Source organism: Ictidomys tridecemlineatus, chromosome 15, assembly GCF_052094955.1.
Source record: "Ictidomys tridecemlineatus isolate mIctTri1 chromosome 15, mIctTri1.hap1, whole genome shotgun sequence".
NCBI classification, from domain to species: Eukaryota; Metazoa; Chordata; class Mammalia; order Rodentia; family Sciuridae; genus Ictidomys; species Ictidomys tridecemlineatus.
In genome coordinates this window covers 36,457,489-36,743,515 of record NC_135491.1, presented here as the reverse complement: position 1 = coordinate 36,743,515, position 286,027 = coordinate 36,457,489, and the positions used below count along the sequence as shown (strand labels likewise).

The following is a 286,027-nucleotide window of genomic DNA, read 5'->3' as shown; positions in this document are numbered from 1 at the left end:
GGCTCGAACTGTTGCAATTCTCATATTGTCTTTGTCTTTTAAGAATTTAAAAATAAAAATTTAAATTTTAAAAAATAGTTTAAGAATTTTTTTAAAGAATTAAAAAATTAGGGGCTGATGGTATGGCTCAGTGGTAGAATACTTACTCAGCATGTGTGAGGCCCTGAGTTCCACACCCAGCAATGAAAAATCAAAATAGGTGGAGTGAATTGGAGCAAGTTATATTCCATGCTTGTGTAATTATGTGAAAATGAACCATAATAGTGTATAAAACTATACTGAACTGATAAAAAATGCTCATCAGACCTTCAAAAAAAAAATCACTATGTACCTTCATTTACGTTATGTGATGGGGTTTACTTTAACCCACAAAAGCAAAGAGAGCTAGACCTGGGCCTGGAAGTAGAACCAGACCCAATGGCTTTGACTAAGACAGGAGAATAAGTGGATGTGGCAGCACAGGCCTAAATGCCAGTGACTCAGGAGGTGGAGGCAGGAGGATCGATCTCAAGTTCAAGGCCAGCCTCAGCAACTTAGTGAGACCCTGTCTCAAAATAAACAAGTAGCTCTGTGGTACACCGACCCTGGGTTCAATACCTAGTACTGGGAAGAAATGAAAATGATACTAGAATAGCTTCAGTTCTGAGCACCTTTATGGCTCTCAGGTGCTCATCATGATTCAAACAGAACTTACTTGGGGGAACTAAGCATTGAGGACGTGTATATGGTGCTGATTTCTTTATCCAAGTTGTACTTAGGAGGCCTGCGGGGACCTCCGATCCTTTGAACTAGTGAGCACAGAGAATGTCTCCCCAGTAGAACCTCAGGCCACACACTTGCAGGACTAGGAACACCCAAGACCTGAGTTGCATCTCAGGTTGACTCGGACTTTATCCTTCTAGGACCTTGAGCCAGTCATGTGACTTCTTTGTGCCTCAGTTTCCTCTCTGTGAAATGGAGCTGATACCCCACCATGAAAACCTCACCAGGCTGCCTGTCTCTCCCTGCTCTCCGTACTGGACCATCTGGGGGCAACTTGACTTTGTACCTCCTTCTCCAGTGCCTTCCAACTTCGACAAGAGTTGTTCCTTCTCCTGCTGGACTCCCTGCCCCACCCCCCCACCCCCCCACACCACAAATAAACCTTTCCTCCTTCTGCTGCACTCAGCTCAAGTGTTCTTTCCTCCAGGTGGCTTTTCTTGCATCCTAAGATGGGTGTGCCTGTTCTGCACTCCTCTGCCAGTGTCCCTCCCATGTGTTACGGCGCTTAGAAAACCAAAAAATTAGAGTTCTCACCTTCAAGAAGCTCCCAGGCTTGTGGCAGATGCAGCGGGTTCTTTGATAATTGCCCCCTTTTGCAACATCCCCAAGGGTGGCTCCTGAGTTGACTGTTGAGAGTGAAGGCAAATGAGGAACAGGGACACTGAGGCATCTGAGGGACCTCATGGATGTGGGTGGACTACTGACATTATCTTCCAGCCCCTGATTCTCTTGTCAGTGGGCAGACCCCACAAGGCCTCCTCAAGAACTGTGTGGAGGACACTGTACTCTGTGCTGAAGGACTAGGGAGCCTCTGAAGGGTTTCAGCAAGGGAGAGGCATGATGGGCTGTGTGTTTTAGAAGGACCTGGTTGGATGCTCTGTGGGGAATGTCCTAAAGGGACAAGACTGGAGTCACACAGTCCAGTGAGGGGCTTTGGGTACGGCCCCAGAAAACACTGATGGTGGTGGCCATGTGGATGATGACAAGCAGGCAGCTTCCTCTTCCTGGGGTTAGAAGGGGACAGCTGGGGCCAAATCCCTGCTCTGCCCCTCCCTGGCTGTGGCCCTTGGGCACCAACTTCATAGCATCACTGCGAGGAACACACAGTGAATGTCATTACTACTATTATTCCAGACGTGTTCTGGAATTGACTGGGGAGTACGAGAGGTGAGAAAGAGATCAAAAATGACTCAGATTTCTGGTTCAAAGAAATGGGTAAATGCGTCAGCAATGACTCAACTATGAGTGTGTCAGGTCCTGGGAGAAGTAGGAGGACTTATTTGAGATCTGTGGGTGAAATATGTTCAAACCCTCGAATCAATCCTGGCGGCTCTGGGGCCTGATCCTTGCCCCCACAGGCAGGGCAGGGTGGGTCTAGCATAGTCAGTCAGAGAGAGCAGAAATGGTTAGCAAAAGCAGTGGGCCAATAAAAAAAAAATGTGGCCTGTATACACAATGGAATATCACTCAGCAGTAAAAGAGAATAAAATCATGGCATTTCCAGGTAAATGGATGGAGTTAGAGACGATAATGCTAAGTGAAGTTAGTCAATCCCCAAAAAACCAAATGCCGAATGTTTTCTCCCATATAAGGAGGCTGGTTCATAGTGGGGTAGGGAGGGGGAGCATGAGAGGAATAGACGAACTCTAGATAGGGCAGAGGGGTGGGAGGGGAAGGGAGGGCACATGGGGTTAGAAATGATGGTTGAATGTGATGGACATTTTTATCCAAAGTACATGTATGAAGACACGAATTGGTGTGAATATACTTTGTATACAACCAGAGATATGAAAAACTGTGCTCTATATGTATAATATGAATTTTAATGCATTCCACTGTCATATATAAACTTTTAAAAATGTTTTTAAAAAAAGCAATGGGCGACTATCTGAGAGCCTGGCTAACAGATGCTCTGTGTGGCTCTGGGTAAGTCACTTCACCCTCTGGAGCCTACACTGGTAATATGTGGATAGGGGGTGGCAGTGTCCAGCCCTCATTTCCCAGTTGTTACAGATGTGAAGCACAGTCCCGCTTCCTCTAAGTCCCTGCTAATGTGCTGCCCCACTCCATGCCACCTCTCTGGGCTCCCTGGTCAGAAGCAATCTCTCTCCACTGCAGGCTCCCAGAACCTCTGCAATGAGCACTTCAAAGCTGTGTCTGGCCTCTACATGCCCCACAGCCCCTGGCACAGCATGGGGCACGCACAAGGACTCATCAGTCCATTTGCTGCTCTGCTCCCTGTCCCTGCAAGCAGCGGGGCGTGAGCCCAGGGCTAGTTCAGCACCTGCAGCTCCTGTTATCATGACCTCAGCCAACAGGAGCCTGGAGTACTTCTAGTAAAAAGTCTGAGTGTGAGGCAAAACAGAAATCAGGACATACCCAGGAGCTGCACCACAAAGAGCCACAGAAGGACACCATTAGTATTTTTTCAATCATTTATTAAATGAAGTACAATGGCATGCACCTGCTATCCCAGCTATTCAGGAGGCTGAGGCAGGAGTTTTGCCTGAGCCACAAGTTCAGAGCCAGCCTGGGCAACATAGTCAGATTCTGTCTCTTTAAAGAAAATTATTAAACTCCTTATTATCAGGTGGGGTGGGTGGGTGTGTTTATGTTTTTTTCTGAATACCTTCACATATACAGAGAAGTGTTTGAAGATGCTCTGTGGTTTAGTGGGAGAGGTCTCCAGATGGGCCACTGCCACAGACCAGTATGTTCTATGGGGGCTCAGGCGATGCTCTCCCACCCCGAGGAGGGACAGAGTCCCCAGAAACTCCCCCTCCCGCCTCACCCTGGACTGAGACTCCTGCAGTGAGGCCATGGTACCCCCAACACCCTTAGCTCTTCTTGGGAGACTCTGCCTTTGCCCTTGGGCAGGCTGGTGTAGAAGACAAGGGCTGCTGGGTGTCTTAGCATATTCTCTGCTGCTATAACAGGATAACACAGATTGGGTAATTTATAAACCATGAGTTTGTCACAGTTCCTGAGGCTGAGAAGTCCAAGAACATGGTGCCAGCATCTGGTGAGGGCCTTCGTGCTGTGTGGTAACATGGCGGAAAGGCTAGTGAACATGCCTGAACCGGGCAAAGAATCATGCTGAATGCATCCTTTTTAATCAGGAACCTATACCCGCCCCCAACTCATAACTAATCCACTCCCTTGGCATTAATGAATCATGATGGCAGTGTCCCTAGGACCTAATCACGCCTTAAAGGTCCCACCTCTTACAACTGTTTTAATGGCAATTAAATAAAGTTCAATATGAAATCAAACTACGCTGAGGTTTCATCTCACACCAGTTAGAATGGCAACCACAAAGTATACAAATAATAATGCAGGAGAGAATGTGAAGGGAAAGGAATATTTTCACACTGTGGTAGGATATTAAATTCTACAAGCTCTATGCAAATCAGCACAGGAGTTCCTCAAAAGTTTAGGAATAGAACCACCTGTACCGATGGACCCAGCTATACCACTCCTTGGTATTCATCCCAAAGAATTAAAGTCCTCATACTATAGTGATACATGCACACCCAGGTTTATAGCAGCACAATTGACAATAGCCAAACTATGGAACCAGCCTAGGTGCCCATCAACAGACGAACGAATAAAGAAAATGTGGTACATATACACAATGGAGTTTTATTCAACCATAAAGAAAAACGAAATGATGTCATTTGCAGGAAAATGAATTTCTTCAGAGCATTATGTAAAATGAAACAAGCTAAACTCAGAAGGCTAAGGGTCACATATTTTCTCTCACATGTGGAAGCTAGAGAGGAAAAGGAAACAACGTGGGGAGGTCTCATGAAAATAGGAGGAAGATCAGCAGGACAGAGAAGGAGACAAGGAGGAAATGGGAGAGAAGAGAAAGGGGAGGTATTGGGGACAAAACTGACCAAATAATATTATTATTGTGTGTGCATGTGCAAATATATAACAATGAATCCCCCTACTATGTATAATTATAATAATGCACCAATAAATTTTTTTAAATTTTTTTTTTAATTTTTTTTTAAATTTTCAACATGAGTTTTGGGGAAACATTCAAACCATAACATGGGGATACGAAAGGTCCTGGTCCAAATAAAGGCATACTCTAAATTAGAGCATCCTTTCCACTAGCACAAGCCCCTCCCACCCAAAGCCACTGAGGCAACCCAGCAGCACCACCACCACCGTTCCCCTGGTGGCTCAGCACAGCCTCCTCCATCCTCTTCAGGCACAGGAGCACCCAGGGACTCTCTCTTGACAGGTTTAGAAGCTGGCACGCATCCATTCCCACCCCTCTTACATGGAACACATGCGTGCAAACATGCACACATACAGACATCTGCACAGAGACACACACCGCTCACTGACTTGTGTGTGTACACAAACGTGAAAAGGCAAGGTCACATGGAATCACCCAAGTACAGACCCATGACCTCCACAGACTCAAAACACAGCTACTCACACTCACACACAGCTACATGGGCACCTCACACTCACTCTCCTTACACAATTGGCACATTGATATAGTACATGCTGCTCAGATGCCCTGCCACACACACCATCCCCAGCCTCCTTTCCACTGAAGCACTCCCGGGCCCAGTCACTCAGCAAGAGTGGGACGGGGTTGGGGGGAGGGGTGTCACTGCAGAGATTTAAAAGCCAGGCCCCCTTTCCCCAATTCAGGACCACTCTGCAGGGCCATTCCAGCTCTGGAGCCTGTGTCACTAAAGCAAACCAGCTCCCTGCTCCTCCCAATCTGCTTCTTCACTCCCCACACAGGCCATCTCCAGAGCACTCCCCAGCAGTGGGAGTCTGCGCAGAACACGTCCTTTCAGTCTTCTGGCCCTGGGGGAGACTTTGGTCTTCCTGCAAGCGGAGGCTGCATTCTAGAACTGACCCTAGAGCAGGGTCTAGAGCAAAAGCCCCTTGATGACTCCTGGACAGGACACCAAAGCTCACGGCTGGGCACATAGCAGAGGATCTTCACAGATGTCCGTTTTAGTGTTAAAAGTGATAAAAAGGAATCTACCCTTCCCTGTGCTTTTGTTTCTGGTCTCAAACCCCTAGTTTGCTCTGTGACCTCTTCTGTTGGGGTTTTTAGCACCCCCCTCCGTTCCCTCCTGACCTGTGGGAGAGATTGGAGGAGCACACCCCGACCAGGGCAGGCCAAGAAAGGTAAAGGTGGACTGGCCGCCCACACCCAGCCCTCCCTCCCTCCCTCCCTCCCTCTCCCACCCCCAGGATAATCAGGCGGGCCAGGGAGAACTGTCAAAGCAGGATCTCGTTTAATGAGAAAATATACACAGCTAATATAATATACAGGAGCCAATCAGGGTAAAGGTCAGCAGGGTACGGAGAATTTACATCTACACCCATCCTACAGGCAGTAAGGGAGACGTGAGCTGTCCTTGAGGGCAGAAGGGTTCTAAGCCTATCCTAGAGGTGGTCCGATTCTTCGACACAACCCATGGCAATGCCTCTGGCTAATTGCTGGTGCTCTCTTAGCCACTTATGGCCCCAAGACTGGGAAGTTGCATCTTTTCTGATGCAACATGCCCCATGTTACATTATGCCCTACACTCTTCCCTCTTTTTTTTTTTTTTTTTTTTAGTTGTAGTTGGACACAATGCCCATATTTTATTTATTTATTTTTTATGTGGTGCTGAGAATCGAACCCAGGGCCTTGCACATGCTAGGCAAGAGCTCTACCGCTGAGCCACAAAATCCCCAGGGAACAGACTATATCTACGCTACTTAAACTGTGGTCCTACTTAAACTGTGGTCCGTTGGCCAGCAACAATGGCCTTACCAGGGAGCTTGTTAGAAATGCTGAATCGCAGGCATCTGGTCTGCACCAGACCTGCTCAGTCAGAATCTGCATTTTAACAAGATTTCTGAGTGAATCCAAAGCACTTGACAGTGTGAGAAGCCCTGTTCTTAATGAGCTCCAAGAGCCTCCTTGGATTCTAGGGTTTTATACTCTACAGCTTCAACAGGTCTGAGGTAGGAAGGTGTGGCTTTGGGTTGAGAGGAGTTGTGAGAATGGTAAAGGAGGGCTGCTCTATGACTAGGACCCCCTCACTATAGGATACTCTCTACCTCCTCTCTCCCAGGACAGCACATTACACATATATCCACCTAGAGCCCTGGACAGGCCTTTCTGAGCTCATCCTGGAAACGCTTCCTCTAGGCCTGTCTGGGGGCCAGAAGGAAATAAGAGAGGCCTGGATAAGCTCCAGAGTAGGAGAGCACTGTATCTAGTAGGTTCTAAGTGCTGGAACCTGGCGCTACAAATGCCCAAACTCAAGGTCACTCAGAATGCCTAACCCAAAGACTTGCACGTCATTTATTAAAACTGATTAAAAACAACAGCAAAAAAATAAATAAATAAAACTGATAAGAGATGAATGCTTACTCCATGTTGTAAAATGCAGACACATAGATATGTCATGATTTAGTCTGAGGGTTGGAGCAGCTGCCAGAAGCTCCTGAGACTACAGGGGTAGATATGGCTTAAAAGATCTGCAACTGCTAAGTGACAGATCAGGACCAAAACCTGAAATGCAAGATTCAAGAATCCAGTTAGAGGGCTGCATTCCTGCCCTGTCTGGTTCCTTTTTCATACCAATAATTCAAAATACTCTGATGTGTACATATGTGAATGTAATCATATACATATATAAAATATGTGTGTATATATATGCACATCCACATGTATACAGAAAAGTCAGAGTCCAGTATAACAAATACCCATCCCTTAAATGATAACAAATATTAATCTTCTCTGAAATTGCGTGTGTGTCTGTGTGTGTGTGTCTGTGTGTGTTACTGGAGATTTAACCCAGGGGCACTCTACCACTGAGTTGCACCACTCAGTCCTTTTTTATTTTTATTTTAAGATGGGTCTCACTAAGTTGCTGAGATTGGCTTTAAACTTGCAGTCCTCCTCCCTGGGTCACCCATATTGCTAGGATTACAGGCGTGCACCACTGTGCCCGGCAAGTCTGTCCATTTTGATATCTATTGAATTTATTCATGTCAATCACTCTACAATGTTTGATCATGTGACTATAACAGAATATACATTTAGTACCCCACTGATGAGCATCAAGGTTCCTTCTATAAGCAATACTTCACTAACATACTTACAAATGTGTAAGGCATTTAGGGTGTTTAATTGTTGGGTTTGGGGATAATGGTTGTTATAGGTTGAAATGTGTCCCCTAAAAAGATAAATATTCAAGTTCTAACTCAGGATCCCTGCTAATGTGATATATCTGGAAACAGGGTCTTTACAGATGTAATCAAAGGGAGTATAGGTTAAGGTCCTGAGAGAGAGAGAGAGAATGTGAGTTGGAGACAGTATATTATGGTTGGACTGGAAGGACCTGCCATGTGACCCTATGTAGCTATCTGGACTTCATCATACAGACAGAGCCACAAAAAATAAATTAAATTGGCAATGGCACAGTTCTATCTCAGTTTTAGAGGAGAGTGTCAGAAAATGGCACTTTTAATAGTGGACCTGTTTGACTTGCAAACTTTTCTCAAATTAATTCACTCTATCCTTTTAAAATTTTGTGTAGCATTTTAAATAAATTCTTTTTAAAAAGAAAAAAAATTATTTGTTTCCTTTCACACAAAATAAGGATCCAGCATAGACTATTCGTCATTAATTAACCATGAGTTATTTTGTGCTTACTAAATCAGACCCTGTTTTTAGACATAATCTGCTAATCTCGGTTAATCCTCACAACTGCCCCACAAAATACCCCTGCTACCCTCTCCATAACAGGGATAAGGAAGCATTCAGGAAGGTGAGATGACCTGCAGTCGGGCTGATGGTTGAGAAAGTAAGGCCACCTTTAATGACTGTTAGGGACTTGAGAAAATGTTTCACCCGTGTCTGCCTACATTTCTCAGTCTTCAGATTGGTTACTAGCAGCTGCCTCTGGGCACCGGCATAATGAACCAAGTGAAGCCTGGCTAACGAACGGGCGCAGGGAGTACTCAACCAAGATATGCTAAGATAAAAGGGTTATCGGTTTTTTCCCCAGGACCTCTGCGGAAGCCTCGCCGCTCCACTCCCGGCCGCCAGGGGACGCTGTGACGTGCTCAGGCACCGAGCGCGGCCGCTCTAGCCTCACCCAGGGAAGTTGCGGTCCTCACCTTGTTCAGGAGCCCGCGCCTCTGTGCCTGCGGCCACTTGCCCTCCGCTCTGTCTTGCGCTACCTACTGCCCTCTTGCCATCCACCATGGCCCTGCTGCACTCCGGCCGCATCCTGTCCGGGGCCGCTGGCGCCTTCCACCCGGGCCTTGCCGCCGCAGCCTTTGCCAGAGCCAGGTAAGCGAAGGGATACTGAGATGGAGCAGGACAGGCCTGCCCAAAGTCATGGGCGCCGTGGGTCACCTAGCCCTCCCCGCTTCCAAACTCAACACACACACACACACACACACACACACACACACACACACACCACACACACAAATACATCTCCCTTTGTGCAACCTCCATGGTTTCCCTTCGCTAGAGGCTGAGAATTGTGTGTCCACGCCTCACAGTGATCCTCAGAGCCCTAACGTCCCTTCTCTCCCTTGCACCAGGCATCGCAGGAGAGCGAGCCGGCGCAACGTTCTGAGAAAGGAAGTGTGGCCCTCTGCGGCACCCGGACTCTCATTCAAGGGAAAGCGCGGGGGGGGGGGAGCGGTGAGGGGGTCCGAGATACTCTGTCGGCCGGGTGGGGGTGCGGGGCTGGGCGAGCACGCCTGCTGCGGCGCCCGGGCCAGCCCCGCACCGATTGGCTGTGGCGCCGGGGCTGCCTCGCGCCGATTGGCCACGGCCCTGGGGGGCGCGCGTGCCCTTGACCGGCTGCCCTGGGGGGCGGCCGGGCGCACCGGTCTTAGCCTTGCTGGAGCCGGGGCGAGTTGGGCTGGACAGGGCGGCTGCCGCCTGCTGCCTGCGTGCCGGGGGAAGGAAACGCCCTGGAGGAAGGTGCCCAAAGTGCCGGCTCTCGGACCTCGCTCTCCTCACTGCATCCCGTGACCTTGGCGTGCGGCATCCTCCAGTCGGTTTTATCACCTGTGTCCCGGCTGACCCTTTTGGTCTTTGGATGGGAAAGGACTGAAGTGTAGTGCACCTTCCCCCCCCCGCCCCTTTTTTTTTAAACCTTTAGGAGGTCTGGCCGTAGGGAATCCACAGTCTTTCCATCTCTTCCATCTCGCTGTGCTCATTCATTCCGTATTTCGTAACCCCAGTTTCTCCAGGCACTATTCCAGATAGATGCTGGCGATACAGCCGTGGACAAGTTAGAGGGAAAGACATACTTCTCTCCAAAAATGACAAATATGTAGTTTCAAATTGTGATGTGTAGGACAGAAGGAAATTTCAGAGCATAAAATAAAGTAGGAATTTCTTCCTAGTGGAAACCTGATCCAGGCGATTAATTCACACAAGCCGATTTGGGGCTGCCACTTTTAAGTACTACCTAATGAGGAGCCCAATCTTAAAACCACCTCCAAGCAGATATTAGCTACCAGAAGCCTATTATACGTTCTTTGACCTTTCCTTTGAATATATGCACAAGGTCTTTAAGTCAGCAGAACAGCCTGTCCTTTCCAAAGCCCCACACTCTTGGCAGTACAGTTTTGCCCTGGCTTTTCCACTTTCTTCTCTCCCTTATTTGGATCCTTCTTGGCTCGCTGTCAATGTGTGCTCTTTAAGCTTACCTACCTAGTGGGCCATAATTAAGAGTGATTTATGAAGAAAAATTGGAGAACAAAAAGAAATGCTTAAAACTCTAATTAAGAGAAAGTTCATTTCACCATATGGTAATCTTAAAATAACTCTATTTTTATGGGTTTGGCTGGATGACCTGAGCTCTAGAACTAAAGTGCTTGGTGAAGTTCTCTTTTTGGTGTGACCTTTTAGTTATTCTTTCCCTTTTGAGAGCTGGTTTTTTCTCTTCTGCCTTTTCCCCAGTAGAGTGCAAATTACATGAGCCAGGTGAGGCAGGAGGATCACAATTCTAGACCAGGCTGGGCAACTTAGCATGACTCTCAAAAATTTAAAAGGGGAATGGAGGGTATATGAGAGCAGAGACCTTACCAATTGTTCAGTGTGGTATCACAGCACTTATATAATAGTGCCTGGCAGGTCTTTGAAAGTGAATGTCCAAACCCTATTTTTAAAACAAATATGGTATAAGTGTTAAATTTTATATCAAAATCTAAACACATAGGAGGACCATAATGCTTCAAATTATGGAACAAAAAAAAAAGTCTTAAAATATTAGAGTATCTGATGAGGAGGAGCTGCCATTCAGATTTAAACAGTAATCTAGGATTGGGTGATAGATGCTCTGACTGGTGGTTGTAACTATTCAAACAAGGAAGTGAGATCCTTCACTCCCTCCACAGTGGAAGTGATTTTTACTTAAAGCCAAATGCTAGAAGTGGTAAAGATTAAAAATTTCCACTTAAAATTTAAGTGGAAAACCCATTGAAGTTTCTTTTATTTTTAAGATTCTTTTAAAAAAAAACTCATTTTAATACGATAAAACCTAAAACCTTGGCAGTTGATATTCTGAAGAACTCAGGATTTATCCAATGAAATACTTTTCATACTCAGATCATTTATGTGAAATGCTTTCTAAATTTAATATTTCATTTAGCCAAATTATTTAAAGTGAAAACAATGAACATAACTTTTGTGTTGACCTGTGCATAATGACATACTAATATATTTTTATTTATAATGATTTGTATTTATTTGTGGCGCTAGGGATAGAAACCAAAGCCTTATGAATTTTAATTCTTATTATTTAATGTTTTTGTGAAATGACTGAAGGACCCCTTTGAAATTCAGTGTGCAATAGTGGTACAAGAACCAGTAGTTAAAAGATCACAATTGTTGTATGATTTGTGCCCTTTTTAGCTTTGTGATCATGGGCAAGTTAATTAACTTCTCGTTTTAAAATAAGAAGAATGTGAGGAAATGCATTTTTAAAACTACAGCACTGGATAGGCTAATATCTCCAAGAAATGCAAGGCATTTGAACTGGAAATATTTATCTGAATACTTTGTACCTAATGTCTTGGTTGGCTAGTCAGTATTGCTCAAATATTGTTGGACTGGTCAAACATTGTTTGAGGCTTTGTGTTTACGTCCAAAGGGTCTTGATAGAAATCACTTTGTAAGCCATAGGTTATCAGCATCAATTTTATCTCCAGAGCACACTGTTTCATCTAGTGCAATTTCTTAAACATCTGCATAGTCTTTTGCATTTTAAGGAGTGGCATAATGAAGGACATAGAAGACCTGAAAAATGATTACTAAAGAAGAGCTGATCAAATTGAGTTACTGCTGCTCCTATATACAGAGTGCTTAAAATTCAATATTTTGACATTACTTTTAGCACTATTCTTAAGAGACCAGAAGACTGAAGGCAGTAGTTTTTGAGAGAATGGATTTATATGCTGAACATTATAAAGAACTTGACAAATAAGTGCTTTTCACACTATTTAATGAGAATGGCTGGACTGGGGTTGTGGCTTTGTGGTAGGTATATGTCCATCTACAACTAAAAATATAAGAAGAAGAAGAAGGATGCCTTCTATCCTTGTGGCTAGGGGCAGCTCTGTCATCATTGTATAAGAGCCTTGGAGGCAGACCACCATTTTAAAAATGAAAGTTACTGGGCTGGGGATATACCTCATTCCGTAGAGTGCTTGCCTCACATGCACAAGGCCCTGGGTTCAATTTCCACCACAAAAAAAAAAGAAAGAAAAGAAAGTTACTTTCTAGAAGTTGCTCTTTTATAATCTAATATGCCCTTGACATTCAAAGTATTCCTTTCACTCAGCAGTTAATGACAGTGATATAGATAGGCAGATGGCTACATGTTTTTTCAGGATCTGAATTGTGGATAAGAAATAACAAAGTTTTCTTCAGGCCCAATGTAGAAGTTGTTTAAAGGTATCTGTGTTTCTTACTATTGTTTAGGTGCTAGAAATGGCCAAGCAGCCTGAAGCAACAATTAAAAAGAGGGGGAAAGTGGGGATTTTGAATTCTGACACTAGAACTCATGAGGAGGAAGGATGATTATGATGTCTCCTAAGACTATTGGGGGTGGGGGGTAAGTAGAAGTAATTGAAAGGCAGAGAAGACCTGCACTGGATTGTGCAGTCCTATGACCATATGTTTCTTGAATTCTCAGCTGTCCTCATGAAGCTCCAAACTAGTGGTAGGGTAGTTGCAAATGAAAGTGCTGTTGGGATCTAATAACAAGATACTTGCTAACATCAAGCGCTTGTTGTAGGCCAGCCTTTGTTCTGAGCTTTTTCATGCTTATATCCACTCTGCAATATAGGGGCACCATTAGGATCCATTTTATGGATAAGGAAAGATAAGACTTAGAGGAGTCATTTCACTTGCCTTCACTCAGCTGGTGGGTGGCTGAGCTGTTGTTTGAATCCATGCAGTTTTCCCAAGGCAAGCTACTAAAGGATACCATTAAAAGAAGTGAGCATCTGGTGTGGTGGTGCACAGCTATAATCCCTGCTACTGGGGAGGCCAGAGCTAGAGGATTGTAAATTCAAGGCCAGTCTCAGCAAAACTCAAATTTTTTTTAATATTTATTTTTTAGGTGTATTTGGACACAACACAATGCCTTTATTTTTTTTTTTTATGTTGTGCTGAGGATGGAACTCGGGTCCCGCGCATGCTAGGCGAGCGCTGTACCACTGAGCCACAATCCCAGCCCCCTGTCTCAAAATTTTAAAAAATATAAAAAAAAAAAATAGACCTGGAGATGTAACTGAGTGGTAGAGTGCTTGCCTAGCTTGCATGAGGCCCCAGGTTCTGTCCCCATTACTACTGTTAAGTAACAGAATTAATTGTATATACCAGTCACAGCTATTGACTCTGAGGCAATTAAGAGCATGAATACAGCTCTGTACTTCCACACCGTACCTGCCATCCACATGCCTCATGCCATCCACGTGCCATCCGTGTGCTTGGTAGAGATTAGGTGGATGTTTACCAAGAGAACAGGAGCTGTTCAACCTGAGTGATTTGGAGCCTTGCTTCCCGAGCTTTCACTTTCAGTGCAACACTAAGCTCCTTCCCATCCTCAGATGGTATTCTTAAGCCTCTTCCTAGAATGGCCTTTCCCTCTTCTTTATCCTTAGCATTCAGCTCATGGGTCACCTCCTCCTCGAAACCTTCCTAACCCTATACTCTCTTCCCCTTCCTTAAGCTCTTAAATCCTCTCCTCAGGCTCCCATAAACCATATGCAGTGCCCTAGGCCTCTCCTTGTCTCTGTGAATCCTCTTCTCCTCACCCTCCTCCACCACACACATACACTTCCAACCTGCATTGTTTCCAGCTCCCTCAGCTCCCTCCTGGCCATCCCATTGGACTGCCCTGGTGGTAAGGGATGATGATTTTACATTCCCAGCTCTTAGCACATGTTAATGCACACAATTTGTTGTTGTTGTTGTTGTATTGTTTTTTTGCATTTTGGTTTTTTGTTTTAGGTTTTGTACCAGGGATGCTTAATCACTGAGCTACATCCCAACAATTTTCATTTTTTTATTTTAAGACAGGATCTCCTCAGTTGCTTAGGGCCTCGCTGAGTTGCTGAGGCTGGCATCAAACTTGCAATTCTCTTTCCTCAGCCACCTGAGTTGCTGGAATTATAGGTTTGCACCGCCACACACACTCACACACAAGTTAATGATTAATCTAGGAGCTCTGAAAGACTTTGTTTTTGTTTTTTGAGGTACTGATCATTGAACCCAAGGGCGCTTCACTATTGAGCAACCTCCCCAGCCCTCTTTATTTTTTATTTTGTTATAGGGTCTCACTGAATTACTGAGGCTGGCCTCAAGCTTACAGCCTCAGTCTCTGGAGTCATTGGGATTGTGGGTGTGCACTACCACACCTGGCAAGACTTCATTTTATGTAATATGAAACCATGTAAAAAGCTTCTTTCCTATTTCCTCTGAAGAAAAGGAGTAAACTAATCTTTTTCTCTGAGCTTACAGCTAAAGCGCCTCAAGACCTTTTATTTATAATATTAATGTTTGCCATATTACTTTGCTCAATATTTACCATGAGGTAAAAATCTTCATGGTAATAAGTTGATATATTAATGTATCTATTCTGCCAGAAGACTATTTGAAGAAAAGCCAGTACTCTCTAGGAGCCCTCTGGAAAATATCAAAGATAATTTCAATGAAAGTCTGAAAATTTTGTTTGAATTTGATTTTTTAAAAAATTGTTACATGAGGGGCTGGGGTTGTGGCTCAGTAGCAGAGAGCCTGCCTCACACATATGAGGCACTGGGTTCCATCCTCAGCACCACATAAAAATAAATAAACACAATAAAGATATTTTTAAAAAAAATTGTTACATGATATTTGGCCACTTAATTAAGATAGGATTGTGAGTGCCTGAGAAACAGTCAATCAGTGGTTTTCTATTTAACCAAAATGACAATAAATTTTAAAAATTAAACATAAAACTGGGCACCTTTGGAAGCCTGAGAAGGAACATTAGCTCTTTCATGCATGAAGCTCTGGGTTCAAGCCCCAGCACCCACTGCAAAAAAAAAATTATTTATGCTAACATAAATAGCAGATTGCAGTGTTTTCATCATTGCTATTTTCAGGTGACTCAAAGATAAGTATACAACAAAGTTCTTGAGTTTTATTTTCTAGTCTAATAAACATAATTATACCAAACATAAATAAATGCTCTTTGAGGGGCTTCAGCCACAGCTCAATTGGCTTGCCTTTGTCACTCACCCGAGCTCCCACAATGCCAAGGGTTTGGGGCCCTGCCAGCCAAAAGCCCAGGCCAAAACCCAAAAGAAGACTCAGGCTAGGGCTTCAGCTTCAATTCCTTCTCAGGCTTCCAAAGGTGCCCAGGCTCCATGGTTTCGGCCTCTGCCTGCCAACCTGATGGCAGAAAGACTGCTGTAACCCAGCAGCTGCCGTCTGCATGGTGCTGATGCCCTCTTGTGCTGTTTGCACAAATGAACTTAAGGCAGAAAAATAAACAAACAAAAGCTCTTTGGAGTCCTCAATAAGCTTAAAGAGTATAAAGGGATTTAAATTCAAAAAAGTTTGAGAACAACTGCTGCTTTTTTTCCTTGGAAAACAAAACACAGTTGTGTTTCTCTATCACTATTGATCCTAGTACAGTATGTTCTCAACAACATATTGATTATCTTTTAACCAAAATAACTTCTATTTCACAGAGAAAACTAAGTAGGGAGACAATGATGCCAGCCTCCCGCTAGCTTGCATTTTAAGCAGCTCATGAACACACTGAGTACAACTTTCACAGCCACACACATGCCTTCTATACCCTCTGTTGTAACAGAGCATATTCATTATAATGATTCACAGCTACCCTCCCAAGAGCATGTGAAAATAAGCAAAAATATATATAAACTTTAAATTATGCTTAGTACTCAGTGTGCCTGTATCCTATCTTACTTAGAAAGAAATTATCTGGATATCCATTGATTAGTTAAACCATTAATTAACTCATTCTAATATTAGTCTAAGATTTAGTTACCTAAAGAAGCCTCATGTGGCAGCTTACCCTTCTAATCCCAGCAATTTGGGAGGCTAAAGCAGCATTATAAGTTCAAGGCCAGTCTCAGCAATTAAGTAAGACTTGTCTCCAAAAAAAAAAATTTAAAGGGCTGGGGATGATCAGACTTGGTGATGCACACCTGTAATCCCAATGGCTTGGGAGGCTGAGGCTGAGGCAGGAGAATCTCTAGTTCAAAGCCAGTCTCAGCAACTTAGGCACTTAGCAACTCAGCAAGACTCTTTCTCTAATAAAATATATTTAAAAGGGCTAGGGATGTGACTCAGTGGTTAAATACCCCTGGGTTCAATCCCCAATACAAAAAAAAAAAATTACCTAGAAATTATCTTTAAGATGACATTTTATAAAGTATAATTACTATTCTCCAAAAAATCTATAACCCCAGTCTAATCACAAGAAAAACATCAAATACCAATAGAGGAATATCCTGCAACATACAACCTGACCAACATTCTCCAAAACCATTTAAGGGCATCAAAAACAAAGCGAGTCTGAAACTATCACAGCCAAGAGAAACCTAAGGAGACAAGACAACTAAGTGTAGTTTGGTAAACTTGAAGGAACTCTGGAACAGAAATAAGTAAAACCTAAGAAAATCTGAATAATTAGTGGACTTAATAATGTATCTTTATGGGTTTCTTAATTGTAACAAATGCCCTATGCTAATATACAATGTTAACAATGGGGGAAACTAGGAGTGGATGAAAATTATGATTGATTTCCTATAAATATAAACTTGTTCTAACAAATCTATTAATAAGAATAGAAGTAGCTGGGCACGGTGGCACATGCCTGTAATCCCAGCAACTTGGGAGGCTGAGGCAGGAGGATCACAAGTTCAAAGCCAGCCTCAGCAGATTAGCAACTCAGTGAGACTCTGTCTCTAAATAAAATATTTAAAAGCGCTGGAGTTGTGGCTCAGTGGTTAAGCACCCCTGGGTTTGATCCCCAGTACCAAAAAATAAGAGAGAGTAGAAGTATATAATTACTATTGAAATTAGAAGTTTGAGGGATTAATTGGTGTAATGCAAATTTATGTTTTTCATAATTTTACATTTTTTTTTTAAACTGGGACAAACCCAGTAGATCTCTAACTCTGAGCTACACCTTTTTTTTTTGAGACAGAGTCTGACTAATTTACCCAGTCTGGCCTAAAATTTACCTGCCTCAGCTTCCTGAGTAGCTGGGATTACAGGCTTGGGCCACCGAGCCCAGCAACATTGTTTTTCTTAAATGAATTCAGAAACACTTTAGGAATTCAAGTTCACATGAGTAAATCTTTGATAATTTTAATTTAATGAAAACAGCTATGACTTTTCATGTTAAGTACAGTATAGCATGCATTTTATTCTATGTATGTTTGCTTTTCCAAAACATACACTGGTTTATTGATAAAATAAGATGAAAACAAATTTAAGAGTAGTACATTGAAAGTACTAGAAATTTGCTTTCCAATTTCCTGGGAAATTTAGGATTGCTGTATTTATGTATATAACTCAAATCTTTTATTTGAGACATTTATCATCTAATTTATCTGTACTCTCAGAGATAGAAAGCATTTCACAGGCACTCAAAGTTTGTTTGTTTGTTTGTTTTTTAATTAAATTAAAGTTCTGAATAACTTACATATGCCAAGGTTATAGCTCTTCAGATACACTTTTGGTTATAGGACCACAGTAAACAAAACAAAATATTCAGGTCTGAATTTTTTTTTTTTTAAGCCAAAGAATTCCTAGTTGATTTAAGCTCCAAGTTTTAAAAGAAAACTGAAGAAGAAGACCTAACAAAGCAGATCTCTGTCATTCTCGCCCAACAGAGAATCTTTCTCTGCCGTCCTTCTACTGAGATCCTACTCATTGCTACTATAAAACAAGAACTAGCTTGTTGGCCATAACTGAACCAAAAATAAAATCAGAAGAGAGTGGGGAACAAACCAAAAAAAGTCATTTGAAGTTGAATTGTGGGCTGGGTATAACCCAGTGGTAGAGTAGCTGCCTAGCATGTGTAATGCCCTGAGTTTAGTCTGGGGTGGGGGTGTGGGGGGGGATTCTATTGCATCTTGGGCTTCACATTCACTCTGGGAGCCAAGGAAAGGTGAGATCACTTCCCCAGCAGCACAACTCAGCCGGCCCAGTCAGGTGATTCCATTGGCATCCACGGATGGTCTCTAAGACTGTTATAGAATGGTTGTTTTGTTTGGCTTTGCTAAGGTAAAATCATCACATACAAATATAAAATGATGACTATGTCAAACATTTTAACCCTTTAAGTAATAATGGAACCAGTAGGATTTTATAATCATTTCTTCCTGCCAATTTTAAATTCCTAAGCATCTTTCAACTCTCTCCCTCTCTGCCCCTACTGTCATGATCCTGGTTCTTGTCCTCATTTCTTTGTCTTAAGCAACCAGCTTCTTTGTTGATCTTCTGCATCCACCCTTACCACTCAAGATTTAGTGCCCTGCTCCAAGTCCACTCACTTTGTCACTCCCCTCACATAATCACCGTCACCCTCAAAAAAAATTTCATGTTTCTCCAGGTGTTACTACATCTGAGGCAGACCCTAGGGTGTTTAGCAAGCATCCCTAACCATGCTCTAACAGATTTGAGAACAGGATCAAACCCAGGCCCCTCACAGAGGCACATGAGATTCTTGAACACCCCTTGCTTCTCCCATCTTTTACCACTCTCAGCTTCTCACTGCCAGATGACTTGAAGTATTCTTTGGATGAGAATTCAGGTCAGGTTTAGGGTGCTTTAAGAGCTTACACATGTACCCCTTTCTCCCATAGTAATCCGGATGCCCCACCTTCTGCATCTCATAGTATCTGTGTTGAAATTATTGCTCTCTAAGTTTCCACAAAGTGCTCTGAAGTCTTCTGCATTCTTGGATTATCAGTACCTGTTACTGGACCCTGTGCGTAGTATGCAGACATTTGCTGAAGTGGATCTTTGGCAGATCAAGGACGACTCTGCCCGTGGGATCTCACTAAGTGACTGAGACAAGGTATTTCTCATTTCAGCTCTTGGTGGGCCCATGTAGAAATGGGACCCCCAGATCCCATCCTGGGAGTCACTGAAGCCTACAAGAGAGACACCAACAGCAAAAAAATGAACCTGGGAGTTGGTGCCTACCGAGATGATAATGGAAAGCCTTATGTGCTCCCTAGCGTCCGGAAGGTGAGCTTGCCATCTGTCTCAGCTGGTTAAGAAGAATGAACAGAGGGGAGCACCTGACAGCCACGGAAAGAATACAGCCACAGCCCTGGGCTCTAGTTCTGGCATGAACTGTGTGCATTGCTCAGGTTTTCTGGTTTAGTCCTGGCTCTAAAAATGAGAGATACTATAGTGCGTACCCGTAATCCCAGTGACTTGGGAGGCTGAGGCAGAAAGATCGCAAGTTCAAGACCAGCCTAGGCAACTTAGTGACTCAAAATAAAAAAAGGTTGAGAGAAGTAGCTAAGTGAAGAGTCCCCCTGAGTTCAATTTCTATTACTGAAAGAAAAAAAAGGCAGGGGATGGGGGTGCTAGAATCAATACTGTCTTTTCCAAGATTTTAAAACAGTGTCATATTTAAACATGAGGGTACACAAGAAGATCAAAAATTTAAACATTGTCTCTTGGCAAGAGGAAAATAGCCCTCTGTACATGAGAGTTACTATTGTTATTTTCTGTTTCTTCCATTTTGTTTGCCTTAGAAAAACCCTTGTCCACAGATATGCGCTGTCCATCCTTCTTGCTGAACTACAGTTTTTTTTTCATTCATTCTATTAGTGACTTGGTTTCTATTTTAACTTTCATATAATTAACCCACTTAGAACAGGTTTTAAAAATTATTCGTGGCTGAGATTGTAGCTCAGTAGTAGAATGCTTATGGAGCATGCACAAAGCCCTGGGTTTGATCCCCAATACCACCAAAAATAATAATAATTTATTTAATTTACATTCGCTATTGTTACAAACTCCAGCGCCACCAAGCACTGTTGTACATTGCCTTATTAACACCCACTTCAGCCACATGAGACGTTAAAACAGTTGTCCCACTGGGCATGGTGGCACATGCCTGTAATCCCAGTGGCTTGGGGGGATCATGAGTACAAAGCCAGCCTCAGCACCTTAGTGAGAGGCCCTAAGCAACTCAGTGAGACCATTCTCTAAGTAAAATTTTTTTTTTTAAAGTGCTGAGGATGTGGCTCAGTGGTTAAGTGCCTCTGGGCTCAATCCCCCCAGTACAGGAGGAAAAAAAAAAAAACAGTTGTACCTATGTTTAACAAATGAGGAAAATGGGACTCAGGAAGGTTAAATAACTCATATAGTTGATAAGCGACAGCCAGGCCTCTGACTCTAAAGCATGAAAATATGTGGCTATGACTATTAACTCTTGGAAGTTCCTAGACTGGCAGACACCTTGAAATGCTTCCCTTTCATGTATTTAGTTTTGTCACCTTATATCTACTTTAGCTGTTGCACCTAAACTTTGTTTTTGTGCATTCCAAGAATGGCATTTTATGTAAATGATTATCAGGAGAGACTATATACCAACCCACAAAAAATCTAGAACATAGCAAGACTTTTCTCAAAGCAAGATGACTTCCAGAATTTAACTGTAAAATATTAATTAGTAATCTTAGTTTCAGGTAGGGAGAAGAATCTAAACAGATGCATTCTTCTTTTGTCTAGGCAGAGGCCCAGATTGCTGCAAAAAATTTGGACAAGGAATACCTGCCCATTGGTGGACTGGCTGAATTTTGTAAGGCATCCGCAGAACTAGCCCTGGGTGAGAACAGTGAGGTGTTGAAAAGTGGCCGGGTAAGCCAAGCAGACTCTGGCATCATAGAGGGTCTGCTTTTATCTGTAACAAATTTAAAGTAATTTGAACAAATTTATTAACAAATTTTAAGTAATTTAAACATTTTAAACAAATAGGAAAAGATTATAAGTGTGTGGTGATTGAGGTGGCTACACTTGCTAATAAAGTTAAATTGGCAGTATCTAAAAAGATTTCATATAACATCAATTCTAAAAATGTACTAATAATCCTAAAAATGATAGATAGGTTTGGCCCTACTTTTGCTATTAGTGTCCATGTATTATGTTCATCTTACATTAACCGTGCTTTAGAACTGCCTACCTGGGACTAGTTTTAGGCCTATAATTAGTCCCCACACTCGTGTGCTAAGCTTCCAGCTTAGATGAGAGAAGCAGGTAGAAACCACCCACAGGTGGACTGTGGGAGGCAGAACCAATCTGGTTTTGTCAGCATCCCTGTCCCAACCAGTTTGGGCATTGAAAGAAAGAAGACCCATCCCTTGCATATACAAATATGTAACAGATTGGGCACAATAGTGCACACCTGTAATCCTAGTGTCTGGGGAGACTAAAACAGGAGAAACTCTAGTTCAAAGCCAGCCTCAGCAACTTAGTGAGACCCTGTCTCTAAATAAAATGTTAAACAGTCTGGGGACGTGACTCAGTGGTTGAGCATCTCTGGGTTGGATCCCCAGTACCCCCCCCAAAAAAAAAAAAAAAGGTAACAGTGAGTCCTACCATTATTTCTAATTATAATACATTAATTAAAAATACAGGAAAATATTTTAAAAGATTAAAAAATAAACAAGACATGACCAACAAAAAGAGAAGACCATGCTCCCAACATGTGAACTTAAGTGCATTGTGGTTTACTTTCTCTTGAAGAAAAACATGTGCTTTTTAAAGACTATATTTGCGTATTTATTTTTCTGGGTAGGCCTAGAAGGAAGACAACATATATAGGTTGGGAGTGTGGTCCAGTAGTAGAGCACTTACCTGGCATGTGCAAGGCCCTAGGTTTGATTCCCAGCACCACAAAAAAATAAATAAATAAAACATACAAACATCCTAATGTACTTACTGACTTGATTTTCAAAGAACGTGATATTCAGAGTATCAGTTCATTTTATATAATTCTAGAGTAATAACATAATGACTGTTCTTGGTCTCTTATGCTTTTTTGTGTTCTAGAAGTTTTCCATGTAACATGGATAGTACTACCAGGCCATAAGGAATTAACTTCTCAAAAACAAAGGATATTAAGCCAGGTGCTGTGGTGCACACCTGTAATCCCAGCAGCTTGGGAGGCTGAGGCAAGAGGATGGCAAGTTTAAAGCCAGCCTCAGCAAAAGCAAGGTGCCAAGCAACTCAGTGAGATTCTGTCTCTAAATAAAATACAAAATAAGGCTGGAGATGTGCTCAGTGGTCAAGTGCCCATGAGTTCAATCCCCAGTGCCCCCCCAAAAAAAGCACAAAGGGTACTGACTAGACAGAGTAGATCCTCTCTGTGGCTAGCCACATCACTGACCATCAGCGTCTCTCCAACAGTTTGTCACCGTGCAGACCATTTCTGGAACTGGCGCCTTAAGGGTCGGAGCCAATTTTATGGTGAGTCTGGAAACTCCTTTAGAAAAGAACTTTTGAAAGCAGCAGGGCTTCCTGTCATGTGTGTATTTGACTGCTGAGTCAGAAGTAGGTTTCCTCTTTCCACAGAGTTGGCAGATTTCTTTTCTCTGATTTAAAAAAGAAAGTACTTAGCAGGGCACCGAGAGCACTCCTGTAATCCTAGCAGCTCAGGAGGCTGAGGCAGGAGGATCATGAGTTCAAAGCCAGTCTCAGCAACGTAGAGAAACCCTAAGCAACTCAGTGAGACCCTGTCTCTAAATAAAATATTAAAAAGAGGTGGGGATGTGGCTCAGTGGTTAAGTGCCTCTGGGTTGAATCCCTGGTAACAAAAAAAAGGAAAGAAAGTACTTTGGAAAAATTACATGGAAGATATAACAATAATGAGAAATTCAGTTTATTGACCACATACTGTTACTAGGGAGCTTTTGTATTTTAACTCATTTAATCCCTGTAAGGGAAGTTCCGTTAACCTATTTTATAAGTGAAGAAAGTGAGGCCCAGATAGTCCTTGGCCACACAGCAAGGGTAACTGTCAAAGCCTGAGTCACCCACACAGTCTTGCTGCTGAGTCAGTGCATCTCTCCACCATAGAGTTAAGCTGGGTTTCAGCAGAAAAAAAGTGTTCTCTCAAGGAAACATACCAATGTTTTTACCTCTTTTTTTCCTTCATTTTTTCCATTCCCCTTTATCCCATCTCTTAGGAAAGATTTTTTAAGTTCAGCCGAGATGTCTTTCTACCCAAACCGACCTGGGGAAATCATACACCCATTTTCAGGGATGCTGGCATGAAGCTACAGGGTTATCGGTACTATGACCCCAAGACTTGTGGTTTTGACTTCACAGGTGCCATAGAAGACATTTCGGTGAGTGTGGCACTCAGGGTGGGAAGGGTGAAAGAACAAGGCATAAACTTCCTTGTGGACATTTGATGTCTCCCAGCTGGGTCCTAATATTTTAAAATACTGAGAGGGAGCTAATTCCTAGACCTCAGGTTTCCTTTATTACCTCAGGTTTCCTTTATTACTTACAAAGTAGTGACCCGTGGAACCTAAAAAGCTGCAAAACAGAGTCATCTCTTAGTTCCCTTTCTCTTTAGAAAATGCCAGAGCAGAGTGTTCTTCTCCTGCATGCCTGTGCCCACAATCCCACAGGAGTGGACCCTCGTCCTGAGCAGTGGAAGGAAATCGCGTCTGTGGTAAAGGTGAGGAGGATGAACCGATGGTGACAGTTCTGTTTAGTAACTAGCCTTGATTCTTTTCTTGACAAAGTCTTAACAATAAGAATTAATTAACCTTGAGCCTGTACAAACTTTCTACACATGATAAGCTGCCAGGAAGGGTCTCCTCATTTGCATAATTAGTAGTTCTGTAATTGATGATACATGAGCAATTTGAAAATAATTTTTATTTCTCAGCCCAGATGTAGTGAATTCTGATAAAACCTGTCATTGGCCCATTTGCACAACAGACTGCTGGCCCAGGGTGTCTGCTGGGGGTGCCTGTGGCTGCCCTGGGCAGTGATTACTGGCACAGCCCTTATACTTTTTTTTTTTTTTTTCCCTTTTCCACCAATTCTTTCCTTGCCACTTTTCCTTGACTTTGTCATTATCACTCCCAGAGTGTAGCTGGCTATCAGAGAAGGCATCAGAATTCCTACAGAGGAAGGATTATTGTTATTCCTATTATCTTGTGTCCCCATTTTCGCTAACTTTTGTCAAATCTAAGCTGCAGAAGCCTGGCATAGTGGTGTATGCCTGGAATCCCAGTGACTCAGGAGGCTGAGCCAAGAGATCACAAGTTCAAAGCCAGCCTCAGCAATTTAACAAGACCCTATCTCAATATAAAAAAAAAAAAAGTCTTGGGATGTAATTCAGGGATAGAGCAACCCTGGGCTCAATCTAAGTACCACACATACACACAAACCTAAGCTACAAACAGAGTGAGACAAACAGCATGCAAAGCCATTTCAAAATGAGATGGTTCTAATGAGGCTACCCTGTGAGTCTGCCAGAATTAAATTAATCACAGAAAAGTTTGGTCCTGTGCTACAAGACCAAAAATAATTACCCAGACTCCTGTGGGCCTTAGAAGAGTCTTCTGTTTGACTAAGCAGCATTCTGGGTACACTTAAATTAAGATTCTTTTCTTAATGTCTTTTGAAGAATATGCTGATACTTAACTCTGGGAAAATTACGACATCTTCCAAACTGTCATCTGGGGAAAAAATAGGATTGGTTTTATCTGGGTGGAACAGGTGTGGTCCCAGTAAGTACAAGTAACTACATAGTACATCTTTAGATGGCTACCTAAAGCTTTGGTCTTCTCATTCCTTCCCAGAAAAAGAATCTCTTTGCATTCTTTGACATGGCCTACCAAGGCTTTGCCAGTGGTGATGGTAACAAGGATGCCTGGGCTGTGCGCCACTTCATCGAACAGGGCATTAATGTTTGTCTCTGCCAGTCATATGCCAAGAACATGGGCTTATATGGTAAGCTAGAAGACCCAGTGTGCTATATGTTCTGATGAACTTGAATTTGGGTTGCATATGTATATATCCATGTTGCTCCTTACCCAGGGAGGAAAGATTGGTATAGTGGATTTTACAGATTTTTCTTTATCTTCTTCAGTGTCCTTGAATTCCTCCAGCTAAGAAAACTGATTACGGTTTCTCTAAACAAAAAGTAACTAATGCAGGAGCCAAGAAAATAGATAAAATGAAAAGAAATCTTGAATACTCAAACTTTCTGGTCACCTCAATTCACCATTCTGTCTGTTAAAAACTTTAATTATAATAAAAAAATTATTTTCGTGGTCCCTTCTGGTGGAAACAGATAATATTCAACAAATTTAATCATAATTTGCTCTAATATATTAGATGGAAGAACTAGAAGACAAGATCTATTTTGTCTTTTCAGGCGAGCGGGTGGGACAGATAATATTCAACAAATTTAATCATAATTTGCTTTAATATATTAGATGGAAGAACTAGAAGACAAGATCTATTTTGTCTTTTCAGGCGAGCGGGTGGGAGCCTTCACCGTAGTCTGCAAAGACGCTGATGAAGCCAAAAGGGTGGAGTCACAGCTGAAGATTGTGATTCGCCCCTTGTATTCCAACCCTCCTCTCAACGGGGCCCGGATCGCCTCTACCATCCTGACTTCCCCGGATTTGCGAAAGCAGTGGTAAATATTCCTTGCCACTCTCCAGCTACCTAGGTGTTCTGACCACCGCTCCTTCAGAGCTAGTTTAAATTGACCTCCAGTGACCCACAGAACCTTACAGGTTCCACATGTGAAAGGGGATAAGAAGAAAGAGAGAAGTGTGCACTTTGTCCACAGAAATAAGAAATTTCATAATTCAGAAATAGCAGTTCCTCTTACTCTTTCATCTCTATTTAATAAAACCTGCCTTTCCCTAGAATCAAGTTCAAATTGAAGTAGCATATATAGGAAAACTTCCTTCAGAAGATCACATTTTAGTTTTTGTTTTGCAGTGCTGGGGATCAAACCCAGGGCCTCACACATACTAGGCAAGCATTCTACCACTGAGCCATCCCCAGCTCCCACATTTTTGGTTTTGGTTATCTGTCATCTAAGTCTTAGTACCTGTTCTCTAAATTAGTGTTACTTAATCTTTTTGGGGGGGGCACCAGTGATTAAACTCAGGGGCTCAACCACGAGCCCCATCCCAGTCCTATTTTGTATTTTATTCACAGACAGGGTCTCACTAAGTTGCTTTGTGCACCTTGCCATTGCGGAGGCTGGCTTTGAACTAGAGATTCTCCTGCCTCAGCCTCCCGAGCCACTGGGATTACAGGCATGTGCTACTACACCCAGCTTAATCTTTTTTTTTTTTTTTCCTATATTTTTTTAGTTGTTGATGGACCTTTATTTATTTGTACATAGTACAGAGAGTCAAACCCAGTGCATCACACATGCTAGGCAAGTGCTTTACCACTGAATTACATCCTTAGTCCTTTGTATTTTCCTTTTTAAATTTTGAAACGGGGTCTCACTAGGACTGGCCTGGAATTTATGAACCTTCGCCCTCAGCCTTCTGGGTTGCTGGGATTACAGGCATGCACCACTGTGCTAAGCAGATTTTTATCTTAATATGTGCATTTCAGAACACGTTTGAGATCTATAGTGAATAAAGCTGACAGACACTGTGCTAGTAGATAACCAAAACACAGTTTATACCTTCAGGAAGTTTAGAATCCAGTGAAAAAGGTACACATGTAACATTGATAAAAGACAGAATGGAATAAATGCTACCTATAAGAGAGCTGCCGATTCAGGTGGAAATTGAGGGTGTAGTGAGGACTGCTGTGTGAGCTGTGCCTTAAGAATGAGGGTTTTTTTCCCTTAAAAGAAATGAAAGGAAAGGGAAAATGGACAGAGAAGCCTCCCTGAGAAAAGGCACAGACAAGGGACATGCTTTGTACAGAGTGTGCATAGAAAGTTCCATGTGGTTTCTGTGGTGAAAATACTGAGAGGAAGAACATCAAAGCTGAGGGGTAGAGCCAACAAGGAGGCACCTTGTTGATATTGTGAGAAGTGGGCTTCCGCTCAGTGTAGAGAGTTCGCCTAGCATGCATGAGGCCCTGGGCTCTATCTCAGTACCACAAAAAAGTAAGAGAAGACACAGATAATGTTTTTATCCTCTGGACAACAGGGAGGGTGGGGGGGCTTTCTAAGGTAGCGTCCACATGGGTCATACTCTTGATGCCTTTAGGACCTGGGCCTTGGAGTGAATGGAGCTGGATGAATGGAGCAAGAAATGTAAAATCATATGCCAATTGGAAAGAGGCCAGGGGTTCCACAGGCCCAACCAGTAATCACACTACTAGAATTGTGCTGCCAACTTCTTATTTTTTAGGAGAAATTACAAATCTAAAATTATATGTGCCCGTTTTTTCTTTTGTTTTTCCTGGTACTGGAGATTGAATCCAGGGCCACTCAACCACGGAGCCACATCCCCAGCTTGTTTTATTTTTTATTTTGAGGCAGGTTTTTGCTAAGTTAGAGAGGCTGGCCTCAAACCTGTGATCTTCCTGCCTCAGCCTCCTGAATTCCTACGATTACAAGTAGGCGCCACTGCCCAGTGCTAGTACCCAATTTTGAAATGTTCACTGGGTCAGAAAAACATACCTAGGACTCTATATTTAGCCTTTTAATTGACAGTTCGTAAACTCTGTTCTAGCCATTGGGTATTATGGTCATAGACAGATGGTTTAGGAAAGTGAACACATAACACCAGGAAGATAAACTTCATGCTATCTCCATGATCCAGTTAATAACGAGATTTCCCATAACGCCATGGGAATGAAATATAAGGGTAAATTCTGAGAAAGAAGAAGACTGTTCAGAATCAAGTGAGTGGTGCAGGATGCAGTGGTCCTATAATCCCAGGAAGCTGAAGCAGGATGATCACCAAGTTGAGGCCAGTCTAGGCAACTTAGCAAGACCCTGTATCAAAATAAGAAAGGACTAGTGATGTAGCTCAATGATAGAGAATCCCTGAGTTCATTCTCCACTACCACAAAAAAAAAAAAAAATCAAGTGGCATGTGTGCACAGAAGAGTGCATTGTCTACTCCCCGGAACAAATTCACCTTTCTTCTCTTTTAGCACAGCACTCTTACATTAGCATTACGTTATGTGGCCCTGTTCCATAGCTGATTTTTTACGGATTTGGCTCCTGTCACCCTCTGTTAGCTTTTATAAGCAAGGACCATTTCTCAGTCCTCAGCACCTAGTACATGGCTTGGCTTGTTATAGGTTCCCAGTGCATTGTCTTCATTGTGAAGCAGAAATGTTTATTCTACCCGTGTAAAGAATAATGTCATTGGGGGCTGGAGTTGTAGTTCAGTGTAAAGTGCGTTCTTAGCACATATGAGGTACTAGGTTTGATCCTTAGAGTCACATAAAACTAAATAAATACAATGAAGGCATGCAATGCATCTACAACTAAAAAAAAAAAAAAAAAGGAAAACTGGAAACTTCTGGTTAAACAGAAATTTTTAAAAAGCGGGAGAATAATGTCATATTTTGTTTAACCCATAGCTTTTGCCTCCGTCTTCCTAAGTTTTTGAGTGATACCTTTGCTTAATATTCAAGTGTATTAACTTTCAGTTGTGTGATCAAAGAAGTACTATAATTTAAAACAGTGCTATAGCTGGACGTGATGGCACACACCTGTATTCCCAGCTACTCAGGAGCTAAAGCAGGAGGATCGTTAAGTTCAAGACCAGTGAGAGCAATTTAATGAGACCCAGTCTTAAAATAAAATTTCAAAAAGGGAGATGTATGTCAATGACAGAATACTTGCTGAACATATGCAAGACCCTGGGTTCAACTCCCAGTACCAAAAATTAGAAAAAACAGTGCTACAAAATAGTTTACTTCCCTGGCCAATGACAACATGTCTCCATCAAGGACTAAGAATTGAGGCAAACAGGAGAGGAACTCGGGAGGTAAAAACATTGTTGGTATTTGGCAGAATGAGCTACCTCTTGGGGTCTCCTTGCAGGTTGCAAGAAGTGAAAGGCATGGCCGACCGCATCATTAGCATGCGGACCCAGCTGGTCTCTAACCTCAAGAAGGAGGGCTCCTCCCACAACTGGCAGCACATCACCGACCAGATCGGCATGTTTTGTTTCACAGGCCTAAAGCCTGAACAGGTGAGTGGACTCTGATTTCCCCACAGTTGACTAACGGATAGGTCCTTGTAAACCAGAAGAATTCTGTGTAAGTTGCCTGCATGTTCAGGGTAACCCTGAAAATGGCTATTTTGGAGCCCTTTTAGGTGAAGTTAATATATAGCTTTCATGTGTTGTTTTGGGCTTTATTATTTTTTGTTTCAATATTGGTGATTGAACCCAGAGCCTCGCACATGGTATGTAAGCACTCTACCACTGAGCTATAGCCTCAACGGGTTTTGGGGTTTTTTGTTTGTTTGTTTTAATATATATATACTGGGATTTGGATCCAGGGATGCTGGACTACCACTGAGCTATATTCACAGTCCTTTTTAATTTTAATTTTGAGATAGCCTCACAAGGTTGCTATGGCTGCCCTCAAACCTGTGATCCTTCTGCCTTGGCCTCACAAGTCATATAGGCATGCACCACCACACTTGACTTTTTTTTTTTTTTTTTTTTTTTTTGAAACAGGGTCTCACTTAAATTGCCCAGACTGGCCTTGAACTTGGTATCCTGCTTCAGCCCCCTTGGTAGCTGGCTTCACAAGCAAGAGCCAGTGATGTTGATGTTTTGAGATGGAGTCTCTCACTGTGTTGCCCAGGCTGGTCTAGAATTGGGCTCAAGTGATTCTTCCATCTTAGCTTCCTAAGTAACTGGGACTACAGGCATGCACCACATGCCTGGCCTGTTTTATTGCTGTTGATTGCTTACTTATCTGTATCCCCCCATAAGGCTACTTACTTCTGAGGCCCACATAACTCACTAGCTTGAGAGTTTTGAGGTTCTGGTGATGGAGTACAGGGCCTCTGCATGCTAGGAAGCACTCTTTCACTAAGTTGCACCCCTAGCACAGAATGTTTTGATTGCTTGTGGCCACTGCTGGTTCTTCAAGGAAAGGTAGGAGAAATGGCTCTTCTATGGCTGAATTCTGGTTCTGTGGTGTGATTAAGATTTTTTCCCATCTATTCCATCTCAGAATTCATCATATCTTCTCATGATTTTACTCTAATTTGGCTCACTGAATCTGGGAATGGGGCATAAGTGAGTGAGAAAAGAGAGCTGTTATTTTTTCCATTTAACAAGTTGGCTATTGGGATGTGCCAGAGCTGGAAAACTGCCCTGATCGGTATCCAAAATGTTTTCTCTCCACAGGTAGAGCGGCTGACCAAGGAGTTCTCCATCTACATGACAAAGGATGGCCGCATCTCTGTGGCAGGGGTCACCTCCAATAATGTCGCGTATCTTGCACATGCCATCCACCAGGTCACCAAGTAATTTCCTGGTGCGAGAACAGAGACAACCTTTCTGTCGTCAGCCCCTGCCGTTGTGTGATTCACATGCAGGATGAGGGAGGGTGGATGGTGGAGAGGGTCATTTCTTTCAACCACAGTGCATAACACTTAGTGATTGGATGTGTTTCTCAGAAAAGAACATGTAGTGAGATAGGGCAGAGGCATCCATGGCTGGTGTCTGGAACTCTGTGGCTTTAAACCAAACTCCTCCATCATCCTTTTATCTCTGACTTTTTTGAAAGAGTTTACATGTATAAGAAAGTCACAGCACCAAAAACCTGTCGTGATGTTGCAATATTTCAGAAACTTTAATGAAGCACTGTGTGGTGGAAGGGGTTCCTCAGCGGATCCAGCTTGAGACATAGCTCATGCTATAGGCTGAGTTGTGTCATTAACAGTCCACCTCACATTTGTCCCCCCATGGTGGAGCATCCTATCAACAGACCATATTGCACAAATTGTGCTTTACAAAAACCAATGGGTCTGTTGCCACTGCAGCAAGGAAAATAATAGATGCTGTTTCCTGTCTTATTTAAGAAAATAAGGAAAATGTCTGTCTCTCCTTACCATTGCTGTTCTTTTCTTTAACACAAAGACCTATAACTAGCCTAGATTTCCATCCCATTCTATTGCTTGATTAACCGTGAACCCCATCATATCAGGATCTATTTAAGATTGGAGAACATAATTTTCTGCTCATGCCATACCCTCTGTTTCTTGGCAAAGAATAGTCGAGGGTAGGTGACCGCACTTTATGCCAGCATCCTCATCATTGACTGTGTAATTGTCTCCTCCTGGGGTGCTGCCTCTGCCCGCTGGACCTCTACTTTCATTCCTTGTGGTTATGCAGCCACTAACCTCACATCATGAGTCAGGCAACACAGGTTAGGATCAGAAAAGAGATAGTCTGGGGTTTGTGTGCTGCCAGCCAGGCTTAGGCTTCACCCTTGGAACGATAACCACCATCTGCTCTAATCATGTAGACTTACTGCAGCTTGGTTTCTCTGTTACAATAAATTTACTGTAGATCCAACCACTGTCTACCTTTTTCTTTAATGGGAGGAAGGGGTAGATGTCAGTTTGTATTCTAGAAGTTTAGTCACATCCAGCTGAACGGTAAGCCAGAGATGTGTTAGTGGTCCCAAATGATGACTCAGAGTACATCCTTTTCTTCATCATGCCATTGAGGTAAGCCAGCCCAAAGATGTCGAGAATGTGGGTGTAATTCCTTGGACCTTGTAAGACAGGTGGAGACACACAGTGGATCCTATAGAGACAGGCAAGGGATGGAGGGGAGACGGCAGCTTCAGATGTCTTGGGGGCCAAGGAGATTATTATAAATAAAAATCAGAAGCTGGGTGGAAGATGATGGTTGGTAATCAGCCCTCATCCACAGAGGGAGATGACAGCCATGAAAATGAAAGCACTCAGTAGTAGGTCCTAAATTTTAAAGGAAAAAATGGAAAAAGAATTTTTTTTGGAAGGTCTATTGGTGCTTGAAAATTGGCAATGAAAAAAAAAAGCAAATAATTCAGTGTTTTAAAAGTGATTTGTAAGCAAGGTGCAAACAGTAGATTGCCAATCTGCAAGCTCTGGTGTCGGCACCTGCTTGGCATCAGTCCTGCCTATAGCTATTGTGTCCACTTGTGCTTAGTGCCAGAGGCCATTCAGGATGGGTCAGAGAAGCAATGAAGCAGGGTTCAGTCAGGCCCTGCGGCCATCTGTCAAGTTCTGACAGATGGGTAGGGAACGCAGGCTCAGCATGTGTTTTTCCCTTGCTTCACGTTCCTGAGGGACAGTGCAACAGGCAGAGTCACTCCTGGCCCTTTGCTCTTCTAGGTTCCTATTACTGATAAGTGCACTTGATAGGTGCACGGGGTTGTGAAGGCAGAAGCGAACATACTGACTCACTTGATGTCTTTTCAAAAGTATCTTAAAAGAGAAAATTAAATAAATGTATTAGCCACTCTGGAAAAGGAATACCTGCCTAGATTAGGAGAAAGTGCTTTAAATTCTCCCTGTCTGGAGCAAGAATGGCTGAAAGTTGGGTGCCAAGACCTCAACTAACTAGAAAAGAACTTCACAACCCTACCAATCTTGTTTTAAATATAAGGGTCGTCAGCTCACTCTGCACTGAGCCCCATTCCTTATAAGGTGTATGAACTCTGATGATTTTCTCAAAAGTTCAGGCCATTTACCCTACAACCCTTTTCTAGTTTCCTAGTCCAGGTCTAAAGTGTCTAATGTTCTCCAACCTAATGGAGTGGGGTAGTTTGCCTGCTCAGAAAGAATAGCCATGCCTTTTATCATAATTTAAGGTAGATTAGTTCCCAAATTGAGATTGTTCATTAAAAATATTTGTTGAAGCCAGGTGCACACCTAAACTAGCAGCAGCTAGCTGGGGAGACTGGGCAGGAGGATTGCAAGTTCGAGGCCAGCCTCAGCAACTTAGTGAGACCCTGAATCAGAATACAAAGAGGGCTGGGATTGTGGCTCAGTGGTAGAGTGCTCGCCTAGCATATGTGAGGCACTGGGTTCAAACCTCAGTACCACATAAAAATGAAATAAAGATATTATGTCCACCTACAACTAAAAAATAAATATTAAAAAAAAAAAGAATACAAAGAGCTAGGGATTTAGCTCAGTGACAAAGAGCCTCTGGGTTCAATTTTTTTCCCCAGTCTACAAGGTGATAACCAATTTTACTTATAAATTTTGATGCAAACATTCTAAGTAAAATATCAATTCCATGAATATATAAAAAGAGTAACAAAAATAGGTTTATTATATCATCAATATAATTCAATACATTACAAATAGGCACTCCTTTGAAATTGTTCTTTTTCTCCCCTTTTGCATTTCCAGATGGGTTCAGTCATACATACACACACACACACACACACACACACATATATATATACACACACATACATAAAATTTGCAGCAGTGCTGGGGAATAAACCCGGGGCCTTATACATGCTGGCCAAGTACTTAACCACTGAGCTATACCTCCAACCCTTATTTATTTATTTTTTAATCTTTCTAGAACTGGAGATGTAGCTCAGGGGTAGAGTACTTGCCTGGCACACCCTAGACCTTGAACTGGATATCCAGCATTGGAAAAAAAAATTAAAACTTCCCAAGTGATTACATATAGCTGATCAATGGACCAACCATTAAGAACTATTAAACTAAACCGTTACATCTCAATAACCAAGTCAACCCATTCAACCAGCTTGAGAATTTTGTTTTAAAACTTTTCTTCAGGGCTATGGATATTTTTTTTCTATAGAAATTATTGGTTTATCCAGGCGCAGTGGCGCATGCCTATAATTCCAGTGACTTGGGAAGTCGAGGCAGGAGGATCATAGATTCAAGGCCAGCCTCATCAACTTAACAAGGCCCCAAGCAATTTCATGAGACCCTGTTTCAAAAAAGAGCTGAGGATGTAGCTCAGTGGTAAAGCACCCCTGGGTTCAGTCCCTAGTATGAAAAAAATTTGATTTATTTATAGCTAATAGTAACAGAAAGGCCAATATTTCTTGTTCAAAATGATACAAAAATGTTGAGAATACTATTTTTTATTTTTTCTCAATGATTGCAGTATTTTATATTTGTTTTAGAAAGTAAAAAAATTGAGGGCTAGAGATAGAGTTCAGTGGTAGAGTGCTTGTCTAGCATGCATGAGACCCTGTGTTCAATCCCCTGCACTGGTAGCGGGAGGGATGGGGGGACAATTTCTCAGAAAGTGAAAAATTCCCCTGGAGATAACCGTTGGCTATATCAAATGGTCTTCCATTGATTTTCCTATGCAAACTTTTCGTGGTAGAAATGTACTTCTGTATCATGATTTTTTCACTTAGCATATTATATGCCTTTTCCTGGTAAAATAAAAAGAACTCAAGTTTTTTGTTGTTGTTTTTGTTTTGGTTTGGTTTTTTGTTTTTTAGAACTGCTTGGTGCATTGTTTAGCTTTATTGTAATTTATTCAATTTCTTATAACAGTCTTTTTCCAATCTTCAGCATTAGAAGTAATGCTGTAGGGATTGTGGCTCAGTGGTAGAGCACTCGCCTAGCATGTGTGAGATACTGGGTTCGATCCTCAGCACCACATTAAAAATAAAGGTATTATGTCCATCTACAACTAAAACAACAACAACAAAAAGAAATAATGCTGTGGTAAGTGGGCTGCACATGTGTCAGTTGGTGCACAGCAAGTATAGCTGAAGAATTAATTTGTAGTTCTGGAATTGCTGAGGCAATAAGGTAAGTACATTTTAGAGATGTTGCCTCACTCTCCCACCACATATAAGTTGGTTTCCTTCTAATGGCAATACATTATGATTGACTTTTGCTGATCTGATAGGTGAAATTTTACATTTCAATATAGTTTTATATGCATTGCTCTTGGAAAATTAAGCATTTTTCATTCTATCTTTCAATTTTCTGTTGAAATACTGGTTGTCATCAATTTCAGGAGCTCTTAGGGATAAAAGACATTTATGAAAGAATTGTTTTGATTCTTGCTTTATAAAAAACAAATTTTGTGAAGGTGAATGTGGTGGTACATGCCTGTAGCCCACTAGGGAGGCAGAGACCAGAGGATCATTTGAGCCCACAAGGTCAAGGCCAGCCTGGGCAACATAGCTAGACTCCCCCTCAAAAAAATTCTATGAAGCAAATTAGCCAGGCACTATGGTGCACACCTATAATCCCAGTGGCTCAGGAGGCTGAGACAAGAGGATCATGTGTTCAAAGCCAGCATCCGCAACTTAGTGGGGCCCTAAGCAACCTCATTGAGACCCTGTCTTTAAATAAAATTTAAAAAAAAAAATGGACTGAGGATGTGGCTCAGTGGTTAAGCACCCCTGGACTCAGTCCCCAATATTAAAAAAAAAAAATGCACAAAGTAAAACCCCTGCTTAGATACTTGTGCAGTGATGACTAGATATTTACAACAGTACTTTCTCAGACACTACATCCTTCTTCCTCTCAAAATGCACATAGTTCCATTGTTTGCTCTGCATGTAAGAAGATTGTAGATCCTGATACACAATCCAAGACCAATTCACTCATCTGGACAAATAGGTTCCCTCTTATAATTTAAGTCTCCTTGGAAGGTTTAATGCAATGAAATCTTCCTAAACTATTAGGGAGCAAGTATCTTGTGGTGGTAGCAGCACCACCTCTAGAGTCAGATACCAATTATGTAGCCTGGTCTGCAGAGCACCACCACTTATTTTTGCTCCCTGTACACCAACAGTCATTAGATTCCATATTTAAACTTTGTGGTTTCAAGAAATAGTTACTATTTTGCTGCACCATCCCAGGGCCTGGCACGTGCTAGGCAAGCACTCTACACCTCCTACCCACTATTTCCAGTTTTATACAAAAGCAAACCAAGCATTGATTTGCTCATGATCACAGTCTGCACACAAATCTAGGGTCTTATGACACTAAATGTATACTGTGCTTAAAGTCCGTGTTCTGCTTCTATCCCCCCCCCCCCCCCGCAATCAAAGCTTCAACCCTTTGGCCTAATGTCCACAACCACTTGCAAGCTGATTGCTATCTAGTTCCTCTAGGCTCAAGTAGCCTTCCTCCATGTCCTTTTCAAGCCATGAGAAGTAGGGTTTTAAGATCCATTAAAAAACGACATACGAAAGCACAGTCCTGAAGCTGGATCGTAAGATAACATTTGTCTAAAATGGGACTACAGATCAAACAAGCACATAAAACTCACTATATTACATACCTCAATAGAGGGATAAGTTTAACATCCCCAACATCTGGAAGCTGAAACTCCCATTTTTTGTTTGTTTTTGTTTTTTCTTTGTGGTGCTAAAAGCCAACCCCAGGGCCTCATGCACACCACACAAGCACTCTATCACTGAGCTGTACTATCAGCCCCTCCCTGTCTATATTTTTATATAGCTAGATGCACTCTTCAAAATGACCTCTTAGGGCAGAGAAGAGAATTTGACAAACCACGTTCAACTCTTAGTTTATGTCTAGAAATAACACTTGGCAGGCACGTCTACGCAAATTCCATTGCACAGAACAATTGACATGGTCAAGCATGAGGACAATAGGACAGAGAACTACCATCCTCCCTCAGGGAAGTTCATTAAGAATTTTAGAACAATAAGACAGGCCACAACAAGCCACTACACAGGAGGAAGATAGCCCAGATTGGTGCAGACTAGACCAAGGTGAGGGAGGCACTAGAAGGAAACCTCCTGCCAAGGCAGAAGAAGAAATGATGCTGAAGGAGTGCCACCTTTGCCACCGTGTGCAGGATGGAGAATCAGTACTTACACAGCCCCAGCTCCTCCCAGCAATTGCTGACAATGGCACACCATATCAATGCAGATGCACAGGACCTCACTGTGGCACCCAGAGGGGTGCTTCTGCCAGTCCTGAGCTCAGCCCCCAGCCCCTGTCCCACAGTTACTGCTTTCATTCAAAGATAAATACAATCTGAAAAGGAATCAGCACGTACTCATTTGGATGTTAAATAAAAAGAATAGGGCTGGGGATGTGGCTCAAGCGGTAGCGCGCTCGCCTGGCATGTGTTCGGCCCGGGTTCGATCCTCAGCACCACATACCAACAAAGATGTTGTGTCCGCCGAGAACTAAAAAATAAATATTAAAAAAAAATTCTCTCGGGGCTGGGGATGTGGCTCAAGCGGTAGCGCGCTCGCCTGGCATGCGTGCGGCCCGGGTTCGATCCTCAGCACCACATACCAACAAAGATGTTGTGTCCGCCGAGAACTGAAAAATAATATTAAAAAATTCTCTCTCCTCTTTCACTCTCTCTTTAAAAAAAAAAAAATTCTCTCTCTCTCTCTCTCTCCTCTCTCACTCTCTCTTTAAAAAAATAAAAATAAAAAAAAAATAAAACATGCTGGCTTCCTCCTCAACCAAGGTCTACTTTAAAAAAAAAAATCTTTAAAAAAAATAAAATAAAATAAAAAGAATAAATTTGGACACACACACACTTGACAACACATATAACGATGAATTCAAGATGAATTACAGATTAAATGTGGTCAAACAATAAACCTAAGGAGTTGCAGGTAAATGGATGGAGCTAGAGAATATCATGCTACATGAAATAAGCCAATCCCGAAAAATCAAAGGCCAAATGTTTTTTCTAATAAGTGGATCCTGATCCATGGGGGTGGGGGGGTAGGGTAGAATGAAGAAGAATGAAGGAACTTTGGATTATGCAGAGTGGAGTAAGGGGAGGGACGGGGCATTGGGGATGAGAAGGACGGTAAATGAGATGGACCTTATTACTCTATCTGCATATATGATTATATAATTGAATGACTCTGCACCATGTACAGCCAGAGGAATGAGAAGTTATGCTTCATCTGTGTATAACATGTCAAAATGCATTCTACTGTCATGTATACATGTATAATTAGAACAAATCAAAAATATAAGCTTAGGGGGCAAAAGAAGATTTTCAAAACTTGAGGCAAATATTTCTTAAACAGAACATAAAAAGCACTAACTATATTGGACTTCATCAAGATTAAAGATTCTTGTTCAATGGAGGAAACCAAAGAAGTAAAAGGGCAGTTCTGTAATTGAGAAAATACTAATACATGAAACATGCACTAGAATCCAGGTATATAGGGAACTCCCACAATTCAATGAAAATTCAATTTCTAAAATGAACAGACACTTCACAAAAGATAGCCAAAAAGCATATATATATCCGAAGTTTACAGAAAAGGTGTTCAAAATCATTTATCAGGGAAACAAATGAAAACCACTGGGAGATACTACTGTGTATCCACCTGTGCCTGAAATTAAGACTGACAATACCAAGTGTTGGAGAAGATGTTAAATCAGAACTGTCGAATCACCAATGGAAGTAAATAGTAGAAATATTTACTAAAACTTCACACATAATCAAGCAAAGCAGTGCACATTTGTAATTGCAGTTACTTGGGAGTCTGAGGCAGGAGAATCACAAATTCAAAACCAGCCCAAGCAAGGCATGGGGGCACACACCTCTAATCCCAGTGACTTGTCTCGGGAGGCCAAATCAGATGATCTCAAGCTCAAAGCCAGCCTCAGAATTTAGCAAGGCCCTAAGCAACTTAGTGAGACCCTGTCTCCAAATTTAAAATTTTTATGGGTTGGGGCTATATGGATCAAGAGGCAGAGTGTTTGCCAAGCACATGTGAGGCACTGGGTTCAATTCTTAGCACCACGTAAAAATAAACAAATGAAATAAAGCCATTCTGTCCATCTACAACTAAAGAAAAATATTTAAAAAGAAACAAGAGTGAGTAAAACTGAGATGATCTAATAGATCCATGGATTGTGTCAATGTCAATATCCTGGCTGTGAAATTTTGCAAAATATTTCTATTGAGAGAAACTGGGTCAATATACTGGATCACTTTGTACTATTTATTTTTTTGTGGGGGGAATTGGGGATTAAACTCAAGGGCACTTTATCATAGCCCCAGCCCATTTAACTTTTTATTTTAAGACAGGGTCTGGTAAAGTTGCTGGTGCTGGCCTTGAATTTGTTCTCCTTCTGCCTCAGCCTCTACAGTTACTGGGATTACAGGTATAAACCACCATGCCAGGCAATCTTTGTGCTATTTATTACAACTGCATGTAAGTCTACAGTGATCTCAATAGCATTTTCTTTTTGGAGGCCGATGGGGCGAGGTGGGGGCTGTGGCAGATGAGGACAGAGGATTGAACTCAAGGTGCTCAACCACTGAGCCACATCCCAACCCTATTTTGCATTTTATTTACAGACAGAATCTCACAGTTGCTAAGGCTGGCTTTGAACTCACCATCCTCCTGCCTCAGCCTCCCTCCCTTGCGCTGGGATTAGAGACATGTGCCATCCCGCCCCAGCTCGATAGCATTTTCAATTTAAAAACTAAGACTTGGGTGTCTGAGGCATTTCCAGTGTCTCCTCATCACTGAGGATCTCTGATGCCTAGAAAGGGAAGCGTAGTGGACAGCCAGTCCCCGAAGCACAAACGAGGGAATTCTAATGCCAGAGATGCCGGGCCAGGTGGTGCACACCTGTAATCCCAGCGACTCAGAAAGCTGAGGCAGGAGGATTACAAGTTCAAAGCCAGCCTGGGCAATTTAGCGAGGTCCTAAGCAACAGTAATACCCTGTCTCAAAACAGAAAATAAAAAAGGGCTAGGAACTTAGCTCCGTGATAAAACACCACTGGATTCAATCCCAAGGAAGGAAGGAAGGAAGGAAGGGAGGGAGGGAAAGAGAGAGAGAGAGAGAGAGAGAGAGAGAGAGAGAGAGAGAGAGAGAGAGAGAGAGAGGAAGGAAGGAGGTAGGTGGGGGAGAAGAGAGAGAGAGAAAAAAAAAAGAAAAAAGAAAGCAAGCCAGCCAGAGATACTGTGGCACAGTGCCAAGGACAGAAGCCAGGGCTCTGGACACTCATTCCTTCATTCAACAAATATTAATTCAGAGCCTACATTGCCTCAAAAACTAGTCTAGAATCTGGGCTCTGGGGTCATGGTCATGAACACTCAGGCCAGCCCTCTGTTGTAGAGAGGACCACAGCTCACGGAGGTTTAAACTGGCCCCTACACTCCTGGGTAAAAGAGACTCCTGGGTCACTGGCCCGAGGCAGGAACCTAGGGACAGAGACCAGTAAAAATAGTGAGTCAAGCAGTTTTAGCCCGCTGGGACTTTGGACAAAGATGCCAAACCTCCTAATGCTCTTCCTGGGAGGGACAGCGGGGTTCGGCTCGGCCAGGGGCCAAATCTAAAAATAACGCGATAAACACTGGCTGGACTACTGCGGTCAGGTTCAGGGCTCAGGGCTCCGGGGTTGGCCAAGATTGACAGCTGCCAAAGACTACAACTCCCAGGGTGTCCTGCGCCCCGCCCAAGCTGGGCGGTCACGTGACCCGCACTCACGTGGCTGCCCCGCCGGCTCGGGACCCAGCACCGTAGGTAGGTGCTGAGAGGTAGAGGCGGCGGGGGGTGGGGGCGTCAGGTTCCCGGGTGCCCGAGTGTCCCCGCCGCGGCCGAGCTCTGATTTCCTGCAGGGTCGGGAGCCGGTCCTCGCCGCGCCCAGCCTTTTGTTGCGCCACCCCTGCGCGCCTTAGCCCGGCGGGACTCCACCTAGTCCTAGGCCGGGATCGAGTCCCCCGATCGCCTCCCCAGTTACCCCCAAGTGTCCAGCCGGTCTCGCCTCAGGCCTGGGAATCGGCCCCCGCCCCTGACTTACCTCCCAGTGCAGCCCAACCCTCGTATTTCAGGGCTCCAACCCCAGGCTGGACTGAGAACCCACTGGGAATGGGAGCTGAGGGGCCTACTGCATGTAGACTTTAGGCTTCCACCTTGACCCTGTCAGCTACCCACCGTGACCTTAGTTTATTGCTTTCCCTCCCCCCGGCCCTTTTTCCTCTGATCTGGCCCTCTGTTCCATGAGTTAGTGTCAGGGCCTGTTAGTGCCCCCCAACCCCTGCAGCTGAAGCCGACCCAGAAACAGCCCACACTCTTCTCTCTCTTGACTGCAGATTTTGAGTAACATCTTGAGAAAGAACTTGAGACCACAGAGGGAAGTAAAAAGAATCTGATACCAGCCCTTTGGGGAGAAAAAGCATACCCCTTTCACCAGAGTCAAGCAGGTGAGCTGGAACAATGGAACTGAGTAATTGGAGGGAGGGAGGGAGAGATCTTTTGACCAATTCAGAGTCTGCAGAGGGTGGAAACTCTCAGCCTTTGAACTGATCTCCCTGAGGACCTCAGGCTGAGGTCCTGTGGTAGGAGAGGCTGGGCAGATGGTCCAGGGCCGGTGCAGGGGTGCCAAAGGAAAACCTACTGTCTGGAGAGTCCGGAAGCTGCACTGAGCTGTGTGACCTTAGACCAGTCACCCAGTAGAACTCTGATGGTGTGAACAGGGACCAGGAGATGGTCTTGGATCTCCCTGGAACTATGCTGGAAGCCGCCAAGAACCTGCTGTCGCTAGTCACTGCTTTTTTTTTTTTTTGCTGAGTTGGTGGCTGGAGGGCAGGTTGCATAAGAGGAAGAAGTCCAGTGGCATAGACTGATCTTTGTGAATCTGGTGCCAGCAGAGGGATGTTCCCTCTGGGACTGTGTCCTTTGGTTACATTCTTGATGATAGACATCTGAGAGCAGCTGAACTTTCCTTCTCATGAGGGGACTGTACCCAGTCCGTTTGTTCATCATGAGAAAGAGATATTGGGAAGCATTTCAAGGGGCCTTATTAACCATTCTAGACCACCAGTGGACTGATAGTATCAGAAGGGATGGCCCTACAATGGACAGTGTTCAGGTTGTCATTATGAATCTGATCAGTTCACTTCTTTTTTTGGGGGAGGGGAGGTACCAGGGATTGAACTCAGGGGCACTCAACCAATGAGCCACATCCCCAGCCCTATTTTGTATTTTATTTAGAGACAGGGTCTCACTGAGACGCTAAGCGTCTCCCAGTTTCTGAGCCTGGTTTTGCACTAGCGATCCTCCTATCTCAGCCTCCCCAGCTGCTAGGATTATAGGCGTGCACCACCACACCCAACTCAATTAACTTCTTTATGAGTAAGTGGGGTGCAGTGTCACACACCTGTAATCCTAATGATTTGGGAAGATGAGGCAGGAGGATCACAAGTTCAAGGCCAGCCTCAGCAAGTTTGAGGCCAGCCTAGGCAACTTAGTGTGACTCTGTCTCAAAATAAAAAATAAAAAATGGGCTGGGGTTGTGGCTCAGTGGCAGGGCACTTGCCTAGCACGTGCGAGGCCCTGGGTTCAATCCTCAGCACCACATTAAAATAAATAAATAAAGTAAAGGTATTGTGTCCAACTACAACTAAAAAATACATATTTAAAATAAATAAATAAAAAGATCTGGAGATGTAGCTCAATGGTAAAGTGCTCCCAAGTTCATTCCCTAGCACAGGGCCAGGATTGGGTGGTGGGAGGGGATAAAAACAAGATAGTAGAGAATAAAATACAGTTTTGTGTTAATACCCTGGGATCAGGATTCAGCAAGGATAGGAGAAGGAGCTTTTAGCAGATTTTGCAGTCTGGGAGATAATAAGCCAGAAACAGTCTTTGGGACAGAATGCTCCTGACTCCCCACTAAGCACTCAGCCCTACCCTTTCTTGCCTTTTTTTTTTTTTTTTTTTTTTTTTTGGACAGGCCTATTGTTAGGGATTGAACCCAGGGCACCTCATGCATGCTAAGCACACAGTCTCTCACTGAGCTCCATTCCCCAGCCCAGCCTCTGGCCTTGATCTTGCTCTTCCTCCCAGTAGTTGTCCCCGTGCCTATGCACCTCATTGCTACCTGACCAATGGCACCAGGCTAGTGTTTGATGAGTATTCTCTCTGCTTGCTTAGGATTGAGAATCATAGGCATGGTATGGGATGACAAAATGGGAAGGGATATTTCCAAACATAACAGAAGCAATGATTTGAGGGGCAGAGATTATTAATGGAGATTGAACCCCAGAATGCCCTAAACATGCACTCTACCACTGAGATGCACCCTCAGCCTGGTTCATTGAGGACTAAGCCCTTACTATTATTAATAGACTCCATAGATGGAAAGACTCAGAGGTGAGGCAAATGCAAATGGACAGAAGCTCTAGGGCCAAACAGGCCTAGTTTTGAATCCTGGCTCCTCCACTGACTGCTATGTGACCCAGGGTAGAGTGCTTCGTACCTCTGGGATTTGGTTTCCTCTTGGTAAAATAGTGACAGTCGTGTCTAGTCTACTTTTTAGGGCCACATTGACAATTGAATGAGATGATGCATCCCCTAGCCACAGCGGTAATGATCAACAGTGCAAAGAAGACCACACATTGAGCCCGCCAGTTTTGCAGTGTAGCTGAGAAGAGGACCCAGAGCTGTGAAACGCCAGCACAAGAGAATGTCTGAGTGGTGCTGGGCCCTGGGGTGGCTCCAAGGAAGGCTCAGTGAGTTCTGAAGAAAAGGGGAAGACATAAGCCAGGGTGGCTGGCCAAGGGAGACTAGGAGCATTCCAAGCATAGGATTAGTAATTATTTTCCTAGGGACCCAAATGTGACAGATGTGGGGATCTTGTCTTGTGGCAGAAATTGAAAATGGCCTGAATTTTGAAGGGCCTTGAAAGCCACACAGAATTTAGGCTGTGGGCCGCAGCAAGGCTTGCTGGGCTATAGTGCATTGAAACACCCACAGTCCTTGCGGGGAGTACTTCGTTTAAGGACGTTGCAGTCTAGAAATAGGCTGGGAAGACAGACAGGTCTGGATTCAGATCCTGCACCACAGATTCCTAGTATATGATCCTGGGTCAGTGATTTGATCTCTCCAACCTTTTTGACCATGAGGTTGTCACGGGATTGAATGAGATAAGATAACATCCATGACACACCTCCCCCATGGGGGCCCCTCTCCAGTGCTGACATGTTAGTACTCCTGTCTTTTATGTTTAGGTCTTATTTATTCTACTGCTCTGTAAGGCTGAAACAAGCAAGATTTGTACCTGACATTTTTTTCTTTTAATACTAAGGATTTAACCAAAGGATTTATAAAGCACCAAGCTACATCCCCATCCTTTTTTATTTTTATTTTGAGACAAGATCTCCTTGAGTTGCTTAGGGTCTTGCTGCATTGCTGAGGCTGGCCTTGAACTTGCAATTCCCCTGTCTCAGCCTCACAAGTTGCTGGGATTACAAGCATGTGCCTCCACACCTGGCTTGCATCTGACATTTCTGTGTCTGTCATCCCACACTGTGGCACCCATTGTGATGTTCTGAGCGGAAGTGCTCCTCAGTTTGAATCCCTGCCATGTTATTTCACCTCTCAGCCTCCCCATCTCAGGATAACAGCAGTACCTGTCCTCGTCCCATCTAGGTTGACAAGAGTCCTTATAAGTTAACAGCTCTGAACAGACATTCCTTCAGCAACCACAGGATGTGGCTGTGAAGCAGAACTTTCCAGAGCCCTTGCAGGAAGAAAGAAGGCTCTGGGCCATGGCCCAGGTCAGCATCAACAGTGACTACAGCGAGTGGGGCTCAAGCACAGATGCTGGGGAGCGGGCCCGTCTGCTGCAGAGTCCCTGTGTGGACATGGCCCCCAAGAGTGAGAGCGAGGCTTCCCCAGAAGGTCTGGACAGAGGAACCACTTCCACGCTTGGAGCCATCTTCATCGTTGTCAACGCCTGCCTGGGCGCAGGGCTGCTTAACTTCCCGGCTGCCTTCAGCACCGCCGGGGGCGTGGCAGCTGGGGTCACGTTGCAGATGGTGAGTGTGATGCTGGGCAGAGGCGCAGCACAGGTGGGCCCTTTGGATCAAAGACAGCAGGAGACAATCTGCCCTTCTTCCTTCCCTTACACATGAAAGATACTACCCATCTATTCTAGTACTCTTCACCCAGTCCAAATGAAATAGCAGAAACCTTCCTGACAATCAGATTTGGACATCACCACATTTAATTTTTTAGGCATTTCTTTGATTTTCTGGTTATGTTAAAAGAAAGGGGGTGGAGGCTGGGGTCATAGCTTGGTGGTAGAGCATTTGCATAGCATGTGTGAGGCACTGGGTTCAGTCCTCAGCACCACATTAAAAAAATAAATAAAGGTATTGTGTTCATCTACAACTAAAAAATAATAATAAATAAATAAATAATGATGCCATTAGCTGGGCTCAGGAGGTTCGAAACCTTGAGGTCAGCCTGGGCAACTTGGCAAGACCCTGTGAAAAAGAAAATGTGCTAGCTGGGTGTGGTGGTCCATGCCTGTAATCCCAGCAACTCACGAGGCTGAGACAGGAGGAGCACAAATTTGACACCAGCCTCAGCAACTTAATGAGACCTTGTCTCAAAATAAAGAATAAAAAGGGCTGGGGACATGGCTCAGTAGTTAAGCACCACTGGGCTCAATCCCCAGGACCAAAAGAAGAAAAGAAAAAACAAATAACTGGGTTACTTGAGGCTGTAGCTCCATGGTAGGGTGCTTACCTAGCATGCACAGGGCTCTAGCTTCAATCCCAGCACCACAAAAGTAAAATAAAATAGGACTCTTATCTTTCAGTACTACTGAAATAGTTACTGACAAAATGACACATAGCTTGTATTGGCTTCAAAGTAATCCTGAGTAGGAAGGGAAATAAAATGTAACAAGATTGTGAATTGGTTATTTTTGAAGCTAAGTAATGGGCACATAGGGGACTTTACTGTTATTTTATTCTGTCTGGTCTGTCTACTTTTGTATGTTTGAAAGTTGTCACAAAACTTTGTTTAAAAAAAAATCTCCCCTTGGCAACCTCTAGCGATCTATTAAAATTGCCATGCAACCCGAGACCCATTTGCCGAAGCCACTTTGGGCATTGGCTCCTTAAGTGCTCAGGATGCCCTTGGCTGCCAGCTCTTCCCACACCGTCTCGCTCTGCCCCTGCCTTAGGGTATGCTGGTTTTCATCATCAGTGGCCTCGTCATCCTGGCCTACTGCTCCCAGGCCAGCAATGAGAGGACCTACCAGGAGGTGGTGTGGGCGGTGTGCGGCAAGCTGACGGGAGTGCTGTGCGAGGTGGCCATCGCCATCTACACCTTTGGCACCTGCATCGCCTTCCTCATCATCATCGGGGACCAGCAGGACAAGAGTGAGGTTCTCCCTGAAGCAACTACCTTGTCTGTCCCCCTCAATCCTGGGGGTGCTGGGGTGGAGGGAAAGGTGTTGAACATTCATCCTCCTTCCAGGCTGCTGGATTCATCAGAGGGAGGTCCTGGGGCCCAGCAGAACAGGGTGGTGGCCTGGCATGACATTTCCTCTTTCCTCCCTGTGCAGTTATAGCTGTGATGGCAAAGGATCCCGAGGAGGCCAGCGGTGGCCCCTGGTACACAGACCGAAAGTTCACCATCAGCCTCACTGCCTTCCTCTTCATCCTGCCCCTCTCCATTCCCAGGGAGATTGGCTTCCAGAAATATGCCAGGTTTGGAGCCCTGCCCCAGCCTGGGCAGGACAGAAGCTCTGCTCGTGGGCAGTTGGAGACCCTCTGTCTACTGGGCAGCTCCTCCCCTCCATGACAACTCACCTTCTCAGGGAGCAGACGTGGGCCAGGCACAGTAGACCAAGCTTTGCAGGGTTTCAGGCCCAGGACCTTCTTTTTCTGTCACCACCAAAGGAGACAGTGGCCCTTTGCTTGGATGGGAGATGCAGTTCTAAATGTCCTTATTAAAGACTGGTGACAGCCGGGAGTGTGAGGGCAACCTGTGGACCTGGCCTTGGCTCTCTCTTGGGGGGTAGTATTTGAGTCATTCGTGGTCATGGCCTGGCAGCATCTTCCATGTGGCTCAGCGAGAAGGGAGGAGACTGGAGGAGACTGGCTGCCCTGCGCAGTACCTGACAAGCTGTGGGGTCGAGGCCTTTTCCAGGTGTCAACCTTCCAGTAACTGAACTCTCACCCTTTACCTTTGGTATCTCCTAATTCTCAAGGCCAGGCCCAGAGCATGGCCTGCTGGTAGCCCTGGCCAAGTCTGGCCTGCTCAGATTGGAGTTGTAGGAGCACTTGGAGCTCTGTTCTCCACGTGATCTCTGAGCCTTGGGGCCTAATGAGTGCATGTCCCAGTGGCCAGAAATGCTGATCAGGTCACTGTTAGCCATCCAGCTTCCTCCTAGCTGTGGCAGGTCTCCCTGGGACTCATTGCTCAGGCATTTCCTGAGTCTTTGCTTGGCATAGTCCCCCAGTGTTCAGGAGATGCTTGTGGTCCCTAGAGCTGAGGGTGGACCATCCCCAGCCACCCAGGAATGGAATCAGACTAAGGGCAGCTGAGGCTCTGGGGAAGAAGAAATCAATCTCTCCTTCCCGGCAGCTTCCTGAGCGTCGTGGGCACCTGGTACGTCACTGCCATCATTATCATCAAATACATCTGGCCAGATAAAGAGATGACCCCAGGAGACATCCTGACCAGGTGGGTAAGGGCCCCTGGGGAAACACGAGAATAGAAGCTGCTACCTGGGACCCAGGAGATGCTGGGTCAGGCATTCAGAAGCCACACGGGTGCTCCTTAGCTCAGCAGGGGTACTTCATCTGTCACTAGGAAGGAGCGAGCGGACCTGTTCTCTTTTTGCTGGAGGGAAGAAGGAGAGCTAGAGGCAGGAGGAGACTCTGCCATGAACATCCAACAGATGAGCTGGCACTAGACCAGGCCCCAGCTTGTGGAAACTGACAGGTGGAAAGGCACATTTTTCCATCTGTGTTTATCATCTATATGAGGATGAAGCTGGTTTGTCATTTTTTTTCCCCAAATTCCCCCTTTTAAAGGGGGAAAAAATAAATAAATAGAACAAACCAGAAAAACAAAGCCCCAATCCAGAAGCCAGCAATTCTGGCTTTTGGTCCAGGAAGGCCTTTCAGAGCCTCAGTCTGTTGGGCTGGGAAAGGAGATGTCTGTTCTTACGTATGGAGGATGCTGTTGGCCAGAGGGTAGGGTGAGCGAAGGAGGGTTGTGCTTGGGCATAGTCGATGGCTCTGAGAGGTTCACAAGCAGCTGCACGCTGTGTTTGTCCACAGGCCGGCTTCCTGGATGGCCGTGTTCAATGCCATGCCCACCATCTGCTTTGGATTTCAGGTGCCAGCTACAAGGTCCCTACTATCCCCTTAATTCATTCACCACTGGGGCTGTAACCCACGTTACAAACAGAATGGGGGGAATCCTGGGAGGAAGGATAAAGTGGGAGCCCCAGGACTTGTCCTTTGTCCCTGGGGCTTTTTTCCCCAAGGTACATTCCTCTGGAAACTGGGGATGTGGTCATTTCCCCACTGTGACCATGCCCTTCACCCGGACAGTGCCACGTGAGCAGTGTGCCCGTCTTCAACAGCATGCGGCAGCCCGAGGTGAAGACTTGGGGTGGGGTTGTGACAGCCGCCATGGTCATAGCCCTGGCTGTCTACATGGGCACAGGTGAGTGCACCCCTCCAAGGGCCAGGCTTTGAGTGCTCCCACTCCCCCTCGCATCCCCACGTCCTCTGGCCCAGCTTTCCTGAGGACAGCCTGCATTTCCAGCACAGCAAGCCCCCTGTAGACGTTGGCTTGCACTTGGGCTGCCAGGGGGCCACGCACTGCCAAGATGAGAGGGGCAGGTCCATGCATCCATTCATCAGTTCCAAGTCAGAGCCCAATAAGTGCCAGGAACTGTTCTCAGCATGGGGACGCATGGAGAAAGGAAGACCTGGTCCTGCCCCTGCAAGGTGGACAGTGTCATTGGAGAGACAGTTATGAGCAAGTGAATAAGGAATCAGAAGTAGCAAGTGCCATCGTGACAGTGAAACCAAGAAGGAGTGAATGGGACCATGTGGGTGTAGCTTTCACAGAAGGCTCCTCTCTAGGAGGTGGCATTTGGGGAAATCCAAGTGACAAGAAAGTGAGAACATGAAAAGTCAAAGAGGAGCTTCCAGACCGAGGTGCTGCAGAATGCCAGGTCTCTGAGGCAGGGATAGAATGGGGCTGTTTGTAGCTGGGATCCAAGGAGTGGGGCAGGTGGCAGGAAATGGGGAGGGGGCAGGTGCTCTGGGGAGGCAGAGAGGAAGCATTTCATGCGGGGGCTCTGGCTGCTGGGTGGGTGGTTTGTGTGAGGATGAGGACTGAGAGCCCTAGAGGAAGAACCCTGCCACCCTCCCTTGGAGGGGAGGGCACACACAGCTGCTGGGCCAGAACCCTTCCAGCCTCTGAAGTCACAGCCAGGAGCCAACAGGCAAACTGGCCAAGTCCCTTGTTCTCTTGGGACTCATGTTCTGCCTGGGGAGACAGAAAATACACCAATTAAAAAGACAATTCAAAAGGAGCCAGGATAGGGGGCGCATACCTGTAATCCCAGCAACTTGGGAGGCTGAGGCAGGAGGATCACAAGTTTCAGGCCAGCGTGGACAACTTAGTGAGACCCTTTCTCAATAAATAATAAGGGAGCCGGGCACAGTGTCACACACCTGTAATCCCAGTAGCTCGGGAGGCTGAGGCAGGAGGATCATGAGTTCAAAGCCAGCCTCAGTAACAGTGAGACCCTAAGCAATTTAGCGAGCCCCTCCCTGTCTCTAAAAATTTTAAAAAGGGCTGGGGATGTGGCTCAGTGGTAAAGCATGCCTGAGTTTAATCACCCATGCCCCCCCACACACCCCCAAAAAAAGACAATTCAAAGAGTTGCGTGATGTGAAGAAATAGAACTGGGTGACAGCCAAGTGCCTGGGGTGGGTATGATTGTGGGTGTGCAGGGCAGCATTCCTTCAGCAGGGGACATCTGTACTGAGACCTGAGTGATGAGACGGCAGCGTGAAGACCGAACAGTTAGTGCAGAAGTCTGGGACAGGAATGTACTGGGCGAGTTCAGAGAAGGGGCATGTGGGGGGCTGGCGGGCTTCCAGCAGAGGATCTGCGAAGGCAGGAGGAGACCTCTGCTCCCAGCTCAACGCCCCCGGGACCCAGGCTAAGCCTCCAGAGCTGCTCCAGCTACATTTATCAGGAAAGGACAGTCCACCCTGCTACCCTCGCAGGGTGGCCCCAACCTAGCCCCCTGTCCCTGCATTATAGGCATCTGTGGCTTCCTGACCTTTGGAGCTGCTGTGGACCCCGATGTGCTCCTGTCCTACCCCTCCGAGGACATGGCTGTGGCTGTTGCCCGAGCCTTCATCATCCTGAGCGTGCTCACCTCCTACCCCATCCTGCACTTCTGTGGGCGGTGAGCCCCTCCCCATGCCACCCAGACCCCCTGGAAGCCCATGGACTTGTATGGAACCTGTTCTGAGGAAGGAGAAACTGCATCCCCTAAAAAGAATCCATATCTAGGATAGTCCCCATTCCAAGCTGGGGCTCAGGAGTAGGCGTTGTCCCAGGGTCACCAGAACATTCCGAGTCCTCCAGGAACCACTAACCCTCATCTTTCCTGAGCTTTTAATTATTTTTTTAAATTATCTTTTGTAGTTGCAGATGGACAGTGTGCCTTTATTTTATTTATTTTTTTTTATGCAGTACTGAGGATCAGACCCAGGGCCTCACACTTGCTAGGCAGATGCTCTGCCACTGAGCTAGAGCCCCAGTCCCCCGAAGTGTTCCTTTTAAAGAAAATAATAGTGTCAGTCTCCATGTGATGAAACGAAGCACTAAGCCCTTCACAGTCACCCTCTCATCCAGCCCCAGGGTGCCCAGGACAGTGTGGGTAAGCCCATCTTAGGCTCAGGGATTAGGGCCTTACCCACAGTCTTCCCAGTTTATGGTTTGGCTCCTGTGAGCCAGAGGTGGGGGGTTTTGAGCAGGGGTGCCCCTGAACCCCTCTTCCTGTGGACAGGGCAGTGGTCGAGGGCCTGTGGCTGCGCTACCAGGGGATGCCAGTGGAGGAGGACGTGGGGCGGGAGCAGCGGCGGCGAGTGCTGCAGACGCTGGTGTGGTTCCTGCTCACCCTGCTGCTGGCGCTCTTCATCCCTGACATCGGCAAGGTCATCTCGGTCATCGGGGGCCTGGCCGCCTGCTTCATCTTCGTCTTCCCAGGTGCGCACCCCTGGCATCCCTGTCTGATGGCCCTGTAGTACCGACTCTAAGGACCCTCTGGCCTCAGCGCCCCATGGCCTCTAAACCTGCCAGGGAGGGTCACCCCCAGCTCTTGCACTCTCCCTTGTCTTGATGAGAAAATGTGAAGTCCAGAGAGAATACAAACCTTCCCAGAGAGGTTAATGATCTCAACGAATAAGTAACAAGTCTTTTCAAACCCAAGTCAGTGGTGCCAGAGCCTGTACTTCTATGTGTACTTCCCTATTAGAATCTGGCTGGTTCTGCTCAATACAACCCAGAGGTCAAAGGGGCAGGGTGTTGACACCCAGATGTAGAGGTAGACACGGGTCTTTTGCAGATCCCTGGGAAACAGCCCCACCCGTTTCTGTGCAGGCAACCTCCTTGAAAGTCCTTCCCACTGCACACAGAGCAAGGGAGCTGCTGCTCTCTGCTTAGGCATGTGCTTGCTTCTTGGCCTGTCCTTAGAAAGCAGGGGCCAGGCTCCAGCAGCGTGTAAAGTCAGGGGGCAGAGGCAGAATTTCTGGGAGAGTAAACATGACTTTCTCTGCCACCCTTTTGGTAAGAGGGGTCTGGGATGAGGGTAGAGCCTCTGCTTCTTACAACCTCAGAGCCACCTCTTCTCCTCCAGGTCTGTGCCTCATTCAAGCCAAACTCTCTGAGATGGAGGAGGTCAAACCAGCCAGGTAAAGCAGGGCCAGCCTTGGATCCTCTGGGAGGTGGAGTATGGGAGGCAGGGGGTGGGAGTCAGTAGAAGACAATAAGGAGTCTTTTGCATGCTTTTAAAATCATGGGCTTTTAAAGCTAGGCATGGAGGTGCACACCTGTAATCCCAGCTACTCAGGAAGCTGAGTCAAGAGGATTGCAAGTTCAGTGCCAGCCTGGGCAGCTTATCAAGATCCTGTCTCAAAATAATAAAAGTTTTAAAAAGGGCTAGAGAATAACTCAGAGGACTTAGAAGTGGTGCATTTGTCTAGCATGTGTGAAGCCCTGGGTTCAGTCCCCAGCACTACGAAGAAAGAAGGAAGGAAGGTAATTATAGAAAACTTTAAAAATACACACAGGTCTAAAGAAGTAAATGAAAATCACCCTTATTCTCAGGTAACAAGTAATAACCCTATTCTGGTTTTGATACATCTATTTGCAGATGTCTGCATCCCCAGTCCTTTAATTTTTGAGACAGGGTCTCGCTAAGTTGCTTATAGCCCTACTAGGTTGCTGAGGCTGGCTTTGAACTTGCTATTCCCCTGCATTAGCCTCCCAAGTCCCTGAGATTACAGGCATGTGCCATTGCACCCAGCTTGATTCTTTTTTTAAGGAAATGGATCACATCTTATGTAGCTGGCTTTTTTCTGAACATCTTCCCATCAGGAGGCCTGTGCACTAATCCTGGTCCTGCCCTTAGCATCCTGTGACCAGTCAGTTCATCCATTAGGTATTGGTCTCCTTACCTGTGGACTAAAGATAATACACCTGGCTGAACACACATGCCTTTTTATGGAAAAGTCCTTGACAAGTCAAAAGTGGAATAAGTAATAAGGGTACCTAACTTCCATATATATGTAAGTCGGGGGACTCGGGAACAGGATGACTGATCAGATCCTTTTCATCCTCTGTTCTTCAGCTGGTGGGCATTGGTCAGTTATGGAGTCCTCTTGGTCACCCTGGGAGCCTTCATCTTTGGCCAGACCACAGCCAATGCCATCTATGTGGATCTCTTGGCATAACCACTGCCTCCTAGGAAGCACATGGCCTTGACCATTGGACCCAGGAGTTCTCTCTTAGAGCTATGGGGCCACCCAAGTCCAACATCATTCCAGCTGGTGGGATGACACCAGACATCCTTTTCCAGGAATACTTCTGGGGCTAGAATCAGGCCCCACACCTGTGGACAGTTCAAGTTTAGCTCTCTTCCTGCTCCCCAGCCATGGCTACGCTATGGGTGGTGGCAAGTCTATGTCACAAAGGAACTTCTTTCTCCTAACTCTCAACTTCCTGCCTGCAACCTCCACGGGTAGAGGATCAGCAGGTACTAGAAGAACCAGTCTGATTTCCCTCTGGAGAAAGACTACATTGGAAGGGCCAGTGTCCTCCACAGAGCAGCCTTTCCTGAGTGGGGGTTGGGCATATACCCTCAGGCTCAGTGCTTGCTCCAGCCCATCAGCAGCTGTGGCCAGTATTGGCTTCTTCTAGGATCTGGCAATTTCCAAAGGTAGAGCTGGAGTCTTACAAATGGGAAGAAATAGGCAGATGCTGGCCTTGTCCATTCCCTCTTGGACCCCTGGTCAGCCTGATGGCCTCTTTCCCATGGCTAATTGGCATTTCCCAAATCTTTAGGGACTGACTTTCTCCAAACCTGATGGTCCAGGTTGAGCACCCTCTCTTCCTCCATCCCCAGGTCTCACCAACTCTAATGTTTACAAGTGGCGCCAGCCTGGTTCTGAAGCCAGGGGCCGCCCATGCCACGGTGCTGTGAGTACTCCTCCATTAGCTTTCCCCACGGGCAGAGGGTGGGGTCTGCTGCTTCTTTTGGATTTCAGGTGGGCCACTCTTTTCAGAAACTCAAGGTGGGTGAGGGAGAAGGCTGGGAGCCTTTCAGACCCTCCATGCAGGCTGGGCTGGCCAAGATCCAGGTGAACCTCTGACCTCTTTTTCAGGGATTGCTCCTCTCCTTGCCACTGTTCTGCCCCCTCCCCAAGCCAGGCCTAGTCTGATGTCCCAGAGAGGACAGTGGGGTTGACATTGGTAGGCCTGGAAATTTCTATTGCCAGGTGGATCTTGGATCACGTTCCTTTGTGTAGCTCCATCTCTAATTTATGAACGTGTTTTGTTCTGTTGTGGGTCATGAGTGCCAAGCCCTCTCAGCTTCCTCAGCTCCATACATCCTTCATGCTTGCCCTCAGCAGCCTGTCAATCACATCAAGGTCACACCTTCATTGTCGCAACACAATTCTCTCCTTCCATATTCCCATTTTGACCTCCTTGTCCCCTCACCCGCCCTTGTTCACTGTGGCAACTCCCAAGTACAGAATCAGGCTTCCTCCTCCAGGAATCCCCGTATTTCCTTGATCCCTCCTGCCTAAAATCTCTGAACTGGGAGTGAGAGGGGCCCCCACCCAGTAGCTGCCACTCTGGGCAGTCCCACCTAGGCTGCGCAGGCCGGCTGGAGGCTGGCGAGGCTTTGTCCAACCTGAAGACTGAATAAGCTGCCTTTCCATACATCTGCTCTTGAGGCCCATTTCCCTGTCCCCCGGGACCAGCCCCTTCTGCTGCTTGCTCTCGGGCTCCTGCCCAGTGGCAAGCCCCATCAAGGCTAGGAGGCCAGCCTGCTGGCAGGGCTGAGGGGCCTCCCAGTGCTGCATTTTAGGGTTGGGGGAATAATGTGGGGCCGCTGCACAGACATGGGCCAGCCAGGAAGCAGAGCTGGATCTGGCCCCTGGACCTAACCTCAGGAGCCTTCCCTCCCTCCCCGTCAGGGCCTCCCCATGTTTGTTTTGTACTTTGGACACTCTCAAGAGGGAGGATGGTGAATAAAGGGAACTTGTGCTGCTGAGCTGCATCTCCTGTGTCTGGTGCCGGGGCTCAGAGTCTGGGCCATGGTGGGAAGGAGAGGGGGCTGGGGTGAGAGGTGTGGATGGCACTTCTCCATCTGTGACCCCTGTCCCAGGAGTGGCAGCACCTCCGTGCTCTGTCTGCCCAGCTGGAACCTGAGTGACTTTGATGCCTCCCTTTTCTTCCAAGATAACTTAAAGACTTATTTGAAGCTTCACCTGCAGTCACTTGGCCCTGTTGCTTTGGGCCTGTGGTGCCCCCGTACTTGGCAGGAGCACACACCAGAGGAGGCCTGTTCATTTCATGGCAGCTGGAAAACCAGCGGGGACCTGGGTCTCAATATCCCCTTAAAGGGCACACCCACAATTATTCCTCCAGCTAGGCCCCACCTCTTAAAGCATACCACCTTTTTAGATCCATAGGCTGAGGACCAGCACATGGTCCTTTGAAGGACATTCTAGAGCCAAACTAATAGGCTTTACAATTTAGGGGATACAGGAAATCTTCCTGCAGGAGGTAATGTTTGAGTCGGCCCTGAATGATGACTAGCAGTTAACTAAGTGGGGAGACCTCTCCAAGCAGTGGGAACTGCATGTGCAAAGACCCTGAGGTAGGAAGAATATGGCTTGAACTGAGAAGTGGACATTGTAGAGGAGTATTGCCTGGATGTGGGAGCACAGTAGAGATGAAAGTTCTGGGCCTGCCTTCTGTGTCTTCTCCTTTGAGTCAAATCTAGCCATCACCCCCCATCACATTCCCCCTCTCTGTTCCAGTCATATTCAAATGAGGGTGAGGGAAGGGATTTGCCCTTTAAGGGGGAAACACATTGGAGAGATTAAAGGGGGTAGAACAGCTTTGGGCCATATTCACCCTTGACTAGGGGGCCAAGAGCTAGAAGTTGGGTTTCACTCTTTCCTCATGAACAGAGGGAAGGAAAGGTTACATCTACGCCAAGGGCAAACTCCAGTGCCAACAGCCAGATTCATCCATTCATATTTGCACATTGTGCTCAAGACATCCCCACTTTGGTGGGCAAGGTGGTGCACACCTGTAATCCAGTAACTTGGGAGGCTGAGGCAGGAGCATCGTAAGTTTAAGGCCAGCCTCAGCAAGTCAGTAAGAACTTCAGCAACTTAGCAAGACCCTGTCTCAAATTTTTTCTTTTTCTTTTTCTTTTAACCAGGGATTGAACCCAGGGGCCCTTCTACTGAACCACATCCGTAGCCCTTTTCATATTTTATGTGGAGACAGGGTCTTGCTGAGTTGCTTAGAGCCTTACTAAGTTGCTGAGGCTAACTTTGAACTTGCAATCCTCCTGCCTCAGTCTCTCAAGCCACTGGGATTGCAGATGTGCAGCACTGTGCCCAACAAAATGAAGTTTGTTTGTTTTTTAAAAGACTGAGGAGTCAGGTGTGGCGGCACACGCCTGTAATTCCAGCAATTCAGGGCCAGCCTCAGCAACTCAGCTCTCTCAGCCTACTTGCTGATCTCTGAACCGAAAAGGCAAGCCCAGGAACCTACAGACCCCATGCTACAAACCCCACTATCAGATCTCAGAAGCCTTGGATCTTCTCCCATCACTCTCACATGGAGTGCTGGGGTACACTTTACCTCCAGTCCTGTTTCTGTCTAAAATGGGAATGCCTGGTGACCTCATGAGGGAAAAGGGAGCTAGCGTAGAGAAAGTTCTGGAAACAGAATACAAGTGCTTTATAACTGAAGGCCACATTTAAAAGAAATGTGAAAATCCTTTCCAGGAGGACACACGCTGGAGCTTCCCTGACCAGCTGGAGGATCAGGGTGCTTTTCAAACTTTAATGTGCATTCAAGACACAAATTGCCTAGGACCTCCTTAGGCTGCAAATTCTGATTCAGTAGGTCTAGCGCGGAGCCTGGGGCCCCTGTGGCTAACACTCCCAGTGAGGGCAGTGCTGTTGTTCTCAGAAGCCCTCTGAGGAGCAGGGGCCTGATGGACAAAGCCAAGTCCTTGGCCTCACTGAGTGAAATCTCAATGATGCCTCTCACGCTGTGAGAACTCAGGGAGTTAGTTCACCTCTCCGAACACCATTTAAGTCAGCTTTAAGGTGGGAGTGATGGTTTCCACTTTGCAGAGGTAGATATTGCAAATCCAGGGCATAATAATACACGTGGAAAGCCTGGCAGATGGCAGGAACTACGTTGGACATTTCATTCTACTGGAAGTGTGTCAACTGCAGTTTCTTCCTTTGGTCAGTAGAGGTCGCCTTTGCATAATTTCTGCTTACGGAGGAGGGGAACCTGTCGCTGAAAGGAGATTCCAAACAATTGAGTCACTAGGGCTCCTGGTGATTTGGCTGCTGCTTGGTAGATCTGAGCTTTATACTAGGGCAGGGCCACCTCTAAATTATGGCCTCCAGTGTGGTGCAGAACTCATACCAATAAAATAATCAGATACTAATTGTGTAGGTACATGGGTTAGGTAGATACAGATATTACAAACCAAGATTTGGTAATGATTCCTTGATATCATATTCCTATGATATTCAGACTGGGCGCAGTGATGCACACCTGTAATCCCAGCAACTTGGGAGACCAAGTCTGAGGATTGCATGTTCAAGGTTAGCCTCAGCAACATAGTGAGACCCTCAGCCACTCAGCAAGACACTGTCTCAAGTGAAAAATGGTTGGGAATGTAGCTCAGTGGTAAAATGCCCCTGCACTCAATATCCAGCACCTGCCCCCAAAATTGATGCATTAGTTAAAGAGATGTTACTTAAAACAGATAAACCCTAGAATCCCAGGGACTTAACACAATAAACATTTATGTCTGATGCAGGTGATCCTGGTCAGTACATGGACAGCAAGACTGAGGCTTAGGTCTAGCAGGTAGGTGGTTGAAAGTTTTAGATCAGTGGTTGGCCCCTGGAGTGAATAAAGTTGAAGTCCCACCCACACCCTATTTGGGCATATCACTAGACTGATTCACCCAAGTACCCAGTGGCTGTCAGTTTGGCTCAGAGCCCAGCATCACCTTCTTCTCAGTTAACTAGCCTTCTCCTAAAAGAAACCCTTGGAGAGCCAGGCACGGTGGTGCACACCTATAATCCCAGCAGCTTGGGAGGCTGAGGCAGGAGGATTGCAAGTTCAAAGTTAGCCTCAGCAAAAAGCGAGGCACTAAGCAACTGAGACCCTGTCTCTAAACGAAATACAAAATAGCAATGTGGAGGGGCTCAGTGGTCCAGTGCCCCTGAGTTCCATCCCTGGTACAAAAAAAAAAAAAAAAAAAAAAAAAAACCTTGGAGAGAGGTTGCTGCCAGGCCTGTAGTTCCAAGCAGCTCTGGAAGCTGTGGCAGGAGGATCACAAGTTTGAGGCCAGCAACTTAAGAGAGACCCTGTCTCAAAATAAAAAATAAAAAATTTTAAAAGGGTTGAAGTGGTTCAGTGGCTAAGTGCTCCTGGGTTCAATTCCAAAGTGCTCCTTTGGTTCCAGTACCAAAAATAGAAAGAAAAAGAAATACTCTTAAATGAATGATAATCTCTGATCTTATTTACCTCACCGAGGGAAGAGAAACCAATACAAAGAAAGCACTTGAAATGTAACACAAGTGCTTTAAAACCAAAGGCCATGCTTATATAAGAAATGTTAAAACAGTGTCTTCCCAAGAGGACACCAGTCTCAGCTGAGCCCTGGCACCAGCACTGATGACTGAGATGGGCACCCGCTGTCACCCCAGCAATAGCCTCTGAGTGAAACTAAACCATGGTGCCCCAGCGTACTCACCGGATCAGGCTGGAGCCAGTCTCTGTCTTAGGCCACTCACCTGCCCCATCCTGCGTTCCCAACTCCATCAAAAAGTCAAATTTACAAGAATTCCCATCTTATCTCAGGACTTGCTTCTGGGGAGTCCACCCAGTTTCTAAATCCTTCTCCTTCCCCAACTCCAGGCACATTCCAAGGATTGTGTATTCTCTGCAGCAACTGGGCAGGGTAGCTCCTGACTCAGGAACTTGAGGCTCAGTAGAGGTCAGGGGAGAAGTGGGGGGCCCAATACAGGAGAGTGATATGAAATTCTACAGCCGGAACCAATAGGACCTCACCTTTCTCCTCTGCCTGTTCAGAAAGGATGATAACCAGAGTATAGATAGGTGCTTGATCAGGATAAGATCCTCCACCGCTGGAGAAGGTGAATGGCCCCAGAGGAAAAAACCTACAGATACCCCAATGCAAGGGCTGGGTCCTCCCTGACACCCTGTAGGGATGGCTCCAGTTGACAAATGAGCTGCAACAAACCACACAATTTCCAGCCATCAGATTCTTGGCTATGGGTGAACAAACATAGATTTTCAGAGAGCTTTAGGGAACACTTCCAACATGAGACCCAAAGTAGCAATCTGAATGCAAGGCACCTCGGAGGGACAAAGTCCACACAGAAAGAAAAACCTATAGTTAATATTCTCAGAAAAGTAAAGAGGATATTTCAATTATAAAACAAGAAAGAATGCTTTAAGAAAACAACAAATTAAAAGCTAGCAACTGAAAATGAAAAGTATGACAGCCAGCCAGGCACAGTGGCACATATCCAGCAACTTGGGAGGCTGAGACAGGAGGATCACAAGTTTGAGGCCAGCCCAACAACTTAGAGACATTCTGCCTCAAAATGAAAATAAATAAATAAATAAATAAAGAGGGCTGAGAATGTAGTTCAGTGGTAAAGCAACCCTGGGTTCAATGCTCTAAAAAGAAAATCAACAACAACCAAAAAGCCATTACAGAGAAATCTGGGTGTCTGGCATTACTGAGAAATTTGGATATCCAGCAACACTGTCATTCCTTCTTGGAAACCATTACCTACAGTTGGCTGCACTCCCGCTCTCCAGTAAAGTTCCAACCTGGAAGCTTTGTTCATGGATGTGCCCTGCCTGGCTCCTGGGAATAGCTGGGTTTTGGAGACCTGCAATTAACCTTTAACCAAATCAATTCTAGTCTCTATCAGTCCCGTCGATGTCGGCCCCCACCCCACAACCCAGCATTTTCCCTGGGACTCTGAAATGCCAGTCCATGAGCAGATGCCAGTACCAGAACCAGCCAGCTAGCTGTCTCCCCAGCCTCTGCCCAGCAGCTCAGGTCAGGGAAGGAAGGGAACTAGCCAGAAACATGAGCCAGGGTTGGGCGAGGCTGTGACATGGACATTACCTCCCAGCTTCACCATGAACTTTGGCAGTTCATGAATCCCGACCAACATCCTTCCTGCTTGTCTGACAGCTAATGGTTAACAGAGGCCCTGGGAGAAACTGACTTGAGCTTCTCTTGGGCTAGGCCCTGGGGCACCAATATTCATCTAAAATCTGGCTGGGCCTGGTGACTCCTGCCTGTAACGCCAGCAGCTGGGGAGGCTGAGGTAGGAGGATCCTGAGTTTGAAGCCAGCCTCAGCAATTTATTGAGGTACTTAGCAACTCAGTGAGACCCTATCTCTAATTAAAAGACAAACAAGGACTGGGAATGTGGCTCAGTGGCTCAGTGCCCCTGGGTTCAATCCCTGCTACCAAAAAGAGAGAAAGAAAGAGAGAGACAGACACTTCTGGGTGCTATATTTATGTAGCTGGACCTCACTTGCTATAGTGGCCCATGCAAGTAATTTCAGCAACTTGGGAGGCTGAGGCAGGAGGATTGCAATTTTGATGCCAACCTGGGCAATTTAACAAGGCCCTGTGTTACAAGAAATAAGAGGACTGGAGATATATCTCAGAGGTAGTATGCTTACCGAGCCTTGAGTTTGAACCCAACACACACACACACACACACACACACACACACACACACACACAATGTAAAAATAAAAAATAAAAAAGACTGGAGATATAGCTTTGTGGTAGAGTACCCCTGGCCTCAACTCTCAATACCAAAATATTAAAAACTCAAATTAGTAAAAGAAAAAAATATTTTTTTCAGTACTAGGGATTAAACCCAGAAGCACTTTACCACTGAGCTCTATCTCCAGCTTATATATATATATATATATATATATATATATATATATATATATATATATATATATTTTTTTTTTAGCAGAGTCTGGATAAGTTGTTGAGGGCCTCCCTAAATTGCCCAGGCTGGCCTTAAACTTGCCATCCTCCTGGCTCAGCCTCCCAAATCACTGAGATTACAGGTGTGCGCCAATAAACCTGACAGTAAAATAAATAATTCCAAAAGTTGTTAGGAATAATTTCTCCTTGAGGAAAGAACATTTCATGAATGTAACTGAATCTGACTCTTTCTTTGCTGACTTAAGGTCTGGCAAAAATCTTTCTTCTTTCCTTCCTTCTCTCTTTTACCTCCTTTTCTCTCCTCGACTTCTTGCTAGTCTATATGCCTACTCGCTTTAAGACAAGTTGTCTTAAAGCACCTATGATGTGTCACCCTGTGTCCAAGTGTGGGGCAGAGAAAGTATAGGCAGTGGGCTGGAATAGGCACCAAATCATGGAATGTTCCCTGAGACATGGCCTTATAGACTAAGTTCTGAATCCTAGTTTGTTTCCTGAGGATTTGCTTTTCTTCTCCTAAAGGTCAACCTAACTGAGTTCCAGGTACTTTGGTTCAAGTTAATGGAGGTTTAATTGAACAGGGCTCTGACACCAGGACAGTCCTGATAAATCAAATACAGCACAGGTGGGAATTGGCTAGACCTGGATTTGAATCCTGGTTCTTACCATTTCCCGCCAGTGGAATGTTATATAACCAGTCTTTCTGGACCACCTACTATGCACTTGGCACTGTGTTGAATATTTCACATGCATGATCTCAGTTGATCACTGAGCTCTGAAAGCATTTCATGAGAAATCCCAGGAAAAGATCTGGGTGTGGCGGTGCATGCCTGTAATCCCAACAACAGGAGGCTGAGACAGGAGGATGGCAAATTCGAGGTCAGTCTGGGAAATTTAGGGAGAACTTGTCTCAAAATAGAAGATTAAAAAAGGGCTGGGGATGTGGCTTAATGAGAGAGCGCCCCTGGGGTTCAATCCCCAGCATCAGAAAAAAAAAAAATCCCCAGGAAAGTACCTTACCTCCCAAGGTCGAATTTCCACAACTACAAAGGGGAAAAATTAGTATCTGACAGGTTGGTTCAGTGGATGAACTGAGCTCAGCATTAGAGCCCTTGGCACTATCGGGGTGTGTCACAGCAGGCATGGCCGCCACAACACACCAAATGCCACCTGTCAAGGTACTCTGCTGAGTCATCGGGTTGTTCTTTCGTTTTTCCTTTCGATTTTTTGGAAGTGCTGGAGATTAACCCCAGGGCCTCATAAATGCTCTACCACTAAGTTACATGCTACACTCGCAGCATTTCTGTTGTTGTGTTGATTGTTGTTCTTTGTTTATTTTTGTTTTTGTTTTGTTTTTTACTTAAAAAAATGGGAGAAGGTGGGATTTCCTCCTTTTACTTTGTTTATTTTTGTTTGTTTGTTTGTTTTGGTACTGAGTATTGAACCCAGAGATGCTCTACACTGAGCTATAACCTCAGCCCTTTTAATTTTCTTTTATTTTTTAGACAGGCTCGATAAATTACTCAGGTTGGCCTCCTCCCGCCTCAGCATCCTGAGTACCTGGGATCAGTGTCCCACTGCACCTGACATTGAATCCCAAGCAGGGCTGCTCCCAGCCCGTGAGTATTCTGCCTACCAGCAGCTAAACCTATCTTCACACAGTTAAAAGAACAGAAGTCTGGGCTGGGGATGTGGCTCAAGCGGTAGCGTGCTCTTCTGGCATGCGTGCGGCCTGGGTTCGATCCTCAGCACCACATACAAACAAAGATGTTGTGTCCGCCAAATACTAAAAAATAAATATTAAAATTCTCTCTCTCCCTCTCTCTCACTGTCTCTCACTCTCTCTTTAAAAACAAAACAAAACAAAACAAAAAAAAAACAGAATTCCTTGGGGGGGCGGGGCCAGCCCAGGGCTACACGAGCCCTTCTTTTCACTGTTTGTCTGCCCTCAGCAGGATACAGGTGGTAAGGAAAGACTCAGCTTGCTAGTCTCCATGCCTACTTGCTGCTCAAGCTCATACAGTCTCTTTCCCTCTCTGGGCCTTGGGTATCCTTCCTCTCCAGTGGGAGGGTTGCAGCAGAAACTGCTCCATTCGGTGGCTCCATTTGGAGTTCACCACTCAGGATCCTGCAGACACCTCACCCTTCCCCATCACACGGCTGGCAGGGCAGGAACCAGCTGCAAGAACAAGGGCAGTCTGTTCTCAGCGAGGACCCCAGAAAGCAAAGGGAAGACAACCTACCCTTGCCATCACAGGAGAGGCCCACTTCTAAGCAGTGGGCAGTTTCCCAATCACAGCACTGGCAATGGAATTCACTGGATCCTTGTTTATTAAGAATTGCTGGGGGGGCTGGGGATGTGGCTCAAGCGGTAGCGCACTCGCCTGGCATGCACACGGCACTGGATTCAATCCTCAGCACCACATAAAAATAAAGATGTTGTGTCTGCCGAAAACTAAAAAATAAATATTAGAAAAAAAAATTGCTGGGAGCGGTGGCGCACACCTGTAATCCCAGTGGCTGGGGAGGCTGAGGCAGGAGGATGTGGTTCAGTGGTAGAGTGCTTATCTAGCATGTACTAGCACACACACACACAGTATCAAGAGCTTTAAACCAAGAGCAAGGACCTTCTAAACATAGAGCCTGTGTGACTTAACAGGTCACCCACCCTTTAAAATGAGCCAACCTAGTCACCCTGGGCCACAGTGCCAGAGGACCACTTTCTCTTGGACCCCCAGGCCTGTAGGTTCCCAGAGGAATTCCTCATAGGACCCTCTGGTTCTGGCTGAATGACCATCCTGGCGGTAACTCCTGCCTAGAACTCAGTGTTGGTGGGACAGGAGGAATTGACCTGCTGGCCTTTTCCCTTAATAATACAAGCTACAGCTCTGGTGATGGTCCCTGAGAGGCTCAAGTTGATCTACTTCAGGTGGTAAGGGGTGGAGGCAAGGCATACTCAGACCTTCAGAGCCAAGAACTTGAGGATGGCATAAGAAGAGCAAGCAGCTCAGAATGGAGGCAAGAGCTGGCCATGGACTCTGGAGACCTATATCTGTCTTGAGGCCACCCAGGGCCAGTCACTTCCCCACCCTGGGCCCCAGTATTTCAATTGCCTGATGGTTATTTCAGGATGAGGAGAGTACAATCCCATGGAAAGGAAAACATCCTGAGCGTTACTAAAAACAAGTCGGTCCACATACTTGAGTGACACAAAGATTGTGCAAGTCTCATCTCCAACACCTCCCAGCTGTGGTGCCTGAACCAGTCATTCCATCTGTAGCCCTTAGTTTCCTCATTTGTGAAATGCATAACAACAATAGTAGTAGCCAGGGTGCACACCTGTAATCCCAGTGACTCGGGAGGCTGAGGAAGAAGGATCACAAGTTCAAAGCCAGCCTCATCAATTTAGCAAGACCCTAAGCAACTTAGCAAAACCTTGTCTCAAAATAAAACATAAAAAATGGACTGAGAATGTGGCTTAGTGGCCCCTGGTTTCCATTCCCACTACCCCTCCCCTCAAAAAACCCAACAACATCAAAAAAAGGATATTCGTATGGAGAAGTTTCAGTGATGGGAGAAGAAGTTTGGCCTAATGTGTGTCCTGGAAATAGACTGATACGAGTTCAAATCTGAGCTCTGCCATAAAGTGGCCTTAGGCAAATAAACCTTTCTGAGCCTTGGTTTTCTCATCTGAAAAATGGGAATAATAATAATAAAACTTACTTCCAAGGGTGATTTGGAAAGCAGGAGGTAATTCCCACATTGTATTTAGCATAAGACCTGGAAGACAAGTTCTCTCTCCATAGTGCTCCTCTCCAGAGGGCCTAGGAAAGAACTGAGCCAGTAAGGAATAATCAGGGGGAACTGTTCACAAAGAAACCCCTCTCTTTCTCTCTCTCTCTCTCTCTCTCTCTCTCTCTCTCTCTCTCTCTCTCTCTCTCTCTTTTTTTTACTTATTTATCTTAGGGGGGGAGGTAGGGGGTGTGTGGTGCTGGGGATCAAACCAGAGCTAGCAGGCAGGTGCTGTACCTCAGAACTGTATGCTATATTGCCCTGCTCTAAAGAAGTCAATACATAGAAATCACTAGAACATAGAAGGCACTCACTGTTTGCTGTCATCATCTTCATTCCTGAGGCTGTCATGGAAATGAGGCTGTATAGGTGGAGGAGACACTCCATGCAACCTGGAAATCAGTGTTGGCTGGCTCTTCAGTTACTTCTGTGTGACCTTGGGCATGACTTACCCCTGAACCTGAGTTTCTCACTGTGTGAAATTAAAGAGTCAGACAAAATGATCTCTGGAACTTCATCCATCTTCCTTTCTCCCTCCCTCCTTCCCTTCCTTCCTCCCTCCCTCCCTTCCTTCCTTCCTTCCTTCCCCAGGTCCTGTCTGTATTACTCAAGCTGCCAAGCTGGCCTTGAGCTCCTAGGCTGAAGCAATCCTCCTGCTTCACCTCCAGAGTACCTGGGGCGACAGGTGCACACCACCATGCCTAGTCTAGCTTTGCTTTTCTTTTCCTTTCTTCTTCTTTTCCCTTTTCATACCAGGGATTGAACCCAAGGGCACTTAGTTTTTCTTTTCTTTTCTTTTTTTTTTTTTTAAGAGAGAGGAGAGAGGGGGGGGGAGAGAGAGATTTAATATTTATTTTTTTAGTTCTCGGCGGACACAACATCTTTGTTGGTATGTGGTGCTGAGGATTGAACCTGGGCCGCACGCATGCCAGGCGAGCGTGCTACCGCTTGAGCCACATCCCCAGCCCCTAGTTTTTATTTTCTAATCTGAAATTGGATGCATTTTTTGTCTTTTAGTACCTTACGTCTAGGTTATCCTTGGGGGATGTTGGTAAAGGAGGCTGACCTCATGGAACCTACAATCTAGTGTAGAAGCAAACATCGAACGAGTCATTAAAAGTGTAATCAGCTAGGCACAGTGGTGAATGTTTGTAATCCCAGCAGCTTGGGCAGATGAGGTAGGAGGATCATGAGTTCAAAGCCAGCCTCAGCAAATTAGTGAGGCCCTAAGCAACTCAGCGAGACCATCTCTCAAAATAAAATATAATAAAGGGCTGGAGACATGGCTCAGTGGTTAAGCATTCCTGGGATTGATCTACAGTACCCCCCCCCAAGTGTGAACAGTATGATAAAAGAGGAGGTCCAAGGGACCCCAGCAGCAGCAAGCAGGGAGATACATTTCACAGGGCCTCAGGAAAGGAAAGGGCATCCCAGGGCTGGGGATATGGCATGGGGGTAGGGGAGCACCTGCCTAGCATGCATGAGGTCCTGAGTTCAAGTCTTAGTTCAAGAAAAAAAAGAAAGGATATCCAAGGCAGAGGATGAAGAGATCATGAGAATAATGAAAACGGATGCATAAGAGGTGTGTGGGGGGGTCACATTTACAAGGGAGAATGGCAGAAGATGGAGCTGCAAGCTCTGGAGGGTTTTATAACCCCACCAAGGTTAAGGACCATGAATGATACCATGTAAAAAGACCTCCACCTCGCTGCAGAGGAGCAAGAAGGCAGCTGGGGAGTCCAGTACAATACGCAGATGAGGAATGATGCAGGACACTGGGATCTTTTGACCCTCTGACAATGGAAAAATCAAGTCAGGCAAGTGAATAATCTGCGCAGGCTTTTAATAGGGCTTCCATTTAGGAGGGGAGACACAGCTCTAACAAGAACACCTCAGGCTGGCTAGTGAACAAAAGAAGAGAGCTTGTTTTATTGGTTCCTCGAAGGGGTGGGGATGTTAATGGCCTAAGGTGAACTCAGCCCAGGCATTTTGTCCAGTGTTAAAGATAAATTTACTGAGCTATTAAAGAGAACACATACCTAGCCAGGCATGGTGGTGCACGCCTATAAGCCTATAATCCCAGTGGCCTGGGAGGCTGAGGCAGGAGGTTCACAAATTCAAAGCTAATCTTAGAAATTTAGCGAGGCCCTAAGCAACTTATTGAGACCCTTGTCTCATAATAAAAAGTCGGGGGGCGGGGGGGGGGGCTTAGTTGCCCCAGGGTTCAATTCTTGATACCAGAGAGAGAAAGAGAGGGAACACATACAGGCCCTGACCCTGACCTACATCAAGCCTCCTGAGATCTGCTGTCAGGCCATAAACCAAGGCCCAGAAGTGCATTTTCCCTTTGTCCTGAGGGTAGTTCCTGTCTCAAGTACAGATTTCACTCGCCCCTTGCCTGGGGTAGGAGATGCTGTCTGGGATTCCATTTGGTCTCCGTTTGGAAGCTGCTGACCACTACCAAGCACTGCTTCACTCCTTTAAAACATTTCCCACTTTTCCCAAGCAAGCCTTCAGTCTTTGGAGAAAGCTATGGGGGTCTGTATATGCCTCCCTGAGTGAGTGAATTATCAAAAGTCGATTCTCCATCAACTTCAAGGTAAGGCTCAGACCCTGGCTAGCTGAGTGGGAGCCAACACCCTCCAAATCCTTATCCCTTGCTTTGAAGCTTCTACCATTCTACAAACTGTCACTGATCACCCGGTCGAAGTGATCAAGATACATTCTCTGCCTTCTTGGTGGGGGGGCAATAGGCAATAAACATGAGCAGATATATATTTATTTGCAGTGCAGGGGATCAAACCCAGGGCCTTATAAATGCTAGGCAAGTGCGGTACCCCAGAGCTGCACACCCAGCCCGGGCACACATATACAAGTAAGGTTGATGCATGAGATGCTAAGGGCTGTGAAAGGGCCACTTTAGACAGCAGGGTTGGGAAGCCTTGTGAGGAGGAAACGGATGAGCTGATTAGAAGTGGTGCAAAAAAGAGCTGAGTGGTCAAGGCTGAGAGAAAAATAAGTGTAAGCAGAGGCAGAATAACCTGGTGTTGCTGGGGAAGAGAGGCTGCATGGCAGAGTGAGGAAGTACATGGGATGTGGCTGCGTGTGGGTGGATGGGTGGAGAGTGGGAAGGAGGCACATCATGAAGGCTTTTTTTTTTTTTTTTTTTTTTTACAGTACTAGGGATTGAATCCAGGGTGCTCTGTCACAGAGCTTCACTCCCAGCCCTTTTAATTTTTTACTTTGCCACAGAGTCTCCCTAAGTTGCTAAAGCTGGCCTCGAACTTGCAATCTTCCTACCACAGCCTCCTGAGTCGCTACGATGACAGGCAAGGGCCATTGGTTTCAAGGGGGTTTGTAAACCATGACAGAAATTCTACACGAAGCCAATGGGAGAGTCTCAGCAGGATGATAGATTATGGAAGAAGAAGGAATATACTAAAAGGAAGACCAGTTAAGGCTCAGGCAAAGAAAATGAAGACACATGGACTTTGAGCTGGGCGTGGTGGAGCACCTTTAGTCCCAGCTACTCTGGAGGCTGAGGTGGGAGGATCACTTGAACCCAAGCATTCAGGACCCGCCTGAATCCCTGGGCTCCGCTGTCTCAAAAAAAAAAAAAAAAAAAAAAAAAAAGACTAGAATAATGGACTAGAAATAAGAGCTTGGAGCAGAGAAAAAAAAGGATGGAATAATCTGCGTGTGATTCTGTTGCCAAAAGTTCAGTTCTTGTCCCCAATGCCAATCCATTAACAAGAACCCAGTTTTGAGAAAAAGGAAAAGGAAGGTTTATTGCTTTACTAGCAAAGGAGAAACACTGGGGACTCCTGTCCCAAAGGATGTGATTCTGCCCATCGGTAGAAACAGGGGGCTTTTATAGAGGTAATTCAGAAAAAAATGAGATTAGGGAGGAGAGATTAGGAAGGAGAAGGCTAGGAAAAAGAAGATCAGAGAGGAGAAATTTAGGGAAAAGAAGATTGGGAAAAAGAAAAAACATGTAAGTTTCAACACCACAAGGGATATGGTCAAAGCATCAAGTGAACCTCTGTTACAATTCTAGGTACTTGGGAGGATGAGAAGGAGAATCACAAGTTTGAAGTCAGCCTCAGCAATTTAGCAAGATCCTGTCTCAAAATTTAAAAAGGGTTGAGAATGTAGTTCAGTGGTAAAGCATCCCTGGGTAAAATTCCCAGTATCCCTAAATAAACAAACAAACAAACAAATAAATAAATAAATAGTAAAAACAGAAGTTTATCAAAATATACTCTGCTGTCATATATATCTAAAAAGAACAAATAAAAAAATGGAAGGATAGGGCTGAGGATGTGGCTCAAGCCCGGGTTCGGTCCTCAGCACCATATACCAACAAAGATGTTGTGTCCGCCAAGAACAAAAAATAAATATTAAAAATTCTCTCTCTCTATCTCTCTCTCTCCTCTCTCACTCTCTCTTTAAAAAAAAATGGAAGGATAACTAATCTCTTTCTCATCTGTAAATGAAGCTAATCTGAAATTCTAACTGTGGTTTAGTGTTCATTGTGCAAGAGGCAATTCAGTTTAGTTTTTTATGTTTGGTACTGGGAATAGAACCCAGGGGGAGCTTCTACCAAGCCACATCCCCAGCTCTTTTTATATTTTATTTTGAGACAGGGTCTTGCTAAGTTACTTAGGGGTTCACTAAGTTGACCAGGCTAGCCTCGAACCTGTGATTCTCCTGCCTCAGCCTCCAGTGTTGCTGGGACTGCAGCATGTGCCACTGTACCCAGCACACCAAACTGGGTTTGAATCCTAACCCTGTCTCTGACTATATGTCCTTGAACAAGTTCTTTATCTTCTCTGTGCCTCAGTTTCCTCATCTATAAAATGCAGACAGGCATGGTGGTACATGCCTGTAAGCCCAGTAGCTTGGGAGTCGAGGCAGGCGGATTCAGAGTTCAAGACCAGCCTTAGCAACCTATGGAGACCCTATCTCAAAATAAAAAAAAAATGAAAAGGGCTGGGGTGTGACTCAGTGGTTAAACTCCCCTGGACTCAATCTCTAGTATCAATCAATCTATAAATAAATAAATATGCACTCAACAAACCCTGTTTTATGGAATCATGGTAAAAGGACTCAAAGCAGTTTCTGCCACAAAGTGATTACTCCATCAAGGTTTGTCATCATCTTGTCACCGTCAGATAGGGGCTTTTACCTGTCTTTTCAGGTTTTAGAGCTTTGGAGTTGGAAATGAAATGACTCACTACCAGTTGACAGAGACACCGTGATAGAGTTCAGTGACTGCCAAAGCTCTTTGGCCATGATAGCCTGTGTCCTCCTCCTTGTTCTGGGTACCTTGTGGGCCATCTACCTTGGAAGCAGTTGGCTCTCTGTAATCCTTGGGCCAGAGGCAGGTGATGCCACCAGGCAGGGGATTTAGATTGAACATAGTTAAGTTGAGAGGGGCAGGAAGGATTTGGGGGCCCCTGTGGACCATGCAGTGGTCATAGAGGTAGTTGCCACTGCTGTGCTTGGTCAGAGCCTGTGTCTTTCCCCTCAGGGGCCCATATCCCCAGGCTCTGGGCATCCCCCAGCTCATCTTCTCAGGGCTTACAATTCTCCTAGCCCAAACCAAGAGGCAGAAGCACATGGTGCTTTGGCTCTCCCACTCCTAATGGGCATCACCTTTACCAAATTCCCCTTTCAGGACTAGTTCTTTCCCAACTCGGTGAGTTGGGTCTTCAGGTTCATTAGAGCTAGTGAGGTTCCTTATCCAGCCTTGGGCGGAAAAAAAGGGTTAGTTTTGAAAACTAACTGAAATCTGCCACACTTCATTATCAGTTGACTCATCCTCCAAACTGGTAGAGGAACCTTGGTGCCCGAACCATTCAGCACTGAGCTGTGTATGCTGAAGGTCTACAGATGCAAGGATTCCTTGAAAGAAGATCTTCAGGGCTCAGCTCTTATTATTAGTCATGCAGATGCAAAAAGGTGTTTGGAGGCTGTGGAAAAAGGCAAGCTACCTGTGGTCATTTTAAATGAAGAGCCGGCATGGTGGCCCATGCCTGTGATCTCAACAGCTAAGGCAGGAGGATCACAAGTTTAAGGCCAGCCTCAATGACTGAGCAAGGCCCTAAGCAACTTAATGAGATCCTGTCTCAAAATAAAAAAATAAAAAGAGCTGGGGATGTGGCTCAGTGGTTAAGTGCCCCTGGGTTCAATCCCTGGTACCAAACAAAATAAAATAAATGAAGAGTTAGGAAATGCCGCATGGGATGTAGCTCAGTGGTAGAGCACTCATTTAGCATGTGTGAGGTCCTGGGTTCGGTTCCCAGCAACACTGAGCAATCATTTGAAATTGGCCAAACAGCTACACACACACACACACAAAAAGAGGAGCTGCAGGACTCTCTAGGATACCTGCAGTGAGAAGCCACTGGAGCTCTTAAAGCAGAGAAATTACCTTATGGTAAAAAGCACTGTTTTCTACAAGTATATTAGAATTCAACAAGAACTGATCAACACCACAGTAGCCAGATGAAAACTGCTGATTTGTTTTGCTTTTTGCTTTCTGAGTTTTTCCTTGAGACACTAGAAGCTTGCTAAAAGGCCAGTATACGTCCCGGGTTGTCATAGGACACAGACTTATCAACCCTGAAATGTTATCCTCCTCACCAGCTAGAAAGATTTTCTGCATTTTTGGATAAATCATTAGATTAAAAAAAAAATCACTAAGCTCTGAATATTGTAAAAAAAAAAAAAAAGAAGAAGAAAAACAAGCCTGGCGTGCCACCCACCTGTAATCCCAGCTGCTCGGGAGGCTGAGACAGGAGGATTGCAAGTTCAAAGCCAGCCTCAACAACAGCGAGGCTGAGCAACTCAGTGAGACCCTGTCTCTAAATAAAATACAAAATAGGGCTGGGGAAGTGGCTCAGTGGTCCAGTGCCCTGAGTTCAATCCCTAGTACCAAAAGAAAAAAAAAAACAAAACACACACACACACACACACACACAAACCTTCAAATCCAGCCTGTAGAATGTAGTTAAAACAAACAAACAAAAAATATATATATATATACACACACACACACACACACACACAGTAATAGAAATTAAAAATAACCTTCCTACATCTATTTTTAAGAAAAAGAGAAAGAAATACAGAAGGAAATGGGGGGACTCTCATGGGACTGGAGGTGGCCCAGGTGGCCGCTGCTCACCCTGCCTGACTACACTCTGCCCACAGCCATGTGGCAGCCTGCAACCCAAGCCGCTCTGAGGACAACTGCGACCTCTTCAGCAACACAGAGGAAAGGGGCTCCAGTGGTGAGTCACCCTTTCTCCTGGAGTCTCTTCTCAGCTGGCAGGAGGACAAAGGAAAAGGAGAAGCTTAGAACCGGGGCGCTGTCCTTCCATATGTCTGTAAAGTACAGCACGTTCTCTTTGGTGATGTGCAGCAGGAAGATTGGTGGAGTGCACATTAATGCCTCAGGAAAATCTTTATTTCAGGACTCAGTGGTAGAGCTCTTGCCTAGTAGGTGTGAGGCCCTGAGTTCCATCTGCAGCACTGCAAAACAAAAACTTATTTCCTAAGGAAAAAAATACTGGGGCTTGAACCCCAGACGCACTTTACCGCTGAGCTGCTACATCCCATCCATTTTTTTTTTTTTTTTTTTTTTAGGTAGGGTCTAGCTAAATTGCTGAGGCTGGCCTTGTGATCCTCCTGCCTCAGCCTCCCGAGTAAAAGGATTATAGGTATGTGCCACTGCACCTGGAAAAACAAAACAAAAAACTTTTCTGAGGTGGTAGTACATTGTAGGGACTCAGGAGGCTCAGGTAGGAGGATTACAAATTCAAGGCCAGATAGGGCAATTTAGGAGACCCTAAGCAACTTAGTAGGGGGAAAAAAAAATATATATATATATATATTTACAGCAAAATTTTCTAAAAAAAGAAAGAATACATTTTAAATCGTATTTCTTGGGTGGGATAGTATCCAGGGATGGCAAAGCTCAAGGATGTTGAGCAGAATCCTGTGGCTCTCAGGTCTCTAGGAGCTTCCAGGCAGCCCTGGATCATGGTAGAGAGAGTGCTAGAGGCTTATGATTTCATTTGAACCATGTGTGACCCAGAAAAATCACAGTACTTTTCTTTGGTATTAAGTATTTGACCCAGGGATGCTCTACCGCTGAGCCACATCCCCATCCCTTTTTATTTCTTATTTTGAGACAGGGTCTCACTAAGTTGCTAAATTGCTTAGGGCCTCACTAAATTGCTGAGACTCGCCTTGAACTTGTGAGCCTCCTGCCTCAGCCTCCCAAGTCCCTGGGATTACCGGCATGTACCTTCATGCCCAGATAGAAAAGCCCAATACTTTCAAAGAACTGGAAGTGGTAATGGAGAGTTGCCTGGAGGTCCAGGAGACAAATGAAGAAGGCCATCTGGTTATTATCAGGTTCAGGCCAACAGTACCTCTCAGTTCTTTGGAGACTCTTATCCTTGGAATCTACATTGCTGAATAAACTCACAGAAAACATCAACAAGCAGATAAAGACAAAAAGGGAGTGGCAGCTGCAATGGAGAACCTCAATTTACAGGAAATTATGGAACAGTGTGTCCTTGAACCTGACTAATAGCTGTTTGAAAAGACACTGAACTGTAATTGTTTGATATGTTTGTTTAAATTCTTGGTAAAATGTAAAAGACTCATGTTTAATACATAGATGATTTGTACCTCAAAGCATTTTTAAAAGGATTATTTCTGAGCAAGTTTTAATTATATAGTAGGACCTAATTTGTTCAGTGATTAACATTCTCAGGATTTGTAAAACTTAAATGATCAGGCAGAAAAACATTTTCTAGTTACTGTGGAATAAGATGAGTTACTATTTTTCTGGTGCCCATTCTGATACAATTACTTTTCATGTCAAATTTCTACTGTGCCCAAATGTATTTATTTTAAATCATTACTTAGAAAATAAATAAAGTAGATGATTTTTTTTTTTTTTTTTGGTAACTGAGAATTGAACCCAGGGGCACTTAACCACTGAGTCATATCCCTAGCCCTTTTAATTTTTTAATTTTAAGACAGGGTCTTGCTAAGTTGCTTAGGGCCTCACTAAATTTCTGAGGCTTGCTTTATCTTGAGATCCTCCTGCTTCAGCCTACTTACTGAACCACTAGGAGTATAGGTGTGAGCCACTGTGCTCAACCATTCTTTAAAAAAATAAATAAAAATACAAATTTTACTTCTTTTTGTCTTTTAATTTTTTTGGGGGGGGCAGGGCCACTGGGGTTGAACCCATGTATCTCACCACTGAGCTACATCCCCAGTCCTTTTTTATTTTTCATTTTGAGAAAAGGTTTAATGCTGGCCTTGAACTGGCGATCCTCCTGCCTCAGCCTCCCAATTGCTGGGATTACAGGCATGCACCACTGTGCCCAGATGCCTTTTATGTTTGAAATGACATATATATATATATACATATTTTTTTTTAATAACAGTCTCCTGATTCTTTTTTTTTTTTAAGAGACAGTGAGAGAGGAGAGAGAGAGAGAATTATTTATTATTTATTTTTTAGTTCTCGGTGGACACAAACATCTTTGTTGGTATGTGGTGCTGAGGATCGAACCCGGGCCGCACGCATGCCAGGCGAGCGCGATACCGCTTGAGCCACATCCCCAACCCAAATGAAATATATTTTCTTCATTAACAATTCAAGTATCAGATGTGGTGGTGACCACCTGTGGTCCCAGCTGGTCTGGAGGCTGAAGTGGGAGGATCATTTGAGCCACAAAGTTCAAGATCAGCCTGGGCAACATAACAAGACCCATTCCCCCACCCCCCAAAAAAAATTCCCCAAACCAAAAAAACAAGCAATATACAAGTTGGATGTGTACCATACTTACTTTTGTTGTTGTTCAGAATAGGTATTATCATCCCTGTCCTGAAGACTGAGAAACAAACTCCCTTGAAGCCTCCTAGCTAGTAAGAGGCAGAGTGTGGACTACGATGCAGGGCTTTTTGTGTGTGTCCAAGAACTAGTTTGTCCCTGTGGCTGTGCAGCCTCCCAGCAGGCCCTCCCCTCCACCCTAGACAGAGGCCTTGGCAGAACACGGAGCAGACAGGCTCTGATCCACAGCAGAGGTAACATTCACTCTGCTGCAGAAGCTGGGACTCTCCCCAGCTCCTCCAGCAGTGTCCCCCTCACTCCCCACTGCCTCTCCCACCCAGAGGGTGGACAGATCTGAAAGCAAATGACTGAGAACTCACCTGGAGATGACTGATTTCATTCCTGTAAGTGACTTTCGCAAACTTCACCAATTTAGTGAGACCCTGCCTCAAAATAAAGATAATAATATTAATCATGTATAATAACATACTACTCTAATGATAATATTAATTATATTAATATTAATGATAGCGATTGTTATATTAATAATATTCATATATTATAATTCATTATGACATTATTATAGTTATATTAATTATCAGATATTAATATATTAATCTTATTATATTGATTTTGTTATATTAATTATCATCTTAATTATATTAATGTATGACTGCACATATGCTGTGACGCTACATCGTGTACGACCAGATAAATGAAAAGTTGGGGGCTGGGATTGTGGCTCAACAGCAGAGCGCTCCTCTAGCACCTGTGAGGTCCTGGGTTCGATCCTCAGCACCACATAAAAATAAATAAATAAAATAAAGGTATTCTCTTCCAAGGGAGGTCTGGAGGGGTTCCGTCCCCTATCACTGGGTCTGTCTCAGCGAGCTCACCTGGAGCTCCCAGAAGCCGGAAAATGGACCTACTGACCTTTGAGGATGTGGCTATGAACTTCACCCAGGAGGAGTGAGCTTTGCTGGGTCCTTCTCAGAAGAAACTCTACAGAGATGTGATGCAGGAAACCCTCAAGAATTTGGAAAAAATGGGAACATCAGAACATGGAAGATCAGTACAAAAATCCAAAGAGAAATCTAAGAAGTCAAGCGGCAGAGAGACTCCGTGAGCATAAAGAAGGAAAAACCTTCAGCCAGATTCCAGATCATATTGTGGCCAAGAAAACTCCTAGACCCAAACCAAGTGGAAGCCATGTGGCTGGAGGAGTGGCCATTGGTCATTCATCATTGAAGAGGTCCAGACGCAGACCGTTTGAGTATCAGGAATACAGAGACAAACCCTATGAATGCCAAGTGTGTGATAAGGCCTTTAGGCTGCCCAGTTACCTTCGAAAACATGAAAGGATACACACTAGAGAGAAACCCTACCAACATGAGCAGTGTGGGAGAAAGTTCACTCGTCCCCATCAGGCTGAAAGACACACAGGTGGCCAAGGGTCTCCTTATCCCAGTTTCCTTCGAAATCATAAAGCAAGTCACATGAGAGAGGAAATGTATGAACCCAAGCAATGGGGGAAAAACTTACTGAATTCCAGTTCCCTTCAAATGCATGAAAGGATCCACAGTGGAGAGAAGCCCTATAAATGTAAGCTATGTGATAAGACCTTCCGGCATCCCAGTCACCTTCGAGTACATGAACGAACTCACACTGGAGAGAAACCCTATGAGTGTAAGAAGTGTGGCAGAATGTTCACTTATTCCCACTCAGTTCGAAGGCACATGGCAACTCACAGTGGAGAGTGGAATTACAAATGCAAGGTGTGCGATCAAGGTTTTTTTTATCCTAGTTCTCTTCGAATCCATGAACTCACTCACAATGGAGAGCAACCTTAGGAATGTAAAGAGTGTGGTGAAACCTTTAAATACGCTTCTTCCTTTTGAAACCATGAAACCACTCACACCTTATAAATGTGAGCAGTGTGGGAAAGGCTTCAGTTGTCTTACTTACTTTCGAAGTCACATGAGAACCCATGGTGAGCAGAAGAAGCCTTATGACTGTCAGGAATGTGGGAAAACACATGCTCTTACACAGAACAGTGGAGATGGACGGACTTAACAAATGTAAGCAATGCGGGCTAGCCTTCAGGCGTTCCAGCGCCTTGTATAAACATGAAAGGACTCACAGTGGAGAATAGCCTTATGAGTGTGACATGCCTATGTATTCAGTCATTTCGGTTAGAAGTATATGAAAAAAATAAATATGGTACTACCCAAGCATTAAAAAAAAATAATAAAATAAAATAAAGGTATTGTGTCCAGCTACTTCTAAAAAATAAATATTAAAAAAAAGTTGTACTGTAATTATGTACAATGAATCAAAATGCATTCTGCTGTCATATATACCTAATTAAAATAAATAAATTAATAAAAAGATAATACTAATTATATAAAATAATATGTTACTATAATGGTAATATTAATCATATTAACATTAACAATAGTGATAGTTATATTAATATATTATAATTCATTATAATATGTTGTAATAGTTATTATATTAATTATTATATATTATGTAATTATATTAATTATGTTAATTAACACAATATAATTATATCAATAAAGTATAATACCATAGACTGTTGATCATATTAATAATAATATGTTAATATTAACAACAACAATAGATCTGGAGGTATAGCCCAGTGATAAAGCAGCCCTTGGTTCAATCCATAGTACCACAAAAAAAGGGAGGTCTATTAGAGCCAAAAAGTAGAGTCTTCTTATCTCATTCCACTCCTAATAGTATTCCCTCTGTCTCCACTGGGACATGCACAGCAGAAACTTTTCAAGGTTGCATGGCCTGGCAAATTATCAGTAAACAAATACATGGAAATATAAATAGCGTAAAATAAAACCCAAGAAAGTGAAAAGGCAGGCTGTCACAAAGAATGATGACAATTTAGAGGCGATGGCTACCCTAAAGCTGTGACTTGGACTAGGCTTCTTGTAATGGTGCTTGGGTCCAAAAGTTCTGATTAGGCATTGCCAGAATACAAATATTGCACATGCCTCAGACTTCCATTTGACCCTTGACAAAGGGTTATTGTACACAGGGAGTTATTACAGATCATTGAATTTTGGTTTCCAAACAAGAATTAGCACTTCAGAGATGTTTACTGAATACTATTTTTTTTTTTTTTTTTGTACAGGGGATTGAAACCAAAGGCACTTAACCACTGAGCTGCATACCCAGCTCTTTCTGATGTTTTATTTAAAAAAGGGTTTCACCAGCTGGGGTTGTGGCTCAGTGGTAGAGCATTCGCCTACCATGCGTGAGTCACTAGCTTCTATCCTCAGCACCACACAAAAATAAAATAAAGATGTTGTGTCCACCTATAACTAAAAAGTTAATATTTTTTTTTTAACAAAAAGGGTTTTCCACCAGGCTCCATGGCAAATGCCTGTAATCCCTGTGGCTCAGGAGCCTGAGGCAGGAGGATTGCAAGTTCAAAGCCAACCTCAGTAACAGCAAGGAGCTAGCAACTCCGTGAGACCCTGTCTCTAAATAAAATACAAAATAGGGTTGGGGATGTGGCTCAGTGGTTGAGTGCCTCTCAGTTCAATCCCCAGTACCCAGAAAAAAAAAAAAAAGAAAGAAAGAAAGATAAAGGGGCTGGGGATGTGGCTCAAGTGGTAGCGCGCTCGCCTGGCATGCGTGCGGCCCGGGTTTGATCCTCAGCACCACATACAAACTAAGATGTTGTGTCCGCCAAAAACTGAAAAATAAATGTGAAAATTCTCTCTCTCTCTCTCTCTCTCTCTCTCTCTCTCTCTCAAAAAAAAAAAAAAATCCTCAGCCTGTTACTCAAGGTCCCATGACATTCACTATCTGTTACCCTTGAATTATAAAAAAAAAAAAAAAAAGAAAGAAAGATAAAAAGTGTTTCACAGAGTTGCTTAGGGCCTCACTAAGTTTCTGAGGCTAGCTTTGAACTCACAATCAGCCTCCTCTGAGCCACTGGGATTACAGGCATGTACTACCACTCCCAGCATTTACTGAGTACTCTAACATAGATTTCTGCCAAGAAGTTTGGCTGCCATGATGCCACAGTCTGGCTGGGCAAATAACCGGGAGGTGACAAGCAACTTGTGAAGGTTGAAACAGCGGGAGCCGCTTTATTGCAGGACAGCAGAGGTATACATACCTAACTGATTATACACAGCTTGTTTCAATTAACATCATCTAGATACAGCAATCAGCCAATAAGGAATCTCCATCATCTTAATGGCTCAGTGGCGTTAGCTCACAAACCACTCCTCCTGGCAAACTGCCAGGCGCCATCTTGACTTGGTTGTGGCCCTCAACACCATGAAACCTTGCACAGTTTCTGCTGTGCATGCCCAAGTGGACATGGTAGGGATACCTCTAGGAGTAGAATGGGTGACATGGGAGAACCCTAGAGTTTGGGGCCTACCTAGTGGACCTCCCCTTATTTATTTATTTATTTATTTTTAAATTTTTATATGTGTAGTATTGAAGATTGAACCCAGGGACACTTTATACTGAGCTACACCCATGGACCCTTTTCTTTTTAAAATCTTTTTTACTATATTATTATTATTATTATTTTAAATTTTGAGACAGGGTTGGGTTTGTTAAATTGCTGAGACTAGCCTCAAACCTTTGATCCTCCTGCCTCAGCCTTCTGAATAGCTGGGAATACAGGCATAGGTCATCATACATGGCTCAAAAAAAATTTTTTTTTAGGCTGGGCATGGAGGTACACGCCTGTTAGCTTAGGAAGCTGAGGCAGCAGAATCACAGGTTTGAAGCCATACTCAGCAATTTAGTGAGGCTGTAAGCATGTGGACCAGGTTGGCCCCCAGCTTCTACACTCAAGCAATATTCCTGCTTCAGCCTCCTGAGAAGCTTACTTTAGTTGTGTACCACCATCTCCAGCTTAATATTTTTTTTTATCTCCCCTTAATATATTTTTTTCTAGTGCTGGGGATTGAATCCAGGACCTTGAGCATGCTAAGTGGGTGCTCTGCTACTGAGCAACATACCCAGTCCCCCACTTAAATAAACAAAAACAAAAACTATAAACTCTGGCCCATATAACATAGTCAAGCCCCCTCGCTTGATAGAATTGGGAGGATCACTTCAGTCACCGAAATTCAAGACCAACCTGGGCAATATAGTGAAGCCCACATCTCAAAAAAATTCCCCAAAACAAAAAACAAGCAATAATAAAAGTTGGATGTGCACCAGACTTAATTTTGTTGCTTTTCAGAATAGGAGTTATTATCCCCATCCAGGGTTGTCGATTTCCCCACTCCTGCAGTATGACTTGGATATGGCTCCTGGGGCCAGCTCCAAGACTGCCCTCTCCTCCAAAAAGTCAATAGGCACAAATTCAGGTCTCACCTTCTTTGCTGACAGCCCTGTCATTATGGGTATCAAAGTAACGGGGACCTTGTCCAGAAGTATAGCAAATTGTATTTGACCCACAACCCTAAAAAGACCTCAGACTGTGGTCTGACTTGTTTTGGGGGGAGTACCCAGGGGCACTTAGCCACTGAACTACATCCACAGCCCTTTTGATTTTTTGAGACAGGGTCTCCCTAAATGGCTGAAGCTGGCTTTGAACTTGTGATCCTTCTGCCTCAACCTCCTGAGCCGCTGCAAGTACAGGTGTGCACCACCACACCCAGCTGGACTGGTTCTTCTCTGCAGGTCCTGGAAGCTTCTACAAACCTTCTCTGCTTAGCTAACTCTGTAAAGGGGACACATAGCCAGTAGGGACTTTATGCTATCAACATAACAGTCACTTCCAAAGATACAGTGCTGGATGTATGGGCAATTTGGCTGCAACATCCATCACACATTGATTCCAGGGTTGATTTGGCTGATCTGGTTGATTAGGTGGGTGTCCCTTTCCTCCCTCACTTCATGTGTGTCCCTCCCAAAGAGGATGACCTTCCTCAATAGCAGGACAGTTATTCGGTCAATGGTATGCAAGTACCTTCACTCCCCTGCTAGAACCTCCAAACAAGCTTGCAAGATCCAAAGGTATAGAACTATGTCACTACTCCAGAAGTAGTTCGTAATGTAGGATGGTGAGAGCTGGGGCTTGTAGTCTGGAAGTAATTGTTATAGGTAATATGTATTTCTACCTTTGCAACAAGTCTAATCCATGGTAGTTTCTTATCAGGACTACTTCAATTGTTAAAAAAAAAAAATTACAGGCTGGGCATGGTGGTGCACACCAGTAATCTCAGCAACTCAGGAGGCTGAGACAGGAGGATCTCAAGTTCAAGACCAGCCTCAGCAACTTAGTGAGATCCTGTCTCAAAGAAAAAAAAAAAATTAAAGGGCCGAGGATGTAGCTCTGAGGAAGAGCATGTACTCAGTAAGCATGTGTCTAGCTTGTGCAAAGCCCTGGTTCAACTACAGTCTGGGGGTGTGGGGAGGGAAACCAAGGCCAGATTGTTTCATCCTCAGTTTAAAATTCTGTCTGGCTTTTCTTACTAAGTTAAAAGCCAAAGTCCTTGTCATGGATTCCAGGGCCAGCTTGTTCTTCCTCCTCTCTGACCATGTATCTGCCACTTTCCTCCTCTAAGTCATTGCTCTGAGTCAGCCTCACCAAACCTCTGCACTTTCTGGTCTCCTGCCTGAAACTCTCTGTCACCAGATGTCTATATGGCTCCCTTTTTCACTTCATTTAGGTCTTTGCTCAAATCCTCTATCACAGAGTGGGGGCAGGGAGACGGGAGAGGGAGAGGGGAAGATATTGATTCCAAAAACAACAATTATTGCCCACCTCTCTGTCACAACAGTACTTTGTTCTTCTTTATTATTAGTGGTATTATTTATTTATAATTGTTTATACCCTTCCCATTCTGCCTCACATTTAAATGGATGGCTAATGAGTATAGGAACTTTGTTGGCTTTTTTATTTTTATTTTTATTTTATTTTATTTTTTTAAAAAATATTTATTTATTTTTTAGTTCTCGGCGGACTCAACATCTTTGTTGGTATGTGGTGCTGAGGATCGAACCCAGGCCGCACACATGCCAGGTGAGCGCGCTACCGCTTGAGCCACATCCCCAGCCCCTTTTTTTTTTTTTTTTTTTGCTGCTACATGTCCTAAGATCTGACACACAGGAGCCACACAGGAGCCACTGGCACACAGGTCGGCTGAATGAATGACTGAATACCTGATTTCTACTATGCAAAACATTGAGTATTTTACATGTTGATCTCACTTAACCCTCACTAAGATGCTCTGGGATAGCTGGTATCACCAGCTCATTTGCAGGTGAAGGAATTGAAGCTCAGGGAGATGGTATCATTATGGGTGTCAAAGTAACGGGGACCTTAGGTTAGCTAAGGCAGAGCTGGAATATGAACTTCAAAGGTCTGACTCTGGAGCCCAGACTGACAAAGAGTTATGGTCCCGGGAGGGTGGGTATGCTACCAATTATTATTATTATTATTATTATTATTATTATTATTATTTTGCCACAAACCACAAGCTTACTGGGTACATGCTCTTCCTCAGAGCTACATCCTCTTTATTTCCTATCAGAATTATGGAACCAATAACAAGACTCAGCACCAACTGAGCAGGGAAGATCTTTAATCTTGGCCAAGAATAGGAGAAGTGGAAGACAGACTTGCAAATCAACTTTCTGACCCTTGGGAGGTCAGGTGGTTATGAATATAAAGTAAAATAAGCCAGGTGTGGTGGTGCCTGTGATCCCAGCGGCTCCAGAGGCTGAGGCAGGATGATCACAAGTTTAAGTCCAGCTTCAGTAATTTAGCCAATTAGATTCTGTCTCAAAATTAAAAATAAAAAAGTCTGGGGATGTAGCTCAATGGTACTGGGGGGGATAAAGATAGAGGTTAAAAGAAATGAGGGGGAGGGAAGAAAGATACACTAATAAAAGGGGGAATTCATGTATTTTCTGGTAATGGGGGAAGACTTTTCTGAAATTTGAGTGTCACTTCTTTTCATTCCTATTATGTTTCTTTCTAATCATGTCATGGTAATTGTCAACTGTCATGGTGCTGGGAGTGTCATTTAGCATGCACAAGGAATTAGAATGGAGTTAGAGGTTGTCTGGTGATCACTTTGGGAGCCATCTTAGATCCACCTGGTTTCTGGTCTACAAGCATTCTGTCCTCAGTGATAAATAAGATCCGGGCGGGGTAGATATTCAGCCAGGTCACTGAGGCAGTACAAGGTTAGGATGAGGGAACAGGTAAGCCCAAGCAAGGAGCAACTTTTGGCTGGTTGGGAGACTGGGTTGAAAAGGGACCCCAGGAATCTCAGTTCCCAAGTTCTCTGACTCCTAGAGTAGACACTGTCATCCTCGGCTGGATCTCTCGGCAACCCCTGGGTTAGCTCGGGAGGGAGTATATAGACTTGACCCCTTTCTTGCAAGAGCTGCTGTTGGGTGGCCTCTGGGCCCTTGTCTGGAGGAAGACCAGTGTTGCAACTTGGGTTGCAACTTGCTGGAAAGAAGGGAGTGAACAGATCTGTGGAAGCCCTGTTTTCTGATAGAAGAGGAAGCGTGAATTCTGGGGAATCCTTGATGGGGGCTGGAAAACTACAATCCTTTTCACTTCCAGAGGCTAGAAGTAATGCTCCAACAGGGTACTTTCCCTGGAAGCATTCTGCCTCAGGGAAGAAATGTCAAGAGTAGGAGGGCCAGGGAGATGATCAAAGACAAGGTATTTTTTTTTCCTTCCTTCAGTGAACAAAAAAGGAGACTTTGTCCCTTCCACTATCTAAAGTTAAACTCCACCCTGATCAACCTGGCAACTCATGCATGCTAGGCAAGCACTCTACCGCTGAGCTACACTCCCAGACCAGAGATGAATTCTTTCCAAAAGACTGTTTCATTAGCAATGAAACGTGCCAATCTCTATTCCATGGGAGATAAGATTGGCACATATTGGGCAAATGCTCTGCCATTGAGCTATACCACAGCTCCAATCTCTCCATTTTCTTTCCTTCCTTCAGTACTGGGGTTTGAACTTGGGTTCTTCACCAAACAGCTACATTTCTAGTTCTTTTCATTTTTTTATTTTGAGACAGGATCTCACTAAGTAGTTTAGGCTGACCTCAAAATTGCCATCTTCCTGCTTTAGCTTTCCAAGTGGCTGGGACGACAGGTGTATGCCACCACACGTGGCCTCTTCATATTTAAAACAGAGCCTTCCCATCCTCCAGCTTTAGCTCTCCTCCCCTATCCTGGACTCACAGCCCACTTGGATTCAATCATGCCACCGAAATGGCTCTCTCCTCTGGGCTCAGTGGGGCATGCCTATAATTCCAGAGACGTGGGAGGCTGAGGCAGGAGGATCCAAGTTTGAGATTAGCCTCAGCAACTTAGTGAGACCCTGTCTCAAAATAAAAAATAAAAAGAACTAGGGATGTGGCTCAGTGATTAAGTGCCCCTAGCTTCAATCACCAGTAGCATACCACACCCTTCCCCCCACCAAAAAAAAAAAAAAAAAAAAAAAAAAAACAGAAAGAACAATGGCTCTCTGCAGGATCACTATTGGCCCAGTTATCACATAAGCCAAGGACTGGTCAGTCTCTTCCTTGCTTGACTTCCTTAGCCCCTCTTGTGGCCTCTGCTTCCATAGTCCTTGAGCCTCCTGGGCTGGGCAGTTCCTCTTTCCCTTTTTTTTTTTCTTTCTCTGTAGACTCTTCCCTCCTGCAGCCTTGATCCCAGGTACAACTCTGTTCAGGTCTCAGGCTTCTGCTCTCCGTAGGCTCCACCAGGACAGCTGCTCCATCATTCTGTCACTCTGTTGTCCCCAATTCCCAGAGTTTTAAAATCCATGGGGACCTCCAAACACCTCTACCTGGGTGAACCACAGGTGACTTCCATCCCCAAACTGAATTGGAATTCTCTGTCCCCAGACTCCTCCCATCTTTCTGTCTTTTCTGTGGAAAAGCACGAGTGGCCGGCAGCCCTTCGTTCTTCCCTCTCATCTTTCCTTCTGCATCAATTGCTTCTCCATCAATGGAGAAGCAATTGATGCAGAAGGTTTTACCTCCTTCTGATGGTTTTACCTTCCGCGTCTCCTGTGACTCTAGTTCTTTCCATTCCCATGGACCCCCTTCCCCTGAACTCCTTGCAGTGGCTTCCCGGCTAGTCTCCCAGCAGCTTCTCTGAGGGGTGTCAGTCCTTTCTCCACATCAGAGCCAGTGTGGCCTTAAAACAGGCCACTGGGGTAGGCTGTTCAGCCCACATTTGGGGGTATAGGGAGAGGTTATTCTTTTAAGAATTCTGAAGAAAACAAAATTTCTCCTGGCTCTTTTTCTAGCCTTGCAATTTTTTCTTTTATTTTCTTACATTTTTACTTAAATTAATTTTACATATTTTTATTGGTGCATTATAGGTATAAATACTGTTATATATGTGTATATGTACATGATATAACAATATGATACAGCCAATATCCTTCCCCAATATTTCTCCTTTCCCGTCCCTCTTCTGCTAGCCTTGAAATTTTTGACTCATTTATTCCATAGGTAACATAGGGCCTCAAATTACTTGCTAATTACTACTTGTTCTGGGGCTGGGGATGTGGCTCAAGCGGTAGCGCGCTCGCCTGGCATGCGTGCGGCCCGGGTTCGATCCTCGGCACCACATACAAACAAAGATGTTTTGTCCGCTGAAATCTAAAAAATAAGTATTAAAAAAAAATTATTACTTGTTCTGATTCTTGCTTTTCCAAAGATTTAGAGTTAGCTCACCACTGGAGGTTTTGGATATGCCAGAGAGTCCTTTCCCTAGCTCATTTTTATGTTTTATTTTGAAACAGGGTCTCGCTAAGTTGCTTAGGAACTTGCTAAATTGCTGAGGCTGGCCTTGAACTTGCCATCCTCCTGCTTCAGCCTCTGGAGTTGCTGGGATTATAGGCATGTCCCACTGTGCCCAACTAAGACAGGGAGTGCTACCTAGGTAGTCAAAACTACTGTAAATTGGGGGGATTGTGGCTCAGTGGTAGAGTGCTTGCCTGACGTATGTGAGACACTGGATTCAATTCTCAGCACCTCAAACAAATAAATGAATAAAATAATGGCCTATCAACAACTAAAATTTAAAAACCTACTATAAACTGAAGTTAAGACTCATCTGAAAAATAGGATTGAAAAACAAGATCATGAAATAATAAAGCCATGTGCTCTGCTCACCTTCTAAGCACCCCTACCTATTTTATTATACAATTTGCACATAACTCAAGGTTCTTTGTCTTCTAGGTATTTTTTTTTTTTTTTGCTCCTCTCCCTAAACAATAGGATAAGGCTTTTGTTTCCTGGCACTTACATTTCCCTCTCTAGACTATTTTGAGAAGCAAAGAGTTTTATAAAATTCCTCCAGAGTCTGGGATGCCTAGTTAATTGCACAATGAAAGATTAGAAGAAAGGCCATGGAAAGGAACCAGATGAGTAATTAACAGATGACTAAATACATTTGAACACCAACTTTTATAATTATTGAGTTAAGAGGTGATTGCATCGATCCTTTGTGAAGGTCTCCAATAAAATAATTTGGGTGTGAGTTCCAGCCATGTCTTTCAGAGAAAATGAAAAGCTGCACCAGGTAATTTCCACTATCCCTTCAATGTGTAAACATTCTGTAAGTCTTTCAGCTTTCTAGTAAGGACAGGAGCCACCCAACATTCTGACACAGTTGAAGGACTTCCATCTTCAGGTTATTGTGGTAGGGTACTTGGCTGAGTCCCCATGGTATGTCAAATCCTAGGAGTGACATTGGCATAGCTCCAGTGGGCACAAGGGTAAAGCTACACCGGATCCTTTTCCTGGCAAAGACAGGCTGGAGCAGAGGAAAGCAACTCAGCTTTAGTTCAGTTTAACTTTTTTTTTTTTATTTTTTCTCTTTACAGATACTGCACATTGAACCCAGGGCCTGGCATATGCTAGTCAAGTGCTCTAACACTAAGCTACATCCCTAGTCTCTCTTTCCCCCTTTATTTATTTTAATCAATTAATTTATACTTGAATTAAACTCAGAGGCACTTTGCCACTGAGCTACATCCCCAGTCCTGTTTTCTTTTTATTTTGAGACAGTGTCTAAGTTGTTCAGGGCCTTTCTAAGTTATTGAAGTTGGCCTTGAATTTGGGATACTACTGCCTCAGCCCTCAAGTTACTTCGATTACAGGCCTGCTGTTTCTACAGCATCATGCTAAGTGGCCAGGCATGGTGGTACACACCTGTAATCCCAGTGACTTGAGAAGCTGAGGCCGTAGGACCCCAAATTGAAGGCCAGTCTTAGCAAATTAGCCAGACTGTGTCTCAAAATAAAAAATAAAAGGGCTGGGGACTTAGCTCAGTAGTAAAATGTCTCTGGGTTCAACCCCAGCACCAAAACGAAACAAAAAAATACACTAAGTGAAAAAAGCCAGTCAGAAAAAGACAAATACCACACATACAACAACTGAGATAAAAAGACTGGGTTATTTTTCCTTCTGGAAATGGTCCACACATTTGTATTGTATATGTGTATTCATTGATTTACCCTAAAAGCTTCTCGCTCCCAAGATGAACTGCCTTCTCCCTTTCATAGGTATCTTCTTTCCTAAATAAATCTGTCCTGTTCCTGAAAAGAAATAAATAAAAAGAATAATTCTGATATGCCAGGAGCTGAGGAAAAAGGGAAATGGGGATTTATAACAATAGGCTGCATCACCAGTCCTTTACTTTTTATTTTTTGAGACAGGGTCTAAGTTGTTCAGGGTCTTACTAAGTTGTTGAGGTTGGCCTCAGGTTTTTGTTTTTGTTTTTGGTACCAGGGGGATTGAACCCAGGGGCACTTAGCTACTGAGCCATATTCCCCACAGTTTCACTTTCTGCAAGATGGAAAAATTTTAGAGATCTGTAGCACGACAATGCGCATGAAGTTAACACTGCTGTACGATACACATTAAAATGATTAAGGTGGTAATCATCAATTAATCAATCTCGGGTCTTGCTGTTTCCCTTGTATTCCTGAGCTCAAGTGACCCTTCTGCCTCAGTGTCCCAAGTAGCTGGGATTACAGGAACCGCTGGGCTCTACAATTTTTTTTCCTACCACAGTTAAAAAAAAAAAAATAAGTTTTAGGCACAAAAGGTAGTATAAAACAAGATGAGCTACTGAGCCTAGCCTGAGGGCAGCAGTGAGGGGGCAGAATTGGTTTATTTGAAAAAGTGCTAATCAGTTCACACTTCCTTCTCCATCCTCTCACTCATAAAATCTTACATAGATACAAATCAAGCAAAAGATGTCTTTTATACTGAAAGCAAATGGCATTGAAATCCTTTTTAGTTTTTCTGTTCAGGGCTTGAGCAAGGAGAAGAGCTTGAGTTTTTATCTCTCTGCAAGGATTCTTTTCTTCAATAGATAGAACCAGAAGAGAAAGTTTCCTCATTCAAGAAAAGCTAGCAAGGACCAGGTGGACGCCTGCGAGACTACATTCCCCAGGATGCACTGCTTCTAAACGGCGCAGCCAGTGACGAATGAAACGCGTTACTTTTGCGACAGGAATGGGGCGGGAAGCGCGACTACATATCCCAGGATGCCAAGAGCCCCAACTCTAGTACGCGCCTGGCTTGCTTTCTCGTAGCTGGTGTTCCCCGCTAAAGGAAAATGAGGTCAGGGAACCATTTCCTTTGGGAATCCCCGCAGTCTACTGGACCGTGACGTTTCGAAAGTGGAAGGACAGTGGAGGAGGACTGCTTTACTCTAACTCAAAGTAGTTCCCGCGCTGAGTAGCCAAGAGTTACGGGTCCCCTCCAGTATTTTTTGTTTCTCAAAGGGAATGCCATGCCCCCATTGGTCGGAGACCTCGAGGGCAGGTGGGAAGTCGTGGAGCCCCAAATCGAAGTTATCAGTGTCTTCCCATTGGCCCTCTCCTCGAGCGCAGGCGCGAGGACTCCGACTCCCGTCCCTAGGGGCTGGTGAGCGGCAATTGGCCAAAGCCCGCGAAGTGGGAGCCTGGATTGGTAGTTGCTAGCAGAAGCCTGGTTTCTTCCTCGACTTATGCAAGTGATAGTGTGTGATTGGTTTAAATCCGCGGGCACTTGTCGGTGATTGGGTGGGAGCCAGGGGCCGGGTGCGGTCATTGGCTGGTGCTGGGGCCATCCCTCCTCAGGCGGGCAGCGAATGATGAAATGGGAACGGGGAGGGGAAAGGCCGAGACGTGAGCGCGCGACCTCCGGCGCCATTTTGTAGAGAAACAAGCGGAGTTAACCGAAGAGGGGGTCGAGGAGAGCCGGAGTCGGGGACCCAGGAGTTTCCTGTGTCCAGCGCCGCCGGAACCGCCTGAGGTGAGGTGGACTGGAATCAAGGGCTAGGGTAGGCTGGCGGTGTCAGCCTCGGAACGCGAGTACTGGTGGGAAGAAGAATCGGGGGTGGACCTGGGGCCATTGGGAGCGTTTCCCGGAGCTCCGAGGAATGAGGGACCACCGGGACCGGGAAGTGGAGCGAGGCGGGACAAGGCGGGCTCTCTCCCCATGGCTCGCGGAGGCTTTGCACTCTTCAGAGAAGAGGCCGGCGCAAAGGCTCCAGGAAGCTGAGGGCTGGGCGCGGGTTGAGATCCGGGGTGGCCCCCAGCTTGCGCTCGGAGGTTTAGAGGATGGCGGTGGCGGCAGTTCGGGCCCTTGGGCCTCGCTTCGCTCCAGTTGTATCCTCTTCAGACTCCACAAGTTCCTTAACTCCTTTCTCTGGGGCTCCCGAACGGGTGCAGTGGGCATCGGCCCCCGAGGCCTACCGCCTTGGGCGGCGGGGACCGTGTTTGGAGTTGTTGCAGGCTCCCAATTCTTTTCCCGGTACTCGGAGCAGCCACTCGCCCCCCTCCTCCGTCCCCAGCACGTTGTCAAGCCCCGGTGTTTCGGGTGTCTGCCGGTGGGAGGGGCGGGCGGGAGCGAGCACTTCCTTATTACTTCTAGCCACAGGTTTTTGTTCCACTCGCGCGCCCTACTGCTTACACTTTCTCCGAAGTTGGCCCCCACCCACTCTTCCCGATGTCCGTGCAGTGGTGGCCGTTCTGCTCACCCAGGGCAAGTGTCCTCCTAGTGTTATGAGCGCTTAGGCCGGAAGGCTGGTGAGAGGTTTGCTGCAGGTCTCAGATACCTTGTGCAGTACCACCCCCTCTGCAAAATTCACCCACCTGTGCTCGTAGAAGTTTCTCCGCGAAGAATGTGCATTGTAGGTTAAAAAACCAACCAGCCAAACACTTGATATTTGTGGTTTTGAAAGTGTTGTATTTAAAATAAACTTTATATGAGAAGTGAACTTTTCCCCTGAAGTCACCGATCAGATGTCACCCCCCCCCTTTTTTTTTTTGGCGGTGCTGGGACTCAAACCCAGGGTCCCCTAGCGTGTGGAGGAAGCCCTCTACCACTGAGCTACATCTCCAGCCCCAGATGTCACATTTTCGGACCTAGTAAATAGTCTTTGTCATTTCTATTTATTTAGGTACTGGAGATATAACTCAGTGGTGGACTACCCACTATAAACCCAGCTCCCCCCTTTATTTTAGATAGGGTCTTACTAATTTTCAAAACTGGCTTTGAATTTGCTATACTCCTGTCTAAGCCTCCTTAGTAGCTGAGATTACAGACATTGGCCACCACCCCCGGGCTTTTCTCCCTGAAAATCGGGTAACAGTACTTTATATTCCCGCCTGTTTCTCTATAATTCAATTGTCTGTTTTTTAAAAATCCTCATGTAGTAACAATCGAGTGAGTAATTGCACTTTTTAAAAGAAACCACATTTCTCTCATGTCAGTCCCTTTGAATTCTTAAAAAAATGAGGGAGGTCATAGATTCTTAAAAAAAAGAGGGAGGTCAAATAAAAGATTTGAGAAGTAGGTCAAAAAATAAGAATACATTTGTTTTTAGTGACATGTGGATTTGATACTTCACTAATGTGTAGTCCAGGTTGGGATTCCTGCCTTTTCAAAGATTGGCTGCACAATATTTAGCGATTAATAAGATATGGTAACAGTTTAAATAATCATGTTTTAGGACATTACAAATTGTTACCTTGTCTAAAGAGAAAATGGGTTGATGATACATGAAGTTTTAGGTGACTAGTTGTGCTTTCACTGAAATGGTGGCATACTGATAAAACTTGTTTGGAGAGTTGGTTCCTTTTCAACAATTAAGGGTCCCAATCTTCTTAGTGAAAACACAAAGACCTGACCATTAATATCTTATCTTGGAAGTTTTAAGGGAGAGATTTTTGGAATTATGGTGGAACAGAACTGGAATGCTCTTGGTTCCTAACTCACTTGAATGGATTCCTGGCTTAGTTTTCTTTTTTTCTAGTCTCTGAATTTCTACCCCGGTTTAAATCTTGATCTCTTTAAATGGACCTTGTCAAGCTAAATACTATGACATCCTCCTTACTTTGGGTTAAACCATTTAAAAAACAAAACAAAACTATGTGAAGACAGTAAAGGAAATGCCTGCTATCTCTTCAAAACATGCTTTAAAGCCTAATCTCAAATGCCTTCATGTAGCTTTTGGTAAGTATGTTTTTGGTTACATTCTGATCTAGTTGTTTGAAGCTTTCTTTTTAACCAGCTTAAATTTATGAACTTGATCATTTCATTGTGTTAGGTAACAGATCTTTGATACCTTCCATGAAAGAGGATTTATACTTGATAATTGTGAAGGCAAATTTTTTTTTCCACCTTTTGGGTCCTGCAGTCAAACCCAGGGCCTTATGCTAAAGCTTGCACTCTGCCACTATGCTATAACCTCAGCCTGCTCTTAGTAGTGTAATTTTTTGTAAAGTGTTATACTTTTTAAATTAATGAAAGCACTAGTCTGCCATTTTGAAATACTATATATTATGAACTTTGTATATTCTTTCTTTTTTGGGATACTGGGGATTGAAACTAGGGGTGCTTAACCTCTGAGCCACATCCCCAGTTCTTTTTATTTTTTGAGACAGTGTCTCACTAAGTTGATAGGGCTTTGCTAAGTTGCTGAGGCTGGCTCTGACCTCCTGCCTCAGGCTCTTGAGCCTCTTGAGCCTCTTGCATCTTGCAGCACCACGCCCTGCCTGTTTTTCAAATGTAATGTTTTACTTATAAATTTGCAAGCACGGCTAGGAGCATTGGCACATGCCTGTAATCCCAATGATTTGGGAGGCTGAGGCAGGAAGATTGCAAATTCAAGGTTAGCCTCAGCAATTCAGTGAGATCCTGTTTCAAAATAATAAAGGACTGGGGGTGTAGCTCAGTGGTAAAATTCTCATGGGTTGAATTGTAAGTACCAATTAAAAAAAAAGTGGGCATGAACAAAGCGAATAATATGAATTATTCATTGAAAAGTGTTGTTTGAGAAGGCAGTAACGAGAGGTACAGACTCAATCTGAAATACTTTGTTGAGATTTGAAGGAACTTCAGACTTTGGGAATGTAGAACAGTACAGATTTAATGAGCACATTGTAGTTTTTAAATTCTGGAATGCTCGACATTAACTTGCAGGATACATGTCTTTTTTTTCTAATATTTTTTTAGTTGTAGATGTACACAATACCTTTACTTTATTTTTTAATTTTTATGTGGTGCCGGAGATTGAACCCAGTGCCTTATTGCATGCATGCCAGGCAAGCACTCTACCACTGAGCCACAACCCTGGCTCCCAGGATACATATGTGGCTTAATTTTGTTATTGTTAGAATGAAATTCCTAAAATGGTGAATGAGACATTAAACTGTACCCAGGCACCCCAGTGACTCAAGAGGTTGAGGCAGGAGATTGATTGCAAGTTCAAAGCCAGCCTCAGCAACATAGCAAGGCCCTAAGCAACTTAGTGAGACTCAGTCTCAAAAAAAAAATAGAAAGGGCTGGAGATGTGGCTCAGTGGTTAAGTGCCCTTGGGTTCAATCCCCAGTACCAAAAAACTAGGCGATTTTTGGTTGGGTTTTTTTTGGTGATGCTTGACTAATTAAATGAAATAGGAAATGGGATGAAAGCAGTTTTTGAAAGAATCTTGAGTATTTTTAAGCTTCATATTATGATCTCAGCATTTTCTTTTTCTGATAATTAGCTTGAAAGTTTTATCATTTTTGATTCATAACTTCTAAACTTTAAGTGCTTTTATGGTGTGTTTAGATTCACAGCAAAATTGGACAGAAGGTACAGAAATACCCTACCTACTGCTTAGAACTGCTTACCCTCACATACTCATAGCTTCCCCCATTATCATTAAAACAATCGTAACAACAGGGTGGTACATTTGTTACAATTGATGGACCTAAATTGACATATTATTATCTGTCAAAGTCCATAGTTTATGTTAGGTTTTACTCTGTGTATGTATGTGGGTTTGGAAAAATTATAATGCCTCATTTGACCATTATCAAAATAGTTGTCATAGCTGTGTGCAGTGGTACACACTTGTAATCCCAGCACCTTGGGAGGCTGAGGCTGGAGGATTGCTAGTTTGAGGCCAGAGTGGGCAATTAGCAAGACCCTGTCTTGGGGGGGAGCGGAAAGGAGGGAGCACTGGCAAAGCATTCTACTGGTAAAGTATACCTGGTTCAATCCCTGATATTGCACATACACAAAAAATAAAAGTTGTATTGGGGCTGGGGGTATAGCTTAGTGGTAGAGCACTTAACCTAGTATATATGAGTCCCTGGGTTTGATATCCAGCACCAACAAACAAGCATACAAAAAAAAAATTAAGAATAGTTGTTCTATTATCTACTCCATAGTTATTAGGTTTCTCTTTATTACCTAAGTTACGTGAGTATGGTGTAAATAGTTCAATATTCTAGGAATACTTTTTTTTTTGTGCGTGTGTGTGCGCGCGCATGCTTGTATATGCGTGCTGGGAATTGAACCCAGGGGCGCTTAACCAACAAGCCCTTTTTATATATTTTATCCAGAGATAGGGTCTGTCTTAGTGCTTTGATAAATTGCTGAAGCTGGTTTTGAATTCTCTTATCCTCCTGAGCTGCTGGGATTTCAGGCATGCATCACTGTACCTGGCTCAGTTAATTCTTTATATTATGCCAAAATGCCTCTTAAATTATTGCTTCAAAAGTATCCTTTCTCTACAACCAATAATAAAAATTTAAAAAAAAAAGTATCCTTTCTCTGTTCAAAAGTCTTTCAGATACCTCCTTGTCTGTGGCAGGATTCTACACTGTATTATAGTGAAAAGATTGTTTTGTCATGGTTTCCAAATAGGTCTTTACTACTTTTATCTGTAATGTCATCTTCTGCCAATAATATCCCTTATTGCAGTTCAAGCATAAGTGTATAGTTCATCTGTGTGTGTGCTGAGGATTGAACTCAGGGTCTTGTGCATGCTAAGCATCCCTAGCCATTGTTAATTTTTTCTTTTTTTTTCTTTTGCCAATGGGGATTTAACCCAAGGATGCTTTCTTTACCACTGAGTCACATTCACAGCCCTTTTTATTTTGAGACAGGGTCTTGTAAAGTTGCTTAGGGCCCTGCTAAATTGCTGGGGCTGGCCTCAAACTTGTGATCCTCCCAATCTCAGACTCCCAAATGGATGGGATTACAGCCTGCATCACCACACTCACTCCTTTGTTACTTCTATGTATACTTTTATGTATATCACATCCTTAATCCTTTTATTGTGTTTTGTTTTTGGCATTGGGAATTGAACCAGGGGAACTTATTCAGGGGGTGACATCCCTAGCCCTTTTCATATTTTATTTGGAGATTGGGTCTCACCAAGTTGCTTAGGACCTACCTAAGTTGCTGAGGCTGGTTTTGAACTCTCAATCTTCTGCCTCAGCCTCCTGAGCTGCTGGCTTTTGCCACTGTGCCTGGCTGTACTTCATCCGTTTTTAATTGTGAAAATGCTACTGGGAAGATGCTTCTGAGTACTTGATTCCAGATTGGGAACTAGGTTCCTTTCTGATTCTGGAGTGATTCTTGCTCTTCTAGCTTATTTTTTTTGGGGGTTTACTTTTGTTTTTAATTTGCAGTATTGATTAATATTAATTAATTAATATTGCAGTACTAGTTGAACCCAGGACCTTTTACATGCTGGGTAAGTGCTTTACCACTCCCAGCCCTTTTTAAAATTTTTGAGATAGGGTCTTCATAATTTACCCAGTATGGCCTCAACTTGCCATCCTACTTCCTCAGCCACTTGAGCAGCTGGTTTATAGGTGTAAATCACTGTGCATGGACCACTTCTTCCGTTTTTTTTTTTTTTTTTTTTTTAAGAGAGAGAATTTTTAGTATTTATTTTTTAGTTTTCGGCAGATACAACATCTTTGTTTGTATGTGGTGCTGAGGATCGAACCCGGGCCGCACGCATACCAGGCCAGCGTGCTACCGCTTGAGCCACATCTCCAGCCCAACTTCTTCAGTTTTTAATGATGAAGAATTTAGCTGGGCACAGTGGCCCATACCTATAATCCCAGTGACTCAGGAGGCTGAGAAAAGAGGATCGCAGGTTCCAGCTTCAGCAACTTAACAAGACACTCAGCAACTTGATGAGACCCTGTCTTAAAATAAAAAATACAAAGGGCTGGGAATGTGGCTTAGTGGTAAAATGCCCTGGGTTAGATCCCCAGTACTTAAAAACAAACAAACTAGCTGGGCACAGTGGCACACTCCTATGATCCCAGATTCTTAGGATTTGCAGGAGGGTGGCAAGTTCAAGGCCAGCCTGGCCAATTTACCGACAACCTGTCTCAATTAAAAAAAAAAAAAAAAGGCGCCAGGTTCAGTGGCATGTACTTATAGTCCCAGTGACTTGGGAGGCTGAGATAGGATGACAAGTTCAAGGCCAGGCTCTGTAATTTAGTAATTTAATGAGACTCTGACTCAAAAAATAAGAAGGGCTGGGGATGTAGATCAGTGGTAAAGTGCCCCTGGGTTCAATCTTCAGTACCCCCCAAAAGGGGGAAGATAGCTCAGTATTCCCAGTAAAAATAAAAGAATGATTGAGGCTGTAGTTCAGTGGTAGAGTGCTTGCCTGCCTAGCATGTACAAGGTCCTGGTATTAGTACTGCAAAAAAATAAAAAGTTCTTAAAATGTTTACCTTTTTGTGTTGTCTGTTACTTGGCAAAATAGGTCTAATAATAACCCCAACATAACAAAAAGCCCCAAGATATCACCTGGTTTAACAGAATAGAAATGTATTTTTTCCCCAAATAACTTTCCTTGAAGAAGTTCAATAGATTGCTTTCTGTGTAGTAGTTCAGGAACCCAGGCTTTTTAATTTTGTAGTGTTAATCGGCAAATGGTGAAAGAACAAAAGGTTCATAAGTAGCATGTTTTATGAGCCAATTCTAGAAATGACAAGTGATTTTTGGTATTGTCTCAATGGCTAGAGCTAACTCACATTTGCCACATCAATGTAAAGAATCTGAGAAATACAGTCACTCTCTTTTTTTTTTTTTTTGGTGGTACTAGGGATTGAACTTTGGGGCATTATACCACAGAACTACATCTCCAGGTGAATCCCTCCTTTGGTACCACATATTGAACCCTGGGGCACTTAACCACCAACCCCACCCCTTATTATATTTTATTTTGAGAGGATCTTGCTAAGTTGCTGAGGCTGGCTTTGAACTTGGAACCTGCCTCAACCTCCTGAGTAGCCAGTCAGGTGTGTACCACTATACTCTGCTAGTCTAGTTCTTTACCCATGAAGAAAAAAGAGATTTGGTGAGCATCTAGCCAATGTATGCTATAATCTATTCCTTAAAATACTGAAATCATTCAAAATAGTTTCAGGATTGTCTTTGTTATAAAATCCAAAATTTTGTACGTACTAGAGAGGAAATCTATAGTTTGGTTCCTGTTACCTCCAGAAAATATTTTATCTTGGCTACTTGCCCAGATGAAGTTTGTTGGAGGTCCTTAAGTCCAGGAGCATATAGTTGTACTCAGGGCTGTTATGCAAAAGGGAAATCAGCAAACGGAAAGGATGTATAGGGTAAAACCTGGAAGGTGGGGCTGGGGATGTGGCCCAAGAGGTAGTGCGCTCGCCTGGTATGCGTGCGACCCGGGTTCGATCCTCAGCACCACATACCAACAAAGATGTTGTGTCCGCTGAGAACTGAAAAATAAATATTAAAAATTCTCTCTCCTCTCCTCCTCTCACTCTCTCTTTAAAAAAAAAAAAATTATCTTTTAAAAAAAAACCTGGAAGGTACCAGGCTCATGCTTCCAAGTGTCTTCTTCCAGTGGAAATGAACTTAATTCCTCCCAGCAAAGAATTGATGCATCCTATGTGTGTTAAATATTGTGTAGTAGAGAAACTTTTTTTTTTTTTTTTTTTTTGGTACTAGAGGTTGAAACCAGAGATGCTTTATCACTGAGCCAAATCCCCAGCCCTTTTTATTTTTTGAGACAAGATTTCCCTAAGTTGCCTACAAACTTACTTGGTTGCTGACTTATTAGTGACTTGGGAGAGTAATATTAGTGACTTGGGAGAGCAGGAATATCATAAGTCTAGCCTCAGCAATTTAGTCAGACCCTGTCTCAAAATAAAAATATAAATAAAAGGGCTGAGAGTATAGCTTAGTGGTGAAGCAAGCATCTCTTGGTTCAATCCCCAGTATCAGGAGAATAACAGCAACAACAAAAAAGACTCTGCCTAGGATTGTAATAGTTACAGGTACTCTCTACCTACCACATAACAAAATTCTACCCTCCCAGAGGAAATGTTGATGTTTATATTAAACTACATTTTGGCGGGCTGGGGATGTGGCTCAAGCGGTAGGGCGCCCGTCTAGCATGCGCGCGGCCCGGGTTCGATCCTCAGCACCACATACAAACAAAGATGTTGTATCTGCCGAAAAACTAAGAAATAAAATATTAAAAAATTCTCTCTCTCTCTCTCTCTCTCTCTCTCTCTCTCTCTCTCTCTCTCTCTCTCTCTCTCTCTCTCTCTCTCTCTCTCTTCTCTCTTTAAAAAAATTTTTTAAAAAACATAAACTACATTTTGGCAATACAAGTTAGGCACAGTGAGTTACTCTTATTAGTTCTAGGGAATTGTCAGAAATCCAAGTTCTCCCCCACCAGTCAAGGGACAACCTCATGAACCTTTATAAAAAAGTACAGTAGTCTCTGGCCATCCATGTTAATTTCTTTTTTTCTGTATAGTAAAGCCATGTAACATCTATAGATTGGGATTTTACATAGAGAATCTTGGAATATGTAAAACTTCACTAACTTAATTTTTTTCCATGGTGCTGAGTTACATTCCCAGACCGTTTTATTTATTTATTTTTTAAAGACAGGGTCTTTCTAAGACTGGCCTACCTCAGTTTCTGAGGCTGGCCTCAAACTGATCTGTTAGCCTTCCAAGATGCTGTGATTACAGGTGTGCACCATCATGCTCAGTTAATCTAGTTTTTGGTTTCTCTGTGGAAAGTTAATTTTTCAGTTTCCTCCTCTGTTATTTTCCTTTTTCTTTCTGTGGTATTGGGGGCTAAGGGGTTATCTACATTCTTAGCTCTGTTTTTAGTTGTCAGTGGACCTTTATTTTATTCACATGCGGTGCTGAGAATTGAACCTAGTGCATCACAATGCTAGGCAAGTGTTCTACTCCTTAAAACCCCAGTCCCTAGCTCTTCTTAATTTTTTATTGAAAATTTGATACTGAGTCTCCCTAAATTGCTCAGACTGGCTCTGAACTTGGGATCCTCTGCTTCAGCCTCGAAGTTGTTGGAATCACAGATAGGTTGCCATTTCTGCCCAACACTTTTAGGGTTTTAATCAAGTGTTTGGGTCTTATATGTCATATATATGTCTATTTTTTTGTGTGTGTGTGTGGGTACCGAGGATTGAATTCAGGGGGGATGATGGCACTCAACCACTGAGCCACATCCCCAGCCCTATTTTGTTTTTTATCTAGAGCCAGGGTCTCGCTGAGTTGCTTAGCACCTTGACATTGCTGAGGCTGGCTTTGAACTCTGGATCCTCCTGAGCTGCTAGGATTACAGGCATGCACCAGTCTTTTTTTTTCTTTTGTACTGGGAATTGAATCCAGGGCCTCTCACATGCAAGACAAATGCTCTAACTACTAGGCTGTATACCCAGCCTTACCTGGCCTGTTTCTCATTTTTAAGAGAAACTTCCGACTTAAAAGTAAAGTCCAGTGACAGAATCATGCTGTTGTTCCTTGATGACTTTACTATTACCATTTTTTTTTAGGTTCATATAAGAGGATTAGATGGTTTAGTACCAGAGATAACCAGGTGTGAGCCACTGCTTCCTGCCCTTGCCCCATTTTATGGAAGAATTTTGATAGAGTTTCTGTAAGTTGCCCAGGCTGATCTTGAATTTAAGAATCCTCCTGCCTCAGCCTCCTAGTAAACTGGGATTGCAGCTGAGCATGCTCAGCTGTGGAGAGCTTGTTGGAAAGTGTTTTTATAGCTTTGCATTATAATACTTGGAATAAACATGGGCTGTAAATTGTCATTGTGATCCATATTTACATGTACATGATGAGTCTAGGAAGTCTTAACTTGGTGGTATGAGCTATTGGTATGTGCTATTGAGATTGATAAATTAAGTCATCTGTTATTTACTTTTGTGATTGTTGTATCAGATCAATAAAATTTCAGTGGGTTTTCCTGCTATTTTGTGCAGTGGGACGCTTTTTTGGGCGGGGTTGGGGCTTGGGATTAAACTCAAGGCCTTACGCATTCTAAGTGCATATTTTATATCACGAGTTTGTTCCTGCCCTGTCACAGGTTATGAAGTTATAAGCTATGTATGTATTACATAGAAGCTTTAATGAGCTCTTAGTATGGACCTTTTAGTACTTAAAAATAAATTTGTGAATAATAGATAATAGACAGTTAAAATCACCAATCTCATGGGACTTACATTCTAATATGAAAAGATAGGCAAAAATAAGTATGTTATACATTATGTTAGGTGATGAGATGTGGAAATAAGTGGGTCACAGATGTGGTTAGTGGGTGTTGTAGTCTTGCATAGGATATTCAAGGTGGTTCTCCTGGAGAAGGATTCTGCATCATTTGATGCAGAGACCTTAAAATGGACTTTTTTTTTGAGAAGTAGCAAGGATGTCAATGTATTGTGGTTAAGAGAAAATAAATAGTAAGGTAGTCAAGAGTAGGAGAGGAAGCCAAGGGAGTGTCAGTGGCTACATAAATCCTGTATAACTCTTCCTAGGCTATTGTAAGGACTCAGGCTTCCACTCTGAGTCAATGGAGGATTTTGAACTCTGGTTGACAAATTTTGAGTGAGTTTTTATATTTGAAAAGTACTTTTGTCTGGCTAGAACCTGAAAGAACAGTTAGAAGGCTAGTATAGTAATCCAGGTGATAGATAATGGTTTTTAGATTATCATAGATTTGGAGAGGGTTAGAACTAATTAGATTTGGTACAGCTGAAAGGATTTCTTAAGAGAATGGTTATAGAGGAATGGAAGACTGATTTTGACCTGAGTAACGATTTTTTTTTGATGGTGGTACTGGGAATTGAACCCAGGGCCTTGTACATGTGAGGCAAGCACTCTATCATCTGAGCTACATCCCCAACCTTCAACCCCCAGACCTGAGTAATTTTAAGATGAAATTAGTATCGACTGAGATAGGGGAAGGCTTTGCAGTCTTGTAACAGACTGCGTATGAGATGTCAGGTAAAAAATTATATAGTACAAATACGTATGCCATGAGAGAGAGGTTTGAACTAGAAATAGAACTTTGGGAATTGCTGGTGTATGTGTTTGTGGTACTAGGGATTGAACCTAGGGCCTTATACATACTAGATTAGTGCTCTACTATTGAACTATATCCCTAGCCTGATGTAGATAATTTGTAAAGCCATAAGATTAAATTACCAAGAAAGTGAATATAGGGAAAGTCCAAGGACTCCAAAACATGAGGCCAAAAGCCTGTAATGGAGATTTGAGAAGAAAAGAGTGAAATGGCAGCTTGGAAATAAAGTGTATCATCTAGGGAGGAGGGAGTGATAGCCTGGATTACACCTATTATTTCCTTCCCTGTAGTGCCCGGGATCCAACACATAGCTTTGTGCATGCTAGAACTCTACCACTGAGCTATATTCCAAGGCCTATGTAAATTGTTAAGGGTGCCCCCTTCACTTACAGAAGTGTCTAGTTTGGTTAATAAAGTAAGGTTTACTGTAGTAGTAGATCCAGTAAGAGCTGAGAAATGATTATTAGTTGAATGTATTAACTTTGTAATAAAGGTGGGCTTGTTGAAATTTGTGTTTTACTATTATATTTAACAGTCTTTAGTTGTCAGTGTGGCAGTGATATAGCCCTGGGCATGGGACATTTTCTTTTAGGGAAGTGTATTGAGGATTGGACCCAGGAATGCTTTACCACTGAACATCCCCAGGCTCTGCCCCCTCACCTTTTAATTATTATTATTTAAATTTTTGAGACAGGGTCTCACTAGGTTGCTGAGGCTGGCCTTGAATTTGGGATCCTACTAGCCCTCAGCCTCCTGAGTTGTTGGGATTACAGCCGTGTTTTACTGTATCTGGTCTAGTGAATACTTTAATGTAGGAAAGAATTTGACTTATGGAGTATTTACTTTCTTCTAAAGTTTCCAGTAACATTTTAGTTGCTGAGACAGAGATAAAATTTATTTAACCATTCCCCCGTTTCTAATTCTAATTTAGAATTCTGGATTTTTTAAATTACAGGTGCCATGTTTCAGAACAGAGTAAGACCCCTGGTAAAGAAGAACTGAAGACATTATACAGACACCAGATATAGTCTAATTACAAAAGAAAGCATTAACCTGCCTCTGAGGTGACTAAAGGGGAATAATGGTGATTTTGCGCCGGGCTCGGCCGCCTGCTTCCGCCCCAACCAGCAATGAATCTTGACTCGCTCTCGCTGGCCTTGTCTCAAATCAGCTACCTGGTGGACAATTTAACCAAGAAAAATTACCGAGCCAGCCAGCAGGAAATACAGCATGTAAGTAATCAAGTCAGAAAAAGAAATACCATTAAAGTAATGAGTATGCAGTAGGAATAAAGCTGTAAATTTATATAATATGTTGCATGAAAGTTAACCTTTGCCTCTGTGATTCTTTTCACTGTAATATGTTAAAAGACATCTTATTTGAATCTTTTAAGATATTCACTGTTTTGTTAAAATTTTTTAGTTGTAGATAAAAAACACCATATATCTATCTCCTATGTATCTGTTTATTTTTATGTGATTGAACTCAGTGCCTCACACATACTAGGCAAGTGCTCTATCACTGAATTACAACTGCATCCTCTTTACTATTTTTTTGTATTAAAAATATTTGACTTTTGTGTGCTAGTTTTCCTTCATGTAAAGAAAAGTTGAGAATACTCATAAACCATAAAACTCAAATTTAAATTTTTTTTTTTTACTTTTATTTCTTATTTTTTTGCTCCTGGGGATTGAACCCAGTTGTGCTTAATCACTAAGCCATATCCCCAGAACTTTTTATTTTTTGAGACAGGGTCTCACTAAACTTCTTAGGGCCTTGCTAAGTTACTCAGATTGGCCTTGAACTTTTGATTGTCCTGCCTCAGCCTCCTAAGTTGCTTCTCTGGAATTACAGGCGTGTACCACCATGACCTCGCCTTTTAATTTTATTTATTTTTTGTAATTCTCCTCTGCTACTAAGATATGTACGTACATCCCTAGTACTGTTAATTTTTTATTTTGAGGTATGGTCTTCCTGAGTTGTTCAAGCTGGCCTTGAACTTGCCATCCTCCTGCCTCATTTTCTCAAGTCCCCAGGTTGTAGATGTGTGACACCATGTGACACCATGTCTGTCTAAAACTTATGTATAATTCAGTAGCTTTTTAGTAGATTCAAAGTTGTGCAAATCACCACCACTATGTAGTGCTAAAACATTTTTCATCCCCCAAAATAAAGCCCTTGATTTGTTAACAGGCATTTTCCATTTCTTCCTCTCCCTTGTTGCTGACCACTAATCTGCTTTCTACTTATGTGGATTTGCCTATTCTGAATATTATGTATGAAAGGAATTATATGCTGGGTACGGTGGCACATGCCTATAATATCAGAAACTTTGGAGGCTGAGGTAGGGGGATTGCAATTTAATAAGACCCTGTCTCAAGATAAAAAATTAAAAAATCTGGGGATGTAGCTCAGTGGTAAAGTGCCCTGAGTTCAATCCCAGTACCCAAAAAATGAATTACATTATACCGTATATGGCCTTTTGTGCTTACCTTCTTTCAGTCCCCCACCCCCACCCCAATGGCACCATACTGCGGAGTTATCTCCCCAGCCCTTTTATTTTTTATTTTGAGACAGGGTTTTGCCAAATTGCTAAGGTTGGTCTCCATCTTGCAATCTACTTGCTTCAGCCTCTTCATTCATTGGGATTACAGGTGTGCATTTCAGTGCCTGACTTACTTAACGATGTTTTGAAGTTTCATTTATATTGTAGCACATGTCAATACTTCATTCCATTTTTCGGGCAAATAATATTCTGTTGTATTTATTCCACATTTTGTTTATCTGTATAGCAATTGATAGATACTTAGGATTTTTTTGCTTTTTGGTTATTATAAATACTGCTATTTTTTAAAATTTATTTATAATGTTTTTTTGTGTACATTTTGCTTTTTCAGGGTCTCTTGTGTATGTCTGTAATGGAATTGCTGGGTCCCATGGGAACTGTGTGTGTGTGTGTGTGTGTGTGTGTGTGTGTGTGTGTGTGCATGCGCACCTGTATGTATATGTGCATGTGGTGCTGGGGATAGAGTTGAAGACTGTTTCCTGCTAGGCAATTTGTTTACAACTGAGTTATACATACCACCAGCCCATATTCAACATTTTGAAGAATTGTCACTTTCTCAAAGCACTGCATCATTTTTCATTTTCAGGAGCAGTGCATGGGGGTTCCAGTTTCTCCTCAAAGTCACTAACATTCGTCATATCTGTCCTTTTTCTTTTAGCCATTCTTGTGGGTGTAAAGTGGTTTTGATTTGCAAATGATAACTGAGTTTTCATGTATTAATTTTTAATGTATTTTTGCAAAATACCTATTCAGGTTTTTGGCTCTCAGTCTTTTTTTTTTTTGTACTGGGGATTGAACTCAGAGGCACTTAACCACTGAGCCATATCCCCAACCCTGTTTTGTATTTTATTTAGAGACAGGGTCTCACTGAGTTGCTTAGCACCTCACCATTGCTAAGGCTGGTTTTGAATACATGAACCTCCTGTCTCAGCCTCCCAGGCTGCTGGGATTAAAGGCTTGAGCCACTGTGCCCAGATTGATCTTTTTTAAAATTACTATTTTTTTTTTCATGATGCAGAGAATTAAAACCAGGGCTTCTCTACACTGAGCTGCATTTCCCATTAGCATTTGTGTGTGTGTGTGGGGGGGCGTTTTTTGGTACTGCCAATTATAATAAAGAACCCAGGGTGTTTTGCTACTGAGCTACATCCCCAACCCTTTTTTGTTTATTTTTTATTTTGAGACAGTGTCACTAAATTGCTGAGGTTGGCCTTGAACTTGCTGTTCTTCTGCTTTAGCCTCCTGAGTAGCTGGAATTATGGGGGTGCTCCATCATGCCCTATAAGTAGAATTACTTTTTATGTAGGTTTGATTTGTGAAGTATTTCATTCAGTCTTTTAAGACAGTTCAGTAGTATGTTTAGTTTTAGTGCATAACACTTATGTATGTATGTTTTTTTGGCCCTGGGGATTGAACTCTGGGGGCACTTAACCATTGAGCCACATCCACAACTCTTCATTCATTCATTCATTCATTTTATGATATCAGGGATTGAATTCAGGGGCACTTAAACCAGTAAGCCACATTCCCAGCCCTTTTTCTTTTCTTTCTATTCTATTCTAGTTATTTTTGGTACCGGGGATTTAACTCAGGGACACTTACCCACTAAGCCATATCCCCAACCCTTTTTGTATTTTATTTAGAGACAGGGTCTTGGTTCAGTTGTGTAGCGTCTCGCCTTTGCTGAGGCTGACTTTGAACTCGAAATCCTCCTGCCTCAGCCTCCTGAACCGCCGAGATTACAGGCGTGTGCCACTGCACCTGGCACTAGCTCTCTTTCATCTATGTATAAAATGTAATTGTACAGGTAACTTCTAGAGTTTAAAGTTGAGGTTTGTGTGAGCATATACCTTTTTTTTTTCATTTTTGTTTCTTTTTTTTTTTTAGTACTACTGGGTGCTTCTTTTTTAAAAAAATATTTATTTTTTAGGTATAGTTGGACACAATACTTTTATTTGTTTTTACGTGGTGCTGAGGATTGAATCCAGGGCCTCGCACGTGCTAGGCGAGCGCTCTACTGCTGAGCCACAACCCCAGCCCCTCATTTTTCTTTTTTTGGTACTGGGATTGAACCCAGGGGTGTTTTATCACTAAGCTACATTCTTAGCTGTTTTTTACTGTTTTGAGACAGGGTCTCTGTAATTGCTTCGGGCTTTTCAGAGTCACTAAAGCTAGCCTTGAACTTGGAATCCTGAGTTGCTGGGATTATAGGTGTGCTACTGTGTCTGGCAAGTATGCTTTTTTTTTAGTGTTCATGGAAATTGTGGTTATGTTTAATTTTATTTTTAAAGTAGATTATAGGGCTGGGGATTTGGCTCAAGCGGTAGCGCGCTCGCCTGGCATGCGTGCGGCCCGGGTTCTATCCTCAGCACCACATGCCAACAAAGATGTTGTGTCCGCCGAGAACTAAAAAATAAATATTAAAAACTCACTCTCTCTCTCTCTAAAAAAAAAAAAAAAGTTAAAAAAAAATAAATTAGACTATACATCAGGTTGATTAGTCTGTTTTTTCCATTTCTCTACTCCCCACCCCATTAGTGATTAATGGGCTTCATGTGTCCTCAGATAGCCCTTTACAACAGAGCTACAGGGCTGGGGATGTGGCTCAAGCGGTAGCGTGCTTGACTGGCATGCGTGCGGCCTGGGTTCGATCCTCAGCACCACATACAAACAAAAAGATGTGTCTGCCGATAATTAAAAAATACATATTAAAATTCTCTCTCTCTCTCTCTTTAAAAAAATAAAGTGCCTATAAAAATTCTTAAAAAACAAAAAACAACAGAGCTACATCCAGCCCTCTGTTACATCTAGTCTTAAAAACAGTTCCTGGAATAAATAGTCATCTTGCAAGCATCAAACCTAGTTCTACCAGTATCCATTGAAGATTTTCTCTATTATTCCCTTTATTTGAATTAATTTCTTAGATAAATTCTAAAAGCTGTGTTGGTCAGTGTTTGATTTAACAATTAAATGCAGCTATTATTTAAGTATTTATTCTGTCTTAAGCAATTAGTTTTCAAATATTTTATGTACCTAATGTGATGTATGTCTGTGTGTATGAGCAAAACAGTGTTCTGTTGTTTTGTTCAAGTTGGCCTTATATTCCTAGACTAAAATGATCCTCCTGCGTCAGCCTAAATAGTTGGGATTACACTCTCTGAAGTGTTGGGACTGCAGGTATGCACTACCACACCTAGTTAGTCACCTTTTTTTCCTTCCAATATTGGGAATTGAATCCAGGGGTACTCTACCACTGAGTTATATCCCAGGGCCCGCCCCCCTTGTTTTTTAAATATTTATTTTTTAGAAGTAGTTGGACATAATACTTTTATTTTTTTATGTGGTGCTGAGGATCGAACCCAGGGCCTCGTACCTGGTAGGCAAGCGCTCCACCGCTGAGCCATATCCCCAGCCCGATATCCCAGCCCTTTTAATTTGAGATATAGTCTTACTTAGTTGGTGAGGCTGGGATATACTTGAATGTATTATCCTCCTGCCTCAGGCTCCTGAGTTCCTAGGATTACAGTCATATACAACCATGGTTAGGCTTAATCAACTTTTTATTGAAGTTAATCTGCACATAGAGCAATTCACAATTCATGCATACAGATGAATTTTCATAAAACAAACATGTACCTGTTAAAACCATGCAGATCAAAAAAATAAATAAAATAAAAGCCAACATCTTCTAGCTTTCCTCTGTTATTTGACATACCAGTTATAACCTAGCAGTTCTCCTTCGCACTTGTAGACCTGCATGTGCTCTATGATCAAAAGACATATATCATAACACTCTCAAACTAGAAAACAACTTTAGCATCCACCAACAAGGTGTATACTATGATGCATTGAGATTATTAACAGCACAACACGGATAAGTAAAAAATACTAAGCATTCTGTCATTTCAGTCATTCTATGTGTAAAGTCAGTTTTCCCATTTTTATAGCAACTTTTCCATCACAGTGTTACAGGCATTATTTTTAATGTGATTTAATAGTATTTTTCACATCCTTGCTATAGTCTTGTAGGGTAGGTAGTATTGTCTTTTTTTTTTTTTCTTTTTGAGGCAGGGTCTTGCCAAATTGCTTAGGTCTTTCTACATTGCTGAGGCTGGCCTCAAGTTTGTTATCCTCATCTCTCAGTCTCCAGAGCCACTGGGATTACAGGCATACACCACTGTGCCTGCCTTTGTTTTGGTTATGTAACAGGGATTTAACCCAGGGCCTCATGCATGCTGAGCATATAATCCACCACTGAGCTACACATCAATCCTGTCTCATTTTATATTGAAGTTCAAAGATTTTATTTTGTCCATTGGTAAATGTATAAAATGGCAGATGCTAAATTTTTGTCCACAGTATTCGTTTGATGAATCCCTTTATATTTGTTCGTAGATGGCAAAAAGCCAGAAGAAAATAATTTTGGATCACAAGTAATTTTTATCCCAAGTCGTCTTAACATTGATAGCCCTACTGTAAGACATCTTCCCTGTATTGTCAGAATGACCTTTTCAAGATGTATAATTGATGATGTCTATGTACAACTCAAAAGCTCCAATTGTCCTTCCATCCCCTTTGGAGCCAGTGATTGAACCCAGAAGTGCTTTTGCCACTGAGCTACATCCCCAGCCTGTTTTATTTTTTATATATTTATTTATTCATTTTTTTGGTATCAGGGATTTAAACCCAGGGGCATTTAACCCCTGAGCCACATCCCCAATTCATTTTATATTTTATTTAGAGACGGGCTTGCTAATTGCTTAGAGTATCACTAAGTTGCTGAGGTTGGCTTTGAACTCAGAATCCTCCTGCGTCAGCCTCCTGAGACACTGGGATTACAGGTGTGTACCACCACTACATCCGCAGCCCATTTTATTTTTTACTGGGACAGGATCTCACCAAGTTACTTAGGGCCTCATTGAGTTGCTGAAACTAGCTTCAAACTTGCAATCCACATGCTTCAGCTTCCTAAGTTGCTGAGGCAAAAGTTACAATTCTTAACCTGGGCTTTTGGTGTGGTTCGTTATCTCTGAAAATGCTTTGAAATGTAGGGCATTTATAAAGTTGTAGTACCTCTGGGAGCAAGGAGGCAGACAGGACACAATTTTGGTAGAACTGTAATGCAAACTAATAAAACCTGGGACAACCACACGAGGAGTGAGTTCTATATCATACATCAAAGATGTTTCACAGTGTGCCCAAATGACTAGGCCTTTACTAACTTGCCTGCTCCAGGAGGAGTGTGCTCTTAGGCAATAGTATTCTTTAGCTGAACCAGGCATGTTGGCATCTGTAATCCCAGAGACTTAAGGCTGTGACAGGAGAATTACAAGTTTGAGGCCAGCCTGAGCAACTTGGTGAAATCCTGTCTTTAAAAAGTAAAAAGGGCTAGGGATATGGCTCCAGTGATTAAGCACCCCTAGTTCAGTTCCCAGTAAAGCATGTGTATATATACATGACTGCGCAACTGAGGCACATCTTGGAGGAACTGACTGTTGGGACAACTAGAACTATTTTGAAGGAGTGAATGTGGTGGTACATGTCCAAGTACTCCAGCAATTGTCTATGTGATCTGGTTGCCTTAATGCTACATTGTAAATTGATTTATTCACCTTTCTTGCTCCCAAGTTCTTGAGGTATAGGGCTTTTTTTTAGTTTATGTCTCCTGTTTCTGATTTAGTGTTTAAATAAAACTGGAATAAAATAAGGAATAAATTAGTCATTAATTTTGAAGGTAAAACATAAGAATGTTGGTTTCAATTGATGACTGAGGTTTCAGTAAGTTTAAATATTTTTTAGATAAGTAAAATTTGTGTCTTCAGTAGTACCTTTGCAGACAGTCATTTAGAATGTTTAGGAATTTAGAACTGGGGTGGGAACAAAGTTCTAGTTCTTAGCACTTTCAATTTCCTTTGGTGACAAATAAAAAAGGCAAATCCTTGGATGCTTTGTCCTAGTTTATGAGACTGATGTGCTGTAGACTGCACTAAGGAGACAGGTATAATTTATTGCCCTGCTTTGGTTGTAACTTAGTGTGATCAGATCTCATTGCTTGTCTAGGATGTTGTTCCCTTTGTTATTTCTCCTAGTGACAAGTGGGAAGGAGGAATGTTTATTGAATTTGTTAGGTACATACATTCACTAAACACATGAGCTAGTTGGTATTGCCCCTCCCCCAACTAGTGTTTGAACTCAAGACTTAACACATGGTAGGTGAAAAGCATTCTACTACCGAACTACATCCTTATCCTACACCCCCTACCCCCCTACACCTTTTTTTTTGGTTTGTCTCTGTAGTAAGGATTGAACCCAGGGGCCCTTTACCACTGAGCTACATCCCCATTTCCCCCCTTTTTAAACTTTGGGATGGAGTTCTCACTGAGTTGCCAAGGCTTGCTTTGAACTTGGGATCTTCCTGCTTCGGCCTCCCAAGTCAGTGTGATTACAGCATGTGCCACTGAGCCCTGCAGATGAACTGTTTTTTAAAATAAAGTAACCCAAACTTAATTCATGCAGGTAATACGTTAAAAGTAAATACATTTAAAAAGGTAGGATGTGTTAAAAAGTTAAACATGGAGCTGGGTACGATGGCACATGCCTTTAATCCTGATTCCTTGGGAGACTGAACTAGGGGCATCACAAGCTCAAAGCTAGCCTTAGCAGTTTAGTAAGAACATCAGCAGTTTAGCCAGACCCTGTCTAAAAATAAAATTTTAAAAGGGACCGGGGATGTGCCTCAGTAGTAAAGAGACCCCTGGGTTCAATTCTTAGTACCAAAAAACAAACCAAAAAAAGAAAATTAAATATGGAGTTGCTCTTTTATTTGTATGCATATTTAGATATTCACTTAGGTATTCCAGTTACTAATCATTGTGATTTAGTAGGTTATAGTTTCCAATTTAAATGAAGGGATTTGGTACATATTTTAAAATAGAACCTTGAGCATTCTTGGGACCTTTGAGATCATGTGATAGGTAGGTGCTTTTCCATTGAGCCACATACACAGCCCTCATCTTGGTCTTTTGAGGGAAACATTAGTTGGCCTAATAATTGTCTCTCTTTTTTGTAGTACTGGGGCACTGTACTATTGAGCTACACCCTGATCCCCCCTTTAAATTTTGAGACAGATTCTTACTAGGTTACTGAGACTGGCTCAAACTTGGTTATTTTCAAGCCTCAGCCTCTTGAGTAGCTGGGATTACAAGTGTACGCAGCCATGCCTGAATTGGAAAGGTTGTTATTGATGGTCCAATATTTTCATCTTCAGAAGCTTGTAGAAAAGCTTTTATTTTTTAAAGAAAATTTGAGACAGGGCCTCCCTAAGTTGCTAAGGCTGCCCTTGAAATTGCTTCCCCCTTAACTCATTTCTGGATGGAGGAAAACGGACCCTGAAATAAGTTAAATAACATACTTTTGCATGAACTGTGCTACAGGAGGATCATAAGTTTGGGAGTTGGACTATAAATCCATATTCCTCTACTCAGAATGTTGGATTTTAGGGTAGTAGAATCTGTGTATTTCTCCCTATCCATCTCTGTAATGTTTGGCAGAGTTGAAGATTAAACCAGGGAAGTTTAATATGATATCCAGCCCAAAGTAGGTAAATGTGTTATTTATTTATCTAATTACTTATTTTTTGTAACAGGGATTGAATTCTGGGGTACTCAACCACTGAGCCACACCCCCAGCCCTATTTTGTATTTTATTTAGAGACAGGACTGAGACTGGCTTTAAACCTGTGATCCTCCTGCCTCGGCCTGCCAAGCTGCTGGGATTACCATGCTTAGCTATTTATAATTTTCTAATATGTAATTGAGTAAACATTATCACTTATCAGTTTGATAAGCTCTTTTCTAGACTAGATGTGCAAACATGAGCACAACTATATCAATTCTTTGTTTTCATGTAACTTCTAATGACTGAACAAATTCTGACACAGTGGCAAGTGCTGTGGAGAAAAGTAAAGTAGATCTAAGAGGTTATGGTGGAGCAGGTCATGTTGCTGTTACAGGAATGGTAGTTATAGAAGGTCTCACTGAGCAGGTGACTTTAGAGCAGAAGCCTAAAGGAAGTGAAAGAACAAACCATATGTAGAAATACAGAGCTTTCCAGTTAGAGGAGATAGGAACTGTTACAAACGCTGGTAGGTTTGAGGAACATCAAGAAACTAATAGAGCCCAAGTGCAGCATCTAAATCTGTAAAGAGTCAAAGTTGTTGCCAGGTGTGGTGGAGCATACCTCTAATTCCAGTGACTCCAGAGGCTGAAGCAGTAGGATCTAAAACTCCAGGTTAGTCTGGAAAACTTATGAAGACCTGGTCTCAAAATTAAAAATTAGGGCTTGTGTTGTAGCTCAGTGGTAGAGTGGTTGCCTAGTACGTGTGAAGCACTGGGTTTGATCCTTAGCACCACATTAAAAAAAATAAAGGTATCATGTCTATCTACAACTAAAAAAAATTTAAAAGACTGGGATGTAGTTTAGGGGTAGAATGTCCCTCAAATTAATCCTCAGTGCTGCCCTTCCCCCTCACAAATAGTGAAGGTTGAGTTCATAGAGGGAATTAGAGTTACATGAAATCATTGCCTTAAAAACTCCCCTTCCCCCTAGCTGCTCTGGAGGCTGAGGCAGGAGGATCACAGATTTGAAGCCAGCCTCAGTAATTTAACAAGACTGTTGGCAACCTAGTAAGACCCTATCTCACAATGAAAAATAAAAAGGGCTGCGAATGTGGTTCAGTGTTTAAGCACCCCTGGGTTTAATCCCTGATACCCCCAAACCAAAAAACTCTCACCCTTCTTTGGTACTGGGGATCGAATCCAGAGGTAATTTACTCTGAATTAATCTCCAGCACTCTCCCTTTAAAATAAGTTTTGTTTTTTTAAATTGGTTGTACGTGACAGTAGAACCCCAACCCTTTTTCTTATTTTGAGACAAGGCCTTCCTGAGGCTCACCTAATACTTTGTAATCCTTCTGCCTCAGCTTCCCAAGTTATGGTGGATACAGGCATGAATTACTGCTTCTGTCAACATTAAAACTTTGAGAAAAACTTTGTATTATAAGGGATAATCACTGCTTGTTTTGCTGGTTTTCTGCCATTGACAATAGACTATAAAAAGAATATAATAGAGAATAGAAAATAATATATATGCTTTCATCTTAATCTTATTCTAGAATGAACAAATAATGTAATTTGGGATTTTGCCCTATGAGGTTGTTTTTTATTTTTTCTTCCCCCACCCACACTTTTTTTTGTTTTTTTGGTTACTAGGAATTGAACCCAGGGGTGCTTTACCACTGAGCTACATCCCCAGCCTTTTTTTATTTTTAGATAGGATCTCAATAAGTTGATATGGCTGTCCTTGAATTTGCAATCTTTCTGCCTCAGTTTAAGTTGCTGGGATTATAAGCATGTGCCACTTTACTGGTCTTTTTTTTTTTTTAAACCTCTCATTTATTTGCTTGCAGTAATGTAAATTGAACTATGGGTATTATACTTGCTAGGCAGATTCTCTACTGCTGAGCTATTCCTCCAGCCCTGTTTTGATTTTTCTAAAAACTCTTTTCTTTTAAACTGTACTTTTGTTCTTTTTTAGATTGTGAATCGGCACGGTCCTGAGGCAGACAGGCATTTATTACGCTGCCTATTTTCTCATGTGGATTTCAGTGGCGATGGTAAAAGCAGTGGCAAAGATTTCCATCAGGTATTTGGGGTTACAGAGCTTATGTCCTTTTAGCTCCAATTGCAAATTGAATTATAGTTTTGAGCATAAAGTGCGTAGCTAACAACATCTACAGAATAGCATCCAGAAAATAATCTCAGCCAGATGACTTAATGATGTTGGGTGAATTTCCCTTTTTTCTGTTTGTCCTTCTACCTGGGTGTAGACCTAATTTAGATTAGGAAACTGGGGCCAGGGGTTGTCTGAAGCAGGAATTTGAATGTCCTGCTTGACAAGTAAGTAATGAAGAGAGGATATCTCATGTCTTTGAGTCTCTTTAACTTGATTGTAAATCTTGCAAAAGTTTTATCATATTGTTTGTTTTACTAATCTCAAAGGATTCTATTTTGTGTATAGACTTTTTGCTAATAGACTTTATGAGTTTTTTTTTTAATATATTTTTTTTTAGTTGTAGTTGGACACAATGCCTTTATTTTATTATTGTGGTGCTGAGGATTGAACCCAGCGCCTGGCACTTGCCAGGCAAGCCACAACCCCAGCCCCGACTTTATGAGTTTTAAAGAGCTGATTTTGATAATAATGTTTCTATTTTGATAACACTTTTTTTTGTGTTAGATGATGATTAGTGCTAATGAAAACTCACTTTTTATTTTTAAAGACTCAGTTTCTGATTCAGGAGTGTGCGTCGCTGATTACAAAGCCAAATTTTATCTCAACATTGTCCTATGCCATTGATAATCCATTGCACTATCAGAAGGTTGGTATTATTTTTGTCTTTAGTAGTCTTAAGAATGACATCTCTTACTAGGCTTTCCTAATAAAAAGACTCTAAGCCTTGATTTTTTTTAAATATTATTTCTTAATTAATAATTTTTAAGTAGTTACTTTGAAGACTTTTGTACCTTTGTTATGAATTCAAGCCAGTTCACTTAATAAATAGGATCTTACTAACACCGGGTCATTTGAAGGCTTAAGCTTATCATTCCATAATTTTAGGATATGGCATATTATTTCTAGCAGCACCACAGGTTCTGTTGCTAGTATATATTGCCATAATTGTTTGCAGTGATAATTTTAAATCTTTTTGAAAATTAATCTTTTTTTAAAAAAAATTTTTTTCCTCCAGAGTTTAAAGCCTGCACCCCACTTATTTGCCCAGCTGAGTAAAGTTCTCAAGTTAAGCAAAGTACAAGAGGTAAGTGATTTAAGAAAAGTAGGCAAAATTAGAATTAAAAATAGCCATTTGACTCATTGGTTAACAGAAACCCCTTCTTGTTTCAGGTAATTTTTGGTCTTGCCCTCTTGAATTCTTCCAGCTCAGATCTCAGAGGTTTTGGTGAGTTGCTTTTACCGTAAGAGCAAGATGATTGTCAGATTTAATTTTGTGTCTGGAGAAAGTATATATATTTTTTAATTTGCTGATGCACCTTTATTTAATTTATTTATTTATATGTGGTGCTAAAAATTGACCCCAGTGCATTATACATGCTCGGCAAGGGCTGTACCACTGAGCTATGACCTCAGCCCAAAAAATGTAAAATTACCCTTCAGTTTTTTTTTTTTTTTTTTTTTTTTGAGCAGGGTTACTGGGAAGTGAACTCAGGGTTGGTCAACCACTGATCCACATCTCCAGCCCTATTTCATATTTTATTAAGAGAGTTGCTTAGTGTCTTGCTTTTTGTTGAGGTTGGCTTTGAATTTATAGTCCTCTCATCTCAGCTGCCTGTGCTGCTGGGATTAGAGGTGTGCCATTGCACTCAGGTACCCTCAGTTCTTCTTCTTTTTTTTTATCCAAGGTATTTAGTGTTTTATTTTTGATGATTTGCAAATGATCATGATAGAGATTTCCATCTTTATCAAATTTCAGTGAATCTCTAAAGAATATTTTTATTCTTTCTTCCCCTCAGTCCTTTTTAAAAATACAGTTCTATAGTGTTACTGTGTAACAGATCTCAGGAAACATTATCTTGTAAAACTCCAGTGTCCCCAGCAAGCCCCTGGCCATTGATCCCTTTATACCTGTTAACTATCTCTTAAATAGAGCTATGAAAGTGTTAGAGAGTTACAGAGTGAATTGGTTGAAATGACAAGGATATTACAGTGAACTAGGCCAGCCTCCACAACTCAGCAAGACTTTGTCTCAAAATAAGAAGTTGGTGAAAGAGAAGTATATTTAGATTTTATGTGGTTTTCCCCCCCCCATTGTGGTGCAGAAATAACCTGTGGTATTTTGTTTGTCTGACTTTTAGCTGCCCAGTTTATCAAACAGAAGCTTCCAGATCTTCTGCGTTCCTACATTGACGCAGACGTCAGTGGAAATCAAGAAGGTGGCTTCCAAGATATAGCAATAGAGGTCCTACACCTCCTCCTCTCCCATCTCCTCTTTGGGCAGAAGGGAGCCTTTGGAGTTGGACAGGAACAGATAGACGCTTTTCTCAAGACACTGCGCAGAGGTAAGGGGATCTTTGTAAACTATAGTAGATGATTTCCTTGGATGATCATGAATGTGTGAAAAAATCATGGTAGAATGAGTGAAGGCAATGATTCACTTTGTTGCATGTTTATAGGTTTTGAAAGAGGAAGAGATTATTTTCTAAATTAAAATATGGAAGCCTTAGAACTTCATTAAAGGAAAAGTATAAAATAAACATTACCACCAATAATCTTGTTACATAAGTACCAATCACAGATGAAACTTGGCATATTTACCTGTAGTCATTTTTTCCCCTTTAGGGAGACTATATTATTGAGACAGGTTGTTTTAGTTTAAAAAGTTTAAAATTTTCCCCCTTTTCTGGGGAGGATTAAATTCATGGCTGTTTTACCGGTCTCATAGTTGCTTAGGGTTTCACTAACTTGCTGAGGCTGACCTCAGAATTGTGATCCTCCTGCTTCAGCTACCTGAGTTGCTGGGATTACAGGTGTGTGCCCCTGTGCCTGGTGATGGTCACTTTTGATATACCTATATTACTTCCTTTTCATATATCATTATTATTTTTGGCATTGTCATTCCAAGTTTATTCCTCATTCTGTTAACCTCACTTTAGAGAGAAAACTATTTAAAAACAAATCTGTGATGGAGCACTGACATCATTAATCTCTATAGGTTTTGTTTACTTGTAATGTTTATATAGTGTAATTTAAACTTCATTAACTTTTTCAGTGAGGGGGTGCTTTCTATTTGTTGTTGCAATAAACAAATTGATATACTAATTGTTTCTAGTGTCTGCCTTGTGCAGGAATTGATCATCCAATTGTAAAACTTAATATACAGGTTGTGAAGTAGTCAGTACATGCTGGAAACAATAAAAACTAAAAGCCTGCATATGGGCAATTTTTGTGATATAAAACAATTTAAATTCTGGAATTGGTGTGAAATCATAATTTGGGCTAGCAGGTTGAAAAAAATTAAACTTTATTTTGAAAATGAACTTTGTGGAATATTTGGGTTTAGAAGAAGGCTTTGAGAGAGTAAAAGAATTGATGGCATTTCATCAGTATGGCAATTCTATACTTTTTCTTCCCTCAGATTTTCCTCAAGAACGCTGTCCTGTGGTGCTTGCACCACTTTTATACCCTGAAAAACGGGACATTCTAATGGACAGGATCCTGCCTGATTCCGGAGGGGTTGCTAAAACCATGATGGAGAGCTCTTTGGCTGATTTCATGCAAGAAGTAGGCTATGGCTTTTGTGCAAGGTTGGTAGCAATACAAGTCAGATTTTTGATTATTCTTTTTTTTTTTTTAAAGAGAGAGTGAGAGAGAGAGGGGGACAGAGAGAGAGAGAATTTTAACATTTATTTATTTAAGCTCTCGGCAGACACAACATCTTTGTTTGTATGTGGTGCTGAGGATCGAACCCGGGCCGCACGCATGCCAGGCGAGCGCGCTACCGCTTGAGCCACATCCCCAGCCCCTTTGATTATTCTTGTACCAAGCACAATGTTATTTTTTAATGCAAATTCCTTAGATTGTCTTTTTTAAAAAAATATATTTTGATTGATTTTTGATTCAATTTGTGGTGCTGGGGATTGAACCCAGGGCCTCATACATGCCGGGCAAATGCTTTTCCAAGTGGGCTATATCTCTTTCCCAAAGTCCTTAGATTCTTTTTTTTGTTGTTGTTTCTTTCTTTGTTCTTTTTAGTTATGTGACAATAGAATGTATTTTGACATATTATACAAACATGGAGTACAACTTCCTCTTCTGGTTGTACGTGATGTGAAGTTACATTGGTTGTGTATTCATATGTGAACATAGGACAGTAATGTCTGATTTATTCTATTATCCTTCCTAATCCCATTCCTCTTCCCTTCTCTTCGTTCCCCCTTGTGTAATCCAAAGTACTTCTGTTCTTCCCTCCCCTTCCCTCATTGTGAGTTAGCATCCCCATATCAGAGAGACATTCAGCTTTGTTTTTTTGGGATTGTCTGATTTCATTTAGCATGATACTCTCTAGTTCTATCCATTTCTGGCAAATGCCATAATCTCATTTCTCTTTATGGCTGAGTAATATTCCATTGTGTATATATACCACATTTTCTTTGTTCGTTTACCTTAGATTCTTTAATGTTATCTCTCAAAATTTTTGCTTTTTTCTTTTTTTGACAGTACTAGAGATTAAACCGAAGACATACTTAGTGTGTGCTAGTCAAGCACTGTGTTACTGAGTTAGTGATATTTCAAGCCCTTTTTCTCTCTCTAAACATACTGCAGATTGAACTAAGTCATTTACATGCCAGGCAAATGTGTTTCCACTAAGCTACATCTACAGCCAGTTTTTAAATTTTATTTTTAGACAAGGTCTCCCTATGTTGCCAAGAATAACCTTGAACTTAATGAATAACCTTCTGCCTTAGCCTTTCAGCTAGGGTCACAGGTGTGTGATACTATGCCCAGCTCTTTGCTTATAAACTTTGATCTTCAACATATTAGTATTGGATCTAGCTATAAACATTCTCAGGGCTATCCCTACCAATTTCTCAAATTTAGGAATTGGAGGCTTATTCGTTTGTTTGGGCTTTTTTTTTTTTTTGTATCAGGGATTGAACTCCAGAGTACTCAACCACTGAGCCACATCCCCAGCCCTATTTTGTATTTTATTTAGAGACAGGGTCTCACCAAGTTGATCAGCGCCTCACCATTGCTGGTTTTGTACTTGCGATCTTCCTGTCATAGCCTCCCAAGCCACTGGGATTATAGGCATGTGCCACCATACCCGGCTTTTTATTGTTGTTGTTGTGGGGGGGGTGCAGGTGGGTAACTGGGGACTTAATCCAGGGGTGCTTTGTTACTGAGCTACATCTCAAATCCTTTGTATTTTTTATTTTGAGACAGAGTCTCATTAAGTTGCTGTACTTAATCTTGCAGTTCTCCTGTCTCAGCCTGTGCAGTTGCTGTGATAACAGGCATGTGCCACCGTGCCTGGCTCCTGAATCCAAGGTTCTCAGCCTAGTTATTAGAGTAAGCATATTTTAACTTTTGGAGAGTAAGAGAAAGTTAGGCCACTGTTAGGGAACTTTACCCTTAGTGCCTAATTTTCTCCTCCCCATTCCTCAGTTTTCTCATCATGTCTTCATTTCTTGTCAGCCTTCTTTCATAACAGTGCCACTACCTCCTCTGGCAGTACTGGGGATTGAACCCAGGGACCAACCATCTGCTCTAACACTTGAGTGTCAATGTGACTCCTGGCCCATTTTAATTTGATTTATTTTGAGGCAGTGTCTTGCTAGGTTGCCTAGAGTGGCCTTGACCTCTTGATCCTCATCCTTCTTCCTTCACAAGTAGTTAGAATTATAGGTATATGCTATCTCACCTGGCTTTTCCTCCTGCTTTGTACTTTTATTTTTTCCTATAATAATGATTCAGCCCAGGGACATTCTATCTCTGAGCTATATCCTCAGCAGTTTTTATTTTCTTATTTTGAGACAGGGTCTTGCTAAGTTGCCTAGGCTATCCTCCAACTTTGCAAACCTCCTTCCTGAGTGGCTGGGATTACACGTGTGAGCCACTGTGCCTAGTTATACTCTTTACTTTTCTGTTTTCCTTACCTGTCAGGGCACCAAAGGAAATTTTTAATACATTATTAGTAGCACTAGTAGCACTTAGATCTTTGATATAGTGGACTGTTAATGTTTTTTCTGAGAGGAAGTTATTTTTATTTTTATACTGGAGATTTAACCCAGGGATGCTTTACCCCTGAGCTGCATCCCAGCCCTTTTTAATTTTTGTTTTTGAGACAGATTCTTGTTGCGTTGCTGAGGCTGGAGTCAAATTTGTAGTCCTGCCTCATCCTCCCAAGTCAGTGGGATTACAGGCATGTGCCACCACACCTAGCACTTTTAAGTATAACTGTTAATGTTTCAAAAGCTGTTATATAAACTTACTTCCACTTATATTTGAAAAAAATGAATTTATAAGTTTTAGGCATATGTACTCACTTTAATTTTTTCTAATTAACTTTCAAGATGCAAAGATCTAGGATGTATTTGCAAGGCTTTTTACATATCAATAATCAAATTCACCTTCAGTGTAGAAATGACTTTTGATTTATACTGAAATTAGAAGATGCCTTAATTTCTTTGAGAAAAACCATTACTCTTGTCTATTTTCTTCCACTTCTTTATATTTCTGCCATTTTCTCATTTAAGTAGGAGATTATTATGTTTCTGAATATATAAAGGTAATAAGAAATGGATTGATTAATCTGCCTATATTATAAAACTGGTGCTCCTCACCCAAGTGTTTAAATTTGTGTGTGTGTGGGTGGGTGGGTAATGGGGATTGAATCCAGGGCCTGGTGCATGCTAGGCAGGTGCTCTGCCACTGAACCACATCCCAGTCCAAGGACTCATTTATTAACTGTATTTCTTAATATTTTGGTTTTTGAGGTTGATAGCATTTTAAATTTATATTTCTGTTTCAGTATTGAAGAATGTCGCAATATAATCATGCAGTTTGGTGTTCGGGAGGTCACAGCTGCCCAGGTTGCAAGGGTTTTAGGAATGATGGCTCGAACTCATTCAGGATTAACAGATGGTATTCCATTACAGGTTTGTTGAGTTTAACTACTTTATTTAAGTGGGTTAATGTCCTGTTCTCTTTATTTTGTTGATTAAATTATAGTGTGATTAGATAGTTGGATAGTTGGATTTATTTAATGAAGTTTTACTTCTACAGAGTATCTCTGCACCTGGCAGTGGGATCTGGAGTGATGGGAAAGATAAAAGTGATGGAGCTCAGGCACACACATGGAATGTGGAAGTCTTGATTGATGTTCTTAAAGAACTGGTAGGTACATGTAATCAGTTTTTTTGATTTATTAATATTATATGTTTTATTTATTTAAAAAAGTACGTTTTTACAAATTCCAACTGAATAAGAGCAGCAGTGTGCTGTAATTATCTTACTTTACAGCTTCGAAAATAGTGATGCAGGCTGGGGTTGTAGCTCAGAGAGAGAGTGCTTGCCTAGCATGTTTGAGGCACTGGGTTTAATCCTTAGCACCGCATAAAAAATAAATAAATAAAATTAAGGTGTGTTATATCTATCTACAACTAAAAAAAAAAATTTTTTTTTTTTTTAAAATAATGATTCAAGCTATGTTGGCACACACCTGTAATCTGAACAATTTGGGAGACCAAAACAGGAAGATAGTCAGTTTTAGGCCAGTCTTAGCATCTTAGACCCTGTCTTAAACTTTTTAATGGTACTGGGCATTGAACCCAGAGCTTTATTCATGGTAGGCAAATGCTCTACCACTGAACTATATCCGTAGCCTCTTTTCTTTTAAAATACTTTTGTTTGTTTTTTTGTTTTTACTTAAAAAAAAATATATATATATATATATATTATATATTTAGTTGTAGTTGGACACAATATCTTTATTTTTAAGTGGTGCTGAGGATTGAACCCAGTGCCTCACCTGTGCAAGGCAGTTGCTCTACAACTGAGCTACAGCCCCAGCCCCTGTTTTTACTTTTTATAAAAATATTTTTTTTAGCCGGGTGCAGTGGCACACAATCTCTAATTGACACTGAATAACAGTACAGACTTTTAATTTTACCATAAGCTTTAGACTAGATTACTTTTTCCTTGGTATTTATGCCTATAGCATTATTCAACACATGATCTATTATAGAATTCTCAATATAATATATATACGCCAACCCCTATGTTAACCACTTCTCAAAGTATCTATTAATATTTCTCATTGCTATAATAATTCTAATCACATTTAATAATCTGTTCCAACTTTTAATTGGATGAGAGGAAGTAGGTATATATCATTCTTACTGATTGGTTGATGGTACAGTCCTACAAGCCCTAATATGGCAGTCTTACAGGCCGTTTTATATAACCGAATCGTAGATATTGGGTTTGTTTTAGCTATAACATGATTCCTACTAAACTCAAACTCATGAGAATTCCAACAATTATTCATAATAGATACCACTCTACTTCGTCTCCTGGGCTTATTTCTAACAGCAATGGGAAAACCAGCCTGTACCCTTGACTCCCTTCTGTTATAGAAAGCCCAACCCCTATATCAGCCCTACTGCACTCTAGTATCATAGTTGTAGTAGGAATTCTTCTTACAGTTCGTTTTAATCCACTAATAGAGAATAATAAAAAGTATACAAATTCTTGCCCTATGTTTAGGAGCTATCCCCACTCTATTTACTACCTTACCCAAAATGATATTTAAAAAAAAAAATTATTGCATTTTCTACCTCAAGCCAACTGGGACTAATGATAGTAACCATTGATATTAACCAACCTTCATATCCGTACTCACTCATTCTTTAAAGCCATATTATTTATGTGCTCTGGTTCAATCATCCACAACCTAAACTATGAACAAGATATCCATAAAACAGGAGGACTGTATAAGGCTCTATCATTTACTTCTTCCTAATTCATTATTGGAAGCCTTGCATCAATAGGCACATCCTAACTGGATTTTACTCCAAAGACTTCATTGTAGAATCCGCAAACATGTCATATACTAATACCTGAGCCCTAGCCATCACACTCATTGCCAACAGCACGCATATCATTTTCTTTGCTCTAATAGGATAATCTCAATTTTCAACACTAATCTCTATTAATGAAAACAAAACAACCCTCCATTAATTAATTCTATCAAAAGCCTTTTAATCGGCAGCATTTTTTGCAGGATTTTTCCTATCATATAATATCCCTCCCATAAATACACCAATTCTAACCATGCCTTTGTACTTAAAAATTATAGCACTACTAATCACCATTCTAGGATTCACAATCACTATATAACTAAATCAGCTAACCCTAAACCTAAAAACTAAGTTCTACTCCAATATATCTTATTTCTCTAACCTGTTAGGTTACTTTCCCATTACCACAAACCGTTTATACCCCCATTTAAACCTTATCACAAGCCACTATAATCACAGTGGCTCAGGAGGCTGAAGTAGGAGGATCAGGAGTTCAAAGTTTCGACAAAAAGCAAGGCACTCAGCAACTCAGTGAGACCCTGTCTCAAAACGAAATATGAAATAGGGCTGGGGATGTGTCTCAGTAGTAAAGTGCCCCTGAGTTCAATCCCTGATACCAAAAAAAAAACAACAAAAAAAAAAACCTTTTTAAAAATGATACTTTATATTTATTTTTTGAACCCAGAGGTACTGTACCTCAGATTATATACCCAGTCTTTTAAATTTTTTAATTTTTATGTTACCTGGGATTGAACCCGAGAACGTTTATCCACTGAGTCACAACCCCAGCCCTGAGTTGCTTAGGGCCTTGCCAGGTTGCTGAGGCTGGCTTTGAACTTGTGATCCTTCTGCCTCAGCCTCTTGAACTGCTGAGATTATAGGCATGTGACACCACACCCAGTCCCCCCCACCTGTTGAGTGTTTTTTTGTTTGTTTGTTTGTTTTGTTTGGAGACACCATCTTGCTAAACTGCTTAAGGCCTTGCTAAGTTTTTGAGGCTGACATTGAACTTGAAATCCTCCTGCCTTAGTCTCCAGAGTCACTGGGAGTAAAGGTGTGCACTGCTGCTTTTTTCCTTTATATATTTAATTGTAAGATGATAATGCACCATAAATATTACTCTATATTAATGAGTACCTTTGTGTGATGTATTCTGTTTTGAAACTTTTTAAGAGCTTGTGGAGGTCTTTCAAATCTTTTCAGTCCTACAATATTTTTTCTTGTGTGTGTATATCTGTCTGCCTGTCTGTGTGTGCCATGGTGGGTATCAAGACGAGGGCCTCTAACATGCTAAGAGCATGCTGTATCACTGAGCCACACCCCAGCCAAATTCAATAACTTACTTAAATTTCAGATTTTACTTAACCCTTTATTTCATGAATGTTTGCACACATTAAACTTTGGAATGCTTTTTTATTTATTAGAACCCGAGTTTGAACTTCAAGGAAGTAACTTATGAACTGGACCATCCTGGATTTCAAATTCGTGACAGTAAAGGACTTCATAATGTGGTTTATGGCATTCAAAGGGGTTTGGGTATGGAAGTATTCCCCGTTGATTTCATATATAGACCTTGGAAACATGCAGAAGGCCAGGTAAGTGAACGGTGTTTAACTGTAGAAGAAGAAGAAAAAAAATTATTGCTATTGTATCTCTACCTGTTGATTGATAAGGAGTATTTGTTTTGCATAGCTTAGAAAAGTAGGTATCATCATAAATATTGAAGAAATGGTAGTTTATTATAATCCTTTGAGGTTTTGAAATCAAGCTGCTTTCTGAGTAGTTTAATAATGTTGGTCTTCAAGATCATCTCATTTTGTACCTTTGGTCTTTCTGAATTGCCTTTTTTTTTTTTTTAAATGACCTATTATTATTATTATTATTATTGTTACAGATGAACAGCATGCCTTCATTTTATTTAATTATTTTTATGTGGTGCGAGGATTGAACCCAATGCCTTACACATGCCAGGCAAGCACTCTGCCACTGAGCCCCAGCCCTATTGCTCTTTTTTTGAGGGCAAATAATTAAGGTTTTTAATTGGAAATGTCTAATAACCCTGAGGTTATCTTAAGGAAAATATTTTAAATTTTTATAGCATTCACAATCATGTTTGGTAGTTAGGAGTCTCTTTATTTTTGTTTCAGCTATCCTTCATTCAGCATTCCCTGATAAATCCAGAGATTTTCTGTTTTGCTGACTATCCTTGTCATACTGTTGCCACTGATATTTTGAAAGCACCACCAGAGGATGACAATCGTGAAATTGCCACATGGTAAATATTCTCAGCTCCCTTATCTTTAAAGGGTTACTTGTGTTTTTTTGTTTTGTTTTTTTTAAATATAATCCTAACAGTAAGCAAGTATGTAGTTAATAGAATTAAATTTAAAACAGTATTTTTAGGAGCCTACTTAAGTCTTTGTAGAGGGTGTCAGTGGATAAAATTCTTTAGTTCTCCTTCTTACTAGTTACATCTCTATTTTTATAAGGTCTGCCATTAGACATTTTCTAAAGCATCAGAAATTTAGAACTATCAAATACTAGAAGGAGGTTTGTGATTCTCCCTTGGTGTTAGAAGCTTATTCTTCTGTGTAGATTTGCTTGCTTGCTTTCTTTTGTAAGTTGCTCAAGATGGCCAATTTATACAGCCTTCTACTTCCAGCCCTATTATCTAGTTTTCTAAGTTCTAGTTCTAAATTTCTGAGGGAATCTGACTGTAAAACAAACTCTGAATTAGGTTCCTTGAGGTTCTCTTTGTCCAGAAATTCCTCAGGGAATCAGATAAGGATGGTGAAAGTACTTCCACATTGTTGAAATCATTCATGGCTTCAGGGAGGGGACATGACCTGGGTTATTCCAGAGGCACCTGCTTCAATGTTTCTTCAGATGATTTGTAACTGTAACCAGCTCCCTATATCTATGGGTTCTATATCTGTCATTCAATAAACTGATGATTGAAAATATTTGGAAAGCAAACATTGTTTCTGTACTGCATAAGGATAGACTTCTTGTGATTTTTCTGAGCAATATAGTAATAAAGTTATTTACATGATGTTTGCAGTTTAGCAGGTTTTACAAGTAAAGTAGAGACTTTGTAAAGTTTTTTGGGAGATCTAGGTGGGTTTGTCGCTCCCCACCCCCTGCCATACTAGGGATCGAACCCTTAGGTGCTTTCTTGTATTTCATTTACAGACAGGGTCATGCTGAGTTTCTTAGGGCTGTGCTAAGTTGATGGGGGTGGCTTTGAATTCAGGATCCTCCCGCCTCAGCCTCTTGAGCCCTTGGGATTACAGGTGTGTGCCACCGCACCCAGCTGGTTTTACTCTAAAGTCTCAATAGTCAACATCTTACATCTTACATCTTCGACTTTGCTTGCCACATTGATCTCTGTAGTAGCCACTTAATTCTGGTAGTACAAGAAATAACATGGTTGTGGCCAAAATATTATTTTTAAAACAGTCTGTGGGTGGGATTTCCCTTTTGAATATTGTTTACAACCCTGGTACTGATAAATTGACCCTTACAATTATTTACTCTTCTCCCAAGTACAAGCTATAACATTGGATTTATAAGCTGGTTGTTCTTTTTCCTGTTAATCTTAATGTGTGTAGTAGTATTTCTTCATTTTAACAGAGAGACCTCTTCAATTTTTGTAAGACTTAAAAGGCATGAACACAATTGAACAAGTAATAATTCCTTAATATAGCTATTAGATTTAGGTTTCCCTCATTGGCTCAAAAATGTCTTTTACAGTTTCTGTGAAAATCCATACAAAGGTGATATAGTGTCTTTAATTTCACAAGCCTGTTTCTCTTTCCCTGCCTCGCCTCTCCCCTCTCCTATGCCCCCTCCCTCTCATGATTTATTTTTTTTTATTGCTAATACATCATTTATCCTCTAGTCTGTCCTGTGTTTCCTCATGGTGTTCAGTTTATTTCAGTTTATTTCTTTATCCTCATATTCATCATGTACTCTAAGGGCAAATTTAGATCCTCAGACTTGATTTAAGTCAACCCGGCCAGGTGCAGTGGCACATATCTATAATCCTAGTAACTTGGGAAGTTGAGACATGAGGATTCTAAGTTTAAGCCCAGCCTTAGTAAGTTAGTAAGACCCTGATTGTCCCTAATGAAAAGATGAAAAGAGCTAGGATATAACTCAGGCCAGCCTCAGTAATTTCATGAGACCCTGTTTCTAAAGAAAAAACAAAAAGGGTTAGGTATGTAACTCAGTGGGGATGGTAAAATACTCCTGGGCTGTATCCCCATTACTGTCCCCCCCCCCCAAAAAAAAGCCCCAAACAATATAATAATAATAAACCAACCAAATTGAACTTTGGGAAGGAAACATTCATGGTAGGCATTATGGGCTTCAAACTTGGCATCACACCAGAAGTTCACACTTTCTTAAAATTTTGCATTACCAGAATGATAAGTCTGTATTTTTTGTGGAATTTTTCTTGTGCTTTGTGATTTGTTTGTACCAGGGATTGAACACAGATACACTTAACCCCTGAGATACATCCTCAGCCTTTTTTATTTTGAGACAGGATCTCACTAAGTTGCTTAGGCTGGCTTTAAACTTGAGATCCTCCTGCCTCAGCCTCCCAAGTAACTGAGATTTCAGGCATGTGCCACTGTGCCTGGCTAATTTGTTTCTTTTACTTCACCCTAATCGTAAAAATTTCTCTTAGGCTTGGAGGATCTGTGGTTATGCAAACATGCAGTGGATTCATCCTATTCTTCATCAGTTATTGCCTTTTATTTTTTTTTTAATTTTTAAAATATTTATTCTTTTAGTTTTCGGCGGACACAACACCTTTGTTAGTATGTGGTGCTGAGGATCGAACCCGGGCCACATGCATGCCAGGCGAGCGCGCTACCGCTTGAGCCACATCCCCAGCCCCAGTTATTGCCTTTTAATGATTATGGCTTTTACTTTTCTTGGTTGGTGCTGGGAATTTAATCCAGGGCTTCCTGCAGGCTAGGCAGGTACTCTACCACTGAGCTATATCCCCATCCCCAAATTGCTCATATTTTTGAGATAAACAGAAATATTTTAAGTATTTCTTAAATATTAAAGCATGCCAGCAGTTTGCTTTTGTTTTGGTGGCTGTTATCACTTATTTTCAAGTATATATGGGGTTGGGGTGAGATTATGTGGTCAAGCTTAAATAGCATATGTGGGGCCCTGGGTTTGATCCTCGGCACTAGAAAAAGAAAAGAAGAAGAAAATGAGTATTGTAGGCTTTATATTTTCTTTGAAAAAGTATCTTTCTTTCATTTTTGTTAGGAAGAGCTTGGATTTGATTGAATCTCTATTGAGGCTTGCAGAGGTTGGGCAGTATGAGCAAGTCAAACAGCTCTTCAGCTTCCCTATCAAACACTGTCCAGACATGCTGGTATTGGCCTTACTACAAATCAACACTTCCTGGCATACCTTGCGCCATGAACTCATCTCCACTCTGATGCCAATTTTCCTTGGAAACCATCCTAACTCTGCCATTATTCTGCACTATGCGTGGCATGGGCAGGTAAGACATGACAGTTTGCTCATCATTTCTTCATCTAAGTAATTGACATTCTTTGAAATCTTGAAGGATTTTCACTAGACAAATTCATTATTAATTTTTGAGTTAGTATAAGATTCTAATGAAATCATAATGCCCTAAAATGTGTTGTATCTTTTAGGATCATGTTGGCCTTAAAATATTCCAAAAAGCAGAGAAATAAAGATAATTTTTAAAAATCGAATATTAAAGCACTCTTTTGCTGGAGCACCAATATCCTTTTATTTCATTTTTGGCACTGCAGATCAAACTCAGGGCCACTGAACTGTGTTCCTAGTGCATCCCCTGCCGCCCTCTCTTGAAGGGGATTAGATACCAGGAATTGATCCTGAGGGTACTGAAGCCACATGTCTATCCCTTTTTATTATTTTGAGCCAGGGTCTCATTAAGTTATTTACAGCCTCATTAAGTTGCTGAGGCTGACTTAGAACCTGAGATTCTTCTGCCTCAGCTTCCCAAGCTGCTGGGATTATAGGAATGTGCTACTACATCCAGCACCTAGCCCTTTAAAATTTTTTTTTGTTCTTTTTTTTTTTTTTTTTAAAGAGAGAGTGAGTGAGAGAGAATTTTTAATATTTATTTTCTAGTTCTCGGCGGACACAACATCTTTGTTGGTATGTGGTGCTGAGGATCCAACCTGGGCCACACGCATGTCAGGCGCATGTCAGGCAAGCGCACTACTGCTTGAGCCACATCCCCAGCCCCTTTTTTTTGTTCTTTAAATTTCTACTTGATTGTCCAGGCTGACCTTGAACTTGTGCTACCCTTGCCTCAGCCTCCCTACTAGCTAGGCTTACATATATGCTATCCATGCCTGGCTATATCTATTGTTTCTTCTTAATAACATTTTTAATGTGAAAAATATAGAAATTTTTAAGAAAATATAGTCACTTTCTTCCTATGCAACTCCTCCTCTTAGTGGTTTAAAATCATCCTTATATTAGGTTATATTACATAGAAGCATATTAAAAATTAAATCTATAAGAAAGCTCTTTTTTTTTTTTTTTTTAAAGAGAGAGGAGAGAGAGAGAGAGAGAGAGAGAGAGAGAGAGAGAGAGAATTTTCAATATTTATTTTCTAGTTCTCGGCGGACTCAACATTCTTGTTGGTATGTGGTGCTGAGGATCGAACCCGGGCCGCACGCACGCCAGACGAGCGCGCTACCACTTGAGCCACATCCTTAGCCCCAATATAAGAAAGCTCTTTAAAAGAAATGAAAAATATTAGCTGTTTCATGCTAGTTGCTCCTCCATCTCCATTCATATGGGAGACTTACTTTACAAAATGTTTAGCCAACATTAAAACCAAGCATTTACAGCACAGAACTTGTCCTGATTTTTTCATAGTTCTGAGGTGAAAAGGGCGCAGGCTGAAAGGAGCTGTCTCTCTTCAGTCCTGGTTCAGTGTTTGTTCTAGTTGGAAGATTTGCTACCCTGGAACTATTTATAGAATATTATGATTTGGATATAGTAATTGTAAGTGCCTTGTTGTGGCTTCTATGAGAACATTTCAAATGAGGACGAACTGTTTTGTTTCCATCTTCAACTGCTAGTCTCTCTCTATATTTTTTTAATTTGGTATTAAGGATTGAACCCAGGGTGCTTAACCACAGAGCCACATGCTCAGTCTTTTGTATATTTTATTGAGAGAAAAGGTCTCACTGAGATGATTAGGGCCTCACCAAGTTGCCAAGGTTGGCCTTGAACTCCCAATCCTCCTGATTCAGCCTACCAAGCTGCTGGGATTATAGGTGTACCCCACCATACCTGGCTTAGCTGCTAATCTTTAGGTTGTTTTTTCATTTTGGCTCTTTCAGGGATAGAAGTCAAGGTCTTGCACATGTTTGGCAAGCACGCTACTAGTGATCTTTTAGGTCAGTTCTGAAAGCAAGCCTATTTGTGGGTTAAAAAAGAAATTGACTGGCCCATGGGGACACATGCCTGTAATCACTGTGGCTCAAGAGGTTGAGTGAGGAGAATTGCGAGTTCAAACCAGCCTCAGCAAAAGTGAGGCACTGAGGAACTCAGTGAGACCTTGTCTCTAAATAAAAATACAAAATAGGCATGGGGATGTGGCTCAGTGGTCAAGTGCCTCTGTATCAAAAAAGAAAGAAAGAAATTGAATGGTTACTATGACATGAACATGCTTGAGTTGGTTGTGGTAGTGTACCCTATAATCCCAGTGACTTGGCATAGCAGTGACTTAGTTTGAGGCCAGCCTCATCAAATTAGCAAGGCCGTTAGCAAGTGTATATAATTATCACTTCCCAAAATACTGATACAGCACTATATGATTCAACATGAAAGGTAGTTTCCTTATAAACTATTCTTATTTTTATTTACAGACTGGTGATTTGTAGCTTTCCTTAATTTTGTATGGGAGTAGTGGGGAGTGAATTTAGGGGTTCAGTTTAGTTTTACTCATCTTCAGCTTTTTTTTTTTTTTTTCTTTGAGATAGGGTCTTGCTAAGTTGCAGAGGCTGGCTTCAAACTTGACATCCTTCTGTCTTAGCTTCCCAAGTTGCTGGGATTATAGGCATGTGCCACCATGCCCACTTTATAGCTTAATTTTAAGGAATTGATAATTTTGGTGCACATGTTCATTCCATATTACATAATATGATTTTGTGTTTGAAAATGGATAAGCAGACTTATAGATGCATGTAATTTTGTTGAATGATTATGAACTCGGTTTCGGAGCCATTTAGGAGAAAATAACTTTGCTTTCCCCTGAACAATGTTAATATAAATTGTATGGTGTTTGAGGCCTGAACTTAGTGTTTGTACTGATACATCTGAGTTTTACCTAAGGATAACAAGAAAATTTATACCACCTATCAAAATGGATAGCAATTTATCTATTTACTTTTCTTCCTTCTTTCTTAGGGACAGTCTCCCTCAATTCGCCAACTCATTATGCATGCAATGGCAGAATGGTACATGAGAGGGGAGCAGTATGACCAGGCCAAATTGTCTCGAATACTTGATGTGGCCCAGGACTTGAAGGTGATTTCAGAATGAAATTGATTTATTCATTAATGATTTGAAAAGCTATAGATTCTTAAGGAATAATTTATATGTAACTAGGTCTTGGATAGAATGAGTTGATATAGAATTTTACCTTTATATTCAAAGGGATAGGAAAGAGTAAATGTTTTAGTAAATGTGTTCACTTATTTTTTATTTGTCCTCTGCATATTGCAAGGCTGTTAGCAAGTGGTAATTAAAGTTCTTTCATAAGTAATCCATGAAGTGTAATTTTGGAGAAACTATTTGTACTCTTTAGCTAATTTATTAGTCAATAATATCTAAGAAATAGTCTGACTGAATATCATTACTCATTTGGTACATTAGTAAAGGGGATTTTGTTATGTTAGTCTAAACCTGCATTTAGATTTTAAAAATGATTAAAGATTATTATTCAAGCTTTGAGTCTTACTTTGTTCTAGGTTTAATTATTTGTAAAAACACAGGGTAAAATTTATTTTGAAGGTAGAGTCATGAGTTGACCTTTCAGATACCTTATTTTAAGTTAAGACTGTTACCACTGAATTTATTAAATCGTGAACTCCCTTGTCTCACTGCCTTGCATGGTGACCAGGGAAATATTAGCAGTATGTTTTATTTAGACTTGTGTGCAAAAAGCAGAAAATAGAAAGTAGGCTACAGGAATAATTACTTATTGCTTGACTTGGCATTTCAATTATTCATTTTTCTTTAGGCCTTGTCTATGCTGCTAAATGGTACTCCATTTGCCTTTGTTATTGACCTTGCTGCACTAGCTTCACGTCGTGAATACCTCAAACTTGACAAGTGGCTCACAGATAAAATTCGGGAACATGGGGTAAGCAGGTTTTATGCATTTATTTCTTCTTTGAAATTTGGTGACTAAAATGGCTAAAGAAACAAGGTTTCTTTTTGTTTTTTAAGCGGTGGTAATAATTGAACCCATGTCCTGGTGCAGGCTAGGCAAGTAAGTGCTCTACTAGTGAGCTACTTGTCTGACTCCAAGAATCAGCTTTATAAGAAGGCAACTAAAATGTTACTTATTCTAGATTTTAGTCATATCTCTTAATTATTGTTAATGTGAAAGAAATAGATCAATTTTAAATAAACTGAGAAACATTTCTGTTTTTAGGAGCCTTTTATTCAAGCATGCATGACTTTTTTAAAAAGACGGTGCCCTTCTATTTTGGGTGGACTTGCCCCAGAGAAAGACCAGCCCAAAAGTGCTCAACTTCCTCCTGAAACTCTGGCAACAATGTTGGCTTGTCTGCAGGCTTGTGCGGGGTAAGGAGAATATTCTAGAAAATAGATCTTTTATTCTTGAATTGGATTATATTGATTAGGGTTGATTTGGGGTAGGGGAGATTGAATAAAATGACTGCATTTAAAAATAATTCAGTGATTTTTAAGTCCAAGTTAGTTTACTGTTTGCAGTGTATGTTAGATCAGTTGCGTTAATTTTTTGAATGTAGTATGAGATAGGGGTCCATATTCATTTTTTTGCACATGGGATATTCATTTATGCCTGCACCATTTTTTTTTGAAAATACCAATAACTTTGTGGTGTCTATCTCATACATGTGTTGCTTTTGATATGCTAGTATTAAAATTGCTTGTCTGTTTGCTTTGCTGTATCTTGGTTTGGATGTATTTTTGACAGAATGAAGATATGCCAGTGTTCAGAACATTTTAGTAATGAATGAGATGCAAAGAGGTGGGGGTATGATAGAAATTTAGCCATGTGCTCAAAGAATGCACACCTCTCCAACCCCTGCTAGGGATTATTGAACTTTGGTCTTGAGTCTCAAATGCTCGGCAAGACCTCTACCACTGATCTGTACCCATAGCTCCACATTTTGATTTAAAAACCAGATTGGTTTATTGAGGTGTTGTTTTGGACAGTAGCACGTATGTTTTTCATTGTTCTTCTCTTCTTAGGAGTGTTTCTCAGGAATTATCAGAGACCATCCTCACCATGGTAGCCAATTGCAGTAATGTTATGAATAAGGCCCGACAGCCACCACCTGGAGTTATGCCAAAAGGACGCCCTCCTAGTGCTAGCAGTTTAGATGCCATTTCTCCTGTTCAGGTAAATTAAGGGCTAATGTGTCTGCATTTGTTAGTAGGCATAGAATAAAATAAGTTTCTATAGCTTCCTTAATAGTTTATTGCTGGGTAAGGTAATGTTGAGGCAGGGGGATCACAAGTTTGAGGCCAGCCTGGGTAGCGTAGTCAGACATAGTCATGTTTCAGGCCTGGGAATGTAGCACTGTGGTAGAGTAAGCACCCTTGGGTTTGATTCCTAGTACTACTTTCACCACAAAAAAGTTACTACATTTTATTTTTAAAAAAATTGTTTGTTTTGAAAGTGGGAATTTGCATTTGGCTAAGCCCGCGGCACCTCCACCCTTTTTGTGATATTCTTGTTGATTTGCTTAATTTGGTCTTCACTAAATTACTTAGGATATTCCCCAACTTGTGATCCCTCTTGCCTCAGTCTCCTGAGTCCCTGAGATTATAGGCACATGCCATGGCACCCAATCTTTCATTTTAGACATTATGTAAATTATCTGCACATATTAATAGTATCTGTCTATATTTTAAAGAAGATCCATGAGTAAGTATGGTAGTTGAAAATAGATTTTCATCATCAATAGAACATGATTCTGACAGGAAAGAGACAAAGCCACTTAAATAGTTAAATGAAAAGGGTTTCTTTTTAAAAATGAGAACTACTTATATTCTTGAAGTAAGCACTGCCAGTGAACCTGATGTGTCTTGGGTGTCATGGGCCAAGTAAAATGCCAGAGCCTAGCAACTTGTGATAACTAGGGCTCTTCAGCTCTCAGTTGAACTGCTCCTTTTAAAACAAGGTACATTTAAGTTCAGTTCTCTGCCATCAACTACCTTGTTCCTTTTGGGAGCTTCTTATTCTGTTTTTTTCCAGTAGCATTGAATGGCAGATTGGGGTTTAAGGAAAGAAAAAGGTACTTAGGATTCTTCAGTTGTTACTTTATAGAGGAATTTATTTCATTGTTCATAGTAATAAAGGTACAAAGGAGTGTCATAAGCTAGGAAGAATTCAAGTTTTGGTTTTAATTATCTTTAAAAAATATTTTGGTTGGATAGCATACCTTGTTTTTTTGTTAGTTTGGTATTAAAGTTAGAGCTAAACTTCCCCAACCCTAAAATTCTCCCCCCCACCCATGTTTTTTCAATTGGTACATTATGTATATATTGTATATAAGAGTAGGATTTGTTTTTACATATTCATACATGTATATGATATAACAATATAACTTGATATCATTCCAACACTGAAGATTCTTAAGATTTTGACTATATGTTTTGGCTGGAAGATTTATTGCTAATTTCTAATGGTTTTAGTGTATTAAAAGTCAAATAATTTGCTTGATAGATTGTTTTAAAGTAGCTTACTGGAATTTGCAATGATAATAAGTGCACCAAGTCATTACTAAATAATTTGTAGTATAGCAGTGGGTTAATTTATCTTTTTTGTTATTATTTTTCTTTTTTTAATTTTTGTTTTGACCTTCTAAGTTTGATCTATTTCACTTAATATATGGTATCAAATTCCAAACATTTTTAAATGACTTAATATTTTTTTGTTTATTTTATTCATTTATGTGTATATGGTGCTGAGAATTGAACCCAGTGCCTCACACATGCTAGACATGGGCTCTACCACTGAGCTACAACCCCATCCCTGTTGTTGTCCTTGAAAGTATGATAGCCTTGTTCTGTGGCTTTTGTGTATTTGGGTAGGGACTAACTCTTTAAACCTATTCTTTATACATAGAGAGTTTAAAATGACTCATTTGAACAAGGTGGTGTATGCATATAATCTGAATGAGTGAGGGAGGTTGAGGAGTATCACAGGATTGAGGCCAGCCGCTGGAACTTAGCAAGATCCTGTCTCAAAAAACAAAAACAACAAAAAAGGGCTAGGGATGTTTATTGGTAGAGTCTCTGGATTCAATCCCCAATTGGGGATTGGTGGTGGAATATAAAGAGCTATTGTTAACAATTGCTTTACCCATGTCATGTCTGCCTTTCCTTGAAATACGTTTAATACACTTTTATGTTGTTTTTTCTTAGATTGACCCTCTTGCTGGAATGGCATCTCTTAGTATAGGTGGTTCGGCTGCCCCTCACACCCAGAGTATGCAGGGCTTTCCTCCAAATTTGGGTTCTGCATTCAGTACCCCTCAGTCACCAGCAAAAGCATTTCCACCTCTTTCAACCCCAAATCAAACAACAGCGTTCAGTGGTATTGGAGGACTTTCATCACAGCTTCCAGGTAAGGGGGAGTTGGGCACGTGCACAGATTATTTATAAATTTTATTGTCTTTGTGTATGGTTAAGGTGTTTTGGAGTGACTGGAATGATCTACTTAATTGAAATTGTTAAAGCTGCTTCAGTGTCCCAAACTGGGAAGAGAAAAGCATACTATTTATTATTACATTCAATTCAGTCTACCTGGAATGAAGAATTAGGTTATTTATACTTATAAAGTTAATTGAGCTATTCAGTAAGGATTCTGTGTTACCAAACACCAGTGTGTATAATGTGTTGATCACATTGTTTTTAGATTTTGTTTGTTATTTTTTGATGCTGACGATTGAACCCAGGCCCTCCCATATGCTAATCAATATGAGTTTTGCCCCTAAATCATATCCCTCATCCATATCACAGATTTTAGAACTCCTAGCTTTATGTATCTCTCCAATTGGTGTAATTATAGTGGAAATTTTTATGTTTACATATCGTATAAGATTCAAGTCTCTGCTCTTCCTGCCTCCTTATAATTCACCTACTTTCAAATGATAATAAAACCGTAGAAATTTTTTTTTTAAATATTTTTTCAAGTTGTAGATGGACACAACACATTTAGATTGATGGTGCTGAGGTCAAACCCAGTGCTTCCCATGTGCTAGGGGAGCAATTTACCACTGAGCCATAAACTCAGCCCTACTTAGAACTTTTTCAGATATTCACTTTGTAACTTTACATTGAAGTAAAGCTTTACATTGAAGTAAAGGCTACTTTTTTTTTTTTTTTGGCTTGTACCTACTTCTCTTGAGCTACAGTGTCCAGGCTGTAAGAAATGGTACTAAAAGTTAAGGAAGATATATTTATTACTCTTGTAACATTGTTAATAGTGCTGCCATATGGTTCTAGATCTGATGGTTCACTTACTTCACCTATTTTATCCTGTTGTCCTTGATGCAGGACACCTATAAAAAGCTAAATATAGTATATAACACAATTTGTATTATGAGATTGAATATAATTATGGTATTATTATTACTACTACTACTTATATATTATTGGCTCAGAGGCTCACACATTGTAAGCAAGTGCTCCCATTGAACTATACTCCCAACCCTTTTATTTTTGTTTTAAAATAGGGTTGCTCAGTTGTCATCCTCAGCTAGTGGAGTAACTGGAATTATAGTTGTGCATTACCACACCTATGCCAGCTACTTTTATTTTGAGTACCTTGAATAGTTTTAAATTTGCATAGTCAAAAATAAAAATGAATTAATAAAATGTTGAAAATTTTAAGCATTGTCTATTTTTGTCCCCTCTTAAAGTCTTTTTTTTTTTTTTTTTGGTGGGGGTTGATTGCTGGGGATTGAACCCTAGGGATGCTGATCCTTTGCTCTTTTTTTTTTTGTTGTTGTTTTATTTTGAAAAAGGTGTCATTATGTTGCTTAGGGCCTTGCTAAATTGCTGAAGCTGGTATTGAGCTCACATCCTCCTTCCTCAGCCTCCCAAGTTGGAGTTGCTGGGATTACAAGTGTGCACCACCATGCCTAGTTTAGTTAGATTTTCAATAAAATTTAGATGTCTATAGAGAATCAACAATCTGACTTTTAAAAAATGAGAAGCTACATCTAAGTTGTGAATAGATTCAAGAACCCGAGTAATGATAGAAATTCTGGCTGCCTTCATTCTCTCTAGTAGGTGGTCTTGGCACAGGCAGCCTGACTGGTATAGGAACCGGGGCTCTTGGACTCCCTGCAGTGAATAATGACCCTTTTGTACAGAGAAAACTGGGCACCTCTGGACTGAACCAGCCTACATTCCAGCAGAGTAAGATGAAACCTTGTAAGTGGTAGTGTTGTCTGTGATTGTGAAGTGTGATTGAGGTACATAAGAAAGTTTATTGTGTGTCTGCTTTGTTGTCCCTAGTGTTGTATGAACAAAAACATTGATTTATGTAATATATTGTTAGTAGAGCCATATATTGGTGTGCATCCTAGAATAATGAGAATAAATTCACAAATATGAATTATTGAAGTAAAAATTTGAGATATCACTCTACCTTTGTTTTGGATTGCCAGAGCAAAGGTAAGAGGTTCCATCTTCAGGGTGTTATTCTAAAGAGGTGGTATGGTGTTAAAAAAAGAAAAAAAAAAGTTCTTTCTTTTTTTAAAAAATATTTTATTAATTATTGATAGACCTTTATTTATTTAATTGCTCATATGTGGTGCTGTGAATCAAACACAGTGCTTCTCACATGCTTGGCAAGTGTTCTACCATTGAGCCACAACCCCAGCCCAAGAGAAAAGTTCTTTAACCTAAAAATTTTCTGGTATTGATTTTTGACAGCTAGAAAAATATCCTGTTTATTTCAGTGTGCCAAGTTTATAAAGCAAAGCCCTCAAACTCATGATCTCCTTCCTATCCTTCTTAATAGCTAAGTTTTATAGGTTTCTGTAACTGTTCCCAGCCAAACTTTTCTAATATAAGGAGCAGTAATTTTCATTTATCAATCAAGAAGTGCCAGGTCTCAAAATTACATGTTAATAAATCTCGTAACGACTATATATGAAGTCAAAGAGTAAGAATTGAAAACAGTTGAATTCATTGCAGTTATCAATAATTGGTAGGAAAATGATGAGATGGAAAGGTGTATTTATCAACTTTATGTTGCTTGACCAAAAATAAAATACACAACAATGTTTAACTTATTTTAAGATTATAGATTTATAATACACATATACTTTATTTTTTATAAACACTGCTATAAAATGTGTATAATTTACAGCCAGTTGTCAGTTTCACCTCCTTATTAATAATACAAGTCAGAAATTATCTTTATAAACCCATGAATTTAATTGACCCTTGTCTTTCTTTTCATTGGCAGTAAATATTTGTGATAATAAAGATTAAAATAAGAGCTGACTTGCAAATGTTAGTGTGAAAGGCTTGTCTGAATGTTATGTTTTGTAGCATGCTGTATGTTAATAGCAGGGTGTTATGCACTCATTGCTTATTATAATATGCTAGAAGATTTTTATTATAAAGTAAGAATTACTAACCTCAAGTGGATTATATTAAGGGTAAGTGTTAGGAGTTTGAGCCTAGTGAACTTTTCATGTCCTGAAGAACGTTATTGAAGTAGTACTATGCAAGATAATTAATTGAAAGTCTTTTCTGTGTACCTAAAACACCTTAATATTTAAACTTGACTGTATAATTCTTTGTGCATTTTCTTTGTATCCCCTCCACCCACCCCACCTCTCATCCCCCTGCCCCCCCCCCATACCCCCAATAAAGTTAGAACTGTGTTATCTCTCTGGTTATTTGTATTTTATGGGGAGTTGAGAAATTACTTAAATGCTTTTTTGTTTCTAACAGCGGACTTGTCTCAGGTGTGGCCAGAGGCAAATCAGCACTTTAGTAAAGAGATAGATGATGAAGCAAACAGCTATTTCCAACGAATATATAATCACCCACCACATCCAACCATGTCAGTTGATGAGGTGAGTATTAAGAGGACCTAATTATGAATTGTACAGACAAATCTTGAAGAAGTGACCCTTTCAAGTTTTTTAGAAATCCAGCTTAAAGTGTTTTGTGATGTATCTATGTATCTTTTGAAACCTTATTGTATGTCTCAACCTCTGTTTATTGATAAATATTCTTTCTGCTTTACAAGTTTGCTATTATAAGAATATTTGAGGAATGCTGTTACTAATGGTTTATGTATGTGTTGTTTTTGTTTTGTTTTTATAGGTATTAGAAATGCTACAAAGATTTAAAGACTCTACTATAAAAAGGGAACGAGAAGTATTTAACTGTATGCTAAGGAACTTGTTTGAAGAATATCGGTTTTTCCCCCAGTATCCTGATAAAGAGTTACATATAACAGCCTGCCTGTTTGGTGGCATAATTGAAAAAGGACTGGTCACTTACATGGCACTGGGTCTGGCCCTGCGATATGTTCTTGAAGCCTTACGCAAGCCTTTTGGATCTAAAATGTATTATTTTGGGATAGCTGCACTAGATAGATTTAAAAATAGGTGAGTGTATAGTTTTTCTTTTAAGCCACTTTCTCTTTCTCTTTTGGATCTAGGATCTCACTGTGTTGCCCAAGCTGTCTTCCAACTTGTATGAGTTTATTGAAGGGATAGTAAGGGAGGGAGCATTCTCAAAGAAGAGATTGGGTCTTCTCACATAGCCGGAGGAGACATGCCCTCAGATTTAACTGGGAGTCCCACAGAAACTAGAGTCCCATTCAGGTTCAGCTTTGGGGGGGAGGTGGTACTGGGGATTAAACCTAGGGGTGTTTTTCTGTTGAGCACATTTCTAGTGCTTTTAAAACTTTTTATTTAGAGACAGGGTCTTACTTTGTTGCTTAGGGTCTTGCTACAGCTGGCTGTAAATTTCTGATCCTTCTGCCTTACTCCCCGCCCCCCCATTACAGGAGTGTGTCATTGCACGTGACTTATCTTTTTACTTTGACTACAGCATAGGAACTGCATGGATGGCCTCTAAGGGAACATGGTGTGGTGCTCACATAGTTGGAGATTTTAAGGAAATTGAGTTCCCCTGTTTTTTCCTCAATTTTTTACCCCCTGAGTCATTTTACTATCCTTTGAAAAACTCTCAGCAAGTGGGTTTTTTTTTTTTTTTTTTGGTCAGGGTGTTGATGGTTTAGTTGCCAGGGTGATTAGGGGTTTTGATAAGGTAGGGTCCTGGCTACCTGATAGGGTGTGACATGATCCTGAAATAGTAGTTTTTCTGAAGGGGATATAATTATGCCTTGGGGAGATCCTTGTTTTTTAGGTGCTTATCTAGCAGATAAGGCTCCCTCTGGTTTACCTAGCCTTTCATTTGTTTTTTATCTTGCTTACCCTTTCAGACTGACTAGTTACTTAACATTTGTGCCTTAAGGACTTGAATCCATAAATTCTTTTAGGGTATTTGGGCATGGTCTGGCTACATTCTGCTGATAGAGGGCTACATTGAGGGGAGTGGCTCAAAGTCCTTTTCCTCTGCCTGGCCAGGCATGGAGAGTTAATGGTATGTAGCATCAGGGCAATCCAGAGGTCCATGTTGGTGATTGGGTGACTGGACAAGGCATTTTTAGGGAAGAGATGATATTTAGGTGTCAATTAAAGTTCCCAATGACTTGAGCCTTGAATGAAGCCCCACAATATTTTCTATGGTTCCAGAGAGAAAAATGAGGGTAAGAGACAGAAAAGAGATCTCTTTACCCTAATGGGTGTCAAGGCTTAAAATTTCATGATTGCTGGCCTTCAGATTCTGCAGAGGTATTGCCATCCACAAATGATAGTTGGCAAGCTTTGTTCTCCACAAGGACTGAAGGGAAAAGCTTCAGTTTTTACCCTTAAAGGGGCATAGCATCTTCAGTTCTAGTCAAGATACTTTGGTTCTCATGAAAGTGTGCTGTAGCCAAAGAACCATGAATTAGCTCAAGATTTTAACCTCGGCTGAACAGAATCTGAAGTAGAAAAAAGAGGTTTAGAAAAGGCTGAACAAAAAAAAAAAAAAAAAGGAACAAGAAAAGAATTGGGCTAACTTATGATAAAGAGGTAGTTAACACCAAATGTTACAGGGTAGAGGCCTTCTGCAAAGCTGAGGCAGCCACAGGGCCCCTCTTCAATACTAGATTCATGCCAGAAAGATTTCAGACATGTAACTCAGAGTAACAGGCTTAATGAGTTTAGTTTTAGAGGAATAGGGAAAGGAGGAGTGGGTTCTTTTAGAGAGGAGGCAGACCCTGACATACTGAAATATTCCACCATCCCTTTCAAGAAGTTCTCTGGTTTCCCTTGTAGTCAGTTTTTATACCCCATTTCTTCTTTTTTTAAAAACATTTTTAATATCTTTTATTTGATTATTTTTTATGTGGTGCTCAGGGATCGAACCCAGGGCCTCACACGTGTTAGGCAAACAATTTACTGCTGAGCCACAGCCCTATACCTCACTTCTAATCCCTAGAATTCTCTCTCTCTCTCTCTCTCTCTCTCTCTCTCTCTCTCTCTCTCTCTCTCTCTCTCTCTCTCTCTCTCATATATATATATATATATATATATATATAAATTAGTTGTAGTTGGACACAATGCCTTTGTTTTATTTAATTATTTTTATGTGGCGCTGAAGATCAAACCCAGGGCCTTGTACATGCCAGGCGAACACTTGACCGCTGAGCCACAACCCCAGCCCCCCCCCCATCTCTCTTAATTTTATCTCAGGGACTTCCAGAGTATCATTTAAATACAGTCACAACTATGTAGCTTTGAGTCTGCATGTTGATACTTTTTTTTTTCTATGTAAGAATGAGGTTCATATGTATCTCACACTTTAACGTTCTTCCCTTGGAATTCTCTTCAGGTTAGGTATTTATGAGTGGGGAAATGGCTTAGACTGAGATATGGAAAAAGGTTTTTCTGTTCCTAATGATGAGTGAAAAAATGAATTTTTTCGTTCGCAGGTTGAAGGACTATCCCCAGTATTGTCAGCACTTGGCTTCTATCAGTCACTTTATGCAGTTTCCACATCATTTACAAGAGGCAAGTGCCCTCTGCATCTAATACCTTGGAGAGTTCATCTGTTTTGATTTGTTTTGAGATTTTAGGCATTGGCATTAAGATTCCTTAATGATTGACGTGATTTGGGTATACATTTCTTTTTGTTTCCTTTGCATCTTGACCTATTTTGTCACATCATTCTAGATGTGAAGCAACTATAAAAACTTGAATATTCTAGTATGTAATGTATAATATAACTATATTATAATAATATTAGTCGACCTGACAATATATTTAAGCTCTAGCTTGTGATTTCCAAACTCTGTATGTACCCCAGGTCAGTTTTACTGAACACAGAATTGAAAATGTTGAACTTAATGAGTTAATAATGGAACATGAAATTTCATGATTGGATTAACTTTTCTGTGTAATGATTTTTATGATTTGACTAAAGGTTTTTCTAGCTCTTTAAGCCCCATGAGGCTGATTACCTAGTAATTCTTTGTGTTAGTATTTATGGAAACTTGCCTGATTCTAAAAAGGATTTGGAGTGTGATTATCGGGTATAAATTAAGAGGCAGCCCTTGACAATGGAGAATAGTACATTTTAATATGTTTTGTATGATCTTGAAATTTGAGAACCATTGTTTTAGTGGTTCATTTGTGATTTATAAACTTCATACCATTATCTTGTATTATTCAATCAGTTTATAGGACAGGAAAGCTGATGAGTCTTTTTCGAATTATATTTTCAGTTTTTTATTTTATAAAATAGATCAATTTTAAGATGTTGTAAGGAATAAGAATGATAAAAAGATTTGAATTTTTTCGTTCATCACGGTGCTGGGGATTGAATCTAGGCATTCGCTACTACTGAGCTATATCCCTAGCCCTACAGGGCCCGTTTTAAAAAAATATATTTTTATTATGATAATTTTGATTAAAATTATTTTATATATGGATTTAGTTTTGGTTGATAAGGTCAGTTGAAGTAGTTTGAGAACCCTCTGTCAGCCCTCTTAATTTGTGTTGGGTAGGAGGGAGGGAGATTTAATGATCTGTGAAATGAAAAGGAAAAAAGAACAACCCTACAGTATCCATTACTGTGTTGCTTACTGTTTATTTGAATTGACAATGTGTAGTATTTTTAAAAATTTTATAGTAATAACTTTACTGAAACAACTAACAGCAGTGTTTTAGACTTTTCTCATGAGGATCTAATAAAGGAGACCCGACACCCCTGCCCTTTGGTTGTGCCGGGGTTACTAAAACCCATGGCTATGTGATTGCTAGACGAGCATTGTACCACACCGAGCCTAGTGTCCGATATAAAAGAGATGAATTTACTATACAAATTTTGAAGAATTTTATAGTTTTTTTTTAATATTTATATTTTAGGTATAGATGGATACAACACAATGCCTTTATTTTTTTGTGGTGCTGAGGATCGAACCTGGGTCCCGCCCGTGCTAGGCAAGCGCTCTACTGCTGAGCCACAATCCCGGCCCAGAATTTTATAGTTTATTAAAGGAGTTAAAGAAATTTATATGCAGATATTTTGTGCTACTGTTTTTAGTTGTTTTGTTAGAATAGTTCTTTTTTTTTTTTTTTTTTAAAGAGAGAGTGAGAGAGAGAGAGAATTTTAATATTAATTTTTAGTTTTCGGCGGACACAACATCTTTGTTTGTATGTGGTGCTGAGGATCGAATCCGGGCCTCACGCATGCCAGGCGAGCACGCTACCACTTGAGCCACATCCCCAGCCCTAGAATAGTTCTTAAAAAAACTTTCAACATATTAATATTTTATCTTCAAAGGAGTCCATGGTATCCACTTATATTTATGTGCCAGGATGGGGCAAGGGTTATGGGAGATAGATGAACCAAAAGAGTACTCTGAAGTTATTTTTTACCTTCTCTCAAATCAGGGGCATATATAATTCAAAAATTTCGATTTCTATTAAGAACTCTTTTTTAATGTGTTTCTCTTTCCCTACACTTACAGTATATCGAATATGGACAACAGTCTAGAGACCCTCCTGTGAAAATGCAGGGCTCCATCACCACCCCTGGAAGTATTGCTTTGGCCCAGGCCCAGGCCCAGGCCCAGGTTCCAGCAAAACCTTCTCTTGCTGGTCAGGTTAACACTATGGTAACCACTTCAACAACTACAACTGTTGCTAAAACGGTTACAGTCACCAGGCCAACTGGAGTCAGTTTTAAGAAAGATGTGCCAGTAAGTAGGTCTTTTTTTCTACCAGATTTTAAAAAATATATTCTGATGTACCTCATAGTGAGCAGTATCTCAATTTTATTATGATACATGACTTATAAAGACCCTTTTGTATCTCCCCTCCCTGTATTTCTCAGAGATAGGCACTATTAATAGTATTATATGCTTGCCCACACTTCAGATGCAGTCATATCAGGTAGAGATTTCCTATAAATGAAATAGATATTTTAGTCTTATATGGGCTTTTTTCCAAGGAAGCATTTCAACTTATTTACTTTATGTACTTTATTATTTCTTTAGCCTTCTATCAATACTACAAATATTGATACGTTGCTTGTGGCCACAGACCAAACTGAGAGAATTGTGGAGCCCCCAGAAAATATCCAAGAGAAAATTGCTTTTATCTTCAACAATCTCTCACAGTCAAATATGACACAAAAGGTGAGCGTGATGTCATTTTATAAAGGCCTTCTCCTTTTTTTCTTCTGAGTTGAGGGATTTATTTTTAACCCCCCCACCCCCTGTTTCTTTCTTTCTTTAAATGACATTACTGAAGATTGACTCCAAGGTGTTATGCCACTGAACTAGATCCTCATTCATTTTTATTTTTCATTTTGAGTCAGGGGTCTTGCTAAGTTGTTGCCGATGGCCTTAAACTTGCTATCCTGATTTCATGTTCCTGAGTGAGATTATGGGTATATGTAATTTTGCCTGGCTTTTGACCATAATTTTTAATATTCACTTTAAAAATAAAGGTAACAAAATCAAAGTGAAGGGAGTGTGGATCTCCAACTTGTGTTTGAGGTTTTTGTAGACACCAGATAATACCAGTTTCAAATGTTCTGTTTTGCCCTGTATTGTAGACTTTTTCAAATAAACTTTGTGTTTTCATGATAATGGAAGATTTTATTTGTACCTCTAGTCATAACTCAGCTCCTCCCAAAGACAGTTTATTTATTAGATTCCTAAGCACTCAGACCTTGCAAAAAGCATAAAGAACCATGCTTGGCTTCCTAAGATTATATAAGTTAGTACTTATGAATGGTAATATGTTAGCCTCTAAGATTAGCTTTAAGAAAATGTGTTTAAAGATGTATGTACCTATTTTAAAATCCCAGGATAATTGATTAGGGGGAAGAATTCAGGCTTTTAGTATCTATTTGAAGAGAAGCTTCAAACTTGTAGGTGATTCCTGGATATAGAAATTCGGGAAAACACAATTCTCGTGTTAGATGTGTAATGGCAGGTTGTAGATTAGTAAATTAAGATTAGATTAGTAATTTAAGGTTGGGCATGGTGGGTGGGTGGTGGCAGCAGGAACTACAAGTTTTATCATTTATTTATTTTTTGGGGGGGGGTAGTACTGGAGGTCAAACCCAGGGTCTCACACATGTCAGACAAGTGTTCTACCACTGAGCCACATCCTCAGGCCTGTTTTATAGGTTTTTTTTTTTAATTATTTATTTTGTTTAGTTGTAGTTCAGCACAAAACCATTTATTTTTTTTTTGTTTGTTTATCTATCTGTTTATTTATTTATTTTTATGTGGCGCTGAGGATTGAATCCAGGGTCTCACATGTGTGAGGCAAGACCTCTACCTCGGAGCCATGACCTAAGCCCCCTGTTTTATAGTTTTAATGCTGAAGGTGATTGTAGATGTTGCAGTCCTAACCATCTACAAACTACGTCTACAGTTTTAGAAGTGATTGACTACACTACCATAGAATTGAACATACCGTACTGCATTTATCTGTCATGGGGAGAGATGAAGTGTGGTGCTTTAGTGTCAGGTTAAATTTTCAAAGAGCCCTTTACTGTAGTATGATTCACAGAAACCAGTCTTTATTTTATCACAGTGTGATTCTGAGCTTCCTGTGTCCTATTAATTGGCTAGGTTGAAGAATTAAAAGAAACTGTGAAGGAAGAATTTATGCCTTGGGTTTCACAATATCTAGTTATGAAGAGAGTCAGTATTGAACCAAACTTCCACAGCCTTTATTCAAACTTCCTGGATACATTGAAGAATCCTGAATTTAACAAGATGGTTCTGAATGAGACCTATAGAAACATCAAAGTAAGAATTGGTTCTTATGTTCTATTTAATTATGCAATAAAGTATAATTAGAATTTGGGCTGTATTTTGCTGCTTTTTCTCTATATTGTCTAGTTCAGGTATATATGGATATTGTTTCAAATGTGGAAATAAATTTCACAGAAGAATTTCAGTCGTGGGTGATACTAGGTGTGCTGTTTACTTTGAATGTTATCTCTTCTTCATTTGTTTTCATCATCTCATGCATGTATTTTAGAACTTCATCATCTATTACAGTAATATTTAGTGTTGCTTAACATGTCATATGCATCACTGTCTTTTTTTTAACTTGATTTGCGGCCTCCACCCCCACCCCTGTTCCTGGAATTTATTTATAATACGCTCTTAGTGCTAGCACCCCTCCTATTCTTTCTTTAAAAGGTCTTTTAGAAAACCATTGTATGAATATATTCTACTAGTGGATATTGAGGTTATTTATCACTATAACTGAAACAAACAATACTGTAATGGTTGTTTTCATTTGTATTTTACATTCGTCAAGTGCCAGATATCTCTAGACTCCTTACATATTTGTGGCGTAGTTTTGTCTTAGAGTCCTATATTATAATCTTAAGACCAAACTCTTATTCAATAAAGTTTAAGTATTTTAATTGGTAAACTATTGCTTATTCTTATTCCTTAGGAGATAAAATTTGTTTTCATAAGACACGAAACCAGCATACATCTCTGATCATTCTTTTTTGAATAGCATGGGATTGGCTTAGCATCCAGCACTATATTTAAACCTGTGGATGGGAATTTTCCCCATTCTTGGTTACGCTGTAGTGCGAAATAATTCCTGTCTCTTCTGTTGCACAGCTGACTTGTATAATTCTGCTGTTGCTTTATGGAGTTAAGGAACATGACAATATTCAGGTTTTATTATCTGATAGCAGGGATAATTAAGTTACCTCAACTTTGAGGCAAAATTTAAGGCCTTGACTTTTTTTTAGACAAAAAGCAAATATAGCTATTCATTTAGTCAAATGTAGTAGATAGATGCTTGTTTATATATATGTGTGTGTGTGTGTGTGTGTGTGTGTGCGCGCCCCCATTCTCAAAACATACTGTGTGATGATTTGCTCTTCCTAGAAAAGCTAGCACTGAAGAATCTATTAAATGAATTTTAAAGTAATTCAAAAGAAGCGAATAAGCAATTTTACACTGTATTTCAGAGAGTTATTTTAGTTGACTTCAGAGATACATAATGACCTGGATATGCAGAAGACTGTAATAGATAGCTATTTTGGTTTTATTCCTTCATGTGTCGCCTCAAACTATAATCTTGAATTTAAATCTTAATTTGTGTTTAATTTAGGTCTTCAAAATAGATTTTTTTTATTGAGTCTACTTTAAGCATAGTTAAGGTTTTCCAGTACTTTTCTGTAGGACAGTACCCAACATTTTAAACTTGTATCCCTTTTGAGTCTTTTTTTTTGTACCTGGGATTGAACTCGGGGCACTCAACCATGGAGCCACATCCCCAGTTCTGTTTTGTATTTTATTTAGAGACAGGGTCTTACTGAGTTGTTAGTGCCTCACTATTGCAGAGACTGGTTTTGAACTCACAATTCTCCACTGCACCCTGTTCCCTTTTTAATCTTGCACACTATATTTGTTTTATAGGTTGAGTATTCGCCATCTGAAATACAAAGTACCATATTTTTTTTCTCCATATTTTCCCAATATTTACATATATAATGAAATACCTTGGGGTATGAAGCTCTCATATAAATACCAGATTTGTTTCATGTATACACAAACATAGAGCATGAAGATAATTTTTATATTTTTATCATATCTGTGGTTTTTTTAATTGCAACTCATTACATGAAGTCAGATGTTAAGATTTCTGTTTTTGGCTATGTCAGCCCTTTTCAAAAAGTTTCAGATTTGGAGCATTTTGTAGTTTTTAGGTTTTCAGATTAGGGCTGCTCAATCTGTAACTATTTTTTAAAAATAAAAGTACTTTTGTTCTTGTTTTGCATTACTAGTGATCACACCTAGTACCTTCATACGCTAGGCAAGAGATCTACTACTGAGCTATACTTCCAGCCCCTAAAGAGGTCTTTTAAAGATAAAAACATCACTGCTAATGAATACAGCAAAATATTGTTAATAAAATGTGTGGAGTAGATTTACTTTGAGGTATGTTTTAAAGAATTGATGGTTTATTTTTAGAATAGGATAATAGAATTCTCAAACATTTAGTTTATAATTTTATTTCATAAATCCATTCTTACTTCTTAATTCTATACTGTTTCAGGTGCTCCTGACCTCTGATAAAGCTGCAGCCAATTTCTCAGATCGTTCTTTGCTGAAGAACTTGGGACATTGGCTGGGAATGATCACATTAGCTAAAAATAAACCCATCTTACATACTGTGAGTTTCAGCTAACGGTTCATGCAAAGTTTGGTAATGTTTGGGCAGTGTGCTTTGTCTAAAGATCTTGATTTATGGCGGCTGTTTTAGTGATTACGAGATTTTGTACAATTTTGCCTCTTGTTTTGAATTCCTCATTCTGTGCCCACAGGTCCTACATCTTTTAGTATAAAGAAAAGTCATGTTATGGTGTGGGTGTCACTTCTTTTTATAATACAAAACTGAAATATTGGGGCTGAGATCATGGCTCAGAGGTAGAGCGCTTGCCTAGCATGTGTGAGGCCCTAGATTTGATCCTCAGCACCACATTAAAAAATAATTAATTAATTAAATAAAGGTATTGTGTTGAACTTCAACTAAAAAAATAAATGATAACTTAAAAAACTGAAATATTATGTTGATTGCTATTTGGGGTATGAACTTAGTATTTGTTTTTTTGTGGGTTTTTTTTTTTTTTTTTTTTTTTTTGGTGGTGCTGGGGATTGAACCCAGGGCCTTAAGCATGGGAGGCAAGCACTCTATCAACTGAGCCCTACCCCTTGATACTTTTTGAGGACTTCCGGAGTACATTGCCAGCTTTTGAACATTTTTTTAATTCCTTCAATTCTAGGACTTGGATGTGAAATCTTTGCTGCTAGAGGCTTATGTTAAAGGACAACAGGAGTTGCTCTATGTAGTACCCTTTGTTGCCAAAGTCCTAGAGTCCAGCATTCGTAGTGTGGTGAGTAGATGTTAATATTTTATTCATGGCTAATTTGTTAAGAGTTGGATTGTTTCAGCACAATGTTCAAGAGATTGTGTTTTTAGTTCTTATGAATGTAAAACTAGTTTTGTTAGTTTTCCATAGTGGATCTTAGCCAACTTAGAAGGTGAAATTAAAATACTGACTCGGTATGGTTTTGGGTTTTTGATGTTGGTCTAAAATATGCTGTTGGTAGAAGGTTTTGTTTAGATCACATAGGTTAAAAGTGTTTATCTTTTAAATATTCAAATTTAAAGTTGGTTTTGGAGCTAGTATGACATAGCTTTTCATTAGGTTTTTAGGCCACCAAACCCCTGGACAATGGCTATTATGAATGTATTAGCTGAACTACATCAGGAACATGACTTGAAGGTAAATTTGTTTTTTTATTCTTTGCAACCTTCTCTGCCTTCATATTATTAAAATGTACAGTAAAGACTATCAATAGTTGGGTTGAAAGTAGGGTGTATTTTGAATAAACTTAAATTTTCTTTTCAAAATTCAAATCAAATATTGGAATTATGCAGTTAAACTTGAAGTTTGAGATTGAGGTGCTCTGCAAGAACCTTGCATTAGACATCAATGAGCTGAAACCTGGAAGCCTCCTAAAGGATAAAGATCGCCTAAAGAACTTAGATGAACAACTCTCTGCTCCAAAGAAAGATGTCAAGCAACCAGAAGAACTCCCTCCCATCACAACCACAAGTAAGTTTGGCAGCGTATTCTTCTATTAATCCGAATGCTTTTGGTATGCCTCAATGAATACAGCAAACTGTAATCGTTCCACATAGTGTGCTGCTGAAATTTTGTACACTTTTTGGTGGATCCCATAAGCTATGAAGTAAAAGAATGTCTAGGCCCAGTCTTACTTTATTAGATTCCATCCTAGCAATTCATTAGATAGTTTTAATTAAATGTGATTTAATCAGTTATTCCTTGTGTCCTAATCAGGCCAGTTTATCTTTCACATTGTTTGAAGTAATAGGAGTAATTCTATGTCCTGTGTTATCACTCAGAGGAAGACCAAACCACATCAACTTACTAGGGAGACATTTTATTTTACCTGCATCAATATGATTGGAGGTATTGGACTAGGGAATGTTCATTTGTGATGTATGATTAGAATAAACTAGCTTTTCTTTCTGTCTTAGGAACTAAGAATCTCCAGGTAAACCTGGGATTAGGCTAGACTGAAAGAAAATTTGTCATATAGGCTAAATCAACAAGGAACGCTTGGGCCTGCTAATGTAGCTTCTCTCTTCAATTGATTTCTGTGCTTTGAGGCACTGTGTGTTTTGGTCACATCTTTTATGGTAGAATTTTGTTTTCATAATTGGAAAGTTATTTACCATCACCATTACCCCTGCCAAGAGACTAAAAAAACCCAATTAGTTAGATAATTACCATTTAATAATACTTAATTTTATTATCAATTCAACAGATGTGACCTTTTAATCTCTTATTTTGTCACTTTACATTTAGCCACTTCTACAACACCTGCTACCAGCACTACCTGTACAGCCACAGTTCCACCACAGCCGCAGTACAGCTACCATGACATCAATGTCTATTCCCTCGCAGGCCTGGCACCACACATTACTCTTAACCCAACAGTAAGTACACACTGCTCCATTTCCCCAACTCCTAGTTTCTGACAAAGTGTTAGGTCACTTTCTTTTCCCCTTCCCTCTGAATTACTGTGTTGTAGGGTTTTGTCAGAAAGAACAAAGATCTGGAACTGCTATATAGTATAGTTGATTTTTTTTTTTTTTTGGTCTCAAAAAAATAGTCTGAGTGATAAATAACATTCATATTGGTCCCTCTTATCCCAACCCATGATTAAATTAAGCCAGCAATAAAATTGTGATCTTGGATATTTCTTAGGTCAACAAACTTTTTTTTTGCTTTTATTTTTATTATTATGTCACTTTAGCTTTATACGAAGCCATTAGCCATTTGGGTTTTTTTTGTTGTTGTTGTTTTTTGTTTTGTTTTGTTTTTCAGATAACTGAAACTGAGCTGACATATATATATAGTCTTAAATGGGACTTAGTAGTTTCAGTTAAGTTGTTTTGGGTGGTTGCAGGAGGCCGCTTGATCTAAATTCAGTCCTTTCCCTATGCTTATTCTGTATACTTAGGGTGGTAGTTTATTGTTTTCCCTCAGTCTTGTTTTCTACTTGATACGAGTTAACTGTTTTGTTCACTGTTTTGTTAACTGTTTTGTTCACTTCCTTTTTCAGAAACCAAAAATGTTTACAAATATAGAAGTAACATTAATACACTGAACTTTTTTTATTAAAGGGACTTTGAAAGTACTTTAAAGAGATCATATTAAACTTTTCTCCTCTCCCCCTCTGTGTAGACAAGACAGATAGGATACAGAGTGGGTACCCAGATCTAAAAATTGATTTCTCTTTGGAACAAGCCTAGTAATTTGAATATTATGTGTTCATTGTAAGAGTTCAGTAAGTTAAGGGCATCCAAGTAAGTATTAGGGCATGGTTTATACTGGAAACAAAATCAACAACAGTCTTTCAAATGAAGCAAGAGACCTCAGCAATCACTATAAAATGCATACTGTTCTGAAGAATTATTTGTGGCAATAATAGTTTTTGTAGGAAGCTCTTTGTCTGAAAATTTAGTTTTCCAAAGTTAATAGAGATGTTTCTTTCCTGAAAACAAATTCCTTAGGTATTATTTTAGCTTAGCAAGTAATGTGTCCATAAGTAGGTAATGGATCTTGTAAATAGTTTGCCTATTAAACTTGAATTTAAAAAGTTGACATATCTTTAATCATGGATCACAAAGTATACTGAATCCTTAACCCTGTGTAACCCAGTTTCTGTTTCCCACCGTTTTCTTTATTAATTTTATGTAAAAGTCTAGTTTCTGTTAATCTTGAAGTAATTCTAAAATGTAGGTTGATTGCATATAGCTTGCTGTCTTATTTAAACAAACTGTTAAATAAATTTATTTGCCCCTCCCTCAGATTCCATTATTTCAGGCCCATCCACAGTTGAAGCAGTGTGTGCGTCAAGCAATTGAACGAGCTGTCCAAGAGTTGGTCCATCCAGTGGTGGATCGATCAATTAAGATTGCCATGACTACTTGTGAGCAAATAGTTAGAAAGGATTTTGCCCTGGATTCTGAGGAATCTCGAATGCGAATAGCAGCTCACCACATGATGCGAAATTTGACAGCTGGAATGGCTATGATTACTTGCAGGGAACCTTTGCTGATGAGCATATCTACAAACCTAAAAAACAGTTTTGCTTCAGCCCTTCGTGTAAGTTGGTTACTTACTTAGTGTTGTAAGTTGGCTACTTACTTAGTGTAACAAAATTTATTACTGTTCATCTGCCAGAGTTTTTCATCCTTTGACAGTGGATGTTAACACTTGATCTTAAAATCGCCATGTTTATTTGATGTCTTCCTATAAGTTTTATAAGGTGAAGCACTGTGCCATTTTTTTTTTGCTTTTTGTTGTATCCTCAATGACATTTGGCAGATAATAAATAACCAAATATTTGTAAGATTTTTTGTGGGGGAGGGTACTAGGGGCACTCAACCACAGAGCCACATCCCTAGCCCTATTTTGTATTTTATTTAGAGTTAGGGTCTCAACCGAGTTGCTTTAGCACCTCACTTTTTGATGAAACTGGCTTTGAACTCATGATCCTTCTGCCTCTTTTAATGGAATAAGCTAACCATCTTGCTTCTGAGTTTCAGATGTCATGGTTAACAATTCATTTGTTCACTGCTTTATTATCTTTACTGCATTCATAAGAAACTGAAAATGTATAGGATATTTTCATCTTAATAGATGAGGAAGGTAATTTAAAGCTATATCAAGTAGAGGCAAAACTTAAAATGAATTTGTTGCCTGCATTTCCTCCTGTCTACAAGAATTGTTTTCTTTCTTTTCTTTTTCTTTATGTTTCAAATAGACTGCATCCCCACAACAAAGAGAAATGATGGATCAGGCAGCTGCTCAGTTAGCTCAGGACAATTGTGAATTAGCTTGCTGTTTTATTCAGAAGACTGCAGTTGAAAAAGCAGGCCCTGAGATGGACAAGAGATTAGCAACTGTAAGTGTTTAGCATTTGCTTTTCAAGTTGTTTTATTTTTAATTTAAGAAAATGCCTCATAACAAGAACCTCAGTGACTTTTTTTGTTTGCAGGAATTTGAATTGAGAAAACATGCCAGGCAAGAAGGGCGCAGATACTGTGATCCTGTGGTATTAACCTATCAGGCTGAACGGATGCCCGAGCAAATCAGGCTGAAAGTGAGAACTGAGGCTCTGTCTCTTCCCTGCTTCATCTATGTTTTCTTTCTTTCTTTTTGTTTTTGTTTGAACTCCTCACTGGGACTAGGATAGGATAGGATGTTGTTTCTGAGAAAGCATCTCAACTCAGTAGCACTTGTCTTTAAAGCCATCTGTGGAGGAGGTATGGAAATACTTTAGATTCTGCCACCCTCCAAAATTGTTAAAGTGTACTGTAAAGAGTTCGTGTGCCTGTTAAGTTTTGTTGCACAAAGTTTTGTTTCTCAACTTGTGCTTACTCTGCTCACATTTTCTGGTACTTAAATTTTTTTAATAGTTTTTTATTGGTACTAGCAAGTTGGTCCGGAGTCTGATACTATTTGCCGACTCCAGGGAAGTTATTTTTCAGTGGAGGCCTTTATCAGTGGAATACTTCTTGATAAATTTATGAATGAGGGTAACTAATAGGAAAATGAGAAAAGCCTCTTCTGAGCTGTTTATGGGCATACATGTTCAATTATACTGTTACATGTTGTAATGACTCTTCCCAGAACCTCTGTGGTTAACTCTCTTGCAGATTTTTCAATTTCAAGAAAAGTTTCTTTTATTTGTATAGGGGCTCCTGTTAAAATTGACTTTCTTCTTTCAAGGTTGGTGGTGTAGACCCAAAGCAGTTGGCTGTTTATGAAGAGTTTGCACGCAATGTGCCAGGCTTTTTGCCTACGAATGACCTCAGTCAGCCCACAGGATTTTTAGCTCAACCAATGAAGGTAAATACTTGCCTTGGATTAAGGTGTTTTATACTGTAATTTTGAATTGTTTTTGCCAGTAATTGTCACTTTCTTTTTTGGAACTTGAGTTGTAGGTATTTGTATCAGATCAGTATGGAATATAGAATTTTTGTTAAATCTATGAGATTGGTTTAACTTTAATGGGTATCTTAATTAGAGGAATTTGCATGGTAGACTCAGGACTCACGTGGACTTGGGAGGGGTTGGAATTTTTACAAAAACAGGTGAAAATATACTGAAAACATTTTCTACTTTAAGCACTTTCGAATAAGTTGCAGGCCTAAGAACTTGTTATCCTAAATCCTTTGATTTATGTGTGTGTGTGTGTGTGTGTGTGTGTGTATATGTGTGTGTTTGAGTTGTAGTCTCACTGTGTTACCCAGGCTTGCTTCAAGTCTCAGCCTCTTCCCAAGTAACTAGGATTAAAGGTGCATGCCACTGTGTGCCCAGCTGATTTTGTTTTTTCACAAAACCATTCTCTTGTGTGACCACTATACAAACATTTAAAATCAGGAAATTAACACGAATACTTAATACCTGTCTAATTCTTAAGCCGTATTTAAGATTTACCAGGTTGTCCTAATAATGCACAGTTAAAAGACCTGTTTTAGAATTGCATGATTCATTTAAAATATTTTCTGCAATTTCCTCTTTTTTCTTGACTTTGATACCTTTAAGATTATAAGCCAGTTAATTTTCTAGAATGGCCTAATTTGGGTTTGTCCAATGTATTCTCATGGCTAGATACTTTGCAGGGGTTAGTGGTTACCAGGGATTGAGCCCAGTGGTGCTTTAACCACTGAGCCACATCCCTAGCCTGTTTTTTTTTTTAAATATTTATTTATTTATTTATTTGTCGATAGACCTTTATTTATTTATATGTGGTACTGAGAATTGAACCCAGTGCTTCACACATGCCAAGCAAGCAGTAGCTGAGCCACAGCCCCAGCCTCCTAGCCTGTTTTATAATTTATTTTGAGACAGGGTACCCCTAAGTTACTTAGTGCTTTACTAAATTGCTAAGGCTGGCTTTGAACCTGCGATCCTCTTGACTCAGCCTCCTGAGTTGCTGGGATTATAGGCATGTGCCACCACGCCCAGCTAGTAATAAATGTGTGTGGTTCTGAGGATCCAACTTGGGGCCTTACTTGTGCAAGGAAAATGCTCTGCCATTGAGCTATATCTTCATCCATAGGCAGCATTTTTGGTAGGAATATCCTAGAAGCGATGCAGATACTTTTGTCTTATGCTTTAATAGTTGATCTAAGTACTATATTTTTCATGATTAGAACTCTTTAACTTTTTTTACCCTGTAGATGACATTAGATGCCACAAGTGGTGCTGCCTGTAGTCTTCTTATTGGTGTTTCCTTTCTCACTTCATTTGTGTTGGTGTCTTTCAGGCTTCATGATCTTTAATACCTCTGCCCTGTGCCTGCCTTGCGTCGCCTCACTTAATAGTGTTTAGACTGAATACCTTAGGAAGGAGAAATGGAAGAGGCCCTCTGTGTTTTAAGAGAATAAATATGCTAACAGAACTCTATTATGTACCTGTGTTAATGAAAAACCTTAAAGTATTTTGTTTATTTCCTTCTCTAAAACAGCAAGCTTGGGCAACAGATGATGTAGCTCAGATTTATGATAAGTGCATTACCGAACTGGAGCAGCACTTACATGCCATTCCACCAACTCTGGCCATGAACCCGCAAGCTCAGGCTCTTCGAAGTCTTTTGGAGGTTGTAGTATTATCTCGAAACTCCCGGGATGCCATAGCTGCTCTTGGATTACTCCAGAAGGTTGGTTCCTAAGCTGTTACTCCTAGAAGCAGCTAGGTTTGTAAACATATAGTGATTTGTCATTGTCTAAAAGCTCATAAAGTTATACTTAAGATTTTAAAAAATAATAATATAAATGAAATTCTGTTACATAAATAAATATTTTTTCTCAGTATTGGATGACTTCTGTAATGTCATGGCATACACTGAGATTTCTTCCCACTCCAGTCAGAATTACAACAATCAAGAATACAAGTAACAGTAAATGTTGGCAAGGTTGTGGGGAAGAGTATATTCTCATATACTGCTAGTGGGACTGCAAATTGGCATAACCATTCTGGAATGCAGTGTGGACATTCCTCTAAAAACTTGGAATGGAACCACCATTTGACACAGTTATCCCACTCCTTCGTATAGATCCAGAGGAGTTCAAATCAGCATACTGTAGTGACTCAGCCATATCAATGTTCATAGGTGCTCAGTTCACTATATGGAACTAACCAAGGTACCCTTCAACAGATGAATGGATAAAGAAAATGTGGTATATATACACAATATATACACAATGGATTATCATGCTAAGTAAAATAAGCAAATCCCCCAAAAACTAAAGGTCGAAAGTTCTCTCAGATATGTGGATGCTAACCCACAACAAGGGCAAGGGGGCTAGAGGTTCAGTGGATTAGACAAAGGGGAATGAAGGGAAGGGGGTGGGGGATAGAAATAAGAAAGTAAGTCGAGTGAATCTGACACAACTTCGCTGTGTGTGTGTATACATATACATATGTATATATGTGTGTATATATATATGTATGTATATATGAATACACCACAATGCATGTTTACATGTATAACCACAGGACTGGTATCTTAATTAGAATAAGACATACATCATATTTGTTTTCTGTACTGTCATGTGTAAAAATAAACCAAAAAAATTATGTAGTCATGGCAGATATTAATAGTAAAGAAGTTGTTTTGATTTTTCCTTAAGTAATATTTTCTGCAATTATTTTTATTTAAAAAGATCTTTAAAATTGATCCAAATATTTTGGTAGTAGGTCAAGATAGATTGGGGGCCCTAGGGTTTGTAGGTGCTGCAGTTGCTGTTGCAGAGACTTTTATGACAGTGAAGAACTACAGAATGAATTTGAACTACATAGAACTTAGAAAGGAGGTAACAGTCTTAAGGTTTTAGAAGGTCTTTTCCTGGTTCACATTGAGGTTTGATTTTGAGTTTTCATAACTGGGCTCACTACAATTGTTTCTGAGGTTCTGAACACTTTCTTTGCTCATAGGCTGTAGAGGGATTATTAGATGCCACAAGTGGTGCTGATGCTGACCTTCTGCTGCGCTATAGGGAATGCCACCTCTTGGTACTAAAAGCTCTACAGGATGGTAGGGCTTATGGATCTCCGTGGTGCAACAAACAGATCACAAGGTTAGTAGCCATTTATTTAAGTAGTAATTATTGGAGTGATTGAACCCAGGGGCATTTAAGCACTAAACTACATCCCAACCCTTTTTACTTTTTATTTTGAGACAGGGTCTCAAAAGTTGCCCAGGGCCTTGCTAGATTGCAGAGGCTGGTCTTATACTTGGAGATCCTCTTGTCTGAGCCACCCAGGCTGCTGGGATTATAGGCGTGCCACCAAGCCCAACTGAAGTGAATTTTAATATGCATGGTCTTGTTTTCGTCTAGAAGTTTCCCTTTTTTTCTTGAAAATAAGGGAAATATTTGCATTTCCAAATTCTAAGAAGTGAGAATTGGTGAATGGTTCTTTTTTTCCCAAGTAATCTCAACCTTTTGCCCACAATAGAAAGCCTTTACCTTGTTTTGGAACATAAAATTGTAGGTCATTTGTTTCAATGATTTCACAGCAGTAATATTCATAGGTAAATATTTTAATAGAATCTCATTTCCTAACATTTAAAGCAAAGCCTGGGCTATCTTAACATGGCCTCAAAGCATTGAGCTGTTCTTCTTATATTTGTTTATGTGTATGTGTGTTCTGTTTGTTTTTTGTTTGGTGCATGCTGAGAATCCATTGTACCCCTTAGCTATACCCCCCAAATCACTGGCTGATTTTAAACTTGGGTATTTAGTTTTGCAGTTGACTCTAAATTGAAGTCATCTTTAATTTGGGAAATTTGCATTGAGTAAAATGAACTTTTTGTTTACCTGATACAATATGATTAAGCTCATATGAATAAAATCCTAACTTTTCTTAGGTGCCTAATTGAATGTCGAGATGAATACAAATATAATGTGGAGGCTGTGGAGTTGCTAATTCGCAATCATTTAGTTAACATGCAGCAGTATGATCTTCACCTAGCTCAGGTATGGGAGGAATTTATTTGAGCCAACAAAAGGACTCGGAGTATTTTTACCCCCAAGTGTCATCTCTTTTAAATTGCATTTTCTCTGTTGTCAGTCAATGGAGAATGGTTTAAACTACATGGCCGTGGCATTTGCTATGCAATTGGTAAAAATCCTTCTGGTGGATGAAAGGAGTGTTTCCCATGTTACTGAGGCAGATCTGTTCCATACCATCGAAACCCTCATGAGGATCAATGCTCATTCCAGAGGCAACGCTCCAGAAGGGTGAGAATGAAATGCTTTGGGTTCCCTGTGCATTCAGCAGTCTCCTAAGAAAGCTTTAGAAAGGAATGTGCAGACTTACTAAAACTACTGTTTAATAACTGCTTTCTACTTAGAAACACAGTGAGAGTGATTGTCACAAGTATGGAAGCTTAATTAACTGCCAGACCTTCCTGGTATAGAGCAGTACACATAAGAACTGAGTTGGTATCAGAGCTGTGGTTTATACCTGACACTTAAAAGCTGTGAGTAACAAAGATGAAGCATGGCACGTAACAGGCAAACAGCAAACAGTGAAGTGTTTGTTGACTCTGAATATCAACTCTATTTCAGTGGGCAGGGTTTTTGGTGAAGATAATAGCTTAAATCTTACCATTTGTATAAGTGGAGAAGAAGAGACCAAAGATAGTTATATTTAAGTATGGAAATGCTCAAGTGAAGTGATCATTCCTTTGTGTTTTCTGTTAAATAATCAAATTGTCCAAATGTGTCTGTGTGAAATCACAATCTTGAATAGACCAATTTTTTTTCACTCTGGATTTATTGTATTAGATTGCCCCAGCTGATGGAAGTAGTGCGATCCAACTATGAAGCCATGATTGATCGTGCTCATGGAGGCCCTAACTTTATGATGCATTCTGGGATCTCTCAAGCTTCAGAGTATGATGATCCTCCAGGCCTGAGGGAGAAGGCAGAGTATCTTCTGAGGGAATGGGTGAATCTCTACCATTCAGCAGCTGCTGGCCGTGACAGTACCAAAGCTTTCTCTGCGTTTGTTGGACAGGTAGAGCTTTTGGAAAGAAAGGTGCTTTTTATTCAACATAAGTAGGATGTGATAACCTCCAGTAGTAAAGCTCAGTTATTATATACCTGTGGCTAGACAGTTATTTCCTTACTCATGTAAACCAAAAATGTCACCATCATGCTTTATGCTTTACAAAATAGCCTTTGTGTTTGATCACAGCAGTAAAGTGAGCATCCCCACACCACCCCCATTTAGTCCTATTTATCTCATTCTTGCTATGATGTACAGTGGGGTCAGATAATAACAAAGCTGCCAAATATAACTTAACTAGTTTGATAATCCAGCAGTGATGGATTATAGGCTACTAAGTAATTGAAACTCTTTTATCTCATGTATAAAAAAATAAGGTAAAATAATTATTTAAGTGATATAGTATTTTTTATTTTTAAAGTTAGAGTAGGTTATCTCCCTAAACATGTTCTTTTGGAAAATAGTTTTAGTATTTCCATTCATAAATTGGTGCAACTTGGAATTTTACTGTTAGAAACCAAGCCAAAAAAGAAGCCCACAACCAAGGTTTAACAGGAATTTTTGTGGATAGGATGAAATAAAGTATGGTACATAGTATCATTTAATTTCTGTTTTTTGTCATCACTGGCTGCTTAGCAAATGTAAGAGATTAAGAGCACTACTAGTCAGTGTGTTCTGATTTTAATATAACTTGGCAAGAGTGGCACTTTACTGGCCTTAGAATTACTTTAGTGGAATTAATGTTATTCAGGGTAAACTATCTGCTTATTTCTCCAAATTTTTAAACTGAAAACAGAACTCGGATAAGTTGCCAGAGAAAGATTACTAATTAGTTCCGTTTTTAAGTAAATGATATTTCAAAGTAGAAGAGTTGATTTTAAACGTACAAGTTGGGTTTTCTTTTCAACATGAATATTTCCTAGTAAGATGTACCAGGCAGATTTATCTCCTAAAAGAATCCAGGGAATTACAAAACATACCCTACTGAAAAGATGTTACTGCATGTATCTAGTTTGATTTTTTTTTTTTTTAATTTGGATGGAGAAAAGAATTGAATTAGCTGGTTTTTATGATCATTGCTATTTCATGGGGATGGATATGGCGCCTATCTCAGTTCTTTCTGCTGGCTTATTTATTTACTCTCTTTTTCTATTTCTCTTGGAAAAAAAGATAATGTATCATAATTTTCTGTTCAGTTTTGCACCCTTTTGAGAATTCTTGTTTCCCTTTTTGTGCTTCCTCTTTACTTTTTCGGATTCACTGTAGATATTGAAGGCCCTTTGTCTTTACTAGGGCACATTATTATCCTATTCCTACCAATTCAACTGTCTTATTTCTTTTGAAGGGACAGTTAAATTGTTTTAAAATTTCCAAGATAACCTCGAAGCTTTCCCTCTGAGCTTGGTTTCTTTATTAAGTGAGTACTGGCCTCCTTCCTCTACCTTTAAATGGGCATTTCCCTGTGGTGGTGCTGATGTGCCCCCACCCCCAAATAACACATATTCAGCTTCATTAACAGATATATGTCATGTAATTTAGAGTTTTTCCTATCTTTTATTTTTCCCTTTTTAAAAAATTGATTTTATTTTTTTCAATACATGACAGTGGAATGTATTACAATTCTTATTACACATAGAGCACAATTTTTCATATCTCTATTTGTATATAAAGTAGGTTGACACCCAATTCGTGTCTTCATACATGTACTTTGGATAATGATCATCACATTCCACCATCCATACTAATCCCCTGCCTCCTCCCTTTCCCTTCCTCTCTTATAAATAGGCTTTCCTTTTCTCCTTTAATGTAACAATTTGTTACATTTAAGTAGCTAGACATGATCTGAGTTTTTTCATTACATACATACTTTATATAAATCAGTGATTTAGGGGGTTACCTAGATGGAGTTTTGGAAGCTTTGTTATTGGGTAAGTCAGTAATTACTGACAATTATCTTTAATTCTATGAGAAGCAAAAATATATGTAATTTATTTTCCTCCTGGGAGAAAGATGAATTGTCCAGAACGTTTTATTATGACCTCAGGAGTTACTACTGAAAGTTTATTTTGTTTACATAGTTAATTTTACAAATTATTTGATGTTACCTTCATATTCAAAATAGCCATAATATTATCTCTTACTCAATTTCCACCTTTTCATCCATGAAACTTAAAAATCAGAGGAATTCTGTCATGATTTCTTAATGAGAAGACATCTCATGGCAGCTTTTCTTTTTTTTTTTTTTAAGTAAGAATTAGAAATGTGATAATAGAACGAATTAGTATTTCTTACTCATGAAAATTAAGGTGTACAAAGTTTGTGTGTATTGTCTCATTGTGTCTGTTTTTGTTCCCATAATATAGATGCACCAGCAAGGAATACTGAAGACTGATGACCTCATAACAAGGTTCTTTCGTCTATGCACTGAAATGTGTGTTGAAATCAGTTACCGTGCTCAAGCTGAGCAGCAGCACAATCCTGCTGCTAATCCCACCATGATCCGAGCCAAGTGCTATCACAACCTGGATGCCTTTGTCCGACTCATTGCACTGCTAGTGAAACACTCAGGGGAGGCCACCAATACTGTCACAAAGATTAATCTGCTAAACAAGGTCTAAAGTTTTTTATATTCAAAGTCTATATCAGTGTTTCTGTGATAAGCCCTCCCCAAAATATTTTTAACAGTTCTTTTCTGTCCTGAAATTAAATTCAGAGATAACATGTGAACATACCCAACAAATTATAGAAGATACAGTTCTTACCTGAAATTTTAAATATATATTTCAGTATGTTAATGCTTTGTTAATGATTATAGTAGAAGATATTTTGGTAGTATTAGATTTAGATTTGCCCTGTGCATAATGTCATTGGGAATTAATTGATAGCTAGAAACATCTATGGCTAACAGATGGGCAATTCCAATACTAAGGAAAACATTTAGTCCTTGACCTGATATATAGAGAGGGATTTTTGGAAATTCGATTATTAAAATAGTGTAAAAATATATGTGAGCTGGGTGTAATCGCCCATGTCTATAATCCCAGGTAGGAGGATTGAGAATTCAATGCCAGCCTCAGCAATTGGCATTTAGAGACCCTGTCTCTAAATAGACTACTTAAAAAGGGGTGGGGTTGTGGCTTAGTGATTAAATGCCCCTGGGTTCAATCCCCAGGACTACACACACCACCAAATAGTGGTGAAAGTGTACTTAAGTTTTTGGTCTTAAGGAAATAACAGCTGGGTTCTTCATGTCCTTCACTGTTTAATGAGCAAATCGAGCAGTATTCAAAGTTTTGTGAAACACCTCTGCAGCCTATGCAACAGCTCTACTGACAACTACTAAATGCCAGTAGGGTGTACACCTATTTGCTAATTTGTCAACTTCAGATCAGACCAGAAGAATTAGATTATTGATTAGGTGGACATGGTAAAATGTGAGGGGCCATCCTGATTTTTAGAACTCTTAGAAGAACCAGTGGGCATTTGTGGAGAATCTCCAGGTCTGATCCAAGGATATTGAAATTCAAAGAAAACACATAGAACACTGCTGCCCAAGTCAAACTAATGTATATCCCTTTCAGTTGCCAGGATATAGTTTTGTATTTATATAGTTTGTATCCTCTCCTTTAACATACTTCTTTTTTTTTTTTAAAGAGAGAGAGAGAGAGAGAATTTTAATATTTATTTTTTAGTTATCGGCAGACACAACATCTTTGTTGGTATGTGGTGCTGAGGATCGAACCCGGGCCGCACGCATGCCAGGCGAGCGCGCTACCGCTTGAGCCACATCCCCAGCCCCTAACATACTTCTTATAAACACAGAGCAAAAGCACCATAACTTGCAAGTGACAAGTGAATTGAAATGAATTGTGTGTACAACTTAAAAGTTATATTCTGTGTATTGTACATAGGTCCTTGGTATAGTAGTGGGAGTTCTCCTACAGGATCATGATGTTCGGCAAAGTGAATTTCAGCAGCTTCCTTACCATCGAATTTTTATCATGCTGCTCTTAGAACTCAATGCACCTGAACATGTGTTGGAAACCATTAATTTCCAGACACTCACAGCTTTCTGGTGAGTATTGTTGGGTTTATTAGAGACTTAAGTTCTGCTGGTTTGAGTGTAGTAAAATCATAGGAGTAGAAGGAACTTCATGTGTTTTGAGGCATGTGGATTGTTTTGATTTGTAAATCAACAGGCGCTTTTACTTATTCATGTAGTTTTTGCTATATTTCAATTTGGGCTTCTAACTAAAGAGTTTTTGTTTTGTTTTGTGTTTTTCTCCCTTTCTTTCAGCAATACATTCCACATCTTGAGGCCTACCAAAGCTCCTGGCTTTGTATATGCCTGGCTTGAACTGATCTCCCATCGGATATTTATTGCAAGAATGCTGGCACATACGCCACAGCAGAAGGTGTGGCTGCAGTTTATCTCCTCCAGATGAAGACTGTAACTACCCGGGGCTTATATATTAGTACTGCTTATAGATTGCTATTAGTTATTTAGTAGTCATTGTACTTCTTCCAAGCTTATTTGAGAGAATGATTTATTCTATGTAATGTAGAGTCAATGTTGTAAAAACAGGCTTCATGAGTACTTGACTATCTCTTCCTGAAAGCTATTCCTTGGTTATTCAGTGTTACTTTTCCTTCCAACTTTGTTGTGGACCACTTGTGGTAAGGCTTTTGTTGTAATGTATTGTTGCTTCATACATAGCAATGATTCTAAAACATGATTGTGGGAGTTGGATTTTGGTTTTGTTTCTAAAATTGAAATCCCTCAATAGCTAGATAAAAATCTCTAGGTAACAGTACTCTGGAGCTTGCTAGTTTCATGTTTGTATTCTTAAATGCTGAAAACTCTCATAATTAAGATTAAAGAGTATTGTGGTCCATGTTGTTGTCCCACCCCAACCCTAACCCTGCATGTGCATGCTTAAGATTAAGAACCATGGTGCTAAATTCCCCTCTGCCCCCATACTGTGTATCGAATTCAGGGCCTGCTAAGCAAGTGATCTATCAATGAGCTACACTCTCCACCCAAGTTTGCTTTATTTAAGGGACTAATACCAACTTCTGTTATAGGGTTTCTTAGTCTAATTGGAAATATGTACCAGAGCTAATAAAAGAAGTATTTTTCTTATCTTGCAATAAAATGTCAAATGAGTACTATAGAAAGTACCTTTGTTTGCCCTGTCAGACCAGGAAAAAATGTGACTACTGTGTGCTAGAGTGAACTTGGCCAAAACAGGTGAAAGATAAATGAACTTATTTTTATTTGGAGAAGGGCATTCCAGGAGGAGGGAACACAGAATATTGAAAGAAAGTATACAGAAATGAACCTGAATAGTAGAATTTTTGCTGAAAGAAAATTCATGTTGTAAATTAATGGGAGTAGAAATGGAAATAGTTAACCCAGGACTTAATTAAAAGAAGGACTTAAGAAAACAGATCTAGCTATCATTTTTTCAGAGTTTTTCTTTTGTGTGTGTAGTGCTGTGGATTGAACCCAGGGCCTTATGCATGTGAGGAAAGCATTCTACCAACTGAGCTATATCCCAGCCCCTCAGTTTTATATCTGAAATTTCCTTGAGATCTGTCCTCTTCTTCCCTTTTTAATTTTCTTAGGCATGAAGACAAATAATGTCCTGAAACCTATGGAAACAGTTTGTTCCAAATACCATTTCCCACTACTTTAATAGTCACTTAGGCTTTTCTAATGGCAATCAGTCTGGGAGAAGTACTCACTAGTATGCCCTATTTACGTTAGTATGAAGAAGAAAAATCATAGTGTAGCTGCTTGGGCATTTTTTTTAGTGGCTGAACAACATCTTGAGTATAATTATGGCTTATATACATTTCTGTCTTTCAGGGATGGCCCATGTATGCACAGCTACTTATTGATTTATTCAAATATTTAGCGCCTTTCCTTAGAAATGTGGAACTCACCAAACCCATGCAGATTCTCTACAAGGTAATTTGGATTTTTAAGATAATTTTCAGAACTAAAAAACACTTTAACGTATAATGTACATTGAGAAAAGTACTAAAATCCAATGTACTTATATAAATGAACTCCTAGATCCTAGGGTATTCGAATGTTCAACTTCATTAGATACTCTTTTGAAATTCAAGTATTAGTTTGTACTTTTCAGCAATAGATCAATTACTCTTTATCCATATCTCGTCATATCTGATATATACGTGTGTGTGTGTTTGTACAAGCCATTTAGCCATGCAGTAGAATTTCATTGTTTTAATTTGCATTTTCTTAATGATTTTTAAATGAGATTTTCATGTGCAAGTCAGCCTCTTTGTGATGATCCTCTTTTAATATTTTATTCCTGTTTTGTTGATATTGTTGGGTTTTTTATTTTTATTAACTTTTAATTTCTTTCTGGGTTTTGTTTTTTGATGGTGCTGGAGATTAAACCCAGGGCCCCCAAACCCTGCTTTTAAAAGCATATCTTAGTCTAACTGGGACTAAATCACAGTTAATAAGTCTCTCTCATCTTGCATTTAAATGACAGTTGAATTCTATAGAAACTACCTTTGTTTGACCCTTGTTTGTGATGATCCTCTTAAAATATTTTGCTTATGTTTGTGTTGGATTGTTTTGTATTTTTCTTATATATTTTTCCTGTTATTTTCTGGTTTACTACAGTGCTGGGGATCAAATCCAGGGCTTTGTGCATACTAAGCAAGTGTTCTACCACTGAGTAATGCTCCCAGCCCCTTATTTTATTTCTTAAATAAAAATTCTTCATGTATTGTGGATATAAACCTTTTGCTGGTATATGTTCAAATATTTCCCACTCTTAGGATTGTCTTCACTCCCTTAGAGGAAGATATTATTGGAAGAAGCTTTAAATTTACTCTAGTCAAAGCTAACCAGTTTTCTAAACTAAATACAACCTTTTGTAATTTGTATAAGAAATCTTTGCCTGTCCTAAGTTCTGTTTACCATTTGTGTATTCAAATTTTCAAGTTCCATAGCATACATTTATTTAATATTCTCAAACTGTTTTTTATGTCTTTAAGATCTGTAATAGTTATTCTTTTTAATTTCCTGATAGTATGATTTTGGGGTTTTCTCCGGTCTTGGTAGGATTTATCATTAACCCTTTAAAAGAACTTTTGGTTTTATTTATTTTCATACCCCTTTTCAGTACTTCAAAAAATTTTAAAAACAGTATATTCTAGGTTCTTCGGTTTTAGTTAGTAGTTCTTTTTCTGCCTTGTTAAAATAGATGCTTAACACTATTTTTTAGTTTTATACAGCCTATTGGAATATTTTTAACTAAGGCTATAGACTGCTAATGTCTAGTTTTTCATGATTTCTGAATGTGAATATTTTAATAAATGAATTAGTGTTGATTAAAGCCCATAAATTTTTGCATCATTGAAGTGTATATATATATTTTTACCTTTTTTTACTTGAGATAATTCATAATAGAAGAATTGTTACTTTTTTATTGTGGGTTGTTTTGTTTTGTTTTAATAGGGTACTCTAAGAGTGCTGCTGGTTCTTTTGCATGATTTTCCTGAGTTCCTTTGTGATTACCATTATGGGTTCTGTGATGTGATCCCACCTAATTGTATCCAGTTAAGAAATTTGATTTTGAGTGCCTTCCCAAGAAATATGAGGCTCCCAGACCCTTTCACTCCTAATTTGAAGGTAAAGTTCAAGAAAAAGTTCTTTTCTCTGATAAGAAGTCAATTTTACTCCCTTCTCCCTGATATGTACACATTGTGTTAGATAAGGGGGAAAACTATCATGTTATTGTGCCTGTTGAGTAACATTGCTGCAGCTGAATATTGGTTCACAGTATTTTTCTAGTTGCTATTTAAAAACTCATTTTGAGAGTGAATTTAGCCATGTTTTCAGAGCCCTAACCTAAGAATGGATTAGATATTTCCTGTCAGACTTCTCATATGACAAAGACTTATGGGACAGACTTTTGTTTGTATTTTACATATTTCGTGGTATGTGCGCGTGTGTTTAAATTGTTGATGTAAAGGAGAAGAAGTCATTTTGAAATGGATACAACCCTGAGATGGATACTAGAAATTTTTATGTATTTTCTACTCCCTTCACCCTGCCCCCATCTAAATTTCTAAAAAATGTGTAATATCTTCTATTCTCTAGGGCATTGGGTGGTGAGCAAGGAAACTCCTTCTGGACTCTTTAATTTTGAAATCTAAATTTAAGAAAAATTGGTTCATGGTACTAATTAGACCTCTCCACAGTACTATCTTGCTTTATTTTAGAAAAGAAAAACATTTTACAGACTAAGGAAATTCCTATCGTTTTGTATTTTGTATTCTTCTAAGGGAGATGAAGTAATAGAATGTGACAGTCCCCTCTTCAGAATATTTGTGTGTGTAATTTCAGGAGGAAAAATTAAAAAGCCCTGTCACTTTCTAGTATAGATACAATTTGTTGTCAGCTCCTGATTGATCTGGTTTTGATTTTTGGCCTTTGTGGCAGGTGGACATGTTGAGTGAAATTAACATTGCACCTCGGATTCTTACCAATTTCACTGGAGTGATGCCACCTCAGTTCAAAAAGGATTTGGATTCCTATCTTAAAACTCGATCACCGGTCACTTTTCTGTCTGATCTGCGCAGCAATCTACAGGTTAACTGGTTTGGCTTAACTCTGCTATGTCTTCCATAGAAAGCATCATTCTGTGTGTCGTCCATTTCAGGAGTTAGTATTTTCAACCTGATTTAAAGGTTTAGAAACATTTTCGTATTTCTTAGTTATATATTTTACTGGTTTATTTCATCAGTGAGATAAGGCTATAGCTTTAGACAAGACAACCTGCAGTGGGATTGTTTTGGGTCCACCCTCCCCACAAGAATAGGCCATTTAGTCGTTCCCTATTTGTATTTTTCCTAAATAAATGAATTCTGGTTCAATTTGGTATATAGAAAGAATGACTTCAATTATCTTTCCAATCCTGCCACACCATGTGACCATAATTTTCTCCCTATCCAAATCTTTTTTTTTTCCCCCCCTTCTTCCTTTGCAGTACTGGCGATGGAGGCCAAGGGCCCTCTACCACCACTGAGCTCCATCCCTACCCCATCCGCCTTTGAGTTGGGATCTGAGTTGCTGAGGCTGGCCTTGAATTTGTGATATTTTTGCCTCAGCTTCCTATGTAGCTAGGATTTTAGGCATTTGTCATCATATCTACAACTGAGATCTTCATTGTAACTGCATGTTTTGGCTTGATAAACTTTATTTAGAATTATGCCATAAACATAGTGATGATATTTGTTTGGATTCTCATGTTTTTATTGGAAGAACCATTATTAGGGCAGTTATATATTTGTTAAATGACCTCACTGAATTAAGTAGGGTTCTATTAATTAAATCACAAAGAACACAGAGAGTAGTTTAGCCTTTCTATGGAGGCAAGTTTAGAAATATTGGTGCTAGAGTGAGTTCTATGAGTAAGTTTTCTGTTTTGCTCATTTAAGGTATCCAATGAGCCTGGCAATCGCTACAACCTGCAGCTCATCAATGCACTGGTGCTTTATGTAGGGACTCAGGCTATTGCACATATCCACAACAAGGGCAGCACGCCTTCAATGAGCACCATCACCCACTCAGCACACATGGACATCTTCCAGAACCTGGCTGTGGATTTGGACACTGAGGGTGAGTGAAGCCAGCCAGACCACACAAATTTTCTGGATTTTTTGGTAACAGTCTGATCACAAAATATAAAAATGCTTTAAGCTACAATAAAAGAATATTCTATCAGTATATTTATAAGTATAGCTGGTTATTTTATCTTTCATTGGACATTATCTGTTCAATGTAAAAGACACCAAAAGAAATTATTCAAAATTCTGCCATATCAGTTAATATTTTGGTCTCTGTGATTATTCTAATATGCAAATAACTTGGTAGTCTATTAAAACATTGGCTTATATTACATTATTAGTCTGCTGTTTCTCAAGCATTTATTGGCGCCTGTTTGCAGACATACTAAATGTGAGGTATAAAAATTTTAACAGGGGGCTGGGAGTATAGCTCAGTTGGTAAAGTGCTTGTCTTGCAAGCACAAAGCCCTGGGTTCAATCCACAAAAAAAATAAAAATAAAAAATAAACAGGACTTCCCTAACTATTTTTCAGGAAGTTCACAGTACAGTTCCTATTACTTTGCATCTTTCCTGGTTGAGCTACATTTCTTTTGGTGCTCTGTATTCATTCTTACATAGTGGGAACCCCAGTTAGCTGCTAAATAGCTGTTATACAGTCCTACTCATTTTAGCATATTGTACTTTAGAAGTAGTATTACTTTTCACTTTGCTGTGGATTCTTCAGAGACTAAGGAATCTTGAGTATATATATACTGCTTGTTTTAGAAGGGATTCAAGAGAGCTTAAAATCAAGATTTGACGAAATTGAATATTATTAACATCCAGACCTTAGCACTAAAAGGAGGACAGCCATTAGGGAAGTGTGCAGGGTGACTATGATAGCTTCATAAACATGAGTGACATCCATATATGATTGCACAAATGCTGTGACTCTACATCATGTACAGCCAGATAATTGAAATGTGCTCTATTTGTGTACAATGAATTGAAATGCATTCTGCTGTCATATATAACTAAGAGAACAATAACAAAAAACCATGAGTAACATCATGCACAGGCAGACATCCAAACCCAGTTAATACTAATTCCAGTATGGCTTATTAAACTTAACATTCTCAAAGTGTGGTTTTAAAACTTTGAGGGGCATTTTCAAGACTTTCTTAGATGGGCTGTGAAGCATAATAATAAGACAAAATTTTATTGTGGTCTGTCACAGCATATAGGAAAATTTCCGCATAGACTGCATGAAATGTGCTACAACTGATTAAATGTATAGACAAAAATGAGAATCCAGTTTTCTTCCATGATGACATTAAAGGGACATGTAAAATGTTAAAACACCTTTTCACTGGATTTTTAGGCTAATTTTTTTAATGTTATTTACATTAACTAAGTGGATTTTATACAAAGTATTCAGCTGGGTGTGGTGGCATATACCTATAATTCTACCAACTCTGGAGGCTATGTCAGGAGGATCATAAGTTTAGTGTTAGCCTAGAAATATACAGAGACCCTGTCTCAAAAAGTGTGGAGATACCAGTTCAGATGTAGAATACTCCTGGGTTCAGTCTCTAGCCCAGCGCCACCTACCCCAGTTTAAAAACAAAACAAACAAACACAAAAAACCTTTAAATTTCTAATGTTGGAACTATCACAGTAAAAACCCACAAAGAGAAACTCTCTGGGAGACTGAAAGCCTCTCTAAGAAGCCCAAATCTTATTTTTCCTTCCTATGTTGGCCTTTTAGAGCAAGGCCTCATTAATTTCTTTAATTTCTAGGTCGGTATCTCTTCTTGAATGCAATTGCAAATCAGCTGCGGTACCCAAATAGCCACACTCACTACTTCAGCTGTACCATGCTCTACCTTTTTGCAGAGGCCAACACTGAAGCTATCCAGGAACAGATCACAAGGTAAAAAAAAGTCATTTTCAAGTTGTTCAAAATTGGCTCCTTTCTCTTCATTTAGAATTCTTAAGAGTTCTTTTCTTTGCACTCAGGTGTTTGGATATTTTTCACATGTCTAAATACCATGTTAAGTATGGGATATAGTTGTGATCAGGATCCATGCCCTCTTAATACTGTTGTTAAAATGTTAACTTTTTGTTTAAAGGGCACATTTTTATTGAGAGGCAGGAATTTCTTTGTGGTAGTGGTAGGAGTGGCAGCAGTATTTTTGACAAGAGTTCTGAATCAGTACAGGCCTAATAAGTACCTCACCAAAAATCCTGATTTTTTTTTTTCTTCTTTTTAATTACTTCTGGGTGGAAAGGAAGGTCTTAAGCAGGAGAAATAAAATGATATTTTACTAACATACAAGTCTGTTTCAGATTGCTTGGGTTATATGTAGGATTAAAGATTGGGAAATAGGTAGATTCTGGTGCTATATATACACTTTAAAACTTGTCGATTTACTTAATAATAGTAATACTTGTGCTAAGTATGGTTTCTTGGATTTATATTCGAAAACTTGATTTTATTATTGGATGCTTAGATAACAATGTACCCTTTTGTGATTGTATATGAATCTGCAGTAAAGTCTTGTTCTTAATCTTCATTCTCTTAGGACAAATTTAGAATTATAGTTGGTAGGTCAAAAGACATGACTATTTAAGTAAATAGTTTACACATGCACTAGTAGTGTTAGAATTTTTTCCACAGCTCTCATTGGATGTTCATTTTTGGAGGGCTGTGTATTTTATCGGCTTTCTGCCTTTCATCCTATTCTGATCATCTTTCAGATAGGAACCATTATTACTTTTAGAGCTCAGGGACAGGATTCAAATCCCCAGGTATACTAGTTACTGCATGCTTTACTATGCTGTGTAGGTAGGTAGATTAATTAATCTGTTTTGTGTTTTTTAAATCTAGCTTTCTATTTTTATTATTTACATTAGTTATAGATGGACACAATATCTTTATTATTTTTACGTGGTGCTGAGGATCGAACCCAGGGCTTCACATGTGCGAGGAAGATAAAATTTGATTTCATGGGGGGAAAAAAGTTATGAAATAAGGTAATAGACATGATCATACTTTTGTACATATTTTCTGTGCTTTAACCAACCCTTTCTTCCTTTCTCCAGGGTTCTGTTGGAACGGTTGATTGTAAATAGGCCACATCCTTGGGGTCTTCTTATTACCTTCATTGAACTAATTAAAAATCCAGCGTTTAAGTTCTGGAACCACGAATTTGTACACTGTGCCCCAGAAATTGAAAAGTGAGTTAAAAGTAATTTTTAATTATCTAGCAGTGGAAGGGGACAGATTTCGTTTATTCTCTCTAGCTTGGGTCTGTGATTAAGAAGGCAGTGGCAGCTAAAGCTCTAGGTATTATTAGGCCTAAACTTTCCTCTCAAGTAAACTTGTTATTGTCTCCATTCTTCAGGTTATTCCAGTCGGTTGCACAGTGCTGCATGGGACAGAAGCAGGCTCAGCAAGTAATGGAAGGGACAGGTGCCAGTTAGATGAACTGTATCTCTGTTGTGTCAGACTCGTGGTCCCACTGCACCAAGTCCATAAACTGAAGAAGCCTCTCAGTTCCTCCTGACTTTTCCAGCCCTTTGGTTCTCAGGCGCCTGCCCCAACTACTGTTGGGATCAGCCTCCTGTCTATGTGGGCACGTTCCAAAGTTTAAATGCATTTTTTGACTCTTGGCCAAAATTTAGAAGATGCTGTGAATATCATTTTGAACTTGTGTAAATATATGAAAGAGAAAACTTTTTTGTCTGGAACTTTTTGAGTTTGTACAAAATGTGTTCAAGGCAAGTACATAAACTGGATCCTTCAATAGGCAGCTAATGCCAATAACTTGCCAAAGGGCATAGTTCCATGTCTTTGGACACTTTACTGTCCCAAAGAATAGTTAAAAAGCCAGTTTAAATATTATGTATTTTTTGTTAATGTGGATAGGAGACCTTAAAAAAAAAATGACTAAAAGATATGATGTGATAGAATTGATATGCCAGGGCTCACAATTGAGATGAGTTGTTTAGCTTTGGGAAAAAGCATGCGTGCCAAAGGGAAAGCAAGTCCTGCTTGAGAACATGCACCTGAGTGAGGCCAGCTCATGTTCTTATGAAGGGAAGCTAGCCCAAACCTAAAGCTCCTATGTCTGTCCTCTCCTGATACTGGCAAACTCTGGAAAAAGGAACCTTACCAAATTGCCCTTCATAGTCATTTTACTTAGGAACAGCTGCATCTTAACAAAATCTTAAGGACCATGCAGTCCCCTTTTTATAAGGATCTTAAATGTTTTGTGAATATATTGGCCCATGAGTTCTATTTTGTAGACTTCCTAGTTCCTAAGCTCTAGCTCCCCCACTTCTGAAGTTAAACATTAAAACTCATGACATTCATGTTAGTCCCCTGTGCCTTTCTCAGTAGCAGCAGCTGCTAGGGTTGGTGAGAAAAAGTGGACAGCCTAGCCTTGAATAGCCAAGAGCCATTGGGAAACATCTTTTCGGGCCCTCGGGGGTGCGGGTAGGGCAGTACTGGAGATGGAACCCAGGAAACTTCTACTTCCTGAATGACAGACAGCACTTTCCCAAGAAATTGTTTAGTGTTGTTTCAACAGGAGAAAACTGTTTGAACAGGTTTCTGTGATCAAATTGAATTATGGATGAGTCGGTATGTAAAACACAATCTCAATTACAATTACCCTACCTTTAATTTTGACCCTTTTTTTCCCTCCCTACACATAAAACAACAGAGGTCTAGGGGACTGTCCTTGGTATCTTCAGGTTTATCCATTGGAAGGCATGCCATCCAGAGTAAACTCAGACAACTGAAAGTGCGAGTAAAGCCAATTTCAGTGATATTACTTACTAAAGTGACTTCCTTATTACAGACCCAGATTTGAATTTGGTCTTCCTCTAAAGTCCATGTTACTAAGTGCTATGAATATCATCTTTCTCCTGGCTTTTGTTAAAGTGGCTATAAAATGTGCTGTTCTTAATTATTAGGTACTCCTCTTCCCAAGTCTGTTGATTCCAACCCTAATGTGTGTCACCTTCAAGAGTATTTAGAGTAGCACCTTTGCTTCTTTTCCATTTGGTATTTAATAAATGCAGAAGATTCAAACCTTCCCCTTCTTGAGCAACAAAGTGTCAGTTTAGACTAAGAAGTTAAATAATCTGCTAACTTGTCAGTTCCAGTAACTGATGTAAGATCATCTTCTGACCATACCTAACCTGTAAGGCCTGCTTTTCCCTCCAGCTGAGTTTTGCATAGGCCTCCTTATTACTGAGTACGTCCTCCTCAGTTTTTAAGTCTGTGGCATAGGTCTGCAGAGTCAAAAGAACACTGTCTCGTAGAAGCTGCCTCCATGATGCTTTGAGCTTGGGGATATTTGTGACTGTTAGTCTGTCCTCTTCCCATTCATCTTCTCCCCATCCATCTCGGTCTTTAAACTCTCTGAACTCCTCCGCAGGCATGCACAGGACCTGAAAACAACCATGGGTCTGGGTCATTTAAGTACTTGCTCGTTAATCACCTTTACACGAGACAATTCTCAGCCCTTTACCTTGAGTGTGGCGGCCAATTCCTCCTCAGTTAGCACCTCCTCACGACCAATCACAAATGCACCCTCTTCCCCTACCATCTCCAGTTTGCATAAGAAATCCCAGCGCTCATATAGTTGGAGCCTTTCAGCTTCACCTTTTGTTCCTGTAGATAAAGTAACAGGGCCAGTCTTGGTATACCCAGGAACTTATTTTCAATAAGTTAACCACTATTTAGCAAAGCTATTATAACCTAAGCTGCATGGGTACAGACACAGCTGTGGTTGTCAAAAGACAAGTTAATGAGACAACTCACCCCGTACTGCAGCTTCACGGACAGTCACCATTTGAATGTCCGCTGTGTCATCCGTGTTGTCAGGATATGGTTCAACAAAACCATACATGTGAATAAGTTGCCAATTAGCCATTTGTCCATAAGTGTTGAAAACCTCCTGGCCTTTAGGAATGGGCCGGGTAGCCACCATCCGAAGATAATCCTGGGATGAAAGGGAGAAGCTGGAGCCATGCCCTTCTGAGGCCAACTCCACGAAGATCACACTCCTCTTAGGAAAGCCTCCAGCAAGTATACTCAGCCAGGGAACTGAGCTGTATCTACCCCCATTCTGCTTTTAGTTCCTGTCACACCCTATACTATAGATTGAAAGGGAGGCCTAACTAAAAAGATCCCAACCTGTGATATTAGGTAAATTTTGTTTGTTCATCTTCTGCACTGAAAAAGTTAGCTTTTAAAAATAAACTATTAGTATGAAGATGTGAAAAAAAAAACCCATTAAACCCAGATCAATATATTAAAAAACAGGTGAAACTATTAATAGCAACATTCACTGTCTGTCAAATATTCCTATAGAATAGAACTGACCCAAGTTAGACTTGGGCTTGTGAACATTCGCACCTCTCCTCCTGAAAACAACTGAGACCATAGCCATTCCAGGCTGCTGTCCCCAGGGCTAACTGAATCTTGACTCACTGACATGGCCAGAGCAGCCAGTGGAGAAGGAAACATGGCTATGCATACCACCCAGTACGGGCACCAAGTAAATGGTGGTAATAACGATTTATGTGAGGATTTTTTTTTTTTTTTTTTTTTTTTTTTGCTACCAAGGATTGAACCCCAGGGGTGTGAGCCACATTCCAAGCCCTTTTAATGGTGTTTTTTTGAGACAGGGTCTCACTGAGTTGCTTGCAATCCTCTTGCCTTAGCCTCCCGGCCACCACACCCAGCTTATCAGGATTTCTTGAGGGCTTTAAAATGTTTTGTGTACAAATGACTTTACTGCCTTATGCATACCACAATTACACAGAATTTCATATTTCACCTACTCATATTTAGTATGAGTAGGAAAACTGAACCCAATTACACTAGTTTGAATCAGATGCTCAGTCAATGCACATAACAGAAACTAGGTGAGATCCACTCACTGCAGAGTATTCTAGATTGGCATTGTGATTGGCTAAGTGGTTTAGTATGTCTGCAGCAGGCACCATCAAAGGGGAATTCGGCTCCTTTTCATCTTCCTCTTCCTCCAGTGGTTCTTGAAAGCTGCCACAGAGAGAACTTGGCTAAGGCCCAGGTTTGGGTGGGGGACTACGAGTGGAGCTCACCGTCTTCTTCCTCCACCACCCTTATCCCTCAATGATGTTCTAAAAAGTTGGGTCCTCCAAGATTTTACTCGCTGACCTGTAGGCCATCACAAGGGCCACTAGCTGGTGGTAGAGTTCCAGGGAGCGAACACTGGGGCCAAAGAGATCCGGATGGGCTTCCATGAAGGGAAGCACGATGGAATAGAACTCGCTGCGAATGTTGGCCAAATCCTTCTCCACTGCCTCCGGGACACCTGTGCCTTGCAGCAGGCGCTGGCGCTCCTCTTCTGGCCTGCAGGTACACCCCAGAGCAGCTCCCTTCACACTCTATCATGACCAGTGCGTGGGGGCCTGGTCCCCCACCCAGGGCAGGGTGGCTGGAGCAATTAGTGAAATGGGAGCTCCACAACCCCTCCCACTGCGCTTACCAAAACATGGGATGCTCCAAGCGGTCCAGCTCGGGCCACAGCGCAAAGTAGGGGCTCCACAGCGAGGCTGGGGCCTGCAGCTCATGGAGCAGCGCCAGCAGCAGCGGCACCCAGCCCGACTGGCTCTGCAACGCGTCTCGCTCTAGGGAAGGCACAGGAGTGAGCGCCCCGGCACGGCTCTAGGGCCTGCCTCGATAACTCTGTCCGCCAGCGTGCCCACCTCGTTCCAGCAAGTCCCGGATCGAGCAGGTGTGTGGCGACAAGAGCGCTGCCCTCGGCACGGCGAATAGCAGCTCCCCGGGCAGCACGCTTTCACGAGTCACCATGCCGTAACCGGCCACAGTGCCCTGCCGGCTCACCGCCACCTGCGAGGGGAGGAGAAACGCCAGTCAGAGCAATCGGGGACGCGCGCCCCTCCACCCCGCCGCACTTCCACTCACCTTGGGGCTCAGCTCCAGCCCTACCCGCCCGCACCAGCTCAGGAAGCCAGCCACTGGGTCGGAGTCCGGCTCGCCTCCGCCCCCCGGTTGCGCCACCTGAGATAACTGAGCCAAGTGACGAGGCCCCGCCCCGGGGAGCCCGCGGGGATGGCGGCGCGCGCGCGCGGGAGACGCGCTTCGCTTGGGGGAGGGAACGCGGAAGAGGGGAACCGGACCTGCGGCTGGGGGCGCAGTGGCGCGCGCTGGCTGCCTCAGGGCGGGGCAGAGCGATGGGCCGGGTGCCGGCCGCCCGCCACTCACCCGCGGGCGCTTGGTCCGGGTCGCCATGGTCCGACTCGTGGCCCGCGCCACCGCTCCGCGTGCCCGCGCCGGCGTTTCCGGCGCTGCTGGCCCCGCCCCAACAGGACGCTGGCGGGCGGGACGTGCCGGAACCACGGGGGCCGGGTTTTGGCGTCGGCGCCGAAGAGGAGTGAGGGTTTCCGTTTGTTCCCAGAGCGTCTGTAACTCCGATTTCCAATTGGATTTAGAAGACGCGCAACCCGAGTGCAGGCCTGTCCCCAGCCGTCCGGAGCCTGGACCCTCCGCTGCTTGCTTCCGGTCTGGCCCCGAGAGCCGAGGCTTCCTGCGGTAGAAGTCCGTGCGAGAACAAAATCGGGGTTCTTTCCGAGGGCGTGGCGGCTGTCGGTTGGCGGGCTCCCCTCAAGGGTGTCCCGGATCCCGGCCCCCGTTACCGAGGGCCATGCGACCGTGATTTGTCCGGTTGGGAGAGTTTGCGCGTTTGTTGGAGAGTGGCGTGCCCCAGCTGGCTCCGGAGCCCGCAGAACACCCCTCTGCCCGATTTCCATCTGCCTCCCGCTTGGCGGGTTTATGTACTTTTTTTTATTAGCTGTCGTGTAGGAGGTATGTGTAAATGAGTAGTGAATGCAGCCAGTTGGGATTAAACATGGAGAAGTAAATTGCTGTTAATTTTGGGAAAACGAGGCCCTGAATGGGTTACAGGTTACAGTTTTGTAGCCAAACAAGGCCAAGTTAATTCGAGCTTGGCCTCACATGGGGCAGATCCTTTATTCTAACACGGCGAAACAGATTATCCATTCTGTAGAATTGATGTTAAGATAGGTAAGGTGATAAGTGGAAATGTAGAGATGGGTGGAAACAGCCCCTGCCCTCAACCGGCACCCTCCACCCCACCCAAGCCCAAGAAGCACTGGCCCTGGCAGCATGAAACATTCTGTCTCTTGGAAAGCTTCCACACAGCATGGCCACACTTAGGTTCTTCTTAGTTTATTAGTTTTTCAGTACAGGTAACTCTTTCTACATTGACAAGGGTTTTATTTGTTTTACATTTTGTCATCTCAAAGTCTTAGGACGTCAGCCACCAGAATACACAAAATTAGGCTCTTCACTTTGTACAGAGAGGAAAATAATAAACTCCCCATTAAAAGTTCACCTTGATCAAAGAAGAGACAACCTCCAATGAAAAACCACACCCAGGAGGACCCAATATACATATATATATAATGTATAGATATTTATAGATATCAGAAAGAACACAGCAAAAAAACAAAAATACTTGCAGTTCTATCTACAGTAAGAGGGTTAATTCTACCAGCTTTAAACAGTCACATTCAATATTCAAAGGAAGCACGTGAGTCAACAGAACTGAGGACAGACTACACTCCACCAGGCCCTAGAGCAATCTAGTAATGGCTTAAGATTATAGAAAGGAGGCTGTGTGTGTGAGGAAGTGCAGATGTTGGAGTCCTCAGCCTCAGAACACCCACACACTACCCTACCCCTTGGCAGCCCTTCATTTTTTCCAGTGCTTTCCTTTCTGGGGGGAGTGGGGGTCGTGACAATTTAGTTAGGCTGAGACAAATGGCTCTGTTTTCTGGGCTGGGAGATTATACCTGGTAAGGTGGGTGGGTGGGAAATAAATGGCAACAGTCCTGGGCATCAGGAGGCAGGAGGGGAGTTTTTCTGTGTATATAGGGAGCTTTTCTCTGCCTGGCCCCTTGTTTACTTCAAGAACCTTCATCTGCCACCCCAGGACCCAGCAAGCCCAGCCCGTGCCCACTCCAGCAGGTAGAGTTGGTGACATGGGGCTTTGGAGTCTGGCCGCCCTGGACCAGCCTCTCCAGATAAACTTGCCTCCTCAGTGATGCCTGCTGGAGATGCTGCCACTGCACAGGAGCTCTGCTGGACAGCACGCTGCTGCTGAGTGGGTTCCCCTCTGGGACTAAGGCAAACAGGGGTCTAAGGAACTCTAAGCTACACTGCCTCTGGCCACCTGCTGGCTCCCACAGGTGGTAACCTTGAAGTTCTTGGGTATACAAAACATACAAGAGCAATCCCAGTCCTTTCCCTGTCCTCAGGTCACTAGAGAGGGATAGGTAACATCTGCCCCAGGGAGGCCTTGGCTCAGAATGGGACAGGGCCAGAAAGTGGCAGAGTATAGCCTAGAAATGGACTGTGTTGGGGTTCCTGCCCTCAGGATTCTCCATGTCCCTAGGCCAAGAAACTCCCTTCAGCCCCTGTTTGGCCCTACAGCACTAGCCTGGGCGCTGCAGCAAAGCCACAGCTTGGCCAGAGCGCCCCCTTGTAGTCACTGTCCAGATGCTTAGCACCTGTTCTACAAACCAGAAACGGATGTGCTTGGTGGAATGCAAGAGGCCTTCAGAGCTCCAGGGTCCCTGGCTGCTCTTTCCTGGCCCCCACATCAGGGTCTGAACCCAACACTGACCATCTCAAAACCTCGTCCCTTCTCCAAACCTGCCTGTCCAAGGGTGGAGCCATATTCTTCCTTTAATCCAGGAATGATCCTGGATCCTGGCCCAAGAACTCCAACTCTTTCTTCATCTAACCCCATCCTCCCTGAGGCCCAGCCCTGTGTCCAGGCTGTTTGTTGGATGTGAGGGCCTGATAAGCCAAGTTCACATGGGGAGTGAGATGAGGGTGGGGGATGGGGACCCCTCAAACCATCTGCAGACTTATGCTGCAGCATCTAAGGTGGATCCCCTCATTTTTTAAAAGAAGTAGCCCCATTTCCCCCCTTTGCCCTCACAAAAATAAACTAAAGGGAAAATGAGCCGGTGCAGGGATGGCAGTGGGACCTCGATGCAGGTGGGTAGGTGTCTTGAGTGGAGCCCAGGGATTCAGCAGGATACCTCCATGGTGTGGTTGACCTGGCCCAGCCCCTCACTGCTCTCTGAGTGGGTGCAGGCCTGTGGGCGGCTGCCATCCACTGAGCTGGCACTGGTGAGAGATGCGGTGCGAGAGCGTGCGAGACGGGTCATGCTGGCCGAGGGCACTGTGGACAGAAACGGAACAGGTGTGAGGACCGCCGGGTAGGGCGAGGCAGCAGCGGCTGGGAAAAGGATAACACAAGCAAAGCGGCCAGCGAGACCCAGTCTTCCGTTGACACAGGTCCATCCCAAGCCAGGGAACTGGCACCATCAGGCCTGAGGCATGCAGGGCTGGCAATGGTGAATGGGCCAAAGGGGCTGTGGCCAGTGGGGCCTTGTGCCAGAGCTATGGCCAGGACAGGGAAGGTGCTGACCAGGCGCCCCTGTTTCCAACCAGGCCTCCCCCAAGAGGATGACGGGAGCCAGATACAGTGACACCTGTAATCCCAGCTGTTGAGAAGGCTGGGATAGGAGGATTGCAAGCTAGAGGCCAGCCTGGGCAACTCAAAAAGGGCTGGGGATGTAGCCACAAACACCAGTACTAGAATTAAAAAAGGATGATGGGATGGGGAAGCAGGATTGCTTTTGTAAAGGAGGACATATGTCATGGTTGCAAGCTGCCCATTTTTGCTCTCATTCTCACAGTTGAGACTTGCAGGCAGCAAACTTCACCCGCCTGAAATCACCTGCCCACCCACCCGCCTGCCAGCCTGTTTGGCTTGGCCAGGGCCAGCATGGCTGCCCACAAGGCCAGACCTGGGCTCTACTTCTGAGGAAGTTCTGTTTCTAACTCCCAGAGCTCTGGAAGCCCCGCAGCCCATGGCATTCTAGAAGCAAGACTGCTCTGAGACCCAGCCCTGAACAGGATAGAGCCCACAGTGGACCAGGATCTGCAGAAGAACAGGAATCTTCTGAGTTTTTGAGTGCAGCAGGACACAAGAGATCTCCAAATCACAGCAAGATGCAACCTGGCTGCAGCACTGCACAGAGGAAGGAGCAGGGGAGAGGCTGGAAGGGGTGTCCATGCATCAGGAGAGGGGCCACAGGGCTACCTGCTCCTCCACTCAGCCTTCGGTCCTTCAAGTATGCAACTAAGAGAGAAGAGCCAGAGAGGGGGTGGGGACAGGGAGACACAACACTGTGAAGATCATGGCTGGGCTGAGGCCAGGGCATCGAGATGGACCAAAGAGATCAGACAAACACACAGGGCCAAGCCACAGGAGCCCAGTCCTGCAAGCCCACCCAAGAGCAGCCCCTGGAAGGACCTACAGCAGGGACTAATCTCAGTCTGGCCCAAGAGAGCCCTTGGATGGGGGTTCTCATCTAACCCCCTCCCACCCTGGCCAGGGACAATGAGAGGCTCATGTGGACAAGACTTTCTGGGCCCATACTCTAGGCCTAGTGCCTTCACTATTCTGTGGGTGAAGTCTCCCCACTTACAGAAGGCAGAGGCCTGCACAATCTCCCAGATCCCTCCCAGCTCCAGTTGTCTGGTGGATTTCTTTAGGGCCCCTGAGGTCACTGGGGCAGGTGCTCATTCATCACCTCCAGAATGTTCTCAGAGCTTCCTGCATGCACAGGGCCCAGCCTCAGACCCTGGAGGTACCTCCCTGTTGGCCCTGGCCTCTCTGCTCTACTTCTCAGAGAGGCTGGCAGGCCCTGGGGCCAAGGGCTTTTATTCCTGGCTATGTCCCCACTATCCCCCAGACTCCCCCAGGTCGACCCCATCAGTTCTTCCAAAGTGTTACACGCTCCAGAGACAGGTGAGGTCTGAGGAAAAAACAAGCGAGTTGGGGACAGAAAGTTTGCTTCCTGCCAGTGGGTGTGCTGGGGATGGATGTACCGGAGTCTCACCATCCCTGCCCCAAATTTTCAGAAAGGATAGGGAACAGGAGCTGGTCCTTCATGTCCTGTTTCCTCAGGGTCTTCAAGTGTTCCTCCCCCAGGTTTGGCTGTCTTCAGGTCTCCTAACACCCAGATGGGCCCACTTGACTTCCCTGGTCCCCAGACCGCAAGCCCACTCCCATAATGCCACTAGGTACCACCCTCCACCTGTGACAAAGGGCCTTCTCAGGTGCCCTAAGAGTCCTTATGTCTCCCGGCCCAGCAGCGGGTGAGTGACTCACCTCAAACAGGCTTCTTGGCAGGACCAAGCTTTAGGCCCTGGACTGGGAGAAGAGGCCTCTCTTTCCCAAACAGGCCTGGTACTGCCCTCAGAAGCGTGCCCGAGGCTGCCTCCAAGGCACAGGCGCCTCAGCTTGGCCTGGGACATGCAACTTAGAACACAGGTATAGTCCAGAGAGCATGGCCCAAGTGCCCACAGGCTCCCCAGCACCTGGGTCCACACTGTGCCAGCATGCCCCCAGCCCACCAGCCTTAGGTCGGGGTTGGGTGGAGGGATACTTACTGTAGCCCATGCCTTGCAGGAAGTATTTGAAGGCCTCAGTCAGCTTCCCTGGCTGCAGGAGAGTGGGACAGCGTAAGCTTTGATAGGCTGCCTGGGGTGCCGCGGGAGGCCTCCCTCGCTCTCCCACAACTGCCCAAGTGGGCCGAGCAGGTGGTGTAATGGCAGGAGGGCAAGAGTCTCACCTGTGTGACTTGTGGGAGCCCTCCAGAATCTGCCATCTGCAAGGGAGAGAGTGGGGAGAGCTGAGCAGCTCCCACTGAGACAGGCTCTGCTGACTAGACACACTGTCCTGCTTCAGCCCTGGGTGGGACCCCAACAGGCCCCTCCCCGAGGCCATGACCACCTTGGGGGCTGGGAGGCAGGGCTCACCTTCAGGAAGGTGGTGGTGGTTGGGTCCAGTTTGGAGTTGCACTCCACCTGGGGACAAGGAGCCAGCTTCAGCAAGACCCCACCCCACCCCTGCTAAGGTGGGTTGTGTGCCCACAGCAGAGGAGGGAGGTACAGGTAGGCAGGGGCAGCCCTTCCCAGGTGCTCTCCTTTCAGGCTCCCCAGGCCCTGGAGACCAGTTGGCATTCCCCCACCGCACCAGGAGGGGCCCGACATCATCAGGTCCTATTCACAACTGCTAGTGGGACAGGGAGAGCCAGGGCCACTCAGGTGGATGGGTCTAGGGAAGCCCCAGGACCAGGGCAATAAGGCAAGAGGTGCTAGGGATCACCAGGAGACTGAGGCCCTGCCTGGGTCAAGATGGCAAGCGCAGCCTCATATACCCTGGTTTGCTGTTTCCCAGGCACATGGGGGCTACTCTGGCCACTTCTGTGCTGAAGGGCACCCACCCCCAGGCAGCCTGCTGCCAGAGTTCCAACAGGAGAGATGACACATGGCTCCCAACACTGTGGGTGCCTGTGGTGGTCAAGGGGAACAGTGGGGTTGTGCTAGTGAATCTATTTCATAATGGGTCAAATTTTAGAAGAAGAGATCTTAGGCTCTGGGCCTTAAGTGCATGGAGTCAGGCAGGACTGCGCTGCTGGAGGAACAGGCTGCCAGCCAGCCCAGCCCTGCGCCAGCTCCTTCCTCTCCCCAGCTCCCTCCACCTGCAGGACGAGTGTGACAAGATGGCTGGGAGGTAGATGGGAAGCCACCATCCACTGCATGTCCCTGAGGCTACCCTGGGCTGTATCAAAACATCGGCCCTGCTGGCCAGAGCCCAGTGAGCATCCAACTCTGAATCCCACCTGAGTCAGGACACAATCCCACACTCACCACCCCATCCTCAGCAGGTGCGTTATCCCCGACTACCAGCATCACGGGGCAGCTGCGGACACAGAGGAAAAGGCTGTCTGGGCTGGGCACGGGGGACAAAGTCCAGAGCAGGCTGGAGGGCCAGCGTTCACTCACCGGAGTGTCTTGGCATTGGGCACCGTCCCAGGCCGGTTAATGTCTAGGTCTCTGCGGCTGCAGGGGAGGGGCAGAGGCAAAGGTGGGCATCCCAGGGCTGGAGGGAGAGTGCCAAAACCCAACACTGCCAACTGGTAAAACAGGGAGCCGTGAACCTGTTCTGCAGAACCAGGGCCCTTGGGCTTCCCTTGTGTGACTTCTAAACCCAACTCAGGCCAGGTGGGCTCCCAGATTTTGCCCTCTATCTCCCTCAGAGTGCTATGGATCACCCCTTTTTTGTGATTCTGGGAATTGAACCCAGGGATGCTCTACCACTAAGCTACCTTTCCAGTTCTTTTTTTCTTGGGGGTGGGTACATGGATTTAACCGGGAGGGGCTTAACCACTGAGCTAAATCCCCAATGCTTTTTACGTTTTATTTAGAGACAGGGTCTCACTAAGTTGCTTAGGGCCTCGCTACATTGCTACGGCTGCCCTTGAACCTATGATCCTCCTGTCTCAGCCTCCTGAGCCACTGGGATCACAGGCATGGGCTGCTGTGCCCAGGCCCAGTTCTTTTTATTTTGAGACAGGATCTTGCCAAGTTGCCCAGGCTGGCCTTGAACCTGGATTCTTCTGGCCTTAGCCTACTGAATCACTGGGATCACAGGCCTGCACCACCACACCCCAATTTGGGCATTGCCATTCTCGTGGGAGTTTCTGCTGCTGGCCTGGCTCCTGGATCATTTGAAAGGCAGGACAAATATGCTCTTGGTCTTCCAACCAATGTTTAATAAATACTTGCAAAAGACAGAGAAGGGAGGGAGGGAGGGCAAGTGGTGGGGGGCCTGGCTACCTTCCCAAAGGACAACCCCCAAAGGACCGAAGAGTGTGGCTATAACGCATAATCTCATCCGACCTCCTGCAGCTACAGAGGTCAGCACCCAGTCTCCGTGTCTTTGGGTCGGGAATGTTGCTAATGACCCCCAGAGCTCCCAGTCAGCAAGGCCCTTTAACAAAGGCCCAAACCCCTCTTCCCTGTATCCCCCAGGAGGGTGCACCCTGGGAAGGAAGCTACCCCTCTCTGAGGCTCCACAGCCTGCTCATCATCTACAAATGGGGAATGTTGCCTCCCTGTCTCCTCCTATGGGTGACTACAGGGAGGGGACCCCCCTGGCCCAAGTGCCTGCCACACCTGTTGTACATGTTCCAGAAGAGCTGCAGGTTGGCTTGGTTCACCACGTTCCCGATCTGCTGCCGGTAGCTCTGCACCAGCTCGGTGTTGTTCACAAGCTCCTCCTGTGCCCGGGGGCGCGAGGAGGGGACAAGGAGGGAGCACAAAGGGAACCTGTGGGTGTCACCTCTAGAGCAGCCCTGGCCCTGCTCCCCATGGGGGGTGGTGGGAGGCGGGGCCTCAAGAGGGGAGAAGAGGGGAAATCTCCCACTCCTGTGGGTCTTTCAAATGCTGGGCATCAGGGATGACAACAGAATGTGGGGCGAGACAGGTCAGATGCCAAATAACCACGCCTGCCTCCTCCTGCTGGATGGGACGAGGGATGGTGCCAAACAGCAGCTTCCCAAGCCTCAGTGACCTTCCTCGCCCAGCCGCCCCTGTTCTGGTTTGAGGACAGCGAGGGTCTGCAGAAGCCCCCACCCCTTACCTGGCTGAAGAGGTGGGAGAGCACCGTGTCTGGTAAAGTGCTGGTCAGGCCAGAGAGCTGCAGGAGGAGGCAGCCAGTGTGAGCACCGCGCAGAGTCACCACCCTGTCCCAGGGACACCACGCTCACCTTGGTGGCAGCCCAGTCGATCCAGCCTTTGCCATTGGGGTCAATGTTCATGAGCACCAGGCCCTCCACGAGGTCTGGGAAAATGAGCTGCAGGGAGAGGGGAGAAGGGCTGGGGGGCGCGGGAAGGATGGGGTGCAGGGAGCCCCCTTCTTCCACCTAGAAAATGGGCTGTCAAATCCTGTCAAGTCCTGCCTGTCTCACAGATGGTTAGGAAGTCAGAGGAGGTGAAAATGCTTTGTAAAATCTTCAAGATGCCATTCATGGATCAACTGGCCGCAGCTTGGGGACATGCATGGGCTGCCATGGTCAGGGGCCCTGCTCATTCTCCTGTCTCGCCCAGCCCCTATACATTTTTTGATTTATTTAGAATATATCACTGTTTCTCACCCCTTTCTCTGTGTGTGTGAATACACATATACTATTTATGTATTTTTTGCCATGCTGGGGATTGAACCCGGGGCCTTGTATGTTAGGCAAGCACTCCACCACCGGGCCACATTCCCCAGCCCCTGTTAATGATATTTTTGAAGGTGTTGCAATTGAGAGTATTAAACATCTTAAAGTCTGAAACATGTTGCTTCTTTGCTCTTATAGAAAATAAAGCCCTTGTGGTATCAATTAGGAACTTGACCTTTTCAAAGCCTGTTCTGTATCAGACGTCATGAAAGGGATCTGAATTTTCTGATCAACTGTGGGTCCGTGTTCAGGAAGAAACAGAAACACACAAACTCCCAGGCCTGTCCAGCCTCTGCAGGAGCGCAGAGCAGCATCGAGCTGCCACGTGATTAAGTGCTGAAACTGGGAACTAAATGAAGTTGAAAACTCTTGCTTATTTATTTATTTATTTATTGAAGGAAAAAATGTTTTGAATGCTAAAAAATTGTTTGTTTTTAGAGATGAAAAGTTTTCCTGACCCCAAACATGATGTTTTTAAAACATGACTTTAAACCTCACAACCCTAATAAGTATAATATTTTGTTAAAAGATTATTCGTGTTCAGATGTTACCTTAACCCTTATTTAGTGGTAGAGCAACTGATGATGTAGTAAGTTGCTAATAGAAATTCTGGCTTTGGATAATAGTAAAGCAAATTATAGTTAGTAATCTTTTGAAAAAAATGTATGGAAAAAGTATCCTCTTTTTATTGTTATAAAGTTAATTTCCTTGGAAGGAAAAAATGAAAAGAAGCTTTTCTAATCAATCAAGAGGCCAGGTGCAGTGGTACATGCACACCTGTAGTCCTCATGACTCACAGGCTGAGGAGGAGCCTGAGTTCAAGGCCAGTCTCAGTAATTGAGTGAGACCCTCAGCAACTCAGTGAGACCTTGTCTCAAAATCAAAAGTAAAAAGGGCTGGGGACACAAGTCAACAATAAAAGGTTCTTGGATTCAATTCCCAGTACCCCCCCCAAAAAAAAACAATCTAATAAGTGAGGAGTGGGAGGAGGAGGAGGGGGAAAGGGCCCAGGGAAGGGATCCTGGGTTGGGGAGAGAAACTCACTGCAAACTTGGCCAGCACGTAGGCTCCGGCTCCCACGCCAATGCCAATCACATACTTGAACCTGGTGCAGAGGACGGCTGGTCACTCTGGGGCTGTGGGTGCCATTTCCCATGACACCCATCCAGAGCAGACCCCACCCTCAACCCTCAGCTTGACATGTGCAGATGGCTCCACAGTGTGGCAGATCAAGAGGGAACTCACCCAAAGTGCTGCACCACACTGGGGAGCATGGCGGCCAGCTGCTCCATGGAGGGGAACTGGTACCTGCAGGCAGGGCAGGAGGTCAGGTCCAGTGCAGCCTGGGGGTTGGGCTGGGGACAGGAGAAGGGGCTCCAGGGCACCTACCCCTGAGGAAACTGCGACGCCCCCATCTGCTGTCCGGGGGCATCCACGTGGCATACCACAAAGTGCTTGGTGATCTCCTGCATGTCCTCAAAGTTGAAGAAGGTGTTGAAGCACAGCTTGTCTGCAAAGACACACCTCTCAGCTGGCTGAGCCGATGGGTAGGGGAGGGAAAGGAGGCCAGCAGACGTGATCAGCCTCAGGGCCCAGCAGGGAAAGCCAGGCCAGAAGAGCTAACAGTGAGCAGGGGTTTACCAGGCCCTGTGGGAGGGCGGAGAGGGGAGGCCGTGCGGAGGGGAGGGCTGCGTGAAACCAGGCTGCACTTACGGTTGAGGCCAACGTCATGGTAGGTGAGGATGGCCGGGCGGTTTCCTTTGGGGGAGCCCCGGATCACCACGTGCAGAAGGCCATAGGGCGTCTCAATGTCATGTTCCTGAAGAGAACAGATAGTGCCAGATGCTCTCAGCAGCCCCCACTCCTGGCTCTTCTGGGGAATGTGGTGGTTGGGACAGCCCAAGACTTCAGGGACTATGGGGTGGCCGCCAGCTAGTGTCCTGCTCCCATCACCCAAGCAGCTCCTACTCCCGGGAGGAAGGGTCAGAGGCAGTACCCGTTCTCAGAGGTACTCAGCATAGCGACAACAGCAATTGCAAGCAAAGTTCTGGTCCCCTTTGTAAACCAGTCAACAGATAGTGCTGCCTGGGCCAGGCCCAGCCCCCTACCCTATACTCAGTCCTTCAGGGGCCAGGAGGCCAGGTTTCTGCATCCTGCTGCAGCCCCTCAGGATAGCTCTGCCACCCAAGCCCAAGTCCCCCCACCTCAGAATCCTCAAGGGCTCCCTGCTGCAGAAGGGGAATAGCCTCAGAAGCCTGCCTGGCACCCTCAGAAAACACCCTGCCCTGCCCCACAGCCCTGCCCAGGTCCCCGCTGCAGGGCCCTTGCTCCTTCCACCTTGAATGCCCTTCCCAGAAGCCCCAGCATCCAAGGTCCCCCTTCAGGCAAGGCAGGGTTAGACACCCACCCCTCCCCCAGGCTGCTGCAGTGCAGCTCCTGCTCCTCCCGAGTCCTTGGCCTGGGTTTTGCTGCTCAGAGTCACCAGTCTTGCAGGAGGACCTGGCTTTGCCCCTTACTATGTGACTAAGCAGGGCACCTCATGGATTGCACGGTCAGCAAGGAGTGACAAGGTGCCATCCCAATGGCCAGAGGCCACACCCTGGAAGCCACATTCTGCCTGGAGGCCTGTCCTCCAGGCAGCCCTCCCTGTCCACCCTCAGGGCGCATCAGATCCAGGCCTGCTCCCTGGCCACTGACTAGACACTTTTCATGTGTTGTCTCCTCTATTCCTCGAGCTGAATGGAGGCAGAGGGGGAGGAACGGAGGCCAGAAAGGAGAAGTGACTGGCCCAAGGTTGAGCCCTACTCTGAGCCTAGAGTAAGGCCGGGGCAGGGGTGGGAGTGGAGGGGTGGCATCCTTGCCACAGCCTGTCTCAGAGGCCAGAGTTGGCATCAAGGGCTGTTTTCTAAGGAGATCAAGTTTCACCCAAGAGACCTCCTGAGCAGGCAGCCTCTGCACGGTGGCAGCCCCTGTTGGGGCGTCCTTGCCACATCCACCAGTCACTCGCTGTTCAACCTCAGCTCTGGAGGAATGAGGTTGGGGTGCACAGGGCAAAGCTCTGTGGCGGGGGCTCTCTGCAGCCTCTGGGTCAGCCTTTGCCCTGCTTGGCAGAAACCAGGGCCTGGGGCACCTTCCAAATACAGACCCCCAGCCCCACCCTCTGTCGAGTGTGGGTGAGGAAGCCCAGCCTGTCCCCTCCCTGCCCTGGTGTGTCTGCAAGTGTCTGCAGCCGCCGCAGAACCGCCCTACTGTGTCCCATCTCCGCGGGGCGGCAGAGGGCTGGCGGCTACCTTCCCGCGGGGCCAGGTGACCTTGACCGCCCAACGACCTCCCAGCGCTTCCTCTGACCCTTGGCGGGGAGCTCAGGCCCAACACCCCCCACTCCGGCAGCTCAGAGTTGGGGGTCTCCCCAAGAGCCGCAGTCTGCACCCTCAGAGCCCCCCAACTCTCAGGGTCTGGCGCTCCCATTGGCTCTCGGTGACGTCATGCCGGAGCCCGCCCCCCCTCCCCAGGTGGGCGCCGAGGGATGCACTGCGGCAGCAAGAGAGGGGGCTCTGACATCCCCTCTCAGCCTGGCTCTCCGTGACCTTGAGGGCTGGAGGAAGCAGGGGTCTGAGCTGGGCTTTAGCACACTGCGGGTGGTGCTGCGACTGTCAGCCGCATCAATTATTCAGGGGACAGGGTCTGCATGGGCGGTGGATGCTGACGTAGTGGCAAATGCAGTGGGCCATGGCATGGTCTGCCAACGGACAGGCAGGTGTGGTGGGGCAGGCCTGCCTGGCTTCTCCCTCCTTCAGGTAAAGTGGCACAGGGCTTGGGTACCTGCTGCTCTGGGGGGCAGGAGGAGGTGCCCTGGGCCCCCCACCTAGGGGCATGTAGTCATCCCTCCAGCGCTGCCTTCCCCAACCTACAAAATAAGTCAGGGTCACTCCTTTTTGTCCCCTTCCCTGCAAGGTCCCCTGCCTGCAGGTCCAGACCTCTGCTCCTCTGTGCCCTGGAAAAGCAGGAGCAACTCCTAAGGCAGAGGCTGCCTGTCCTTTCGATGGCACTACTGCAGCCATCCAAACTCCCGGCAACGCCTCCAGGACAGGACCACAGACAGACACCAGGAGCACAGCCTGGCGCCCACAGCAGACCACTCTTCCCCCACTGGGTTGAGGAGGTCCCAAGGACCCAAGCAGCCACTCAGACAGGCACATGGCAGGCAGAGAACACCCACCAGGGTGTGCACACACTGGCACACAGGTCCACACAGGCCACGAGAAGACTCGGACAGTACACTCCTTCCATTTCCTGAAGATGCCACCCCTCCAGGCCGCCCCCCAGGACCTGAGTAGCAGCTGCCCTGATGCACCTGCAGACCAGGTCACCAGGAAGACTGGGACCTCCTGCTTTGCCCCGGTGACTCCAGGCAACTGAGGGCAGAGCTGTCACCAGACATGGGCAGAGGATGCCTTGTCCTTCCTGCAGGTCACAAGGATGCCCTGTCCTCCCTGCGCAGCTGGCTGTCCCCAGGGCCCTCACTCACCCCATCCCAGCACTCCGGCATCTTGCCGAGGGAGGGAACTCTTCGATCAAGGAGGGCAAACAAAGGCCTGAGTCACTCGGGTCCGGAGGAAAGGGTGGCTGAGTGGGAGACAGTCTGCTCTGTGACGGGGCACAGCTCCCAGGCCATTTATACGCAGATCCTGGCCCAGCCCAGGCCCGCCCCTCCTCCCTGCAGCCACTAGCTCTCCCCGAGTCCCTGCTCTGAGATTGGCTGTTGGAGACAAACCTGGCTCCGATTGGCTTCTGAGGTCCTCGCTCACCCCAGCCTCATTCCTGCTTCTCCGCCCCAGCAACACCTCATTCTGGATGGTCCCCAGCCCCTGCCTCGATGTTCGCCTGCCCCCCAGCACCCAGGCGCCCTCCAACAGCAGCAGTGTACACAGGATCCCAATAAGACGGGAGCCAGGGGGCCACCCTGCATTAGGTACCCAGGGGCCTCTTACAGGCAGGGCAGGACCCACGGTATATGCCCCACAGAGGCAGAGCCCCTGACTCACATCCTGGGTGCAAAGGGTCCAAGGCCAGACCCCGAGCCCCAGCTTCCCCAACAGGAAGGCGTGGATCTTGAGAAGACCTGAGGAATTGCTTTGGGGGACAACTGGGTCATCTCCCTGCTTCAGGAGGACTGATCCTTCTCCCCTACCTGCCAAGGGCTCTCTCTCACTCTGCCCACATATATGCCCAGGGCTTGCCCACACTGCTGAAGGGGGCTTTGGGGTGGGGGTCCTGGGCAGATTGCAGGAGCAGGGCGTGGAGAACACACTAGTTCTCTACCCCACCCCTGGCCCGATGTAAGGGACTTGAGGCTTCCAGAGAGAGGAGGAGGAATAGGAGGCCTTTAGTCCAAGCTGACCCGTGCCTTCCACATGGCCAGCCAGACAGACCCTTCTCCTGGAGCCAGTGGTGTGGTTCCCGGGCACAGAGCTACCTCGGGCACCATGCCCTGGCCTCCAGGGCAGCAGGAATGTGGGTGGGGGGCTAGCCTGGGACATGCAAGCAGAGGCCACAGAGGAGAAGGACAGTTGAGGGGAGCAGAGGAGGAGGGAAGGTAAGCCAGGGAGGAGACCAGAGGAGGGAGCCCTAGGGCAGAGAACGGGAGTAACAGAAAGGGCGGGTGCTGGGCACCTGTGCCCCGGTTCTGTCTCACTGGTGAAGGAACACGCGGCTCACCCCAGCCTGTGTCTACAGCCTTGCTCTCGGGCTAGCCCCACCAGAAGGCAGCGGATGCTCTGACCACGGCTGCCTGCTGACCTGCTCAACACCGGCCATGTATACTATTCCTGGCCGTGTCCTCTGTCTCTGGGCACCAACATCTTTCCCTGCCCCATCTCTGACCTCTCACTTCCTAGCAAGAGTGCAGTGGTGTGGAACGGGGTCTCCCCCAGCCCCTCCAGTCTGTCCATGCTCCCCATTTCTGCAGCTACACAACACAGGAATGAGCTTGGATGGCTGAGGCGGCCTGCACAGGTCCAGCCCTGCGTGTCTGGCCCTGAGTCCTCCCATGTGCTTCTTCAAGGTGCTGGAGTTCTGCTCCCCATGTGCCCACCCCCTTCCTGCGGGTGAGAAGCTGGCTTTTCACTGCCCCTGCATCTACCCCCAATTCTGCTCAGCTCACTGGCTGCAAACCCACAGACCTGGGCACAAGTCCTGCCCGACCCCTAGGTGGGTCCTTGGTGATGTTTCTGTTTTCTCTGTGCCTCAGGCTTTGCAGCTGTGAGGGAGGAATTGTGCCTTCCTCGCTGAGTCGCTGTGAGAAAGAGCACAAAACTGCCTACTTCACTCCAGACCCGGCTCCACCCTGCCTCCCCCGGCAGGCACATGAGACAATCTGCCAGCCTCTACAAACTGCTGGCCCCTACCCGGAGGTGGTGGCACAGGCCTATGATCCCAGCAACCCGGGAGGCTGAGACAGGAGGATCATAAGTTGGATGCCAGCTTCAGCAACTCTGCAAGACCCGCTCTCAAAATAAAAAGTAAAAAGGGCTGGGGATGTAGTTCAGTGGTCAAGCAACCCCTGGGTTCAATCCCAAACAAAACCAAACAAAACTACAAAAACACCCCAACTGCTGACCCCTTCTCTGGAGGCTGTGCAGTGTGTCTGAACAAGACAGATTCAGCTTTTGCTAGCCAAATCCTGGTGCCAGCCATAGCTCTGCCACTTCTTTGCAATGTGACCTTGGGCACATCAGTCAACCTCTTTGAGGCTTCCATCTGTAAATGGGAGAAACCCAAAGGCATATGTAACCCCTACCACCCTCACAAACCTATGGGAAAGGACAAGGAGACCAAGGCACAGAGAGGTCAGTAATTTTGCTACCCAGCTAATAAAACATGGAGCTTACTAGTGCTTGGCACACTGGGCCCGTGGTCACATCACCGAGTAGCAAACACATTAGAAGGTCTCCCACGCGCCGGGCTCTGTTCACGGACTTGGCACACTATCTCACTTTATCCTTTTAACATCCACTTTGCAGATGAGGCCCAGAACGGTTTGGTAACCTGCCCAACACCACACAGTTAGGTGAACACAGAACTAGGGACATACCCAGGCATCTGGCTCTGACTCCATGCACTCACTTGTCAGTCATTCAAGCATCTGAGTACTGCATCTGTGGGCCCCGTCACCTTACAGACACTCAGCTGCCTGTGTCACTCTACAAATGAATGAGTGACTTGTGCTGGAGGCCTCATGGCTGATAAGTGGCAGGGCCAGGACCTCGACTCAGGCCTGTGTGGTGCTTGTTGGTCTCTGTCTTGGTCCATCTCCCCTGGCTGAGCCCACCGAGGCCCAGGTCGTCATACAGCCTGCCACTGTGACTTGGGATAAAATCCATGTCAGATCCTGATCCAGATGGCGGCCATCTTTGTGACCACTTTCCTTAAAAACTAAAAAGCTGTCTCCAGGCTGTGTGACTGTGGGAGACAGGAAGGTGCCTTGTAACATGTGCCCTTTACCAAGCAAGGGATCTTGAGAACTTGGGTGCCACTGCCAAGAGTGGCGTCCTGGGCAGGGCTGGCCTGTGCTCAGAGGTTCAGCTGAAAGGGAGCTTCCCACGCAGCAGCGGCCTCCTCCAGGCCCAGGCCCCCCCCATCCCTCCTGCAGCAGGGGTGTGTGTGGCAGGGCTGGGCCCCCCATCTTTAGGACTCGCGTGGGGGGGCCGGGGTTGGCTGCTTTGGGGGTTATCTCACCAGCTCCCTCCTCAGGGCCCATGTGCCCACCTATTCCCTCATGGGGAGCACTGAGGACAAAGAGAATGCCCTGTCCTGTCTGCTCTGATTTCCAGCCGTCCCTTCCTATCAAGCTGGGCTGTGTCCCGGCCACATCCCTCCCATCTCTCCTCCAGGGACAATTAGTCCCCCACTGCTGAGTCCCATCCTTTCCTTGCATCTCCAAGCCCTTGGTGTTTGGAGATGGTGTTCTGGGGGGATCTGAGCATATGCACAGTGTGCCCCAAAGCCTCCCCTGGTGTCCTTGAAGAGGCGCGTGACCAAGGGACCCATGCATAGGCCCAGATCCTCATCCTTGCAGGGATCTGCTCGGGGAGGAGCCAGAGGCAGCCCCACCTCCTGCACGTCATGCCCACGTCCAGACCACGAGGCCAGTGCTGTCACGGGGCTTGGAGACTGACCCAAATGGAGGTCAGGCAGAGACCAGGACAGTGGCCTGGGGGCTGTTTCCGTCTATCAGGAGGCAGGGTCTGCGTTGGCTCAGCACATTTGGATGGACGGTGGGATCTGGTCACCCAGGAAGGCTCCCCTGGTGACGGCTGTTAGATATTTTCTGAGACCTGGAGATAAATGGTCACTAGGGGACCCAGAGGGGAGAAGTGACTAGCCAAGTGAACACACTCATCCTGCAGGGGAATAAAAACAGAGGTTCGGTTTTCATGGAGAATCTGGCATCAAACTAAAGAGGACATGGTTGTCTAGGCAACTGCTGCCATGGAAACAGGAGCTATTTCAGAGTCAAGCTGGCTCTCATTGGAGGAAAATGCTGATTCAGATGACAACATCCTTCCCTCCCTTCTCCGTCCTCTTCCCCAGGCCTCCCCTGGCTTCCCAGCTGTCCTGTTCAGAGGGTCCCACGGCCTCCATCTTGGGCATCTCTCCACCGGGCAGGGGTCAGGCAGAGCTGCTGTGAGCAGTGACCGTGGGGTGCCCAGCCCTGGCCACTCCAGGATGGGGGCACACGGAATGAAGGACTCAGACACTTTGGGGCCTGGACAGGTGAGAAGAGAGGCTGGCCAGTTGTGGGTTCCATATCTAGGGAGGCCGAGCCTCAACCTACCTTCCAGTCTGTGTCCACAGCTGAGAGGAAGGTGTCAGGGTTCTCCTGTGGGAAGGCAAACACAAGGGGTCAAGTCAGGTTCTGGGTGGCATGAGAGGCCTCTGGCGGCTCTGCCTGGAGCAGGGTGGCTTTCTGATCCCGTCCACGTCAGCGACAAAGAAAGTGGCCACCAGGTCCCCAGGTCCCCAGGCTGTCCAGTACTTAGTGGAGAAGCCTAGGAGTTTGCCAATTCAAAATGCAAAGATTTCTGTTTTATAGGTGACAAGGATGAGACTGGGCCCGGGGCTAGAAAGTAGGAGAATTTTGGACTCCAATCCTGGCTGCTGGGCCCTCCTGCCCCCACAGACGTTCCTCAGGGTCCGACCACCAGGACACAGGGGCAGAGGCAGGAAGAGGCGCTGTGATCGTCACACAGGATGGGCCCACTGAGCCCACGGGGCGCAGAGAGGAGGGACTTTTCTAACCCATTAGGTGCTCTCTGGGCCCCTGCTGTGCACTCTCAAGTCACTTGAGCAAATGTGACACTGGGCCATATGCATCTTTGCTCAGTGCGGGTCCTGCCACTGGACTCCAGGTGCCACAAGGACAGGGCCAGGTCTGACTGTGCTCTCCGCGCAAAGCCTGGTGGGAATGGCTCCCAAACACCCGGACCTGGATGAACAATCTGACTTCACACATGAGGGTGGCCTGGCTCAAACGCACCTGCAGGTCACCAGGCGGCGTGGACGGAGAGCTAAAGGGAGAGTTGAGCCCAGGCGGGGGAGGGAGGGGTGTCACCAGGCAGCCCTAGGGTACTGTGCCACTGGGCCTGGTTCTAGGGTGTAACTCGTCCTTTCTGGGTCCCTTCTCCTCATCTGTATGGCCAGGAAGCTGGGCCAGCTCTCAGGGCCACTTCGGAGACCAGGGAAGGAAAGCTACCAGGAGACAAGCGCCTGCGCAGGTAAGGCTGAGCTCTGGGCCTGCTGGGAGGAGGTGCAGACTGTGCCCGATCAGAGACCTCCAGGGCAGCCACTGTTGGAGCTTCAAAGGAAGGGGACAGGACTGGGGGAAGGGGACACGGGCGGGGGAAGGGGTTGGGCTGGTTCTTGATGAACCTTCTCACTCTAAGCCTGGCGGGAGGCAGGCTGGGGAAGCAGCCGTGGGAGGTTTTGTACCAGAGCCCTTCCCCCGGCAATTAGCTCAGGGAGAGGGGGAGGCGGCAGTTTTGTTAAAAACAAAACCTGACAAGAAGGATGAGGCAGATAATGGCGTGAGCTCTCAGGGCACGGGCCCCAGGAGACGAGGCGCGTGGGGGGATGGCCCCCCAAAAGCAGGGAACTTGCAGGGATAATGTGAGCCAGTCTGAATTCCCCCCCCCCCCCGAGCCATGGGAGGTGAGCCCGAACCCCAAGGAAAAGAGCAGAGTGGAAGGTCCGAGAGTGGCCTGTGGGAGACAGGGGTGGCCCCCAGGCCCAGGAGAAGGAGCACCCAGCCTCCCACCGATCCCTGGACCCACCAGGCCCTGGAGTCTCCAAAGCAAGCCAGTCCAGAGAGGCAAGAGGGACGCAGGGCAATGTTAGAAGCACCACAGTCCCTCCTACCTGCAGGACATCGGTTCCAGGACCCCCCACACACACCAAGATCAGCAGATGTTCAAGTTCTCTCTACGAAGTGGTGTAGTATTTGCATAGAATCCAGGCACATCCTCCAGCACCCTTTAAGTTAGTTCTAGATTACTTATAATACCTGATCTAAGGTAACTGTTGTGTAAATAGTGGTTATACTGTATTGTTTAGGGAGAGAGTCTGCACCCATTCAGTACAGACGGGATTCTTTTTTCTAATACCTTCTCTGTGTGGTTGGTTGAAACTGTGGGTGTGGAACCTGCAGATACAGAGCTGACTGCATTCACCGCTCACTGGACTCCCGACACTTTGCACCTGGCAAATTGCAGGAGATTTAGAAAGGGACAAAGGCGGAATCTGTGTGTGAGTATCACAGCCTGAGAGAGAAACTGAACAGCTCTCGGAGGCACAGGACCACCAGTGGGCTGATACCTGATACCTGAAGACCTCGCTGTGGGCACAGAGGACACTTCATTGGGCCCTGGACTGGGCTTTAAATGTGCCTTTGTGTCCAGGTCCCCAGCACAGGGTTATGCTGACTCAAGAAAGTAGCGAAGACTCCAGGACAGATGGAAACACTTGACTCTTACGCGGAGGGGTTGGGAGTGGGGGTGTCACAGTGGCTAACTCTGGTCTGATCCTCGTGGCCCGCAGGATGAAGAAGAGATCGGCTGCAGCAGGAGGATGGCAGAGGAGGGGGGCAGGTGGGCTTACTGAGCCAGGAAAGGAGGCAGCAAGGGTGGGCAGGCAGGTAGAGGAAGGGCAGCATCTCTCTGGGCACCTGCCAAGGAGAGCAGTGGAAGCCACAGGCACAGAGGCGTCAGACCAAGATGCCCTCAGTTGTCCGCACTGTGCCAAGGGGGCTGGTCAGGGCCACAGTCACATGTCTGGTCCCAGCAGGCAGTGCCTCTGTAAGCCACCCTCTTCGGCAGTTGTGATGGGCACAGAGGTCCCGGGGGCTCACCATGAACCCTTCCAAAATCTCACAAGAGGTCTTTGCTCATGTGCCTCAAAAGACAAACTGGAGCCAGGCGCGATGGCACGTGCCTGTCTGAAATCCCAGTGGCTCGGGAGGCTGAGGCTGGAGGATCTCGAGTTCAAAACCAGCCTCAGCAAAAGCGAGATGCTAAGCAACTCAGTGAGACCCTGTCTCTAAATAAAATTCAAAATAGGTCTGGGGATGTGGCTCAGTGGTCGAGTGCCCCTGAATTCAATCCCCAGTACCCCTACCAAAAAAAAAAAAAAAAAGACAAACTGTCTTGGAGAAGAACAACTTCTCCAAAAGTTCTAAGAAGTTTCTTTCTTTTGAGCTTATCACAATCTGTGGCTCCCATCTAGCCCACCTCTTTACTGAGGGCTGACTGTGTGAAAGGTGCTGTACTAGGTACCGGGGAGACGTGGGCATAAAACAGACCAGATGATTGCCCAGCAGCTAGTGGGTGGGGGCTGATAGTGGTTGGTGCTAGGGCCAGGGGCAGAACGTGGCAGGGTGTCAGTATTAGACCCAGTGGTCAGAGAAGGCCTCTCTGAGGAGGGGACCCTTGAGCAGAGGCCTGACTAAAATGAGGATCCAGCCCTGCACGTGCCCAGATTAGAGCCTCCCAGGCAGAGGGAGCAGCCCGGAATAAGATGGCAATGTTCAGGGAAGCCAGAAGGAGTGGACCAGGAGGGAAGGGCGGGAGATGGGGTGGGGGCAGGTGCAGGCCACACAGGAAGGACTGTGGATGTAACTGAGCGAGATGGCAGTCACTGACCAGCTCTGGGTGAAGTGAGGTGATGTACTGTAAAAGGGTCTTACGCAGGAAAGGCAGAAGGAGACCAGGGAGAAGGCTCTTGCAAGCATATTCATGGTGGTGCACACCTGTAATCCCAGAGACTCGGGAGGCTGAAGCAGGATGGCAAGTTCCAGGCCAGACTCAGCAACTTAGTGAGGCCACGGGGCTAGGCCTGGGGACATGGCCCAGTGGTAGAGCATCCTGGGTTTAATCCCAAGTATTGAAGTTTAAAAAAAAAAAAAAACCAAGATGGGAGTTTGGGTCAGGAGTGAATATATTAGAACAAAGGACCTACTAAGTGTGCAGCTCACCTGCAGACCCCTAATAGCTGCCCTCAAATAATCTAGGCCTCAGAAGTTTACTCAAGATTTTGCCTTTGTGGACATGTTTGTTTGTTTTTTTTTTTTTTGTAGTTGTAGATGAACAGAATGATTTTATTTTATTTCTCTATTTTTATGTGGTGCTGAGGATCGAACCCTGTGCCTCACACATGCTAGGCAAATGCTCTACCACTGAGCTACAGCCCCAGCCCCCACTCAAGATTTTGCCTTTAAGATAAGACTGTGCCCTTCTGGGGCAGGACTGCCAGCCTCACATGGTTGGATCCCCTGGATCTCTGGCTGGCTGCTTGGTCCCAATGCTGGCTGCTCAGTGGCTCTGAGGCTCACCTCCCTGTGGTGAGAACCTTGGGGAGCCAGGGCAAGGCACAGGGAAGGGCAGGCTGAAGATCTAAGGACTGGACTCTTGGCTTCCTCACTGCAGGATGAGGGGGCTAGGATGGAGGAACCAGCAGGGAGCCCCACCACTGATGCTGTAGGACTAATGAGCAGGGGACCCCCAGCTTCTCCTTGCAAAGTGGTTTGTGCCAATCAATGAGAGGATTGGGCTGGGAGGGGACAGAAGGGAAGGCAGACGGGAGTCCCTAGAAGAAGGTGTGGGGTAGAAGAAGACTCTGAAATCCAGCATTTGGCTTCCCAACTGAGGGATGTTTGGGACAAAATTGCCACCCTGAGTTTTCTCAGTCCCCTGGATCTTGGTGGCACTACTGGTGAACCTTGGACCTCAGAAGCTTGTGACAAAAAGATAGGAAGATGTGGGCAGGCCCTGCCAGCAGGGCAGCCTCTGCCCCTGCCAGAGGAAGCACTCTGCAGTAGTGACTCTGGGGGGCTGTGGGGTGCCCAGAACCCAGGCTTGTCATGGTCTGCGCTAACTGTGTGACCCTGGCTAAGTGCGTTCACCAGTCTATGCCTAGGTCTTTACATCATTCACATGGGGACATTGATTCTGCAAAGCCCCAGCCTCAAAGAGACCCGAAGCCACAGCGAAGTTGTCTGGGTCCTGGTTGCTCAGCTGGCCCGGGAACTATCAAGGCAGGGACATCATCAAGACGGCAGGGAAGGCACCTGTTCCCTTTAGCCACGAGGTGGCGCGCTTGCCCCCAGGATCGCCAAGGGGCAACTCACCAGCTCGGTGGCGTCCTGGCCCCGGAGCAGCGGCTTCTCCTCGGGGAATCGCAGCTCCTGCAGTCCCGCCATGGTCACGTCGTGGAGCAGCAGCCCTAGGAGGGAAGGAGGGCGAGGTTGGGGCGGGCTCTGACTCTTCCCGGCGAAGAAGGACATCGCAAGCCAGAGCCGGGGCGGGGGCAGGGGCACAGGCGGGTTTGAGGGGATCGGATTGACACTCGGAGAGTGTCCTTATGTTATTTGCCCTTAAAGGTTGAAATGTGTTTTGAAAAAAATAGAAAGGCAACACATGATGATCCCTAAGCCATTTCAAAGCAAAATCCTGCATTATGGGGAATCACAGGGGTGTGTGAGGAAGCCCCGCAGGGCCAGAAGAGGACATGAGGTTCTGGAGGGGACACAGCTGGAGAGGGACAGAGCTGAGCTTCTCCCGGGACTGGGAGCTCAAGGATGCACGAAGGGGACACGGCCAGTGTGGCAGGCCCTGTGATACTGAAGCAGGGGATGTGCTGTCAGGACAGGCCACCTGCAGTGGGGGTCTCAGCCCATAGCTGAGAGGTCCCAGGTCCCCAGACTGCTGGGTGTTTCTGGGAGACCCCAGGGCCTCTGAACCTCGGGGCAAGAAAGGTCACATTTGCAGAGCTGCATACACAGCATGCCCCCGAATGTGTGTTTGGAGGAGCCAGCAGCAGGAGAAGGAGATTGGGGTGGGGGACAAAGGACCCACATAATCATCCTGGTACAACCATCCCTTACGCGGGACTTCAGGATGGCAGAGGTGAAAAACTAGTTAAGAATCTGGAAATTCATAAAAGAATTAAAATGGGCCAATCAATACACAGGAAAGCACTCAAGCTCATTAGGAGTCAAACTCTAAAATAAGATCCTCTTTTTCTTTCTGGCTAATAGAACTGGCGAAGTTTGTGGTGCTAACTAGCCAAGACGCACCCAAACTGGCACTTTCTCATATTGTTGATGGGTGTAAACATGGGTACATCTTTCTGGAAGGCAGTTTTTAAAGTTTGTTTTGTTGTGGGTGTATGTGTCACTGGGGACTGAACCCAGGGGTGCTTTACCATTGAATTACATCCCCTGTCCTTCTTATTTTTCATTTTGAGACAGGGTCTTGCTAAATCGCCCAGGCTGGCCTGGAACTTAATCCTCCCATTTTAGCCTCCAGAGTAGCTGGGACTATAGGCATACGCCATTGTGCCCATCTTGGAGGACAGTTTTGTAAAATGGATTAAAATTATTTAAAAAGGTTCCTATTCAGCAATCCCCCTCCTTAGGAGAAACTCTCTTAGGAAACCAGGGAGGGCAACTGATGGCTTAGCTCCAGGAATGGCCACCACGGAGAACAATAGAGAAAAACTAGAAGACGATTGATGTCCATCAATAGGTCACTATATACATACAGTATGGGTCAATAAGTTATCAAATATTATTTAATAATATGGGGAAATGCTTGTGTCACAAACAGGAAGAGAAGCTACAAAAGTAATATATAGTATTATCCCAAGTGTGAGAAATATGCATGGTTCCCCCAAGAGGTACAGAAGTCTATATATCAAAAAGTCCCTAGGCACTACCTGAGAGAAGAACAAATCAGGACCAATTGTTTAAAATCAGGGAAAAAAAATTTTTTCTTTTAAACTATTTGGTTGAAGGTCAGTAACAATTCCCTATTATTATTATTATATTATTATATTTGGTACTGGGGATTGAACCCAGGGTCACTTGACCACTGAGCCACATCCCCAGCTCTATTTTGTATTTTATTTAGAGACAGGGGCTCACTGAGTTTCTTAGTGCCTTGCTATGTTGCTGAGGCTGGCTTTGAACTCGCCATTCTCCTGCCTCAGCCTCCCAAACAACTGGGATTACAGGCATGGGCCTCTAGCAAAGCATTTCCCAGGTCATAAAGTGCTTGCTGAAGCAAGACGGGGAGACTGAGGCTAACGAGGAGCAATTACTTGCATAGGTAGGGCCAGGACTCGGCTCATGGACTCCTGGGCTGGTACTCAATGCTCTTTCTAATTTTTTTTTTTTTTCTTAGTTCTACCACTCAGTTGCCTCCGGACCTTGGTGCTCATTTTGTCACAGCATGGCTGCCTACTTTGGAAGGATGGCTTCCTTGATTGATCCATTCATTCCTGGCTCCCTTCTTTTCCAAAATCTAATTCGAGCCTTTCCTAAGGGTGAAGCCCTCAGACTTTCCCTGCTGCCCTGAGACGGACCACGCCTATCAGCCGGTTGGGCATCCCGCGTCCCTGCCCACCTCTGCACTCCTGGTTTCTCCCATGGAAAACCCAGCAATTGCACACAGGCCAAGGGCACAAGAGGGAACCCACTTCTGTATCAGCGCTGCTTTGGCAAGGCCAGGTGGCAGCTCCGGGCTTCCCTGGGCCTCCATCAGAAGCAGGAAGCTCAGCCCTCCAGAGAGGTGCCAAGATGGTGCCTCCAGTGCTCATGGGGACTCCCTGCTGGAGTCCGAGCTGGTATGGGAGCTGCTGGGCACTCAGCCTCACAGAGGCCCAAAGGAGAGCTGCGGGGCCTCCCAGGTGAGCGCATGGGGGCCAGGAGGGCTGGCTGCCACCCACCCAGGCCCCAGATCACTGCACGACGGCGCCCTGCCATGCCCCAGCTCGGTTCCCAGTGGTTTCCGAGGAAACTAGCTCACACGGTGCAGATGGGCTGTATTTTTAGAAAGGCGTCCTCTCCCCTCTCCTGCCCCTTCTCCTGCCTCCTTTCCGATGTGCGCACACTCCTCCATCCATCTGGGTGGGGAGCTGCAGGAAGGGCCCCCACCCTGGGAAACTCGTCCCCCACTAGGACTTTTTTAGCCACCTGCCTCCCTGAACAGCCGACTCCATTCCAGGCCTGGGCAGCCCTGGGGTGTCCCCACCCTCCCCCCAGCCGGTTATGAAACCTCCCCGGGGACCAGCCTCCCCAAGGTGGTGCTATTAAAAGGGCTGTGAGTGGGCAGCGCAGGGACAGATGGCCTGTGCTGGGGAGCGGTGGGGAAGGGGCGGAGAGAGACCCTGTCATCCAGAGAACTGGGAGTGGCTCTGTGGATGGAAAACAGGCAGCCTGGGGCGCGCTGGACGGGGTGGGGCTCCTGGACCGAGGCCAGAGTGGACATTCCCACGGTGGGGGGCAGAGAAGTTTCTTTTCAAGAAGGTCATGATTTTTTTTTTTTTTTAAGGCAGCTGGATGAGCATGTCGTGAAACTGCCATCGACCTTCCACCGCGGAGCCCCATTAGGGTTAGGGGGGAGTGAGCAGCACAGAACAGGGTGGAGGGTGGCCCCAGGGGTGACCACAGGGATGGCTCTTTTGGCTCTGCCCCCCACCCCCACCTTGATCTCTTACTCCCTAAAGGGAACATGGAGCCTTAAAACCAAATGCCCTGGGATGAACCCCAGTCCCTCCAGGCATCAGTGGCTGGGCCCGGAGTCACCCAAGTCATGGCCAGTCATGGCCGACAGATGCTCACCGCCTCGCTCCTAGACAAAGAGGAGCGCTAGCCTTCCTCCGCCCACCGCGGAGAGCTCCGGGGAGCAAAGAGACTCGATATAAAAGTGCCTTTTAACTGGAAGATTTTTATACATATTTGAAGGGACATCAATGATTTAACATGGCTGAGCAGGGCTTCCTTACCTTTCCCTGCTGATTTAAGGCAGCTTCCCCGCCCCCCACTCCCCATCTTTGTTAGAGGAAAGATTCATACCTGCTGGCTCAGGGGCTGAGCTGAAGTAGAACAGGAGGGGAGAAGGTTAAGGGAGGGCAAGCGGCCTCTTTGGCTGAGTGAGAGAGACTGTGAGAAACTCCAGGGCCAAGGAGAACCAGGGAGTGTTGAAAGCAAAGAGGGTGAGTTCATTAGGACTGGCCTGCATTCCAAGTTCATGGCTTTTGTTTGCTTGTTTGTGCTTCTTCAAATGTGATTTTTCTTTCCATTTATTTATTTGTTTAGGAGACAGAGTCTTGCTAAGTTGCTGAGGCTGGTCTCAAACTTGTGATCCTCCTGCCTCAGCCTCATCCTCCTGAGCAGCTGGGATTACAGGCACGGGCCAACCTGATTCTAGGATAAGACCTAAGACGTGAACCCTTGGATTTGCTTGGGTTAAAAATATTAGCAACTGGGGTGCACACTTGTAATCCCAGTGGCTCAGGAGGTTGAGGCAGGAGGATCTCGAGTTCAAAGCCAGCCTCGGAAAAAGTGAGGCACTAAGCAACTCAGTGAGACCCTGTCTCTAAATAAAATACAAAATAGGGCTGGGGAAGTGACTCCATGGTCCAGTGCCCCTGAGTTCAGTCCCCAGGACCCCTCCCAATATATGTACTTACTACGATTGTTCATAAAACTGTTCAATAAATACTTAAATTGATCAGTAGTAGTTACTCATCCTCCAGAATAAAGCAGTTGCTTATTATTTGTCCCCCGCCCCTTTGTTATTTTGTCTCTTATTTAAGCAATTGTCAATGGGAAGCATTAGTGGTGGAGATGGTAAGGGGACATCTGGAAATACCCGTGGGGTTTGGCTGTTTAAATGGAGGGAGGCTCCTACCAACCTTTAGTACCTGGGGCCCAGGTGAGAAGGGTCCCTATGCAGGGGTGCTCCCTCCCCCAGCCACGCCCGTACTGTCCCACTGAGACACTCTGGAGCGGAAAGGCAGGACCCGCACACAGGAAAGTCGGGGCACTCAGGAGAAGCCGAACCCAGGGGCCTGCGGGGCAGGGAGAAGGCAAAGAGGGAAGGTGCACAGCCGTGGAATGGCTCATAGTTTTCAACCGTAGAGTGACGGGGACCAGGGCAGGTCATGGTCAAGGTCCAGACCAAGCTGCCCTGTGCAGGCGGCACTCTGACAGTTATAAGATCCCATTGAAATTTGTCCCACCTACTGTCACAAGGGGCCTGGCTGGCTGCGCCCTGGGGGAGGGGGATGGCCAGGGAGAGATGAGGTAGGGTGATGCGTCACAGAGAAGGAATGGCATCACAGTGACGTCACAGACATGCACAGCCTACACAGCTGGCCTGGGTCCCCCTCCGTGGCTTGAAAGAGTGCAGGGAACCTGAGACCCCAGGGAGGAGCCTTCTGGTTGCACTACCCTGGGGGCTTGGAGCCATCTAGGGGGCTGGCCCTGGGCCACTCCCTGGTGCTATCCCGACCTCAGGGCTGAGACAGCGCTGGGCCGGGGCTGGGATGAGGCCTCCCTTTGGCCTCCTTTCTTCACAGACCAGAAAAAGACACAGGGGTGACAGGTGCCATCCCCCTGCGGCAGATCCAGGAAGACGGAGACAGCTGGACACAAGAACATGGGGACCACATTTCTGGCTCAATCTCCATTTCCTCCCTCTAGTCACAGCTCCTTGGTTTAGACCCAACTTGGAAGAGGCCAGTTCTGCTTTCCCCTGGGTCCTCTGAATTCCTATCCCACAACAGCCGTGCCTGCCTGCGCGCACGCGCGCTCTCTCTCTCTCTCTCTCTCTCACACACACTCTCACACACACACACACACACACACACACACACACACACACACACACACAGTGCTTAAGGCCACCATATTTGTGTTCTAACCCTTACGGCGGAAGCCCCAGCTGACTCCGTAGGTCATCCTTCCACAGGAAGCAAAGCCCTTGCCCATCCTGTTCCCCTGCCTGGAAAGTCCTTCCTCTCCATAACCCTATGATCATTAAAAAAAAAAAAAAATCATTATTATTTACTGAGCACCTACTATGTTCCTGGCTCTGTTTTAGCACTTTGTATGTCTCAATTCATTGAATCCTCTCAAAGCTTCTCTGAGGCAGGGCCTACGATGGTCCTCGATTCGTAGCTGGGGAAGGGAGGTTCAAACAGGTGAAATAACCAGACCCAGGTTTTACCAGGGGTAAGTGACAAAACCCAGACCTGAACCAACCATGTCTGGGTTCATGGCCGGTAGGTCAATGTCTGGGCTGCATGACCTCAATAACCCCGGGATGCATGGAGGAGTGGCTCCATCCCCTCACTGTAGCCCCCCTGAGGACAGAGGCCTGACCCAGTTCATCTGTCAAACTTCATCAGAGCCCAGAGGCCGAGGCTCAATGATTTTCAAATCGAACAATTCACCAATCCAAGGACAAACCAGACAGACTGAGGTTGACCTGCCCACAGAAGCTGTAGAAGGGGGACAGAGTCAACATTTTTGTCACTCGTATTCCACTGTTCCAATGTCACTTAGAGGCATAAAGCAGTACTTGCAGGCACACCACCAAGGCTTGGAGACCTCTGGAACAGGCTGGTGAGGTTTCCACAGATCTTGGAGGAAGCAGTGAAGCCTCAGCTTGTCCCCAGCTTATGCACCCTCCTCTGCTGCTCTCCTCATTCTCAGTCCCTGCCTGACTCTCTGGTGTCTCCAGGGAAGCTTGTCACAACCCCCCAATAGAGGAAGAGGCTTAGTAGCTCTCGGGAGCCAGGCTCAGCCAGCAGAAAGAAAACCAGCGTGAATCCGGCAAGAAGAGGGGACACAAGTCTGGGGGAGGGAGGTCAGAAAGTCACGCCCTGAAAACCATCGGGGAAGCACAGGCATATCCACTAGCCACCAGGGACATGCAGGGAACTACCAGGGGGTCCTGCAGAACCAGGGCTTCATCTGTTCTGGGCACAGGGCGAGCAGACACTTTGTTCAATCTTTGCTCAGTAAAATGAAATGAATAGATGAAGGGAGGCTCACTGTTCACTCAAACTGCGAACTACTGACAGCACCCAGAATTGGCAGGCAGCGGGTACAGGCACATGCGCTCTGCCACTGTTGGTTGGATTACAGTGGGTTCAGTTTTATTTAGGGGACAACTTGGTATAATCTGTCAAATGCAAGTATTTGTCAACTGTGCAATTCATCTCCAGGTATTCATCCTAAAGAAAAACACTGGTGGGTAGGGTACGGCTGGAAGTGGTGCACAAGAGGCTCAGTGCAGGGGAGTCGTTCAAAAATGGAAGCAACCTAAAGGAACATCAGGAGAATAGTTAAACAAATTATGGAGCATCTGTGCCCCCCGAGAACCAAGCAGCTTCAAGATAAAAGACAACACCAGCCAAGCATGGTGGTGCACGCCTATTATGCCTGCCACTCGGAGGCTGAGGCAGGAGGATTGCAAGTTTGAAGGCAACCTGGGCAATTTAGCAAGATCCCGTCTCAAAATTTAAAAAGGGTTGGGCATATAGCTCTGTAGTAGAGCGCTTGCCCACCTAACATGTGTGAGCCCTGGGTTCAGTCCCCAATAAAAAGGAAAAAGGGATGTCCCACTCACACACATAGGGAAAACTTTCTAAAATATACAGGGAAAAGAAAAAAGGAACATCGTACAATAAGAAGTCTAAATAATCTCACTTATGTAAAACATGCACATACTGGACAGGTACACCTAACACATACTGGCCAATTCAAGAAGAAAATCCTCTAATGATTCAGGGTAAGCTCGAAAGTTCCCCTCTGGGGTAGGATAGGGGTTTGGAAGGTTATGAAAGGGAATTTTTATTCTATACACCAGATTTTATCAAATCTTAAGATACCCCGGAGCCATAAGTAGCACATTTTATATATCGAAAAGAAAATGTTTCTAGTGAAGACACAATATTTCCTCCCTTGTATTTTATTTATTTATGTTTTTTGGAAAAAAATTCTGCTTACAGAGAAATTGCAAAACAAACAAACAAACAACAACAACAACAAAACCCAGAACTTTTCCAGATACCTTAACCTAGTTTCCCTCAAAGTTACACAATTGTGCTTTTTTGGGGGGTGGGGGCGGTGTCAAGACCTGATCCAAGACATCACACTGCACTTAGTTGTCAAGCCTCTTCCACCAGGGACAGTCCCTCTGTTCTTGTCTTTTATGACTTTGACACTTTTTTCTTTTGGGATAGAACCTTGAGGCTCTTTACCACTGAGTCACATCCCCAACCACTTTTTTTTTTTTTTTTTTGGTACTGGGGATTGAACCTATGGGCGCTTCACCACCAGCACACATTCCCAGCTCTCATTCGTATTTTTTAAATTTAGAGACAGGGTCTCACTGAGTTGCTTAGGGTCTTGCTAAATTGCTGAGGCTGGCCTTGAACTTGCAACACTCCTGCCTCAACCTCCCAAGTGGCTGGGGTTACCGGCGTGTGCCACTGCGCCTGGTGACTTTGACACGTTTGAGGAACGCTGGTTGCTTCATCTGGAGTGTCTTCGGTTCAGGTTTGTCCGTTGTATTTATTTTATTTTATTTTTTTCACCATTCGACTGAAGCCAGACCTTGTGGGCACGAATACAACAGAAACCACGTGCCCTGAGCACCAGACCCGGGCACCGGCTGCCAATCTGTCTTATTACTGGGGCTGTTAACCTTGATCACATGACAAAGGGGCTGTCTCCCTGCAAGGTGACCAGTCTCCCCTTTGCAATTAATAAGTGTCTGTGGGAAGCTACTCGGAGACTGCAAAGACATCCTGTCTCTCCCGGTACTTCTACCTGCTAATTTTAACAACCATTGATGATCGCTGCCCACAATCACTGTGGGCTTTATCTAATAATAATTTTCTATTTCCATTAGCAGTCTACGTTGGTTCATGGGAACTCTCCTGTAAGAAAGAGCTCTCCCTTCTCTTCCACCTCCTCATCTATTCCATTGTTTATTCACACCACTGTGGGCTCATGGATATTGATCCGGTGGGTTCAAAAATCCATTGCTAATTGTTTTTAATTTCCTGGTTCCAACTGGGTCATATTTGGCCTTTGGGAGTCCCCCAGGGTTGGCTCTTGTGTCTTTCAACATGTACCCACCGTTCTTTGAGTAGTTTCTGATTTTACAGAGTTAATAGATGTTCCAAACTCATTCCCTTCTGCCTCGACCCTGGAATCGACCCCTTCTTCGAGTTCCCTGATTCCTCTTTTGGGAGACTTAGATACCAACATCTGGATAGTGAGGGTGCTCATTGATACGGGGTGTCCTTCACCTAGGTCCCTCCGCAGGTAGGGCAGGAAAACATAAGATACCAAAGCACACAGTTACTTCTGAATCTATCCATCTGTATAGATGTTGAAAATCTGGAATTTTTATTTCTATTTCCTCTGTTTCTAATTCAACACCAGGGTCTCTGTTCTAACTTTCTTCCTTCAAACATGATTTACATGTTTTTCTCCAAGGGTGAGAAACATGGTTCTCATTACCCATAATATTTTTGCTTATTTGTCCATTCCTAGGGTACACACAAAGAAGTTCTGGACTTGCCACCTCATGACGAGTTCTTATTTTTCATTTCTTTCTTTCTTTTTGTGTGTGTGTGCTTATTGAAAGCATTCTTTTAGACTTACATTCAGATTTTTAAAATCATCTCACTCATGTGAATTCTAAAATAAATAAAAAGGAAAATGTCATTGAAATCAATTGGGGAGGTCTATCCTAAAATGTCTGGGCACTCTCGAGTCCGAAGCCTGTCGATCTGTCCTGGAGTCTTGACACCTGCGGTTTCTAGGCAGTTCGGGCTTCTCAGCAGCAAGGACGCTGGTGACGTGCTCTGTGTGGTCTCCAGGATTCCCTTCCAAGATGCTGACGTGCACCCTGCACATTCTGATGCTTGTGGGACAGCAGTGACAGCAAAGTCACGCTGCCCACTTTGTCAGCAGAGACTAGAGAATGCAGCCCAATTTTAGAAATGTTCAAGTGTGAAAAAAAAAAAAAGTGCATGTTAGAATAGAAGTAACAGAGCTCTCCCATAAAGTTAGATGCTGAGACCCGGCGCCCATGTGTGAGCTCAGTTTTTCTACACACTTGGCTCTAGGTGTTAAACAGACATAATAATAGATTCCCGAATTTTAGATACGTGGGAAGATGATGGGAAAAAATCTTGGGACTATGTGCTATTCTGCCATTGAAATGTAAATGAAAATATGTGACTCCGGGGTATTGTTCTTCAAAGAGGAGACATGCCAGTCTTTGACTCTTTCTCCTGCCAGCTGGCTAGAATATAGATGTAATGACAGGAGCTAGAGCAGCCATTTTGGACCTTGAAGCAGGACATTAAAGGTGGCAGAGAGGCAACAAAGGAGTCTAGATAACTGAGGATAACGAAGCCATGATTTATGATGGTCCATTTCCAGACCCTGTTTGTGAGAGAGGTCAATACACGTTTATCTTCATCTATTATTATCATGAGTGTTCTGTAGTACAATTGAAGCTAATCTAAATTTGGGACCTTTTTCTGGGTGTGTGGAGGGGAAGATTCAGCCTAATACGCTAAAGGAATTCAAGGCAAATGACTTTCTGAAAGGAAATAGGGACACACTAGAGCTAATGCAGAACCTGCAACTTCCTCCTTGCAGCGAGCACAATCATCCATGAGATAGATCTGTGATGTGATTTTCTCCAGGAGTTGTTTTTTTGGTTATTGTTTTTACTGGGGATTGAACCCAGGGGTGCTTTACCACTTGGCTATACCCCAGTCCTTTATGTTTCTTATTTTGAGACAGGGTCTTCCGAAATTGCCCAGGCTGACCTCCAACTTGCGATCCTCCTGCTTCAGCCTCCTATGACACAGGAATCACAGGCGTGCGCCACTGCTCCTGACTCTCCATGAGGTTTAAACAAGCTCACCAGCCCCTTCTAACCCACCACGGAAAAGCTCACAATCATCGTGTCAACATGGGTAACCAGGACCTACATTAAAAAGTTAAAAAGCTTTAGCTGGGTGCTTTTCTCACAAACTCTCAAGCCTCTTTACCGCAGGTGTCTCGTTCAATTCAACTGTGTATCTTTGCCCAATTTGGCAAATTTCCCAGAAACAAAGCAACACTTGTCCTGGATCTTGCTGCAAGATTCAAAGAGGTGTCGGGCCGGTGGCGCACGCCTGTAATCTCAGCTGCTCGGGAGGCCGAGGCAGGAGGAAAGCAAGTTCAAGGCCAATCTAGCAATTTAGCAAGACACTGTCTCAAAATAAGAAAGGCTGCGGATGTGGCTCAGTGGTCAAGTTCCCCTGGGTTCAATCCCCGGTACCAAAAAAAAAAAAAAAAGATTCAAAGAGGGAGGCCAAGGCAACTAACGGGCATCTGCAACGGAGAGCAAGTCCAAGGGGGCATCGCTTACTCCGTCCCTGCTCACCAAAGGCCTCTGTCTGCTCCTCTGAACTTCCCAATACACTGACACTTTGAAAAACGATGTTTGATTGGTGAGGAGGACTCTAGGCAGCTCCCAGAGTTTCCCTACCTCACATGCTTGCCGGAGGGGGCTGCCTGATCAGCGCCCACCCAACTCTTAGGTCATGTCTTCCTGTGACGACACGATGCTCGAAAAACGTTTGGCTTTTGGAGCATGTTGGACTTCAGATGTTTGAAAGAGGCATGTGGATCTGGTAAAGTCTCTGCAGTTATCCACAGAAACTCTGAAATCTGGCCCCAAGCATTTCAGCCCCCAGGGATACTCTGGCTATATGTTTCTGGAACTATTCAAGGCACTGGAGATGACATGCTGCCCATCACATGCCAAGAGTCCCATTATGGCAGTGGTATTTCTTTGGGGGGGGAGGGGCAATCAATCAACAAACGCAAGTAAACCTATGGTGTTCAGATAGTCTAGGCGCAATGGAGGAAGTCAAGTCACAGAAGGGGGCAGAAGCAGGTTGGGGCGCTGTGATCTAAACAGAATGGTCAGAGATGTCCCCAGGCTGACAAAGGCCACATGAGCACAGATTTGAAGGGAGATGGGCAGTGATTCCTGGGGATGCTGAGGAGGATGCCAAGCACAGAGGAACAGCCCATGCAAAGGCTCTGGGCAGGTGCTTGCTGCACGGCCTGTTCAGGACAGAGGAAGCCCAGGAGATGGAGCAGGGTGGTGAGGGGGAGAGGCAGGACGTGAGGCACTGAGCTAAGGGGCAGAGTCCAGCTCACAGCCCTGAAGATCCATAGAAAATCTGTGTTTTTTACTCTGAATGTGCAGAGGCATTGGACAGTCTGAAGCAGAGGAGTGACAGGAGGGGCTTCTCATCAGAGGGTCCCTCTTCCTGCTGGGCGATGCCTAGACCTGGGGCTGAGGCACATGGGGGCAGGCGAGGTGCTGAGAGGCTTTGAGCTGGTTCCACAGACATTTGTTCTGGGGCTCTGGCCACTCCGGGGGGAGCAAAATGTCATTGGTGGATTAGAATCTGAGGCCTCAATGAGGAGCAAGAGGCTGGGGAGGCCCTGGGTGTGAGCTGGGCCATCCTGCTGAGGTGACTGGGTCCGTCCCAGACTGGGTGGAGGGTCACATCCATGCCTCTGGGCAGAGGCTACAGTAGGAGTCAGATCCGTAGCTGCTCAGACCAAGCTCCATGAACCGGGTGGTTTCTTTTTTGCAATAATGGGAACGGACCCCAGGGTGCTCTACCGCTGAGCTGTATCCCTGGCCTTGTGGGTTGGTTTTTTTTTTTTTTTTTTTTTGTACCAGGGATTGGACCCAGGGGTGCTTTCCCACTGAACTATATATCCCCAGCCTTTTTTTTTTTTTTTTTTTTTGAGACACAGTCTCACTGAGTTGCTTAGGGGCTGACTTTCAGGAGCCACTGGGATTACAATCCTATGTCACTGTGCCTGGCTCCCAGCCCTTTTTGAGACAGAGTCTCCAGGTCTTGCCAATTGCCCAGGCTGGCCTTGAACCTGTGATCCTCCCATCTCAGCCTCCAAAGTTGCTGGATTACAGGCGTGTGCTCTGGCACCCTGCAAACCTGGTGGTTTAAAGCAGCATGCAGCTTTTTCTCTCTCTGTCTCTCTCTTTTACATCCAACTATTTTTATTGCATTTTTTTATTTGTTCTAATTAGTTATACGTGACAGTAGGGTGCATTTGACACACTACACCAATGGAGCATCCCTTCTCATTCCTCTGGCCGTCCACGGTGCAGAGTCACATCCACAGTGTAATCAGCTATATACAAGGGTCCAGCTCTTAAGTTCTGAAGGTTAGAAGCTGGTGACCAGAGTCCAGGGCCACTCCACTCCGGGCTCAGCCAGGGAGCTGCTCTCCTGCCCTTTCCAGCGTTCCTGGCATTCCTTGGCTGGTGGCCCTTCCCCCTCTTCTGGGCCACCGAGCTGCTCCTGTCACCACATCCCCTCTCCTGCTGTGGAACATCCTCTCCTCCTCTTACAAAGATGCATTCAGGCCCCATGGATAATCCTGGAATCTCTCTCCATCTAAGACCCTAAACTCAACGGCATCTGCAAAGTCCCTTTTACCACATGAGGCAAGTTCTAGGGATTGGATTAGAAAATCTTTGGGGGCCATTATCAGCCCAGCACAACCTTCGTGCAAGAGGGAGACACGAAGATATGGCCTGTGCCTGTGGTTCACTGTGGGAAGCGACTTCCTGCTCCCTGGACTTGGGAGACTCAGGGCAGCATCCAGGGACCACTCCTCCCTCCTCTTCCTCTGCACTGGATCCCAGGTTCCCAGGGACCTGTTTCACCAGAGTTCTTGCCTAGCAGTCTAGCACTTTCCCTATGCGTTTTCTGACTCTTAGGTTTTAAAAACCAGAAACTGAGCCGGGCACAGTGGCGCACGCCTGTAATCTCAGCTACTAGGAAGGCTGGGGAAGGAGGATCCAGAGTTTGAGGCCGGCCTGGGCAACTTAGTAAGACCTTGTCTCAAAATACAAAGTAAAAAGGGTTGGGGGACGTAGCTCGGGAGGCAAGGCCTCTGGGTTCAATGACTGGTACCACCATCACCACCACCAAAACCCAGAACTTGAACTTCATGTAGTACAAACTCACTGAGAAAAACAGAGGAACAAATAGAAAAAAAAAAATTACAGAAAATCCTGTGCACTAGAGATACCCACTGCCAAGGTCCCAGCACCTACACTTTTATTCATTTCCATTGCTCATCTAAACCCTGAAAAAGATGTGTTTTTTTTTTTTTTTTTTTAAAGCAAGAAACATTGTTTCGAAATATCTTTTGGACTCTAGATCTAGAGACATCTTGCTTCAAATCCTGGCCAGCCACTGACATCTGTGTGGCCTCTGGCAAATTACTTAAGTGGTCTGTGCCTCTGTTTCCTTATCTGTAAAAAGGAGGAAACAGCAGCATGCATCTCACTGTTACAACAACGTAGAATGTAGGGCTGTGCCTGGCCTGTGGTTTGTGCCATATAACTGTGAGGTGTCTTGTATAAGCAAAAAAACAAAAAAACAAAATTCCTGGTTCATCATTAGGTATTCTTTTTTTGCGGGGCAGAGGTACCAGGGATTGAACTCAGGGGCATTCAACCACTGAGCCACACCCCCAGCCCTATTTTGTATTGTATTTAGAGACAGGGTCTCACTGAGTTTGCTCAGCATCTCACTTTTGCTGAGGCTGGCTTCGAACTTGAGATCCTCCTGCCTCAGCCTCCAGAGCCACTGAGATTATAGGTGTGTACCATCACGCCTGGCTCATCAGTATTCTTTATTCACTTTTTCCACTTATTTCTTGTGTGTGTGTGTGTGTGTGTGTGTGTGTGTTAGTTGTCAATGGACTTTTATTTTATTTATTTTTATGTGGTACTAAGAATCGAACCCAGTGCCTCACACATGCTAGGCAAGTGCTCAACCACTGAGCCACAACCCCAGACCCTCCATTTATCTGTTTTGTTGCATAAGCTGATCAATAGCTATTCAAGGTACATTTATTAGTCTATTTAATAAAGAACTTGGACCAAGGCTATAAATGCCAGTTATATTATTTTAGTATTATTGGTTATATTTTAAAATTTTCTTGTAATAAAGCACACTTTTATAATTAAAAAAAACCTCGTGAGTCATCAATCACCATTATTATTACACATATTGGGGCAGACACCATTCGGGTGGATAGATGACCCCCCGGGAGCACAATTTGCAGCTACCTGTGAATTACGGTCCCTGGGACGGCCGTGCTCTTCCACTGGTCGGCAGTTAGGTTGTTTCCACTTTTTTTTTTCTTCTATAAACAATGACAGAATAAATATCCTTGAACGAACACCTCTTTATTTGTTCCTAAAAATTCAACTGCTGAGTCACAGATCACACTTATTTTTGAGCTTTGGATACATCATGGCCTCGCCCTTCGTAAGAGCAGTACCTGTTTCTCCCCTGTGCAGTGGAACGGCAAGCCCCTCTCCCCACGCCACCCTGGCACATCCAACGATTTGCACATCTGTCCCCTGTCCCCAGCAGACATTCTCCCAGTGCTTATCTGTGCAGCCTCCACAGATACAGCAGCGGAATGTGCTGAAGGGAGAAACTGGCAGTGAGGATGCCAGGTCCTGTTTTCCGCCTCCTGGGGAGGGGGGGGGCAAATCCATGCCTCAGTTTACCCCTCAGGTGAAATGTGGGCCAACAGACTTGCCGACCAGTAAACACGACTGCAGCGTAGCCAGTAAAATGGTGTGGGCTACGAATTCCACGCATGAAGAGAGAACCCAAATTCTACACAGAACTGGTCAAACTTTGGCTTTTTAATCCCACACCAAGTATGCTATTTTAAATTGCCAACATCCAATACCAAGGCTCCCAAGGGACCACTTCAGAGCCCCAAATCTGCCATTTTTAGAGCTACCTGTGACGCCGAACCATCTGGAAAACATATTGTTTGAGTACAAATCCACCAAAAACAATTGCTTTCCTATTTGCAAACAGACAAGCTACCAAGGCACCAACAATCTGCCCTCTGGGAACTGTAAGGAGCTTGCAAACAGGTGACAGTGTCCCGCGCTCCTTCACCAGGGTGGAGCCTTGTCACCATGCTCCCATTTTACCAACAAGGAGACTGAGGCTCAGAGATGTTAAGAATTCTCCCAGGAGCTCAGAAGCAGAGAGGAGACCCCGAGAGTCACATCCTCTGATGGCAAGATCACTACCTTCCTTGTTCCCGTTGCAGCAAGATCCTGCCAGAGTCTGGCAACTGCAGGCCTCAGAGGCATTCGTTATCAGGGGAGCCTCAGAATGCCCTATCGCGGCCCCTTCTCTTCAGAACAAAAAGATATGCTGGGCTTGAGCAGGACAGCATGTGGGCATCCCTCCAGGTCCCACATGAGGGGACACCTAGCTTCTCACACCTGCTCTCAGAGCTGTGGATGTGGGGCACAAGGGCCCAGATGCTGTGGCCCACTCCAGCCCACGATGCAAACCTGAGATACATCCAGAGAGGCCTGGGTTGTGCACAGAGCCCAGCAGAGGAACTGGGACACCCTGAAGGAGGAGACTCTGGATCCTGAAGCAAAGCAGAGGAGGAAATCCTGGAATAATCTGATGGCAGCTCAAGGATCATGGCCCTGCAAATGCCATTTACCGCCTGCCGACCAGATGCCACGCTCAACATCTGACACACATTCTCCCACCCAAGTACTAACCAGGCCCACCCTGCGTAGCTTCTGAGATGGAATGCATTCAGGGTGGTATGGCTCTAGACCTGACACACATATCCCATTCTACAGGTGAGGGAAATGACATGTGGAGAAGCTTCAAAACCAGACATGGTGGCACACACCTGTAATCCCATTGGCTCAGGAGGCTGGGGCAGGAGGATTGCAACTTTGAGGGCAGCCTCAGTAAATTAAGGAGGCCCTAAGCAACATAGTAAGACCCTGTTTTATACACACACACACACACACACACACACATGAGCTGGGATGTGGCTCAGTGATTGAGCACCCCTGGGTTCAATCCCCAGTACCAAAACCAAACCAAACCAAACCAACAACAAAAACTGGTCCAACGCTAGGCAACACAGTTAGGAAGCCTGGGGCCACTCCAGATTGGCACTGGGGTTTGACTTCAGAGCCAACTTCTCTCCAGCTGTATGAACATGACAGAGTGACTGACCTCATTGGTGAAGTGGACACCATAATAAAATAGAATGGGAAAACAATTAAAAAGAGCTAAATCCATATGAGTTTTTTTTTTTAAAGGGGTGGGGGCCGGGCAGGGGGCAGAGAGTTAGAGGTCCTGCACAGCCTCCCTCAGGTGCGGCTGACGAGTGGGGCTATGTGAGCTCAGACTCGGTCAACAGCTATTGAGCACTTACTGTATGCTACCACAATAAATGGACCCCATCCTGCCTGTGACCTGCTTGTCATCCAAAGGGATGAATCAAATTCTCCCAGTTGCATGAGACAGGAATAAAGTAGGTTGGGGGCACATCTAGAGCTGCTGGCAGCCAATCAGCCAGGGCAGGTGGAGATCCCCATTAGGGGGAGACCCAAGATGAAGGACCCAGAGAGGACACAAAGCCTGAGAGGTGCCCACAGGACATAGGTCCCAATCATGTGTGCCACTTGGACTGTCTCAGCAGGCTTCATACCAGTTCTTAGATAGGGAAGGGTCAACAGTTCCATCTTGAAGCTGAGAAAACCGAAGTCAGAGAGGTTAAGCAACCTGTCCAAAATCACCCAGCTGACTGGCAAGGGGCTGGAGTGGGAATCCAGATCTGTGAGGCCAGGAAGAGGCCAGGAGGGGGCTGGAGAGAGGGAAGTCTAGACAAAACTGCATCGGAGGGGACGTGCTTGCGCCAGGCCTGGTGTAGATATGCACTGGGAGCCTGTGACACATGATAGAGACTAAGAGGGTCCTACCCCAGCCTGGCCAGGGTCTTAGTAAGTGCCAGAACCTGGTGAGCCCACCTGATAATGGAGGAGGGGTCCTGATTGCTGCACCCAGTTGAGATGAGGGCACACTGTATGGGGACCCCAAAACATGGACACCCCTAAAACCCCCACTCCCCTATCATTTCTTCTCCAGGATGAAGAGGAGGAGGAGGAAGGGCATCCAGGTCTGTTCTCCGTGCAGGGCACTATGAAAACTCTCCCTCTAGGGACTTAACATCCAAGTTGCTGGGCCAGGCCTACCAATAAAAAAACAGCTGGCAAGGTTGGGGGTGGGTGCTCCCAGAAGTTCCAGGGCCCAAGGATCAGTCCCTTCTCTATGAGCTGTCAGGGGCTGCTGTTGGTTTAAGAGCCCCAAACCTCCCCCATCCTACTCCCTCCACCCTGTCTCCCTCCCTCCCCTCCCCCACACACTCTGGCCCTGCAGACACCACTCCACACCCAAAGCAAGTCTCTCTCACACTCCAGGCAGGGACCAGTTCCTTCCCACGTTTGGCCTGTAATCCCAACTCCCTCCCCAAGAGCAGAAATTCAGTATTAGTGTTTTCAAAGGCTGCCACATTTAACCTCTGCCCTCTAGCCCCAGGCCTCATCCTGTTTCCTAAGTGCAACCTCAGATTTTTGTCCCTTCCCCACCTTACAATAGGGTCCTGTCCTCATTCTCTTGTCCCAGACAGTAAGGGTCTCCAGGGTGGGACCAAACCCCTGGAGCGCCAGAAGATAATCCACTGGAACGTGTCCCTTCCGTGTGTTCATCTAACAGGCATGGGCTCAGCACCTCAAGTCCCAGCCTGGTGGGGTCTGGACTGGACCTCGCCTGCTGTGGGTCTAGCTCTGTCCTGGACAGAACAGAGAAGCCCAGGCGCTACCGCACTTCACCCCTAGGACTGTCTCCTACGCTTCAGAGGCTGGCCCCGGTCCTGGCTCTCTTCCCCACCTCTTGCTCTGGGCAGTGGAACTCCAACCATTGCCCCCCGGATGTGGGTTTCCAGCAGGGCATCTGGTCACTTCTCCACAGGGGCCCCAAATCCAAGAGGTCCCAGTCATTAGGGTCCAATCTGGCTTTCTACTTTTCAAGTCACTTGTCCTCTACTCCCAACAAGAAACTTCTCACCCCAGAGAAGAGCGAAGAGCAGCTCAGATTGTCACAGGGTGCAGGAAATAAGAGGCCCTGACCACGGTTCCTGCCAGGAGCCCAGAAGCTCCTTTCTTTGGGGATAAGCGACATTAATTGGCGGCCTGGGGCTTCAGGCTCTCTTTCGGGGTTCTGACCCTAGCTCGACCAGTCCGAGACCCCAAGGGTCCGCTCCTATGAGACTAGAGATCGCGCCGCGCGCTGCGCGCTCCACCGGCAGAAGGGCTCAGAGGAGAACCGAGCCGGGTAGGGCGCAGCCTCAGGTGCTCTCCCGGGGCCAGGCTCCGCCTAGGAACAGGTAGCACCCGAGCTAGCTATTAACTGAATTAAGTGGTGCCCTGTCCTGCTCGGATCCGAGCCTCTCCAAACCCTGCCACCGCTCCCGGAGCCCGCTCCAACTAGAAAAGTAGCGGGCAGCGAGGGCCGCGCCGAGGGCGGCCGCGGGGAAGGGTCGCGGTACCTGCCAGCAATTCGATCTTGTGTCCCAGCACCTTCATCTCGGCGCCCGGCACTGCCCGGCTCGGGCTGCGGCGTCGGGGAAGTGCGCTGGGCCAAGCCGGGGCGCGACGAGGCGCGCGAAAGGCGCGGAGAGGAGCAGCGGGAGAGCTGGAGCGGAGCCGGAGCCAGGCAGGAGCAGCAGCCCGCAGCCAGGAGTGCTCTCGCCGCCCCCTACGCCGCGCGGCCCCCTCCACAAAGGTTTAAAAAAATCCACCAATTGCACGGCCGCGCACCCCCAAAAGGCGCCCGCCGCCACCTGGTCGGGGTGAACTCCAGGAGGCGGATGGAGTGCACCGGGTGGGTGCGGGTGACAATACGGGCGACAACACGGGAGGGGGCCCTTGCGCCTGCTGCCGGAACAAAGAAACCTGCCGCCCCCGGGCGTCGCTGTAGGGGAGGTGCGGGAGGCTGCTGGGCGGTGGCCCCCTGGGGTCTGGTGCCCGGCCGGGAGCGCGAGCCGGGGTGGGGTGGGGAGGACGGACACCGCCCTCGCGTAGGCGAAATGGGGTCCCCGGGAGACTATGCGGGGCTCGTAAGCCTGGGGCTGGGGGCGCGCGCAGCAGCCGCAATAGCAAAGGGAGCGGAGGCCGGGGCTGCAGGGGCGAGGGCGCGGCGACTCACCGAGGGTGCTGCCAGCGAGACAGACGCGCAGGCGGGAGCCGGGCCTCCGCGCGCCGCCGCCAACGCGCTGTGCAGGTGCCAGCAGCCCGCAAGCCCCTCCGCGGGTGCCTGGGGCGAGGGCGGCGCGCCGCGGGGCGTGCCCACTGGGTGTGCCCACTGGGTGTGGTGGGCGTGGGCGCTCGGCCCACCGTGCGCGCCGGGCCTGGTGACTCGAACCCGGCGGCGGTCCCGGGCGCCCAGCCTCCGCCTCCTATCTTGGCCCGCGCGTCCGATCGGTCGGTGGGTGTGTGGGTGGGAGGGCCAGCGGGACGCCGCGACACGCAAACCTATCGGAGACCCCGGCGATCCGCAATCCCCCGCCCGTTTCTCACCTCCTGCGGGCACCGGGAGAAGGGCCTGGCCGCTGGGGATCTGCCGGGTGCGGTGCGTGTGAGGCCTTGGCCGCCCCCTCCTGTTCCCCAGTACCGCGAGGCGTCGGGTTCCCGGGGAGAGGGTGGCCTCTGCTTCTGTCTTTGTTTGAACTCCAGGCCCTGTAGAGACTCCCCACATCCCGCCGCCACTCCCCTCCCCACCCCTGTCGCTCGGGCCCCACCCGCCGCCGCCTGGGAACCATTGGAGAAAAGCCCTGGAGGGTCGGGAAGAAGTGGGGCCTCAGGGTTCTTTGCGGCACAGTCCTGGGTTTTCAGAGCTCGAGGTAAAAATTTGGGCAAAGGTGCTCTGTCTGGGTTCTGAGGGTCCCACCCAGAGCGTGTGACAAGGTTCTGTTCTCAATTCACCTGACATTACCCCAGGTAGAGGGAACAGGGAGACCAGAGTCATTTTCCGCCTCACACTGCTTGGGTCCAGTGCGAACCGCCCTCGACCCCCAAAAAGAGAGGGTCAGAGGCCCTGGATGGAGTTCAACTCTAGGAAATATGAAAGGTCCTCCAAATTTTATCTGGGCCAGACAGCTCGACATGAGGGCTCCTGAGGACCCAAGTTCTCTTCAGGCTCTCACAGTAACCTTGGTTCTGCCCTTCCCGGAATTCCAGACCTTTGGGGTGCAAAAAGTGTTGGACTAGGTAATTTGGGGAATCCAGGATGGCGATGGGGTAGAAGGTCAAGAGGATCTTACAGCACCTTCTCTCCCTTTGGTGACCTTTGTGGGCCCTGTTTGTCATGAGGTCCTGGCTTTCCCTCAGCTCTGGGCAGACTGTGGCCCTGGTGAATTAACCCATCCTCCAGTTGAGGATCTGGGAAGATTTTGGTGGCTCCAGAAGAGGTAATATCCTTGAACAGCTTTGTCCAGTTTGGGGTGCGGCATATAAACCCACAGGAGGCAGCAAGTGTGGCTTCTGCACCTTGGGGAAATCCCTGCCTCACTTTCCTCCTTTGTAAAGGGTTTAGGAGGAGGTCAGTGGCCAGAAGGAGCTTCTGTCTCTGAAACCTCTTCCTTTCACTAGGCTGTGGTTCTGTACATCAAAGTCAGGAGCCAGTCCATGAGAGCACGGGCTGGGTGGACAATTTCCAGGCTGTGTGAGGTTTGGTATCCTCCAGGTCACAGTCCATGAAATTGGAGTAATGCTGACCTCAGAGCATTCTTTGAGGAATTAAATGATGAAATGTGATGAAAATGTTCGCGATGAAGGCAGACACCTGTTCTAAGTGTTCAATAAATGGTCATGATTATTATTGGTGGTGAGACCGACATGATCACATTAAAGATTCCTGAGTTCTATCCTTTTCAGTAATTTAAGATCTAGTCATTGGATAAAACTAGTTGTTGGGGTTCTAGTGAGATAATTCCTGAGGCCTTGCCTGTTCTGAATTCCTTGGGGGAACTCAGACCCCAGAAGATATAAAGGGCTGCCTGTTAAGAGCTTCAACACTATGTCATGTCTGTCTGTGTGAGAAGCAGCCTTGACCTCGTGTAGACAATCTACTTGGCTTGGATAATTTGTGAACCGCAAGGGAGACTTCCTGTGGGTCAGGTTTCTGAAACCTGAACCGGAAGAGACCCAGGGGCTATTGCATTAAGGTGGGTGCTCCAGGAATGGGCAGCGTGGCTCCTTCTGAAGGAGGCAGTCATGCCAGGCAAAACGGGTCACTGCGGAGTCAACAAAAGGGGCTAGTTGCAATCCCAGTGTGGTGGACTCGCCTTCTCCCTGTGGGGGAGACATGCTGTCTGGGACAGACTGGATGGTGGGTTTTTTTTAAACTCAGGAAAGCAGAACACTGCAGAGGATCAAGCTGTTGCCTGAAACCAGGGGCTCTCCAGAAGGGTCCCCTGGCTTTGCTTTCAGCTCCTAAAAAGATGCTTTAAATGTCGCTGCCTTGCAAACTGGGCAGAAGTCTGGCTGGCCTGCACCTAGGCTGGAGGGGAGAGCAGCCTTTCCCGAGAGCCTTCCCCTCTCCGTCTGTCAACTCAGCTGGTTTATTTGTTAGGGTGTTAGCTGCAGGAAATAGAGGCCTACTTCAGCTAATTTAAGCAGAAAATGACTTTAAAGGAGGGCCTGGGAGTACCCCCGCCTCAACCTGGCCTGGGGGTTTCAGGAGCCAGGCCTGACACTGCAGCCTTGGCCTGGCATTGAAACCACCACGGCTACTCCTGGGTGCAGATGCTGCAGCTGGTGCTGACTACAGATGTGGACACTGGACATGGGCATCTGGACAGCAGCTGGCTCTGAGACTAGAGGTGTACTGCCGCCACTGCCACTGTCTTCGCCAAAATGGATTCCCTGTGGTCTGGGCTTCCTCCTGCCACCAGTTTCTAATTCACAGTGCTGAGTGGGACTTCTGATTGGAGGAGCCCAGGTCACATCCTCCAACACAGCTTCAAGGAAGGCAGGGGAGGGGCCTTTTCTGATTCTCTAGCGGGAGGTGGGCTCCCACTGCGTCATAGGAAGGCCATGTCAGATGCTGGTAGCCAAAAAGTGACCAGTGCCCACTTCAGATAACAATGCACTTGTGAAACAGAAGACGAAGCACGTGGATGCTTAACTCAGAGTCTGGCATGAAGGGACATGTGGTCCCTGGTCCTGTCTCTGGTCACGGAGATTCGCACCACACGGTAAATCCTCAGCGTCAACCAGTGCTTCATTCTGATTTTTTTTTCCGCCAGCAGGTGAAAGACAAAAGGACCTTGAAAACAGTGTGGCTTGCTGCCCTTCCAGATGCAGAGGCAGCTCTGGTCCTGCTGCCAGGAGGGCAGGTGACTGGGTTTTTCCATTGTGGTGATGAATTGGGCTGAGTCACACCATCCCTCTCCCATCCCCTGGTCCTCTCGTGACCATGACTGGGAGCAAATAAAAAGAATTAGCTGATGGGGTTGGGAGTGAAGATGCACCTGGGGCCATGGAATCTTTCTCTCTTAGCAGATGAAGGGGTGTCAGGAACCCCTAAACCCCTGCCCCCCACAACCCCTTATATTCATCAACCAGAAGCCAAGCAGCCTGTGGCAGTGGGGGTGGGGTGGGGGGGTGGAGAAGAACTTTTCTTTCATAATATTGATTCAGTAGCTCCTAGGTGCCCAGTCCTGGGGCTCTAGGGTCCACTGGAGAACCAGAAGTGGCAGGACATTGACCTTGCCTTTATGATTCATACACTGATAAAAGAAGTCAGCTCAGAGTCCCATGATGTGGGCATCAGATACACTGCTAAGGTGTGTAATTGAGGTCACTGTGGAATGCAGTGGGGGCCTGGAGGGCCCAGCAAGGGCTGAAGAAAGAGGCATCTGAACCTGCAGAGAGGTAGAGGATCAGCAAATGGAGATGGAAGTGGGTGATTGGGAGAGAAAGCTCCATCCTTAAACCCACCCATTTCTGTCTGTCCATCTATCCATCCATTTGTTCTATATTACACCAGCCAGGCCCTGTGCTAAGCTCCAGGAAGCACAAAGCTGAGCACATAGCAGCCCTGCCCCCCACCTGGAGCTCTGGTTGAGGTGGAGAAGGCTGGGTGTGCCTGAGCAGATGGTGCAGAAGCTGCACCAGGGAGGTGGGCGGGGGAGAACGCTGGCCTCCGCCTGGCTCTGGAATTTCACCAGCCACCAGAGTGTCTGCTCCCTGTGCCTGGCCACCGAGGGCCATTCACTGGCTGTGTTGCCACCCCCTTTCCCTCACAGCACGTAAGGATCCTTGTCCCTCAGGACTGGACCTTTGCTCTTCAGGGTAACTCTTGATGTCCCACCCCTCCCCCTCTCCCAGAGGACAGCAGATCCCCTCCGGTGCCCTCTGAAGATGCCCCTCTAACTCCCCTGGGAAACAGAAGACACAGGGAGCCCTAATTAGTGCCAGGTCAAGGCAAGGGGCGGGGGTTAAGGTACACAGAGAAAAATAAAAATCATTCATAATTCCACTGCCTAAAGATAGCCAGTTTGGGGGGAACTTTATATTTACTCTAATAAACGTATTCTTCTTCAACATAATCTTAATAGCTGCACTGTCTTTATTTTGTGGGTACATCACAATTTTTGTAATCAATTCCATATTTTTGAGCATTTAAGGAAGATGGGTCCATTTTTCTGTCATTGGAAACAATGACCTCATAAGGCCATTTTGCAATCTGGCTCTCTGGCCTCTGGCCTCCTGCCAGGGCCAGCCCGTCCACTCTCAGGAAGAGGCTGATGCATGCTTAAACCAGGCTCGTCTTCACACCTGTGCAGGTTCTCTGAGGAACCCATAGGAAGGAGTGGGCTTGTCACCAACCCCCATCTTCCGACTGTGCCAACCTTTATTTTGAAGCCCAAGGTTTTGATCTTCTACTATAGTTACCTAAAGCCTTAGCTTTGAGGGAGATTGTGAGAGAGGACACCAGACTTTTCTACCATTTTTGCAGCTTCCTATTAATCTATAATAATTTCAAAATTAAAAGTAAAAACAATCCAGGCATGGTGACACATGCCTGTAATCCCAACTACTTGAGAGGCTGAGGCAAGTAGAATGCATGTTCAAGGCCAGCCTGGACAATTTAGCGAGATCCTATCTCAAAATAAGAAATAAACAGGGCGCGGTGGTGCACACCTGTAATCCTGGTGGCTTGGGAGCCTGAGGCAGGGGTATTGCAAATTGCAAGCCAGCCTCAGCAACTTAGTGAGGCCCTGTCTCGAAACAAAAAATGAAAAGGGCTGGGGATGCGGTTAAGTGCCCCTAGATTCAACCCCCAGTATCATAAGAGAAAGAAAAAAAAAGAAAGAAAGAAAGGGGTCTGGGGATGTAGCTTGTTGGTAGAGCACTCCTGTTAAATTTCTAGTACCCAGGGCCAGGGTGGTGGCTCAGTGGTAGAGCACTTGCCTAGCATATGTCAATCCCCAGCACCACATGAAAATAAACAAATAAGATAAAAGTATGTGTCCATCTACAACTAAAAAAAATTTTAAAAAATTTCCGATACACAAAATTAAATAAATAAATAAAAATGCAAAACCAAGGCAGCCCTACAGATAAATATTTAGACTCAGTCTCAGGAGCTAATGTTTTTAAGTCTACACTTTGTTACAAGAGTAGATCAAGCCCACTCCTTCCTATGGGTTCCCCAGAGAACCTGCACAGGTGTGAAGATGAACCTGGTTTAAGCATGCATCAGCCTCTTCCTGAGATGGACGGGCTGGCCCTGGCAGGAGGACAGAGGCCATAGAGCCAGATTGCAAAATGGCCTTATGAGGTCATTGTTTCCAATGACAGAAAAACGGACCCATCTTCCTTAAATGCTCAAAAATATGGTACTGATTACAAAAGTTGTGATGTACCTACAAAATAAAGACAGCACAACTATTAAGATTATATTGAAGAAGAATATTTTTATTAGAGTAAATATAAAGTTTTCCCCAAACTGGCTATCTTTAGGCAGTGGAATTATGAATGATTTTTATTATTCTCTGTGTACCTTATAAATGTTGTGTGTATGTGTGTGTGTGTGTGTGTGTACTATAATTTTAAAAAATATCAAACCCCATGCCCATACCTCAATTTTCCCTGAAAGGTAGGAAAGTTACCCCTTTCACTCCTACCAACAGGCATGTGCTGGAAGAGGCTACCCAGCACAGCTTGGCCTGTAAGTCCAGGGAGATAGATATCCCAGCAAGTAGGAATCTCTCAAAGAAAAGAAAAGAAAAGATAGAGTAGCTCTTTGGAGCTGAGCAGAGCCATTCTCCTTCCTTAGGAGAACTCCCATGTCCAGAAGAGTCTTTGTCTTGAAGTGCAGAGAGCTGGCCTGGCCTTCTGCAGCACAGGCTACTTGAATGAATGGTCCCAGCCCCACCCCAGGCTTGAGCTAACACTTCTCACAGAACTGGGCATGTGATACTCCCCAGGCTTGGGATGGATAGGGTCCCAGGGCTGGACCATCCAAAGACAACCTCTCCATCATGAGCTCAGCACCATGACAAACAGACTTGGGTTGAATCAGAGGTGTCAAAAAAAAAAAAAAAATACAGACAGTCCCCAGTTGGATGGTTGGCTTATGATTTTTTTTTTTGGACAAGACACATTCAATAGACAGCACACCTTCAGTAGCAACCATAGTTTGAATTTTGATCTTTTCTCTGGGATGGCAATAAGCACATGAAACTCTGGATGTTGAGTGGTGGCAAAAGGAACAACTCCCCGCCAGCCACACCATCCTGAGGGCAAGCGCTGACATCCTATGCACCTGTGCAGGTTCTCTGGGGAACCCATAGGAAGAAGTAGGCTTGTCACCAGCCCCCATCTTCCAATTGTGCCAATCCTTTTTAAAGCCCAAGGTTTTGATCTTGTACTATGTTACTTAAAGTTTTACCTTTGAGGGAGATTCATGAGGGAACACCAGACCTTTCTACTATTTTTGCAGTTTCCTATTACTCTACAGTAATTTATTAATCAATGGCTAAGCTCTGATGCTCAATTAGTTAGGTGCAGTAGATACATTTTCAGCTTATGTATGATATTTTCAAGTTATGGGTATGTTGGGATGTAACTCTATTATTAGTCAGGGTGCACTTTTTTTTTTTTTTTTTTTGGTACTGAGGATTGAACCCAGGAGCAATCAACCACTGAGCCACATCCCCAGCATTATTATTAATTTTAAAATATAAATTTTACAAATTGGAGTCTTGTCGAATTGCTTAGGACCTCATTAAGTTGCTGAGGCTGGCTTTGAATGCTTGATCCTCCTGCCTCAGCCTCCCAGACTGCTGGGATTACAGGCATGCACCACTGTGTCTGGCAAGGTGCATTTTTAATAGAAACTGAGGAACTGACTTTGGATACTATTCTAAGAGTCTCCAAGACCACCCTCACGATTGACAATTTGCTTGACTGATTCACAGGACTCAGAGAACCCATTATATTCTTGTTTATTGTTATTGCATTGAGAGAGCACAGATCAAGATCAGAAGAGAAAAGGTGCACGAACAAAGTCCAGAAAACTCCACATGCAAGCTTGCAATCTTCCTCTCCCAGTGGAGTCAAATTAGAACACACTTAATCCTTCTGGTAATGATGCATGACAACACCTGCTAGGACTTACCCAACCAGGGGCCTTGGTGTCCCGTTTTTATTTTTATTGAGTGTCAGTCATATAGGCACGCAGCATCCATGTGACTAACCTTAGCTACTCAATCTCCACGTCCCCAAAGGTCAAACTGATCTTTGTGGCCCAGAACCTCACAAATGCTAAATCAGGCCTTCACTATTCATTCCATTGCTAGCCTAAATTCTCTGGTCAAACTGTTTCACTGGAACTCAAGGCTGAAGACATGCAAAGACAGTGATATTCCAAGAACACAGGAGTAATCTTGAGCAGAAGTCAAAGGTTATTCCTTTCTTTGGAATGTGCAAGGTTTGAGCAACCCCAACCAGCAGAGTGAACCCCTGTTCGAATGCCAATGGTATATTTTGCCACATACACACAAACCATCATCTATTAATCACTATTATTTCATAAAAGAAAGGACCTTTACTTAGTGCCTCGGGAGGCTGAAGCAGGAAGATTGCATGAGGCCAGCCTCAGCAACTCAGAAAGGCTATAAGCGACTTAGCAAGACCCCTATCTCAAAATGAAAAATAAAAAGGATTGGGGATGAAGCTCAGTGGTTAAGCTCCCTGGGTTCAATTCCCAATACAAAAGAAAAGAAAAGAAAAGAAACATTAATGTCAAGAAGGTGGTCTGAACATTGTGACAGGTCCGAGCTTCCCAAGAGAAAACCTTTAGCCTGATGTTGCTAATTTTGAAGACCAAGGGGCCAGGAGCCACCAGTGTACACCTTGAACCTGATGATTGTTTTTTTTTTTTTTTTTTCCTATCACCAGATACCATGCAATCCCTTTGAGCTCCTCTTTACAGAGTTCTTCCATAGGTTGCTTGATGCCTACAGCAAATGCACTATTTGTTTCTCTTTTGTTAATTTGTCTTCTGTGGGTCCAATTTATAAGACTCCAATCAGAGGAGGAAAATGATTTTTTCTCCTCCCCTAAAGTCTAACCCGACCTCTGGGTCATACCTTCCTGTTGACAACACACTCTTGTCCTGCTTTGTCCCTCGCCGTGGTTGGTCACTAGGATGGGGGCCCCTGGCTGACATTTTTTGGGAAACAGTTGCTGTGAGGGAGGCCCCCAGCCCGCGGAGGCAGGCGGTAAGGGTGGAATCCTCCTGGGTCTGCTGCCTTCAAGGCCAGGTGGCTCTCTCTGCCAGCTGCCCCCTGCCTCGCCCTGGTCCATTATTTCTGGCCCATTACTCACCTCCCGCAGAGCCCAGATGCTGCCTGCCAGAAGCTGTGACCTCACTGTGTCCCCAGAGAGGCCTAAGGGCAGCTCCCTCCACCCCACCAAGCCTCACTCCCTGCTGTCCCCTTCCCTTCACAGCCTTTCCTGGTGTGGCACAGCTTGTCCCCTGCCCACCGCCCCCCAAGAACCACCTGGGGAGCCCGGCGGCCTCCTTGCCAAGCCAGCTGTTAGCAAAGTGGCAGTGGCGGCAAACACCAGGATCACAGACATCCCTTCACCCTGGTGTGTGTGTGTGTGGCGCCGTAGGGGTGCGGACAGGAAGTGTGTGCAGGTGTGCATGAGAGGAGGGCACGTGTGCATACTATATGTGAAAACAGTGATTTGAGTCCTCGCGGCTGGACACACGGGCGCTGGCTTTTTTTAAGCTAAAAGCCTAACCAGTAAGGATTATTTTCTTCTTCTCTCTCCCTTCCCCACCCCAACCCCGGGGGGTGGGAAGCGGCACTTAGATCTAGAGTTCAGACTGGGAGCAGAACCCCAGGAGACCGAGGGAGCCCACAGCTTTGGCTCTGTGTGGCATTGAGTAGGTGGCTTGATCTCTCTGTGCATTATTTTCTTCTTTACCTCATTGAGTCATATGACACATAACGAGGGAGTTATGTGTCAAGCATCCAGCACAGGATGAGGGACAGTAAACACTGAAAAAAAAGTACACCAGTTAGACCCCACACTCCTGCCCGGAAGGGCATCTGGAAGGGAGGAGGAGCCAAGGGCTGGACGGGTAGAAGTGCTTGGCCCCTAGGCATTAACTGGGTAGAGAGCAGGAGCTGGGTCCCCTTCATCTCAGTTTCCATGTCTATAGAACGAGCAAGGGCTGCGCTTAGCAGTTGCTTAAAACCATGGCTAGGGCCATGGAATTCTGGAAAAGGAAAATGAAAACTTTGAAAAATCACAGATTTGCCCTTCCAGTTGAACTTGCCTGCCCCCTTTTCCTGGGATTTAAGGTAGTTGTTACACCTAAAACCAGAGGCCACACAGCTCCATCTCCTCCCGACCCTTAGTCCTACTCCCCCATGTTCTGAGTGACTGGCCGACTTCTCTAGAATCATCTGGAGACCCTGTGACACACAAAGTCCTTGAGTCATGACCTTGGGACCTGGTTGGGTAGGACTGGTGCACACATGATCCCGTGTCTTTAATGATTCCCTAATGATTCCCAAGCAAGTGTCCACTGTGAGGAGTCAGACCAAGCGCCTTGCTGGAGATCCTTCAGCTGCCTCTGGGAAGAGTCCTGACCTTCCAAGGTCTTGTCTCCTTCTCCTCCACCCCAAGACCCTGAGAATGGAAGGGATGAGCTTCCCCAGTCCTCACCATCACCCGCTTCCTCCCGCTCAGAATCATTGCTTTCTCTGTTGATCAATTTCCAATCAATCACCCCAACTGTTCGTGGGCCCAGAACAATTGACATTTGTTCTGCAGATGCCCTTCCTGGAGGCACAGCTGGATCTGCATCAAGGCCTTCTCCAGAATTGGGAACACAGCTTAAAGGGCCCCCACACCCTGTTGGCAGGGAGATATCTGTGTGATCAGTGTCCAGGAAGCCATGAGCCCTCAGTGCTGGTCATTGTACCCAGTACTAATGAGGACAGTGGGCAGCTGGTATCTGTTGGGGGTAAGGATAGGGGTGGTTTATGAGGCAGAATTATTGCAACTACATCTAAGTAGTTAACCAGAAGCAATTTTTCCCCCTTGCTGCGAGTGGAACCCAGGGCCTCATGCATGCCAGGCAAGGGGGTGTACCACTGAGCTGCACCCCCAGCCCAGGAGCAATCTATTTCCAGAGGCATCGACTGTTTTGAAACTCATGCGTGATTTCTCACCTATAGTGAGTCAGCAAGGCTAGTCCTACTGTCCCGAATCATTTCCATGACCTTGGTGGTGCTCAGTGACATCCTACTTTCCAATCAGCTATGACTCTCCCGAATGCATGCCTGCCCTTCTTCCCTCTGGTTTATCATAGGAGCAACCAACCACAATAAATCGCCACAGGCCTTGAATGCTTACGCGGACTGTTCATCCACTGAAATTTGTCACCACAATCCTATCAAGTCAGAATTTAGGTTATCCCCATTTTATAGAGGAGAAACCAAGGTGTGGGGCGGCAAGAAGCTTGCTATCAATGTTACAGCTGATCCATGGGGGAGCAGAGGCTCCAGCCCCGATCTCTAAGTGAGTCCTCTTAACCACTCTGCTGGAGAGCCTTCTCCTGTGGATAGAAAGGCCTGGTTTCATTGGGACAGCCCCTTCCCCAAGCCCTCTTCTGCACAGCCCAGGGCCACCCACCAGTTGGCAGCCCTGCCACCACTCAGTCCCCGCTGCCTGCAGTTAATTATTCTAAAAAGACATTTGCAAGCCCAGCTCTGTGGGTCTAATGTGTTCTCCCTTTTGCTAATTTAATAATCCTGTTTTCAGAAACGGGTGTGCTTTTAAAATTCGTTTGCTGGGCTGATCGCTCTGCAGATACTTCCTGATGCTGGTTTTCTTCTTTGAACACAGGCTCACAAAGCCCTGTGGGTTTCAAGATTAAGACCCATGATTTGTGACTGGGGTGTCTGCTCCTCGGCTCTCTGTTGTGGTCAGCTGCAGGCGTCAGGCAGGGCCAGTCTGAAATCCTGAAAAATCTAACATACCAGATCGCCCAAAGAAGAGGCAGCTTGGCTTCTACTGGTGCGTTCAGGTCACCGAATGCTGAGTGGCTTTATCTGAGTGGTAGACTTAAAGGGGAGTTTTAGTTTCGTCTTTATAGTTCTTTTATCTGTTTTATTTTCCAGTTTTTTTAATTTACAAAAGCATGGAATTTTTTTTTTTTTAATTGGGGATTGAACCCAGGGGCTACTCTACCACTGAGCTTCACCCTCAGCCCTTTTTATATTTTGAGACAGGGTCTTGCTAAATTGCTGAGGCTGGTCTTGAACTTGGAATCCTCCTGCCTCCCAAGTCACTGGGACTATTACAAGCATGCACCATTGAGCCCAGTATAAATGTATAATTTTAATAATAAAATAAGAATTAAATTATTGTTAAAAATAAAGTTCAGGGCTGGGGATGTAGCTCAGTGGTAGAGTACTTGCCTGGCATACATGAGTTCCTGGGTTTGATCCTCAGCATCACCACCAAAAAAAAGGTCATTCAGTAAAAAGAATCAGATCCTTCAGGCAGAGCTTCAGGCAAGTCTGGCTTTATGAACCTGCTAAATGAACTTATATGAACTTGTTAAAGCCATTGACAGAAGAGAACTCTAAAATGAGCAGAACTCTATGCAAAAAGAGAAAACAAGACCCAGGCTAATAATTATGTTCATAAAACAATTTATCATAATTTTAAAAAATGGCATACAACTTGAGTACTTAAAATGTTAATGCAATGATTTGTTAAATCTTAGATTTCACTGTCGCTCACCCTCCGGCACGACTTGACTTGAATTTGCAAGTAGACTCTAGGGTGGATCTGTTTCTAGACATTGGCGTTCAACAAACATGGATGGAGGTTTGCCCTGTGCCAGACAGTGTTCTAGGTTCATGAGCTTTCAGAAGGAATGAGAATGAAGCCCAGATTCGAGCAGCTCCGTGTCTGAAGGGAAAAAGGGGTACACACAGACAATTTGAAGAGGGCTCTGTGGGGGCGCTCGGGGTCCAGAGGGCTGGTCTTAGGCTCTGCCAAGGAAGGCAAGGAGAGCTTCACAGGTGAGGAGACTAACACTTGGAACAGGATTTACCAGGTGGAGAAAGTGGGAAGGCAGTTCAGGCAAAGAGAAGAGGGTGTGCAAGATCGGGGGTTGGGGGGTGGCCATGGAAAGAGCCTGGACTGATGGGCTCAGAGGGTGATCTGGCTGGCCCTGGGAAGCTATTGAAAGATTGTATATTTTGTGTTCTCTATTAAAATATCAGTTGCTGAGTAACTTATAAAGAAAACAGTTTCCTTGAGCTCACAGTTCTGCAGGCCCAAGAGCAAAGCACTGCTGGCTCTGGGAGGGCGTCCTGGGGGACGGCATCACAATGGGGAGTGTGTAGAGGAAGAGATCCCTCGTGGGTAGGAGGCCAGAGACTCAGGGGTCAGCCTCCTTCTTTATTTTTTTTTTATTTTTTTTTAATGGTTTCTTTTCTTTCTTTTTTTTTTTTTTAAAGAGAGAGAGAGAATTTTTTTTTAAAGAGAGAGTGAGAGAGAAATTTTAATATTTATTTTTAGTTTTTGGCGGACACAACATCTTTGTTTGTATGTGGTGCTGAGGATCGAACCTGGGCCGCACACATGCCAGGTGAGCGCGCTACCGCTTGAGCCACATCCCCAGCCCCAGCCTCCTTCTTTAATAAGAACCATTCTCAGAGGAGCTAACTCTGAGACTAGCGTTCATCCCTCCTGAAGGCAGCACCTCTGATGACCTAATCACCTCTTACTAGGCTCCGCCTTCTTAAAGGTCCCACCACCTCTTACCACCACCACTGTGGGCACCAAGCTCTAGCACGTAAACCTTGGGCAGCACACCCCAACTCTACCCAAACAAATCACAGCAGGGGTTAAGTGGGGGAGTCACATAATCATAATCAGGCCTTGATATCCACATCTGTGGATTCAACCAAATACAGATCAAACTTTTTTTTTTAAATTGAGTCTGTGTTACATATGTAAAGACTCTTTTTACCTTTCATCATTCCCTAAACAACACAGTAAAACAACTATTCACAGGTCATTGATACTGTATTAGGTATTGTAAGTAATCTAGGGAGGATTTAAAATATAAGAGAACATTATGTAGATTGTATGCAAATTCTATGCCATTGAATATAAGGGACTTCTTGGGCTTTGGTATCTGCAGGGATCCTGGAACCAGTCATCTGCCTGAGGGATGACTGTCCTTGCCTTTTTGAGTGGCCCCTCAATGGATTAGTCCTTGAAGATCCATTTGATTGGGTTCCCCCGCTCCCTGGGTGTGTGTGGGGGGGAAGTAAGGATTGAACTCAGGGCACTTGACCACTGAGCCACTGCCCAGCCCTATTTTGTGTTTAATTTAGAGATAGAGTCTCACTGAATTGCTTAGCACCTCTCTTGCTGAGGCTGGCTTTGAACTTGTGATCCTCCTGTCTCAGCCTCCGGAGCCACTGGGATTACAGGCGTACACCACCACATCTGGCATTGAAGATCCATTTGGGAGACAAAACAAATGGTTTGTTTGAACAGAAGAAACTAATGCAAAGAACTGTTAGCCAGGTATGTCTGTCTATCTATTTATCTACATATACATTCATTCACCAATCCATCTTATTTTTAATGCATTTCAAAATAAATGGCAGGCATTTCCCTCAAAACTCCATTATTCACATCTTAACTTAAAATGTAATGTTTAAAATTTTTTTCTTTTAATGTAAACTTTACATAAATGATAGGCAAAAATCCTAAGTATACATTTGCTGTGTTTTGGCAGAAGTATACACTAATGTGACTTAAATTGCTATCCAAATATATGAAATTGCCATCACCCCAGAAAATTCCTTCATTCACATTCTCAGGCAATTTCTTGCAAATTCAACCCCTGTTCTGATTTTTTTCCACCATATATTAATTTGGCCAAATTTTCTCAACCTCAGCATTTTTCTTTTCTTTTTCTCCTCACAACCTGTTCCCTTGGCTGTGATTTTGCTGGACTGCAAGGTAGGGACAGTAGGAATCTCATTCATCCCCTCATGCTCATCACTAATTAGATGATGAGACATTTGGCTACCTTAAGAGAGTCATAGTTACTTTGCATTGAATTTGTTCAGTTTGACATTCTAACACTGGGAGGAATCATATTGCATTAATACCTGTGTAAACTATTAACATTTTGGCCTAAATAATTCTTTGTTTTTTGAGTGAGCTGTCCTGTGCACTAATTTAGCCTGTCTTATAAGTTCACATAAGTAGAATGTATTCTTTTTGGTTTAGCTTCTTTTCATGTAATGTAGTTTTTGTGAGATTCATCATTGTTGTTTTCTGTATCATTGAGTGTACTTTTTATGTTGAATAGTATTCCATTATATAGCTATATCACAGTTTGTTTATTCATTCTTCTGTTAATGGACACCTGGACCCTTTCCAAGATTGGTTATTATGAATAAAGCTGCTATGGATGTCCTTATATGATTTTTTTAAAAATATTTTTTAGTTGTCAATAGACTTTATTTATTTATATGAAGTGCTAAGAATAGAACCCAATGCTTCACACATGTCAGGCAAGCGCTCCACCACTGAGCCACAACCCCTGCCCCCTTATACAATTTTTTTTTTTGTGAATATTTGTTTTAATTTTTGTTTTGGCTAATTAGCTAAGAAGAATTGCCAGGTCATAGGGTTGGTGAATAATTAGTTTTTCTAAACATCTTTATTGATGTATACTTTACGTGTAATTAGTTTACTAAGGTGTTGATCCTTAAAAGAAACTGGCATAAACTGATTAAGAAAGTTTATTTAGACTGATCAGAGCTGCAACTAGGGAAAAAAGATTCAAATGGTCTTACAATGTATAGATTTCAAGCAAGTTTTAAAGGCAAAACAACAACTGGGGAGCTGGATTAAATCAGTTGTTTTTCAAGAATTTAGAAGGATATAGGTAAGGTAGCAAGCTGCTTTATAAGGGATGGAAGATATACAGAAAGCAGTTCTAAGAAGAGGAAAGGATGGGAACAAAGCAATTTTAGGGAAAGGAAGGGAGTTAGAGGCAAGAAGACCCTGGTGGCTATCTATAGGATGGAATGTTCTGCTTTAATGAAAAGCAGAGCGTTCACCATTAAACTATGGGACATCGTGAGTTTGGGCCTGGTGGGGTTTCATATTATGCTGGGAAAAGGATCTAAGTCTGCACAGAGTCTAAAGTTCTCTAAGGTAGATGGGACTGAAGCCTGGTGTATCATGTACTCTTTTTTTTTTTTTTTAAGAGAGAGTGAGAGAGGAGAGAGAGAGAGAGAGAGAGAATTTTTAATATTTATTTTTTAGTTCTCGGCGGACACAACATCTTTGTTGGTATGTGGTGCTGAGGATCGAACCCGGGCCGCACGCATGCCAGGCGAGCGCGCTACCGCTTGAGCCACATCCCCAGCCCTCATGTACTCTTTGTTTAATATTTTTAGGTGTCTCAATCCAATTTGTCCTGCTTTAATTTCTCCCACAAGGGTACCATAACCGTTTTACATTCCCATAGGTAAGTTAGGAGAACACCCGTAGCTCCACATTCTTGCCAACGCTTAGTCTTGTCAGTCTTTTGAATTTGAGCCTTTCTGGTAAAGACACGGCAGCTTTTCATTATAGTTTTTAAATGCATATTTCTCTGATGAATAATAACTTGTCCACATTGGCCATTTGTTGATATTCTTTTATTCAATTCTTCCATTCAAATCTCTTGATCGTGTTGTATTGCATTGTTGGTGTTTTTGTTACTGAGGCAGAGCATAGCATCGTCTTGGCCTGCCTGCTCACATCATAGTGAGCTGGTCCAGGACCGGGAAGGCAGAACTGAGCTAGTGAGGGGAACTGAGGCTCCGAAGCACACTGTGGAAACACTGGGGGGCGGGGGGGGGGAGATGCCCATCACTGTCCCCCCAGTACTGTCTCTCCAGCACTGTGGCCTTCCTGAAGAGCAGTGGCTGTCTTCCTGTGCCTCCTTCCTCCCCATTTCCCACCCTGCAATCACTGCTTGCTTCAACAAAATCAAGACTCCTCTCTTGAACAAGCCTGGGGCTGAATCAAGATTTTTAATTTCATAATTAAGCCTCAAATCCACCTATTCCCCTTCCTCTATCTCTCTTGCTTTTGCTCTGGGGGCTCAAGGGGTTCCAGTCAGGGTGCTTAGAGGGGACTCATTCCTTCACCTGCCACTGAGCCTCAAAGCTGCACAGGTGATTTGTCCGGGGATGTTCTCAGCCTGGGGAGATAGGAGCTCCCCTGAGTTTTCCTGTCCCTACAGGAGTCCACTTGTAGGGACAGGGACTCGCTCTGCTCACCACCAGCCACAAAACCCGTCTCTGGATTCCAGGGCTGGGAGGAAACTGGCTTTGGTCTTAGTTTTTATTTGACCTTGAGCAGGAGCTTGTCTTTCTCTGGTTCTTCATTTCCCCATTGTAATGTGAGAGCTTTGAAATGAGGTAGCTCAGGAGGCTTAGGGACCAGATCATCTGCCTGGTTCAATCCTGCTTTGGCCTGGCACCCAGGGCAAGTGACTCCAGCATCATTCCCATCAGTCAAGAGGGATCGACAACAGTGGGGACCCTGGCGGGGTGCTGTGGGGCCCTCGAGACAAGGCTCTCCTAACTCAGGCCTACAGCACTCAGCAGCTCAGGCCAGCTCGCCCCGCAGCCTCTTCTTGAGTGGGGATAACAGCCCGTGCGGTAGGGATTATCATTAGCCTATTGTGCAAGTAAGAAAGTGAAGATTGTAGATCATCAGGGACTAGTGCAAGGTCCAAAGGCTAAAAGGCGGCAAAGCTGGGGGCTGAATTTCAAAGCTCACAAAGTTTTTTTTTTTTCCAAAAAAAACCCCCAAAAACCTATTTTAGATGTTGATGAGCCTTTATTTTATGTGTATGTGGTGCTGAGAGTCAAACCTAGTGCCTCATACTAGGTTTGACCTAGTGCCTCAGCACATTGCTAGGCAAGTGCTCTACCACTGAGCCATACCCCAGCCCCCAAATCTCTCAGAATTTTGAGGGAAAAATATCTTTGCACTGTATTATCCCGCAGCCTCTTCTTGCTACCTAGAATACAGTCCTGGGGAGCTGGGGGTACAGCTCAGTGGTAGAGCACTTGCCTAGCGTTTGTAAGGTCCTGGGTTCCATCTCTCGTACAGCAAAGATAAATTAATAGAATATGATCATGGGAAACCAGGCCTGGAGCATATCCCAGGTTTAATTCCACAGGCAAAAGGCACGAAGCCCAGAATCTGGGGAGCCACTGTCTCCTGCAGCAAGAAAAGAGATATTCTGTGGACGAGAAGGACCCTGGGGGAGCAGGACAGACTGGGACAGGGACAAACAAAGGCAGAGGCAGCTGGATGGTGGCCTCAAACCTGTTGCAACCCAGAGATATGTGTGTTTATTTATACAATATTAATTTTTTTTAAAAAGAATCGTGTGTGTACAGGCACCTGCACACACACATGCTGTCTCTCTCTGGGTTCTCCTGAAAGTTTAGGAGATTTGGCAACACAGTGTAGCCACTGGCTGGAGCTGGACCTGAAAGCAGCGGGCCTCTGTGGGCAGACACATCCCAGTGCCCACAGTCCCTGTTTGCTGTCCCTGGGTGACTCATTGATGTCATACAGCTGACCCTGGAAGGAACTGGGACCTCCAACTCAGGTTTTAATTAGGCCACCCTCAGTGGGGGGCTTTCTCAGGTTTCTTAATCTGGGGGCCGGGGTTAAAATTCAGAGGTCTGAGAATCCATGGTGGATGGGTGGGTTCACCATGGGTTTCCAGTGTCTTGACAGCTGAGGCCTTGCTGACCCTGGGAAGTCTGCTCTCCCTGGGCGAGCCAGTTCCCAGAGACAGTAAACAACTCACCCAGGTGATCCACAGCCCATACCACACCTGCATCAGCCTCTTACATCCTGGGCCACTATTCCCCTGCCCTCATACCCCAGAGCCAGTACCAGAAAACAGAGCTGACCCCCACACCCTACACCCACAGAAATTGTGCAGAGGAGTCAGTCCTAGGCCTCTGACTCTGTCTTACCCATGCCCACTGAAACCACAGTAGAAGCTTTTGCCCAGTTTTCCTTTTGCTTTCTCTGCCTCCTGACCCACCCTGTGCTTCCCATGTGGCCCTGCATGGAGTAGCCTGGTGTTCCTCCTCCTAGTGAATGTGTGAGCCATCAACTATCTTTCCCAAGGCAGTGGTCTCCTGATCTGTTGACCTCACCATAGTTGAATAAGAAGAAGAAGAAGAAAAAAAATACAATTTAAAACTCTGGGCAGAAAAGAGTTTTCTTTTCAGTAACTTCAAACTGCAACTAAGTATGTTTGTGTTACTCAAGTTCCTGTTGCTATAACTAAATACCTGACATAATCAATTTGTAAAGAGAAAAGATTTATAGCTGGGTGTTGCTTTTCATGCCTGGAATCCCAGCATCTGGGGAGGCTGATGCAGGAGGGTCGCAAGTTTGAGGCCAGCTTTAGCAAATTAGTGGGCCCTTGGCAACTTAGCAAGACCTGTTGCAAAATAAAAAATAGAAAGGGCTAAAGATGTAGCTCGGTGCTAAAGTGCCCCTGGGTTCCATTCCAATACTGCAAAAAAACAAAGAAAGAAAGAAACAAAAAAAAAAGACACAGAGAAAGAAATTTATTTTGGCTCATAGTTTTGGAGGTGCCAATGCATCATGGGCTGGCTTCGTTGCTTCTGGGCCTGGGGCAAGGATGTGCTTCATGGCAGGGGTGCATGGCAGAGCAGAATTGCTCCCCTCGTGCCCAGGAAGCTAGAGAATGAGGAGGGGATGGGGTCCGCAATCCCCTTCAAGGGCATGCCCCCATGACCTGAAGACCTCCCACCAGATCCCATCTCTTAACAGTCTCACCATCTCCCAAAAGCACCACCCTGGGAACACATGCTTTAATGCATGGGCCTTTGGAGGGACATTCAAAATCCAGACCATAGCAAATTCCCTTCAATTATCACCATAGGCAACAAACCACAGTGATATTACCAGTGTGAGCATCTTTTTTTTTTTCTTTTAAGGTTTTTAGAAAATTTTTTTAGATGTTGATGGACCTTTATGTATATCTTTATTTATTTGATGGGCCTTTATTTATTTATTTGATGGACCTTTATTTTATCCATTTATTTCTGTGCAGTGCTGAGTTGAACCCAGGGCCTCACACATGCTAGGTAAGCGCTCTCCCACTGAGCCCCAGCTCCAGCACCCAGCATGGGCATCTTGACTCCAGTAAAAAAATCTTTATATATCATAAGGGGTTATTGTGGATCGTTCAAAATATTGTTTGTGCTCATTGCCACTTTGATGTTATTGTGGTTCAGAAGCCTGAAGTCAGGCAGGGAGTTCAACAAAGTGTTCTAGGCAACCCAGTCTGGACTTCAGGGACCAGCCAGCATCCAGTGAAGGAAAGAAGGAAAGTGGACCTAAATCTGAAGGAAGCAGAAGGGGCGGCGGGATGGGAGGTCCCAGCCTTGGGACTGCGGGCCACTGATTTGCTATGTCCTCCCTTTCTGCCCTTCAGTGAGCTGGCAGCCCAGGGCCTGTGTGTCCGCTTTAGAGTGCCATCCTCCCCAGCCCGTGAGCTCCATGAGGTCAGGGGCCTTGTCTGCCATGATGGGCACGATACCTCCATCACCCCATGCAGACCTCAATATAGAGCTCAGTCCTTGGTCACTGGATGACCGAATAGATAAATGGCCAAGTCTGAACACCACCTCTTCCATTCCAAAAGGAAATGAGTGGAAGAGTCTGGTGTCTGCCTTGCCCTGAAGAAGTTTATATTCTAGCAGAAGGTAATGATTCTACAACAAGAAGAAAACTAAAATAACAACTGCCATGGACCAGATATTTAACTAGCTCCAGGTGCTATGCTAACTCCCCACCTCTGTCGTCTCCTACAGACCCTCACAACCACACTAGGAGACAGGGACTAATGGGATGCTATTGACAGATGAGAAAATGAGACTGAGAATAAGGGGCTTGCTTGCTTATCCTGTGCAGGGAGGGAGGCTGCAGAGCAGAGGGCACGGGGTACTCCAAGAGGGGAAGAAGCCCACGAAGGAGCACTTGTCCTGCTGCAGCAACACCTGAGGGAGGGCCAGTTGGGAGGACAGGATCCTCTGTTCCTCTCCTGTTTTCTCCACTGAGTTACTCTTTCCCGGGAGCCAGTTCTTGCTGGTTCTCTCTCCAAAGGGCCCTCCCCAGTGGAATTCCACTGAGGGCTCAGGTCTCTGAAGAACATGAGGGGGGTCTGGGAACCCTCATCTCAGCCACTTCTACTCAAGTCACTACCCACTAACACCCTGCAGCTCCATGAGATGCCCACGCTTTGCAGCAAGGTTCCCCTCCCCCATGCACACCTGCCCCGCCTCTGCACCCGAGTCAGGAGCCCGATTCCAGAAGACGCCACTCACAGTGCACTCAGTGGACCAGTTGGCAAGGCAGACCTGCTGCCACCTGCCACAACATGTGCTGCCATGAAGCTTGGTCCCTTGGGATAGTGCTATCTTAGAATGTGTCCATCAAAGGCAGTGCCTTCCGGAGAGGGTCTGGAAGGAAAGAGCAGAGCCCTCTTTAGCAAGCCTAGGACAGCGAGGAACATTCATGCTTTAATGGCTGTGGTCTTTCTGGCAGGCAAAGCCCTTGGTGAAGGCCCATCCATACTCCTCTCAGGTGCCATTTCTAGAACTGCCTAAGGTAAAGACTTGGCTGCAGTTTTGTTTTTTTTTTTTTCTATTTACATGAACAATGGGCTTGGGAAATGCTTCCAGTCAAGGATGAAAGGGGTTGGCAGAACGAGGTTCTCCTTGGAACCTCCAAACTTGAGTAGCCCCAGGCAAACAGCACAAAAATGGCTCTTGGTAGATTCCAGGTAATGGACTTGGGTGTGTCCGCAGTCCTTTACTGAACCGAGAAGTCTTAGCAAGTTCAGAACAAGCAGGCCAGTGGCAACGCCCGGAAACCAGAAAGCACCCCAGATGGGCTCTCTAGGCGGGGAGCCTTAGAAATGGCTCATCCTTATTCTCCAAGACTGAGAGTTGCAAAGTGAAGCTGGGGGTGAGAGAGACCCTGCAGGGAGCATGAATAAGTAATATGTACCTTCGCTAACTGGATCCTGACTGGGCAACTCCAGGGCTTGCTGGGTAGGAAGCTGGGGACAGAGCCCTGCCCCCGCAATGCTCACGCCAGTCCCATGGGTGGCCAGCCTCCTTCAAATGCACTCTGGACTTGTGATCCAGGGATACCAGGTGTGAGGGCTGTCTGTCCAGGTGCCCTTGAGTCTCAGTCAGGACCTGGCTAAAGGGACCAGCGCCCCGAGGGCCTGTCACCTGGTGAAAGGTGCCATTATAGGGTGAATTGTGCGCTTAAAATGTATGTTGAAATCTTAACCCTGGGACCTGTGAATGAGCCTTTGTTTGGAAATAGGGTCTTCACAGATGTCATCAAGTTAAGATCATTAGTGGGCCCTCATTAAATGCAACTCATTTCCCTATAAGAGGGGAAATTTGGACACAGAAATAAGCCCACAGAGCAGGGAGATGGTGCAGGGACAGACAGGGAGAAGAGAGCCAGGTGGACGTGAGGCAGAGATTGGAGGGCTGCATCTATGAGCCACGGCTGCCAAGGCCTGCCAGGAGCTCCCAGGCGCTGGAGGGGGCGGGGAAAGCTGTTCCCTGGCACTTTCAGGGGGAGTGTGGTCCTGCCAACATGGTGATTGCAGATTCTAGCTTCCAGACTGTGGGGGAATATATTTCTGCTCTTTTAAGCTACCTGGTTTGTGGTACTTTGTTTCCACAGCCACAGGACAGGAATCCAGTGCCTCTGGAGGAGGGTGTGGGAGCCTTGTTGGGCAGGGTTCTCCCTGCCTAGCCCCACACACCTGCCATTGGTCAGGGGAAAAAATGCCCACGAAGTCTTTCCACAGGGCAACTCCACAGACCAAAACTTAGAGAACTCTGAGATCCATGCAATCCAGACTTGGTGTCCTATCTGTAAAAGGAGGAGCTGGGATGGAATCCACGCTTTCCAAACTCTAGCTTGCTTCAGATTTGTTGAACTTTCTGCCCTAGACAACTGAGGGCCAAGGAACTGTCCACCCTTGGAAGCTTGCTCTGCTTTTGCTGGGCAGGGTCCCCGGGAACTGATGAGGTGTCTGCCCAGGGGCATGTGGCCTGTGGGCTCCTCTTCTCTGCCTGATTTGAGGAGACCTGCAGCATCCAGGATGACATTTCCATGGCTTGGTTGCCCTGTCACTATGACAAAATAAAATCCCCAACATAAATCCAGTCCTTGCTCTGCACTGGGCTCTCCTGTGAAGCTTTCTCATATAGATCGCCTCTCAGCTACTAAAAGCTCCGAAGCTGAGCCATTTCTGGTATGAAGGCTTTTACCCTCTGTGTTATTGATGATGTTGCCTCTGTTGCCTTTCCGTCCCTCAAGGAGATTTAAGAGGCCACCTGCTCTCCGTTCTCCAAAAGCTCTTGGAACTGAAATGACAGCAAAGAACTTACCAAGTAGCCTAATGCCAGGGGTTCTAATCGCTTTGTATTTACTGAGACAATGTGAAATTTAGGAGGGAGGGATAAGCCGGACAGGGATGAACAGGACAGCTGAGCCGTGTCTGGAGAAGGTGCCAATGTGCGGTTCATTTCTTGTGAGGCTTCTGAACACACTGATCAAACCTTATAATAGGATGCTTGCTCTGCATGGGGCAGCAGGGTCTAGAGAGGTGATAGGCTTTTAGAAAATGTCCTGAGGGTGGAGCGTGGTGGTTCAGCCCTGTAATCCCTGTGATTCAGGAATTACAAAATACTATAGACCGGGCAGCTTGTAAACAGCAGAAAGGTATTTCCTACAGTTCTGGAGACTGGGAAGGAGGATTGCGCAAGTTCAAGGCCAGCTTCAGCAACTTAGTGAGATCCTGTCTCAAAATAAAAAAATAAAAGGGCTGGGGATGAGGCTCAGGAGTAACCTCTCTCCCCTGCCCGGTTCAATCTCCAGTACAAAAAAAAAAAAACCCAGGAGGGAAGGGATGTGTCTCTGAGAGATGATGAACTGAGAAGACGAGTCTCTCCCTTGAATCAGTGCTGTGGGTCGCCTGGTTCACATTCATAGGTTGAAATCTACTCCCCAAGGTGGTGGCATTAGGAGGTGGAACTTTTGGGGAAGTGATTGGGTCTTGAGAGCAGATCCCTCATGATTGGGATCAGTGCCCTTTTAAGGAGAGAGCTAGCTCACCCTTCCACCATATGTGGAGACAGCGAGGTAGCACCCTCCATGACCAGGAACCCAGCTCTGGCCAGACAACTAACCTGATTGCTTTTTTTTTTTTTTTTTTTTTTGCTCTATACTGGAGATTGAGCGGGGGGCCTTTGACCTCTGAGCCACATCCCCAGCCTTTTTAAAATTTTTTATTTTGAGACCAAGTCTCATTAGTTGCCCGGGGTGGCCTTGAACCTGTGCGACCCTCTTGCCTCAGCTTCTGGAGTAGCTGAGATCACAGGCGTGTGACACCACGCTCTGCTCTGCTGGCTTCTTGATCTTGGACTTCCCAGGCTCCAGAACTACAGGAAATACCTTTCTGCTGTTTACAAGCCGCCCAGTCTATCATATTTTGTTATAGCGGCCTGAAATGGCGGAGACGGCCAGCAACTCCATCTCTGGGTCTCTGTTAATTTCCTATGCCTGTTAATAACAAATAGCCAAACTGGGTGGCTTAATGCAACAGTTTATTATCTTCCAGGTCAGAAGTCCAAAATGGGTCGGCAGGGCTGCATTCCTCCTGGAGGCCCCAGGGCAGAATCTGTTTCCAGGCCTTTTCCAGCTTCTCCAGCATCTGTATTGCTTGGCTTGCAGCCTTTCCAGCAGCGGAGCTCCAGCCCTGGCTTCTTCCATAGCGAAAAGAAGACAGGCATGTCTTCCCTCTGCTTCCTCATCTCCTTGTCTGCCTGCCTATCACCCTCTCGCCTGCCCCTTATGAGGGTCCTTAGAATTACATTAGGCCCACCCCATAATCCAGGATAATCTCTCCATCTCAAGAGCCTTAATTCAACCACACCTGCAAGTCCCCTTCACCAGGAGGATGGAAATGTGCATGCTCTGAGGAATAGGATGTGGGCATCTGTCGAGGCCACTCATCTGTTACATTTGCCTATAGAAATATACATGTGCAAGGATGTAGTTGTAATGACTTCCAATACTGAAAACATGGAGGCAGCCTAATGTCTGGCAAAATGGTTGAAAAACTTTGGTCATTCCATGGAATACTACACAGACATAAAGAGCATGAAGGAGATAGATGATATGGATGGTTATCCATGCCATATTTTTGAATTAGACAAATTTTAGAAATTTATAATTCATTTGCTTGACAAATATTTTCTTTTTTTAAATTTTTTTTTGTAAATGGAATTTTCATTATTTATTAATTTATATGCAATGCTGAGGATTGAACCCAGTGCCTCACACTTGCCAGGCAAGCGCTCTACCACTGAGCCACAACTCCAGCCAGGAGCTGGGAAAGCAGCAGCCAACTAAACAGGAGTTCACATTCCCTTTTTTTGTCAAAACAACAACAACAACAAAACAAACCCCAAACCAAAAAAACACCTATCGACAACAATAAGTGTAGGCATGGAAAAAAATGTCTTATCTGCTAAGTAAAAACTAAATTGCAAACAGCGGGTATGTCAGGAGACAGAGAGCAAGGAATAGAAATGTTGAGGATTTGCTCTTTTTATTGGAATGTTTTCATAGAGCTTTGTTTTTTTCAACAAGCATTTGTTATTTCTACTGAGAAATGGAGCCAGGCATAAGGTCACACCCTTACAATCCCAGTGACTCTGGAGGCTGAGTCAGGAGGATCAAGATTTGAGGTCAGCTTGGGCAATTAAGCAAGACACTGTCTCAAAATAAAATTTAAAAGGGGCTCGTGAATAACTCAGTGGATTCAATCTGCAGTACTGGGGGGTGGGGTGGGGGGAATTAGGTACAGTTAGAATGGTACCATCTGCAAAAAAAAAGAGAAAGAAGGAAGAAGTAAAGAGAGAGGGAGGAAAGGAGGGAAGGATGGGGGAGAAGAAGCATTCTCTTGGAGAATGGAAGGAAGCTGTTGAGAGCCACAGCCAAAGGGGCCCCAGCAAACTTCCAGCTGCCAGCAAACTTCCAGCTGCCGGCTGATGATTGGCTCACAGCAGCCCCAGCAACATCTAGCTGATTGGCTCCTCTGCGGTGATGCTCATTGGGCTGTTTCCCTGCCTTTCAGACCACGGAGCTGCTCATTGGGGGACTTCTTTGGCTCCGCCCACACAACCCAGCCAATCGGCCTCAAGAGCAGGAGGATTGTGGGAGGTGGAGAGGCTGGTGTGGGGGTGAGAGGCGTGTGGAAGCCGGTGGTGGCAGTTGGGCTCTGAGGGTTTTTTCCTGAGGAGCTGTTTTGTTTGGCGTTTGTAGTTCTAAAAATAAAGTTAGTTTCTTTTGACAAGTGGCTCGTGAATTGTGCCAAGCCAGATTGCGGCATTTGGTGGCTCGCACGGGAGCGACTGAGGGTAAGTAAACTGCTCGCCCCTGAGGGCAGGGCGAGAGGATGGGTAGCCATTCTAAGTTTCCTCTTTTGTTTTGCTTCATTTTTGTTTTAAGTTGCCTGTCCCTGGAGATGAGTGAGAGGGAAGAAAAACCGCTCACACCTGAGGAAAAACTATTTGCGTCTGAGGAACAGATAGGGAGAAAGGACGGATGCACACGTCAGGAGGATAGAAAGGCTATAATGAATTTTTGTGGTTCCATTTTTATTTCATTCTGTCTCGGTTTTTTTTGGCATTATCTTGTTGGGTTGTATTATAGTGGAAATACTGGATCAGAAATTAGTAAAAAACAAACCGAAAGAGTGTTAAGTAAATTGTTAGAGGAAGGAGGCATCCCAGTAAAATCAAGAACAGTCAGGGCATACGTTGATACAATACAAAAATGTAGCCCATGGCTTTTTAAGGAGGAGTTGTTAGATATATCACAATGGAACCATCATGGTGAAGATTTAAAAAGAATAGAAAAGAACAACCCAGGGACTCTGCCAGTTGGCACATTGCCATTGTGGACGTTCGTATCTGGTTTGCTTAGTCCAAAGCCTTCAATTCAGACAAAGGTAGAGGAAGGAGAAGACATATTGATTCAAGTAAAAGAGAAGGTCTCTCAAATTAGTCAGAAAGAGGAAAAGATTCAAGTAAAAGAGAAGGTCTTTCGAACTAGTCAGACAGAGGAAGAAAGTGTAAAGCAGAAAAAGCCATCAGGGGAAAAGTTACAACAGGACACTGCTACTAACACCTTTCTATCAGAGGGCGTAAGTGTCCAACCAACAGCACCACCTCCATATGCTAGGAGGCTCCCAACCCCCGCAGTTGATAGTTCGGATCCAGATATTTGGATATTTGGATTCCAGAGAGATTAACCAAGGTCCTGACCCAGTAATTGTCTGGAGTTGGGGGTCTGTTTGTGTGTTTCCACAGGAAGAACAGCAGCCGATTTGGATTCCAGAGAGATTAACTAAAGTCCTGACCCAGTGATTGTCTGGAGTCGGGGGCCTGTTTGTGTGTTTCCACAGGGAGAATAGCAGCCAATTTGGATTCCAGAGAGATTAACTAAAGCGATTTCTGAAGACCAAAAAGAAGATGATTTGGCTCAAATCCATAACAGCTGATATCCAAAACTCCAATTTGGCTATCCTTACATCTGCGACAGAACCAGGATGCTTTTTTCAATATCTATTGTATTATTGCCCTTTCCCATATCATGAAGTTCTATTTTGTTTTTTGAGCTCATACAGACCTAGGTTAATATTTTGCTGATCAGTTCTATTTTTTTTTGACTATAGAGTTTTTAAACAGTGCAATGGAGATTTCACCTGTAAAAAGTTATAAGGCTTTTACTATTATGTTATGTGTTGTATTTATTATATTATGTGTGCACACTTGTGTTTTGTGTTATATGTTTGAATGTACGTATGTCCATATATCATATATGATGAGCGCTCAAGAAAAAATGGATCCAATTTTTTTTTATTCACGTGATTTAAATGGTTTAATTTAAATTGGGTAAATAACTGTTAAGAATTGTTTTAATATGTAACAAAAAAGGAAGTTAACAGATCTATTTGTTTACTTTCACCTTTCCTTTTCATTATATTTAATAATTCTCAAGATAATGTAAATTGTTAAGAAAATTGTTTTCTTTTAGTACCTTCTGGAATGTTACACAATGTTTTCTTTAGCCATTATTACCAGAATTCCTATCTTCATCCCAGTGCCAGTGAAGACAATGTAAATTGTTAAGAAAATTGTTTTCTTTTAGTGCCTTCTGGAATGTTACACAATTTTTTCTTTAGCCATTATTGCCAGAATTCCTATCTTCATCCCAGTGCCGGTGAAGACAAAGATAAAACTAATCTACAGTTTCTGCAATATCCATCACTGAACTGCTTGCAGAACTTGCCTAAACTATGTGTCACTTGTATGCATTGTGAACTCACTTGTATGCATTGTGAACTATCTGTTGGTGCAGCGACTTGTGGTAGTGTTGGGGTATTTTTGCTAATGATGTCATCGGTGGTACAATTTTCCCCAAAGGAGCCGTCAATTGGCTTAGTGTATCTTCCTCCCTTCTGCTTGTCCTGATTGTTCAGCGAAAATTTGGGGGCCAACAGAGGTGAGGCAAAGAACCTCACCCCCCCACCCCGCTGGTACCTTTCCACAGGTGTGGCTGTATACTGGACCGGTAGTCAATGACGGGTAAGATCCAATTACAATGGTACCAACCTAAGACAGGAGGCTGACACCTGAGGTCAGCTCATCCGATGACGGGTAAGGACCATATGTAGTATTGGACAACCTAAGGCAGGCACGGTCCCTAAGCCACATGCTTGTTGTTTAAACAGAGAGGGGGAGATGTTGAGAGCCACAGCCAAAGGGGCCCCAGCAAACTTCCAGCTGCCAGCAAACTTCCAGCTGCTGGCTGATGATGGCTCACAGCAGCCCCAGCAACATCTAGCTGATTGGCTCCTCTGCGGTGATGCTCATTGGGCTGTTTCCCTGCCTTTCAGACCACGGAGCTGCTCATTGGGGGACTTCTTTGGCTCTGCCCACATGACCCAGCCAATCGACCTCAAGAGCAGAAGGATTGTGGGAGGTGGAGAGGCTGGTGTGAGGGTGAGAGGCGTGTGGAAGCCGGTGGTGGCAGTTGGGCTCTGAGGGTTTTTTCCTGAGGAGCTGTTTGTTTGGCGTTTGTAGTTCTAAAAATAAAGTTAGTTTCTTTTTACAAGTGGCTCCTGAATTGTGCCCAGACGGACTGCGGCAGGAAGCCTCATGGGGCACTCAGCCAAGGCTCTAGGTGCAAAATGTCCCCCCTCCCTGAGAAGCCGGCAGCTCCTCCCAGTGTATTTCTTTACATCCTCTTGTTGGGTACTGGTTCCATGCCTGTACACAGTAGGTGATCTGTGACATATTGCTGACAAGTGAAGCAGCAAATGGGAGCACTGAACAAGGTGGGGGCGGTGTGTCATCGGCCCAGCGCTGGCCTGGGACGCCCTGTCAACAGTCACAGTCACCAGCCTCATTCCACACCAACTCCCTTCCCCTCTCTCCTCCCCATTTCAGCTGCTCCTTCCAGCCCCAGGGAGTCCTGCTTTATTCAGGGCGCAGGTTCTGCATTTTGGGGAAGCGGGTGGAACTTCCAGGCCACTTATTTTAGCCACTATGGTCCCCAAGATGAGCCTGTGGTTTGCCACTTCTGTGCCCTGTGGTCCCCAAGATGAGCCTGTGGTTTGCCACTTCTGTGCCCTGAACTGTGAACTCTGAGCTGGCCTTTCTGCCCCTGAATGTATCTCTGGGAGGAGGCTTTGTGGTTGTGAGGCATAGGAGAGAGGGAGTGAGGTCCTGGGCACTGTCATCTCCGACCTAAAGTCCCTTGACAATGCCCACCTGGCAAGCAACTCTCTGGGAACATGGCCCATAACCCACACAACAAGCTTGTGTCTTTTCCTTTTACTCTTGTCCTTACTGTTTTGGGGGTGGGGGCAAAAGAAAGGGTCAGACTTGAGTATTTGAAATATTCATGTCTTACTAAGAAACAAGGAGCCTGACTGATTTTCTTGGGGGACATTTGAGAGTTGTCACTTCCTTTTAGTGGTTTTAAATATACAGTGAACAAGGAAAACATAATTTCAGTTTCTTTTAATTGTCTCCTTGAATATCTACTCATCTTTCTTAAACCTGAAGTTAGAAAATTAAAACTTCTCCCAAAATGTAATTTGATTCAGCCTGCTAGGCCCTCCATGACATGTTCCCTCACCTGCTCACCTCATCAAAGATCACTTATTTCCTTTGTTTTCTGTCTATTCTTTTCTTATGAAAACCTCCAGGAGGGGCAAGGATTTTTGTTCATTTTGTTGATCATTATAAACCCAGTCCTAGGATAATTTTTGAATCTGAAACTTCAGGGAGGAGTTTGGCATTATGTATCCAAAAATTAGTCCTCAGCCCTGGGCGAACGGAAATCCAAAAACAAAACCCGAAACAAACAAACAAACAAAATCCACCCACAACAAACAAGGTAAAATCGTATAAATATGTTAATAATTCAACCCTGCTATTCTACCTCTAGGAATTTATTCCTCAGAAGTAATCACAGATGTGTGCAAAGATAATGTTGAAATGCTACAAAAACAAAATGCTAGAAATAATAAGAACTGACATTTAATTACCACTTACCATGTGCCAGACCCTGTTCCAAACATTTTATGCATATGAACTCATTTAAATCTTGCCACTACAAAACTTGCTTATAATTCTCTAGATTTGACAAATGAGGCCACAGGCCGAGGGACAGAGTGAACCTCAGGCAGGATCTGAATCAGGACCCAGGCCCTTCACTGCTCTTTGTGTTAAACACTATGTTCCTACCACCAAAGGACCTTCAGCACAATCACGTAAGGTGATATTGGAGACAGGGAGTTTTGTCCCTGAACATCTTTTGATGGAGAATGGACCCCTGAAATTATAAACAAATTGTGTGTTCATACATATTGCTGGGAAGAGGTCAGCTTTATCAGGTTCCCAAAGATATCCAGAACCAGGGTGGTAGGATAATTCTTCCACATGAACAACTTCACCGGTTGTCAATGTTGCCTTTAGCACACACAAAAAAATTTTAGCTTCCTTTCTTCCATAGAAGCTTTCCTCTTCTTGCTCCAAATCATGTTGACAACAGAGAAAGTCACCATAGAAGAGTCTTTAATGACTTGAAAACAACTTCATGATTATACTTCATATAACTGCAAAAAAGCAGGTTATTAGAGTTTACATAATGGCCATATTTTGTAAAAGGTCTCAAAGTATAGTCAGTGATGAAATTATAAGTGTTTAAAAATTTCTTTCCTGTTCTTTTTTTGTGTTTTTCACATGTTTGCAAGAATATGAATTACTTTTGAAAGAAACTTTTTTTTTTAAGAAAAATTTAGTCTTTGGGAGGATAGTTTGGTAATAGCCATCAGATTTTTGAAATGTATGGACCTTTGAGCCATCCATTCTAGTCCCAGGAGTCTGTTCTGCAGAAATCCTTGCCCAAGAGAATGAAGGCAAGCCCAGGAACAGTCCGCACTGCACTGAGGGGAGTGGGGAAGTAAACTATGCTATCTCTATTCTATAACAAACTCTGTGGCTGTTAGCAACCAAAGCAGGCAGCTAGATCTCAGCGAAGACAAACAGATAAAAAGTGAAATTAAAGAACAGAATATACAAGAGCCAACAAACATAGAGGGCTTGGGTGTAGGAGGGCATCGAAGGAGACTGGGAGGAAACCACCTGCTGTTGACAGTGTTACCACCAACCAGGTGCTAGGAGCTGCATGAGGTAGGTGATGATGAAGGAGACTTAATTTTTTATCTTTTGCAAGGTTGGGGATAGAACCCAGAGCATGCTGGGCAAGCACTCTATCTCGGAGCTCCCTTCATTCCCAGCTGGGACTTTGTTTGGTTCTGGATTATTTGAATTTTTCATAAGTCTGTGTAAGCATGTATTATTTATGTGATCTTTAAAAGTACACACTACAAATATAAACGAGTTTTAAAATAAAAAAGCTACCTTTAGGGCCGGAGTGTAGCTCAGTAGTAGAGCACATGCTTAGCACAAATTTTTTTTTTGATTTTTTTTTTTATTTTGATTTTCAGCGCATGCGTGCGCGCACACACACACACACACACACACACACACACACACACACACACCGAAAGACCTAACAAGAACAATTTTAGAGCAGAAAGTTTTTTGGGGGGCTCACAATTTCTGAGGTCTCAGCCCAGATAGCTGACTCCATTCCTTTGGCCTGAGGTGAGGCAGAGCATCATGGTGGAAGGATGTGGTGGAGGAAGGCAGCTCCTCAGCACCAGCACCCGGAAGCAGAGACAAAACATACTCCCCAAAGCATGTCCCCAATGACCCACCTCCTCCAGCCACACCCTACCAGCCTGCAGTTTCCACCCAGCTAATCCCTATCAGAGGGCATATTTATGTTTTGAAGATTCCAATTGGCTTGAGAAGCAGCTCATGGATTCCATCAATCACATCACACAGGGAAGCAGAACGCACAGTTCCCCCCACCCTAAACTTTTACTGCCCACAGTGATTGGGGGATATGATTTGAGCTCTTTTTGCCTGGATCTGAGGTAAAGCAGCTGTAATTGATAGCTTTCTGCTGCTTTTTGTTGAGGTCTCCAATACTGAATCCATAAGCTCATCTCCTTAACATAATTCTCAACAGGGCCCTGATGCATGAAGGAGACCACTCTGAGACCTGTGGAACAGAACGCGAGCTGCATCTCTGGTTGCAAAAAAATAGGGAACTGAACGCCTATTTGGGTTCTATTTTTATTAAAACCCCATTAACTTGTTTCTATCAGAGCAATTAAAGTGTCGAGGCCTGAGGCTCTGCACAGCTGTGGAGGCGGCTTTATTGTGAGCGCTGTTCTCCAGCGGAGAACTTTCTTTTCAAAAGGACCCCTGGGGGTTGGCGGCAGGCTTATTCTCAGCCCCAAGGTAGGTTTTCTTTGCAGATAATTTGGTCACATCCTCTGCAGCTGGTCTTAAGTTAGCTGAGGCTGAAGATAAGCTCATTGCCCTTCTCCTTTTCTTTCTTGTATAAACTCAAAAGCACTTAAAGGCTGCTAACCTGCTGCAGCAAATGTAAATTCCTTTCACACCTTACCCAGGGCACAAGGAGGCCAAGTGTGAAGTTTCACTGAGTGGAGCTCAGAGGAGTCTCAGAGTCGCACTGCTGTCTCTACTTTTGCACCTCGGAGTCAGCTAAATCCACGTGAGTCAGGCCCTGTCCTTGCTCTGAGCCAGGGTGGGCGTGACCAGATGTCCTCCTGCCCCACAAACCCATGCATCTTAACACCAAGGCACATTCTGGAACTGGGAAGCTTGCAATTGGGGGTGTAATGTAGCAACTACCTTGTGCTTTGTGCTCTGGGGATTCAGCAGGTCTGGGGTGTGGTTCTAACATTCGCAGGTGGGGCTGGTCTGGGGACCATATTTTGAGAACTGGTGTAGGTTTTTGCTTCAATGCTGTTATTACCCTGGAGGCTGTCTCTGATAGGCACACTTTGGAAAGGCGACCCTGCCATTGGCTCCCAAGGACATCAGTATGGCTTCTGCTAGGCTCCTGCTTCTGATGATCTCATAACATGGCTCCAAGTGTAGGGCCCAGTCTTCCACATTCATCCCTCAGGGAATCTGGTCTCTGCTTCCTTTCCCCCCTCATCTGTCCATCTCATCCAAACTCCTGCTACCCAGGTCAGCTTTCAATTCTGAGAACAGGCCAAGCTACAGACCTTTCACCTTTTCCTGCCCTAGGATGTTGGCACTGGCCACTCTCACTGTCCGGAACCACGTCCCTCTTCAGCCAGCCAGCTCTGCATCCCTCCTCAGAGAAACCTTACCTGAACTCGCCATTTAAAGAAGGTCCCCCAACTGTTCCCCTTCACACGCCCTTTAATTCATTTCGCACATCCTTTGGCAATCCAGTTTCCCATCTGTCTCACCCTATAGAATGTGAACTGCACCAGGGAAGGGGGATGCCCGGCCATTCCACCGCTCACGGTGGGCCCCACCCGGTGCTGGCACAGGGTAGATCCTCCTGGAGGCCGATGGAGGAGTCAGTGAATGGGATTAGTCTGTGCTCCCAGTGAAGTCCACAGAAGAGGCCGGTGCCCTGCAGGGCTCTGCTTCCTGCCACCATCTCTTCTTCCAGGCCAACTGTCAGTCATCCCTCATTTGTTTTGGGCAAGGCAGAAAGCGGGGAGGTAGAGGGAGGCAGAGGAGTGCTGGCAACAGCCGGAGTTGCAGATTAGACACATTCAATCAAACCCAGAGGGCTGCTCAGTGTTCTGCCAATTGAGATACCCAGATTAAACAGGCCAAGGCCCCTGAGGCAAAATGCCATGCAAAAGAACTTCAGAATAGCAACCTGCAATCTCAGGAATGAGCATGAATTGACAATGGCATGAACTGTGTTTTGAAACAAAAAGTGGAGTCCTATTTATATAGCAGATATGACATAGGCATAGCTTGGGCCAATTTTTCCAAAGGAGACACTTAGGAGTGGTGTCATGATTTTTTTTTGGTAGAAGGACCAAGACTGCATCGAAAGGGTGTCTGGGAAAGGGCTGCCCTGGGCCTGGCTCTGCTGCTAACTGCACAACATAGTGGGGTAGGCGAAGGAGCTCTCAATAAAAACTATTACTAGTAACACTGTGTATGGGAAGTCACATTAACTCTTTGTGCCTATTTTTTCTTTCCTTCTTTTGTAAAAGATAGGTTTAATAACTTTTCTATTCATCAAAAAATACTACAAGGCCGGGAACGGTGGCACACACCTGTAATCCCAGCAGCTCAGGAGGCTGAGGCAGGCAGATGGAGAGTTCAAAGCCAATCTCAGAAAAAGCAAGGTGCTAAGCAACTCAGTGAGGCCCTGTCTCTAAATAACATACAAAATAGGGCTGGGGATGTGGCTCAGTGGTCGAGTGCCCCTGAGTTCAATCCCCAGTACCCCACCCCCTCAAAATCATAACCAGTCTATGGAAATAACAGTATTTCAGGGGAGCGAGGTTTTCAATTTTTTTATTGGTTTCATTTTTAAAAGTCTTAAAAGTTGGAGAACAACTTGATCCTCACTCTGGCCGTACACCAACAGGATACATCATGCTCTGTGGCTCCCTCTTCCTCTATCAAAATCTTTGGAGTGATCCAGAAATTCAGCTGATTGGATCCTCTGAAATGTTGATCAAGTTCAGAGCTGGCTTTAAACCTAAGAAAATGTTTCCCGGACTGCTCAATTATTTGGGGGGGGGGGAAAGCACATTATTTAATATTTACTTGGAATCTTGGATTAAGAAATTGTTTACAGGGGCTGGGGATGTGGCTCAAGTGGTAGCGCGCTCGCCTGGCATGCGTGCGGCCCGGGTTCGATCCTCACCACCACATACCAACAAAGATGTTGTGTCCGCCGAGAACTAAAAATAAATATTAAAAAAAAAATTCTCTCTCTCTCTCCTCTATCACTCTCTCTTTAAAAAAAAAAAAAGAAATTGTTTACAAAGTGCTAAATTAGAAAATGACAGTGTCCTTTGAAACAGTTTTTAAAATGTTCTGCTCCTGAACAAAGAGATAGCAGAGTGCCAGGCCCTCTTGGACCCATTAAGATAAGGCCACTCTCTGGGAACAACTATTGCTATTTCTCTCCTCCAGTGCCTCTGGCAATGTGGCTCTGAAGATTGGGTTCTCTCTGCAGTCTTTGAGCCCCAAACAAATTTCCACCATCCTTTTTCTTCAATAATCACACCCTCTATCTCTCGCCTGCCTCCTTCCTGTATTGAACAGAATCCATATATTCCTTAGCTACTCATTTGCTTTTTTCTTGTGCCCAAAGGAAAAAAATGCTCTTGGGGAAGAGTTTTAGTTGTACAAAGGGAGACATGCAAGTCACGTGGAAGTCAATAATCTTCCCTCTCAAGGGTAAAATGGCAGAAAATGTCATAAAGATTTTTTTTTTTCTGGGTAATTAGCCATCCATGGGCGTTTGCAAGATGAGCTGGATCTCTGCTCCCCTATGAATTCTGAAACACACGCAGTTCCCAGGCACTATTCTCAGAGCTGTGCTGACACTTGTTAATAATGTTGTATATAAAAATCGTGCTCATTTTAAACTCATTTAGACACAAAGAAAATTAGCTACCGGGTGCCAGAGGGAAAGAGGGAGACAATCAAGTTACTGTTATGAGATGGGGGAACGGGAATGAGAAGCTAACTTTTAAGTAGAATCCAAGAAGTCCTTTTCTATTAGATGCAGATACTAGGGAAAAAGTGAATTGAGGTGACAAACACCTTCTCTCCCTTCCAGATGAGTTCACCAGCAACTTGATCCTGTGCAATCTGTGACAGGCCCTGAGCTGGCCCTGGGTACTTACCCCAGAGCAACGAAGCCCCTCTAGGATGCTGAACTTCTGAAATGGAGCCAAGACCTTGATAGTGAATTCCTTTAAAAATTGACTGCCCAGGGCTGGGGATGTGGCTCAAGCAGTAGCGTGCTCGCCTGGCATGCGTGCGGCCCGGGTTCAATCCCCAGCACCACATACCAACAAAGATGTTGTGTCCGCCGAGAACTTAAAAAATAAATATTAAAAATTCTCTCTTCTCTCTCTCTCCTCTCTTGAAAAAAAAAAAAAATTGACTGCCCATTAAGTGCACTGTGGGATTTTGGATTGCATTCTGAAACAGGAAAGGACATTATTAGTATTATTAGTGGACAACATGGGGTGAGGTCTGCATTAAGTCTGTGCTTTTAGTTCACGTCTTGTACCAATCTTAGTTTTGATAAATGTACCAGGATTATGGAAGATGTGAGAGAAAGCTGAGTGAAGGAAATATGGGAACTCGATTCCATCTTTACAACTATCCATAAATCTAAAATTATTTCCACATCAAGAGTTTAATGGAATTACATCCCTTTAGTTAATCTGATTCTGATCTTAGCGGGCACCGAAGGGAGACCTCTGCTTCTGCGGGTGGCCCCATTTCACCTTTTCCTGGACCACAAGGAGGACACCAAGTTAGTGTAGCTGGGAGGGAGGATGCTTCTATCCTAGAATAAGGCTGCTGCTGGGCTAGTGACTGTGTCTGGTTGCATCCAGCTTCCTCTGATTAATTAGGCAGAAGTCTGGAAAAAGTCACAAGACCAAGCTCAAACCAAAACAGGCCGGGCCTGTCACCTGTGATTGTTATTTGCTTTCAGTAAGAGGGTGAATTCTACATTTTCTCAGACTTGGCCCTTGATTCAGTATACATTTTATTCTCTGCTCTTCAGGACGGGAGATTTCATGCTGTTCAAAAGGGTAATAGTAAATCTTAGTTAATAAAATTCCAACTTTTAAACATCTTTCTTTAGGGTTAGAGCATTTAATTGTCTTAATTGTTCCCATGGGAACGCAACATTAAAATTTTAAGTCTAACTTTGCCAGATCATAATAATTCTTATAGTTAAGTATATATCCTACATTTTGTTCCACAAGTTTCTTGAAACATAGATTTTCCTCTTAAATACATAAATATCTACTTTGAGAAACACATCTGGCCTCTTTTACTAAGATCTGTCTACAATATAATATTTTTACCTAAACACAACTGTTTCAAGCATAAACATAAAGCAGCTCTTTTGGGGTTTCTTGAAGGATGGTAAACAGAAGAGATTCAGAGTGTACCTGACCTTGAGTTCTGCATTCCATTTTTTTTTTTTAAAGAGAGAGTGAGAGAGGAGAGAGAATTTTTAATATTTATTTTTTAGTTCTCGGCGGACACAACATCTTTGTTGGTATGTGGTGCTGAGGATCGAACCCGGGCCGCACACATGCCAGGCGAGCGCGCTACCACTAGAGCCACATCCCCAGCCCCTGCATTCCAGTTTTAATACTTCACAGTATTCCAGAAACATCTTAGGCCCAGGGGTGCTGGAAGCCTAATGAGAAGCCCTGTAAGGTGTTCAAAATTCTCTTAGGGAGGTGGAATTTTTTTTTAATACCTTTATTTCTATTTATTTTTATGTGGTGCTGAGGATCAAACCCAGGCCCTCCCATGTGCTAAGCGAGTGCTCTACCGCTGAGCCACAACCTCAGCCCCAGAGGTAGAATTTTAACTTAAAATAAGAAACAAATGATCTCTGCTAGAAGCAGTAAGAAAAGCAATCTCAGACCACTGGGGTCAGGACAGGTTTTTAAACAAATAGAGCCATCTCTGCCAAGCTGGGGCAGGTGCTAAAGTCAAAACAAGTGGTTGGTTACAAGTCTAGGTCTGGAGGGAGAGCCAAGCTGGCAATCCAAGCTGGGGGGTCAACAGCATTCAGATGGTGATCCAAAGACTGTGCCTGAAGCTGCCCAGAGTCCAGAGGTCAAGGAGAACAGGAGAAATCCAAAGGGAAGACCAAGCCTAGCCCCACTTCTCCCTGCAGGCCAGATTGTCCCTAGGAAAAACCTGCACACAGTTGTGTCTACCATTAAGGCCACAGCTATCTGGGAACAGAGCCCTTAAGGGGAAAGGGCACACATGTACTCCCTGGATTTCAGCAGAAATTTAGTAGCTGATTCAAATTATACTCTTTTGGGGGAAAAAAAAAATGACCTTCTTGAAGGAATCCAATAAAACTGACTTGGGGAGAATTACCAGGAAGAGAGCTAGTCTGACAAGTTTGCAGGCAGATGTGCAACAAAAATGGGCACAAAAGTTACATGTGATGTAATTTGTGCAAAATTTAAAATGGAATAAATTCTGTACATGCATGCCCTCATATTTTTAGCATGTAGCCCCCCCTTTTTTTTAAGAAAGGGGTAAAAATGGCAGCAGCTTTAGGATTGTCTTTAAATACAAAGCTGTCTGTGATAATGATGCCAAAAGCAGAGTGAAAGGCTCTTCTCTGAACCGCTTCTGGGGCCCTAACTACTATACTTGGTGCACTAGCAGTAGAACTTGTCTTCTTAGGAGATGCACGTTCTGACAGATAACATACCTCCTATTTAGAGGATGTACAACAAAAGAGCAGTTACTAAAACATGGGTTTATTTGGGCATTATTGTCAAATATGATCAAAGGCAAAATTCTCGGGTGACTTTGCTGATCATCTGTAGCACCAGTGACAGAAATAGCACTCGTACAGAATGTATTCACAGGCAAAGCTGATCACTTATTTAGCACCAAAGTCAAATTGTAAAAACATCAATTCCATCTTAAAACAGGCATTTAAAAAAACACTTGTCATTCTAAATTTGCATCAAGATATTTGCACAATCTGGATACCCAAATTCATTTAAAACATCCAACAATAAGACAGTGTTCATTAGTGGTGGGAGACTGGAAAGGGAGCAGTGATGTGAGAAAACTGCCCACTGGACAGTCTAATGGGTCCCAGGAAATTCTGTTTCTACTCAGCCTGAGTTCCTCCTTGCTCTCCCGGGAAGAGTTTTAAGCTTGCTTAGTTTCCCTTAAATGGTCGGGGATCCTCCACTTAATAATGTAGCAAAAACAACTTGCCCCTTAACCTTTGCCATGTTTTATAAGCAGGGGTCTTCACAATCTGCAATCTTCTGGTCCCAATTTCCATATGTAACAAAGGCTGGTCAACTCCCTGACAGCCTTTCTAGACAGTAATGGAATAAGTGCGTGGGTGCCCCAAAGATCAGAGACAAACACGAGCTCAGTTTAACTATGTCCCCTCTAGCTTGGCAGCAGATGATTCCAGTCCATAGAGCCCCGATACCAGAGGACAAAAACAACGCCTTCTCTTCTCTGCTGTGCCATTCACCTGTCTTCTCCTTTTGCTCTCTACTGGGTGACTGTTTTGGAAATTGGGCTAATTCCCTGCAGGCAGGCAGCAGGAGATATTTACGAGTTGGGCCAACATCATGGGGGTGCTATCTTTTGTTCAACCACGAGGAAGATGAGGCAAATACACTCAAGAGAACATGATGTGAACAGGCAAAGATGACCCACTTTGTACCTGCCCTTTGCAGTTAGTGAAAGGGATATCTCATGCTGCCCAAACTCCCCAACACAAGAAATCCCAGCTCCAACTTGACTGTGATGTATGTCATTGATCCTTATTTAGCACAGACTTTGATTTCTCTTTGGCTATGGTTCTTGGGTCAAAAGGCCCAGGCTGGGTGAGACAGGCCTAGAGGACACACAGGGCCAGGGCATCCTTTCCCAACCAGTTAATCCTGACTCCTGAAATTACTGCAGGATGTAAGTTATGAAACAGGATACAATCTGATCCTGTACAAGGTCAGCTAGGTCTTATCAAGGACATAAACGAGATAAATCCACCAATAACAATCCTGGGTTCTTGTGGCCTTCAGTCTTCCATGTTAGTGAATTTTCTCTTCTTATAATTCTGAACAAGGCTGGAAGCTGTGATCTGAGAAGCCTGTCCCTTCTCCCAACACTGGAAGTCATTCAGTCCTTTCTGGCCTGTTTGAAATAAGCCCCTCTCCATCTCATCTAGCTTGGCTACCAGTGCCGAAGTGTCTTCGTTGTAAGCGTTCTGGGAGGAGTCCATGATGCGGCGAAAACGTCCAATAAACGTCTGCAGAAGAAGTGAACAGGGGAAATCAGGGTTGATCTCACATCCCATAAAACCAGATCCATTTTTATCCTGGAATATTTGTATGGCATGAAAGAATTTGTTGTCAGGACTCAGAAAGAGGCCTGAGTGGCTGTCTACCACTCAAATAAGCTACTGCACATTATCAAGCCTTGATTTCCTCAACTGTGAAATGGATTATTGGGAAAATTGTTATGAAAACCAATGAAGTAATATCTGTAAAGCACCCAGCTTTTCAAAAAGCATTACTCAGCCCAGTTTGGTGGTGCACGTCTATAATCCCAGAAGCTAAGGAGGTTGAGGCAGGAAGATTGCATGTTCAAAGCCAGCCTCAGCAAAATAGTGAGGCCCTAAGCAATTTAGCAAGACCCTATCCCCCCAAATTAAAAAAAAAATTTAAAAAAGGGCTAGCTTGTGGTTCAGTGATTAAGAACTCCTGAGTTCAATGCCTGGTACCAAAAAAAGAGCATTACTCATAATTGTCATTGTTAACAAAGGCTCTAATAATGTACTGCAGTCACATGCCAACAGCTTTCAACTGCAAGCATTTTTAATTGAATGTGGTTTCTTTTTTTTTAAATATTTTTTCAAGTTATACATGGACACAATATCTTTATTTTGTTTATTTATTTTTTAAATGAAGTGCTGAGGATCAAACCCAGTGCCTCACATGTGCAAGGCAAGCGCTCTGCCAATGAGCCACAACCCCAGCCCTGAATGTGGTTTCTATCATTCTCTGTCTGAAATCAGGATGGAGACCCTCGAGCTCTAGCGGTGTCATTTTAAATTGGGCTCTGAGCACAAACCACAAGTCCCTGCTCCAGTCTCTTCAACTGTGTCAGGGTGAAGTCACCCTATCTATAAGCAACTCTAAAGCACTTGAAAGTAATGATGGGAAAAGAAAACACCCAGCTCACTAAAGAAGAGTAAGACTCCAATTTAAGCACATGTCCTGCAAACACTGTAAGACAAATGGGTTTTCCTTGTTTTTATCTTTCTGCTCAAAAAGAATTCCATAAGCTTGAGTTCAAGCTTATAGTCTCTATATAGACTTCCTTTTTCTGAATGGACAGCAACATTTTTCTTTATTATTTACATTAAAAGTAGGACTAGTAGTTGGTGGGCCAAAGAACCCTTAAGCCTGATGGAGGATGTCGGCATAGCCCAGGTAGCAAACCTGTCTTAAGTTAACAGCTCTCATAAAAATAAAAATGAGGAAGTAAAGTCTTTCAACTGCTTATATCCCAACAGGTGGAAATGTTTCTTCTAATATTAACATAAAAAATAATAAAATTATGAAGGGTTAAAATAAACTACGAAGAATGATAATATACACAACATGGTTTTGTTCATGAAAAATAGCATAGTTACTATTTACCGCATGTGTTAAATGGTACTACATGGTACTATTATTAATCTCCAGAACTGATGCTTGGAGAGGTCAAGTCACTTGACCAAGTCACACAATTAGTTCATGGCAGAGCCAAGTCCTAACCACAGAACAACGGAAGGGAACAAATAACCAAGTCATTCAAGTATTTCCACTAGAAACCCCTAGAGCAGACCTGCAACTGGGCTGGAATCGTGTATCTAAGTGCTTGTAACTCACCATTACCTTTTCCTCATTCCCTAGATTTGCTGTTAGTTCCAATTATAGGCAAATATCAAGTGCAGTTGAAAAGTCATGTTTTAAAAATATTATAGTTAGGAGGAAGTTACACAGTAGGGTGACTACAGATAACAATAATGAATTATACATTTCAAAAAGCTAAGACATATTTTTTTTTGGGGGGGTGTATGTACAGGGATTGAACTTGGGCACTGAACCACTAAGCCACATCCCCAGTTCTACTTTGTATTTTATTTAGAGGTAGAGTCTCACGGAGTTGCTCAGCACCTCGCTTTTGCTGAGGCTGGCTTTGAACTCACGATCCTCCTGTCTCAGCCTCCTGAACTGCTGGGATCACAGAAAAAAATCTTACTGTAAAGAATGATACATGTTACAGGAGACAGGTATATTCTCATACTCATACACACACACACACACACACACACACACACACACACACACACACACACAGCAGGTACGCTGTAATTACAGGCCAAAGTGGAAATAATAAAAAACTAAAGTGACATTTGGCTGGCTCCTGAGACCAGTGTAGCATCCTAGGCCTTCACACCAGTTATTTACCTGCAGAAGAGACTGAGAAATATCTGCATTCTCAGGACTGTCAAAATGCAGGAGTTGGGAACCAAATCCATAGAAATGAGGCCCCATTTTGTGGAGGTCTACCACATTGGCATCTGCACTAAACACGGTCCTCCAGGCCTGTTGGTAGATCTTGGGAAGTTCCACGGAAAGGATGCGCCTCTTGTTGTCAAAAAGTCCTTTTGCCAGCCACAAGGGGAGTTCAATCTTTGAGCCCTGCATCAGACAAGAGGTAGATTTTAAAAACAAACAGCATGGTAAATATGTCTGACAAAAAAAAAAAAAACAGCGCCTGGGCGAAACTGTGTGTTCTATTTGGGGCGTGTGTGTGTGTGTGTGTGTGTGTGTGTGTGTGTGTGTGTGTGTGACTGTCATATGCAGAAGACCTGGTTGTGAATGAAGAAATGAACTGTGTGGGTTGAAGTCTCATCTATTTTTATTAAATTTATTTACTTATTTGTGGTTCTGGTGACTGAACCCAGGAACACTCTACCTCTGAGCTACATCCCCAGTCCTTTTTATTTTACTTTATTTATTTTTTTCGGGGGTGTGTGTGCTGAGATTGAACCCAGGGCCTTGTGCATGCAAGGCAAGCACTCTACCATCTGAGCTATAACCCCAGCCCCTTTTTATTTTATTTTGACAAGGTCTTGCTAAGTTGCCCAGGCTGGCCTTTAACTTGTGATCCTCCTGGTAGCTGGGATTACAGGCATGAGCCACCACACCTGGTCCTTTCTTCTAGCTTTTTAAACACGTACATTATATATCATCATTTATCGTCATTCTACTATGTAATAGCACACAAGCACTTCCTACCGTTATCTAACTAGAATTTAGTACTCACTGATCAAGTTCTCCCCAGCCTTATATCCCCATCCTCTCCTTAGCTTCTGGTAACCACCATTCTATTCTCAACTTCTATGAGATCAACTTGAGTTTTAAGAGAAATCTCATTAAAAAAAAATCAAAGATAAACATAATTAGTTTAAAGGAAGCAACACAAGCATACTAGGGAGAACTGCAGCAAAGGGTGGGAGCAGCTTTGAGAAGGTGGGTGGTGTAAACAGAGCTCTGACAAAATACCACCAGCTGAAGACACGTTTGTGTCTGAATTCAAATCTGCTAAAGCAGCCAGGATGGAGGGGCCAAGAGCAACTCCAAACATTTGACACCAAATATCAGGGTAATCAGACACCAACTTTAAAATAGGACTTAAAAATCAAATGGAGGGCTGGGGTTGTAGCTCAGTGGTAGAGTGCTTGCCTTGCATGAGTGAGGTCCTGGATTCGATGCTTTGTACCACATAAAAATAAATAAATAAAATAAAGATATTGTGTCCATCTAGAAGTAAAAAAAATTTTTAAAAAATCATCAAGGGGCTGGGGATGTGGCTCAAGTGGTAGCATGCGCAAGGTACTGGGTTCAATTCTCAGCACCATATAAATATAAAATAAAGATATTAAAAAAAATCATCAAATGGAAGTTCCATGCAGGAAAAAATATAGACAAGAGCACAACAAACACACATAAAATACGGTGAGAAAAAAGAAAAAGAAAAACTCTAACATGCAAGTAATTTGAATCCCAGAAGGGAAGGGTCAATAGGAAGGTAAAAATAAACACAAGCATATCAATAATTAAAAGTAAATGGATTAAATACATCAATTAAAAATTGCCAAACTCAATGAAAAGACCTAATTATATGCTGCTTAGAAGAGACATGCCTTAAATATAAAGACACAGAAATGTTGAAAACAGGACAGAAAAAAAATGTCACGCAAACACTAACTAAAAGGCAACAGCAGGCAAGGCAGTGGTGCATGCCCATAATCCCAGCAAGTGAGGCCAGGAGGACCACAAGTTCAAGGTCAGCCTCAGCAACTTAGAGACACCCTAAGCAATTCTGAGAGCTAAGGATGTAGCTCAATGGTAAAGTGCCCCTGGGTTCAATGCGCAGTATCAAACAAACAACAACAACAAAAAAAAAAACAAGTAAAATCTCAAAGTTGTTACTGCTAAGAAGGAGCCTAAGAAGACATGATTACTAAATGCAATGTGGTACCATAGATAGAAACCTGAAATAGAAAAAGGACATTAGGTTAAAAACTAAGTAAATATGAATAAAGTTATGGCAGCATATCTCTGTGTTTACCAGTTAACACAATAAGTACAATGTACTGTAATGGGATGTCAATAATGTCTGCATTTTTACAAATCACAAAGATGAGTTTAAGAATATCATCTAAAAGTATGAAGGTTGGGCTGGGGTTGTGGCTCAGTGGTAGAGTGCTTGCCTAACATGTCGCACTGGGTTCAATGGTTGGCACCACATAAAAACAGATAAATAAAGATATTAAAAATATATAGAGGTGAATTTTGAAGACATCACTAAAAATGTACACAGGCCCTATGTGGGAAAGCAAAGTAGACATATATATATAGTGTGTGTGTGTGTATATATGTATATTACATTACATGTATATATACATATACGTATATACTATATATCTAATATATGTATTAATAATATATATTATATGTATATATACCTAATATATATATATATATACATCTAATATATAAGATATATATAGTTACTATTTCACTTAAAAATTTGTGTTACTTTCATAAAAACTAAAACAGCCCCCCAAAAAACATCCTTCTAAACAAAACAGGTTAAACAGGAAATGAAAAATAGCCATTACAAGTCACTGTCCTGGGACGAACCTGTGTGTGCAGCCACAGGGCCCTGGTTGGAATCCCAGCTCACCGCTTCCTGGGGGGCCCTGGCCGAGCCACCCAACCTTTCTGTTGGGCTGACAACACCAACCTACGAGGTCGGAGGAGGATGACAGGTCGCCGACCCCGCCCACGCTAGCACCCGGGAGGCCTCAGGAAGGGCTGCGGGTGCCGTCGGGGGCTCCCACCCGTCCCCCAGCCGAAAGGAGGGGGCCAGTGCGGGTCGGGTCACGTGGCACCGGAGGGTCGGAGGCACGCCCGGCACCGGGCGGCTCCCGTTCCCCGCGCGCTGCTGCAGTGCGCCGAGGCCCACGCGACGCGACCCTGACGCGCAGGCGCTCGGCGGGCCCGACCCGCAGCGGCGGTTCGCGCGAGGCTCCGGCGGGTCCCCGGCGGCTCTCACCTGGGGCAGCTCGTGGTCCCGCTCCGCGCCCGCGCTCCGCTCCAGGAAGAAAGCGCCCAGGCGAGGTATGGGCGTCTCGGTGCGCACCGGCAGCTTCTCGTGGGACATCAGGATGTCGTCCAAGGAAAGAAAGTTCTCCTCGGGTCCCAGCGCACCCGACTCCACCCGGAAATAAGCTTCGGACATGGCGGCGAGCTGGGCCCCTCGGCTGCACTCGTGTGGTTCGAGGGGGACCAGGAAGAAGGAGAGGCCGAGGACGCTGAGGAATGGTTCGGGTTGAGCAGATCACTGCAGCCGCCGCCCGGATAAAAACTCAACAAAAACTTACTTTCCCGCGCCCGGGGGCGGGCCAGACCCGAGCAGTCGATCAGGGCGGGGCTGCCGCGCCGGGAACACTGTCCAGGCAGAAGCAATCGACAAAACCTGTGGATTGGTCCGAGAGACCGAGGGGCTGGCGCCGTGGAGGGCGCCCCCCCCCGGAAGTTTTCCTGGTGTGGAGCTTAGCGTTGGGCATTAAGTAGCTTAGGTGTATTAAATGCATTTTCAACTTGGTGATATTTTAAATTTACAGTGGATTTATTGGGCGGTTACTATCATAAATCAAAGGGGCATCTGTATTAGGTGAAATGTGCTTTACACAAGTCAGGATGAAATTATTTCCTTGAGTCTTATAAATAACCCAGGTTAGCTTCAAGTAATGATTGCTATCCTTCTGCTAACAATACCTACAACATTTTAAATAATACAATTTCTTCTAAAGTGGTAATGAGAAACCAGGGAAATTACACTCTCAAAAGGCCCTTTTCTCCCCTCAAGAATCATGAAAGTGCTTTTTTTCTTTTATGAATACTATATAAAATCCTGATTACCTGCTCAAAAATGTAATCCTCCCATCCATAGAATTATATACATTCCTTTTCAACAAGGTCAAAAACCACTGATGTCATTCCTTTGCATGTCAGAGATTCTTTACATAAGAGAACTTCACAGACTGGAATGTCATTGCTGCAGTCTTCAAAGACAGAAGAGAACTGGTCAATTTCTGAAAGTCCTTTTTGCAGGAAGAAGGCTCAAGTGCTAGGTGATACCTGGTGGCAGGATCCCCAGCCTGCCTCTATATTCTCAAACCCATAATATGAGATGGGCCATGCTGTCGAAGCTCTCACAATCCCTTCATGTTGAAATATCTCTTCTTGTGTGATATCAACAATTATACTGCGATTGACCCCCTGTGGTATATTGGTACCAAGGCACAATAGTTCTTGTCAGCTGTAGTCCAGGTTAGGAATTTATATAGCTCATTTTGCAACTGGACAGTTTTGATCATGAAAGATGCACCTATTGTTGGGTTGACTTTCAGATCAAAACTGTCATCCATAAACTACCGCGCAATATTCCATTCATCTATACTTGCAGTCTCCAGTGGACACACTTTGGGCTCACTCAGCACCATGGAGGAGAGCCAAGATGCGGCTACTGCTGCCCTAATTTAGGAGGGAAAGGCCAGTCTAGCAAGAGCATCCCCTTGGGCCCAAGCACTGCAGGCTACACTGAGCTAGCCTCAGGAGCCTGGATGCTGTTACCATCTTGAGACTATCTTTTGTATTTCATGATGCTTTGACATCTTGGGGATTGGAGAACCAGAGAGGAATTACCCCTCCAAAGTCAGCTAATTCCTAGAGATTGCAAACAAGTGTCTTTGAACATGTCTTTGTTATACAAACCAGTCATTTCCTTTATCTAATTCACTCACCAAGCCAATATCTCCCTTCCCTAAAGCACCATGGTAAATCACCCCAGAATCCTGTACAGGACAATTAGAGACCACTCTGCTGCCCACTGACAATCTGATTAAACCATCTGATTCTAAGTTTACTCAAGCCTGTCTCCCTGTGTCTCCATTTCTTCCCACAGAAACCACAACAAAGGCTCACCAGAGCTATGCTTTCCCTCCTTCCCTCTGCCTACTCACTGACCCTGCTACTTCCCCATGTGGCCCATGTGGTAGAGAACAGCCCTTCGTCTGAAAACTGAGTAATAAAATTTCTTTCAGTGTCCTGACCACTGTGTCATGACTTGTTCACCTCCACCAGTTAAATCCCAGGTACAGTCAAAACAGTGCAGTGGGGAGTTGGCCAAATTGTGGAAAGGCTTGGTTTGATTCTAAGGCATTTAGGCTATTCCATGGAAGGAGGGAGGGAAAAAATAATATTTTTAAAAAATATTTTGAGCAAGTAATAACATATTTGAGCTTTAAAGAGAAAATTGTGGTAGTGAGGGGAAGAAGGGAAAGGGTAGATGTTGGAAAGTCAGTTTGGGCACTGTTCAGGGGTAATATCTGGCCAATGATTTGTTATAGGAGGTGAAGGATAGACAGGCGTCGAAGATTCAAACTTTGAAGCTGGCTGACCAGGTGGATGGAGATGTCACAAATAGATACTCAGAATATGGGAATAGGGGCAGTTTGAGGATGCATTTAGGTTGGGATGCATGAGTCTAGAAGATACTAGACAAAAGATTTGCAGCCCTGTAGAGGAACCAGCTTGGAAGTGTTAGAATTTGGGAATCATCTATTCAGAAGTAGTTATATGAAGATTTCTTTCTTAATATTTTTTAAAAAATTCAGTTGACTACACTATCCAATGTAAAAGTAAATGTAACTCATACTGATAGCATAGAATTTCTCTGATTATAGAATGTGTGCATGGTATGGATGGACGTATAGTAGTGGATATAGTTTGGAATAGAAATATAAACTAATTTGTCTAATTGAATGCAATGTAGGTTATTTACTGCTGAGGACAATAAGGTATTTTTTTTAATGTAGGAACCATTAAGATAGATGCTTAGTGAGTTACCAATGTCAAAGAAAGGCATTATTTTTGTACAGAAACCAGAATACTGGCTCTAAATGCAATGCTAAAGTAACAGGCCAGTATTTAAGATAAAATCAGATGGCCTTGGTTTTCTTATTTAATATCTTTACTCATCATGAAACTATCATTCATTGCTTGTATACTGTTACTCTATTTATTCTCTCTTTCCTTGAACTAATAAATGAACAAACTATAAAAATTAAATTAGGGCTGGGGATGTGGCTCAGTGGTAGTGTGTGTGGCTAGTATATGTGAGGCCCTGGGTTTGATCCCCAGCACCACAAAAACAAACATACAAACAAACAAATACATAAATTTAGTGAAGTTTGAGTTTATGGTGCTAAACTCATCCATTCATTTGATAAAAGTGGCACATAGTTTATCAAGTGTGGATCTGTCTAAGGCTTAAATCATAAGAGACAGGAATGCTTCTCTAATCAATGCAGTGGAATTCCATGAAGCAGAATTTCAGCAAACTTGTAACATTCAGAGTATGTTGAGTACGTTTATAATGTACAGAACTTCAGTTCTGTATTCTGAAAGGTTTCTGCTGGATACCTGAAAAATAGGATTATTTTTCCAGTATTATCATTAGAAGTCTGCAGAACCATAAAGTGATAATATTTTAGAACATCGAACAAGTGTTTTGGAGGACATGACAGGAGATGTATTATGTTTTATGCCCCAGTCTTAGAAGTCACAGTCTCAGCTGGGCCTGGTGGCCCACATCTATATTCCCAGCTACTTGGGAAGCTGAGACAGGGAGATGGAGAGTCTAGGTCAGCTTGGGCAACTTGCTGTGGTCCCATCTCAAAAAAAAAAAGTCATAGCCTCAGAAATTTTTAAACCAGTTTAAAATCTGTTCTTTCTGTGTGTGTGTGTGTGTGCACTCGCGCGTGCGCGCGCGCACACACACACACACACACATATGCTCTCCCACTGAATTATATCCTAGCCCTAAATCTACTCTTTTTAATACCAAATGTCCTTTACTGAGTAGGGAAGTTGGGCTGCAAGTGATATAAATCTAAATCCAAGGAGTAGGGAGGATTTCTGGGGTGGGGGAGAAAGAATATAGAATACACTGGACTCCAACTTGCACCTCTGGGGCTTTGCGTAATCCCCTTTTCCACTCTTACCCTCTGTCCCTGGCCCATTAGCAAATACTGGCTCTGTCTTCACACCATTTCCAGAATCTGGCCATTTCTCATCACTCGCCCCCAAGCCACCATCATCTCTTGCTTAGAGTTTTGCATTAGCTTCCCCAACTCGTCTTTTTGCTTCTGCCCAGGACCCTGCCTCCCCGTCATTCCTTGGATACCCCAGCACACTCACCCCTCACCCCTCAGAGCTTTGCCTGGTCTGTACCCACTCTCTGGATTGCCTTTCTCTTAGATTTCCATATGACTTGCTTCTTTCAGGTTTTTCTCAAGAGCCACTCTCTCAAGGAGGCCTTCCCTGTCTAAAATTTTAACTATTCCCCACTCAGACTTGGTATGCCCCTGCTATGGTGGGAATGTGTCCCCCAGAATTCACGTGTTACTTATGGAACTCATAGAGTCCAATTTCTGCCACTTTAATTGGCTTTGTGACCTTGGGTAGGTTTACTCTCAGGAGTTCCTATATCTGAAAGATGGGGATAATGATTAGAGCTCACAGAGTTCTGATGGTGATGCAAACTTGTAATCCCAGCTGCTCAGGAGGCTGAGGCAGGAGGATTGTGAGTTTAAAGCCAGGCTCAGAGGCCCTAAGCACCTTAGTGAGGTCTTGTCTCCAAATCAAATATTTTAAAAAGGTCTAGGAATGTGGCTCCAAGGTTGAGTGCCCCTGGATTTAATTCCTGGTACCAAAAAAAAAAAAAAAAAAAGAAAGAAAGAAAAGAAATAAGAAAGAAAGTTAGAAAATACACAGTTGGAAACTTAATCCCCAGTGCAGCAGTGTTGGAGATGCTCCACCCTACCCTGTTTAACTAGGTGAACTTTAAGACTCACCAGATCCTCCTCTTCCAGGAAGTTTCCTACTATCTGGTCCCTGTCTATGCTCCTACAGGGTTCCAGGGCAGCAGGCACCCACTGAGTCACTGACCTGTCCAAATAGGGCTCCTTCAGGGAAAGAAGTGTGCTTCTTCTCCCAGCATTCCTAGTCCTCAGCCCTGGGTAAGAACCCCATCCATTTTTGGAATTTGGATGCATCAAGAGGCCTTTTAAAGGAATGAGCAATAAAAGCCTTCAGAATGTAAGTTGGCAATGAAACCTCACCAGACAACACCCAGCTGGAGAAGTGGTGCTTACAGTACAAGCTTGGAAATTGGATGGAGGGCTTGAGAATTATCTTCTGAGATTTGACACTGAAATCAGCCGCTCTGGGACAGGGACTCTGGGATGCATAGGATTGGAGAATGGTTTGCCTGGGGGTCCTTCACAGCATTAGGTTTTCACGATGGAAGTTACTGAAAACCCTCAGTAGCCCGAAGGGTTAACGGAAGCCTTTCCTCCCTGGCCTTCTCCCAGGGAGTAACTTGCAAGCAGGCCATAAAGTCAGGCTGAAGCTCAGTAAGGAGGAATGAGAACTGGACGTAAATTAATTAACGAGGTTGTGACCTAGTAAAAGCTTCACCACTCTAGAAGCTCTTGGAAACTGCATTTTGCCTTACTGCATATTTTTGAAAATCAATAAAAATGAATAGTAATGCTTCAGGAACGAGTGGAGGGGAGGAGGCTGCGCAGTAACTCCTAGATGTCATGCTGAGTGTGCAGCTCTGCAGCGCAGCACGAAGGACCTCAGCCTTGGACACACAGGGACGAACCTTGGGGACGGCGCTCGCAGAGCCCTGGTTTACACAGTCAAAACCACCACTGCTTTAGGCCTTTCTCCAACTGGATCATAAACAACATGGAGGTCCCAGGAAAAACTCCCAGTTTGGGCCAGGTTGAAGAAGGTTCACGTGAACCATCCCGCAAGCAGGGGGTCCAACGGGTCCACAGAAGAGAATTCGAGGCCAAGCCGTAGGTCTGCATGTGCTGGATCAGGCTTTGGATGAGAACCAAGTGAGGAGAGTAGAGGGGAGTCAGAAGCACACGGAGTGCCAGCTCGGGTGTCAGAATTCCCGCTGGACGGCGACCTCGACAGAGAGGGGACCTCTCCCCCTGCACACACCAACCCTCCAGGCCCAGAGCGCCGCCCCTCCAGCTGAAGTCAAAGATGGAGTTTGCCTTCTGTGCTCCCAACTGATCTGAATATCTGCCTTACCAGACCCAGCTCCAGTCCGTGTCCATGGGCTGTGCCAAATTAAATAAGTATCAGAACAGATTCCCGCTCCTGCCCCTGATCTTCTCCCATTCCCTTGGCTGGAGCAAAAGTCCAGATAGTTTTCCTATTTTCTTCTGTTGCAGAAGCCAATATCCAAGCAACACGGTTCAGCTTAGGGGTATGATAAAGATGGAAACGGCATGGAAAAATATTCTTGTGAAGCAAAAATCCTATGTTACCAAAAAAAAAATCACCTGTGAATTGTAGATTTCTATGTTGCTTCTGTTAATTTCCTATTTATACCCAACTTGCTTTCGGTGAGTGCCTACTATTTGAGATGCCAAATAAAGGAAAATGGAATGAAAAAAAAAAAAAGAAGAAGAAAATACACAGTTGGAAACTTAGTCCCCAGTGCAGCAGTGTTGGGGGTGGGGCCTAGTGGGAGGTGTTTTGGTCACAAGGGTTTTGCCCTCATGAATGGATTCAGGAGGATAAAAGGAATCGTGAGATAGGTTCTGCTTATCTTCTTCTTTTCTGCCCACAAGGACACAGAGCTTACCCCTTTCATGGCCCTCTGCTTTCTGCTTCATAGGGGAGCAACAGGAAGGCCCTCTTCAGTTACCGGACCTTGTTCTTGGACTTTTAGCCTCCAGAACTCTGAGACAATGAATTTCTGTTCTTTCTATATACCCAGTCGGTGCTATTCTGTTACAGCAGCGCAAAACAGACTGAGACACTCCCTCTTTCCTCGCAGCACTGACCACGTGCATTTGATGTATTTACTGGTTAATATTTGTTACCCCTACTAGAACATTAGCTCCACCGGAGTGGGGGTGCCTCTCAGTCTGCTTTTCACTGCTGTATGCCTATTGCTTGTGTGTGTCAGACACTTCATACATATTTATTGAATGATTTAGAGGCCCTTTAATTATAGCAGTGATATTAAACTTCCCTGAAAACATCAAGTAAGCCCAATGAATCAGTTTTAAGTAATTAATAGTCCAGGTGGTATGTAGTTTTTTTTTAATGGTTATAAAGTACAAAAGAAAAACCCTGAAGATATTGAATTAAAGTTGTTAAAAATAGTTTGCCAGGGTTCAGGCTAAGTCACATGTAATTTCCTACATTCATGAACTTGTCATTAATAATGTCATGATGAAAGCTCATTGACTGAGCTCCAGTAGTTTTGTTGAAGATTTTGTTGAAGTTTTGACAGAACCATACAGAATTTTACCTTTACACCAATTGGAAATGTGCAATGCTTGAACAAATCAAGTAAATGTCCCTTTTTTTTGGACCAGGGATTGAGCCCAGTGGTGCTTAACCACTAAGCCACATCCCCAACCCTTTTTAAAAAATGTTTTATTTTGAGACAGGATCTCCCTAAGTTGCTTAGGGCCTCACAAAGTTGCTGAGGCTGGCTTTGAACTTGCAATCCTCCTACCTCAGCCTCCCAAATTGCTGGGATTGTAGGCATGCACTGATGGCACCTGGCTATAAATGTCTTTTTTTTTTCCCCCCAGTCTTGGGAATCAAACCCAGTACTTGCATGCTAGGCAAGCCGTCTGCCACTGAGCCACACTCTCACCCCTGAATACAAATTAAAATGGGTTAATTCCCTCCCTGTGAAACATTTCTAGCAGCCCTTTCCACTCAAGTGCTGTGTTACTTATGGAACTCATAGAGTCCAATTTCTGCCACTTTAATTGGCTTTATGACCTTGGGTAGGTTTGCTCTCAGGAGTTCCTATATCTGAAAGATGGAGATAATGATAAGAGCTCACAGAGTTGTGAGGGTGGAACAAATCAGCCAATATATCCCAAGCAGCCGCGAGCTCAGGGCTGGCCCACAGTACCGGCTCCATAAACATTCTTATCATCATCATTCAGAAGTTTGTTCACTCCTGAATCCTCAGCTCCCCAACAACACCTGGCATTTAGCAAGCACGAGGCGAACATTTGTTAAATAACTATCCTCACTGCTCTAGGCCTGGATGCCTAGGTGCCCCTCCGATTCAAGGTACTAAATGTACTTGTAGGTGATAAATTATTGTTTGCCAATTCAGCTTTTTTTTTTTCCTGCAAAAAAATTATCACCTATGAGATCAAATTACTGTATTTGGGTTTTTTTTTTTTTTTGGTATTTCAAAATTACAGCACTATGTTTGAAATTGTATTATGTAAGGTTAATGGGTTGAAATCACTGAAGTTCATTTTTATATAATTTGAATGTTCTTTTGGTTGAGCTATTTCTTGAGGCCTGCTCCGAAACGCCTTCCATGGGATCAAAATAAATTGATGGGCACAATGCGACCTTACGTGTGGGTAGCGCCCATTTTAGCTTCTTCCCACAGTCTTCAGCTGCATTAACAGACACTGTAAACCCATCTTATTTATTCAGAGAGATCGTTTGTGTGTCACCCTCATCACTTGGCAAAGAGGCACCTATTACATCATTATAACAGAGGTACTTGTTAAGTCAACTTTTCTCTTTCTGCATTTCCAGTTTCACGAAAATACCTTTCTTACCACAGTTTCCCGTAGTTTCATCTTTTGGTGGTAATCTATTATATATTTTAATCCATGGTCTGATAGCCAGAGCTCCTCTTAGTCCAAAGGGGTAGGGTGGTGAGCAGATGCATTAGCTTGGGAGAAAACAGAGGAGGATGGCCATCATTTGTACCTGTTAGATGCCCTGGGCTGCAGATACCAGTGCAGAGATGAGTTTGAATACTTCTGGCCTGTGAAACAGGTCAGCCAGTGCCAATGGAGGAAGCAGGACACCAGGTGCTAAAACAATCAATAGAGTCACACCCTAAACATTAAGGAAGCTTAGAACGTATGGTGACTTCTGATCTGGACATAAGAGGGGTTTAAGAGGGTCTTGGTGTGAGCAGGATTTACACAGTGGACCCAAAAATGTTGATCTAAGTCTAAGGATCACCCTTGAGCAAGGTGCGAGATTGTGAAGCTCAGGACAGAACTTCCCTCCTTTCAAACCAGCTGTTCTTTTAGCATTGCATATCCTGATGAATGGCTCCAGTGTCACCTGATTATCATGTCTTTATATGACAAGGAACAGGAAAGTCCTATCAAATCTGCTTAAACAACATGGGAATTTCCAAGCTCCACAACAGGAGAGTCCAGGACTTCCTGGTTGGTTGATCCAGCAGCTCAAGGATGCCACTGGGAACCTATCTCTACTTTGGTCTGTGCATGGTCAGTTCCAGTCTATGGCTCTTTCCTGTGGGGACACAGGTAGTTCCCAGTTAAGTCAGGTTCTCAAACTTCTTGTTCTTGGTGACAAGTATTTGATCTCAGTATTCCAATCAAGAGTTGGAAATTCACCCTGATTGGCAGGTTTACGTCACACAGTCACTCCTGAACCAGGAACTATAAAGAGAGCCTTGAAACAGGCTAATCAGAACGAGTCCGTCAAGGCCTCCCTCTAAAGCTGGGACCACGGTCAGCTTCCCCAAAGCACATGCACAACAGAGAAAGATGGGGTTTGCCTGAGGAACATCTGGGTGCTCTTAGGAAAAGGGAAGCTGTCTAGAAAAGGAATGTCTACTACCATCAATACCCAACTCAGGAACCTGGAAAGAATTTGGTACTACTTCTTTTCTCACTTCCCCATATCCAACTAGCCAATAAATTCTGCCAATTCTACCTTCTTAACCGTTTTTATGTTTGATTGTCTTTGTTGAAGCCCCCCTCATTTTTTCCCCCAGGGCTAAGGATCAAAACCAGGGCCTTGCACACACCAGGCAAGAAAACTATCACTGTGCTCCACCCCAGCCCAGACCCTTATTCTCACCCATGCTCCTAGCCCTAATCCTAACAGATCTCTGTCTGTACTCTCCCCCATTCCAGAGTTCTTGGTACTACTTTCACAGGGCTTTTACTTCCTAGAAGTTCTCATCCTGTTACTCCCCTCCTTATAACCCCAACAGTTCCCCACTGGTTGTAGAACAAAATCCCTCGATAAGCCACAAGTCTCCCATGTTCTGTGTATTCGTCTACGAGGGCTGCTATAGCAAAATACCACAGACTGTGCGGCTTCAACAACAGAAATTTATTTTCTTACAGTTCTAGGGCTGGAAGTCCCCGATCATGGTTGCTCCTGAGGCCGCTCTCCTTGGCGTGCAGATGGCTGTCTCCTTGCTGTATTCTCACGTGTCTTTCCTCTGTGCACATCCGTGGTGTCTCTTTCTCCTCTTATAAGATGGACTGGGGCTCCATCATTAGGACCTCATTTAACATTAATTACCTTTTAAAGATCCCGCCTCTAAATACAGTCATATTGGGGGTTAAGCCTTTAAGTGAATTTTGGGGGAACACAAGGCAGTCCATAATAACCCTTGATTTCCATCTTTATCCTGTGGTACTTTTACAAATTCATTTCTTATTTTGGTTGATAAATAAGAGACTCTTGAAGCGTCTGTAGGGCATGCCTCACTGCTCTTTCAGCTGGACAGTAACACTTTGCTTCCAAGACTCCTGATGATACGGTCCTACAGCCCTTCCCAGGGACCCAGTGCAAAGAAAGGCAGTGACATGGAGCCTGAAGTCATCAAAGGATGGGATTTTGGAGGAGTATGTTAGTCAGCTTTCCATTTCTATAAGAAATGGAAATGAAATAGTCAACTTACGAAGAGGGAAGGTTTATTTTGGCTCACAGTTTGGGAGGTTTCAGTCCATGATCCTTTGGCCTTGTGATTTCAACCTGTGGTGGCAGCACATCATGGCAGGAGCTCCTGTTGGAGCAGAGCTGCTCACCTCAGGGCCAGGACTTGAAAGAGAGGAAGAGGAAGGGCGGGGTCCCACTATCCCCTCAGGGTTATCCCCAGTGACCTAAGACCTCCAGGTGGTCCTACCTCTTAAAGGCTCCGCCCCCTCCCAGTAGTGTCAAAGGCCAGGAACCAAGGTTGGTTGGTTTCTTTGTCGGTCAATAATTGCCTTTTATTTTTTAATTTAAATTTTTTTCCACATTTCTTTATTGGTGCATTATACTTGTCCATAATGGTGGGATTTGTTCACATATTTGCACGTGCACATGATATAGCAATATAATTTAGCCAACTTCATTCCCCAGTATTTTCCCTTTCCCTTGGGACCAAGCTTTTGACACTTGGGCCTTTGAGGATACTTATCTAAACCATAGCAAGGATTCTTGGGAAAAGATGTTTATTTTGCATGTGAGAGAAAGGCAAATATTTGTGGTCAAAAGGTGGAGATGGCAGTTTTAAAAACACAGCTGCCAATTCTTTGAATCTGGGTGGGCTCTGTGATTGCTTCAAATAACAGAGGACAACAGAAATGATGCCTCATGAGTTCTGCAGCTAGGTCTTCAAAAACAGTGCAGTTCCTGTCCTATCCAGCCAAACATTCATCCTTAACGCTGTGATCATCACATAAGAAAGCATTCTGCTCTGAAGCCACCATGCCAGGGAGGCTACAGGACGTTCTCTGATGAGCAGGCCCAGAGGATCTCTTCCTGCCATCTCATCCAAGGTGTGAGACATTAGAGTTTCACCATCTAGGACCCTTCAGACACATCCATCTGACAGCTAAATCTGAACAAGTGACCCCATCAATGTCACGTGGAACAAAAGGATCACTGGATTGTGCCCTGCTAGAATCAGTGATCCACGAAGTCGTGAAGTAAAATCAAATTGATGTTTTAAACCACTCAAGTTTTGGAGTATTTTTTTAAAAAAATTCTTCATACAGACAACTGGAACAGAATTTGACCCTTCCCAAAAGAAAAAAAAAATTGATGTCATCCTTGGGAATGGGTCTGTTTAAAGAACTCTGACAATCAAATGCAGTGAGTCAGGTTTCTTTGCCTCTGGCTCAAAAAAAAAAAAAAAAAAAGATTATAAATACTTTGAGGACAAATGGGGGAGATTCAAGCACAGACTATCAGATAAAAATTTTAGGACATGACTATTCATTGTGTTAGACATGACCACACTTATGTGGTTGTGTAGAAAAAGCCCATTCCTGGAAAATACTTCCTGGTGTCATTGTGTATCAAGTGTCATTTTATAATTAAAACTTACAGCAGGCCAGCAAAACAATTACACACACACACACACACAAAAAAAAAAAAAAAAAAAAAAAAAGGTTAGCAACTGTTAGACCTTAGATACTGGGCATCTGAGTGTTCATTCTATAATTTTTTCAACTTTTCTGTCTGTGAAAATTTTCACAATCAAAAGCTAGGAGGAAAAAAAGTCTGGGGAAAATTAAAAAATGTTTCCAACATCATTAGTCATGAAAGAAATGTAAATTAAAACCAAAATATAGTACCACCCACCAGAATGGATAAAATGAAGGGGATAGAAAAGTGTAACTCCAACGGTGAAGGCGTAAAACAGTTTGCCCACCTCGGGAAACTGTTGGCAGCTCTGCCACAGCCATGGGATACCTACCCCATGACTTGGCAATCCCGGTTCCCAAGGAAATCCAAAAGTACATTCACCAGAAGATACGTATAAGCACTATTGAAAAAATCCTCAACCTGAAAACTACTCAAATGTACATCAATAGGAAAATAGACAAATGTATGTTCAAAACAGGGCAGATGAATTGTATCAATGTGAACACCCTGCTTGTGATATTGTACAATTGTTTTGCAAGGTGTTGCTATTGGGGGGAACCGAGAACATGGGTGAACAAACAAATATCTTTAAAATTTTAATGGGAAAGAGTAGGGCACCAAACAATGTGTGTAGCATGCTGCCATGTTTGTGTGTGTGAAGATGGGGGTTATGTATTTATAAATATGTCTGTATTTGTATAGAATACTTCTAGAAAGAGATTAATAAAAATGGGAATGGTGATTTCCTGTTCAGAAGAGAAGTAGGAGGCTGAGGTCAAGAGAGGAGGGAGACTTACTTGAACTGTTTATCTTTTGCTTGGTTTGACTTTTTTCAATCCGTTCATGTATTACTTTTTACATGAAAAATTCCAAGAGATTTAAAAATAAATATGAAATTTGAACAATTTTTTTTTTGGTAGGGAAACCAAAAATGAGAGCTCACAAACCACCAGTTTGCATACAGATCCTATGCTGGGTGCTGGGGCTGGGGCTCAGGGGTGGAGCGCTTGCCTAGCATGCATGAGGCCCTGGGTTCAATCCTCAGCACCACACAGAAATAAATAAACATGATTAACAACTAATAAAATATTTTTTTAAAAAAGATCCTATGCTCTGCTGGGTACTGTGGCGCATGCCTGTAATACCAGTAACCAGGGAGGCTGAGGTAGGAGGATAAGTTCCTAGACCAACCTGGGCAACTTAGTGAGACCATCTCAAAATAAAATTAAAAGGGCTAAGAGTGTAGCTCGGTGGAAGAGTGCCTCTGGGTTTGATCCTCAGTTCAAAAAAAAAAAAAAATTCTAAGGCCTTCATTGGGGGAAATCAGGGCTTTTACTCTAAGGAAGGGGAATGGATTCTTGGGCAAGGGCCAGGCCCATGCACACCCCTGGGAAGGCCACCTGAGCGTCCTAATTTATATAAGTCTGGGTGTATTTTGGCCTCACTGCACCCCATGAACTGACGAGGCACCCCTTCCCAACCTTGGACTTCTGGTGTGTAGACAGCTTTGTGACTCTGCTTCAGGCCACCACGGCTCAGCACCAGGGGAGCTTTGACCTTCTGAAATATCAGTACTCGCAATTTGAACTTTTCAGTCATTCCCAGCCACGTGGGTGTTCTAATGTTTTAACATGTAGAGTTGGAGGGTTGCTGCAGGCCAGGCGGACCCACGCTTCCCAAGGAACCAGAAACACCCCTTTGACAATTCTGATCCTTGGAGGGAAGATACCAGCTTGAGCTTCAGAATGGGACTCCATTGCCTCTTTGTTTATGACGATTGATATCATCTCACCATTATGAGTTCTTTTGACTTCCTTACAGTTTATCCAGTTCACCTAAATGTGTTGGCAAGACATTATAAGCTTTAGGAGACAGAGCCTCTTTTTTTTTTTTTTTTTGGTACTGGGGATTGAACGCAGGGACACTCGACCACTGAGCCCCATCCCCAGCCCTATTTTGTGTTTTATTTAGAGACAGGGGCTCACTGAGTTGCTTAGCACCTCGTCATTGCTGAGGCTGACTTTGAACTCGTGATCCTACTGTCTCAGCCTCCCGAGTTGCTTGGGATTATAAGTAAGTGCCTCGCCTGGTGAAACAGAGCTTTTTTTTTTTTCCTTTCTCTTTTAATATTTATTTTTTTAGTTGAAGTTGGACACAATACCTTTTTATTTTGTTTATTTATTTTTATGTGGTGCTGAAGATCAAACCCAGGGCCTTGCATATGCTAGGTGAGGGCTCTACCATTGAGCTACAACCTCAGCCCTGAAACAGAGATTTTTATCTAATGAAAATAGAAAATGTAACTGAAGCATCTAAAATACACCTTTAAAATTCTGCACAATACCAGTAAACCAAAGACAGTATCATATCGCTGAAATTTCAAATCCAAGATTTAAAGAACAAAAAGTATGACGTGGTTTCATAATAAACAGATCATGTACTTTTATTTTTAAAAAGTTTCCTTTCCCTCCACCCATCTCCAATGCCACCAAAGATCTAAAATATTTCAGACCTGAAAGATGTTCAAGTCTGTCAGCACTAGCAGTTGGGAAACTCATGCAAATAGAACATTACACCTCCCCAAAACCTACTGTTCCCGATCTTATCACACAACATGCCACATTACAGACCGTGAAAAACAGAAGCCCTGCCCGTTCAACTGACAGTGATACCAGAAAACTATCCCGAATGCCAGAAACTGAGCATTCTGTTTTCTTGCAAATAATGCAGTGTGAAAAAAATATATTAAAAAGTGGTACCTTTGGCAGCTAGCACATTCAAGAAATAATGCACAAAACAGGGAAGAAATAGATATTGGATTTACTGAATATGCATGATTTTTTAAAATAAAGTTTCCTTTTAATGAAAAACCCCCTCAGTTTTGTAGGAGCCAGATCTTTGATGCACTTTAGTATTTATGAATAAAGCCAGGTTTAGGCACTGTACAGTGTGTGTGTGTGTGTGTGTGTGTGTGTGTGCATGCACACATGCATGTGCATATATATAGAGTGTTACCCTTGGTGTCCCATTTGGGCAATGGATTCTTCTTCTTCTTTTTTATTTACCAAGGATTGAACCCAGGGGTGCTTAACCACTGAGCGACAACCTCAGCCCATATATATAATTTTAAAAATATATTTTTAGTTGTAGTTGACCCAATACCTTTATTTATTTATTTATTTATTTACTTACTTACTTACTTACTTACTTATTTATATGTGGTGCTAAGGATTGAACCCAGGGTGTCACATGTGCCAGGTGCTGAGTCACAATCTCAGCCCCGTTTTTTTTTTTTTTCTTTTTAAATTGTATTTTTAATTGTGTTTTGTCTCCATTTTCTTTTAAAAGAGAAACGAAAACCTTAATTTCAGCCCCGTTTTTTAAAAATATTTTTAAAGAGAGGGTCTCACTGAGTTGCTTAGAGCCTCACTAAATTGCTGAGGCTGGCTTTGAACTCACCATCCTCCTGCCTCAGCCTCCAGAACCTCTGGAATCACAGGTATGCATCACCACACCTGGCTAGGTAATGGATTCTGTCACTGTGAATTGAATGGTCTATTGAGGACCTCTGACAGCCTCCTCTCTTTAGCCTGCTCTGACCTCAGAGATGGTGCAAAAGGGTCACCTTTTCTGGAACACCAAAATCATGCTCTATGCAGACAGAACCCCCTTCATTGCCTCCTTGCACTGGGATTCTGGTTTCTGGGGCAGCAGCTAGATCTGTGTCTAGAGTGATCAACTGTTCTAGTTTGCCCTGCACTGAGAGTTTTTTTTTTTTTGGGGGGGGGACACAGGAATTTCTGTGTTAAAAAATAATATATTTTGAGGAAGGAGGAATGGGAAAGGGAAACTTTGCTGAAAGATATTGGCCAAATTATATTGTTATATTCTGTGCATATACAAATATGTAACAATGAATCCTACTGTTATATAAAACTATAGTGCACCAATTAAAATATGGAAAAAATGAGTCAGTTCCACCCACAATAATCAAATGGTAGAACTAACCCAAGTATCTACCAAGAAATAAACACACAAACATGGAGTATTATTTGTCTTTCAAAAATGAGGACATTCTGACACATGTTTCAATGTGGCTGAAATGTGGGGACATTATTCTAAGTGAAATCACACTGTCCAATTCCACTTATGTGACATATTGAGAGTATCCAGATTCATAGAGACAGAAAGTTGGATAGTGGTTGCCAGAACCTGGGGAGGGAGGAGAATAGAATTGGGACAAAAATATTTCAGTTTGGAAAGATGAAAATGTTCTGGAGATGGCTGGTGGTGACAGCCATCTTAAAATGGTCAGAGTAGGAACTTCCATGTTATGTATATTTTAACATTATTAAAAAACCTTGAAATCTATTTTTTTTATTGGTTATTCAAAACATTACAAAGATTGCAGAATCACATCGGTTACACATCCACATTTTTTACATAACGCCATAAAAAACTTTAAATCTAAAACAACAACAAAACAATGAAACCTAGTTAGTTTTTAACCCTGGGACAATTGGTTACCCATGTTTTGTTGCAGCTGTCCGTCATACAGATGTACTTTGGGATGCCTGCGCATCAGAGCACGTCCCACACACCGAAGATTCCCTGGTTTCAGTCCCCATTCTGAGGCACAGGATTCCTTTTTCCCTTCAGCCCAGGATGCAGCTGACTTGGCCAGCAGACCCTTGTTCTAAGCACAGCAGGACTCATGGGCGTGGCTTGGAAAGATAAGCCAGACCAATCAGATTCCTCCCTTGGATATTTGCACTAACAGACACCAAGAGCAGTTGCCGCTGGCACTGGACCCTGGAATGGAGACAGAGCTGGACTGAGAAGGGGGCTGGGGGGTGGGGCGGGGTGCTGCCTGGGGACTTGCTGATTCAGCATTCCATGTATTTCATGGGGACTCACTGAGTTCTTGTGACACCCTCTTTTCACTTGAACAACTTTGCAGGATTTCTATCTTCAACTCTCCCCAAACTAGCTGAACTTCTGAAAAACCTTCCACAATTGGAATCACCTGATAAAATTGTATTCTCTCTGTGTAATTATTTAACAACAACAACTGGAAAAATCACCCAGCCTAGCAGTGATTCTCAATGGGTAGGTGGGTGGGGGCTTTGTTCTCCCAGATATTAGATATTTGCTGAGGTCTGCAGACATTGGTGGTTGCCACACAGAGGGAGAAGGTAGCCAGCTGTGCAGGTAGAGGGGAGGGACGCTGCTAAAGCTCCTGCAAGGCACAGGACTGACTGCCATAGTCAGGAATCACCCATCTTAAAATGTCAATTGTGCTAAGTTTAAAAATCCTACCTTAGGGGTTTGGGACCTTTTTTTGGTGGGGAGGTACCAGGGATTGAACTCAGGGGCACTCAACCACTGATCCAAGTCCCAAGCCCTATTTTGTATTTTATTTAGAGAGGGTCTTACTGAATTGCTTAGTGCCTCGCCTTTGTTGAGGCTGGCTTTGAACTTGTGATCCTTCTGCCTCAGCCTCCCAAGTCACCGGGATTACCACACTGGGTGGGGTCTTTTAAATATATGCACAAGAGTTTATTAAGACTTTAATTTCTCAAATCAATGAAGTATTTTGAAGTCCCTCCCAACCTTGAAGACCGAGGTGATGGAGGACTTGTGTCATTTTGCTTCCTCAGGATGTACTCATGGTTGATTTTTCCTTAGGGAACCATCTTCTCCATTTAGTCCATGTGGATTCCGTGAGGCTGACCTGGAGGGGCTAGTAACTTAGACCAGCCAGTTAGAATATCAACAAACCTGCCCCTTCAGCAGTGTTGACAGTACAGAGATGGCTATGTGACTTAAATCAGACCAAACCTGGGACAAGGAACATGCTCTTCCAGTGTGGGCTGCTGTGAAGGTCAATGTAACTGAACTGCTGGCCATGCACAGGGGAGCACCTGCCAGCCCTGGAGCCCACAGAGACAAGCAGACCTGGGAGATGGGGCGGGCGAGGCTGGGACCCTCTGGAGGTACAGGATCAAGCCATGCCAAAGCTATTGTCTTCAGTTTTCGGAGACCTGAGGTTGAGTTTTTCTCTTAGTACTGAGAGACACAGTGGCTCAGATAAGACCTCTGTCAAAGGTTTAGCAAAACAGGAAAGACTCCAGTGGTAGCATATAATATGTGTGTATATGTATATTCAAATACATGCTATATATCATATGTAGGTATAAAGCACCGATATCATTTAGTGTCTTACTTTATTGTTTTTCCTGATGGAAGATCTATATAACTTGCTCCCATGTTCCCTACCTCACTTCCTGTTGGGTTCCTCCCCACATCCTCTCCTCTCCAGCTGAGTCTTAGTCATTGTTACCTTCAGCCTCTCTGCCTGTGGTTCTCTTCCTACCAGGGTCCACCTGCTGGCCCCAGAGAGCTCAATTTTGGCTCATGCTCACTGAACCCAAATGAGGTGCCACATACTATGCCAATTACCACATATGCACGACCTCATTTCATCTGCCTAATAAGTGCCTGTGGTTGGTACTATTATTTTTCTTATTTTATGAATTAGGAACTTGTCCAACTCTCATAGCTCATAAGAGGTTGACCCAGGATTCAAGTTGGTTGTGTTTCATTGTCTTGCTCTTCAATTTTCTTAACTACCATCTTTTTTTTTTTAATTACTTAAAGCCAGGTGTGATAATACATACCTATAATTCCAGTGACTCAGGAGGCAGAGGCAGGAGGATCACGAGTTTAAGGCCAGCCTGGGTGACTTAGTGAGAGCCTGTCTCAAAAGGAGTGGAGATGTAGCTCAGGTGTCAAGAATCCCTAGATTCCATCCCCAGTACTAGGAAGAAAGAAAAAGAAAAAATTACTTGAGTCAGAAAAGAACATTCTATGGAGGTGAGCCAATGCATTTATGAGTCACTTTTTCCTTAGATATGAAGAAAGTTGTAGGTTTTCTGTACTTAAGGATTGGTGCTCAAAAATCTCAAGGCATTTTTAAATCAAATGCAGGTCTCCAAAGTTCCACAAAGGGAAACGTAACCTCCACAGTTCTAGGCTGTTCTACCAGCCGTGTTCCACTGTGCAATCATTTAAATCACGGTTTGACAATGCATAGGCACCGCTTGGTAATATATAGCACCACGTGGCTCTTTGTCAGCATATCTGAGTCACAGCCGGGTTCCTATGACATGTGCTCTAATGGGGTCTGACTCACTTGTGAAGCGCCATTAACTTGACATGTTTGATTTAATAAAACTGAGGAGGGCTCTCTGAACTTTGATTTTTTTTTTCATCTCTCTCTATAACAATGAGTTCAAAATTATCCCTTGACTCCTTATGGCCTTAACTATTGCTAACTCCTCTCCTTTCCCCTGAGTGAAATGTCTCAGAAGTGGAGTCCACCCTTGCTCCACGCTCACTTATCTGCCTGCTGCAGCCTGCTGTCCAGCCTCTGCTCCCCTGGGGCCACTAAACTTACCCAGGACATCTTGGGCCTTTTCAGATCTTACCTGGGCTGGCTTCTCTGCGGCACCTGATGCTCTTTGCCTATTATTATTATTATTATTATTATTAAACTTCTTTCAGTTGCCAATGGGCTCTTTTTAAAAATTTGTTTTTAGGCTGGCTGCAGTGGCACACACCTGTAATCCCAGCTGCTCAGGAGGCTGAGGCAGAAGGATCACGAGTTCAAAGCCAGCCTCAGCAAAAATGAGGCGCTAAGCAACTCGGTGAGACCCTGTCTCTAAATAAAATCCAAAATAGGGCTGGGATGTGGCTAAAGGGTGGAGTGCCTTTAAATTCAATCCCCAGTACCCCTGCTCAAAAAACAACAAAAAAACCTTCTGTTCTTTAGATTTATTTTTATATGTGGTGCCTGAGAATCAAACCCAGCACCTCACACTTGCTAAGCAAGCACTCTACCACTGAGCCCCTCCATTCTTCTTGATATTTTCTCTTCTCTTGAATTTCAGGTCCTCTCACCTTTTACCACTAGTTTTCAGACTCTTGCTGACCACACATTTTCTTCTCCCTCCGTCCCTTCCTCCTTCCCTCTCTCATTTTCTCTCTCTCTCTCTCCCCCTCCCCCAGGGACATACTGTCCTTTCTTTCCATTTCCTTTCTAGTCCACTTGCCATCCCTAGATGATCTTGCCCATTGCCATGACTACGATAGGACTCACATGGTGCTAACCCCCAGGCTCACGCCTGCTCGGTTCACCCCAATTCCAACCACCTGTGAAGCCCTCAAAACCTACTAGGACTGGGACGGCCATGGGCCCTTCCACTCTACCAGGTCACAGAAATGAGCAGCCAATCTGAAAGTGAAATAACCCTACCATCTGGTTCTAACCATGTAACATTTGGGAAAAGGCAAAATACAAAGAAAGGAAAAGGAGCCTTGGTTTCCAGTGGGATGTGTGTGGGAGAGATTGAGATGAATGGATGGAGCACAGAAAATTTTAGGGTCTTGAAACTACTCCACATGATACTGTATTGGTGAATATATTTTCAGAAAACCTAGAAGGCACAAGACCAAAAATGAATCCTGATGAAAACTCTGAACTCTACATGGTAATGATGTGTCACTCTGGTGTGGGACTTTGCTGGGGGCTGTCTGGATGTAGGAGTGGAAATATATGGGAAATATATGTACCTGCCACTCAATTTTGCAATGAACTCTTCAAACTGATCTGAAATATAAAGTCTATTTGTTGTTTTTTTTTTAAAAAAGTTCCACCTTTTCTATCATTTTCCACCCAAAATAGCCCCCTACATCCCACTCTTAGGGGCTCTTCTCCTCCCCCTTACTTTTTTAGTAAACTGTGTGTCTGTCAATTCCACCATTCTAATTACTGGCTCTGGGTCACTGTTGTCCTGAGTATACTAAAATATTCTTCTTTATTGTAAAACCCGATTGGATCCACAGGAAAATGCCTAGGGCATTCAATGCCCTTCCTGACCTTGCCAGGCCCCATCTAATTTTTCTCTGGGGAAATATTACAAATAAATGTGATTTATATTTATTTTTCTGTTTTGTAGTTATGTATGGCAATGAACTTCATTTTGACATAGTTAATAGGAGCATGAAATATATCTTATTCTAATTAGGACCCCATTCTTGTGGATGTACATGATGGTAGGAATCACTATGGTGTTTCCATGTATGTACATAGGAAAGTCGGGCAGATTCATTCCACTGTCTTTCCTTTTCCTATTCCCCCTCCCTTTCCTTCATTCCTCTTTGTCTAATTACTGAATTTTTATTCCCCACCCCCATAACTTTTAACTTAATGTGCCTCCCTTGCTCACTAGTGAGCTCAGGGAGGCAGGGACTTAATCTTTGCCTCCTGGGTCTCCCCGGTGCCTAGTACAGTGGCTGGGACACAGCACGGGGCTGCTCTCAAGATAAGAACTAGCACATGCCGAGTGCCTACTGTATCTGTGGGCAGTGAATTTAGTCAAGACGGTACCCGTTGGAGACTCAGTCCTCCTCTCCTAGA

General features: G+C 44.0%; 6 protein-coding genes, 1 long non-coding RNA gene and 1 other non-coding gene across 40 annotated transcripts; 5 read left to right on the top strand and 3 right to left on the bottom strand.

The window, feature by feature from the left end:
* Positions 1–8,816: 8,816 nt before the first annotated feature.
* On the top strand, positions 8,817–31,842 carry Got2 (glutamic-oxaloacetic transaminase 2). The gene is made up of 10 exons (XM_078032425.1): positions 8,817–9,100; positions 19,405–19,561; positions 21,062–21,190; positions 22,739–22,798; positions 23,518–23,679; positions 23,913–24,017; positions 25,153–25,303; positions 25,832–25,997; positions 29,346–29,496; positions 30,670–31,842. Exons 1-10 carry the CDS (start codon positions 9,012–9,014, stop codon positions 30,790–30,792), a joined length of 1,293 nt encoding a protein of 430 aa, XP_077888551.1. The 5' UTR covers positions 8,817–9,011; the 3' UTR covers positions 30,793–31,842.
* An 8,779-nt stretch (positions 31,843–40,621) lies between these two features.
* Slc38a7 (solute carrier family 38 member 7) lies at positions 40,622–62,722 on the top strand. 7 transcript variants are annotated; one of them, XM_040279291.2, is made up of 12 exons: positions 40,622–40,777; positions 41,347–41,457; positions 44,687–45,075; positions 46,233–46,431; positions 46,617–46,761; positions 47,642–47,740; positions 48,343–48,400; positions 48,619–48,733; positions 50,354–50,501; positions 51,108–51,307; positions 51,957–52,011; positions 62,409–62,722. In XM_040279291.2, exons 3-12 carry the CDS (start codon positions 44,806–44,808, stop codon positions 62,563–62,565), a joined length of 1,446 nt encoding a protein of 481 aa, XP_040135225.2. In that variant the 5' UTR covers positions 40,622–40,777; positions 41,347–41,457; positions 44,687–44,805; the 3' UTR covers positions 62,566–62,722. The 7 variants fall into 7 exon arrangements, with proteins under 7 accessions (XP_040135225.2, XP_021577229.2, XP_040135228.2 ...); XM_021721554.3 differs by having other exon boundaries at positions 40,623–40,777; positions 62,405–62,552; XM_040279294.2 differs by lacking the exon at positions 62,409–62,722 and adding an exon at positions 57,693–57,711 and having other exon boundaries at positions 40,623–40,777.
* Positions 62,723–88,717: 25,995 nt separating this feature from the next.
* On the top strand, positions 88,718–171,864 carry Cnot1 (CCR4-NOT transcription complex subunit 1). 11 transcript variants are annotated; one of them, XM_013365877.4, is made up of 50 exons: positions 88,727–88,874; positions 90,880–91,079; positions 101,218–101,494; positions 112,423–112,530; positions 113,168–113,266; positions 113,636–113,704; positions 113,791–113,845; positions 114,759–114,962; positions 116,039–116,207; positions 119,435–119,561; positions 119,689–119,799; positions 122,909–123,079; positions 123,632–123,759; positions 126,777–127,017; positions 129,939–130,058; positions 130,774–130,896; positions 131,191–131,342; positions 131,997–132,147; positions 134,178–134,379; positions 136,047–136,193; positions 137,730–137,854; positions 138,108–138,394; positions 140,833–140,911; positions 142,873–143,103; positions 143,401–143,541; positions 144,994–145,173; positions 147,458–147,574; positions 148,185–148,295; positions 148,611–148,688; positions 148,844–149,021; positions 149,799–149,929; positions 151,308–151,604; positions 152,266–152,406; positions 152,500–152,604; positions 153,234–153,353; positions 154,978–155,169; positions 156,447–156,589; positions 157,381–157,489; positions 157,584–157,753; positions 158,303–158,555; positions 160,889–161,137; positions 162,437–162,600; positions 162,823–162,940; positions 164,398–164,499; positions 166,030–166,203; positions 167,017–167,166; positions 168,015–168,195; positions 169,924–170,056; positions 171,229–171,363; positions 171,531–171,864. In XM_013365877.4, the coding sequence occupies exons 3-50, from the start codon at positions 101,393–101,395 to the stop codon at positions 171,607–171,609; spliced, it is 7,152 nt and encodes a 2,383-aa protein (XP_013221331.1). In that variant the 5' UTR covers positions 88,727–88,874; positions 90,880–91,079; positions 101,218–101,392; the 3' UTR covers positions 171,610–171,864. The 11 variants fall into 11 exon arrangements, 10 of the variants coding, with proteins under 10 accessions (XP_040136069.1, XP_013221337.1, XP_013221334.1 ...); XM_040280135.2 differs by lacking the exon at positions 90,880–91,079 and having other exon boundaries at positions 88,718–88,874; positions 136,050–136,178; XM_013365883.4 differs by lacking the exon at positions 90,880–91,079 and having other exon boundaries at positions 88,718–88,874; positions 136,050–136,193; positions 158,303–158,534.
* LOC120888194 (small nucleolar RNA SNORA46) lies at positions 145,922–146,057 on the top strand. Its single transcript, XR_005731695.1, has one exon. It is a non-coding gene; the product is annotated as a small nucleolar RNA SNORA46 (small nucleolar RNA).
* A 928-nt stretch (positions 171,865–172,792) lies between the features above and the next one.
* On the bottom strand, positions 172,793–176,561 carry Setd6 (SET domain containing 6, protein lysine methyltransferase). 7 transcript variants are annotated; one of them, XM_078032417.1, is made up of 9 exons: positions 176,414–176,501; positions 176,114–176,209; positions 175,894–176,038; positions 175,674–175,815; positions 175,343–175,537; positions 175,084–175,204; positions 173,960–174,140; positions 173,667–173,809; positions 172,793–173,604 (listed from the first exon to the last, which is right to left on the bottom strand). In XM_078032417.1, the coding sequence occupies exons 1-9, from the start codon at positions 176,438–176,440 to the stop codon at positions 173,281–173,283; spliced, it is 1,374 nt and encodes a 457-aa protein (XP_077888543.1). In that variant the 5' UTR covers positions 176,441–176,501; the 3' UTR covers positions 172,793–173,280. The 7 variants fall into 7 exon arrangements, with proteins under 7 accessions (XP_077888543.1, XP_077888544.1, XP_077888545.1 ...); XM_078032418.1 differs by having other exon boundaries at positions 172,793–173,586; positions 176,414–176,455; XM_078032419.1 differs by lacking the exon at positions 176,114–176,209 and having other exon boundaries at positions 176,414–176,561.
* Positions 176,562–177,381: 820 nt separating this feature from the next.
* On the bottom strand, positions 177,382–219,372 carry Ndrg4 (NDRG family member 4). 9 transcript variants are annotated; one of them, XM_013366070.4, is made up of 17 exons: positions 219,240–219,372; positions 199,004–199,098; positions 194,162–194,206; positions 187,039–187,144; positions 186,715–186,835; positions 186,571–186,633; positions 186,370–186,430; positions 184,870–184,956; positions 184,743–184,799; positions 184,277–184,380; positions 183,104–183,160; positions 182,969–183,020; positions 182,075–182,122; positions 181,888–181,923; positions 181,706–181,757; positions 180,351–180,389; positions 177,382–179,423 (listed from the first exon to the last, which is right to left on the bottom strand). In XM_013366070.4, exons 2-17 carry the CDS (start codon positions 199,073–199,075, stop codon positions 179,269–179,271), a joined length of 1,155 nt encoding a protein of 384 aa, XP_013221524.1. In that variant the 5' UTR covers positions 199,076–199,098; positions 219,240–219,372; the 3' UTR covers positions 177,382–179,268. The 9 variants fall into 9 exon arrangements, with proteins under 9 accessions (XP_013221524.1, XP_005318304.1, XP_005318302.1 ...); XM_005318247.5 differs by lacking the exon at positions 219,240–219,372 and adding an exon at positions 218,869–219,001; XM_005318245.4 differs by lacking the exon at positions 219,240–219,372 and adding an exon at positions 218,210–218,342.
* On the top strand, positions 193,373–203,446 carry LOC110597354 (uncharacterized). 3 transcript variants are annotated; one of them, XR_002483156.3, is made up of 4 exons: positions 193,373–194,100; positions 195,028–195,101; positions 201,060–201,564; positions 202,213–203,446. It is a non-coding gene; the product is annotated as an uncharacterized LOC110597354 (long non-coding RNA). The 3 variants fall into 3 exon arrangements; XR_005731645.2 differs by having other exon boundaries at positions 193,374–194,100; positions 202,209–203,446; XR_013430929.1 differs by having other exon boundaries at positions 193,396–194,100; positions 201,060–203,446.
* A 38,036-nt stretch (positions 219,373–257,408) lies between the features above and the next one.
* Gins3 (GINS complex subunit 3) lies at positions 257,409–264,711 on the bottom strand. Its single transcript, XM_005318243.5, has 3 exons — positions 264,317–264,711; positions 261,157–261,390; positions 257,409–258,947 (listed from the first exon to the last, which is right to left on the bottom strand). Exons 1-3 carry the CDS (start codon positions 264,500–264,502, stop codon positions 258,717–258,719), a joined length of 651 nt encoding a protein of 216 aa, XP_005318300.1. The 5' UTR covers positions 264,503–264,711; the 3' UTR covers positions 257,409–258,716.
* Positions 264,712–286,027: the final 21,316 nt, after the last annotated feature.

What these genes read in the sequence shown, in the direction of transcription:
- Got2 (XM_078032425.1), top strand. Translation starts at nt 9,012, where the DNA reads ATGGCCCTGCTGCACTCCGGCCGCATCCTGTCCGGGGCCGCTGGCGCC. An exon ending in AGGTGTTGAAAAGTGGCCGG is followed by an intron (nt 21,191 to 22,738) that starts GTAAGCCAAGCA and finishes TCTCTCCAACAG; the next exon opens with TTTGTCACCGTGCAGACCAT. An exon ending in CAGGCCTAAAGCCTGAACAG is followed by an intron (nt 29,497 to 30,669) that starts GTGAGTGGACTC and finishes TTCTCTCCACAG; the next exon opens with GTAGAGCGGCTGACCAAGGA.
- Slc38a7 (XM_040279291.2), top strand. Translation starts at nt 44,806, where the DNA reads ATGGCCCAGGTCAGCATCAACAGTGACTACAGCGAGTGGGGCTCAAGC. An exon ending in GGCTGTCTACATGGGCACAG is followed by an intron (nt 48,734 to 50,353) that starts GTGAGTGCACCC and finishes CCTGCATTATAG; the next exon opens with GCATCTGTGGCTTCCTGACC. An exon ending in ATCCTGCACTTCTGTGGGCG is followed by an intron (nt 50,502 to 51,107) that starts GTGAGCCCCTCC and finishes TCCTGTGGACAG; the next exon opens with GGCAGTGGTCGAGGGCCTGT.
- Cnot1 (XM_013365871.4), top strand. Translation starts at nt 101,393, where the DNA reads ATGAATCTTGACTCGCTCTCGCTGGCCTTGTCTCAAATCAGCTACCTG. An exon ending in ACATTACTCTTAACCCAACA is followed by an intron (nt 149,930 to 151,307) that starts GTAAGTACACAC and finishes CCCCTCCCTCAG; the next exon opens with ATTCCATTATTTCAGGCCCA. An exon ending in TGGACAAGAGATTAGCAACT is followed by an intron (nt 152,407 to 152,499) that starts GTAAGTGTTTAG and finishes TTTTGTTTGCAG; the next exon opens with GAATTTGAATTGAGAAAACA.
- Setd6 (XM_040280140.2), bottom strand. Translation starts at nt 176,440, where the DNA reads ATGGCGACCCGGACCAAGCGCCCGCGGGTGAGTGGCGGGCGGCCGGCA. An exon ending in GGCTGGAGCTGAGCCCCAAG is followed by an intron (nt 176,039 to 176,113) that starts GTGAGTGGAAGT and finishes CTCCCCTCGCAG; the next exon opens with GTGGCGGTGAGCCGGCAGGG. An exon ending in GCCCTTGTGATGGCCTACAG is followed by an intron (nt 175,205 to 175,342) that starts GTCAGCGAGTAA and finishes TCTCTGTGGCAG; the next exon opens with CTTTCAAGAACCACTGGAGG.
- Ndrg4 (XM_005318245.4), bottom strand. Translation starts at nt 218,246, where the DNA reads ATGAAGGTGCTGGGACACAAGATCGAATTGCTGGCAG. An exon ending in TCGACTGGGCTGCCACCAAG is followed by an intron (nt 184,800 to 184,869) that starts GTGAGCGTGGTG and finishes CTCCTCCTGCAG; the next exon opens with CTCTCTGGCCTGACCAGCAC. An exon ending in TCTCCCACCTCTTCAGCCAG is followed by an intron (nt 184,381 to 184,742) that starts GTAAGGGGTGGG and finishes CCCCGGGCACAG; the next exon opens with GAGGAGCTTGTGAACAACAC.
- Gins3 (XM_005318243.5), bottom strand. Translation starts at nt 264,502, where the DNA reads ATGTCCGAAGCTTATTTCCGGGTGGAGTCGGGTGCGCTGGGACCCGAG. An exon ending in GGGACCACGAGCTGCCCCAG is followed by an intron (nt 261,391 to 264,316) that starts GTGAGAGCCGCC and finishes TGTCTGATGCAG; the next exon opens with GGCTCAAAGATTGAACTCCC. An exon ending in TTTCTCAGTCTCTTCTGCAG is followed by an intron (nt 258,948 to 261,156) that starts GTAAATAACTGG and finishes CTTCTTCTGCAG; the next exon opens with ACGTTTATTGGACGTTTTCG.